Source organism: Catharus ustulatus, chromosome 3, assembly GCF_009819885.2.
Source record: "Catharus ustulatus isolate bCatUst1 chromosome 3, bCatUst1.pri.v2, whole genome shotgun sequence".
Taxonomy (NCBI): Eukaryota; Metazoa; Chordata; class Aves; order Passeriformes; family Turdidae; genus Catharus; species Catharus ustulatus.
In genome coordinates, this window is record NC_046223.1 from 73,303,288 (window position 1) to 73,591,645 (window position 288,358).

At 40.9% G+C, this 288,358-nt stretch overlaps 2 protein-coding genes across 4 annotated transcripts; one reads left to right on the forward strand and one right to left on the reverse strand.

The window, feature by feature from the left end:
- The first annotated feature begins 372 nt into the window (after nucleotides 1-372).
- ATG5 (autophagy related 5) lies at nucleotides 373-99,863 on the forward strand. Of its 2 annotated transcripts, XM_033056526.1 has the most exons (9): nucleotides 373-443; nucleotides 1,183-1,337; nucleotides 6,655-6,782; nucleotides 13,119-13,197; nucleotides 18,891-19,053; nucleotides 31,811-31,905; nucleotides 47,684-47,801; nucleotides 88,506-88,637; nucleotides 99,539-99,863. In XM_033056526.1, the coding sequence occupies exons 2-8, from the start codon at nucleotides 1,230-1,232 to the stop codon at nucleotides 88,634-88,636; spliced, it is 822 nt and encodes a 273-aa protein (XP_032912417.1). In that variant the 5' UTR covers nucleotides 373-443; nucleotides 1,183-1,229; the 3' UTR covers nucleotide 88,637; nucleotides 99,539-99,863. The 2 variants fall into 2 exon arrangements, with proteins under 2 accessions (XP_032912417.1, XP_032912415.1); XM_033056524.1 differs by lacking the exons at nucleotides 88,506-88,637; nucleotides 99,539-99,863 and adding an exon at nucleotides 72,886-75,221.
- Nucleotides 99,864-99,948: 85 nt separating this feature from the next.
- PRDM1 (PR/SET domain 1) lies at nucleotides 99,949-132,738 on the reverse strand. 2 transcript variants are annotated; one of them, XM_033056523.2, is made up of 7 exons: nucleotides 132,660-132,738; nucleotides 122,435-122,683; nucleotides 115,859-115,978; nucleotides 112,541-112,793; nucleotides 103,751-104,859; nucleotides 103,321-103,449; nucleotides 99,949-102,904 (listed from the first exon to the last, which is right to left on the reverse strand). In XM_033056523.2, exons 1-7 carry the CDS (start codon nucleotides 132,663-132,665, stop codon nucleotides 102,329-102,331), a joined length of 2,442 nt encoding a protein of 813 aa, XP_032912414.1. In that variant the 5' UTR covers nucleotides 132,666-132,738; the 3' UTR covers nucleotides 99,949-102,328. The 2 variants fall into 2 exon arrangements, with proteins under 2 accessions (XP_032912414.1, XP_032912413.1); XM_033056522.2 differs by lacking the exon at nucleotides 132,660-132,738 and having other exon boundaries at nucleotides 122,435-122,933.
- Between the last annotated feature and the right edge of the window lie 155,620 nt (nucleotides 132,739-288,358).

The following is a 288,358-nucleotide window of genomic DNA, read 5'->3' on the forward strand; positions in this document are numbered from 1 at the left end:
TCCTTGGGGAAGTAAGAAAAAGAACAATCGGGTAGAAGAAAACAGAGAGATTAAGTGCTCAAAATCCTCAGAGGCGCGGTCCATCGGCTGAGCGACCCCGCCGATGCCTCAGAAGCGGGCCCACGGCCGGGTCCAGTACAGCTGCAGCCCTGCGACTCTGCCCCTCCCGCGCTACCGCTGCAGCACCGGCAGCGCTCTCGGAGCGGCTCGGGACCGACTGCAGCACCCAGCCCTTTCCAGCGGGCCGGCTCGGCCGAGGCCCGCCCCGCCCCTTCCGGCTTCCCGCTTCCGGCTTCCGGCGCCGGCGAGGGCGGCAGGGCGGGCCGGGCGGAAGCCCCGCGGCGGGCGGCGCGTGCGCGGGGGCGTGGCCGCGGCGGGGGCGCGGCCGCCGCTCAGTTCCTGCCCCGCGCGCGGGCGGGCGGGTGTCGCCGGTCGCGACAGAGGTAATGGCCCGGCCCAGCCCGGCTCGGCTCGGCCCGGCCCGGCCCGGCTCGCGCGGTCCCGCTCCCCCTCGGCGGGCCTGCCCGGGCAGGCCCGGCCCAGCCACTGCCCGAGACAGCGCGCCTGGCGCTACCGCCGCGGCGCTGCCCGGTCCGGCCCCGTGGGGCGGACGCACCGCTGATTCACCTCGGGCGGCTGCCGGCAGTGAGGGTGGGAGGGAGGTGGATAGACAGACGGACAGACAGATAGACAGACAGACCCCGCGGGGCCTGCCCGGGCCCCGGTCGCGCCCCGGTCTCAGCGCGGCGCTGGGCGATGCTGGGGCCCGTCCTGCGGCCTCAGTGACCCCCGGCCCGTCCCCGCCCCGCCGGAGAGCCCGACTGGTTTCGGCGTTCCCGCCCGCCCGTCTGCGGACACGGGCTCTGCCCCTGGCACCGGGGCCTCTCGGGGTGCCGGGAGCTGCGGGGCGGTAACGGGAAGGGACCTTTTGGCTCTGTGGCTGGGGCGTGATACAGCCTTAGGAAATGCTCGTTTACGTTTCACTCCTTATCCACCATGTGTTTGTTGGTGGAATTTAACTCGTCCACTTTGTACCAAGTGATGCATTTAATGCCCCAATGACAGCATTGGTCAGCCTGCAGGAACGTAGTTATAGCAGGACCTTTAACAAGATGTATTTTATTTGCAGTCGTGCTGACTTGTTTTATTTTGGGGGGTGGGGGAATTGGGTTGCATTTGTAGCTGAAGAAACAAATTGATCTACATGTACTTCACTGTCCATTGGAAGAATGACAGATGACAAAGATGTACTTCGAGATGTGTGGTTTGGGCGAATACCGACCTGTTTCACTCTGTATCAGGATGAGATAACTGAAAGGGAAGCTGAACCCTACTATGTGAGTATGACAGAGGTAGTCACAAATAGTCCAAGGCCATGTTTATGTTTGTTTCTTTCATTCTCATCATGTGTACTACTGCACGTTGTAAGAAAAACCCACTTTTTTTCTTCTTATTCCTGGTAGCTTCTGAAAGTAAACATATAACCATGCTGTGTGACTTCATCTTTCTTCACAACAAATAGAAAACTTCAGGCTTATTTCACTAGGGAGAGAAATTTAACACAAATAATTAAGATATTTGAAAATGTTCTTAGAAAGTCAGTGAATGACTAGGTTAAGGAGGAGGCTGGATGTGAGTTTGTATGTTCTTGGATAATGAACAGTCAAAGGGAGAGAACTTCTATTAATGTAGAAATATTTGTCAGACTTACGAAATCTTAAGCATTAAGGTTGATCACCTCTGTAACATAACTCTGTGGATGACTTCTCGTTTTCTTTTCTTTAAAGTCCAGCAGCCATGAGATATCTAGCTCAGAAATAAGAAAATTATTATAATGGCCAAACAGAACACTGTTTGAATAGGATTGCTAGCTGATGATAAAAAACCCATGATGGATGTATGCGAGTTGTAACATGGATGTGCCTTCTGTAATGATCTATTTATTTATAGTGTTCTCATCAGTTTTCATTCTTTCTGCACCTAATAGACATCAAATTGAGAATGTTAGCTGATTCAGTGACATGGAAATTTGAAATGTAACAAGTATACGGGAGGGAAATATTACACTTTTTTTCATGGGATTCTGAAATTCTAGAGTCTTATCGTATCCCATTCCAGACTAGATAGAACTCTTTCTTTCTGTGTTCAAGAGCATCTTTGTGTCATCAGTTTCTTATTTGCACGTGTTGTTTTGATACCTAATAAACTATTAGTGCTTTTTCTTCAGCAATAAGAGTGCTCATCTTTGTCTATTTTAGTTTCATCACTGGTAAAAGATAACCACTTCGCTTGATATTTGTTGATTTATTGCCAAGTACATCTAAGCTACCTAAAAGTCTCAGATTTTAAATTATACATATGACTTAAAATATGTTTGCATACTTTGTGTAAGAGCTGCTTGAAAGTATGAGTTTAAGTTTAGAGGCTTACAGCCTTGATCTGTTTAGCATTGGTGTGGAAACCGTGAAACCATGTTATCCTTGTGGTGTGGCCAGCTTTCTGAGTCAAGGAAATGGTTTTACGCTTGTAGGATTTCTTTTATTTACTCCATGTAAAGTGTGCACAAAAATTCTCAATGCGTAATTCTTTCTTTCTGCAAAATGTGGTTACTCATGGATGATAGTTCTAAAATTTTAGCTTCTTCATTTTTCAGTTCAAGTTGGTTCATGTCTTTGGAGGGACCAAGGATTTATAATAGTTTAAGGCAAAATAACAATCAAGGTTTTAAGTCTTGGTAGAGTTCTGATAGTTTCAGAGTGTGCTTGCATTAATGTTTTTGTTCAGATCTGGTTTCTATTTGAAATAAGTCTTCATCCTTTCCACTTCCTGTGCCCAGGTTGGCATCACAGAGCAGTCAGCCCATGGGCTGAAGCATTTTCACGTGAAGCTGAAGCAGCAGATGGGCTTCGGCTGCTAGTGGACATTTGGTGTATGGGAGCAAACTTGAGCCTAAATCAAAGTAAAGTTACATTAAAACACCTAAAATTATGGGCAAAGTAGAAAAGTGTATGAAGTTAAGACTTCCAGCCCTTGACGTCGGCTCTTCAGCTTTACATGTTTTCTCTTACTTGCTAAGTATAGACACAACCTGTGTATTCCAAACTGCCGTTCATAAATGGAAAGACTGCATGGGAAGGAAATACTGGCATCAGTAAATTGAGAGAGGATAAAGGATTCTGCTCTGAGGAACTTGATTTATGAAGATAAAGGATGACAGACTTGGAGGTTGAGGGGTTAGAAACCCAGAGTCTGTGGGATAGATTTGTGAGTGGTGTGACAGGAGAGCCCTGTCTGTCAGATGGGTTAGTGCAGCAGAGGATACATCTGTGTATCACCTTGTGGCACTGCACAGGGATAGGACAAGTAACTTAAAATTAACTTGTCTATCTTTTGGAAAGAGTGGTGACATAAAGACTGGGCAGCTCCAGTAAAACACTGTCCTGTGTCTTAATGTAGTCATGTAGGGTAGGTTTCTGCAGTTATGCTAGAAATGGATTCATCAATTTTCTTTGGAGTGTTTCATGCAGATGCTTATATTTTGAGTGGCAGCATATTTAGGAGCAGTTTGCTTGAACTACTTTTGTTGCTGATTTATCTGATTTTTCTCTTATTCTAAAATTGTTATGCATTTTATTTTAAAATTATATATACTGTTTGTCTCTTGGTACAAGCAACAGTCAGAAAGAAAAAGATAAAAAAAGTAAACACGAAGCAGAGGCTCATTGGCTGAGACTTGACTGATGTATCAAGAACAAAATTACAGCAGGATACAGTCTTAGAATCATGCTCTGCCCAAGAGACTGGTTGGTAACAGGACCACTCTTTAACTTGCTGGGTGTCAAAAGTATTATTTTAAGATATCTGTAGGAGAGAACAACATGAAACCATTCCACATTAAGATGTTTTGTTTCATCTCCCTCAACACTTTAGTGATCAGACCAGTGCAGTTCTTGTTAAATCTGTAATTTTTCTGTTTTAGATCTTTGCATGTAAAAATACTGCATACTCTGCAACAAAACCTGTGGATATACCTGGAGAGGTACTCTTTACACAAAGTTATATTGCAAGCATTTACTTAGGTATTAGGAGTTTGTTGTATTTTATTTAACTTCCTGGTTAACAAGAAGTCATTCCTGGCTATTATGATTAAATACTGTAGCAATACATAGTATTCAAAAGGAAGGTGTTGCTTTTTGTGTAATTTTTGGGGGTCACATTTAGGGATGGCTGTGAGGATTTATTCTGCTTGGTGATATATTTGGAGATTTACTTTTCTTAATATAATGAAGAGAACTCCTGATCTTGTTATCTTTCAGTGGGTGGGGAAGGGATATTAAAAAGGGCAACAGAGTGAAAATGTATTTAAGCTGCATTTAAAGATCTCACCAGATTTAGTATACTTGTAAATCTCTAAGATAGCTAAAGCTAGAAAAGTGGTAGATTTGGATCCTTTCATTTTTCCTATGAAAGGGGATAACTTTAACAAGGTAAAGGAACTGGGGGGACCAGATAAAGAGTTCAGTAGGTTTACAAATGCTTAGCTTATCTGAAAAACAGGTAATTCCTGTTAACCTGATTAACTGTTGAGTTGTGTACAGTTTTGTTGAAGCCTTTTGGGAGTGCTGGCCATGTTCCGTTAAATTCAGTTGAATGTGGTTTGGTTATTGTCTGTGTTCTCTAATTCTGTTGCAGTAGGAACTGGGTTGTTCTTTCACAATATAAACCGAAGTAGAGTATTTTACAAAGGAAGTTATGCAGTTTAAATCTTATGTGAAACGCTGTTGCAATAAATAATGCTTTAATAGTTTTATCAATTCCAGCATGGCTGTACTACATGCAACATGCTGAAAATTGGCTTTTCTAGGAGTCCTACTAAGTCTGATCAGAGTACACCAGTTTCGGTTTAATTGTACAGATCATGCATAAATAATGTGAAATTATTACCAAAAATATGTGGGTTTGATTGGTATAGCCTAGACTGTATTGTCTCAAGAGCAATCAGTGAATATATGTAGAATTGGGTGAATAAAGGATAACCTTATGTTGCCATTCAAGTAATTAAAGAACCAAACAATTCTTACTTGAATGTGTACATAACTTTATTGAATTTATTGAGTTTGTTTGCTTTTTAAAAATGAAGGCTGTGTTTTGATTACATTGCTCTTATGAAACAAGGTAGAAACAATGTGATGATAATAAAAGCAGCAGTTGGAAAAAGAAAGCCATATGGTACATGAAAAATGGAGTGTTAACTGACATGATGGGTGTGATGGTGGTGAGACTTGGCCTTATAAAATTTGTAAAATTTAGCTGTGTCACAGATGTAACCTAATGTGGCACTATCAAAAATATGAATCTGTTCTTCCAACAACTTGATGTACTCTCCATACTTCTTTACGAATTGCTTATTTACAAATTGTAGTATCATGGCCAAAATATTATATGATTTATATCTCAAAGTGTGGTGGAATTATTGGAGAAATCCTGGAAGAATGTTGCAGCAGAGATGAAGTTTTCTGTCAGGCAAAATATATTCTTACATGGTTTGGGATGTCTGTACCACAGACATTGACTTAGGGCCTGGCATTTTTCATATACTAGAAAGAATATACTTTAGGAAACAACACTGGTTATGAGGAATGCTGGAAAACAAATGTTTCTCTAAAATGCAAAATATAATCTATGTATACCTTAGGCCCATCCATTTTGTTAATAATTGTGAAGCAGAACTTTTCGGGATGGATACTATTAATTTAAAATGTCAGCTCTAAAACGAATTGATATTTTACAGGGAGGTCAATCTTGTTGAGATACTGAAAAGCATTGTTTGTTAATGCTTATGGATTGATTTATCTTTAGCAAATGTGCCACACAGTCATCAGTCAATTCACTGATAGATACACGGTGCTTAACCACTCCTGGGCATAAGACTTCCAAAAAAAAGATGGTAGGGATGATATTGCAAATAAAAATAGCACAATGTTCTGAATTGGATAGCATAAACTAGAGAAAAGAAGATAGTATATCAAAAATCTGTAAGAATGTATCTTGTTTCAACTAATAAAATATTTGCAATTTTCTCTCTGATTTTTAGTTGCTGGGTGAAGGTTAAATAGTGGAAGAATAATAGGTTGAACTGGCAAACCCAGTGCGAAGAAAATGGAAATTGCCAGCTGTTGGAAATACAAAACACTTGTAAACCAAACCCTTAAGCATCTAGTTTTCATTTGTTTTTTTTTTCCTTGTGTAGGAATTTCTGTTTTGATATAATAGCTGATACAGTTGCTCATTCTTTTTGATTAGAAGTTAGAATCTCTTCTTGTGTTCATATTAAAAAGCTTTAAAACTTCATTATTTAAATACAGAAAAGTGTAAATCGAAATCCACTGTTCTCCACCCCCCTCCCCACTGAAAGAACTTAATTTTTTTTTGGTGTTAATATATTGGATACTGCTGTTCTGCATCTTCTGAGTATGTCAATTTATAGCCTTTCATTGACCATTAAAAAATGAACTATCTAAAAGACCTCTTACCTTAAAAAGGGGAAGAAGAGTGATAACTGAATTTTGATTATGAAAATGCATACTTGTTACAGATTTTTACTAGTTTAGTATATTTTATTTGCACTTAAAACTTCTGTAATTTTTTTTTCAGTTGCTTTTGCCAAGGATAAGCTACTTGACACTGGTGACAGACAAAGTGAAGAAACACTTTCAGAAAGTTATGAGACAAGAGGAAGTTAGTGAAATATGGTTTGAATATGAAGGTACACCACTAAAATGGTGAGTTTATTGAACTTTGTACTTTATGCAGTTTATGAACCTGGGAACATAGAGAGTTGCCAGGTTCAGCACAGCATCAGTAGTTTTCCTAAAGTAATCATTCCCTTGAGTTTGAACGATGGGAAAAGAAGGGGAGGGTAAGAAATGCATGTTTTTGGAGAAAAGCAAGAAGGTTTAATGTTGAGCATATTTTTTTATTGTTCTGCTTGAATTTTTACTGTACGTGTAGGACGGAGGTGTTGTGCTGCACTTACTGGTTTTGTTCTCGTTGTTACCATAATTCAGAATGCTTGTGGTTTTGGCAGAACCATTGCTTGCAGTAGAATTGCCAAATGAATTTTTCTTTAACATACTCTACATTCCTAAAAGATGTCTAGTCACACAGATAGGCAGTAATATTTCTATAGTCTGAATGCAAATAGCTTATATACATGACATTAATAAAATATGAGTAACCTACACTGTTCACTGGTGTGATATGTGCTTGCACGGTAAAAATCTAATATTGATCTGCAAGCATTTGTTGAATTCAATTAGTTCCAGTTTACTGGACTAATTGCTGTTGATTCTAGTTTTATTTTCCCCTATAGTGTATTAAAACTATATTCTTTTGGGTTTTTAGTTTGTTGTTTTGGGTTTTTTTTTCTGAGAGGTTAGGGACTTGGACTGATATTGTTTGATGTAATTAAAATGTTCATAAATACTTTTCATCAGGTTTTCTACTTCTGTTATAGAGTTTTCTAAAGAAAATATTTTGAGAGCTGCAGTGTTTGCTAGTTCTGTATAGATAGCACCAGCCCTCCAGAGGGAAGGTATTTAGTATTTTGAATGATGAAGAGATTTTTATCTCTTTTTATTTCTTGTATCATCATAGGAAAAAAAAAATCTAGTGATTTTTTTAAATCTTGCTGAAACTGGATTGTCTTGTGATTAGCAAGCATCACATCATGGAGTCCCTGTGGATTTGGTGATGCAGTAGATCTTGTCTAGTCTTTTGTTTCTTTGAGAACAGCCTAGTGTAAACATCGAAAATATGTAAATAGAAACCCATAAAAATGATCTCTTTAAATTTTTATTACAACTGACTGGCAAAACCAGCATTGGACATCTAAATAAATTATGTGGAATTTAACAAGAAATGCCGTCTTATGTGCCATAGTAACGTTGAGTCATGGATACTACCTAAATAAGCAGCAAGGAACTGCATTTATCCCAGTGTGCTCATAATCCCAGGTAAATATTGGGAGAAAACTAGTTTTCACTGAAGTTGTAACAAGAAAGGAAAGAGAGGCTTTGTATTTCAACCGAAAATAGATCCATATTATCTGTAAGTTTTCAAATACTGTGATGTTTAAACTAGAATTAAAAAAAAAAAAACCTGTCAATATAGGTATAGAATAAAAAATGTAGCTTGTAATTCTAAACTTAAGTGAAAAAAATAGTGTAATGATGATCTGCTGATTAAGGCTCTTACCTTTTAGAAAAACTATTCTGCCAGGAACAGCTCCTCTGATTTTGGTGGAACTGCTTTTCTATGGAAAGTACTATTTGTAAACCAGTATTTTAGGAGAATAATAATCCCATAAAGAGCTGAAGCTTCTTCTGGCGAAGACCCAAACACAAGACCTGAAAATTAGATTGCGCTAGTAGTTGATAGCTAAAAAGGTTAAACATATTCTCTCTCTATGACTTGTGCATTCAGACTCAAATAGAACTTGTTAATAATATTGTTTATTCTAATTATTTACTTTGCACTGTGAGGTCTTATTGCTTACAGTATGTGCAATTTCATACCTAGTTGGGATGAAGTCTATATCTGTTCAGATGCAGCTCTTGCATTTTCTGGTGAGATTTTGGAGGAAGTCTGAAACATAGTTTCAACTTCGGGCTCTGCAGCACATGGGTCAAGTTCTTAAAGGAGAATGAAGCTCTCCAGGCCTCTAGTTACATGGGCCTGAGATCTTTGTCTTGCTGAGAGTGTTGGGACAGGGGAAGATAGATTCTTTGCTTGCAGGACTTGTGTGCTGGGGAAGGGTCTGTGTCACCAAGGTAAGGAGGAAGAGATTATCAGACTGTGCAGCATTAGAGACTACAGAAGGAAATGGATCAAACCTCAGACCATCCTGCAACTACTGTAGATTAAACCTACAACCACACTGAAGGAGACGCAGACAAAGACTGTGATTACTGGATTGGAAACAATCTCCCAAGATTTGGAAGAGCTGGGAGTTTGACTTCTTGCAACAGGAGGAACGTTCCTTCTACACCTGCATTTCTGTGACTGCAGCATAGGTTCAGTGCTCTGGTTGCAGGTGAAGGACTGAAAGTGTTGTTGTCCGGTGATGCACCTGATATGGCTGAGCCTGAACTGTGTGGGGGTACCAGGAGGAAATGAAAAATTAAGTCAAAAGTCTGTATTCTACTTATTGTCCTTTCTCCAGGACTTTTAACTCTGCCATTTCATGGTCACTGCATCTAAAGCTGCCTCTGATTATCACAACTTTTTTGTCTTAACAGATAAGTAACAGATTCAACTTTGGGTTATCTCTGGTTGATGCAGTGTCTGTATCAAGAAATCTTAACTACTTGTGTCCCACTGTGTTGCTTTTCCAGAAGTTGTGAGAGATTAGCAGGAGCCAGGGTCTGTCATGTAGATTCTTTCTGATTTGTTTAAAGAAGGCTTTATCTATTTTCTCACCTGGATTGCATGATCTGTTGCTCTTACTACTCCCTCCTCTGTTCCTGAACCACAAGAACTCAACCAACCTGTTGTCTGTCCTATTAAGTTTCGTACATCTAAGCTGCTCCCTGACATGGAAGGCAACCCTCTGTCCTCATCTGCCCTGCCTGCCTTCACTAAGCAGCTTATGTCTGTCCTTCCACAGCAGTATTCCAGTTGTGCAAGCAATCTCACTTGTAGCTCAGGTAGCCCAACACTCTCCCAGTAATGTGCATGTGCAACTCTAGTTTTTCCTGCTTGTTTCCCAAGCTACGTGCACTTATCTAGATACTTGTGGTGGACTCTCTTCTACCTTCTTTTATGACTTTGACCACTTGCTATCCACCCATGTCCATTAATTTCTATTTATCTGTGGGTTATTTACACTTCTGTTGTTTATAGTCTAAAGCTCTCACCAGGCTGGCAACCTTAAGGCAAAGATACTTTTGTCTGACTTAGGTGAATTCCATATCTCCTAGCAGTCTATTATTCCCAAAGAGTATTCTATAAAGGTCCGTAAAAGCCAAGTAAGTCCTTGTTGCACCAGCTGCACAACCAGTTCCTGACCTGCAGACACCTCTCTGAACCTGTCTCCTTTAAATGGCAAAATTGTGGACATGCCTCCTTTTCCCTAGAACTTAGAGTCACTTTTGACACTCTCAGGGGTTCTGTTGCAGCACTTAAAATTTGTGCCCATGTGGCAAGGACTGAATAAGTCCCACACCGAGGACAACCTTCCCAGTCTGCAACTTTTTAACAAGCAGCAAACCTCTGCAGATTAACAAGTAAAGTTGGCAGTTTGGGCGAGGTCCCCTGTAGGATGGAGTCTCCTAGTGCTATGACTACTTCTTCTGGCTGTGGACATGTTGTTCAAACAGCTCTGATGCTTCCTCAGAACTTCCGGCCTCTTATCTGATGCACTGCCAGTGGTTAGAGAACCTCTCTTGGCCAGAGGTTAAGGAAACTTTTGTGTCTGTCCATCCAGGAGCTGCTCTGGCAGTCACACCCTTGGACCAGCTGAGCTGGGATTGAGGTCCCTTTGCAGCAGGCGGCTCCAGGGAGCCAATGGGTGCCTTGCTTGATTCCCTACACACCCCACACCCACATAGACAAGGTTTCCTTACCCGCCCGACCCTCCATAGCAGTTTCCCATAGCACAGCCTCAGGCATCTGGATCCTTAAAAGATTTTAGTCATGGTGTAACAACAGAATAGCAGCTTGAACTGGTGCCCCTGAGCAGGGACCCCAAACCAAGGAACCCCTGGGCTTTTATACCCTCACTGTGTGATAGTGTGGGGCTTTTCCTCTGTGTCACTGGCTCCTGCCGTGTCCCTGAGTGTCCAGGCATATGGCAGGGCCATAGGTCCCCATGCCCTTTCCTGTGCAAAGAGTCAGCACCAGAGCTCAACCTGCAGCTCCCTCTGCAGCTGCACACTCTTGGCACTGAATGGATTCCTCAACACCAGAGTTCACACAACTCTGATCCTCCCCATCCTGTGAGTCCCCACTGACCACTCCAATGACTGCTGGCACTTTCTCTCCCAGATTCTCAGCTCTGTGAGATCTTGTTGAAGATGCCATTAATCTCTATCTCTTCCCTGTTGCTGTGCAGCCCCTTGACTTCCTGCAGCTCCTTAGCTTGCTGACATAGCTCCTCACTAATGTGCACCTCCTCTAGGCAAAGACATTTCCTCTGCTTGCTCCAACCCTCAAGAGAGGTCCATGCTCTCCTGGCCGCCTGAAACCTGGAGAGCCTTTCTCAGGAGCCCTCCCTGAGTGATGCCACTTTATTCTGGAGTAGTTTCTTGAGCAGATGCTAGTGGATGACACCTGTGGCTTGTTTCCATCCTGTCTGAGCACTTGCATGAGACTTTCAGTGGAGATTTTGTCCTTTTTTTTGTGGGTTGTGTTTTAGCCCTGGTATTTCTATAGGTGGCTCTCTAGTACCAACTGGATGGATGCTTTATCCTTCCTGTTCATAAATTAGCAGAAGACAAAAGGTCAGAGCACCATTTGATCAGGCATCTATTAACTCTGCAAAGCACAGGGATTTTACTGATCAAAGAAATTTGATTACATGAATTTCACTTTGTAATCTTAACTGATTAGAAAATACAGATGTAGGCTAAGACCAGATACGCAAGTTTTTGTATGGGTTTTTTGTTGTGGCTTTCTTTTTCTTACTTATCTGTTTTGTTGTATAAATTGAAAATAACTGGAAGTCATTGTCCACGTTGAAAATTTGTGTTCATCTAATTATCAATCTGAGTTTTGTTACTTAACTCATCTGGAAAACTGCTGTTTCATGGAATTCTTGCTGAATCCATGCTAAGTATTTAGGACATGATTGGCAGTTAGTAAAAAATCTTCATGGTAAAAACTTGAGCATTAGCAGTGAATCAGGATAAATCTGGATATTCATCCTCTTTATTCTCAGGTAAGCTCAGGAATTGTGGTAGTATTTTGGTTTTTATTTTGCTGTTGTGGTGAATTTGTCTTAGCTTTGGGGTGGCTCACCTGTAGAGGGTGCTAAAGCACCGTTGTGTGAGAGTTTCACCGATCTGGAAAATGGCTTGGCACAGGTGCTGTTAAAGCAACACTCTCGGTTAATGCTCTTGGGACTTTCAGAACTTACGTACGTGCTCGGGTCTGCGACTTGTGATCTGTCACATTGAATTCAGTGAAACTACTGACTTTACGGTTCACCATGTGTTTGTCTCTTTGGTGGATGAAAAACTAATAAGGCTTTTTGGGTTATGATTTTTGAAAGATAAGAGAATGAGTCTCAGTATGCTGAATGTAAAAAAAAAAAAAACCCAACACTTTATCAAAAATCTTACCAATGTCTGTGTGTGAGAAAACTGAACAAAGAGGGTTTTTTTACAGTGTCTGTGGAAGTTTTTTATGTGTGATATATGTTCCATATACTGCTGGGGGCTGTATATTCTAATGAATTTAAAGGAGACAAAGCTATGAGACAGAAGTGAGTATTTGTCAGAAGCAAGCTTTTTTGTGTGACTCCTTTAATCTAGACTACCATTGAAATACAAAACTCCAATTAATTTTTCCTCCGTTTTCATTCTTCTTGATTTAATAGTAAAGATACTGAGTTGATCTTGATCTATCATCTTTCAGCCCTTTTACAGATACGTCATTTTTTCACTCTTCTACTTATTCTCTGCCTTGATCTATCAGGCATGTGGCAGAAGGAAAGCATGTCGGGATCAGTGTGGTATAAACCCAGGACACTCAAGCATCTGAAAGCATGTGTGCTTTTCTGTCAGACCAGCTATTCCTGGTCTGGTGCTTTTTAAATAAAAGTACTGTTTTGGAAAGTTCTGCAAAGCAGCTGTAGGCCACTTAAAGCTGTTGCAAAAGTAGCAGTGTTTTGTGGGTGCAGCTTGGAGACCACAGGTTTAGATATTGAACATGTACATTCCGGACTTGATTCTGCCTCTCAGAGTCTAAACTTGCCTGCAAGTAAGCAATAAAGAATGCTGATTGTGGGAGTCAAACAGCTATTTTTTGTGTGTGTTTGTGAATGCAGGTATGTTAACTGTGATGTGTAGAATTAAAAGCATGGCTTCTATATTAAATTAATACCTTGTCATTTTTAGGCATTACCCAATTGGTTTACTCTTTGATCTCCATGCATCAAATACAGCCCTTCCTTGGAGCATCACAGTGCATTTCAAGGTAAATTGATATAGAACCTTTTTTAAGAGCAAGTGAGCATCAGACTGCATAACAAAAAGGTTTCATAACTGTTTTATAAAACATCTGAATGGTGTGATTTGAAAGGGAGAATATCCATTGTTAGGAAGCATTTAAAGGCTTCTGTAAATCTGCAGCTATTTTCCATGAGATTGTGTGCACTTTTACTGGACTTTCTGTAGAAAATTATTCTATTGTATTCTGTTATAATGTCAAAATCCAAAATTGTTTCTCAAGCTATGAGGCTTACGATAGCAGAACTTCCTGTAATATTTTTAATTTAATTGGCTTGAGCTGACTGTAGATTGACAAGTGCTCGTCCTTTTAGGCACAGGATATGAGATGCTGTAGAAATCTTTGGAATCAGGGAATGCTGTTGTACTTAATGTTGATCCCTTTTACAGAACTGAGTGAAATTAATTTGGTCTTGTGACAGCTTAGTCACAGGAGAGGCATTATGCATTGTAGACCTATTAGGTATGACTTCATAGCACTACTGATCTTTTATCAGCATTCTGAGCAACTTGAACAAGATTAGCTGTGGTGCAGGATTCTTGCATACTGTAAAATGTGTTGAGACAATAATTCCAGGTGTGTTTTGAAGTCAAAAGCACAACTACAAATCATGATATTTAACTTAAAAATGTTAATTCTCCATTGTAAAAGAAACAATGCATTAGGAAAACTGATCTGAAGGACAATGGTACATTAATAGGCTTGACTTTAGTGCATGGGAGATTCGAGTGCAATGAAAAACGTATTGGGAAACACTTGTGTTGAACATTTTTATTGAAACAATTCTCAAAGGTGTGTTAGAAAAGCTTTTTCCAACAGTAATTGATGATTTTTGGAAGCATACACTGGAACCATACATTCTTATGTATTTCCACATGTTGAAACTTCTAAAATGACTGACTTAATGGATCTGAAGTTGGAGATGTTTTTGAAAACATTGTAATTGCTACACTTGTCTGATAAATGTCAGAGACCTGGGATGAGGAAACTTCCAGAATGTCCTGAAGAAAATGTAGGGCATCTAGTTTCATAAACCATGGTTTAATTGTTATGTTCTGAGAGCTCTGGGTTATTAACAGTGGCAATGTGGGGATGTTGCCATCTCAAAGTAGAGGCATCTTGAAAATTAAGTTGCAGCATCACAGTGCTTTTTAATCAGCAACATAAATTTGACTTTAATGTCATTCTGTTGCTGCTTGCCTAAAGATCGGCTACTTTTAGTTTTTCTCAAAACTGTACATTAAAGATCAGCAGAAATAATTAACTGCTAAGGCAGTTTTATTTTAAAAGTTGATGTAATTTACTAATGTAATACTGCAGAGTTAGCACCTGCATAATCTCTCTTCCCATTTTGATGTAATCTGAAAGTTTCTTTAAATAAAACCCCTCTAAATCCATAAGTCAAAACATAACTGAAAGATATCAAAGTATGTCAAAATATTGAAGAGTTTTTCATATATTACATAAATATTGAAGAGTTTTTCATAAACTACAGCTGAGTAGTTTAGATGTGGGATTTTTAACAGGAGTATTCTTTTCATTTCTGTGTATTTATTCTTCAAAGACTCGTAACTTTTATTTGGCTTAATTAAACAGCATTAGATTTTATGGATTTAACTTTTGTTGTAGTGGCTGTCTTCTTTCTTCTACCAATGCATGCAGTCAACAACAGATAGCTCACACATCTGTAAAAAAATGTTTTTCAACTTCATTTTAAAAGTCAAACTCCCTCTATAGGTTTCTTTGTTTGAAGTTAAAAACATGGAAAAGGTTTATTTCTGTTCAACAGAAGCTTTCAAGTTAATAGATGTCCTCCTGTGTTATGTACGCAGACCAAATCATAAACATGCATTGGTTTTTGCATTGAAGAAACAGTTTGTTAATTTACACTTCTGGTATGCAATAAAATTACATGCATTGTATCTTGTAAAGTTGAAAAAGGGTTGCATTAAATAGTTGCAGAAGGATGAGGCTGAACAGCATACTGGGGTCTGAGAATCATGAGAGTCTGTAGCCTGGGAAGTTGCTTTTGTTATCCAGGTGTGGCTTTACAGGAAGTAGGGAAATTCTATCTCTTCCTGGTAAAATCATCTCACCTTACTCTCTGGCCTGTTGAACACTATTCACGTTCTCAGTGTGGTAACCACATCTCCAGATTTTGGGCAGTAGGTAAGAAGTGGTGAACTACTCTGGAAATAGTAGCACTGTTGGAGGAGAGGAAATCTTGTGTGCCAGGGGTAGTGCTAGGTTTCTGCTGAACCCATTGTCTGCTGGTGCCTTCCTCTCCACCCATGACCTGCTGTATAGGAGGAGAGACGGTCATCATCTTTGTGTTTTTTTAGGTGAAGATTGGGTCAGGTGGAATGGGAGGGAAGTACTATTCTTTGTAGCAAGTGGATAAATTGTGGAACTCGTAGGAGACACTGTGGAAGCCAGAAGTATGAATGTTTTTTTTTTCATCAGTCTACTTAAAGAAAAGATCACTGACGGTAACTAAATACAAATACATTGATGAACCCCCTGTCAGTGGTTACATTCCCTGTGGTTTTTAATACCTTTTTTTCTGTAAATGTAGTCTAATGCAAGTAGATTGCCACAGGATAAGCAGATGTTTTGTGAACAAGAACTGATTGGTAAATATGGGTGCAATGGAGTTATGAAACCAGACTGTTGAAATTGCCTGTGATGTTTTTGGTACAGTTTTATGCGAGAGGTCATTTAGTGCTCGTCTGTACAGATGATACCTGTTTCTTTGTGACCAGTTCATACTGCAATGGTCTACTGGTACGTGAAAATAAAAAACAGAACTCTTTGAACTTTCTGAGAAAATCAGGATCAACCCTTATTAACTGTTCTTTCAAAGATGCAGGACACAGAGGGAGTAAGGCACCACCAGTAAGAGTATTGCATTAAAGCTACTTGTGTCATCTGTTAGTACTTTTTGCAAATCTCCTAGTTGTATGGCCAGTATTGGCTACCAGTTTGTTTAGAATTTTCCCTTTCTTCAGGGAACTGAATAAAGTTATTTATGATTGATCAGTATTTCTTCAGGTAAAAAGAAGGCAAATAGAATTTTTTTTAAAATGCAAGCATACATAATTTATATTTAAGTATAAAACTTATTTTCTGCCCTGATTGATAAATCAGTGGGGATTTATGCTATGTTTTCTGTTGGTAGTCTCATGTAGGTGAAACTGTTTCATATGCGTCTTGCAGATGTGCAGTGTTTTTTTCTAAGTTGTCACTTTCATGTTTAGGTTTTTCAGCTTCTACTCAAGTACTTCATAGAAATGTGCTACGAAATCCTACTAAAGAAAAGAACACTGAGATTCAGGACTGTTTTCCAGTCTTTCATAGTGTTACTCCTTAGAAACTGGGAAAATCAATAATGCCACACCTGGTTCTACTACTGTGTCTAGATTCTTTACGCTAGCTTAACTAGCTTTGACCAGTTTTAAACAGATCTGCAGACTACACTGTGTATGATTTCTGGAACTGATCCCCAGGGACTGACATTAGCTGCAATTTGAAGTTCATTGGAAGAAAGTTAGCAGGAAGATGTCTACCTGTAGAAAGAGAAGACTGTCCAAAAAAAGGCCCTGCAGTTCAATATTTAGACATATGTGTAGTGAAATAGTTGTAACAAAACTGTTGTTTTCATAAACTTAGCTAAAACATCAGCTTTTAACTATGAAAGTCAATTTCTAGGTTCTTACATTACTTGGCATTAGGTATATACCACTGTTTTCTTCCTTTGTTTTGAGGGATGCCAGTGTCTCACTTAGAATTCTTGCATGTAAAGAACTTTTTTGATCTTTAAGTATACTATTTCTGTCCATTTGTTTCTTCTGGATTGGTTACGAGACTTTACATTTTAATTTGAGCAAGTAAATTGAACTTCTGAAAGTATTTTAGAGGCCTATGCAGATGTCAATTGGCAAGTAACAATCCCAGTAATATTTTCCTAGTGATCTTGGGCCCAATTATGCTGAGATAATCATCTTTGTAGGGCAGAACAAGGAGCAAGGTCTGCTCCAGAAGAACTTTCCTTTTTGTTCTGTCCTCTTTACTGTCTTTATAATTGGCCATTCTCATATAGGAAACTGGGTTTATCTCTGTCCTTAGATTTCTAGTCAGCTTAACATACACCAGTCCTAACAACAGCACTCCCTTTTGCAAGTTTAACACCAAACCATGTAAACTTTATTGGAAAAGATATTAGCAATCTTTTCTTTATGCCCCTGTTTTTGGAAAATACTCATCCTTTTGATCCACAGTTTCCAGAGTTTGAGTTCTCACTGTCATAAGGAGGAAACACTATATGAAATTGCATTAATTTATTTCCAACTCTTCTCAATAACCTAATGAGGAGGGAACTATCACTGTAATCCTCAGAATTTCTTTCAGGTAAGGCAATCCCCAACTCTCTTTTTGATATTATGGGTTTCTGGTTTTTGAAGCAGTCTTCAGTACTTTTCTTGGGGTTATATGGGGAAGTGAAGATAGGTTTTTCTTTTCCAGTCTCAGATTGCTCCTACTTCGAATGTTAACTATGTTGTAAAAGCCTTTGAAAAATATCCCATTATATGTTCTTGTATTTCCAAAATGGTTTTGACAGTCCTTCACAAAAGCTTCTTAAAGTGCCAGTTTTTGATGTGTTAAGAGGAAATGGCATCTGGAATAGCATGAGAATTCAAGTATAAGAATGTGGCAAGCCCTTGTTAGGAAGGGGAGTACTGATGATGCTGCCACTCTGGTTTGGCTCTGAGGTTTGCTCCATTCAGCATGGTCGTAAACAAATGTGAAAATAGAATTAATGAGGAGGGAATAAAGGTGGGATTTAAAACTGAAAACTGAAGGCACTGGATTTATGGTAGTGAATGCTTGTGTTACTATTAAATGGCAAGTGATAGTAAGTGTTGATAAAAGAAAAATTGGAGGAAGGAAAATCTCAACCTCTACAATGCTGGACTTCTGATCAGTTAATTTCCAAAGAAATCTTTTTTGCACCTGAATAAGATATACTACTATAGCACCTTAATAAATTCATTAGGAGATGTCATTGTCATTCATTGAAGGGTTAAGAGTTACCTGAGGAGTGGTAGTTTTGCATCTGCAGTGCTGAATGCTGTGTACCAATGTAACCAAATAAAAGGGATATAGAATCAAGTCACACACAGGCTAGCAGTAGTCATGTGGATTAGTTGAAGCTGGAACTGATAAAGATTTCCAGTATCGCTAAGGAAAAATGTTTCTAAGTGGCAGATATGCTATAGTTCATATATGTGGGTGATTCTGCTTGGTTTTCAAGGAGCTACATAGTTGCATGGTTGATAAAATATCATAGAGAACCAATTAGGTGTTTGTCACTTACTTCTCATAATTTTCTCCTGTTTATTGTCTGAGATTGAGTATCTGCTTGAAAACTTGTTAAAATTCTGGTTTTACAGAAAGTTGTTGAGATTTTATTTTTCCTGAAACATTTTCACTGCAACCTGTTTCTTGTCAGCAGAGTGAGAGAATGGTTGTTGCATTATTCCGTAAGTAGAACCAGTGTGCTTCTTTTGCATAAATATATGCCTACTTAAAATTATCATTTATTCTTCATCATATGAGGTATGCAATGCATTTATTTTTTGATCTGTCATTTCTCTTTGTAGAATTTTCCGGAAAAGGATCTTCTACATTGCCATTCTAAGGATGTGATTGAAGCTCATTTTATGGCTTGTATAAAAGAGGCAGATGCTTTAAAGCACAAAAGTCAAGTCATCAATGAAATGCAAAAGAAGGATCATAAGCAATTGTGGATGGGATTACAGAACGGTAAATACTACACATCAAGTATTAATTATATTCAGATTGAACAAGCTAATAAATGATTTCTTAAAATTTCAGTTATTGCATGAGATGTAAAATATCATTGTTCTGCAGAATTTTTGTCTAGTGTCACGAGAAGCATTGATGGTTTGGGTTTTTTAAATTAAAGTCATCATTTTGGTGATAATTCAAATGTGCCTTGAGTTATTCAAGGAATTAGATTGGGTCATGACTCTGTTTTAACAAACCAAAACCAGCAACAAATCAAAATAGGTAATTATTGTCTAGTGTACTTCTCTGCAAATGATGGCCTTTATTTGGGAGACACCTGGGGTGTAAGTATTAAGTATTAACTATCTTGGACTGTACATAGGAGATTGTCTCATCTAGTTAATGCTTATGGATTGATAAACAATACAGGTAAACTGTAAAAAAAGTTGTCCAGTAGATTTAATAATTTCTCTTTTCTCTTTGCCATTTTTTAAATTGCTTTATGGCTTTCACAAGGACTTTTGCATAATAAGTACTGACTTGAAAAAGTCAGCAAAATTATTCAGAACAAGATCTTTAATTACTGTCTTACTTTGCACAGATGGTATGAATCAATGTTACACTGCAAAATAAAACTTCTGTTTGTAGTGTATTCAGTGTTAAGGTTCTTAGAATCCTTTAAGTTGAAAAGCTTTTGTAAATATTTCAGAAACTGTGCTCTGGAATAGGTGATCATGCCATTTGCATTGCGTTTTTCTCATCTCCTGAAGCTATAATTTATATTATCTGTAGTAAATTTATTTTATGAAAGCATTTTACTGTAAGCATGAAGATGCTTATTCTATGTTGAGAGAAAAATACTGAACACTTAAACTTAACATCTTCCCATGTATGTATAAGAAAAATTAAATGAAAAAGAAGAACCTTAGAATGCAAGAAGACTTTAACCATGCCTTTGGTTTAGACAGAAAGGTTCCAACTTAGTTTTGGTTTAATGTGTGTATTTAGTGAGTGTTTGGCAATTTTTTACGTTGTTGTTTAGTGGTACTGCCTTCCATATTAAAGGTACTCCAGTATATTTTGAAGATAAAGGGTTATTAGAAACTCTGCTTTCTATTTTTTATTTAATTGGAGGAGAGTTAGAAATTGAGGCATGTGAGTGGTGATCTTACCATGTGAGTGGTAAGATCTTGAGGAAGGCTGTGCATACCTGCAAAGTGAAACAGTACAAGTTAAAGTTCTTTTAATGAGAAGATACAGAATCTCAATACTCTCGATGTTTAGGTAACAGGACAGATAAACAGCATGTCTTTTTCATGCTCATCTTAGGCTGTATCTTTCAGTTGATTATTTGTCTAAGAATATCTTCAATTGTAGGGAAAGCAGAATTTTTCTGTTTTGCTCTATAATGTTAAGAACAGAGGTTGCCTAGCAAAGTTGATTTCAAGGTTTCACTGTACTTAATGAGGAATTGCACCTGTGGAATTTGACACCTGAATGAGAAGTTCAAGCAATCTTTTGAATACTTTCAAATACTAATTTTAATTTCTCAACTCTTCATAAAAGAGAAACAAGAAAAGCTTGTGAAACCAAGAAAACTCTTTTTAAGCATGTTGTATCTTTCAATATGTTTTTATAGGCTTTCGTTTAAGATGTAATAATTTTAAACCACTTTGTGAAACACAATGAATGACCACAAAAAAGAAAAGAAAGTAGCATTTGTGATAACTGCTTTGTAAGTAAAAATACATCTGTAGACTGTTTTTTCTGTGCAACTTCAAACAATTTTCTTCAGCTCTTAATTATAGAAGTGTTATTTTTTTTAAATGAGTGATGGTATTGCTTAGAAGACATGTTCTGAATTTACATTTTTTAAAAGAAACCTATCCATTTTTGTTTGGAGAAATATAACTATTAAGTAATTTGTAATTTGGTGTGAATGTTTCTGCTGAGAAACAGCTACTTGGACAGGTAATATGTGAAATTTACCAGTTGCTTGTAGATGACTTTTAAGAGAAGAGCTGTAATAGTGAATTTGTGGGAAAATCTTGTGCTGGTAGCAGCTGGTGGTTATTCATATCAACCTTTACATTCCTCCTCCCACCATTTCTGGTTTTATGTTAATCTGATACCAAATCAGGAAAGAAAACATATTCTTCTATTTTGTGCTGTGGTTTTTCTTCACAGTCAATTTTTTGCTTCATAAACCAGATATTTCCGAGGTAGAACTCTTCTTTGAGACAGGTAAATTTTTGACCAGCCATGGATGTCTGTCTGTGGTAGGGAAGTGATAAAAGCAGACTATGTGGTTATACTGACCTTTGTTCCTTTATATGAATTGTTAAAATTTTTTGGTCAGAATTCATGGAAAATGTTACTACTGTTTTTGCTTTAATAGTGTTATGGCCATTTTTATCATGGATGAAAAGGATTTTCAAGTGGGTGAGTTTTTTTCTTCTTGCCTTTTGTGTGGAAAAATAAAGGCTTTCAGCTTTGAAACTCGTAAGACTCTATGGGCCTACTGATGACTCAGGATCAAACAAATGAAATCCCAACTGTTTCCAGGGAGAGAGCTGTATTTTTTGCATGGTTCAAAGAATTAATATCTATAACTTCAGTATATAATGGTTCTGATAAATGAGAGGATTTAGATTCAGCACATCTGCTTTTTATCAGTTGTGGACTAACAGAGGCAACTGTACCCTGAAATTTTCACAGGCATCATTTATAACCAATGATGACTAGATTTGGTATTTCTGATACATGAGTGGGAGAAATAAACAGTAAAAACTCCTAACTATTTTAAGGTTTCTTTTATATATTATAAAATATAATGAAGTCATTATTTTACTGAAAATATTATGGAAAAAGAATGCAATGCTCATTCATGCTGTAGGGCTTACAAAAAGTTAAGTGGCCATATTGAATTGTTCTTATTAGAGGAGAAAAATCCTGCAAGCATCCAGAATATACAGTACTTTATCTGTTAATGCATCTGATCTCTTTCTTGCCTTACTGACTGAATCAGGCTGTGTTTGTCTTGCATTTAGTTACAAAATTTATCTAAATTGTTCTTGGGTTTTTGAGAGGCAGAAGTTGTGTTTGTTCTCAGTTGTCACATTTCTGTTTAGAAATGTTCAAATTGTAAAAAAGGAAGTGTCTTACAGCTTTTCTTGTGCTGTGTACACTTGACCCACTCAGGTCACCCAGGTTTGGGTGTATTTCCCCTCTTCATAGAGAACTGGTGGAAGCAATGCTGTCCTTTACCTCATGGTGAACATGCTTTAGTAGCTGAACAAAATCTCTGTGATCTCAACTTTTCATTTGAAATTTGCTTAGAAAATGTTCTGGAGTTTCTCAGCGGAATGAATAAAAAAGTTGCTAGTTTTTAAATCACAAAGCTATCTTGTTTACTTCTTCCCCATATTGCTACCAAAATGGGAATTTCTTTCCATGTTCAATCTTTGGAGATTTGGTTAACTGTGAAGAAAAATTAAATAATTAATTTGAACTTTGAAAATTAGTGTATTGGTTAAAAGTGATTTTAAAAACTGAATTGTAATCTTCCTGGGCTTCCTTAGTTAAAAGTTTCCCAAAATTCATCAAGTTGCCTTATAATTAGCATCAGTACCTGCTTATTCTGGAGTTAAGCTAGCATGGCACATACCAAACATTGGTGTTGCTGATACCATGGAACTGAGGGGATTAGATTTAGACCGGTTCAGCCCTGCACAAAGTCAGCCCAGTGCTGGTTTGGTGTTGAGCAGGGTCTGGCTTTGAGCAGGCTAGACCTGCAGAATGAGTCAGCTGCATCAGAGCAGGCCTTTCTGGGGGTGTTTTTGGTTTTTTTTCCATAGCAGTGGGTTTTGTTTGGGGTTTGGTTAGTTGTGGTGGTTTTTCTGGTAATGGATTGTGACCTAGACCTCACTGTTAGTTCTGCAGTGTTTATGGGATTGTTACCCTTTCTGCACAAATGACTAAGCCAATGTTCTACTCATATGGATGCAGTATTGTGAGTCTAAACTATCATCCCCTGAAACTGCTTTTGGCTCTGTTACTCCTCTGTGCTGGCCTGGTGTGTACTTGAATAGCTGCCCTTTGCTGTGGCACAAAGGTGGAAAATTGATGGCAGCCTGCATTCCCCCATAGGCCTTCTCTTCTCTGCTCTCAAACAGGAGGGCAGAACAGGTCTGTTCTGTCTGACGCCAGTGAGAACCAGTGGGTCTCAAAGGAGGGCAAGAACTATATGAAGGCAGAGAAGGAAGGAAAGCAAAAGGTAAACAATCCTGCTGAAGTGTCTGCCACGAGAGGAGGTTGCTTAGAGACAAGGTAGAGATAGTTTTTCTAGCATTTTCACCCTCTGGTGTTAGATGGTCATGTGCCTAATAAAAACCATTGCACTCTGAAGGAGCAAACTTTGAGGTCTCTTTTTGCTGCCTTCTGCTTTTCTTCCTCCCCTTGCTCTCAAAATAAGTCATTTCCTGAAAAATGTGTGTAGTCTAACTAAAACTTGGAGTCAACTTTCTCTAAAAAACGACTTCATTTTTAAATTTAAATTTCTTTAGTTGAGGGCTTCTTGTTTTGCAATTTGAAATCATTCTAAGTTACTTTCTGCTTGTAAACTCCTGAAACTATTAATATGCATTATTATAAAGGTTCCTTAACTTAAAAGCTTTCTTTTAGAAAAAGCATAGTTCAGGGAAAGCAAAGTGGGTTAGAAAGTTACATGGTGTTATGCTGCCCTGTTTTCATGTATATATAGAGACCATAATTAGACATGAAGAAATAAAAATTCCAAGGCTCTCCTAGACATGGAGCAGAGATCTGGAGGTTGCATAAAATTGTCAGAAGTCCTTTTCCCTGTGACTTACTCAGGAAAGTCTGTAACAAGCTCTGCTGCTTAATTCCTATACAACCTATGAGTTATGTATTTCAGAAATGGGTTATACTTGTTTGTCATCAGAGATTTCTTTTTGGTTTAACTGACAGTACTTCTAAGATCACCTGCTTTTTTACTATAGAGAAAGGTTACATTTTGTAGGATGTGAGCATTTTCTTACTTGAATAAAAGAAAGTAGTCATCCATCTTGATTACAGTAATTTCACGAATACAAGCCGCACGGAGTATAAGCCGCATATCCGGTGTGTCGGCAACGTTGATGTCTTTGTCAATGAAAAAGCCACACCCAAATATTAGCCGCACTTTCGTTCGCGGTGAACTTTCACAAAGTCGTCATTTAGTAACACAATCGCGGATCGCTGGGGCTTACTGGCTTACTGCTGACCTCGGAAACATTATTTCCAAGTGAAAAAAGACACAGACAATAGCTGCGGCAGCGTACCCTTTATTTACAAGCCGAAAAAGACACGAACAATAGTGTGGTCATTTTGCGAGCATTCCCAAAGGATCCGCCTTGCCTTTAAACAGCAGCTCAGCCGAGCGGCCGAGCTCCGAGCGGAGCTGCATCTCTGTGCTGGCACAGCCACCCCACTCAGCCGCGCAGGCGAGCGCCTCCCCCACCCCTCTCCATGCGAGCTGAGCGCCTCCCCCACCCCTCTCCTTGCGAGCCGAGTGCCCCCCCCACCGCTCTCTCCGTGCGAGCCCAGCCAGCCGCGCAGCTGCACAAGACTGAAAACACTTTAAAAAGTACAGAGAAATATCACACACTTTTATCAAACTGCTGAGAGAATGCGCCGAGGGAACTCACCCCGATAACTCACCCCCTGCCCCTCAGTAAAGCCGTCATCCACAGGCAGGCAATAAGCTGTTCTCTGATTGGTTCATTGTCAGAACACCGGGAAACCATGGATTTCAAACCGTTTTGGCTCGGGACAGGACCGGCACGGTACCAGGTAAGGGCCGATATAACATTTTTGTTAATAAATTAGCCGCACTTCCAGGTTTCCACCAAAATTTAGGTCAAAATGGTGCGGCTTGTATTCGTTAAATTACTGTACTTTCTTTGCCTAAACCTTTTCCAGATAAACTGGTAACCTAGAAATGAAGGGAGGTGGTGTTAAGGAAACAGTGTATTTAAAGCGAAAACTTCTGGTTTGTGAGTATGTTTAGTAAGTGAAAAGAATGTTGGTAAGGTATAGCTTCCTTGTACACTGTAAGAAAACAGGCAGAAAATGCCTTTTTGGTCTGATAAATAATCTGAAGAATGACATACTTCTTTCTTGTACAGTCTTCAAAATGTTCTCTTACGTTGAATATTGTTACTTTGCTATCTGTGACATGAAGAGTATTTTCACATATTTCTGTGGCTTCTGCTACATTAAGTCAAAACTGTTCTAAGGCCCCGTCTCTCCATATCTGATAGTGACACATGAATATAGTCTGAAAAGTTTAGTAAACTTGTGTTCCCTTTTCAGTGGTAGATTTGTATTATATACTATGGTCTTTCAAAATGCCAGATTAAACTAGGTGTTTAAGAGCAAGAATATTTTAACTCTGGCGATGTGTAAAATGGAAGAGAAAAATAAGTATCTTAATAATGCCAGTACTTCAGGCTGCGCTCTCAAAAAGGCTGTCCTTGATAGTTGTAGTTCTATATAGTTATATATATGTTAGTTAGATATAGATAGTTATCAGTGCTTTTATAGAACAAGAATATGAATGGTGAGTTTAGGTAAACTAAGTAATTTAGAGACAAGTCTTCAAATAGCTGGGAAATTAAAGTAATCAGCTGTAAATAATATTTCTGAATAGCACAGAAATTGGTTTTAAAGTTGTATGAAAGTGTTAATATTTATTTGATCAACAAAAGCTCCTTCATCCTTGAGGCATACCACACAAGAACTTAACTTGTTATAAAATTGGTATGAAATACCAGTGAGCAGAATTATGTATGCATGAAGAGTCAGTCTTCCTGGGAACAATGTGGAAGTAGTATTTATGCTAAATTTTGAGAGGAATTCATTTTGGCTACCCCAGTTAAAAGCATGCTTGTTAAAGCATGTGTCAGTAGAAAATATGCTTGCTTTAACATTAAGGAAAAACTCCTTGTATCCTTGACTTTAAGCTGCAGCTCTCTGTACCCTACCCTAGTTTGATTATATGCGTGTGACAGATTAACCTTTAGTGAGATTATCTGTGACTGAAAGGAAAAGTTGGTGGGAGCAGTTGGTGGATTGGAGGGCAGATCTGCCATTCAGAGGGGTCATGATGGGCTGGAGCCTCCCAGAGCTGACACACAAGTCCTGCATCAGGGACAGGAAAAAGCTCATATGTTGTGGCAGTCTAGGAACTGCTTTCTGGAAAGCAGCTTTCTGGAAGTGGGTAATGTGAACAAGAAACTGAGTAGAAAGCCTGTCATGTGGTGTGCTACTCAAGCCCTTGTGCCCTCTGGTTGGCTCAGCATTTGTAAAGTTGTACTGGAAGTGCCGTGTTCTCTTGGGACCCCAGGACAAAAGAAATGTGGGCAAACAGAAAAGAATCCAGCTGAGTGCTGGTAAAATTCTTAGGGGCTGGACCGTATACTGTATTAGAGAATGGGGAAACTGCCTTGTTAAGGCTGAAGATGAGGAAGCTGAAGGTGGATTTAATACAAGCTTTACCTGAAAGGAAAGCCCCTAGAGCAGATGGAGTCAGACTCTTCTCACTCTTGTCTCCACTGGCAGTGGAGATGGGCAATTACCAAATGAAAAACAGATACTAGTTAGAACAGCAGGAAATCTGATGGTACATGGGGAAGGGAGGGTGAGGTGTGCTGGAGTGAAAGTGGTTGAGTGGAAATCCACAGAGACAGTCAAACTTCACTAGGCAAGGCCTAGAGCAAACTAATTTAACTTTGGGTGGGCAGCTCTTTTGGGGCAGGGTAAAAAAAAACATTATTCCAAAGCTTGACTTCCAAAGGCACTTCCAAACTAAAGTTTTTCTGTCATTCTTGTACATCAGTTCTTGTACATCAGTCTTTGGTCTCCTAGTGCTAGGTTTGGTTCTGCCAAAGTAATTCCATGGTTCATATGTTAGATAGTGGCGAACCTCTGAGAATGGACAAGTTTTGTGGTTTTTAAACTTCAGTATTGAACATAGTTGTGTGCAAGCTGTGAGTTGGTATTGCTTGCACAGAGCTTTTTGCACAGAAAATTTAATTTCAAGTGTTCTGTTCAATTTATTCCAATAAATAGTTTTAAGAAGAAACCATGAGTAGTCTGGATGAAATTGTGCATGTGTGCTACCCCAAGGGCTACACCAGTTTGTTCACTTCTTCATCTTTCTAAAAAGATGCTGAAATACAAGAGCCACGAATTAGTATTTAGTTTCTAAATTTCAAGTCTTTCCATTGTTTCTGTATTAATTCTTTCTGTTTTATAAACCCTCTCAACAACCTTCTTGAAATATGTCCAACCCTAGAGTCTGATAATCTCTGATAGCAGTTTTATCACTGTCAAACATAGAAACAAAGTAATTCCTTACTATTATGATATTTTTGTTGATAAGGTTAAAGATTAGTGGGTTTTTAAAATTCTTTTGCCTACTACACTGCAGTGGTTATTTCATTTTATCTGTCTACATGCTCTTACCAGGGTTTTTCATTGCAAGGTACTTGTAGATGTATTTTTCCATTCTGTGATAATTGCCTGGATTGTTTGTGTATGCAGGTTTAAAGCTGTGCTGCAGTGCAATGCACATGTTGATGGTGAGCACTTGAGCAGTGCCCTTTACCCTCTCAGTGATCCATCCTGTTGTAGCCTCATGTGGGTGAAGGAGACATGTCTAACTTAGAGATCCATGTGAAATTTCAAGTTGTTTGAAGTGTGACAGCACTTGAGTTTCAGAAAATGACTGTAAGAGGCTAGTATGAGTGAAACTAATTTTTTTGGTTGCCTGAAGAACATTTCAGGCTGAGACCCAGGTGCAAAAGGGACCCCAGCCTTTTATCCCTTAGCTTGGACTAAGCCTTAGTTAACACTGCTCAATAGTAGGGGGTTCAATGGTTGTTGTCTATTAGCAATAAAGTATGATGGGATTACAAAAATCTTTTTAACATAACAAGGTATAAATTTGGATTAATTTCAGTACCTGCTAAAGGATCTCCAGTCTGGTTTAATGGAAAAAACAACAATTCTCAGTGTTTTCCTGTGTCAGTGATTTTTTCAACAGTTTTAATGGGTACTTTAAAGGCATGAATAATTTTACTGATGGGTTTCTGAACCCTACATGCATAATGTGGCATACTGTATTGATAAATTTATGTTTGAGTTTACTTTTTTGCTTAATGAATTTGTGTACTGAAACTATTCTCACAGGTGACATTAAGTCTTTGTATTTTTGCCAATTCACACTTTTTCTAAATACGTAAATAGATTATTTTCAAAGCTCTCCTTAGATTCTGTGTATCTCTGTAGTACTAAAGGCTAATGTCTGGCTGGCTTTTGGGCATTCATTTCTAAGCAATGAATAGTTATAAATATTAGCCACATTTCTCAATTATTTGATTATTCATAAAATACATGGAGAAGTTTTTATATTTCCTTTTAGGTAAATTTATGTAGCAATCATTATCTCTTGTTTGAAAAATATGATTAGTGGAGTCATATGAAACTTACACTGTCACGGATCTCACTTCTGTTCAAATCTTATTGTCATTACTTTAAATATTGTTATTCAGATAGGGACATCTGCCTTTTGCAAGTACTGTTTTTGCTAATACAGAAACTCTAACACTTCAAGCAAGCACTTTCTTAAAAACAGATGGACTGTGAAAAACACAATCAGATTTGACTGTTACGGTGGTTTAGATGTCATGCATAAGCTTTGTACGAGGGAGGGAGACAAGTGTGTAAAGTGCTTTTGCTGATAGGTAGAGAACTCTTCCTTGTTTACTGGCTTGATGAAAACTCAGTTTTGTTTTGATTGTTAAATTTCCAGCCCGCATCTTCTGTCTTCATCCTGTCTAGCCACTAAACTAATTAGTTCTTATAGCTCATTGTAGCACTGATAGCTTCCTTGAGACTTTGCAAAAATAGGGGATACTGATACATAAAAATGAGAGAAGGAAGAATCCTTTCACTTAGTTTTTTAAGGAGATTGGGTTGGATATTTGTCAGTGGTTTTGTTTATTTATGTTAAGCTTTGAGTCTTAAGGATTCTGTGAAAAGCAGTCACTTTTGAATTTTGTACTTTTGGAGCTTTAGGATTCTGGCACTCAGCCAAGGCTCTGCTAATAAAAGCTCTTGCCAGGTCATACATATCAGTATGCAAAGTGGATAGCTTTTTTTTCTCCTGCTTGCTTTAAAAATTTGTCGTAGTTTTCTTACACCCAACTCTGTTTCCTGTGGTGAAAATACTGTATCACTGAAAGATATTTGGGGAACAGCAATATAAGGTTGTGAGGAGGAATTTGTTCAGAGGTCTTCAGAGAGTGCTGTACGCGGTGGAGGTCTTAAGATACCTGACTCCATTATGTCTAGCTAAAACTCCTGGGATATCAGGTGGATTGACAGAACATGGTTGATTACACAATGCAACAAGTTCATAATTCAACTGTTGCAGATCTATCGCTGTTACATTTGGAAACTACAGAAACTATTAGAACTTTGAACAACAGAGTATCTTAAGCACTGCCTAAATGTTCAGAGAAAAATCTGAGTGATATAATTTTTTAAAATTTTACTGCCTCAAGATTACCTGGTTTCCTGGATATTTTGTGACAGGTGAGGAAGCAGGAATGCAGAGCAGAAGTGAGCAAACTGCACATTACCACTGTTTAACCTTTTTTGTCATTCAGAGCCTTCCTTGTTTGCCATATTTGCAGACCACAAGGGTCAATATACTTAATCTTCTGATATAAGTCTTTTATTTGTTCATAATTTTTTTCACCTGATACATAAGATGTGTTTCTCATTTCTGGTGAATTTTGAGAACAGTAAACTGTTCACCCAATTTCCTAATTACTGTAGTGTGAGCATTAAACAAGTAAATCAAGTTAATGTTTGTTTTATTTCTGTTCAAGTAGGATGTCTCCAAATATGGAGATTCCTTATTTAAGTCTGCTGAAGCTCACTAGCTTAAGTAGGTTTGCATTGTTTTGTTTTGTGTATCACCCTAACAGTTTTCTCAAGTGAGTTAGAAGTGGTAATTGAAGTATAAATCTATCAGTGCCTACTGTGGAATGCCTGTTTACATATCTGTAGTGAAAGCTGCAAGCTATTCTGAGTACTTCCTTCAAGGATAAAGGAAGCGTGCTGAATTTTCACCTTCCCTCTGAAAGAGTTCCTGAGGAGGTGGCAGTCATCCTTTGTGTTGGACATTTTAAGAGTAAATCCCTGACTCTCTAGACTGGGGTTCCCATATGTGGGATTGTTTGATTACAGTCTGCTCCAGGGCTGTCACTGTCATTCCCAGCCCAGTGAATTATGGGGCAACATCCTGCATCCAGGCAGCTCCTCATGCTGGGCAGGTGCCTGCCTGGTGGTGCTCACTGTAGCTCAGGTAAGTGCCTGTCAAGAGGCACTTACTGCTAATCAGGAAACAAGGGTGTGGAAGTGCTTTTGAGATAAGTATCCTACAGCATACCTGGCTGGAGTTTGTTCACAGTTTCTTGGAAATTCCTGCCTTGTGTTGCATTCAGTCAGGAAAAGCAATGCATTATAAATCCTGCAGTAGATACTAACCTGTGCCTTTTAGTGTACTGACAGGCATCTGTGCTGTATGCTGGAGTGAAGCAAATCTGACTCATTTTCTGCAATTGCTTTAAGTGTAATCGGCACTTTTGGAAGCAGGAAGAATCTTTGTCCTGTGAATACATTTCTGAATTTTACCTTAATTCACTGGGGCTGAATGGGTAATGGTATATTTTGTAAGAGCCCAGCTTTTTGGGACTTGGCTGAACATTGTGCCAAGGAGGGGAAAATTGGAGATTGTGTTCCTTCTGCAGGAACAGAGCTGTGTTTGGTGCCTTGGAGAGTTAGGGCCTATGAAGAAATTGATCCCTTGCTCTTCCCCTTCTAAAGATGTCTTCTCCAGTAAGGCTAGCAGCAGCTTTATTCATCTTAGCTCTTTGTATTCCTTTCTGTCTCTTCTGGTGTTAGTTATTTGCTTAATTTGAATAATTGATTTGCATGTATAAAAGCCTTTATTACTCTTAGACCTGTGCTGTCATTAGTACATTTTAAATGTAATAAACTATTCAGTTTTTTAATGTCTGAACAGCATGAAATAGTGTGCAGGCTATTTACCCTACTTACTTGGATAATAACAAAAATGTGTTTCAAGCATAAGCTTTTATTTTCAGGTTGTGTCACAAATCTGGCAGTGTATTTTCTGACCATATCATGCATTGTTGCAGATTATTTTAAGATCTACATAGCCAAATGCAAGCCACTCAAGAAGTATTTCTCTTGCTTTAGTTTCTCTATACTTTACACCCATTGTTCAGTTACAACTAAAAACATTTAATTGTTTTTAGCAGACTGTGAGACAGTATGGACCACTACCAGCAGGGAGTGGAAAAACAGGTTACTTGAGGTAATGAAATCTATAATTTATAGCCCAATATTTCCTTAACAATGGGAGATAAGATATGAGTTAAAGTTGCTTTCTCTTTCAGTTCAATAAATCACCACATCACTGTTTTCGTAGGAGAATGCAGATGACCTACCTTTGGCTTTGGGCTAAATAGGGAAGAGGAATGTGGGAAAAATAAATTCCTACAAGTTAAACTTCTGTAAGAAAAGTTTGCATGTTGTTCCAGTTGTTTCATCTACCTCTTTAGGCTGAAAAAAATGTTACTGATATTGACAAAGTCTAATTTTACCTTCACAGATAAATTTGAGCAGTTTTGGGCAATAAATCGAAAACTCATGGAGTATCCTCCAGAAGATAATGGATTTCGATACATCCCATTTAGAATTTATCAGGTAAAGATAAACTCAAACTCTTCCATCAAGCTGTCACATATATTGTAATCTGTTTTCAGAATTATATGTTTTCTCTTCTTTATGGCAAAACTTTACATGCTAATCTTTGCTGGACCCTGGAGTTGTATGAATTAGCAGACAAAATAGACTGTATTTATTCTAATGCATAATTAACATTTATCATGTTGCAAGTGTGTAATACTTGAGAATGTGCTATGTCTGGCGTAGATGATGTTTGTTCTTTTTAAAAAAAACAGTCCAACAACCTAATTCTGTTATTGAAAATAGCTACTAACTATGAAGAATGCTTTAGAAGTAAAATGCCCTGTGAAAGGTCTGAGCCAAACACTTCAGGAGCAATACTTTTCCCTCAACCACTGTATGGGCTTCTTTTCTTGCAGGCATTTTATGGTGGAAGTAATGGCATAGGTCTTGCATGTAGTTCTTACTTTTGTCTTCTGGTTGTATACTTACATCCCAAAACTAGCTTTGAATGTGGGGTTTTTTTCTGTTTTAATGCACCAGCACTTTATTTTTCTTAGCATTTTATTGTGAGACATATTCCTTGGAATCCTCACAATTTTTCTGATCCTAAGGACATCTTAGTTTTTACAGCGTTAAAGTCACAATGAAGTTTGGAATTATGTATGGTTAAAAGCTTATACAAAAATTTGTGTAGCCTCTCTGTAAATTAAACAGTTGTGCTCTGTTGGGATGTTTTAATCTATTTATATTTAAGTTTTGCACGAATAGCTATGAAAAGAAAGTCCTTTATTCATGATACTAAATATTCTGATACTACTTTATAACAGGTTATAATGACCATAGAAGCCTATGCAGTCTTGCAGTGGGACTGGAGTAGCTTTTCATGTAAGATATAAGATGTAAGATATTCACTGTCATAATGAAACTTTAGATGAGAACGGAAGTCAGTTATTTTGTCAGATCTCAGCAGATGGCAAGGTTTGTACCTTAAGAATCAAAAAGTATGTATCAGGAAAAGTTGTACTCACAGCATTTGTTTGATTGGTGACTAAGTTATTTGCTTGTTCTCTGATGGGTGAGGAATTTTAAAAAAATTTTTCATAGAAATCGTGTAAATGGGTTTGCAAAAAAGAGTTTTTACTCTCTGAATAGGTTGCAGCTCTTTAGGGCTTTAGGGAAGATTTCTATGATATTACATGATTTCAAGCTAATAAAGCTTTAAAAAAATAAATAAATAATAAAATCTATCACTTGAACCAGTAGTACTTATCTTGATTCCCATTACCTTTTTGATTGAAAACTTTTACTTGCTACAGTTTAAACCCAAAATATCTAAAAATTGAAGACCAAACACAAACAAGATGATGCTGAGACAACCTTTGAGAAGATTGATATATATTATTTTCAGTAATGCTGCTCTTAGGATTTTTAAATATTTCCAGTCTTTTTAAAAAGGTGGGTGCAGATGTCTCTAGCTTTATTGTTTAGTTTGTTAGTGTGTGTACTGATTACTGCTCTATGTGTTTAAAGGAATTTCAGAAAGCCTTAGGAGGGGTGAGATGATCGTTTTAATTCCAAATAAGGAGGTAGTGACAAACGTGAATATGGAAAAATAACTGGTTCTAAAGTTTCAATGTCTTCAAATATATTTAACCCCCACCATGAATGCACTTTATTTCCATTAGTGCTGGTAGAAGTCCGCTTGGCATTCTAATTGGTTGCTTGTATATGCCTATGTAAACACCTGATTTAACCTGAATTTGTGTTGCAGTGGGTATTTATTTTCTGTGTGTCTTCACTCAGTGCTCTTGTAGATACTGAAGAATACACAAGTGGATGGCAGGAAATGATGAAGCATTACCTTTAATGGGAAGAGTTCCTCCTGGTATTTTCCATACCTTCTACCATTATACCAAATTATTAGAAGGAAATTCTGTGAAGGGAACTTCCTAGTTTTTTGGCAGTATGAGGTGGATGAATTTGTTGTCCTTCAAAAAATTATATTACATTATGCTACCAAGTAAGAAAAACCAGTCTTAGTTGCAATTAAATGTGAATTGGCAAAGTTGCTGCAGGACAAATGGATTCTACAAAGTGATTTGATGGGGTTTTTTCACTGAAGAATTCATTATTTTTAAAAAACTCGAAAACTCTTTCAGTTGTAAAGTTTGTCTATTAAAATACATTTCTAAAGAATAATATGAATCATACCTCCTATGGTGACCAAATCTGATGGAGTGTGTGGGAGAAAGAAATGGCAAAAATATGAACATCATACTTGGGTAAGTCAGAACTAAACTAACCACAGGTAATTTAAAAAACCCTTGTCCACCTCTTCTTTTAAGTATAGCAGCTAAGATGGGATCAGAATTCTGGCAGCTACAGTAGATGATGTAAAAAAAGTTTGAGAATCGCTAAGGATCAACTAATTTGTGATTTTAAAATTTAACTAAGATATCTTGGAGATTTTATTGCCAGCTGTCTGTCATATTCTGTTAACTATGTTGTATGGAACCTGAACCAGATAAACCTTTGACATAGGTGGAAACTTTTTCTACCAGAGAGAGTTTAAAAATAGTATTATATTTTTGTGATACTTTTAATTTAATGTGTCAAAAAAGAAGTTCCCCACTTCATCACTTCAGAGGTGTAAACTGCTTGGTCTTCAACTGACAGGTGCACAAAAACTTTTTTGTCTTTTTATCTGAGTACTGCAGAATTGAATGCTTTTTCCACTTGTTCTTTAATGGCAAGAAAGAAAATAATAGTAATGTTTTGAGTATATTTTCAATTCAAGTGTTGCTTTTCATGTTCCACTAGACAAACTAGCTCTAGTACTGAATTTTCCCCTGTGTTTATAAGACCAGCTGATGTTTCACAGTTTAATTGAACAAACTGGCTGATAGATGGCAGGAAGTTTTCATCAGTCTTTGGTTCCAGGCACTGTAAGAGGGCATATTAGTCAGGAGACTGCTCTGATGAACTGCTGCCTGCTGTGGGAGCATTCTGAGTCTCAGTTGTGCACTTAATTTGTACTCATTCCCCAGTTTGTTTCTTGCTCTTTCCATGTCATGCTCACGCACTTCTTCATGCTCTTCTCTGGAGTCTGCTCTCTGAGTGTATGGGATTTAAAGCTGTATATTGTATTTCATTCTTGAGATTAAATTTACAAAAGTATTGGAAAGAAAGTGGATGAAAACTCTTCATGCCAAGTTCTGAGGTTTTTTACAGTTGCAATTGCTTGAAGCAGACTGACTGGTTTATGTTTGCTGTCCCAAAAAAGGGATGATCTGGGATTATTTGCATTTTCCTTTATTTGGTACTGAACAAACATTTCCTTTGCTTCCATTTTCTAAGGGTTTTGATTTGGAACTTTAAACAGGTTTTCCTATCGTAAGTCCCTTAAGATGTTTAGGTTAAATTGTACAGTCACAAATTGTTAGGATGTTTGTCTTCCTTTGTAACATGAGTGAAATTCTCCACACTTAATAACATATCAAATAAATTCAGAACTTTGCTCTTTATGTCAAAGCTGCAGTATTGAGATGTCTAACTAGACATAAATATTTACCATGACCTGTCCTCTAAAGTGGGAAAGGGAGTATTTTAAAACATTATTAGTATCTGTCTCAATAAGTGAATCAGAAGCTCAGGCATGGCCATTTCCAAGCAATTGAAGACTGTTTCGTCTGTATTTCCACATTAATTGGCAGAGCTTGACAGCACAATTTGGCCTGTGTTGTGACAACTATTTAAAAAACTGATCCAAACAGATTGGAAACATACTGGCTCTACCTGTAGAGTTTTAAAGTAATAATAAACCTACCTTTTTATGCTGGTAGATTATTAACTTGTTGTTGTTGAAAAGTTTTCATTGCATTTCAAGTCTGAATTTGTTTGACTTCAGTTTCCAGATTCTGTTTTGCCTTACCCCACTTGAAAGTCATGTGACTTTCTGACCTTCCATGTTTACTTATGGATTGGTATCAGGAGCTTTCTTTGGTAAGCTGGATCAATTGAGCTTTTTAAACCTCTTGTCATGAGACTTTCTTATCAGTTCTGAAGTTGGGTTTTAGTCATCTTTTCAAATGCTAGGTGATAGTTCAATAATCCTCAAGATAATATTGAGGTTAGGAGGACATAAAGGGGAAAAGTAAAGTTCGTTTATAGGATGTTAAACCAAAAATGCTTCAAACACTGGTGGAATACAGGTGAAGTTAGCTGCTACTTGAAACTTCAGATCTGAAAAATGTTGTGAAAGAAGTTGCAATGCAATAACTCATCAAGGAAAAGAACTAGAAAATATGCTGTCTACCTGAAGAGGGCAACACAACACAGCATTTTGTGGGCTAGTATACATTGCTCTTGAACAGACTTATGTGCAATACCTTATTTTTTCTTATTTATTGCAAATGGCACTTTCATAAAGGACCTGCTGAAAATAGACAATTTGTGTCTTAAAATCTTCCTTTTACAAGGAAGAAGTTTGAATGACTAGGAAGATCATGTGAAATGGTGATTTGTGTAACAGAGCTGGGCTCAGCTGAATTTCTGTGCTGAAGAGAAAAAAATGGACTCTGAGTTGTTCTAGTAACTGCTGGTTTAGTACTAAAGAAACAGCACACTTTCACCGCTTTTAAACTACTTCAAAATCAAAGCCTTATGAATAAGAAAATTTATAAGTTTTGTTAGGTAGATATTTTTCCTAGTGCCTCATGATTGGGAGGAGAGAAAGAAACACTTCTCTCAAGTGTTGCAGGGGGCAGCATGATCCTTAAATACTTATTTTCTGAACTAGGGTGTTTTGTTCTGTGCTGAAAGTATTAGCAATTTGACTAGTTCTCACCTTGAGTTGAAGGTCACTGTCACCACAGTTCCGCCAGAGACTTTTCATATGCATCTCAGTGCACAGTGAAATGAGCTGGCTCAAACCAGTGCTGCTAAAGATGACTTTTTTAACATATTCTATATTAAGGAGTGCTCATGCAACTCTCTTGAAAGATTTCTAGAACTCATGTGCAAAATCAGCCTTGTGCCTTCAAGAATCCTGTACAGGATGGGAGCTGTCAATCAGAGTTTTGAAGAAAACTTCTGAGATGATAAACTGTATTTGTTGTCAAAATGTGACTAAAATTTCCTTAAATATGCCCAAGTTGTCTGTAAAACTGTTAATCTGCCTAGTTCGAAGCTATTGTAAAAGTTGCACAGTGCCCAGGCAAGGAGGTGCAGAGGAGATGGAGCTGTAAAACCTAGATTGGTTTGATTCTCTGCTGTGGTTGAGCTGTTACCAAACTGGATGGTTTTAAGCTAGTTCAGGCCTGTCACTAGGAACTACAGTAATTTTTATGGGTTGAGTATAGATGTAGTTTATATACAATGAATAAAGTAGTTTTGCTTATATGAGAAACAGTTTGTTGAGGTTCTGGGTTATGTTTATACACAGTTTTAAAAAATTTAGGGTCATACTGGATATTCTGGATATTGGGGAGAAATGGGTAGTATTTTTTTTAATCCTTTTTTTTAATCTTGCAATACTTCAGTTACCCGTAAATCTCAGAAGAATCTAAGTATATGAAAAAACAGTAGAATCCTACTACTTACTAAACTAACTTTGTGTAACAGTACTATGGATTTTTTTAAAGTCAAAGTATATATTGAATTACAATGAGATAATGAACATTTTGTGGGGGGGAAAATAGTCCATTGCCAATTTGAAAATACCTTAATCTTACCCCTTATGCACCCCCCAATTACAAATTGGTAGTAACTTTTTAACCAATTGGTACTGTATAAAACTCTTCAATTGTCTTTTCTTTGAATTGCCTTGATAATGGAGTTGAGTGTAAATAAGTTTGGATAAGTGTTCACTCTAGAAGTTTGAATTTAAACCACAAGGTTTGAATTCTTGTAGCTCCTTAAACTGTTCAATTAAGGTGGTAACCTTGTAGATTTATATATCATCCTAAATTTGTTAGGAAAGCTAGTGTAGGTATGCAGTTCAAAAAAACTGCACTTTTTGCCTCAACCTTGAATCTTTATTCTTAAGAATATCTATACATTGAGAGGCTGTGATGAAGACAATGAATGAAGCAGTAATTCAGTTGTGTTGGGTCTGTATACAGTTACTTGCAGATCTTATAATTTAAATGCAGTGCTCTTTAGTATATTGCTACCTTTCCTCTGTTCATTAAAGCTTATCACTTTTCCATTTCACTTGCTTTAATCAACACAAACTGATTTGCCACTTTCCTTACATACTGTGTAATGTGGGCAGGTTCTTACGAAGTGGCAAAAGGAACTTTGCTCACCTGAAGCTTCCCTGGAACTGTATTCCACAGAGATTGGCTCTTGTACTTTGATGTAGTAGCAAAATTAAAAAAAATTAGTTGGTGAGCTACTTTCCTCAGGGAAAGGGAAAAAGGTGATATGAAATTTTTTCTTCAGAGAAATTAGAAATGTCGTCTTCAAGGGTTGTTTCTGTGGCTGAGCAGCATAAGCGCTGCCTATAGAACTAAGGTGAGCTATCCTATGATGCTGATGCAAAACTCTGCAGAGATGAAAGCCAGAGCCAATACCTGTTTTGACTTATCAGCATTGTCATTCCACCGTTACTTATTTTTAAATAAAATAGGTGAATAAAGCAGGACTAGAAAATATAGAAAATGTTTTCTGGAAAGTACCAAGACTTTATTTACACTTTCAGAAGACTGAAAGCAAATTCTCTACAGGTAAATGTGGAATGGAACAAACCTATGAGGAAGTGGGATATTACACCATACTACAGAAATTCAATATGAATTAGCAAACAAATTTTTGAAATTTTACTGCCCTTGATTATAGGAGCTCCTTCTAGTTAATCATTACTGTAGAAAGCTATAGAGAATTATTGGATTTAATGGTTTGAAGTAGCTTGAAAGTGATTTATGAAGTATTGTATTCTTCACTGCTCTTAAGCAAACAATGAAGTGTTTGCTTTTGTGGATGTAAATCCGTTTCTAAAGTTGTTTGCTTGATAGGTAGTCAGTTCTCAATTGCTCAATTGTTAAGTGAGGCTTAGGTCTGCATGCGCACGTAAAACGCTGCAGCCGTGAAGAGCACTATTGATTTGTTGTCCCTGACTCTTCAGATATCTTGATATTTTACCAATTACAAATGCAAATTCTTTCCTGGGAAGGAAATTTAATGCTTTGAGGCCATGCCTTTATTTTAGGTGTTTGTCTTCTCAAGGCCCAACAAATCTGCCTCTTGAAGCTGTTTTTTGTATTTATTCTGTGCTGTTTCTGGCTGTGTGACAGTTGCCTGCTCTCTGCTCTGTGTATCTCAGGTGTTGACTTTCTTCTGCTTCTGGATCTGTCCAAATCATCTGACATTAAATAAGGCAAATTCATTTGTTCAGAGTATACAGTGCTACTTTCCCTGCACAAGAAAATTTGATAGATAATTTGAAAGACCAGGCAACAGCCAGAATGTGGTTCAACCATGCTTGTTAGATATTTTGAGTGTTACTTCTGCAACTTTTTGTACAGAATCGTAACTTTTGGCAATACACACTCTTGTTGAAAATTACCCACAAGGTATAAGAGGACCTTAGCAGTGGGACCTATGACAGGGAAAGTAAATTGTATCCTGGGCTGCTGTAGGATCAGAGTTGTCCGCGACTTGAGGGAAATGATCCCTTCAGTCTACTTGACACTAGTGAGACCGCACCTGGAATCCAGTTTTGGGCTCTCCAGTTCAAGAGAGATGTGGAGCCAAGGGTATGAAAATACAGTAAAGGACCACTGAAAAGGTTGAGGAACTAGTGAATCTAACATAAGAGGAGAAAAAAAGGAGCTGGAACTGTTCAACCTAGAGAAGAAAAGATTTGGAAGTGGGGAGATCTCATCAATGTGTATAAATATCTGGCTGACCATCGGAAAATATGAGTGCAAATTCAGTGTGGACAACATGATGCATCTTTACATTTACAGAAACTGAAGCAATGGCTTCTATTCTGAAGTGTCACCATGTCCTCAGCCTATTAAATTTCTAATCAATTTGTTAAGGGATGCTTTCTAACTACACTTACCTTTTTCAGGTAAGTAGAACATGTGGTAGAACTTTAACTTTCAAATGTTTTACATGGTTCTAATTACTCATTTCGTTTTCTATTATGTGAAGTTTTTTCTAAAAGATTGTAGGGAAGCATTCTCTGCCAGTTTAAATAATATTTCAAATATCACCCTTCTCCATGGTTCTTTAATCTTTTTAAGGATGAGCAAGTAATTGCCTTCAACAATGTAAGGGAGAATTAACTGAAATAGTTGCCATATTTGTTAGTTTTGTACAAAGTTAGGATAGAACTGCTGTTGCTTCATAAGTGTGCTGTGTTCAATGAAAGGCATCAAGGAAGACACAAGCTGTTGTCCATGAATGATTAGGAGAATAGTCCTTAACCATTCATGATCAAAAATGGTTCAATATTATTGTCTAGACATAACTGTAATAAGCCTTACTACATAAAATTTTAACCTTATTCCAGATGTGTTTATAATTCTAGTTGTGGCTTTAATTTGACTACAGTCTTGGCTAAGATACTGGATAATTTTGGCATTATTACTTGCATCAATTCTTGACATAATACTTGCCACATGTTATGGGGGCTCTTGTTAAGGTCTGTTAAAGCTTCCACCGAGAAAACACGTAATATAATTTATCTTGCTTTTAAACCAGTGATCATTAATGTTCAACAATACCTAAAAGGTTTTTCAGTTTGTGTAATACTGTTAGGAGTGATTTCAAGAGTAGCAGAATTTTCATTTGTTGTGATTCCTTGACGTATATGATTGATACAATGATTATCTCCCCATGCAAGGAGTTTTATAGAGGTATCATCATAGAGGTGCGCATTTAGCATGACCATATTAAAGCATATGTGCATGTATTCATAGTGTTATCTTCAGCTTCAATCTAGTGATAAACTTCTGCACTACTGATTTAGATGACTGGAGTTAATGTAATTAAATGTATAAAGTATAGCCTGTTTGTTGAGTCTTTTTCTGTCATTGTGGTTTCAAGCCTCTTAAAAATATTAGGGAGTGTAAAATTCCTGTCCATCATGATTAAGACCTTCAATTTACTGAGGAAACCTAAGAGTCCTTTTTACAACATAATTGCAGAAATTCTGATACAAACACAAAAATAGGTGAAAGGATTAATTTTTTTCCATAGGTTAAAGTCAGGTATGTATGTTGCAATTTTTGCAATGATTGAAAATGTCTAATTTATCAGAAAAATTTAAAGTGCAGTATGGCAAAAACAGATAATTTAATAACTGTAGTAGTAATTTATAACAATAAAAATAAAAAACACATTTGTTGATCTTATGAGTTCTGCAACCCACAGCACATCCTGTCAGTGACTCAATTTTTGTGGTAATTCTGGGTAGGTGAGTTGAGAATATGTATTCTCCTACTTTTTGTCTTACGGGTTTTAGTTACGTGTCAGGCATATGAAAGCGTTACTTGATTCTTTTATTAACCAAAATAAAATTCTCTTTTATATTGAGTTGGACCTTTTTCTCTGAACAGTGATGTGATGTTGCAGGGTAAGCAGTTCAAAATTTTGAATGCTAACAAAAGCAGTGCCAGCCTTAATTCAAAGCATACAAAATCATAACTAGAGCATGTACTTGATGGACTTTGCAGAGACTGAAGAAATACCAGAAATAGTCTTTTTTGGGGGTTTGTTTGTTTGTTTTGTTTGTTTGTTTTTGGAATGTTGTTCCAGTCCTAATAGCTTAAAGAGTAAGTGAAATAGAAAAATTATCAAAGATATGGAATAAAACAGCAGGTTGTGTGGGAGAAGCCTTCTCTTTCTTGGAAGATTGGAAGAGGAGAGGAGCAACGATTACAGGATAAAGGCATATCACATTGTCGTGTTTTATGCCTCTTGTAATAGAAGCTCAAAAAATACCAATAAACTTTGAAAGGTGACAGATTTCAAATAGATGAAACAAAATAATTTTCTTGTGTACTATAGCTTGTTGAGCTGAAAATCGCCTTTATGAAAGAGATGGAAGTTGTATTTGAAAAGAAAGAACCAAAACAACAAAACCCTGTCAACTCCTACTGAGAAACATTGTTGTACCTTCTCCACAATTAAACATTCAATGAGTGTGGTCTAATATTAAGCAAAAAGGAGTCCAAGATACCCATCCTGAAATTCCAGCCAAACCTGCCAGCATTTCAGCACCAGTGAAAGAACAGTGTTTCAGATGGGGATTTGCAGTATCTTGCTTTTGGACAGGCATGGTGGTGTGATCGTTCTGTGACTGCAGAAGCTCATCAGCTTTTCAGTCAGTCACTTTTACCTTGTGCATTGAGATTCTTAATTGAAAACATTTCCACAAAGTAGAGGGCATCTAAAATGTACAGAAAAAATATTTTTGAGCACATATTTGCATAGTTTTGTTTTCAGGGACTAGTTAATTTTCCTGTTCCTTCTTTTTTATATAAAACAACCTGCATTATTGTGCAAACTCTTGTTACTTCTAAAGCTTCTTGGTTGAGTTTAAATGAATTTAAACAAAATGGTTCTATGAAATTAAGATAATTTTTTTAATGTAAAGTTGTTCATTGCAAAGCAGCACAGACTATGAATTTGACAAGTTGCTGAAAATATGATGGAATATGTAGGGAAGTCTCAACTTTTACTGATTTAGGTTGCCAGATTATACACATGTGGGGATTTTAAGAATTTTGTTTTTTCCTTTGTGGGTTCAGTATGCATGGTAACTTTTATTTGTTTGAATGTTGAGGAGCAGCAGAGTGTTTAGGCAGAAAATCCAAATCCCTTCCTCTTGATGAAAATACTGGTAACTGTGATTTTTCCAGATTAAAACCCAGTGGTTTGTGAGTTATGTTTTTCATTTTAAGATGCATCCTGTATAAAATGTCTGACTAATTAAATTGTGGATTTCATGCAATGTTTCATGTTGTGCTGATTCTGAAAAGGACCAGGCAAGCTGACAACTCTTTTTTTTGTTGTTGTTTTTTCCCCAGGATGATAAGGAAGAAAGAGTTACATTTGTTAGCATAGTATGTAACTATATAGCTTGTTTGTGATCCCGTGAGGCTTTGCACTGCCTTAAAGGGCCTCTTAAAACTTGCCCTCACCTGTAACTCTTCTCAGTGCCACTATACCTGAATAGGTAACTTTAATCTTTCTCACTGTGGTGTAATTTGTTTTCACCTTTACTCTCCTATCATTGTCAGAGTTTAAACTTTCTTTTAAAAAGAATAAAGTCTTCATTTTTTCTGCGAATCCTGAGATTTATGGCGCTATGTAGTAATACAGAAGAATGAGAAATTGCAGTTGCAGTTAAGTCCTACTTTCTAGAAAGTAAGTTAATTCGGAGATGAAGATTTGCTTTCATATGAATTCAATAATTTGATACTAAATTGTGGATATGATCAGTGTAAAATGTCCTGCAATTTTTAGGCTGATTGTCTTCATGTGCTCATATACTTGAAGGCATTTTCTCTGTAGAGGTTGGCAGTTACTGGTTGGTAATTTCACAATTATAAGCCGCACCATTTTGACTAAAATTTTGGTCTGAACCCGAAGTGCAGCTTGTAATCAGGTGCGGCTTATATATGGACAAAGAACAAAAATTTGCTGTTTTAGTTTGGAGGACAGGTGTCTGCTGAGAAAGGCAGGAGCTTCTCTTTGAAATGCAGAATGTAAACCCCCTCCCTCCCAATTATTATAGTTTTGAAATCAAGGGGCTTTCAGGCAAAGATATGGGAATTAGGAATAATAGTTCTTTTCCAGGGAAATTAAAATAGAAATACAGTACTACAAAGAAACAAACTCCAAACCCTGACAAAGTCAGAGTACAATCTGACACCCGTCAGGCAGGGTGTTGGTAGCAGTCCCATTAAATGGTGGCTGCATCCTCCTGCAGTGACAGATGTGATTCAGTTGAAGCAGTGCTCCTGTACAAGGTGCAGTTTCCCTCTGGAGGTCCAGTGGTGATGTGGAGAAATCCGGTTTTCCTCTGGTGTCCAGTGGAGAAGGGGCTCCCTTAGTGTCCCCAAATCTCTGTTTTTAGCTTGGTAAGAACTGTTGGGCTCTTCCCCCTGGCTGGAGCAACTTCCAATGGGATGCAGTAATTTTATCAGTCACACAGTGGGACTCAATGGGCCATTAGCAGAAATGACTGCAGGAAGGATGGGTTGTGAAAAGATAAAGAACAATGCCCTAACTGGTTTCAATGGATGGCTCATTAACAGAGTATCTCCTGCAGAGATAAGGATCCCTGCCCCCACCCTCAACAGATGGTGATAGAATAGATACCTTTTATCTCACTCTGTATTGTAACGTGCGGCTTATAATCGTGAAATTACTGTAATTGGCTTTCACCTGTTGTACCCTGCAAATGGATCCAGAATCTTGAACAGCTCACAGCTATATGAAGGCTACCCTGCAAAATAAAATAATTTTAAAAGCACTACATTCTGTTGAAGCTATGTTCATTTTAGTTGGCAAAATGATAGGTATTGTATGAATATTTGCACTAATTATTTAAAACCATTATCAGTTATGTAGTGCTATCTTTATGGGTTAGATTACAGGTAGTACTTTTTTCCATGATTGATTAAGCAAGTATTGTACAAAACACAACATTATATAAGCAGCTATTCATGGTGGCTGTTCTTTTACATCTTGTTGTAATAGACACAATCATATAATAGTTTGAGTTGGAAGGAACCTTTCAAAGGCCATCGAGTCTGACCCACCTGCCACGGGCGGGGACATCTTGCACTAAACCGTGTTGCTCAAAGCACCATCTGGCCTGGCCAGTATATTGCTACACTTGAAAAAGGGTCATGGCAAGGTTTTTCTAAAACTATGCTCCTGTATGACTAAGATACTTTGAAAAGTTATCCTATAAATACTGTGGAATGTATGATGGGTCTTTTCTTTTGATTCTTTTAATGCATAAAGCATCTGCTGCATGTGAGGGAAGAAGTGTGTAAGCATCTTGGGGTAATATTCTGCATGTAGGATTAGATTTTTGAACCAGTCTTTGTATAAACAACATGCAGTTACTTTTATCATTTTAACATTGATGAAGACCAGTGATTTTTATTTACTTTACCACATCTGTGTTGCTCAACACTTAAAATGCAAAATTGAATTCATTTTCTATAGTGTTTCATGATAGAAGCTAAGGATATTGTTTGCAGCAGTCAGCAACTATGTTGGAGACTTGAGAAAATACAACTTTGGCTTTTCCCTCTTGGCATTAAATTATTATAAGTAGGGAAAAATTGATCTTAATTTATTAATAAATAATGGAAAACTGCAATACACACTTGGGAAATTCTTATCTTAAAAGTCTGTTGACTTTTTTGACCTTTGCCCTGCATACTTCTGTTTATTTCCACTTCTGCTACTTTAGACTTAAGCACATATCTGATTATTTTTAAAAGCTAAACTTGGTACAAAATTGTTTTGACTAAAACAATGTTTTGGGGGATTTTTCATTTTCCTTCCTTTTTTTTTTTTTTTTAGTATTTTACATGTATGTTTCTTCAACATAATGTGCCAGAGTTCACTTCTTAAGTGTGGATCTGTCTGAGGTGGATGAATCCTGATGGCAGTGTGCCTCCCATCATTCTTTAAATGTTCAGATATATTTCATTACCAATGATGGTATCCCCATTTGCTACCCTGAGGGCATTGAGAATTGACTGGAGCAGCTAGGAAACTACGTCTGATAGGTCTTCATAAGAAAAACTGGGAAAAGACTATTTTTCCACATTTGAAGACTATTAGCAAGAAGCAACAAGTAGCTGTGACAACAGTTCTGCGCTGTGTTGCCCTGGAATTACTTCTGAGCTAGGGTACCACTCTTAGGCAAAGACTCCCTACCTGCATGTGGGTGACAGTTGCGTTGTTAGTCTTAATTTGTTTGCTTGAGTGATTACTTTTTCCCTATAAAGCCCCACTGGAAGATAACATACCTCTTGATATTGAGTTGCTTTTATTTTTTAATTACCATAGTAGCATGGGAGACACTTTCTGAGAGGTAAGAAACTAAATTTGAAAGGGGAAATGGCTTGTGTTGCTTGTTCCAATTAAGAGAATATGTGATGCAAGTCTCATTTGCTGGAGCCCAGTCACCTGCAGTGCAGGGCACATCAGCAGCTTTTGGGAGTTAACTGCTAGCAGAAAATTGTCATCAACAGTTTGGAGCTAGATTATAGCATTTGGGGTGGTTGGATACAAGATTTTTAACTTCTCTGACTCAGGTGCTGAGTTAGGGTGGAGATGTCAAATTACCAGGAAAAAAACCTTTGCCTGTCTTTGTACTGTCAGACTTGCTGCCCTTGGATCTGCTTTTACAGATACCCAGAGAGAGCTACCTTAACATAACCCCAGGTCTTAAATAACTGCTAAAGATCTGATAGAATTAAATCTGGCCAGGGACATTAAGGGCAACAAGAGAAGCTTCTGTAGGAATATCGGAGATAAATGAAGACTAGAAAAATTGTGAGCCCTCTTCAGAAGAAATGGGAGATCTGTTTATCCAGAACATGGAGGTATTCAGTGTCTTTTTTGCCTCAGTCTTCACCAGCAGGTGTTCCAGCCAGACAGCCCAAATCCCAAAAGGAAAAAGGCAAGGACTGGGAGAATATTGAACTGTCCACTCTATAAGACCAAGTCCAAAAACACCTAAGGAACCTGAAGGTTCACTAGTCTATGGGGCTGGATGAGAGACATCCCCACAGATCTTGAGGAAAGTGGCACATAAAGTGACTAAGCCACCATCCATCATATTTGAGAAGTCCAGTGAAGTTCCTACTGAAATGTAGCCCCGTTTTTTAGAAAGGGAGATAAGGAAGACCTGGGGAACTACAGACCAGTCAGTCTTACCTTGGTGCCCAACAAAGGTCATGGAGCAAATTGTCCTGGAAACGATGCTAATGTGTATGGGGAACAAGGAGTTCTGCTTGATCAGCCTGGAGAAGAGAATGCTTCAAAGAGACCTTCCACTATCTAAATGTAGCCTATAAGAGAGGTGGAGAGAGACTTTTTACAAGGGCATATGATTATAGGACAAGGCTTTAAACTGAAAGATGCATGAAATTGTTCTGAATTCCTTTGCATATCTGCAGCAGAAGCAGGTCTAATATGTTCTTTACATATGACCAATTCCTTAAGTAGATAGAAGATTTTAGGTTACCTGTCAAAGCACAACATGTTTTTTCTAAGTTGGTAGTGGTTCTTGCAGCTGAAATAGTTTGAGCTTTTTGATATAAAATCTAAAGAGAAAAAAATCATGTGTTGAGCTGTAAGGGTACAGGATTGCTTTGGCTTGGCAAAATACATAGGGATATGTTGAGCTCCTAAGTTTGTGCTCACTGCTTGTTTTTTTTAAAATAAAGGATATACTAAAATGTTTTTTATTAAAGCAGGTTGTATTCCCATAACAGAAGATTTGGGGCCTTAAAAAAAAATGAATAGTCTTGTATCCCTGACACTATCAATAAATTAGCTTCAGTTTTTCTGGAGTGATAGTTTACTTGTAATTATTAATAAACAAATACTTCCCTGCATGTCATGATACAAATGAAATGCAAGGTGTGAGGCTGGGGGAATGTGGAAATACCAGATGCTTCTTCTGCTACAACCTTTAGTTGTGTCCTATTGTGTACCTGTCTCAAGTGATAATACTCTACATATTTGCATGGGCCATAAATTGTTTGGTTTGATTATTTTTTATTTTTTTAAATTAAAACAGGCAACAACAGAGAGACCTTTTATACAGAAGCTATTTCGACCAATTGCTTCAGGAGGACAATTGCATACTTTGGGAGACCTGCTAAAAGATGTGTGTCCTAGTGCTATCACCCCTGAAGGTACTGCAGAAATAACTTTTTGTCCAATAAGATAATTATTTTTCTGTTAATTTTTTAATATGGGTACTTTAGAGGTAGAACTAAGTGTCAGTACCAGAGTTTGAGATTTCATCCATTCCTGACTCTTTAGTGGGCCCTCCATCACTTGCATGGTTTCAAGAGGGTAAGATTGAGTCCTTAGTCACTCCTGAAAAATTAATCTCTAGAAGTTTTATTCTAAAATTCCTCTACTCTTTTGCCCTTATGGTGGTCATAGTAAAAATATCCAAGTTGTTTTCTGCATTTTAAAAAAATTTCTGAAAGTGTAGCAGATTTTGAGTTGCCTTTAATTTTGCATTCCAAAAACTTGTTGTATGTAAAACTCCAAAACTGACAGAAATTGCAGATGTTTTCAGAATGTTTTTTTCTGTTCTTGAAGTCCAGCCTTTTAAAATGTACCAGTATGAGATTTTTACAAGCATATCATAGTTTATGTATGATTATGAATTAGTATTGTGTGAGCAATTAATGTAGCATATTATTTTATACAATAGCATTTGTTGATTTGCAGTTATTTGGGAAATAGGCTTTTTTGGATGTAATTTTAGTCTCAAAGCTTGCAAGTATTTTTGAGCGGTGATACACATTTTAGGGGGGATAAATGTAGCAGTTATGTACTCTGCAAATTAAGATCAAAATTACTTAATGCAAAAGGTTTTAAATTTGTTCTTGCTGTTGTCTTACCAGTACCTGTAAATGAGGAACTTGTGAGAAATGTGTGATGTTCTAGAGAAGATCTTGGCACAGACTTTACTGGTGTAGTATCAGCATCTTTTGACAGTGAAGTAGAGAATTGGAAATCATTATAAAATTCTGTAAGATTTTGTTGTATAAAATTTTGTTGTATAAAATTCTGTAAGATTTTTTTGTGGAAGTTGCTTGATTCAAAATTAAACAGCTGTCATGGATTTTTCCCAGTATCAGGATTTTAGAAATTCACTGACATACCAAAGTACTTTTTTTACCCTTGTTTAATACTTGTTAACACATGAGAACAATTTCCAAAAATAACAAAAGGTAAGAAAAATATGGAATATTACTAACAATGTGTCCGTTTTTCATAAAGCTTTTTTACATTTTGGAGCATTATTTTAAGTAATGCTTTCCACTAGCTGTCCAAAAGATAAAGGGAGATACCAATAGACACGTGAATGTTAGCACCAGCAAGTTTAGCCATCTTTAAGTACTTAACTGTCAGTATCATACAGGCCTGCTGAAAAGGTAGAGGGAATTTTAAAAAATCAGTGAGAAGGATGGATGCATTTTAACTTGAAAGGCAGTTGAGCACAAATTAAATGAAAGAAACCCCAAAGCATTTCCGCACAATTATTCCAGGATTTAAGGAATGACAATTTTATGTAGATTTGCCAAAGCTGCAGATGGTGAATGTGCTAGTTAACTGCGCTTATTGAAAGTGTGAATGTAATACAATTCTATCTGAATACCAGTGATGATACTTCCCATCAATAGGCCTTCTTTTCACATGTTGACAAAAGCACCTTTGACAGCAGAACAGAAATAAGCTGTGCCAATTGCTTGCTCTGTTTTTTTTAAAGCTAAAAAACCTTATATTTACTCAACTTGGGCAAAAAAAAAGTTGGAAGAAGAGAAACCGAAGTAGATACTATTCTTACACATATGAGGGATATGAAATTTGCTTGGTTTGGAGTGTTGGAATATGCTTGTCTGTTCCTGTATACATCTGCTTAAATTTGGCCCAATTTTTACTGAGCAACTTGCAAACTTTGAAGAGCTTAATAGGTCTGGTCCCTCACATGGGTTTGAGCTATCCAGAACTTGGCACATTTTCTGCTGTAGCACAGCTTTGTGTTGTAGTGTCATTCAGTTGTTCCTCTTGTATTGTGAGTGTTCTCCCCTTCTGGTATGCTGGAAAGCTAGGGAAGCTGTCTGAGCTGAATGCAGAAAATAATGTGGGCTCCTGAGGAGATGTGGGGGTAGACTGATGCACAGAACCAGTGGAGAGGGGTAAGAGTCTGACTGAACAAGTAATTTGGAAGAAAATGACAGATCTGGGAATCATTAAACATGATGGGAAGGGTGACTATAAACAATATGGTAGAATGAAAGAGACTGGGGCAAAAGCCAAAACATGACATAATAAATGTGAACACCTGGACAAGAGTAAGTGGGGTAGGAGATGATAAAAGGATGAGGGAGAAAAAGAAGTGTATTGCTTGTGGAGCATGCACAGAGATCTGTGCAAGGCATCTGTGGAAGAATGGTGAGGAGGTATCCTGCTGGCCAGGTGGTTCAGAGGGATTTGGAGCAGCAAATTAACTCAGAAGTTGAAAAGAAGGGTAGTTTGCGCTGGCAGAATGACAAGCTGCAGGTGAAGAGGTGGTCAGGTGGAGCTGGAGATTGTCAGATAAAGGATTGAGGAAAACCTGTTCAGGGTTTTCTGTAGCACAGACTGGAATACAAAGCAGAAATGTAGGTGTGGCAACATGGAAAGAAAAAAAAGAAGCAGAATTAAAACAAAAACAGAGGGATGATAAACAAAGGTTCAGGCGTAAAGGGAACTGACCTGAAAAGATGGATGCCCATGACAGCAGTGATTCTTACTGCTAGGGATCATGGACAGGGAAGAACAGTGCTGGTTTAGGCTTGACTGCAAGAAGTCATCATACCCTGTTCATTGATTATTCAATTTAGGCAATAAGTGAATTTGATTATTTTCTTGCTTGACTAAATCCACTCATTCATTATTGAAATATAATATGCACTGTATTAAATGCTCATGCTCTAATACATCTTTGATCTATTAAAAAAACCAACTAACTCACCAGACTGTTTAGTGCCACTTTTGAGTTTTGCCTGTAGAAGTGTTAGCAGCTATAATGAGAAAAAGCGTGTGCCTTTCCATCAAGTAGACTAAACTCCTGAGATTATAGAACCACAGCACATCTGTGCTACTGAAGTATCCATGAAACACATTCAATAAAATAATTTTCTCTCTGATGCTGGATCACTGAGAATTTAATAAACTTCCTCTGTCAACAGATTTCTCCATCAGTTCAAAATACAGAGGAGATACGGGCATAGGAGAGTTTAATTTGCAAGCATGTTTTGGAAACCTGGGATACTACACCTAAAGGTTTTATTTCTAAATCAGTTATCTCCTTTTGAAGTTGAATACTTGAAGTTTGGAATGTGTCAGAGCTGTAGACTAGCTGCACAACTGTAATTTCCTTACACACTTACCATTCAGCTTGTAATCACTCTCTGCCTGTCATCTCCATTTGTCTTCTGTGAGACTATTGTCTTTCTGCCCAGGTTGGGCATGTTTTAGTGTCAGGTGTGTGTAGTGAAAAATCATAGTCCTGATTCTTGAAAGGATAAATCAAGAATGAATGTGCTTCAGGAAGTATTATAATTTAGACAGCTGAATACTGCATTTGGAAAAAGAATTTAATTCTTTTTTCCCTAGGGAATTCATTCATAAGTGATTGCAGGCAAACTGAGTGTTACAAGCCCACTCATTTTATAGAGAGGAGCATCAAAAAATCCAGTGGATCAGTGTGAGTGTTCAGTTCAACAGTTTGCTTTCTTGTACTTGAAATCAGTGAGGACTCTGGGCCTTTGAGTGTGCAAACTCCAGGCACTTTCTGAAGGACAGTTTAGGCCTCTCATAACTGTTCTTCTGTCCCACCCTCCAAAAAATTACTGTTTCTGGCTGTAAGATCTCTTTGGCTTTAATTTGTTATCTCTGAAATGATGATAATTCAGGAAATGCTTGTTAAAATTGTTTCTGAAGGAAAGTAGGTTGTAGTCAGACATTAAAAATTGTCCTATTTGGACCTTACTTAGTATCTGCTAATATTTTCCTTGTAAACTTGTATGTTTTGTCTTAATCTACACTTTATTCTGGTAGAGACATTAAAATAATATTGTAACAAAACAGAATACATTATCAAAGGTTTATTACAAAACAATGAAAAAAAATTTCACATCTGGATTTTCAGACTATTCAGTTTAAAAAGTTTAGATTTACTTAATTTTTCTGAACAAAGGAGATAAAAGTAGTATCTCATCAAAGATATGCTAAAGGTATAATAGATACTGGAGAAGCAGATTTTTAAAAATCTTTTTACTCTTCTTTTCAAAGCCATTTAAGTATTTTTCCAAGCTGTATTTAACCTCCCTCTTTAGTGAATTGATTCACTGGTGACTTTAGCTGAATCTTTTTTTCAGTGCAACACAGTAAATATTAATTTCTTTCTGTTTTTCTCCATCTGTTGACTTTTTTTTCCCCCCTTTTCCTCTATGGTTTTCTCTTTTCCAATGACTGCTCATTCAGCTGGAAGCTTCATGGTAATTGTGGTGGTTGCTTGTCTGTGGTGACATCCGTAGCTGAGCTTTGTGCCGTGGGAACACAGAGAATATATGGTTTTCAGACTCAGCATTTGTAGCTGTGTATTGAGCTGTTCCTGCTGCCAGATTCTTAGGGACCACCACCAGAAGAGGGAGGGAAGGATTTCAAGAACCACCCACAGTGTCTATATGCCGTTGCTTTAGGGAGCATGGATATAATTAAGTCTTCCTTTTAACTGTGCTGAGAAAAATGTTTCAATGAAAAAATGTATTTATGTATATATATATGTGGATTGAATATATGCATTGATTACCAACGCTTGAAAACACGGTGTAAAGAGCACTGTCAAAACAACAGGTTGAGTAGTGACATTAGAAGATTGATAGTGAAAATGGTCTTTGTAAAATGCTGTGTCAATATTATTTTGGACTGTTATAGACTGTGGGTAGCTGTTTAGAATACTGTGTTTTATTTAAATTAGCTTATGAAACTATTTATTCAAGGGTTTTATTGTTTGTTGAAGTGCTGTAAAAAATGAAAACTTTGAACTGTTATTATCCCAACCCATACTTTTCTGTCTGTCCTCAAATTGGTCCTTTATTTAATTATGCATATATTTTTTAAATATATATATTTTTAAAAAATACGTATGTGTAATTTTTTTTTTTGCTTAATGAATTCTATGCTTACCTTTCTGGGTTGCTGAATAGTTTCATCTGCTTAAGCTGTTAATCAGAGAAAAACTGGTGGACGAAAGATTTTTTGTTACAGGCATCATACCGAAAGCAAAGAGTGAATTCTGTTTAGAGTCCATCCTCTAAACTCCTCATATTGCAAGGAGTGTTGGCTTTATCATCTCTTGTCCCTAGTCACTGCACTGGAGTTGGAGCAGAGTGCACAGTAGTTGGGAACCCATTTGTCAAAATGTGAATCGAGCATTTCATATGTTAGTAGTAATGGTCAGAAAGTGTAAAGAAAAGCAGTAGAATTAGAACAAGCACTAAGAAGCCAGTGTAGTTCTTAAAACTATTGGCAATTACATTAATTATCTTGACTGTAAAGGATACCCTGTTTTTCTAATGCAACAATAAGAATGGCTGTCTTTGTTAGTAGCAAACACAGAATCATGGAATGGTTTGGGTTGGAAGGGATCTTAAAGTTCATCTAGTTCCAACCCTGCTGCCATGGGCAGGAGCACCTTCCACTATGCCAGGTTGCTCAAGACCTCATCCAGCCTGGCTTTGAACACTTTCAGGGATGGCGCAAACCACAGGTTCTCTGCACAACCAGTGCTGCTGTCTCGCCACTTGCTGAGTAAAGAATTTATTCCTAATATTGAATTTAAACCTGTCCTCTTTCAGTTTAAAGACATTTCCCTTTTTCCTATCATTTCCCAAGTTGCTCAAGGCCTTGTAAAAAGCCCTCTCCAGCTCTCTTGTAGGCCTATTCAGAGAACCTTCAAGGAGGATGCGCTTATTTCACCTTGTGTTACTCCTCCTGCAGTACTGTGCAGTACTATCTTCCAGAAGGCTAGGTTAGAACTGATCTAGTATAATCCTCTAGTTTTGTGTCTGAATAAGTATTTAGACAGCAAATGTGTTAAATCATCTGTTTTCTCATTAACTGAATAGTTTTTCTTTTTACACGGTTCCTATTTGGCTGCTTCATAGGCAGTGGTTGTGGTTATGTAGCAACCGAAACAGTAAGACCAGGTCACCAACTTTCCATTGAACATTGAGAGATTTCATTTGTTTCAGTTATTTTCTTCGTTCTGGTCTTCCTGTGTTGACATAAAGTTTGAGAAGCAGTGAAGTCCTTCTTGTCATGTTTAATGAATATTAAAATCAGTATTTTCAAATTAATCCAATGATCACTTCCTCGGTATTGTAGCCTGCTGTAGTCTGTCTTAAAGGCATGTTCTATTTTTGTGTTTAGTTACTGAACTGTATTTTATCAGTTACACAGTAGTTTATAAATTAGTCACCTCAATCTGAAATTTTACTATGGATAAACCTATATTATGTATTAGTATATTTTTTATTTACTGTGTTTCCATAAATATTGTTTAATTCAGTTTATCTAAAGGCTGCATACAATTGAAATCAAATTGGAAAGTTGTGTAGTTGTACAGATATACTTAGCTTGCTATTCATGGGCTACTATTCCTGACTGTTTTGACTTTTTGGAAATCCTTCCTGGAAGATGGGCAATTTCAATTCAATCTTTAGTCTTTTAAGGTAAAACATTGCAAGTTCTGTGCTTTGAACATAGTAAACTGTGTTTAGTTCTCAGTTGCGATCATCTGTTAAAGGAGTGTGTGTGTACTTGTTTTTTGTGTTTGCTACTTGTTCATACTTAAATCTGAGGCAAGCTGGTCAGTTAGGTTTTTGGGCACTGTCTCATATTTGATCCTGATGATTTCATTCCATCAGGAAAGAGGGGTACTTATTTTTCAGGTCTCTTTTCAGCTTGAGTTGACCTTATTTCCTATCATGTCACTGTCTCTTTCCTGCTCATGTTCCTTCATCATCTGTTCTAGTAATAGCTCTTGCTGTCCTTTGTTACTCTTTTAGTATCTGCTTTTACTTCCTCTAAAACTAACTCTTCTTTGACTAAGCTCACCCTAATTTATATAACCTATTTTGCAGATTTTCAGCCCTGAACTGATTTCCTAACAGGAAACAGTTCTCTGGGATATTAATTAGTCAATAGTTACTTCTGTGTTAGTTTTTATTTTTTGTTTGTTATTTTGTTTTTTTGCTTTCTATCTTTTTGTCCTGTGGTGTTCTATTATCTAGACTTCAGTTTCCTAGAGTTTACCAGCAAATTTTTGTATCACTGGATTTGAAAATCTAAGATATTGTAGAACCTAGGGATTGTGCCTCTCCATAAGCATTCTTCCATTTCCCAGTTTCTCTTGCTTTTCATTTGTCCTCCAAAATGACCAATGTCCTGGTTAGTTATTCAAGGAAGTCAGAAAACAGTGTCACCCTTCTCATTCACTGTTTTAAACTCTTGATATTGTACATATATCCTTTCAAGTCAACAGTCCAAAATCCTATTGCTTTGCTTCTCATAGACTATGCGTCATGTAGTTTTGAATCTAAGCTCATGACAGATGGCTTTTTTATTTTAATATGAAACACCCATTCATGAGTGTTTAGAATCAGGGTTAGAATCAAATTATTCTGATTATTCATGCTACAGCCTGTAAACTCATTGTCTGATCTTTTTTCCTATGCTTGTAGATGCCACTTGCACAGACAAAAGTTGATTCTTTAATTGAACAGTTCTTGTTTGGTAAAATGCAATTGTCTGCAGTAGTTCCAGTTCCAGAAAATTAGGCAGTCATTTAAATAACTTCAGAGTTATTACTATTTGTGGGAAGATTTTGTGGATTATGCTGCAGCAGGCTAAGATAAAGCTTGATATAGCTTGTGGATTCTTAGACTGTGTTATTGTAGTTTCTATGCAGGTAAGGAAGAGAGGATGTTAAGATCATGTTGTTGCCCGCAACTATAGCGTAAGGTCATATACCTGATATTATAGAACGTTACTTATGGGTATTCTTCCTCAAACTGATGAATAAGAAAATTGTCCGTCCCTGAAGGAGGTAATACCATGGCTACTCTCCCCCACTGTCTAAAATTCACTGTTTACTCAGATTAGGTGGATTAGGCCACCTGCTTACAGCAACACTGCTGTTTATGACAGATAATAAAATTAAGAGTTATCTATCTGTTGCTTCAAGGAAGTCATGCTGTGTTTCCTCATGATTTTCTCTATCTGGTGATAGTGTTCCTGTTGGCAATTAAGAGACCTTTGTTTCCAAAAGTAGTATCAGTTCTGAATGTCAGCGTTTATCAAGTTGGGGGAAAAAAGTGAATAATTCATAACTATCGAAAAAAATATTTTGTTTAGTACACATTTATGAAGTTCCTGTAAATGAACGTCCTAATATTGTAAACAGTTCATTTAGAAATAGTGACTCATCTTAGTAGGAGAAAGGGAGGAACATAATATGATCTTACATAACTACAAAGCAACAACTGCAAGGGGAAGCAGTGTTGAGTTCAACAGAATGTTTTGAAGAGGCAAAGGGTTAAAATGATAGAAAACAGAATTCTGGGGAGGGAAAGACTTTTCTCTTCCACACCAGAAATTTAAGACATTGGGCATAATGCAAAGATAAAAACTGTGTAATGCAGAAGAAAGCAGTTTTCTTGCACTGCTATAATGTCTAAACAATTCTGGATACAATTTTAATTTGCTAGTGTTGTTGAAGTCTTCATAAAACTTGTTTTGATTTTTGTCTCATGCTTCCTTGAAGACTCAAATGGTAAACATTTGGACATAATGACGCAAACAGTAGGCTATCAATCATTCCCAGTTTTCACAGCATTGTTGTTCATTCAGAAAAGCTGCGTGAACTGACCTCTTTCTAAAGCAGTGTCATTAGTTCCTTCAGAAATAAAACAAGGATCAAAAAGACTTTCAGGATTTTTCTCTTAAGACTTGTTGTACTGAATGATTTTGTAAAATTAGGCATCAACTGTTTTCAATTAACTCCCAGCTTTTTTTAATGTATAATGTATGAGAGACTACATATTAATTGTTTTTGTTCTCCCTCAGTTTTTTAAGCATTGACTTCCAGTAAATTAGTTAAACGGAAAATTGAATTTAGATTAGATTTGCCATGTAGACTCCTAATTTTGATACAAATGAGAAATTGTGCAACAGAAGGAGGTAAATTTATGCAGTGTGAATGTCTTTGGATAGACATAAAATATGACTGGACTTGCTCTGCCTGAGGTCAGAATTAGCTTGACTTGGGGCTTACTGTGGGAATTGGAGCAGCACAGCACTATCCCATTCCTTGCTGCTCCTGTGGTGGGCAAACTGAGGAAGTCTTTTCTTCCCATGTCTAACTACTAAGTCTGATTGCATGTGCTCTCTGCAGACTGGTCTCTGCTTTTCAGTGCTGTGGAGGTACAGTTGAGATACTTTCCCAGGCCACCTAAATTTAAAAATGTAACAAGCCCTGAGCAGTTTTAGGCACTTTATTAGCCACTTTCATCCTGTGTGACTATGAAAGTATTGTGAAGGGTTAGAGGTCTTGTAGAGTGTGGGTGTACTAAGAGATGGTTAAAAGCTAGTGATTCTAGTCCACTCTCTCCTCTGTTGTGGGAGTCATCTTGCAGGCCACAACTGACCTTCAGACCACTGCTTAAGCTATTCCACCCTCCTTGCATCCTTGAGTCAGTGGTGCTTTCCATGTTGGAGGAGATCATCCTGTATTTCTCCTTTCTGGTGTGAGTCATTGTTTGTGCCTGTTATCTTTTCCTAACTAGGCCATCTGCTTGGATTATCCTTCTGCATCTGACTTCTCTCTTACTGATGACTTTTTTATTTTTGCTTTTTTTTTTTTTTAAACACCCACAACACCTACCTGCCCCAGTTGCCTTTTTTAAGTTGAAGTGGAAACTTTTTTTCTGTGTTAAAATTGTGTACCTTTTGCTCCAGTAGTCCTGTTTGATCAAAGGCGGTGGAAGTCCAGAGGTTGGCTTGAGATTATAGCATTAATAGTCATGACTACAGAATTAATGAATATAGAATTAATTTGTCATGACCACATGGAAAGGTGCAAATAATCTGAGAATAATGTGGTAGCTGTGCTTCTTGTTAACCATCTTCATTTTTAAACAAACTCTTTACATAATCAGAGAGGGCTTCTGTTGTGTGCAGAAGGTTCTGTCTCGCTTGCTCTTAAAAGGAAACATAGTGGGTATGTGAGGTTGCTTGTGATCTTTCTGCATGCACTTTCTTGGGAAACACTGAACATAACTTGGTTTTAGGGGTTTCTCTAACTTTACCTCAGTTGACTCTACAAGGCTTATCCATTTGGTGGCTTGAGTGCTTTGCTCCTTTCCTGTTGGCAAATGGGATGAAATTTAGTAATTCCGAATGCCAAGATTCTGTACCTAGGACAGAGTAGCGCAGAACACAGATACAAACTGGGAAAGGAGTGTCTGGAGAGCAGGCCTGCAGAAAAGGGTCTGGGGGTACTGGCCAGTGGCAGACTCAGTATGAGGCAGTTGTGTTTCCTGGCAGCCAAGAGAGCTAACCACATCCTGGGGTGCATCAAACACAGCACAGACAGTCAGTAGAGGTGATAGTCCCACTGTATTCAGCATTGGTGAAACCTCACCTGGAGTGCTGTGTGCAGTTCTGGGTCCCACAATGTAAGGGTTTTAAGGTACTCAGGTGCTACCAGAGGAGAGCAACAAAGCTGGAGATGGGGCTAGAAGGCATGTCCTGTGAGGAGCAGATTCCTGAGGAAAGGGAGAGGGAGGTGCTAAGTTCTTCCCTTAGTATCCAGTGATAGGGCATGCGGTAATAGCACAAAGCTGCTCTGGGGAGGTTTAGACTGGACCTTATGAAGTATTTCTTTACCATGAGTGTGGTCAAACTCTAGAAAAATTTCCTAGAGAGGTGGTTGATGCTCCAAGCCTGTCAGTGTTTAAGAGGCATGTGTACAATGCCCTTAATAACATTCTCTAACTTTTGACCAGCCCTGGATTTCTCAGGCAGTTGGATGAGATGATCATTGTAGGTCCCTTCCAACTGCTATAGTCTATTCTAGCCTACTCTTTCCTCTTGCATCCAGCAACTTTGCTGACATCACAAGAGTAATGTGCTGTTTCCTTGTGACTTAGAAGTGGTTTCTGGGCATGCACAGGCATGCACATTCAGAATGGTAGACTATAGAAGAGGTACAGAAAATAGGGAAATAATCCTGTTTCTCGGACAAGCCTTTGGAAATTTTTTCAACTTCAGCTAAATTTGTTCTGCTGGCCACCCAATAAGTTTTATTAGTATCAGACTCCAGACTATTCTCTTTAAATTAGTCAAAAGGCCAATGACTTTATTCAGACAGAATGAAGTTTTTTAAGTCTATCATTAACAGTAGTAGTGTAAAATGGAGAAAGTAACATCCTCCACAGAACAAAAGAATTTCTTTAAATTTGAGTTTATTCTGTTTGAAAATCACAAGCTGGCATTTCTAAAATTCTGTCCAGAAGAGAGGTGAGGTTTTTCATCCTAGAATAGTCTGCTCTTCCTGAGAACATCAGTGTCCTTCTGCCAATTTCCTAACTGAATGCTATATGGATTTGGAAATCTAGACAATTAAGAAAATATTGTGGAAAATCACTGACAGAAAAACTGCCTGATTTCTAGTCATCTGCTGTGCATGTGAGTTTTAGGAGAACTGTTGGGATCAAAGCATCTTGACAGAGTGTTTTGGTTGTGTTGAATTTTTAGTTTTAAAATGAGTATTTTTTGTGTTTTTGGAGGAGACCTCAGTTTCCTTATGCACTGTACACTTTGCAGCATATTCCCACAGAGTTTATCACCTAGATAAAAGATGAGTGAAGGGAGGCAAAAAAGGAGAAATTAAGAGGCACAAAGGGGTGTGATGTGGCTTGTACCTGGTCGCACTGAGGTCAGTAGCAGAGTTGAGAACTGGATTTTTTTGAGTCATGATCTAAGTCAGTCTGTTTTACTCCAGAGGCCGCAGAGGTCACCTCAGTATGAGTGAGCTATCAACAACTTCACAGAAAAAAACCTGAATCAAACCTTCGTTCTTGTTTCTCATATTTCCTTGCTTGCAGAAATAAGCATGTCAGCAACAGCTGAAGTACACGAAGTGCATAGATTTACAAGATATTTCTTATGGTTAGTTTCACAGAAAATGTGACAATGCCTTTAATGCTGTAATTGGTGCAAGAGTAACTGGAAATTTGGGTCTACCAAAGCTTTCACAGGACAGCAGTAACCCTCTGTGAAGATGCACAATGTGAAGTTCTCAACCATGATGCTGCAGCACACAAACAGATTTAAATGATGTGGTCTCAGTGTTTTTATTTATACTAGTAAACAAAAGTGAACTAGAACATGTGTTGTTTGTGCTGTATGACTATTAGCAGTTCTCGGGCATAATTTTGGTCAAGGCATATTAATACTCTCCCAGAAAATTTGAGCAGGGTTCATGGTTTAACAGTCTAGGGTCTATTCTCAACAGGCAGTAGAGAGAGGCAGATAATTTAGCTGAATAGGCACAAGCTGTTCTCTGGCATTTTCCCTGAAGTTCAAAGAATGGGTTCTGGCCTGTTTTTGGAATTATATCTATACCTTTAATTTAGGTGTATGTACTGTGTCTTTGGGGATTGGCTGAGTAAAATCATTCACATCTTCCTTGCATCTCTCTTGTGATCTGGTTCTATTTTGCCTTGATGCCTATAGGTATTAACTGATTTTTCCAGGAGATAAACTTCTTACAGGGCTGGAAAAAACAGAACCTGCAGAAGTAAAGGACCTACAAAAATAATTGGGAGAAATATAGCAGTTTTACCAGTAATGCAAAGGAGAATAATCAAACTATGGGTCTTCTCTAAGGATTCTGCAGCATTTGCTAACAATAGTTGTCCCTTGCTTGAATACTTTATTTAAATCAGAGATTTTAATAACATCACAATCAGGGGATAAACAGTGAATAACTTATATTTCACTTTTCACCTGTTGTCATTTGGAGAATATCTGTTGAAAAATAGAGGTAAAACTTTTCCTTATGTCAAAGCCAAAGTCTTATGCAGTGGTTTGGCTTGTGCACAGAGGTGCTACAGTCAGTGAAGATTTGAATGGACTTGTGCTCCTTGTCTTTTTTCCAGATGGTATCATCACCAATTTACAATGACAAAATGCAGCAGGTCTCTACACTTTGGCAGACTTCACTAGGTCCAGTATCTTTGTGCAAGCCGTCACCAGCCATTTAAGCCAATATGCCACAAGTATGAACCAGATACACAAGTAGATGCTCTTCTGACACTTGTGTGTAATGTTATAATATCCTTGGATGGAGAGATGGTTGCATAGCCAGTTCTCTTTAGTGCTTTCTGGCTGCAAGCTAATGCAACCAAATTTGTGGTAATTAATTTCAGACCTGTATATGTTTGCCTACATGGCTAATGATTCCCAGTAATCTTTCTAACTAATTAATGGTACTAATGTAGCAATTTTGTTTGCAAATACTGTATGTTTGTGTTGTATGCTTTATGGATCTATTTTTCTACTATAAAGCAGAAAAATACTTTCTGAACTCTAAATATAAAATATTTAGGTTATGAGCCAAACTCTCATTAAAACTAAAGATTATAATATAGTCTATCAGCTTTGCAGCTATCTTATTTGGAATGGGAAAGCTAAAAAGAGTTTTTGATGAAAACTTCCAATTTTACTCTGACCAGGTAGCTGTTTTGAGAAGAGGTTATTTTTTTGGTGTTCAGTGTAAAGAGTCCTGCAGGTATTCCGTTACTCATTTCACCAGTCTTTTCTGAATTTTTCAATGCTAGATTCTTGAATTTTACTGTGGTAGAGATCCCTAAATACTTTATTCTACTAGCTACTCAAAAGAACCTACAGTACATGTACAAAAAAAAGGTATTTCATGTGTACGAACTCTACAGCCTGCTCATTACAGAATTTATTTTTCAATGAGTAGGGGCCCGGAAGAAGCTAATGTAAGTATTTTAGCAAGGGTTTGTATTTCTCTGATAAACAGCACTCCCCTTCTGTTTGTGATCACAGGATGAAAGCTCTCTAAGCTTGTATATGTACATTTTTACTGCTACATCATGTAGTGTGCTCTTAAGATTGAGATCTCATTCCCCAGGAAGCATTTCTGTCTAAGATTAATTGCCCTTTTAAAATCAGTGTTTGATGTATTCCTTTGGCTATATCCTGACTCACTTTAACCCTCTTTGACCTGACCCCACTGACTATTACTGCCATGGCTGGAGCAGAAATCCTTCAGCCTGATGTATGCAGTACAGACTTGAGCCTGTGGTTTTTCACATCAATGGATTCAATTAGCTAAGTTTTTACTGATCGGCTTAGCAGAAGTTGAAGGATTTGTCAGACATGGAACGAAACTGTCCATACTTTGGATATAATCGAACAGCTCATCTCAATTTTCACATGTAGTTTGCTTGTGAAGTTGTTTGCTTCGTTAAATAACATAATAATATTCCTGGAAGTAACATTTTTAAAAAGGAAAACCCAGTTTATTTTTCTCTAGTTAAATAGGGGAAGGCACAAAACATGAAATAACAGCCATTAAGCCTTCAATCTGTATGTGTCACGTATCACTCTTCAGCCAAATGTTTTTAAACGGTAATTATGTCCCAATGTCCACTTTTGAATTTGATATATTAAACTGGGCAGATAAACTAGCGATTAGCATTATGGCTTGAAAACAAGTGAACGTGCTGGTCTCCTCTGTATTGAGAGTGATTTTTCAGAAACAGTACTCTGCTTTGCTAGGAATAGGTCATCATTTGATTAGGTGAAAAGTTCCTTATAAAAAATGGACGGCCATTAGGATCACAGAGTATTTGCAGGCATGAAGTGAATTATAGTAACTTGAAAATGAAGTAAACTTGAGGTTGAATGTTCAGGAATGCCATTAAAAACTTTTAAAAGTATATGAATGTGCATATGCTTAGGGGATATATAATGCGATTGGTGGCGAATTTGTTATTTAATTGTTTAGCATAATAATATTCTGAAAACAATGACATTATTAAAGTTCTTACAAACTATTAGTAATGAGGTCTTTTAGAGCAAATTGATTTGCTTTAAACCAAACTTTGTAGAGATAAATCTTTATCAAATGTGCTTTTTTTAGTGGTTTTTTTTTCCCCAAGAACCACATTGATCATGTTTAGCTCCATAGCTGTATACAGAGAGAACCCTAATGTCTGAAGGTCACTTGTGCACTGTTTGGAGGGAAGGGTAACCTCAAATCTAATTAAGGGCATAGTGCATAAAAGGGTTAACTTATTGTAAGTGAAGATGCCTGCTGTTCGAAAAAGCTACACAACTCCTAGAAGTGATTTAGCTCTCTTTCAACAATGGAAACATATAATGGATGAGTTGGCCTCAATTTGTCACACATTCAAGTGTTTATCTTTTAATGCACACCCTGCCTGTTCCTCATGTATCTAAATGTGTTGTGTGCTTGCTTGTTATATGAACAGCAGCATGATTTACATTGAACTTTGTTCAGATGTGAACGGCCAAACTTAATGCATTGAGGAAAATTGTTTTATAAGCCTCAGCTTCTAACCCCAGTCCTTTATAAACTACCACAGGTTTATTGCTAGTTCAGCAACTGATGTTAAGGAAGAAGGGTTATAAGAATATTCCCTGGGAGTTTAGTCTTTTTTTATTCTGCCTGAAGCTAGATGGGAAGCTAATTTGATGGGAAGCATCTTTGGCCTTATAAGGTCTTCTAAAGTCATTTAAAATGTCAGATTCTGTCATAAATTAGTTTGGGACTTATTCCAGAAACCCCATTTTTAAAACTTCTATGAAATACACAAGAATAAAATACTTAAAAAGCAACAACAGCAAAGTTTAGTTAAGTAATGCTTAGCCCATTTCCACCCTCTATTTGCTTTTCCTTTGAGTTGCATGAACTCAACAGAAGGAAAAGTTCCCTTGTCTTACATGGTGTTACTGTCAGTGTTAACTGTTTTGGGGAATTGTTGAAAATAGTCTGCTCAGGCTTAGTCTGCTTAGTAGTGTTTCAGGCCAAGCTCACTTTCTCTAAAAAATTTTTGAATGGACTAGAAAAATGGTTTTCTAGTTCATTTTCATGCTTTCTGGCTCCTAAGAGATTAGAAGTGCAAGCCAAGTTCTCATATGCTGCTCCAAAGCATCATAAACTTTTACTTGTGGTGATTACTTTAATCTGCTTTGTTTCCTATGTTTCAGAAATGTGACTATCTAACATGAGGATAGACTTGACATAAAGATGACAGGAAATAACAAGAGAGAAAATTTATATGGAGAAGAAAATTATGAATGGGTGATGCCAAATATTTGATTTCATCTCACTATTCAAGATTTCAATCATCTTTAGTGATGTTTAATGTAGATGATGGATGGTAATGTTGCATATGGTAATATTGCACTTCTGTTTTGGGGACAGAGAAGGCTGGACTATGCCTGGAGTAATCCGAGGAATGTAATCATATAAGAACTGGGGCAAAGAAAGTTTTGTCCTCTGTTAAGTCACAGATGTCTAAATTCGAGTTGAGATGTTTATACCATGAGAAGATCACAAAGATACCAGCCTCCTGGTCTGTGTCAAAACCATGTATAGAAGTAGAGCAATAAATAATTAGTGGATATGGATGTAATATCAGCCCATATTTACAGTAATTTCATGATTATAAGCTGCACCATTTTGACTAAAATTTTGCTCCCACCCCGGAAATGCGGCTTACAATTAGGAGCGGCTAATATGTGAAAAATTTTCTGAAATTTCCAACCCTGCAGTGCAGCCGAGGTGCCGAGCCGAGCACCTGCCAATAAAACCCAGGATTGCGCAATTGTTACAAATTGGTTACTCTGTTGCGCGGCGGGTGGAGACGGGCTCTGTGCCAGCAGTGTTGGGGGCCAGAGGCGGGGGACTCCGTGCTGCCATCTCCGCGGCTTGGGGGTGAGGCGAGGGGCTCTGTGCTGCTGGCCCCACGGCCCAGGATGCGGGGGGCTCCTGCTCCCGCCTGCCGCCGCAGGAGCAGGCAGGCTCCATCCCCACCTGCTGCCGGGGGTGCCGGTGGGCTCCGTCTCCACCTGCCACCGCGGGGCAGCACTGGCTCGGGGCGAGTGAGCCCGGTGGCAGTGGCGGCCAGCCCCGAGCGGCAGCACTGAGCTGGGCCACCTGACCCTGTCAGCAGCCCTGAGCGGGCCGAGCCCCCATGGCCCAAGCCGAGCCAGTAAACCCCACCACCCCGTGGTTCTGTTACTATTTGGCAACTTTGTTGCACGCAGGTCCTCACTGCGAACGACAGAGCAGCTTATAATCAGGTGCGTATTATTTATGGACAAAAAACAAAATGTTGCCGACACCCAGAGATGCGGCTTGTAGTCCGTGCGGCTTGTAATCCTGAAATTACTGTATATCTTAGCTGGAGCTGGGCTTTTGTAGTCAGGTACTCTGCAAGAATAGAGTTCACTGAAGTTGAATACAGATCTAGTTCTATCATAGCATTTTGGACATGTAGTTCTTATGAGCTACTCTGGTGAAATGACATGAGGGTACTGTAAGGGTTAAATTGAGTTATGTAATATGAGTGACAAAACACTCCAGGATCGAGAGACTGATGTTTCTAACTCTTTATTTTGGAGAAGAATTTTAAAAATCAACTTAATGAATCGGAAAACATAGGTTGAACGTTCTTGTTTTGTTATCTGTAGGTTGTTCAGTAAAGTATAAAAAATTAACATTAATTTAAAAAGATTTTAAAACAAAATACAAATTTGTTGCTTTTATTTACCATACCCCAAACTGAAAACAGACATTTAGGAAAACTATGACCTTCAGTTGAAGCAATTGAACTCGTATTACTACCAATGGTTAAAATGAGTGATATTGTCTTGTTGCTGACAGTTAACTAAATCTGTGTCATCATGATTTATTTGTATTCATGTTGAGTAGCTAGAGTCTATCCAGGAACTGTAATTCTTATTCTCTAAACCACATCTTGTGTTTGGAACAATTCTTATTTCAGACATGGAATCATTTTGAGAAAGAAATTTGTACTGAATAATGAATGCACTGACCTTGTATTTATGCGTGTGAGTTCTTTACCTGAAGTCAGCTTCAGTGGCTTTCCCCAGTGCTGGTGAGATATGTAGGCAGGAAGGAAAAGTTAGTCCTGTGCTTTCATGTCACCTATCAGCATCTAAAATTTTTGAGGTCAGGGGAACCTTTTGTTGTGGCTAGGCTATTGTAGAGTTGGCTTTGCAGAACTCTTTGTGTGTTCTTGCTCTTGGTCAGAGGATACTGAACAGCATATTTGCTGATGTGATCCAGTGTGTTATGTGTGTCTCCTTAAACTGGTCATTGTTCTAGCTTGGGGGAGAGGGAGAGAATAAGGATTTTGGTAGTTTGTGTGGTTGAATTGAGGTTAAAAGCACATTAAGATCGCTATGGAAAATGACTCACTTCTAGCAATAGAGCCTACTGCTGTGACAACATGGTCATTTTTGCACAAAATGGAATTCAAGAAAAAGTAAGGACAGCCTGGGATATGCTGGGTGAAATAGGCTAGTGTGAAGCTTCTGAAAGCTCATAAGATTTTACTTTAAAAATACTAAATTCTAACTAAAAGAACCCTGCTCATGTAGTAAACTTAGACCTTGAAGCTATAGTTTCTTAAGTATGAAATACTTGGTTTTAGTAAAGAGAACATGTTTGCTGTCTGATGTATTTGTGTTGGGTTCATTCGAAGAGCAGAATATGATTTGGCCATGAGATTTGGCCAAAATCAACTTTTTACGCACTTCCCGTGAAATGGCATAGGTATTGAGCTCGTTAATACTCAGCTGATTAAGTAAAATTTCTTCAGTGTACACATTTATTTTTCTATTTAGTCCTTTTATATTGAGGCTGTCATTACTATGGAATCAGAACACCTCACCATATTTCTGTACCTTGGTCACTATTGCATATACACATGCCAGAAACTGGTTGCAGATGTTCCAGTTAGATTGGAGTTTATGAATGGAAAACCCTGTAATAATATGTGTTGGTTTCTAATACTTCTTATAAGGTACTGAAGAAAAATAAAGCATGAGTATTTAATATATACATAGGTTTGATTCATTCTGTAGCTATGGTTGCCTACTGAGCAAAGAAATATTTTGCCATGAATTTATAAATATGTGGTATCTGCCCATAGTAAGTACTACAAAAGTGGTGTGAAAATGTTCATAAATGCTCCTTAGCTTAATTGTTTTTGCATTTTATGAACGTGGGTTTTTTTTGTAGCACACACAAAAATAATTGTGAAGCTTGTAAATGGTATCCTTTGTCAATTTTAATATTGGACATTGGAGCTATTTGGACAGGTTACTGTTAAATGAGGTCGATGCTCTTCGTCAAGTTTCAGGGCTAACAAATTAAAGCATTGCTGACCTTATTGAAGTTTGAGGGTTTTTAGAGATGCTACCTACTTAAAAGTGCAAAAAAGTGAAGTACATTCATCAAATACTTGTTTTTCTTTTCTACTACTAGTGCTGAAGTCACTGGCAGAGAATTTCTTTAGACTGTGAGGCTTGTTTGGGGCTCTGTATGTCCTAGAATATCCAACCTGAGGTGCCTAGAGAGGGGAAGAATAACTTTAGCCACTGTCAAGAGCTTTCCTACTACGTATGGTTACAAATTAGAACACAGTCTTTGAATTTGCTTGCTAATATAGAAGAGTCTCTTGTAAAAAAGTGCACAGTTTCATGTGTGATCCTTGGTGCTAGACCAGAAGTCTAGCTTCTAAGAAGGAAATTTTCACTTTTGCTTACTGGAGATTTAGCCTTGCCCGGCTTTGGCTTCAGGCTTTCAAAATTGGGTCAGCAATGTCTTTCAGTACCAAACTTAGTGCTTGCACACTATTACTCACACAAAGCACATTACTGAAAGCTATGTTTCTGTAAGTAATTTCCTGAGAGATCCCACAGAGATAGATTAAAATCTTTCCAGTGAAGGTGTTGGCATGTCTCTTTAGATTGCGAGATGTCCAAGGCACCAGGTGCTGAACACACACTGTTCGCCTGCCAGATAATCTGAGGAGCAGAAGAAATGGGGAGGAAAGCAGCCACACCACAGTCACAAAAGCAAAATTCTGCTCCTTATAATGCTGTCCCAAGATGAGTTTTCCTGCAATATAGCCTATTGTCAGGAAAGCTTTAGTATCATCTTCTCCAGAGCAATGATGTTTTCTGAAGATAAGAATCAAATGTCTATGGCTCACTTCACAGCTGGAAAAGCTGGCATCCATTGCACTTCTAAAATGCTGCTACTGCATGGAACTTGGTTGTGTTTACTCCTTTCACATTTTAGTGCCCTTGTCTATAGTCCTGTGGCCTTGTACCGTGTAAGAAATGCATTGTTTCCCCTGATTTGAAGGACCAAGTTCTATTTGCCTTTTCAGAATTGTAAAGCCAATTTTATAAATGGTGCTGCCTCTGACTACAGGCAGATTCTAGGACTTGCTATGCAGAGAACTTGCATACTGAGGATTCTAATTGAGTACTCCAGGGGCACTTTTGCTAAAGCCTGAATATCTTGTATTGTCTATTGGTTAAGGGATTTAAGCCTGCTAAATTGCTCTGACAGGTGATTGCTTGAGGCCACAAATCAGAAGGGAGGTATTTCATCCCACTAAAGAATTTTAAGTGGTACATCGTGGATGTATTCTGGCTAGAGGAGCTGATCTTGTGTAGGTGAAAGGGAGTATATCACTGCAGCAGTGGTGAGCATTGAGGTGCTAATCTGGGTAAAAAACAGTGAAATAAGTACCTGTGACAGAAGCAATGCCTTCTAGCTGTTCTGAGCTCAGGTACTTCAATCTGTCTGAAAACTAAACCAATCTTTTATCTCCATCTTCAGTTTTTTTCTTTTAAATAATAACATAACTCAGTAGAAAATTTTATTTAGATGCATCAGTGGTTATGTGCCACAATCTGAATTGATGCTGATTTTCCTAATACTGAGTAGTTTACTTTGCAAGCAACAACTTATATAGCTGAAGGAAAGAGAAAAACTTCTACTGTGTGATATCATGACACCTTCTCTATCTGCAGATTTTCTTGTTTGCTATTCTGCTGTGTCTTGCTGACTCCTGGATACTGAGGGGTTTTAAAGGAAGCTGGGGATTAGCAACAGTGAATATTGTAGTTAGAGCATTCCCCTTAAAGAAGAGAGAGTGGACTCAAGCTGCCTCAGGTTGAGGAGGGCTTTGAGCCACTCTCTCAAGGGCTCACTCAAGATGGACCAGGCTACTCTCTCTTGCTTCCTTCCAGCAGATGCCTATCTGCAAACGAGAGTGCCAATATTTTCTTGTAGTCGTTTCCTCTTCAGGAACACGGAGCCACCTTATAAGTGGCAGAAAAGCCGATCCCTTCTGAAGCCCTTCACTTCAGAGGTTCTTGTTTCTCTCAATTTTCTATACAGAGCTGGAAAACTCTTCTGACCTCATATGGTCTGATTAATTAGCCTGGGTTTAGTCAACACTTTGTGTTGCAGCCTTGAGTTAGGATCAAAGTTAAGTGAGCTGGATGTCTCAAAAATGTCTTAGTACATAACATCAGAAGTGTCTTAGTATATAACATTTAAGCATAGTTGTCTGCCTTCTGGAGATGAAATATTGTTAAGTTTTACCAAAAGGCTTTATAATCTGTGCTTAGAGCTTGCCTCTAGTAACTTGACAGGGCTATAGTACGTTCTCTATTGATGCAACTCCACAAGGAAAGCAGAAGAAAAATCATTTAATCTTGGGACAACCACTCTGATAGATAGATGACTTAATTAGTTTTCAGGGTTTGTGTTTTATTTGTTTTTGTTTTTGTTTTTTGGGGTTTTTTTTGTTTTTGTTTTTTTTTTAAATGCCAAAACAGTGTTTGTTACTGGTGCATCACTTCAGTAACATAGAAATACTCAGATTTTAAGTAGCATTATGAAAACTTACAAAATGCATATTGCTATGCTTTTATTTTTCTGGTATTTCCACTTCATCTTACTCCCAAGAGTAATTTGCAGCAAAGAAAAAAAAAAATCTTAGGTCATGTGATAAGTAACATGTAACTCGGGTCTGACAGGACTTTAAGAGGACAAAAAAAGTTGGTGAGGTTACTGGAGAGCTTAGTGATTTTGAGGAAATCCTGGGGTTTTTTTCACTACATTACTGAACATTGTAGAATGGATATTGACAGTAATGATACCATCAGGTCTGGACCCTGTACACTGCAGGTGAGCAGTTATTTGCCCTAGTTTTCACAGGCGTTATCCAATGATATTGAGTAGCATTACTCTTTTAAATTAGGTTGTTTAAATTTTATACCACTAATATATGTTGTGTTTAGCAACTTCTACATTTTTAGATGCATTTTGTCAGTTTAAAAAGGCTTCTTGTGATCATAGACTGTGGGGTGGGGAAGAAGAGGACAGCAGTTGATGTGTCAAGATGCATCTAAAATCATGGAAAGAAAATTATTTTGTAAATCTATTAGTCAATCGTATCTCTAAAACAGGTGGATGAAGTTTTCTTGATAGCTAGCAAATCATTCAGGACTCAGATCACAGCAGAAATGGATAAGAATTAGCTGTTGACAAAACAAGAATGCTCTTCAGTAATTTTTTTAGTGTATTTGCTGTTTACAACTTTTTGCTACAAAAAGTAGAGAAGAGTCTCTATGAGACAGACTGTAATTTATAATCGGATGTGTGACGGAAAATATGAAAGTTGAGGAAAGTTTGGGTAAATGTGCCTTAAGTGAGAGTTTATGGTTCCTAGTAACAAAAGGAGAGAAGAATGTTGAAGTAAAAACAATGGATTTTGTGAAAGAAGGCTGCAGTAAATACAGAATTGGGAGATAAGATCTCTTCAGTCAAGCCTCAAGGGGAAAAGGAATTAGGGAGAAGTGATGCTTTGTCAGAGATAATACTAAAGCACAAACAATGCTAATGCAGAGATTAGATTTTAATTAAACTGTAAATTCTTCATTGACCTCTGAGGCTTTCTCAGTTTGCCAAGAAACAGAATAAAAGACTTGTATGAGAAAGGGACAAAGCTGGATAAGGAACGGAGACACCAAGATTACTACCTGCACTTCATTTTAAAGCAAGAGTAGGCACGTGCACACACATACAAAATATTATATTGCACAGTAATGGAAGAGCCAGAGAAAGTGCTTATAATTTATAAGCCTTTCCTACAATGGCAAGAAAATTATACTGAAGTTCTGAAGCTTTTAATCTTGTTTTTTGCAAGTTTTTGCTAAAAAGAGTTAGATGCATTCTGTCATCTGTTTTTATGCAGATTAGTTGTTTCTGAAAATTAAATAATGCTATGAAATATTTTAAAAGTCACTAACTCATATCAATTTTAGGAATACCATAGGTAGATTTTAATTTTAAAGTGTTAAATATGTATATTTGGAGGTTACTTAAAAATATTTAGATCTCCTTAACTTCTAAGAAGAAAAAAAATGGTGTTGTAAATGAATGAATGCACCACCACAACTGGGTCGCTGAGATCTTTTGTTTTGGAGTTTATTCTCTTGGCAGTCTGACTGGGAGTGTTTCAGCCCAATAGATACCTGTTTTGGCTTGAAATACCAGAAACTGTTTTTTAAATGAAGTGTTTTGTTCTTCAGACTTGTCTGCAATAAAACCAGAAACTATCAAGTGTTTATATGCTTAATTTAGTGTGATAATGTGTGTATTATACTATTTAGTGAATCAAGACTTCGTACAGAATATACCATATGTAGGTAACAAGTAACAAAAGTATAATGCTTTAGTTTAAGCAAACATAACTGCTCTTGCAGGAAGAATTATTACTAGCATAAAGTCAACTATGTCTTTAAGGATGATTTTTTTGCCAGCATAATTTAACTGTGCGGGCACAGAGAACTGGTTATACAAACTTCTTCAAGCAGCTGTCAAATCATTTTGGCTATCAAACAAACCCAATTTTATCTGTGTTACAAAATAGAAATTACACTACAACTGGGGCCGCTGAATGAAAGAACCAGTAATGGTATCTACACTTCTAGATTTTGCTCTTTTCCATGCAGCTCTTGGTGAAGATGGTGGTTTGTTCTGTTATAAATTCACTGGAGGGGGACATAAAATGCCAATTAGTGAATACAGTAATACTTTTGAGTACTGAATGTGGATTTCACTGTGGTAGGTCCATGTGAGAATGCCATAGTATAGAATAAAATGAGTGAAAGGTCACTGCCTACTTTTCTCCCCCCAACCATTATTTGAAGCATATTTAATATGCTCTTCTAATCCCTTGTCTCTGAAATAAATTTTCATTTTTTGCTGTTTTTGTTCATGTCATGATTGTTATGTCAGTTGCTTTAGCTGGTTCCCATCATTTGAATTAAAGGATCAAAGTACTTACTTCCTCCGGGACAAGTATAAATAAAAAGAATTGAAATATTCTTAGAAAATACTCTTGTTATACTGGGAACCATTTGCTAGCTTAGCTTTTCCAAGAGATGAAACTAAGAGAGAAAAAGCCAGTGCCAACTCTGCCTTTGGAGTAACTCTGAAATATCACTAGTGATTTATGTAAATTATTCTTAGCAAAACAAAATTACTTCAGGAATAATGCATGTATTATATTACACACAGTCCAGCTTTTTCAGGAGATCACAGTATTAAGAGTACAACTTACCAGTATGTTTTAGGAAGCTCAACATTTTAAGTGTGATCTGTGTAAAATTCATATGCCTTACAGCTGGGTGAGATGGATGTGTGTTAACTGGGTTGACAAGAAGCTGGGATCACTGTAGGATAAGCTGGGATCACTCTTGCAACACATAAAGAAGAGTAGCACTTCATTAAGTTTCACGTAATTCCTGTTTTTTCTTGGAATTAATTTTAACTCAAAGTTTCTGTTTTAGATGATACAAGTCTCAGCTTTCTCCATGCTGGTATTTCCTACTTTTCGTTCTGTTAAATGTTGAACTCCGTAACACCAATTAAATCTACCGTAAATTAAGTATGAGTAAATGTTTAATCTTTCTGTGAACTTTGAATGGTATACTAGTGGTTTCTCTTTTTCTTTGAATTAGATGGAGAGCAGAAGACTCAAGTGATGATTCATGGAATTGAGCCAATGCTGGAAACACCCATTCAGTGGCTAAGCGAACATATGAGCTATCCAGATAATTTTCTCCACATTAGTATCATTCCCCGACCTACTGATTGAAACTCAGCTATATTCCTATGAGGATCATTCTCAAGCTGGAATTCTAAGGGCATGTCAACTTCTTGCTTCTGTCAGTCTTGACAGAGGCAGCCTGACCAGAAAAAAAGAAACCAACAAAAAGCCGAAACAAAACAAGAAGTCCTCACTGCTGTAAGCCAAACAGGAAGAGAGATCCTATCACCAGATAAGGGCAATTGGGCTGATCTTATTTTGCATCACTGCTGCGTTTGTTCACTGCTGTAATTAAATCAGTTGCGATATGAAAGAATTCACAGGACTTCTGCAAGTCTGCTGTTTTCTTGTAAAATATAATGAAGCTGAAACTGTGAGCTGAAGAGCAAATGGAAATATGCCACTTGATTGTATTTCTGATTAACAAATAAACAGGGCTGTTTCCTAAAGAGGTAGTGTTTCAGCTTTGAGGGTGGAAACATTGGTTTAATTTTCTAGAAAGTTAGACACTGAGAGATTTGGTTACCAATAGCTTTTTGTAAAAGATCAAATTACTGTAAATCCATCTTTCCTTAATGAGAAGTTCATGTTTACAGTATATGTATTGGTATGCAAATGATCTTTTAACTTTGATAACAAGCAGTGAGAGATTTTAAAGTAAGCCCGTGAGCATGTTTTGTCAGTTAAAAACATGCACAACTTAATAATTACAAATACTTTTGTATGCTGTCACTGAATACTGCAGTGTGTTTATTATTCAAACCAGTTTTCATAGACTAGCAATGATGTAGGATAATTTGTCTCAGGATTCATCATGGAATTTATTTGTGCTCATCTAATTTTTTTTCTTTAAGAATATATTTTCTTAATTTACTTTAAAAAGTTTTTGTTTTTTTTTTAAAATAAGCTACATGGATGTTGCAAACAGGATTGTATCCTGCTGTTTATTCCCATTAACTAGGAAACAGTTAAATCATAGAATGATGAACAGATTGCTTTTTAATGATTTTGAATTTTGGAAAGCTGAGGCTTTTCCAAGCTAATACTTTCTTACATCTGTGATCCCTGAGCAATCAGTCCACAATTGGGAAGCTTCTAATCTCATTGCACTGATTTTTTTTCTTAGTGTAACAGATGTATTTTTAGGTTATTGGATCATTTTGGTTTCTAAATGTTTGTTACCATTGCAGATGCTACTCGAACTCTACCAATTTTTTTTTTGTGTTACACTAAATTCATCAAATTCTGTGCTCTATTGCTTTGTCTGCAGTTTGTGGCTTTTTGTGGCACAAAATTATGTTTATAGTAGACATATTATCGAATCTGTCAAATATTATCTGATATAAAGAAAGCATGACATTTTTCTTTCAAAAATAGTGGCTATCAAAGCTCCTACTCACAGTCTTGGCTTGTAAGTGTTCCGGTAATTCCCTGTGCTGTTCCCATTCGTTTCCATGCTCCCTTTATGGTAGGATACTTACCTGTATCTGAAAAAGAAGATGAAAATCAATCAAATGAACAAAAACCTCTTTCTGAAACAAGAGGGGAAGGATCTCCATGGGTGAGGATAGGGTTGAGGCTAAGAAGAGCCCTGAGGGCAGAAAAAGTCGCAGACAGATTAGATACTGTTTTAAATGTTAATGAGGAAATAGCATTAAGGAAATGGAAGGGTAAAGGTAGTAATGAAACAAACCTATGCTGTATTCTGCAGGACATGAAGAATTTTTGAAACAAAACAAACCATGCTGGTCTGTGTTTATGCAGAATTGAAATATAATATTCTTATGGTGGGATGATTTAGTTGAGTTATTCTAATTTCCAGTTCTGTTTGGAATTTTTCTTACAGTGTTGAATTGGCATTTATAAACTTCCTTAGGCACACATATCTAAATATTTTGGAGATTTTCAAAGTCCTGCCAATGGATAAAGCAAATATTTTATAGAGTCTTCATATTTAAAAAAAAAATCTTTTGTAGGGATAATTTTTCCATTAATCAGGACAAGAGGCAATACATTTCAAAAACTGTAGAGATTGTGTTTCCTTTGTTTTAAGGTAAACTGGAGTGAGTCACTGAATATTTTAATATATTCTACACCAGCATTTTAAGTATACAGCTCTTCTCATGGCCCATATTTGCCGGTAATCCGACTTTAAGGCCTAGCATGGAACAAAGAAATAGCTTGGCTTTAAAACATACTCTTTCCTCTTACTTTAACTATTTAAACTTTATTAAAAAATAAAACAAAGTTTGAGTCTGTCTTTATTTCCAACTAAATAAGGATCTTTGTCATGGAATGACAAGAGTATTTAACTAAGACGTAATAAGTAGGAACTTCTTAGAAGAGGTTCTTAGAATATCGTCATATATAGAATGGGTTCTGAATTAAAGCATGTAGGTATCTATTCTTTGTTAAAATATCTGGTTTTGAGATAGGCATAGTGACATTTCGAAATGTCACACTAAACCTGAGTAATATCTCTTGAGAGAGAGGTAAAAAGACATTCAGAACTAGATTTCAGATTTCTGTACTTTCAAGTTACACTACCAAATTAGCTTGTTGATGAGTTTAAAATGGGAGAGATATTTTCTCTCCTTCCCTTGCCTTTCATGTCTCTACAATTCAAGTAATTCAGTTTCTTTAACTGTGAAATGAAACACCAGTTTCTCTGAACTATAGATTGAAGAACACAAAGAAATACAAACCAGCTATGCAAACAGCTACATGAAGAATTTGGTGTATGTCAGGTTTTTATATGTATAAAATAACTAGCATTATATGGAGTTTAAAGGTGTGGTTTAGGTAGCATTTATATGTATTAAAAAACACTTAGGGGAGAGAGGCAGTCAAACACCACATTAGAGTTGGAGGATCTTGACTGCAATTGAAACTGCCAAAATGTGTCCAATTTTAAAATAGCACTTTCCACTGAAGATGTTCAAAGCCATAATCCTTGCATCATTTCACTAGGTCAGTAATAGAATTAATATGTTGTGGAAACAAATCTGTGATCTAGCTAACTAATACTCATTATACCCTGAGCTCTCACCATAACTGAGTATAACATGTTGGAAAGGGTAAAGCCTGTTTGCAAAGTACCTTGTTTACAGGTGTTGGAATTTGGAGGATTGCTTGCTAGACTCTTGTCAAGTGTGTTTTGCAAGTTCACAAGCACTTCTTTAGAAACCTCTAGAAGCTTGGTTCTTTTTCAAAGAAAATCAGTGGGGAAAAAGCAGTCAATAGCGCTGTTCACTAAACCTGTCCCTTCAGTGGCTGCCTTACAGTGAAAGACACGTGGAGAGGGTGCACGAGTGAGAGCTGGTGATGCCTTATTTTGTACAGATATGTATATAATTTCTCCTTGTGTAATATTGTTACTTAGTGTCCCAGCTGACATAACAAACCAGACACCTTGTTATTCTTTCAGCTAGACAGAGGCACTCAAGTATTTTTATTACTACAAAATTAAAGATCAGAATGGAAACTATCTGGCTGAAACTTGCACCTTACGTGCTTTTCTGACTATAATTAAAATAATCTGCACTTCAGAGGTTTGATTTCCATCAGTCATGTGTGCACACACCCTCACTGGATTTTTTTCCACAGCTCAAAATTAGCAAAATAGGCTGGTTTTCCTTCATTTTAAAGTTTATCTGAGTCTGTACAAGGCAAACAGGAGAAGGGGATCAGGCCATGAGCCTAAAGCCCTGAAATCGTGGCATGACGCAGGAAGTCATATGGTTTCTTCACCATTTCCACAGCGACCATTTTATCATATGAATCCTGGCCCTTGCAGATTCTTCTTTAATTTGCATCTTCTCTTTATTTAGCTGATGCTTGACCTCAGCTGAGTACTGATGAGGCTGTGCCTGCCCCGGCTCCGCAGCTCCCATCTCTCCTGTGCAGGATTACCATCGGTGCCTTGTGTGTGACTAAAATGCCCATCTCTGGGGCTCTCCCTGACACTTCTCGGATGAGTTCATTTCTGCTGGCTTTTACCACAAACTGGGTGGCCCGGTAGGAAAGTAGTGAGAGAAGGGTGCAGAGGAGGAGAGAGGGAAACGAGAGGAATTAAAAAACAGTGAAGGTGGGGCTTGAGAGAAAATACTCTGTGGGGAGTGAAATGACAGAGCCGGATTCTTGATCTCACCCAGGTTTCTCATTCACTCATCACCTTACAGCTCCCACCACGTGCTTTCCTTTCCATCCTTTCCATGAATACAGTGCAATGGCTTTCACCTGTGGGACAAAGTGTCTGGCACCTCTGGTGTTGCCTGGAGTGAGCAGTCACTGAGTGTATATTTAACTTTGATGGTTTAGCACTTTGCTGAAGGAGGCCTTTATTTACAGGAATTGTTTCAGAGCTTCCTCCTCTGCAGCAGATCTTCTGCCTAGGCTTCCTTCATGAGAAGAGTCAGAATGGGGAGGTCCTGCTGCAGAAAACATCCTGCACAGGCATCACAGGTCCCTGTTCCAATACACTGTATGTTGGAAAGTGGGGATGGATGGATGAGTCACTAGAGGACTTTTCTTTCATGAAAATTACTGTTTCATGTCTCTGAAGTTTTCCTTTACGTTGTTCTGAATATTTCATACAAAACAGCAGAATACATTTTCAATGTGGGTAATAAATGCCAAACACAGTTTTGGTCACAAGCCTTTTCTGTTTCATTTTCCGGTCAGAATAAAATACCATTATATGGAGTTTAGTTGTAGAAGAAGATGTCAATATTTGCAATGAGTCTGTATAGGCAGTAGAAAAGAGGATATGTCCATTGCAATCATCAACATTTCTGCACTGTACATCTCAACACCTTTCAATATGAAGATACATAAGGACCTCTGCTGAGACACGGTTTTGCTGAGCCACCCAGGCAGTTTCTCTGCCAGTTTGGGAGGTCTGCTCCCCTGTGGAAACTCTCCAGTTTTGGTTTATTGTATATAAATTTATACTTGATGAGAAAATTTATACTGTTGAGAAAATGACTGGAAGAATAGCCATAATGGCAATAGGGAAAAAAAAAAAAGGGAGAAAAAAAAATGAAAAAGAAAAAACTCTTAATTTATTGCTCAAATGGAAATGTCCTTCAGTAAGAAACCATGATGCCAGTTTTCAGTGAAATTAGTGATGTCCTACTTCTGGTTGTGCATTCAGTTATTTCAGTGGTAAGAGGGAACAATCCTAATGGGTCAGCTTACAATTGCCTTGAAATATATATAGTGTGTTTTTAATTAATATGCCAATAACAGGAATGTCTTGTTTTTTATTCTTTCTCTCCCTGAAACTGTAATGCATTCAAGGGCTCTGCTGCAGCTGGCTTCCTCAGGGAAGTGCAGCATGAATTGTGTCCCTTCTGGCTTCCTAGATCGCACTGGGGTCAGTGTCTTTTGGAGGTACAGGGGAAAACAGTTCTCTGCAGCTTACCTACTTGCACTCTTCCCTCCCTCCTTCCCCAAACTAGATGCCACAATTTTCCACCATGCAACCCTTTTGTTGTTGTTTTTGCATGCACTGGACAACAAACCAGGTGAACTATAGCTACTGAGCATGATGATAATCATCTCCAGCTGTCATTTTGGGGGTCTCTGAAATTTAGGTCTTTCAAGCTTCTGAGCCACACCTCTAACAGAGACTTGTTCTGGGGTAGCCACCCAAGTTTCCAACAAGATAATACAAGGCGTCAATTAAATTCTTTAAAAATTGGCACTTATGTACATGGAAGTATTCCCAGCCTCCATTCAGGCTGTTTTTGCTGTTTCTGTGTAATCAGCTTTCTGGATACTTTCAGAAAGCAAACCTCACCAAGATCATGTGCAGGGAATGGACGATGCCTGTTGCACAAATCCCTTGCCCACACCCAGCTCAGCCCTTGCTTGTGTCACTGCACGCAATTAACAGTGCTCAAAACCACAGCAGCTCCTATACCAAAATGCCATTTGATGGTATCGGGACACTTGAGCATTCAGGAAAAAAAATTATTTAAATTTTAAAGGGAGTTTATTCCTCAGCATTAGAAAATGCTGAAATAATAAAAGGCATTGAGTGTGTAGCATCAACAAGAAGATCTTTGCTGCAAATTATGATCTGGATGGGATAAAAATGCCTCCCTAGTATAATATATGCTTGAAATTAATTATAATATATTTATGTGTTCTCCTTTGATCCTAATGTGTTGTGGGGGCGCAGTGCTGAAATGAATGTGGATACCATCAATAAAAGAGAAGATCCTTAACAACTTAATGTATGGGCATGTGCCACAGTTGCCACATCATAAACAAGGGTGTAAGCTTTTCAGAGCTGCCCCAAGATAGGGAACTTTTTACCTCCTCTTGTCCCAGGGTAAACAGGTTGCTAGTGTCTCTGAAAGCAGTGGCACTGGCCACTGGGAGGGATGAATAATTACTGTGCATTTCCCAGATGTGCCGTAGACACAAGTGTGCTTCCTGATCTGATAGGAGTGAAACTTCATCTTTACGTGCAGGATTTATGTTATTTTGTTATTTATGTCAAAGAGGGCTTCAGGGATTTGAAGTAACCTTAGGCATGGGATCATTTTGTTGACTAGCCTTGCTGCTAATTATTTGAAACAAATAAGACACTAACATTTTCATGAAGTTTCACTGTGGAGTGAGATAAGATCAAGTGTCAATGGTGTGACTGGAAACTTCTTGAGAAATATTTAGGTTTATTTTGCAGTGTCACGTAGGATCACAGGAAGAAGAGAAAACTCATGCCTGTGCTGGCTCTGCTGAGGGTTTTGGTAGGTCACTGTTTGCCTGAAGTTGTGAAGTATCCCTTTGCCATTCAGATCATGTGGTAAGGCTGTTGTTCTGGTGGAAGAATCTCCTTGCCCAAGATAAGGGTTGAACTGAACCTGAGTTTGGTTCTTATGAATTCTGATGATGATAACTTCACTGAGCACAAGCCACGTTGCTGCTCAGCAAGTTTGTAGGTTTATTCTAGATTTATTTCCTTGCAGAGATAAAGTCTGCTGTTTGTTCTGAAAAACTTCTACTTTAACGACTGAAGAACACCTTAGCTTTTCAAACTAGAGGAAGAAGCTAGAGCTAGGAAGAGCTAGCAACCTCCCATGATGTACCAGAAAGAGAGAAAACTCAAATCCTGTACTTTTCATCACTTCACAAGCTTCTTGATGCAGCATAAGTGAAAGGTTTCTCAGTAAACTGTTCGGGGTTCACGTAGGGAAGAGAACTGGGGGTCTTACTGCTGCTTATGTTGATGTCTTTTGACTTTGCAGGCAGAACTTATCAGCCTCTGTCAAGAATCTGCTGTCCTTCCTCTGCATGAATGTGGAAATTCAGCTTCCAGGAGAACTGCCGTTTCAGTTTTACTGGGGGAATGAATTGGTAGAAGCTTGGGAATAAAAGACGATGTGTAGAAGGTTGATTATGGCAGAGGATCCTTCTCAGAGCTGTGTTTAATCCTGCTGTGGATCAGGTGCTGGTCAGAACTGGGGTTGTATTGAACCATCTGCTGATGTGTCAAACAAGTCTGTCAGTAATACCTGTGTGATGGCTTGGGCATCAGAAGGGACAGATGCTATCATGCTGTGCTGTGCAAACTTTCAAGAGTGTGTGATCCTGAGTTTGCAAGATGGCAGGGTTTGGTAAATGATGCACAGCCTGTATGGTTTTCTTATGGAACAACTCTTTCATGGCATGGTACACCATTAACACGAGGAGCATTGTTTTATTTATCTCAGCTGTTGTTCCTCTGAAACTGCTTGGTGGCTAATTTTAACGAATGTGTGTCATGGTTTAGGAATGGTATTCTACAATTTAGTGTTCCCACTGAAACCAAACTGTGCTCTGCTTGCATACTTCCCCTTACCCCTGCCATGGGATGGAGAGGAGAATGGGAGGTAAAAAAGGTAAAGATCACGGGTTGAGGTGAGAACAGTTCACTGAAAACAACAGTGAGATGAGAAAATGAACAGTAAGAGCAGCAATATTAATGGCAGAGGGCACAAGAAAAGGTGAATGATTCACACAGAGACCCCCTGACAGCGCCCAGCTTCTCCCTCCACCACACTACGCTGATCCAGAAGGGAACCCTTTCCCTGACCCTTGAGTGGGCACAGAACAACCTCCAGGTCCTGGCTACGGCAAAACTAACCCTATCCTGGCTGGAACCAGGCCGATTGGAATGGAAATCACTGTCCTGGCAGGTACAATAGCCGTTCACCTTATTTGCTTACAAATGCCCCAAGCAATCACGTGTGTCACCTTCCTGCAAATGAGGCAAACCCTGCTTGGCGCTCAAGCCGCTGAGGAAGAAAACTTTTATATTGTAACATTAAAGGCAGGCACTTCGTTTTAATCACTTGCCAAAACAGCTGAAAACAATTATTAATTAATAGGAAACATTAACTTTTAACTTTGCAAGCTCTCCAAAGAAGCGTCTGTGACAACTTGCATCTGGATTTATGAAAATTTGGATACAGTGAAAATGGGCATCGTACTGCAAAGGTCGACTGCCTTAAATTCATTTTAAGTGTACACATAGTGCTCTTAAAATTAATGTGTTTATAAACCTAAATTGGTTCAGTTGGATGCCTTTTGTTCTTTGTGGCTTCATTTGAAGCAACAAGAAAAAGCTGTGCTTGTTTGTGTGTTTAACCAAAATGTTAAATGCGATTAATCCACCAAAAGCATACAAATATTTTTTGAATAATAGAGGCGCCCCTTTCACAGTGTCTTAGGTATTTAGCACTATGGTTTGGCGAATAGAAGGCAGCTTCTTCACATCTCATAAATAAAATTTTAAAAATCTTTTGCTTGGCTTGTTTAATTTGAACCAGCACAGTGCAGCACCCTCAGTTTTTCTTCTTTGCTTTGATAAGGCTGAGATTAGTATGTATTATTAGTATGTGGGAGACGGCATTCCTAGTGGTTTAGATTCTGGATCCCGGATCCAGAATTAGATTCTGGATTCTGGATCCTACTTTCCCTTCTGAAAAATACTGTGTCTGACAAATACAGCTCCCAGGAAAGGGTGGGATGAATATTGCAGTCTGAGACAGAGATCCTGTTTGATCTGACTAGCGGTGTGACTATTTGGGGATTCATCATGCAGATCTATTGCTTTTGCCTCTTTTGTCCAAAAAATGAAAAAAATTCCTTGGACTGGCAGAAACACAATATCCAAAATATTTCAGCAAGATCAGACCACAAGAGTTAGTTATCTTAACAGAGGATCTTGAGACATGCCAATTATTTTAACAATGGGAGAGTGGCTCCTTAGCCTGTTTGCTTCTAGACAGTCCACCTCTCAGTTATTGAGCAATTTATGGGGAATCATAGGATGACTTTAGGAACTGCATATTCTTCACCAGTTAAAATATTGTTTCTAGCAAATGTGAAAACTTTGCTTTTGACACTTGCTCCTAAGACTCTTCTCTTAAAAAAGGTGTGTTTTCATCCGCTATTTAAAATTCTTCCAGTCCTGCTAAAACAGGAACTCGCTCTTTGCCAGGTAACTCAATCCTAGCTCGTCTTCTGTGCATGGGACTGAGTCTTAATGCCAAGGGTTGTCTGGTCTCAGTTGTATATAACGACTGGGAATCATCTTAGTTATCCTTGTTTTGATCAAGGCACAACACATGTGGCCACTCACCAACCTGTGGAAGGCAGATGGGCCTATGTAGTCCTATATTTATGGTTAAGAAGAAAATTGTTACACAGTTCAAAGGTGAAGTTGTGCCTTCAGATAATAATGCTTTGCTTTTCCTAGAATGTTTTACACAAGTCTCATAAAGAAATAGAACTTGTCCTTGTTTTATCAAATAGTTCAGACATTAATAGCTACTGAAATGATGCCTACAGCTCATTTCCCTTTCACTTCTCCTCCCCACCCAGCACAGTGCTCTGATTAGAAAGGAGGGGTTGCAATGGTGCAGACATATGGATGCAACAGCTTGAGTCAGATGTATAGGAATGAAAGGCAGTGCTGCTGCATTGGCAGAGTGATATCTCTACTCTGGTTGATAGTGGTCAATAATCTCAAAAATAGTGATCATATAAATACCTGAGTATTTTATGGGCTGCACTATGGCAACTGCTCTGCTTCAATTTATGTTTGTACCTGCTGAAGTCTTACACATTTATCCTGAAATTACTTTTTATTACAAACAGTGGCTGTTTGCGCAAGGAACTTAATAATCTCAAAGCAGTTATCTTTCTTCAAATACATATTGGGTCAATACCAGCTTTTTCTCAAAAGAAGGGGGAAAATTGATAGTCTAATACATCTCAAAGGCAGACTGAAGGAAAAAAAGTGATTTCTGCAGTAGGTTGGGCATTTTCTATTTTTCTGTTCTCTACCAGCTGTTGCTTGATACACTGCTCTGCCTGAGGACTTGCACTAAACATTCACCTTATCAAGCATAGGCTAACAGTGAACTGCACTTGTGGCATCACCACAGCATTGTGACCAATCACAAATGAAAGCAGTAGGTTGCTTCTGGTTACTCACTGGTGTATTAGATTTCGAGTAGCAGTACCATTTTCGGGTTTGTAGGTTGTGCGTAGCAGATGGAAATAATTACTTTCAGTGTGCTCTGGGGTATTGCTAACTGAGTAAGAAAGACAGCGTGGCTTCCCTCTCCTACCACCCAGGCTTTAGGATATGCCTAGTTGGAGTGCTGCAAAGATCTGGATTGATTCCTGAGTTTCATTTTGGTGGTTTTCATCATTTCTACAGAAGCAGTTGAGGGATAAATGTAAATTCTAAGTATCAGCCTCCAGAAAAGGTGTGAATCTGATCTGTGATGGCTCTTTTTGAGAATGAATTTAGTCTTGCTTTTAATGCTTGATTTTGCATGGGCTGTGATGATTTGGGGTTTGTTGAGACTGTGAAGTTCTTTTATGCCAATTGGTTTGTGCCTTTTAAGCAATATTCTTTCCAAAGCTCTCAGTGCCAAATCTCAGGTACAGATCCCATGTAGCAGAAACTTCCCCCAGGTCTTGAGTTTCCTAAACGCAGTCTGGGACTGCAGCATCCTCTGATGCTTCTGCATGTAAGAAGTTGTTTGGATTTGGTCTGTTCCTCTCCAGCTCTTTGGATCTGCCAGCCCTGTGAAAATAATGGGATGTTAAACTTTTAAAATTAAAAAATAAAGCATGATTTGATATGTCAGGTATGAGGACAACTGCTGATTCCAGTACACCACTCTGTGCTGTCCTGGTTTTGACTGCTGTTTCCTGTTACTGTGGTAGAATTAAATTTGTGTTATCCTCAGTGTTATCCTATGTTTACAGGACATGGGAGCCAGCAGGTTTCCATGTATAGAAAGCCAGCATTAAACAAGCAATTTGGTAATCTTTTGCAGTTGTCCTGAAGATAAAATGCATTGTGCTGCCACAGAGCAGTCCTCAGAGCACCCTTTATATGGACAAGCTGTTTCTTTATGCTTGGCCAATTCGTTTAAGATACAAAAGTACCCACCAAGCCTCTTTCATGGCTTTCATCTGTATCTGTGGAGCGTTTTGCAAATAGAAGTTGGGAGATTTGCCATCCTTGCCAACAATATTGCAAACCCCAATTCCAAAACAGGGAAATGCCCCCTGTCCACACAGAAATTGAACAAATGCTGACTTTTGCAGTTTTTTGATGTCTCATGGCATTAAGGCTATAGTATGAACATTGAGGGAAAGCCTTTTTCCCATCAAAACTCTCAAACAATCTTACAAGTGACACAAAGCTGCGTCCTCTGTCATGAAGAGAACACCAGGGAGAGGCAAGGACGTGCAGAAATGAATGAGAAGGTTTGGTCAAACTGGTCTTTTGTCTCACATAAGATTAGCAGAATGCTATTTGTTGCAGTCTGTTCTTGAAGTACAAATATTTGTCCTATTTTTAAAACAAAGAAATGTTGATTTGATGAGGATCAACAGAAAAGAGTGCAGGAAGCTGCTGATGTGAAAAATTTTCACATCATGCCAAGACAACATTTTTTTATCAAGGTGTCACTTTGCAAGGTTGTATGCGGATGATGTTTTGCTGCTACAGCTGGAGGAAATGAGACTGATGAAAATTTTGTGTGTGAAAACCTGTAGAAGTTGACTTCAAAGAGAGAAATGTCCATGAAACATGAATGCAGGAGAGATATTCCACAAGGATATTTCAGCTACCAGGAATATGACATGTTTGTTGTGAGCATCTCTGCTCTCAGATTTGCATAGGTGGAGATGAATTGATTCAAAACAGAAGGATTTTGATAAACAGATACTACCTTCAGTCAGAGCTGAGTAAAGAGGAAAAAAAAGGTAGGTCATATTCAAAACAACGGAAACTCACCAGCTTAATTATACACTACGAATGGCCCTACTCCTCAGCCAGTGAAGGTGGAAAAATCCTTATTAAATGTTATTGGTACACATGAAACTGCAGTCTTCAGGTCTATGCCAGCTGCTTCTGAAATCACCACAGAGGATCCTTTATGGCCATGACTTTTCCTGAAGTCGTGTGGTTTAGCCTACAAGTGAAACTTAATGGGGTAAGATGAGAAGGTTTGGATTTGATCAATGAGTTGGTATATGGTTTGTTGCCTTCTGTTGCTGTTCTGCCTTGTCAGTTGAGAAATACTAAAAACTTTGGGCAAGATGAATTAGTGAAAGTAATGCAACAGCTTTGATAATGTAACTTTCATGATGGTTAAAGGATGTCTCAACACCAATTATATATGATAAGTAATAAGAGTAAGCTAAAATTATAGCCTGACAGTGCTTAGGAGGGAACTTGGAGGATGTGTGTAATACATTTTCTTCCTTCCAAAACTTGTTGGACTAGCAGCCTGACTACAGGAAAATCACTGTAATTTAGCTTTTGCTGGCAGTATCAGCAGTGGAATCTAGGGCATAAATACATTGCTTTATGTATATCTTAGCCCAGATCTAACATGGGAGCAAGTGAATATGGGAAAGCTTGCACTGTTGTTGCATCTCCTTTTTTTAAACAGGAACAGGGTCAGCTCAGGCTTGGTTGTGCTGCAAAATAGACATACACTCAAAAACATTAACTTTATTTCATCCCAAACATCTTATTGAAGGGAAATATGAGCCCAGGTTTTAGCCAGTCCAAAACAGGGACCCTCAGTCAGACAGCAGGGCTTCTCCCCAGCAGCCATGGAGGGGACAGATGAGGAAACTCATGGTTCAGGTCTTCAGGTTTGGCACAGGAAGGCAGCTCCCATTGCACCCAGCCCCTGTCTGGGATGAAAGCAGTGATCACAGCAAACCTGAACTGTCCACATGCTTCACATGTGACAGAAACATTTGCATTTCCTTCAGCCTGGTCCCTGGGAAGCATTTGACACAGCTCATGGGCTTTGAGTTTTGTGTCTGGGGCACAGTTTGTTTCTTATGGTAGTCAGAGGCTACAGACAAGAAGAACTGTGAGTCTTGGTTTTAAATTTTGGAAGAGTAGAGTAGCCAAGCTTTACACTTGCACTGGATGCATTCAGTTCCAGCTCCTGTGAGCCAAGGAAGCACTCATGGTGACATGTTTTGCCAAATGAATTAGCAGAAGCAGACTCAGCCAGCCCCAAGTGTGTTGTGGGCCACTTTGGTAGCCCTTTTTGCCAAACTTGTAAGAAACCTGGGAACTGCTGCAATCTGGAGAGATAAACTTTTGAGCTTGTGCCAGCACACACCTGTTAACAGGGCTTTGTTGAGGTCTTTGACCTCCAAACATAGATAAGCTGCTCTGGGGTTAGGAGATTTGAAGCTGCCGGGCTGAAATCCAGCACGCTGCAACCCAAGCTCTTTACCTTTTCCTTGGTTAAGAGGTGCTTGAACTATTTGGCAGGGAGCCAGTGAGGTCTGCTGGGTCTGCCATGGGGCAAGGAGTTACGATGAAGGACCCAGTTTTTAATTAATCCAGGCCCTTGTAACTCTCTAAGTAGCTTGCCCAAAGTCCTGTCGGTGCAGGGTCTTCCGAGTGTGTGATGGGGCAGATGAGGCCTTTGGTTCTGCTGAAAACTGAACTTCAGTACAGATCATTAACATTTTGGCCTGACTGGGAGAAAAGTTCTAGAAATTATCCATGTGATTGTATCTCAAGGGGCAGAAGGCAGAGCAGAGCTAACTGACTGATGTTTCTCTCTTGGGCTGGAGTTCAGCATTGCCCCATGATCTCTGCTGAGGCTGTTTTTTCAATAAAATAGAATTCTGCATGAGGCTGTTCTTGGTGTGACTTCTGTTTATAGGAGATGAGGATGAAGGAGAATTCATAACCAAAAATTAGCCTAATTTTTTTCCTGTCTGCAGTTCTGATGGTAGGGTGCAGGATGTGGGGAAACTGCTTTGCTGCACCAGTCTGGAGGCATTACTATAGCTTTGACTGAGGTTGCAGGAGATGGTCCTTGCTGCCAGATGTGCCTTGGCTTTACTAACCTATGTGATTATTTTTGTTATGCTTTTGGTTCATGGCAGGTATCTCTCAGAGATGGAATCTGTACTCTCCTGCACTGAAGTACCTACGTGTGAAAAAGTGATGATGTGGTAACTGTGACAGAGGTTTTTGCTGTAGCAGGGACATGTAGCACACCCCTTTTTAGTAACTTTTCCACATATTGGGATGGAGTTTGCTAGGAGAAGGACTGATTGACATGATACTTGTATGGTCAACTGATCAAAGCTGGCAGTGCAGACTCCTTTGCTGCTGGTAGTGACCGAAATGGTGATTATCAATAAATGGCAAATGAGTGGAAAACCTGGATATGCCTGCCCATTGCTTTAAAAATTCACCCTCACAGGGGCTTTCAGATCCCTCAAATTTTACTTGCTCAAAGAAAATTCATAGAAAAAAAACAGGCTCATAACAGGAAGTTTATTCTTTTCATTTATATAGTCTCTGTAAATACAGTGTGTTTGTTAATATGGTATAAATTGAGCTGAGATAAAAGATCTAAGAAACAGAACTCCTGCCTGAGTCCTGTGTGGTGTATATTTAATGAATTTTCACTTAATTATCCATTAATATGTATTAATAAAATAAACATGGCAATTGAACGGTACAGTACTAAAATACTGTTCTGAAAGAAAACCACATTGAGTAAACTAAAACGACTGCATTTCTTACTAATCTACACAATGCATTTAATTTAAAAGGAGAATTTATAGTATTTGAAATATCCTACCACATACTGAAACTTTTAGTGTAAACTGCCACTTTCTGACTATCACATATTGAAATACTTGTGGTGCATAGTGAAATTTATGTTACATTGTGTAAAATATATAGTGAAACCGAACTGATGTATAATGAGACACACATGTGCCTGCAATGACTTATCAGTTCCATTATTTTCTAACTAACATTATTTTCATGACCAAGTTTTTCTGGGTCAGAGGAAGAAAATGGTGAAGACTGGGACTGATACTACAATGGAGAGTGTAGACCCAAACTTGTGCAAAAACCTAATCAAGCTGAATTATCCTTTGTCCTTTCCTCAGATAAATTCTAAATGTAAAGTCTGCTAATGGTTACAACATGTCTCTCTTTCTCAGCCAAAGCTTCATTACGAACATCAACATCACCCCAGCGAGGGAAATACCACCAGCCACAAGTAGAGAGGCCGGGTGCCGAATTCTCAGCAGTTTTTACCAGAAGGGGGCTGCTGCACAAGAGACCCTGGTGAGGTATGTGTGGCTTTGTGAGAGCACCCTAGCTCAGGTTGGGTCATTCAGACCTACTCAGGCTTTGTGGGAGGGGGTAAAGTAGGCATCCCAGACCTGCCCTCCTTTGTCCACCAGTGCTCCAGACATCCTGTGAAGGCTCGGGGCGGATAGGCAGCATCACTGTGACCTGCAAAACATCTCTCCATGCTGCTTAGATTTGTTTTTTTCTTTGTCAAGTTAGGTCCTGACTACACAGGCAAGCATCCCTGCTGGGCAGGGCAGGCAGGCTGGGTGTGCCCTGCTGCTGGCAGGGGAGGGCTGTGGCAGCCAGTCCAGCAGCTGCTGCCCTGCTGCTGACCTGGGGTGCTTCTCTGCAGCGCTGTTGTTTGCAATTACCAGTTGCTGTCCAGCTTCAGCAGTGGCTTGGGCTGAGGATGGCAGCTGCTGAGCTGGCTGGCTGGCTTGGGAGGTGCTTTTATCCTGGTTGTCTGTGATCTTTGCAGGTCCCAGCTGGTGCAAGCCTGCAGGATCTCTCCAGCTCTGCTCACTCTTGCCCAGAACTTGCTGCTTGGACCACAAGCAGACCGCTGTTTCCGAGAACTTACCAAAAAAGAAACGGAGGTCCTAATGCTGCTCAACCAAAAGAGTAGGAAATACACCACAAGTCTCCCACCTCCTTGACAGTCCTATTCCAAACTCCATCAGAGAGTTTTCTTTTATGGGTCATCTTTTACCTGGTTTTGCAACCATGCCAGGATGACCAAAGCATTTAACACTCAGAAGGTGATAACCACAGTGAAATTCCCCCCTTCTGATCTGCCTTGATAACACTCAAGTCAAGGTGTGATTATCTCATCCTTGCATTGGACTGTTGGCCTTTTGCTAAACCAAAACAAGCTAGGCCATACTGAAATTGAAAGACCTTCCTACTTCACAGCTGTTGTGCAATCTGTTCTCATCAAGGATGGTTAAAGGCACAAGACAAAACACACCCTGCATTTGAGGGTAAGGTGTATTAACCTTTCCACTTGGAATGCCTAATTGCTCAAATATTGCCAACATTGTTCAAACTGCCAGATATGTTAGGGAACAGGCAGAACTGGAGGGACGACTCTATATGAGGGGTATGACAAATTTATTGGGTAAATTGTATGGGAGTGCTTAACCCTTCTCTCTGTTCTGTTTTTTGTAAGGACAGTTGCCAAGTAGAGTTGGTCATGACTAATTCATGTGAGGAAACAGCACAGAGAAGTTAAACAGCAATAACCAGTTTAATTTCACTTGTTACCAGTAAGGCCTAACTTAAGTTTCAAAAGGAGATGAAAGGTAAATTTGCCATTTGCTCTCTATGTTTTAAAATCTGCAAGAGAGCTTGAATAGTGACATGCTCTGTATTACTAATGCTACCTCTGTCCTCAGAGCAGAGGGAGGAGACAAATACAATTTAATTTCTGTGTATACTAGGAAAAAAAAAAATCTCCAAAACTTAGATTTTGTGTTTTGTTCTACCCCATTCCAAGCTTTTAAAAATCATTCTAGAGGTACATTAGTTATCCCTGAAGCAGGGCAGATCATCCCCATTGTTTGGACAACAATGCCAAACTGACCAAGATGATACAGGAACATTTTCATGAGGGAGAAGAAGGAAACATACCCCAAGTATCTGAGCATCAATTCTAGCAAACAACACATCAGGTATGACTATTGTACAGGTGGTACAGCCAATCACCAACTACCTCTCTTCTGGTTTATCTTCTTGTCTCCCCTGAAATCAAAGGGTACAACAATGGTGACAGTGAGTAGATGAGGTACTATGTATTTAGACAACATTGTAGAAGATGATTTGTCAACAGAGAGACAGAAACCTTTCATAATGCTTGGAGGGTAATCCCAGGATAACAGATTTTTAATCCTAGGTTGTTTCCTTCTGTGATACAAGATAATGAATGTCACCCACTCCCTAGAACCTTTCTGTAACTTCCTTGAGATAGGCCATTTCCTTTTGAAAGATGTTCAACCCAAACTGAAACATTTACCAATTCCTTCACCCCTGTGGCTAGATCGTTATTTTGCTAAAACTGAATAGAGCAACACAAGAATCTTTTCAAAGTATATGGAATTGTTATCCCTTTGAGATAACTCTGGGAAGGCAAGCACTTGGCTGAGCTTTTGTAATATCAGGTTGAAACAAAATTCTCATCATTTAAAATACTTCTGAAGATGCCGGTCTTGATTTAAATGTCCACTACATGGGTTGTAGTTGAAGACCATCCGAAGTGAGGCTGCAAATGGGCAGATCTGCCCTCTGCTGAGCTGGGTGAATCTCTGTGAAGAGGCTGAAGGCAAATGGCTCTTGCATACATTAGCAGCTTAGCAATTTTCTCAGCATACACAAAAAAGCTGGAGGTGATCTCTTGCCAATGAAAGGGACACTTTGCTAACATGGACCAAATTATTTTCTTCCCTGCCTACCTGTATCCAGGCTGTATCATGGATGGAGATGTCCGTGTCTTTACAAGAGCACCAGCTCTGTATCACTGAATTTTCAGCTGCAGGGAAAAGTATTAGCAAAGGAAGATGTGACAAAACAAGGAAAACCCGAAAAAAAGAGTGATTTAGTAATATCAACCCAACAAAATACTGAAGGGGAGCTTTGGCATGGTGGCAACAGGCTTCCAAGGAGCCAGAAAGCATAATGGATGTTACAGTTTGTCATGTCACAGGTGAAATTTCATGCCTCAGAGTAAAGTCGGAGATGAGAAACTCTGGACCTTTCAATGTGGGAGAGCTGAATCTATCAAAATAGTTTCATTTTGCATCTACAGACTGAAAAATGTTCTTCCTTTTTTTTTCCTTTTTCTCTCTCTTAGTATTTTATTTCACCTTTGCCCTTAGGCGTGTGTGTCCCCTCACTTATTAGGCACCATGTTTTCCAAAGAAAAGTGGTGTTCCACTGCTTCACTTCACCAGAAATTCTCCTTCTGGGAAGACTGAAGAAGCTAGTGGCCACCAATTTGCAGAACTGGCAGGGATCCAGGAGCCCCAGGGATGCTCACCTAGAAAGCAAGAGGACAGGGATGGGCACAGGGAAGGGAAGAATGAAAAAGGTAACAGAGATGGAGAGGAAAAGTGGAAGGTTCACCGCCCTCCTGTGCCAGTCTGCATCCTGGGTGACAAACTTCTCCTGGCAGCAGTGCCATGGTTAGCAGAACTGGAAAGTGCCAATCCTGCTTTGTTGTGCAGTCATACCATGGACAAATCTTACCAGTGCATATGCTTTCCAGAGCCTCAGAGTTTGCAGCTGACGAGAACAGCACTGAGGCAGCAATCTCAGGCACTCAGAGGATGAGACAAGCTGGAAATAAGGTTCAGTCGGTCCTTCATGGACACGTGGTCTTTACAAGATGTGGGCTGCCTTTGCCCTTGGCCTCTGGAATATGGAACCAAAGGAGGCTCTAATAAAACCTACACCTTGGAGGTGGTCTCTTGAAAGAGGAGGGATAGATGGAGGGGCTGCCATGGCCATTACTGGAGTGCTGCCTAGGGGTAATGTTTTCCACTGGGTGTTACCCACAGAGTTGTGCATTGCATGGAGCAAATCACTACCTGGGTTTTCACAGGCCATGTAGTACAGTTATCCCTGGTTTGTGATGGGTTTGAAGATGTTCAGGATTCTCAGTTGACCCCTGAGGTTAAGATAAGCTAAAGTCAAATAACATGTGGGACTGCCCTGAAATTCTGGGCACCCAAAGGGAGTTTTTGACTTTAAACTCCTGTACTTTGTTTCTTCTTCAGTCCTGCCTAGGGACACCACCTCCCTCTCCCAAATGGACACTGACTGACACAGGCAAAGCCTTCAGCCATCTTTCCAATGGGTCCACTGAAAGCACTCAGGAGCAAATGACCCCAACTGGAAAGTGGGCCAGGAGCACAAAGGCCAGAGCCATGTAGACAGAATGGAAGACGGGATGAGAAGGATGGCATCCCTCCCCTGTCCCATGCAGGATGAGCATTCCCTGCCTTGTGCACTGAGCAAGATGCAAGTCCTGTGGGAAAACCAGTGTGTGATCCTGCAAGCAAGGGCTGCTCCTAAAGCTATGTGTGGACAAGCTTAATTAATTCTGTCTCTTCATAACTTTTTTTGTGCTTGACATTTGAACCATGCTTGCATTGCAGTACTGCAGAGAGAGAGGTGAGTGTGAGTGAGTGAAAGTGGTGTCAGCATTTTGATTAGAACAAGGTTTCCATTAGATGCAGACACATGTCCAACCTGGTACCTGTTTGTTTCCAAGTGATGCGAAGGCCCACTCAATTCAGCACACTTCTGGGGGCCCAGGCTGTTAATAGCATGTAATACTAATTTCTGGCAACAGATGAGAGTTAATACATTGTGTTTAAATCTGGGATGAGTTGTTGACCAGCTGTGGTCTGTGTGCAGAGATACCAAATGCTTTTCTTTGGATAATGTCAGTTCCAGCCTGCAAACCACATGTGGGTCAGAGGCAGGACTGAAGACTGGCAAAATTAACCCATTTAATCTTGTGGAGCCATGTCTCTCCTGCAGAGCATTTGGTGCAGTTGTCCTCTAATGATTTAAACATTTCAGAAAGTTCTGGGTGAGATGGCTCTTTTTTCAGTGCGTCATGTCAGTCAGTGCTGGTGGGAGGTTTCTGCCCTTCTGTCTGCACCAGAGAGGTAAATTAGGTAAGCAGAGGCATGAATTATTTGCATGAAGCTGAGGTGGAGAATGTGTTATCTCAACAGCAGAAAAGGAAATGGTTCTCTATAGATTATTAGTTACTGAAAAAGCAAAGGCATGTCTTTTGTTGCCACCACACCACTGGTCTGACTGTTGAGTAGATATGGATCAATATACCCCCTTCCTCCTCAACCCCCTTGCTCTTCACATTTTCACTTAGGCTGAGGTGAAGAGGTTTCACTTTAATTTATGTCATTCTTGTATTGCCAAATGGCATGCCAGCGCAACCGATCCGGGTGTGATCTGACTTTCTGTTGTGTGCTCTCACATGCAATCCCCTCGTGGGAAAATGCTGAGAGAAAATGGAAATTTAAGCTGTGCACCTAGCCACTGTGGTTTTTGGGTTTTTAATAGTGCTTCGTTTGTAAGGTCCTTCGGGCAAGAGAGAGTTTGTGTTGAGTTCAGGGTAGTCATAGCCCATAAGTGAGGATTTCTAAATATTATGATATTGCAGATAGTACTGTAAGCAACTTGTTCTCTCTATGAACAACAAACTACATGCAGTTACAGATCAGAGGATCTCAAAACAAGGTACAAATATTAGTCCTATACCACAGCCTGAACAAGTCTTGTACCTATTCTACAAATGAGTTGGGTGCTGTATGGGAAGGTCAACTGACTTGTTGCAGACCTCACAGCTAGTTAGTGGAGGTACCAAAACCAGAACACAGCTATCTTGGCTCCAGGGACCTTGTCTTTATTGCTCAGCTCTGGCCTTGAAGTACTGAAGTTTTTTAATTAAAAATAAAAAGTTTGTCTTTAACCCTCCATGGTTAGATAAGCTTGATCTTGGATATATTCCTCTATGTAGATACTCATTACTACCTTAGTGTTTTGATTGATCTAAATAATTAGACTGAAAATTAATTTTTAAAAAATATAGTAAGAATGGCATCAACTGGTATTCCCACACTTAAAAATGAGACTCTATAACTGAACCCTGTGTCTGGGTCCATCTCTTGATATATTTTTGAAGTCAGACCTATGTGGGGTTGAGGCATTTCCTTGAGGCTAATGCATGCAGAGGGAGATAATGGGCAAGAGACCAGTGGCAAAGAACTGAGATTTCGCATGTTCAAGTCTAACAAGGCACTTAAGTCTGTTTTGCAGGGGTGTGTGCTGCTTCAGGAAATGGGTTTAATGGTCAGGGAGGGCCCTTGTTTTCCAGCCTCCTCATTTTGGATGAGTAGCTAAGATTTTGAAGGAAATTGGAGAGCACTCTGCCTCCATTAAGGTTTGTCCCCTCCACTCCTCAGCCCGCTGCTCTGTTGGGTGGGTGCTCACTATCAGGATAAGGGTAATCCTGCCCTACACAGCAGAAGGGCATGAGCCATAGTGCCTGTGCCCAGCAGATCTTGAACCACTTGCACCTGCAGCCACTGTTTCACCTCATCTCCTGTGCTGATTTCTGAGGTCAAGCAAGAAATACTCAGGTATTTTATGCACAAGTCACATGGTGATTTGTGGCATGTGGCTCCCAAGGAGGGCAATAGGAACTGGGGTATCCCCTGGGAGCTATGCTGAGCTCCTCCTGAATGGCTCTTCTCAGTTACAGCCCACGTGACAGTGGGACAGCCAGTATGGACATTGGTGTGTAGTCTGAAAGCTGGATGTTTATAGCAAACACATGTAAAGATAGCAATGCTCATTTGGAAATCGACTGCTCAGGTGGGCACAGGGGCTACTGTTGAGACCACAAGCTTTTGGAGCCAAACTAGACCTGCTTCCCAAGGGCCATGGACCTACCTGCTCTGCCCTTCCCTTGCTGCCATCTCTAATTATGGACACGATTTTGATCAGGGGCTTGTGGTCAGTCTTGCTCAGGGTCAGCCCAGGGAAGAATGGGGATGGGCAAGCACCTCCTGCAGCTGCCCAGTTTGTAGCTGGCTGACTGGGCCCCCAGTTCTGGGACATCAGTGCAAGGGAACAGGGCTGAAGCAGGATTTTAGGGGAAAGGGGATGTAGGAAAAGAGCCCCAGCCCTGGGATCCTGGCTCTGCTATCTGGCGTCCTGGCTAGGGCCTCTCAGGGTGGCACCGAGGTTGCGACTCTTGAGGTGGCTTATTGCCCCACTGATTGGGTTGTGAGGTTTTGGCAGATTGGGATGCTCTGCTGAGAAAAAGCCCACTGGTTGTCACCTCTCTAGTTTCTCTGTGCTTAAAGTGTATTTTCTCAGTTTGCAATGTCAGGGGGCTGGGTGCACTGTGAAGCAATTTGGATTCTGCGTTGATAAGGCGAGTGCAAACTGTCCCCGCAGCTCTCGAGAGCAGAATCAAACTGAAACTTACCACTCAGAGTAGAAAGCACATAACACCCACAGCTACAGACATGCACAAATTGCTGCAATTTAGGTTAGAAAAGGAACCCTGTTCTGTGCCCTCTGGTCTCATTAAAAACATGCACACAACACCAAATCTTCACTGAATGACTACAAGCACCAGCGCGTGTTCCCTCCTAAACACCCAACTTACTTGTAACGGCTTATTAAAAAGGCAAATTTTCACTTTTCATGTATTCTTGCCCTCTTTAGCACCTGGTTGCAGTTTCTACAACATTTTTAACTTCTGTTTTTTCATCAGTGGTTGAGAGTAAAGTGAGACCTCTCTGAGACACCACCCAGCCTGGTTAACTGGGTCCCCACCTAGGGACATGGCTCCAGTGTGGCCGGAAGAAATCAAACTTCTCCCTCTTAGTAAAGCATTTCTGCAAGGGGCATTGAGGCTGACAAGCAGAGCAGATCTGGTCTGTAAAGATGCACAGAATCTGTCCCTTAAAAACAAAAGGTCACCTGAATACACAAGGTAGAGTAAGAAGGTGAAGGTGGGGGAAAAAAATGTTTCCTGGGGTTAACAGAGGGACAATTCTCATGCAGAAAATTTTGCCATAGGAAAGCTGTAGGGAGACTGGGAACTGTAATATCCAAGAAATCGCATACAAATTGCTGCCTGCCACACTGCTCTTCCTGCCCAAAAACTGACCACTGCTTTGCTCATTTAAGTTAGGATTTAGTGTGTAAAACTTTACTGGTAAAGGCAGGAGTGTTGGGTTTCCCTAACCCCAAGACTGGTATCACATTTTGACAGCTGTCCTCAGCACAAGTGAACTGGGAAAGAGGTTTTCAGCCTCTGATTTTGCTGTGTGTGGTTTCAATATTGCAGGAATTGCTTCTCTTCCCAGTGCAGTGTGGCCACTTTGGGGCAGGAATGTTGTAAGGAATCTCACTCGGTCCTTGGATAAGGAAATGATCAAGGACTTGCTTATTCACAATTAATGGAGAAAAAGAGCTGAAAGCCTTTATTAATCATTGCACAATAAGGAAGTCATACTGGTTTTGCTCCCTTCAATAGGGCTATTTGGTCACACCTACCTAAGTGGTCTGGCATCCCAACCATCTCTCTGCGTGCAGCCGGGAGGAGGAAGGAAGGGCCACTGCATCCAAATGTCACCAAGGTGCCTGGCTGACAGCTCACAGGGAACGGAGAGCTCTGAGTGTCCATCTCCTTTTCCTGAAGGGTCAGGCATCTCTTTTCAGAGATCTCTGCCCAGAGCACACACCAGTGCTGCCTGTCCCCATGCTTTTGGCACATGTTTCTACCCCAAGCAGAAATTCATACATGCCCTGTGCCATGCAAGGATTCATGCCAGGGAGAGTCAGTTCTTGGGGGTGTGTGCCACCCACCCAGTCACTGCAGATCCTTGCCCCACTACTGGGCTTCTGCTCCCTTGTTTACCTATAGTGGCAACCAGTCTTGTGTAACCTCCAGCTCCAGAAAGTAGTTTGTGGCTAGATGTGCTGGCTGACAGGTGCCTCTGAAGTGCCAGCAGATGGATGTTCAGGCTCCAGGCTTTGGCTGGCACAGAGAGCTGTAGAGAGCTGGAGGGGAAAGCATCATTCCTGTGCAGAGCACTATTCAACTAGTGCCAAGCTGCAAGCTCTTATGGTGGAACTAAGGATACTTTGGCTTTGAAGAAGAAGGCAATGTCTGCTTGCACACATCTCCAAGCAGACACCTGACCCCTCTATCATGGGACAATAATACAGTTTTGCATTAGAAGTCAGCACTTGGGCAGCAGGGTCTCAGTGAGGCTTAGTGGCCCCTCTCCCATTTGGCTGCCACAGTGAATTGCTGGAAATGTTCTCTAGTCTCTCAAAAATGAGTGAAAGCAGAGTCATGCAACATGTTGGAAACTATCATTGATGGCAGTTGGTACAGAGTTGTGCAAATGTGCTGTTTGCCAGCTCTTCCATGTGCTTCATGTGAGAATGGAAAGGGCAGCAGCCATGTTGGTTGCAGGATGGGTCTGTTTCAGCATCTCATGAAAAATTAAACTCTTGTGATTTTGGGAAGTGCCACATCCTTGACAAGAGCTCTTGTTTTTCTGGTGTTCAGGCGAGACTGTGCTGAAGTTGCCAAAATGTCAACCTCTGCCCCCCACATCCCAGGTGAGGCAGCTGCTTTTTCCCTGCCAGCCTACCCCAACCCTGTGGAGAGGAGGGAAACCTCCCTCTCAGTGCCAGGGCGGCTGCTTTGATGCTGTCAGTGAGATTTTCTTTAGCCATCATGACAGCCTGTGTTTTGCAGATACCTGCCTCATGACGGGCACATTCCTCAGCCGCACCGCATCCACTCAGCTCCGGCTCATGCAGTAATTAGCCAAGTGTTTCCTGGCTGCCTTTAATTACAGCCACAACTATTTCCCTCACTCTAATGTAACACCTCTGAATGACAGCAAAGGTTTTGGGCCGCATCCCACGCGGTCCCAGCACGTGTTGAGACGTGGCCATGCACTGCCAGACACCGATTTGAACCCAAAGGGCTCATACCCCCTCAATGAGTCACATTTTTCATTTTCGACCTCAAGGCCATAATTGCCCACACTGGGAATTAGCGGTGTCTCCCCGGTACCCAGCTGAGAAGCACTGGGCTTCACAAACCCGCCAGAAGGGCAAGATCATCCCTGTGTCTGTGCTTGAGTTTATCTCAGCTGTGATTCGCCATGTCCTGTGGCAGAGCAGCTCAGCTGGCAAGGCCACATTGCCCAACATGTGCGGTCCCCAACATTTTCACACTGAGGACAGCAGAATGGGCAGCCAGCGGCTCTGTGCTGGGGCATGCAGGGCTGAGTTTTGTGGCAGCTCCCAAACTACTGAGCTTCCCCTCCCTGCTCCTTGCTAACGCTATTGTGGTTATCTGACCTGGTGGTGGTGGTGTTGCCGTGGCTGAACCCCACTGTATTCCTGCTCGGAGCACATGCAGCGGCCTGGGGGCTGCCAGGAACTGAGGCAGCAGCTGCCGCGCTCGGCCTCGCGAGGCTGTGATCTATAACGTGCATTGTCTTTTTATGTAATGTGTTTTATTAAACATCTTCTAAAGCTTACAAGTGTCCCCAGGACATAACTCTCCAGCACAACGTAACGCTTTGCCAAGTAATGAAGTATGATTTATGGCGGTAATGGTTATCCTATGTTTTTTTAAAAAAATTATTACAGCAATAGCTCTGTCGAATATAGGAATATAACATGCTGCATTTGGCACGTTTATGACAACAGTGCTCTGGTTTTCTTAACTCCACAGTTTGGTGTTGGCAGTATTTCAAATTCTTGAGACAGATGTTTAAATGAATTTTTTAAAGAGGACAGTGAAATACTTTTAAAACATCATACGGCGCTGAGTGTCTCAATATGCGCAGGAACGTTATTTCTTTAACATTCAGGTAGGGCAGGGCAGCACATGGCCTCTCTGGTTTAGATCTCACGGTAAATGATGGAAGTAGCAAATGTTGAATTAGCTTTCTGGGACATCCTGGCCTGCTGTTCCTCTTGGGCTGAGGTGGGGAGGGAGGGGCAGACACTTGACCTTCCCCTGAATTTAGTGCAGCGTTCACATCTCCTTTGTGAGCACTTACAACAGATCCACGTTTGTTTTGAACGCAGTTCCCACCATGCTGAGACAGGACTAAGTGGTCTCACACTGACATTTTGAGTGTGTCATTGTGGTCCTGGTGGTTAGGGTTTCAGGCCAGAAATGACAATCATTTGGAAAAATGTAAATGAGAACCCTGGTCACATATCTCTGAGGCAGATAGCATTCAAGTGTATTTCCACTGAAACACTGACAATTCTTGGCTTCTTTTTTTTTTTTTTTTTTTTTTTGTTTTTAAAGGTACTGGCTAAAACTGAGGAAATATATACAAAACGAAGACAGGGAATTCAGCTCTGGCCTTGCTGTTTGCAGTTTTCAATAAGGGAAAATCAGAACCCACAAAGGAATCAGCATTGCTGAAGACACCATTGCCCCAGGTGTACCAGCACTGGGGCCACAACCAGGCTGCACACCCAGAGATTGAAGACAAGGGAAGCATCAATAAAGCAATGAACACTTATATTTAATTTACATTTGACAATTTGCACATAAATAATGATGTAAACCAATACGTAAACATATGATAGTTTGTTGTTCTAGCAAAGTAAAAAGCCTGTTAACTTTGGTCAGAGTCTTTCTTAAGAGAGACAAAAAAACCCCCAAAAACACTGTTGATTGTTGCTACATTCACATGTAAAACGTCTAAGGGGAGGGGGAAACAGTAAAGAGAAGTAACAATTCTTAAAGCTGATGCATATAAATTCTTGTAAATTTTTGTATCAAATACAAGAAAGCACTACAGGCAATAATAGGAAAAGTGTGTGTCCAGTGACAGAGTAGTGATACTTTGGTTTATCCTACAATTAAGTACTATATTTATGAACTATTGCTACATTTAAAAGATGTCAGCCTCACAATTTGCAGGAGTGGAAATGTAATGAACTGGAGTCCTTCAAAAGCTGTGTTGAGACTTGTATATCAGGATTTTTTTTTTTAACAGAAGGCATTAAAATGAAGTTTGCTGAAAAAAAAAAGATCACCAAATCCTGAATTGTTGAGGTGGACTTTTAATTTTTTTTTTTTAAGAACATAACCAGACAAAAAGGGACACGTGGATGGGAAGTGTGTAATAATGCTACTTATGTTCGTGTGAGTTGACTGTGCAACTCGTTAGTGGCAGGGCACAAGGGGACAAGTACCTTGTCCCACCTGACTTTCATCCTGCCCTTACTGTAATCTGTGACCACATCACGCACGGGTCATATTTGGCTTCTTTTCAAGTTCCTTCTTTTACGTTTTCTGGCTCTCTGTTGACTGACCACCAGCCTCCCCCCCAAGTACAGACTGCAGGAGAGCAGGGGACTGAAGGAGCCCTGGCCTGCAGACAGGGTAATTCCCACCAAATTCATGGAGATGCCACACGTGGATGCATGATGATGTCATTCACGTGTTTGCACGTTCTGGCTTCACCTTCAGCTGTGCGTGTGCATTTGCAAGTGATAAATGCCTTGGTACAACCTTATGGTTTTGAGGTCATTGGTTATCTGCAAAACTGGGATAACATTTGATTTTCACACTTAGATGAAAAATAGGTTTTATTACATGGTTTGGCTCACAACTTAAGTGGTATAAATATATATACATATACATATATCGTATAGTGGTATAAATATATCTATAAATATACATGTATTTTTTGCTACACCTCAAACGTCACCATATCATCTTTGGGCTTAGCAAAACAAAAAGATAAAAGGATGTGCATTCTATCTTTCCCTGTGCACATTTTGGTTTCTTCTCTAAAGTAGCAAAGCATTTAGGTAAAACAGCATTGTCTGCACCACTGGACACAAGCACTGAGGTAATTGTTGTTCAACAACTTTGCAATGCCCTTTTCTTCTTTAATTAAATTAACCACAAAATGTACAAACACAAATACTGAGAAAAATCTGAGTTGTATACGAAGGAAGAAAAAAAATTTATGTGCCAGGAAAGGACTTTGTTCCCCACTTCTACCCAGGCAAAGTGGGTGAGAAAAATACAAGTAAAACTGAACCCCTTCTTTCTCAGGGAATCTGACCATCTTTTTCTTCTTTTTTTTTTTAATCCCTGGAAGGCTCTGGCCAAAAAAAACCCCCAAAATAAAACAAAAAATCAGAAGAAAGAAATCTGCCCAAACCCCTCTTTTAGGCAGAATAATATTTATGTCTTTGCTTTTAAACTGCTTTTGGAAACAAAAGAATGTAAGTGAGATTTTATTTTGGAAAAGTCACTTTGAGCTCATGTATTCCTTTGGTCTTAAAGTTACATGACAATGTATGGGGCTGGAGCTGTGTTCTAAAAACCTGTGGTATTGTCCATGGCAAGTCGGTGTTTGCTGTACCACATCTGTTCCAGGGAGAGCTGCAGGTAGAAGAATCTTTCTCCTGTCCTCAGAGAGGCAGGAGAAAAAGTTTTCTCCCTGCTTGCTGCTACTCTGGGTTGTTGGTTTGCTTTATTTTTCCTTTTCAATTCCCAGTGGGGTGATTTGCTCATGAAAGTACACAGCATTTTTTTTCAAACCAACAGATCTAGGATTCTGTATGTCACATGTCCAACTTTGGCAATATGAAAAACCACATTTGTTTAAAAGACATTGGTACATAAAACACATTTACTGAAACCCTAATCTTAGGTTCTTAAAACAGATGTGCAGAAAAAAATATCTACAAAGAATGGCCATAAAACAAAAAATAAAAACATTTAAAGTAAAAATTACAATGAATTTTTCCAGTCATTGTAAACATTTTCCTAATTATTGCTTTTAGAATGATTAATTGCATAATAAATTATGAAGTACTATCATTGAAAAAATAATTATGGATAGATGATTGTCTCTTAGTAACTGGCGAGGCAATGCACAGTCCTTTGCCCCTTTTTATGCCCTGAGAAAACAGTAACTTTGGAGTTCCTTCTTTCAGCTGGAGAGCGTAGGGAAACTACTGTAAGCCAAGATTGCTTTGCAGCATTGAAACTATGTACAAGCAACTGCTACAGGCACCCTGACTTGCCAAGTCATAAATAAAAAAAAAATCACTTTGCCAAAAAGTCTTAAGGGTCCATTGGTTCAATTGTTTCTTGCTTGACCTTTACAGGTAACAGAGGTAGTGGGTGACCGTGAGGCAACTTCATAACTGACATATCTGACGACTCGTAAAGGTTGCATCCTGAGGAGATAAGCCCATTTCCCAGGTTCCTCTGTAGAGAGACTTTCAGGTTAGCTCCTTCCATTTCCCTCCTGAGCATGGTCAGTATATCCTTCTCCACAATCGATGTCAAGTCGATATTGTCCTCCACTTCTTCCAGCTTGTCAGCGTTGTCACTGATGTCGAACTTCTCGATCTCCTCATTGATCCGGTTCAGGTCCTCCATGGAGAGGCCGGATGCCGGAGCGACGGGGCAGTTGCCCTTCAGGTGGACCTGGAGGCTGCAGAGGTGAATGTAGCTCTTGTGGCAGTGGATGCATTTATGGGGGCGTTCCCGGGTGTGGAGACGCTTGTGCAGCTTCAGGTGCACAAACTGGGTGAATTTGGCTGGGCAGAGCTTGCACTGGTAAGGCTTCTCTCCAGAGTGGAGCCGCAGGTGGGTTTTGAGATTGCTGGTGCTGCTGAACCGCTTGTGACAAACCTAATGTGGGGGGTGGCAGAGAAACAGCGAATGAGTGGGAGGCGATTTTATGGTTTAAATCACAGACACCTAGGAGGAGACGGCAGGATGAAGCAGCAGCTTTCTATATCTTCACACTTTCTCACAAAGGGAAAAAAAATCCCCACCTTTTTTATTTAAATATTGCTGAATGTCATTTTGAGTGTGGCTGATGGCAAAACTGTATCAGGCAGATGTTGCTCTAGCAGGCTGCAGGCAATCGTGCTGTCTCACAGGCGCTGCTGCACCAGGGCTGGGCCTGGCTGTGGTGCAGATTCCGGCCCTGAGCTTTCAAGGGATTGTCCCTCAGCCCTCCCTGCACAGTGCACGGAGTGTGCAAAGCCCTGCTGTCCCTTCGGCCTCAGAAGGAATCATCTCTCTCTCTCTGTGTTACGTACCTGACACTCGTGGGGCTTTTCTCCCGTGTGTACCAGATAGTGCTTCTGGAGGTGAGCCAGCTGCGTGAAGCCCTTATTGCAAGTCTGGCATTTAAATGGTCTCTCTCCGCTGTGTACTCGGAGGTGCACCTAGGGAGAGACAAAGCAATTAACAATTTGCAGTTTCCAGTACTACAACAAAAGTGCTTTCAGATGTTTCCCAAAGTCAGCGGAAGAGTCCCATTGCCAAAATACAATGTTATCTAGTTAATTAGGTGGTGTCAGTATTAAAACACACAACCACACTTTCTTGCTGGGGGATGCTGCATTAAGCCCAGACACATAAATAGCCTAATAAGCAAGGGAGGCCTGACCCTGTTTTTCCTCAAAAACCTACAGGGAGAAATCCGAGCCTTCAAAGGAGACTCCTGTATTATTCTCCACTGCCTACCTTCAGATTGGAGAGCTGGCCAAAGGTCTTGGAGCAAACATTGCATTCGTACTTGATCTTCCCATTCTGCTTTTTCAGTGGGTATGGGAGGGTTTTGTAACCGGTCACATTCCTCTTACTTTTAATGAGATTCATGGCTTCTTCACCGCCGGTGGCAGCCAACACCACTGAGGTAGGTTTAGGTTGCATTATGTGTTCCGAACTGGCTGCTGTACCAGCGGTGGGGGACCCACTGGTAGGGCTGCATGGCTTGTCCTTCATGCTGGCAGCGGCGCCCGTGATCGAGAAGGCACTGTTGGGTGCTGGTATGAGGAAGTCTCTCGGATGGTCAGGCTGCAGCAGTCGACGGCCTCCTTCACTGGGCAATGAGCTGGGGAGCGTGCTGGGGTTGAGCATGTGGTGGGAAAGGCTACCTCCACTGAGCAGATTGCCATAAAGAGGGTACATCCTCGGGAAGAGATTGAAATTGTTGATGCCATTGATATTGTTCAAAGCGCTCAGGTTATTACAGCTCATGTTGAATGGAGGTAACAGAAATTTGGGGTAATGGGGGTTATAGGACGGCAGAAAGGCAGGTGAGAGGTGGCCAGGGGGTGCATATCCAGGATAAGACCCCAATCCTTCTGAGCCATACGATCCATTCAAGTAAGAGTATGGCTCTCTGTGCTCTTGGGAAGTAGGTGCCAGAGGTGAAACTGTGACCCCTGGACTACTGTGAGGGCTTGAACTTTTTAAACTTTGGTCTGGGCTGCTCCTCCCAGAAGGACTTGGTGTAGTAGATGCCTGGATGGGCGAGTGAGTAATGTAGCTGGGTCTGTCCATGCCATATGCTAAGGAAGCTTTCAAATAGTCTTCTGGAATGTGAGGTCGGATCGGGTAGACAACTCGAGGGAAGAAACACCTCTCCGGGCTATAGTTCTTACGTAAATCATCCAAGTCTTTTTCTGGAGTAACTGGTGAAATGTTGGTCTGAAAGAAGTCTTTTCCTTTAGGAGGATTGGATTCCATTTTCAGGATTTCTTTCACACTGTGCTCCTTCTTTGGGACGCTTTTCTGATAAAGCTCATCTTTATCAGCGCTGTGCTGCTTTGGATCAATGTGGGTTTGTGCTGAAATACAAAGACAAGATAATGATTATTTAGATATGTCACTGGCATTATCTCTTTTCAAAACAGAATCTAACCCCTACAAGTTTAGTGGGAAGGAAGGGCTACTCTCAGAGATGAGCAATCATTCAACTTACCAGAAAAGTAATTGTTGTGTGAAGAAATGCCTGCTGGTATTAATTGTTAATAAAAAGCATAGTTAATTTAAGGGATACCAACCAGTCCATAGAGATTTGGACAATGATGCATTTGAGAGTGCCAGCCTCCACTCTGCAAACTGATTTCACCTTTCTTCCCCCTTAAATTTGCCTAACTTCACTGTTGAGTATCTGTTTAAGCAGTATTTCTAATAAATGTGGTAACGAGCATTTGTTCACAATACAGGTTTAACTGAAGGACTCTGCAGAACACAAGCTCCCAGAAATGTTCCTCAGTAAAATAACAAGGCATGACAAATCGGGTTTTGCCAAACCGCAGCAGTCACTTCACCAGCCAGTTCAATTACTTACAGTACCAAAAAACCCATGGCTGGCTAGGATGAAAGCCTTCTTCAAAGAGAAGGTATTCTCCATCAGTAAACAGATCATTACTCATTAAATATACTGCTTAGGAACATCTACAACAAAGCAGACTATTTACTGCAGATTTCTGTGGCATTCAGTCTATGCAAAACTCCTCTGCTTACAGCTGTATTTTATAAAAAAAATGCTGAAGCAAAGCAAAAGAAAGCAAGACTGGTTGGCTCCAGCTTAAGTTGAAATGTGCTTTAAAAAAAAAGGGAAAAGAAATATGTATTTAGAAGGAAATAGAAGCTAGCATACATTCATCTCAGTTCAGCACATACTCTATTTATTTGTATTCAAAGACCTTGCTGTCTGGACGTAACACAATCTTAACAGCACACTGAAAGATGACCAGTGGAAAAACAAATCTGCCTTTATCTTTGTTACATAATCTTGATTACTTGTAAGATATTTTATTATAGGGGGAAAAACTACAAGAAGGTTTCATAATCATAGTTAGTTAGTGCAAGGTTTTTCATCAGGAAGTACAAGTCAACACCAGTAGGCATGCGACTCAAAAACACTGCAGTCATTTAGGAAGGTTTCTGCTTCATGACTGACTGTTCTTACTTCACCATCTGAGGTGAGAAACAGTTAGTTCTGACTTTTGGAGGATCATCTGAACCAAGTGAGGAGCATGAGAACAGACAATGACCACACCGCTTTCAACACGGATTCTTTGCTTCACTATTCACTACCCTGATGGAATCTATCATTGGGCAACATTACCCTATAAGGCAAAGAAACAGCCATTTATTAAACGTATCCAAGAAAACAGCTGCTTTCAAAGCATGCTCTTACTTACAGTAGGACCCACTTTACAGTAGCATCCTTTTTGAAATAGCATTAGACTAGTAACAAGCAAATTTAGTTTGAGATTTTTGAGTAGTTTGTATATTTTCAAGCTCCAATGAAATGCAATTGAACACAATTAAATTCAATTAAAATATTTATGATAAAACTTAAAAGTGTTGTACAGCAAGCATGTGCACACATAAGTGCACAGATAGCTTCCCAATTACTTCTCTTCGTGTCCAAAGTTTAATGCAGAGCTGCATCAAAAATAGAGTAATAACATATTGTGTTTTTAAAAAATATCTACTTTCTGTGGTGATTTTGTCTGTACTCCTGGACTAATTCTCTAAATGCCAACCAGATTTTTAGGCATAGCATAGAGGTCCTACTAGGTTCAAGAAGCTCCACAATGGCAGTGTGGATAATATTATCTGTATCTTCTTATCAGCTGCCTTTCACCACAGCAATGCCTCAGAGCAAACATTCCTGGTGACACTATCAGCATCGGGCAGTATTGAAAACTGGACAGGCGGGTGGGAGGCAGGACTTGTGAAGCCTTCCAGCAGGAAAAATAAATAAATATCACCTTATCAGGCCCATATCAGTTTCTCAGTGTGGTCTGTCAAGCAGGAAGTTCAAATTGACACTTTTCTCTTTTAAAGAAAAAAAAAAACCCCAGGGGGAGGGGAAGAGGAAGGAGAAATGCCGGTAGTGCTGGAAAAGTGATAGAGAAACTGGGGCCACTTCAGCTCGACAAACAGCTTCCACTGTCACAAGGTTAAAAACGAGGGTGGGGATGTACGTGCCTTATGTGCAGGAGCAAGCCCAGGAGTGACAGAAAGGAAGCTCATGCAGAGATCATAACTTTCTTTGTGCAACAATCCCGTGCTCTCTCGACTGACTAAAGATAATTGCTCTTCCCTTCTGAATTTTCCCAGTAAAGCTGTCCCTCCTACTAATTTCCATGTGTAGACAGAAGATGTGATATTTAAAGATTATTTTTCAAGTCTAACTGTGACAGCTCTCTTTAGTTTGCAAGCTATCTTTGGTCCATAAATCCCCTCTCAGCTTTCTCCCTTATTACCTGAGCACAAGGGACACTTGGGAACACCAGAGAGATCAAAACATAAACAAGTGTGTCAGCACTGTGTAAAATAAGAGAAGGTAATGTCCAGGGCCAAGGAGAGGTTCTTAAGTTTTATACTGAAGGTGGATTTAAACCAGGGCTGAAACTGATTGAGAGGTTTACAACCTTTCTTGTTGCTCTTAAAGGAGCCATACTTCAAAGTTTAAGAGATATATTTCTTATAAATGTTTTTTTTTTTAACTTGTGATCTTAGATTTAAGTTTTTACCAATCAGAATGTCTCCCTCTGACTCTTGAAATGCATTTCTTCCCCCAGCCCCCCCACCCCATATATACAGTAAATATAGGCACATACCTCTTCCAAGATCTGTCTAGTTTCTGTGGTCAGAGGGACACACAGAAAAGATATTCATGACAAAACAAGAACGGTGCAGCTGCATTTTAAAGTTACTGATCTGAGGGGAGGGGGTGGGGGGAAGAAAGAAAAAAAACCCCAGACGTGCCTTTTGAGGAGCCTGATCCACTTCTAACTGAGGTCAACAGATTATTTGCTCAGATCTGAGATTAGTGACTGCGTGCAAGAGGAAAAGGGACAAAACTCCTGTTACTTTTAAGTATTAATGAAACTTGAGTGAAGGAGCTGCCTGAAGTCACTCCAATGTGGGTGTTCCAGCTACAGACTGCTGCAGAGCTATAGGCTTTGCTCTCAGTTCTGGTGCTCTGAGCTGTAGCCTGAGAAACATTTCATAAAAAACAATGATCTGTTCTTTTCTAAAGACTTGAAAAACGGTTGTAGGCAGACCGTAATTTCAATAGTAATTTCAGGAGTGAGATGGTACTGAACACTTTGAGTGGTGGAGGTTAATTATGCCGATTCACATTTTCGATCTAAATTAAGCACCTCTTTTGCTAGTAGACAGAGAACCTCGAAGTTGTGAAGCGGGGAAAACAAAGGCTGTTTCCACTCAAAATGAGAATGGAGACCAACATTTAGAAGTACAAAATTTGGTCATCTGTTTTCTAAATATGTCCATGGCAGTGTGACATGCCTTTGAAAACTTTTTGCTCAGAGAAGGTCTTTCTGGGAGCCTTCAAATAATTCTCAATATTAAGACAACTTCAGCCCCCAAATTGATTTTGTGAAGACAACTTCTCATATCATTTTAAAATAATTTCCCTGAGCCCTTTTGAACATTCCAGGAGGCATTTTTTTAAGCAAGTGCAGATGTTTCCTCTCAACCCAAACAGAAAAGGTTCAAAACCAGAAAGTGAAACTGCCCATAAACAAAAGGGAAAGCGAGCAACAGGGCTGAGCTAACGGTCAGCATGTCAGGGCCAGCAGGAAGAGGAGAAGAATAAATCACATTTAAGAAAAAAGCATTTAAAAATTAATCTTCATAGAACCAGAAGCATTTTAAATAATGTCTTGTTAAACCTGTTAATGAAACCAAAAGATTGCCAAATATTTCGTCAATATGCAAATTATCTTCCCCCAGCTTGAACTTTTTTTCTGAAGCTTGACCAAAAGATGTCACCTGCCTGTACTTGACTGAGGAGACAAACATGACATGAGCAGCAGGAAGTTGCATCATATGATTGCAATATATGAACATTATTATCAAATAGTCATGTCCTGAGTCAATGCAATTGTTTGGATTTTGTTGGGGTTTTGTTGTTTGGTTTTTTGTTTGGTTGTTTTTTTTTTTGTTACCCTCTCCACCCCTCCATTCCAAAACAATCCTCCCATGCTGAGGTTAGAATGAAATTCTAAACTACTTGGAACCACCAAAGCGAATTTCCTCAGTGTTTGCTAAATAAAATATCACAGACTAAAAGACAATCTGAAGGAGCAGTTGAATGAGGTTAGGCACATTTAACAAATTACTGAAAATTTATTTTTAGCAGAATACAGAAATCTTGTGCCACCATACTTAAAAGTATTTACTGGACAATGGCACCATCTGAAGGTGACATCTCAAATCTTGACAGAAAGCATCAGGGGGCCTCAAAACACACAAGAAGGGAATGACACTCGAGTTTCCAGCACTGGGATAATGTGGAGTCTTGCCTCTACCACTATTGTGCAACTCCTGACAGGCACTTCAACATCCATTTGAAGTTACGTAGCTCCACTCGGAGCTAATCATGGCTGTGAAGGTAGGTGTGTGCTCCAGCGTCTGAAGGACTGGGTCAAAGGCCCCAATTCAGGAAAACACAGAGGACAGGGTTAAACCCACAACTAAGTGCATGCCTAATTGCTGTCTTGCATCTGGATGCTTTCCTTCTGTGGCACAAATGAACTAATGCTAGGGAAGTTACCTTTAATTTGAAAGTTTGCTGTTACAGAGGCAAGTAGATGTTACATGTGGGTGTGTAAATATATTTATGCTCTAGAGTGGTAGTTCTCTCATTTTTGAGGCCACTAATTACAGGAAATAAAGCCAGAGAAATTCCCTGATACATTTTTCCCTGGAGGCCCATCCTGCTCTGGTGCTTAAAGAGGAACTAAGGTGTTGAACTCTAAGGCTGTGATCCCCAAACCCTTGAGGCACTTAAAGCAGCTGCCTATATTTTAAGTTGGCAAGACTGGAAGGTCTCTGTAGGTGTGTGTCCCAGGTGGCCTCTCCTGTGCTGGGCAGCCAGCCAAGGTACGACTCTTCCAAAGCCTCCCACGGGCACCAGCGTGCACTGCACACCAAGACACAGTGAAGGGAGAGATCTGGGTGCAACACACCATGGCCACTGGCTGCCTCCTGCCCATACCAGCGTGTATCCCATGGGAGGAGGCCCCGACTTCAGCCTGCCTCTTGGGACCTGGACCCCAACTTTCCCTCCCTCCTCCTCAGCAGGTGCCAAAACCAGCAGCTACGAGCTGGGAGAGGTGGTGATGCACTCCTGCTCTTCTGAGGGAAGCCATACCACTTTAAACACCAAGTTATTAGCAATCCATTTGGCTGGAGAGACTTTCCTGACTTCCCAGCACGTTGGGATGGGGGAGTCCCCTCAAGCAAGGATGGGTTCAGATGTTTTGCAGGGCTGAAGCCCCACATCTGTAGCAGGTGCAGGGTGCCAGCAAACTGGGGACAATCCCTATGCACTTTGCTCATGGATGAATGCAGTGCCAGGGTACCTTGGCCAGTCTTTGTGACAGAGAGAGAAGCTGGAGAGGCAGCACAATGCTCTCTAATTTTAGATTTAACCAGTGGTCTGGGAGAAAGGAGCAGAAGAAAGCTAAACAGTGCTGGCATTCACCATAAACTCATCTGGTTCCAGTACTAATGCTGGAAAAACCATCCCTGCTTGCACCATTGCTACAGGGACTTTGGCAAATAAGGATCTTTGGGAGACTTTTGGATTTTTCTTCCATACTTTTCAAAAGGCTAACTTTAGAAAACCTCAATCCTTATGGTACCTGTAGGGTTTTTGGCCAATCTGCAGGCTTTAGGCCTGAATGTGTTGCTCACAAGAATGAGGGGAAAAGGAAAAAAAAAGTGAAAAGTTTTTCTCATTTTCTGAACTGCTATTTTCTTTAGGTGCAAGGAGCTAACATAAAATTTCTAAATGGTTTAAATGTAATTATCTTTAAAAAGAGAAGAATGTATATTTCAAACCCAACATCTGGAAATACTGCAAACATTAAAGCTGAACTACAGAAATGTGGCTCAGGTCCCCATTTCTTTAAATCCTAACATTGAGACTACTACTTTTACTAAAATCAGTTACTCTGCCATGTCCAGACACCCCTAGTTTTGACCCGATTAAGAGTAACCAGACAGAGTAAGAAACACTTTAAAATACATTGCTACTTCTGCAAGGAAGCCTCAGGTGTCAGCAGATGCAGGAAACTGATCCTGGGTTCATGTATCCTCCTAGCCAGTGGCCAAATGTGCCTGACTAGATTTTAGCAAACTCCTCATTCATCAGAGCCCTACACACTGTTGTCTCATCTCACCTGCAGGTCCCATTGAAAAGCCAACAGTTCATTATATCAGAAAATAAAAGTGCACAGAGAGTGGTGAGATGACATATGTGCAAAAATGACAGAATCAGTGAGATAGTTTTTGAATAGAGATTATAGCTGCATAAGACAGTCCCTCCCTCTCTTCCCTCTGTCATTAGGAGACAAGTTTTCTTCTATTGATTTGTAGGGAAAGACAAAAAGCTAATGAAAGGGTGACACCCACAGAGGAGAGATGTACTGATTAATCTGAATGTGTGATATCATAATTTATAATTTTTATAATACAGGATGACAGTTCTAATGATCCCCAAAGTGATAATGATATTTTATAACCCATTCCTTTTTGCCAAATAACAGTAAATAGCTCTTTTTATTTAAAAAAAACAAAACAAAACAAACCTGCTTGCAGTTTTTCCTTCAAGTTTCAGTGTAGCTGCTGGCAGAAGGACAAAAGAATACTCTGCTCTTAGAGCAGCAGCAGGGGAAGCAGCCTAAGAGTCCACTGAGAAGTCAGCAAGAATCTTTCCTTCTCTAGAAGGGGGTCTGGGTGAGGTGTCAGGCAGTGATTAAGAGAGAAGTAAAGCACCAAGGCTGGAAATAATCAGAAACCACAGAGGAACACAAGCTCCTGGAAACACCTCTTCCCTCTACTACCAGTGCTATTATTTTTGAACAGAAAATGAAAGCTGCAATATAAAGTCAAGAAATGGGGACAAAGTACATGAACCTAAAACACAAGTAACCAGATGAGAAGATGAGTAGGTTGGCTCCCATAAGATAAATAAGTGTAGATGCAAGGCTCAAAGTGCATTATGCAGTAAACATGTATTGTGTCAGACACCTAGACAGAGTCATGGCATATTGCCACTTCCTGGTACAGTGAGGGCAGCCCTTTGGGAACATGACTGGACAGCCTTTAGTATATGCTACCAAAGCAGACTTTTGCTCAACACATTGTGAGATCTGAAGTTGGAAAGTCTGAGAGTGAGCCAACAGCTATGGTTAGGAAGACAAAGGTCAGGTTTTCTGTCCAGAATTTCACCAGATAAGACTCAGACTGTAAACAAGTAACTACCCAGATTTTAGGATCTCTTTCCATTTGAACAGGCACGGGGAACTCATTCTCTTGTGTTGGGTTTTTTAATTCCCATTTTCCACTCCAAGCTACCTCCTGTGACACAACAGATGATGCAGCTGTGTAATTATACAACTTATTATTAGATTGTATAGGCAGAAGAGACATTACTAGCATTCCTTGTTTATACTGTAATCCACTTACTGAGGTTCATCATTGTCAGCTCTCTGGAGGGGGGATAGTGCAGCCTCTCTGCAAAGTCTCGGCAGTACCACACAAGCAGCTCTTGGTTGGCAGGGATGGGCTTGATGGTATAGAAGTAGATGTTCATTCCATTCTGACAAGCAGCCAAGTTCTGCTCCTGAACAGAGTAGCCAGGGTTTACATAACGCATCCAGTTGCTCTTGTCCTCATTAAATCCATCAATGAAGTGGTGAAGTTCGCCACTTGAATAGATCTGGAATAGAGAGGAAGTGCTTATGAATATGTATACATATATATAGGCACAATAAGCAACATGTACGCACAGAGTCCAGAGGGGAAAAGCGATAAGCTCTTTTTTTTTTTTTTTTTTTTTTTTTCTAGATGAGCATATATTACTGAAGTAAGAGTTCAAGCTGTGTTCCTGCCTTTCCAGCTGACATCCTCCAAGTTCAGGAGGTGTTTAAAGGCAAGTCCACAGTCACCTTTTCTATTTCATCTTAGCCTGTGTCTCTGCTAGCTTGGGAAAACAAGACCCAAAATCTGAAATGCAGAGTACTCTCTCTGTGTGAACAGTCTGCCTTAGAGTCCTTTTCCTGGTGCTCTGATCAACAAGTGAGTGATGTTGATGACTGCAGGTCTGAGTGCATGCTTGCATTAATGCTTTGAGTCACCTGTGTATAAGACTGACTGGCTGTGCTACGTCAGAGTATCTTCTCACCTCTTTCTATGGCCTCTGTACTTGCAGTTTCCTACCACCTCCACCCAAAGGTTTAAACTATGCAAACATTCTCCACCTCCCAGAGTCCTAAAGCAACACTTGCTCATAGTTGAACTGTAACCCTTTTGTAGGAAGGCTGGGCGAGGCAAAGATGAAATTCACTTGCCATAACTGAAGGAAGATCTGGAGAGGGGTTAGCCCATAAGATGTCACTTTTGCCACCAAGGGACATGTTCTGACTTGTCCACAGAGGGGCAAGAAAACATGAATCTGAAAACTGCTCAGCGGTTTTGGGGGAAAGAAGTTCCCATCACTGACAGAAGCTACTGTTTATTGAAATGGTAAGAATAAGAGAATTATTAAATATTTTAAAAAAATTAAAAATCTAGAGAAATCAAGAGAAATCCAGGAAACATGCTTGTAAATATACTGCACTGCTTACTCTCAAGGGGAACTAGCTCCATGCTGGATGAAATGGGGTTCCTGGTTTTCTGAAAACAGATGACCAGGCAAGATCCAGACCTTGAAGTGGGAGCAGCTTGCACCAGCAACGCACCTCGCAGAGCAGGAAATGCCTTTCCAAAGGGGAGACAGAGCTTGTCTCAGGGAGAAAGCACTGCACAGGGTGCTCCTGCCCATGTGTCGCTCGCACCTCCCCGGCCGAGCAGCCCCTCCGGGACCCTCCTGCGCTGCCCGGAGCCCGGCGGGCAGGGAGGGGAGGCGGCCTGGCCCTTTAACGCGGGCCGTAAACACCAGAATCACTTTCTTTAAGAGTAACTTCCTGTAAACTGAGAAGGGGGAAATACATGTGGCCTCATCAAAGCAGCTTGCGAGAGATTTTGCGGTGTGTTTGTTATGAGAAAATGGAAGGGAGCTGGGCGAGTTGTGCTGCATCAAGAGGAGCCTTCGGGTTTCTCTGCTCACCCCGGCTCGCAAACTTCCAGGAACGCGGGGCTCTGGCGCTTGACGCCTGCCACCACTTCCCAAAGCAGCCGTGCAGCGCTCCCACGCCAGGGCAGCTCCGGCAGAGCACCCCGAGCTCCCACTCTTCTGGGGAAGGCGCGCCCAGATGTGCTGAGTCACGGCGCGCTTCCCAGAAATGACGGGCACGCCGCCCCGCTCCCCCGGCGCCCAGATGTTCCCGCCTCTGCCAGCCAGCCCAGGATGCCTTTAATGACACGGGGGAAGAAGTTATCCCCCACAATTTCCTCTGCACATGCGAGCCTGTGTCAGACCCCTAGGAAGGAATTAATTTTCAGTGCAGCAGTCTGTATTGAACGAATCAAGAGATTGTAACAGGGAAATTAATGATGCTTAGATGGCTCCTAGGATATTATTTCTGAGGATCCTTCGATGTTAAGGCTTAAAATCGCATCATAAGAATGATGTCATCTTTCTCACTGCAGTGTAGGAATGAAGTCCTGCAAGATGGTTATCAGCCCCTTTTCCCTGTGTCTGCTGTCTTACCAACAACTGGTGGGACTAGGTCAGCCTGCTGCTCTCTTCCTAGACTGGACACAAGCTCCCAAAAGGTTCAGCAAAAAGAAACATTTTGTGGCCTTATTAATGTGAACACAGTTGCCTGCTCGGTAAAAGCACTCATGCAAATAACTGCCTGTGCAATGCTGTATTACATTGTACAAAGACGATCTGAGAAAACCAAAATGATTCAATTAGGTAGGAAGAAAGGGGTGTGGGGAATGCTGGTGCATGCCCTGGGTTTCACCTGGATATGAGGTTGGGATATTACCAAGGCAGGCAGGCACCTGAGTGCAGAGGCTTGGACACAGTCCCAAATCCACGGATTTAGACACAACCTACATGGCTAGAAGGCAGCAAAACAAATCCATGGAATGAGATGGGGCTGAAGGAATGTTCTCTAACAATTAATAATGTGTCTGTAAGGAAAATGAGGATTACGTCAGCTGATAAACTGGAAGCATGTTCCCCAGCATAGACTGCCCAAGCCAAAATATATTGGCTGCTGCTCTCTTCCAGCTTATACTGTGGAGTACAAATTAGGCACCACCTCTGGTGTTTGTTTCTTTTCCCTTTGCTAAGGTCCATGAGCTGCTCTTTTGTGAGGACACCTAGAAAAATTTATGAATTGAATGATATATGCTGAAGACTACCACCTCTGTGTTGTAGCAGTTTTATACAAGACGTGGGAAAAAATGTCAGAAAAAGTATCATAATTCCAAGTGAAAGTTTATGCAGTAAACTTTCACTCTAACAGCTTCTTAATGGTGGGAAAAATCAAGGACATGATACTTACATAAATCAGAATGACTTTCTACTGTGAAGAAATGCAAAATAACCTGCCCCTACAGCAAGAAGCAGAACTATTTCTTTACTGAATCAGCACCAATACATTTTGGGCCATGAAGACAGAGCTGTGCACCTCCACTGCTCTCTCCACCCACACAGTCCTTCCAAGACAACCAGGCTTTGACTTAATTCACCCACTGGCCCTGTTTGTGCCTGGCCTCATGCAGAGGTTGTCCCCTGCATCACACAGCAGGAAGTGACCCAGCTTCTCAGCCGTACTCATTTAGTGATCTGCTTACTGCAACAATGCCGTGATGTTTTTTCCTACTTACCCGCCAAAAGTATTTTCTGTTTGCATTCTTGGGAACTGTATCACTGGTATAGATCTCTCCTACCAGGGGTCCAAAGCGTGTTCCTTTTGGGATGTACTCTTTGCTTATAACTCCAGTGACCTACAAGAAGAGCAGCACAGGATCAGTCCATTGCCAGTAGAAAATATCTCCCTCTTCTCCCCTGTCCCTCAAATGTAACAAGGTAAAGCAAACAATGCAAGAAATTTTTTGTGACAGGTCAGCAAAACAGAAATAAATAAATAAATGAACAATCGTGTTGGTTACAATATGAACAGTTTTGTGAGGTACTATCATTTTCCTAAGACATATGGAAGCCAGTGATGAATACCACCTTAAAAATGTGCTTTTTGGAAATACATTTACAAGAAGAAACGGTAAGCAAAATGTACAGAGACTGTCAAATATCTTCAGAAGTTATTTTTCCTATCAAAGGCAACCCCTAAAAGTCTAGTTCCAGCAAACAAAAATATGCAATATCTATCAATCACTTCACTGCGACAGAGCTTGCTTTTCTAATAAGTTAGGAACTGGAATGACTGCTCTTCCAGATCAAAATGAAACCACCCTCCACCCCCCTCCATTCTTTGGTCTATACCCGCCCTGATAGCTAAAAGGAGAACACACACACACACAAAAAAAAAAAAGACAACCTTCAGTTCTCTTACCAGCATACAGTGGCATACAAAACAGAATATGAAGTGGCTCTGGGACATGTACTCACAGGTCACCTTCTTGTACAACAAGGAATCATCAGTTCCGGTAACATATATCAAGTGGGTTTGGTCAAAAAAAGGTGTAAGGATTTTGAAGAAAATGCTCCACTATTCTAGGTCTAAGAAATGTACTCTGGTTGTTCAGCTTCCTTCTTGACAGTAATTATACCAAAAAAAGTCACTGACCACAAATCAGGAAGCAATTCATCATTATTCAGAAGAACGTGCCTTGGAGTAACCCTTTGCAAAACACTGCTGAGTTATTGGTTTTGTCTCTCTGTTTCTCACCAATATTCTTAAATTTAATGTATCCAAACAATGCTAGAAAACCAACAATTTTGTAAACCAAAAACCCCAAGCCTTTGCAAAATTGATCCAGCTGCTCAGATAGTAGAAAAAAAAAGAGGTAAAAAGCCCATTAATTTGTATTATAACCAAATATATTACAAACTCTCATGGCAAAATGCATTTAATCACACAAGATGTGTGTATTCACACATCTTGCTACTTGTCTTTTTGCTCGCCCGGAGCTCAGAACAAGACAGGAACACCAGCAGTAGTTGAGGAAGACTGAGGACTGGGATTACTGCTGTGTGTACCCCACAAGGAATCAATGTTCTTACTAAAGGAGATTAACACTCGTCAGACCCTACAGATAGCTCAGTGGGCTTTTCTGTTTAACAGTCCTTCTCAGCCAAGGGTGGTAAAAACCCTGGACTGTATGCAGACAGAGCTTCAAAAATTAGTTAAGCCTTCTGATTTTCTCATGGTACACTTTCTTACATTGTGTGTTTCTTAATGTATAAGTGAGAGGCAGACAGAAATCCTTGCCTGTGTACTGGTCAAGATTAAAAATCCCAGTAAAAATGAACGCCTAGCATAATTTCCTGTTAAACGTCAAAATAAAGGGGCCAAGAAACAGCCATAGATTCAAGGCATCACCTGGAAACAGATTGCTGGGTGTACGTGGTGGCTGTTTGTACTCGTTTGCATTTTAACATGTGTTTTCAGCACACTACAAAGAAGAAAAATTAAAACATCAACAGGAGAGGTAGTTAAATTCTCCATTGATCTGTGCATCTGGACTGAAGAGAGAGAAGAGGGACTTCCAGAAATTTTCTTACACCTACCATATGCTGAAACAAGCTCCGTGGCTCAGTTTTATTTTTGTCTTGCTTGTACATGTCTCATAGAGAGCTGAAAAAGGCAGATGTTCTTCTCATTTTCCCTATATATCTTCATTTACATCCATCTGCCCTCTCAAGAAAAGTTCACAACCAAGCTACAAGCACACCCTACCAGTTTTACTGCATGATAGCTTGAGATTTTTCATGGTTTTAAAAATATCTTGGTCTTAATTAAAAGTACTTTAATGAAATTCTCAGAATCTCTAGAAACCACTCCTTGAACTAGTCAACTTGAAACAGTCTCTGACACAGCAGATACTTTTTGATATCCACCTTACAGACAGCGTTTGTGTTCAGCTATGCCAGGGGAGAAGCAAAGATGATTTCTCAGCCTGTACCCACCAGAATTTGGCAGAAGAGGTTCTGCACTTCTATGTGTGCCAACACTGAAGGCTATAAAGCCAGGCTATAAAGCCGTCCAGATGACTTTTAGCTGACAGTGGCTCTCAGGTCAGCAATTCTAGGCCTCCACTGTTCCCTCACGAGCTCAGCTGCTGGGATCGATGAGGGGCATCCTCCAGGAGAAGGGTGCCAGCGGTGCCAGGGCGGCCTGGCTCCAGGCTGCCGGCAGCCCCCCTGCCGCAGCCGAAAGGGGCTCCTGCCCCGCCGCAGCTCAGCGGGAGCGGCTCAAGAACAGGAAGCGGGGAGCTGCCGAGGGCTGGCAGGCAGGACAGGGCGCAGCCCCCGGCTCGGAGCAGGGGTGAGCCGCCCCGGGGCTGCCGGAGAGCTGTGCCAGAGCAGCACTTCGGAGCTGTGTCCGCCAGGTGTCCTCCAGCGCGCCGCTCCGCGGCGGGGAGCCCTTCCCGGGAGCGCCGGGGCCCGGCGGGCGCTCCGGGCAGCGCAGCCCCTCTGCCGCCGCCCGGGCGCTGCCTGCGGGCCCCGCACCCCGGCACCCACGGGCGGTCTCCCCCCTGGCCCCTCTCCACAGGCGCTTACCCCTTCTCCCTTCAAAGCTCCCAGCGCTCCGCCGCTCCTCTCAGCGCAGCAGCGCTTCCAGCAGGAAGGCGCAGCCCGGCGCCGGCCGGAGCCCGCTGCCCGCTGCCCGAGCGGCGCCGGGCGGGACACGCGGCCCGGAGGGGGAGCCCGGGCCGGCGGCCCTGGAACTGACCAGGGTCCTAATGCGGCGCCGGGGGCCCGGCACGCCTGGGGCCCGCTCAGCACAACCCGGGCATGGGGCGGGGGGCTCCGGTCCCAAATCTGGTCTGAGATGGCGCTTTGGAAGGTCAACGCTCCTGCATCTTTGTTTGGGGAGAGGGGTACTGAAGTAAAACGACTCCTGCTAATTCTGCGAGGGGAGGATGTTTTGCAATGGATCCACTATATTGCTTTAAAAAACCAAAGCACCGAACAAACTCTTATTGGCTTCATTAAAACACCAACATTCTCCACACGCAAATAGGGCAGGCTGTCATGTCTCCTGAATTAACACTGATTTTAATTTTTTTTAGCTACTAGTTCTATAGTTATGTATTTTTTACAGTTGTTGTTCAGTGATCAGTTTTCTAAAAGCGATTGTCACAAAATTGAATGCTTTCAGAAGGCTTCCTCGGCAACCACATTAAAAATAAATAAAAGCAATAGAGGAGAGCAAGTGTCTGAGGTCAGTAAGGCACAGTTCATAACGGCTCAAAATCACTGCTTTCACCAAAATCACTGATTCAGGGTCTGTCTCTAAGAAACGGTCTTATCAGAGATATGCAACAGTAATGGGTGGTTTGCCAAGATATGTTTTCCTCTATCAAATCTCACACACCAGGATAAGATACTAGTAATATTCAAGACAGCAGAGTAACCTGTCATTTTATATCAAGAAGTTTGATATAAACTTTATAAATTGTTTTTCTGGGCTTTAAGCACTGAGACCAAAGGGAAGATTATTGGAAGAGATATTTTTAAATGTCTGCATAAAAAGACACATATGGCTTTCTAGAGCCATAAGCCTGACACCACATTCCATCATTTTTTGACAATTGCCAAAACTGGAGGAAAAGATAAATAATTCATGCATAGAAATAAATAAATAAATAAATAAATAAATAACTTCATGTAGCTCTAAGAGCCTAAAATGTTATGAGCAGTAGTAATTCATTTTTTTAAATGTTGACACATTCTGTGAACTCACAGCAAAAAATGTGTTCTTCAGAAAAGTCCCTGATCAAGATCCAAGAATAAACAAGAGTATGATGACGTGTCATGAGCTCCCTCGCAAATTGCATAAACCTTTAAAGAGGAGCTCCACAAAGCATGCAAGGAGAAGATATAGGAAAAGCAACCCTCCCCAAATAGCAGCAGCCTTACTTCCTCCCTCCTAGGCAGGCACGCAGTACTTTTCCTGCTCCAGCCAGAGGTACAATACTAATCGTGACAGCACTAGGATTTAATGATCTAATCATGACAGTATCAGCATTTCACAAGTGATATATTATATATGTTTTTTGACAATAAACTGACTCAGCATTTAAAACTCTTAACCAGATGAAGCCACAGCTCTCCCCAAAGCTCACGTCTGAAACTCACTGGCAAACACACACGCATGCATCCCCTGAAGTCTTGCCTCATCCTTTTGCAAGTGAAAAAAACCCCACTCTACAAAGCTGTCAGGACTCCAGTGCTTTTCCATGAGGTAAAAACCAGAATCAGGCTCCCTCACTGACCCACAGACACCAACATGCAAAAGCAACACCGGTACACAGCCCTGACCCCACTAAACAAAATCAAACTCGGCAGACAGAAAAGAAATACTGTGTTTCATGTCAGAAGTTACTAGCACACGAGCAGATTATGCCATTTACAACTACTTCACCCTGCAGATGAGTAGCAAGTGAGATGCATCCATACATTCATCAGAGTGTAGCCTTCACAGAAGGTGGGCAAAAGAGCACATCATATCAGGCCTTCATTTCAGAACTACCTTAAAGATAGTCAGGGTTTAAAAGCTCCTATTGCTCCTTAGGGTAGGTGCAATTCAGCACAAATGAAAGACGGGGGGAGCTTTGGAGAACAAAAGGAGGATGTCCTATATTCAGACTCCCACTAGCAGGGAGCTGCATGGGTCACATTTTACAAGAAAGAACCAGTAATCTTTCAACAACTTCTCTCTCCCCCCACCTCCTATACAGAGATGGCAGCAATCCTCCTGATTCACTGACCTGAGCCAGGGAATAAGGAAACACCTTGGTGTTTCCAAACACAGTGCTGGGAATTTTGAAAGCTCTTTGGATGTCTCCAGCCACAGCAGCAGGACTCTACAGAAGCAGAGAGAGCAAGCAGCCTCAGCAGCCAATCAGTCATCAGCCGGCAGCCAAGGACCGACCCGAGCTGTCACGCTGCAAGCTCATCCTTCAATAAAGAAATCCTCCTGTATCCCATGGCAGAGTCTCAGCTTTATTTCCCTCTTCACACCAAACTAAGACCTATCTAACAATGGAATAACGCAAACCCGGGTTTTACACTTTTTCTTCTGGAGCATTACCTTTCTCTGCCAAAATTCTGCAGGGCAGGGCAGGGCAGATGGGAAGAGAAGGGTGATTTTAAGGAGAATTTAGCTTTAACCTCTTACCAAACATACTTCACACTCTATTAGGCACTGCCAAGCTAAATTCCATGGTGTCAACACCCTTCAGCTGGGGGTCCGGCCCTATTTCTGTACACAGGATTAAACAAGTACCTGCTCTGGAAGGAAATATTTGATAGGCACAGATGAGTGTACCTCTTCTTTTCAGCTCTGTGGTCAGTACGTTTAGCCAAAGCAGAAGCACAGGTAATAGTTGCTATACCACAAGTCTCAGCACAAGGAGAAATGAAGGGTTGTCCCCCGAGTTGTTACGCTACCGAACATCACACCTAGCTATAATAGCTACTCTATACGAAGGAGTAAACACAAAACCAAATTGCTCATCTAGGCTTGTTTCTTTCCAGCCCTTCTGAAACAACAACAAAGAATGTACCCACTCCAGGGGCAAGGATAGGGCAGACTCGCACGTCTAGCTACCGGTGAAGATACTGTCCCAGATAAACAAAAGTTAATTTAAGCTACGGCCACCCTTCTGTCAAGCTTGCTACAGTTCTACCATTACTTCCTTAACTGACATGCCAGAGTTTTTAAGAATTTAGGAAGTTGGGAATACAACAAGCTCACGAAAAGAATAAAGCAATTTCATAACCAAAGGGAAAACAAAAAGAAATAATTAAACACATTTCCAGGAATTTGGTTTTTTTTTTTCCTTTACTTTTTTAAAGCTATTTATTGGACAACTGAGGCACTTTAATCTCTGAGCCAGAGGCAATGAATGGTCCTGGCAAACAGCAGCCTAGAAATTGGCACAAAGAACTACCCCACAGTTTAAATATGCTTATTCAGATGCTGTTCAAATTGTGTGAAAATTTAACTGTTTGCAAATTGGTACAGAACCAGTTTTGGGGATGGGTTGGCTGCAGTTTTCAGTGAAAATATGACACAACAGATGACCACTGCACAGTTTCTTAAAAGAGTTATCAGGGTCGCATATTAAAAGCCAGCAGGCAGCATTTGTTGTTGTTGGTAGGGTGTGTGTGTGTGTATGCTAAAGAATCAAAGACAGGGTGAGCACACGCTTTCCAAAGCGCTGTGATTTGGCTTGTCTGACTCCAACCTTCCCCAGAGCACTTCTGCTTACCTCTTTGCAGTTAGATGCGTATTTGAAAGTCAAGTTCCTTGGCAAGGAAGCCTCTGCCTGAGTTAGGGTGCCTCCATCGGCACTGGGATCCAGCGGGTGATCATTTACAATATATGTGCACTTCTCTTCAAAATCAGCCTCTGTCCACAGAGTCATGTCAGCATCCTCCATGTCCATTTTCATTGTCCACTCTCTCCCTTTCACCAGATTCTTGAAACTCACAGCGTCTGAGCTACACTGTGTAGCAGCCTGGAAAAAAAGAAAACAGCCTTTAATCCTCATTGTCCTTCAGTGTTGTGGTTTCCGTTGATACAGTGTGACTAATACAGTAGTCTGTGACACTTTAAAAGCCTATGCAGGATAGTTGGTACAGTTGAGTAATAGCCAAAAAGCAGTGTAAACGAAGCTGCTCTGACTGAATGCCAGTCTCGGTAGTAATGAGGGAACAAAAACAAAGAGGAGAAAATCCCTAGGCTGTGACAACCACTTTACCTTTTTCAGACCCTTTCCTTAATGCTTCAGAGAGAAAAGAATATTCCGTGCTGAAGAAAATGTGGGGTCATGGCCGTGAGACCACTTAGTCGCCTGTGGAAAAGCTTCCTCAGAAAAGTGTCACACAAACAAGGAGAGGAAGAGGAAAGGAACTGCTGTCTGCGTCTGAATGAAGCTAAAAATGGAAAGCGCATGTTGGAAGAGCGGAACCCAGCCTTGCCTCTTCCAAATGGGGAAGCCTGAACTTTCCCACCGGCTTTCAACACACAAACAACTTTCAAAACAACCTGGCCCCCCCGCCTCCTCCTGACGTCCCCTCATCCTTTGGCATGGAAGGCTGAGAAAGCCGACATCCTGCCAGCATCACTACAGAAGCAGCAGCCCTGCACAAAGCACTGAAACACGTTCCTGGGGGTCAAACCAGAAAAGGAGCAGGGGAAATAAATAAAATAAATAATGTTTTGAAAAGTTATTCTATCGCTTTTGAATTTGATGGTACCTCCTAGATTTAATATCCCAAAGCAGTGGATATGAGCCTAGCAGGACAGTTCCAGCAAGTCCTTCAGTCCCTCTGTCTGTTCAGGACAGGAGCGCTGTTATCAAACCTGTCCTCGAACATGTATTAGGGTCAGGCTCTTTCCATAAGGCTCACGAGGAACCAAAATCTGTGCCTACGCCAGTAGTTGAGAATGACGCTCAATCCGGCGTAAAATCCCTTCAGTTTTCCTTTTTGGATACTCAGCTACTATGAAATTCACACCCCTCCTCCGGGAAAAACGAAACACGAAGACTGAAAGCGCACGATCTTCCGAGAAAGAGGTTAGGGGCTGACTGGCTGTGGGTCCGGGGGAGACCCCCGGGGCCCCCCGGGTCCGGCCGTCCCGGAGGCACATCCCGGCGAGGCTGAGGCGGGGTCGCGGCAACGCGCAGCTCCCCGGGGCTGCCGCGCCTCCGGAGCGGCCCCGTGCGCCGTCCTGGCCGCGCTCGGGGCGAGCAGGGCGGCAGTGCCGGACCCTCGGCGTTCAAGGGAGAGAGGGGACGAGCAGCGAAACTCGGGCCGGGGGTGTGACAGCTGCGCGGCGGAGCGAAAGGGTTAATGCCGAGCAGAGGAGCGCTCCCGATCCGGGAGAGGCGACGAGGAAACTTTTGCTCCGTCCCGCGGGCGCCGGACGGGCGAGAAGCAAGAGCCGGGGAGGTGGAGACGGGGCTGAAAGAGGGGACGGCATCGCGCTCCTTACCGGGGCAGAGTCCGCGCGCGTTTCCACAGCGAAGCCCACCGGCGGCGGCAAACCTGGCTCATTTCTACAGAGTAAACATTTCTCCTTCCTTCCAGCGGCCGGGTCCCCGGGAGACTGACTCACACCTCCAGCCGCCGCTCCCCTCCCGCTCCTCCCTCCCCCGGCTGTCACAGGTGCTGCTGCTCTTGCCGCTGGGGAACGCTGGGGGGCCGCCTGCCACAGCCTGGCGCTCCGCTCGCCCCGGCCCGCCCGCCGCTCGCCCGCCCGCCCGCGCTCACGCACCGGCCCCTCCCTCCCTCCGCCGGCCCCTCTCACAGCGCGGGAGGTGGGGCCCTACCTGCGGACCCTGCCCCGCCCAGCCCACCCGCGTTGGGTTTTGTACATCACTGTTATTATTTTATTTTTTCCCCCCTTCCTTTCGTCCCCGTGCGTCAGCTGGGAGAGCCGCGGCGCTGCCTGGATCCTCCGGGCGGGCGGGCACGGCAGCGCTTCGCGGAGAGCGCACCTGAGGCAGCTTTTACTAGAAATCTGTTTTCCGTGCTATTTTTAAGCTCCGGAGTTTAACACGTGCCCGCTTTCGTTCTTGCGCAGTTTGACTTGGTAGAACTTCATGAAAAATACCAACTAAAAAATAATTTACCAGTTTACTGATTAAAACTCGATTCAAAGTGCTTGCTCCCAAACCTCAACAATTACAATACTTTACTTGAGATGACAAATTTGAGAGTTTGAGAGTTTTGATATTATCCCTTTTCCCGAGTCTCTAGTCGGCGCCTGTAAAAGGAGCCGGGAAAAACATTTCTCTTTCTTCCCTTAAACAAAACCTTCCCCCTTTCCCTTGGAAACAGCAGGGAAGCTCACAGCAGCAGGACACGGCACGCCGCACGGGTTTCCAAACCCGATGCCCCTTTCGCGGCGCGGTAGCAAAACGAGCACGGATCTCGCACGGGGCAACGTGCGAGCGGCCATCCAGGAACGCACTACTGGTTGAAGGGAGGGTTGGTAGAGCAATCAGCAGATCCCGGCACCCAATTTTTTTTTCCTCCGATCCAAGTCAGCATGCTGGCTGAAGGAAGGACATCCTGTGATGATGGCATACAATGTCCTGTTTGTTTATTATTAAGAGCATTCCTGCTTCTCATTACAAAACAGCCAGATGCCTTACTTCCTTCAGTGGTCCTGTCTCTTCACCAAGCCGTCCTCGGGCTCAGAGGCACGGTGATGCACAATTCCATTTATAGCCATCCACAGCCCAATGCTAATGCTAGCTGCTTCACTGTGAGGCAACTCTACTACTTTTCTTTCTCACACATCTGCAAGCATATTTCTCGTCACTGGCCTGGCACTTTACGTGGCAGATAGTTTCACATTCTTCTTCTAAACACACATGCACTCATATTCTCGGGTGATCTCGGTGTTGCACATTTCTTCACAGGAAAAAGGGAGAAAAGTGGGGGGGCGGGGAGCAGGTTTATGCAATCATGCAATCGTGTGCCTGTCTGTCTCTCTGACTGGCGTACACAAACCCCTTTCCCTTAACCTGCTCCTCCTCCCACTGATAAAAAGACTTGTGGAAAGGATTACTTGCCATTTTGGGCCTGCGATGCTGAGAATAGCATATCTGTGTAAAGACCTTCCGTGTGCGCTAACGCGGCAGGCTCGTGGCAGCAGACCTAAGTAGGGCAACTGCTGGCAAGTGAGTGTCCTGGCTTAACTGCCACCACAGCGTAATTCCACAGGAGAGGTGGCCCGAGCACTGGGGCTGAAGGATATAAATGTAATTGGATATCCAAAGGCACATCCAAAATGAGGTCTAGGAAGGCTCTGAAGTAGGTAGAACCATTCATTAAAGGAGAGAAATCCGGCCTACTTGATTGGGTTAATTAACTGATGCTGAGTCACACTGCATAGAACAGAAAAACAATGTAGTCATACTGAAGGTGATTATTTTACCGAAAAATAGTCTCACTCCGAGAGGCAGCTGTTTCAGAGCTTTTCACTTCCCTGTTAGCTTGCAAGTAAAACAAAAAAAGGAGGGGGGGTGGGGGGCGGGGGGGGCAGTGGGTGGGGGGGACCAAAAGAAAGGGTTGATGTTTTTCCTTCAGGGACTGAGCTTCTTAATGTGAAGGGGAGCAGAGGAAAAAAGCAAATCTGCTTTTCAAGGAACTGAGAATGCTTTTGGGCTGGAAAACAAGAGGAAGCAGAGATTAGATTAGATCACATCAGACGAAGTGAAATATTCATCAAGAGGATGCCAGTATCCCAGGTCAGTGCAGCTCTATCCCTGGAGCCTGGGGAGGTGAGTACAGCCTAAGAAGCCTATAGACTTCAAATAACTCTGTGGCACACTCTGAGGCTATCCCAAAATTAGCTCCAGGTGTCTCAGTGAAGCTGAGCCCAGAAGTACCTTAGTGCAGAAGGGGTTTTGCTGATGTGCAGATCCAGCCTAACAGTGCCTGATCTGGAATAAAACTAAGTTTATCAAGAAAAAGAGACAGAAACAAATTGTTAAGAATGTGTACTAAAGTAAGAATCACAGAGGAAACTCTGCCATTAGAGAAATATATAGACTGACCTTCTGACCTTCCTCCTTAAGAGAGAAACATAAAAAGATGCCATGTTCAACCAGAAGTTTTCTGCTCTTTTATAGAAATCTTTTGTACCAGTAGCTGCTATTGTCTGGAATGTGCAATCTCAAAATGTTGCTCATTTCAAAAAGAACATTTTTAGTCATATTTTAATTTTTTTTCCTTCTCGCTCATAGAAAACCTCAATTACTGTATTAATCAGCATTTCTCAGGCAGTGCTCCCTGCAGCAGCTTTCAGCCTGGCAACAAATCATGAATGGCCCTAACAGCTCTGATCTCAGAAATCCCCATCCATTTCCTTTGATGCTATCACCACTTCAGCTCAACAACAAGCCTGTGCAACTCAGCCTCAGCTGCCACTGCTGCTGTTCTCCCTGTGCCTGCTGTAATTGTAAGGGGAAGAAGAAGGGAAGGGAGCTGACTCTAATAGATGAAATTTCTTTAAAAAGTTGGAGGGGAGATAAAATGCACACAAGAGATTAAAGGAGAGTCTCATTTTCACATCCTCCCCTTCCCCAAACAAGGTCAGTGGCAGATTGACCACATCAAGAGTAACTACCAGACCCACCCCCATTTCCCACTTCCTGCATGTAGGCATCCTTGTGCTGGTAAACATTTGGGGACCAGTTGTGGTCATTATTGGAGAAGGTACATGATGTAGTTGCACGACTGCACATCTCTTAAAAGCCAACTGAGAAATCAAACTCTAAGAAGAACTTGCTTTCAAGTTCTGATATGCACTCATGTTTTGGGGCCACATTTTTGAAAACATGGTTGCTGTGAGATTCAAGGGAGAGACCCAGAACACTTTAGTGACTGTGCAACAGGAAAAGTTACACTTTACTGCAAAAGAGAAGCAGTCTTCTTCTTCAGACTGGCTTGACCTTTGCAAAACCTGCCCATGGGCTTCAGATATGATCTCAGAGGCTTTGTATGCCCTAGACAACTTCAGCTGGTATTGCCTACAAGGAGAGAAATTAAAATTGCACTTGAATCTACAAGAAGCTTTTTGCAAGGGCATTTGGGGTGGTGTGTGCTATAGCCAGGAGGCTTTTGAATTAACACATGCAGCTTTCAGGGACTGCCTTTAATTACAGAGCACCCTGGTCATTGCCTCGTAGCACTTGCAAATGCCAAACGTTTATTTTTGTCTCGGCTGTGCAATACCAAGAGCAGATCTTTTGGCCGCACTCTCAGCTACTGCCTACTGCAAGCCTTAGCATCACTTTTGGTTTCTGTTGTTTTATCCTCTCAAGAAATTTTCCTTAAAAAGAGAAAAAAGCAGTCAAACTAAAATACCATATCCCTTCTTGTTTCCCACTAGGCCTTATTAAAATACTGCTCAGATGATGTATTAATAAGCTAAAACAATTCTCCTCCAATGGAATAAAAACACTCTCACAGCACGCAGAAGCAAGAACTAAGCTTCAGCCTTTTCCTCTTGTTGAGGCTTGAGTTTGAGGAGAAGGAGCTGAAATTGTCTGGGCCTGCTTCAGGAGGGCAAGAAGGCTTTGTGAGAAGGTGGACCACAGATGTTCCCTTCTTGGCTACCATCAGCCTTCCCATTGCACTTCTGAGCAATGGTGGTCTTGGGAGAGGTAGGGATGACAGTCATAATTCTCTACAAGAACACTTTTATTGTCTTTGTGTGTTTCTAACAACACAAGTTTATACTGGACAAGAAAATCTGAGTACAAATTCAACCTTTTATGCCCCAGCCCTGGAGTTTTGAATATTCTGTCAATTTTAACCGAGTTTGAGGAAAAATGAATGACAGCTGGCCAACCCATTCCAACTACTTTAACTACTTTCCAACCTTACTGGTGACAAGAGGACTGAAAAAAAGAGTGTGCTTTGGAAAATTTTCATTTTAAATAGGCTGATTTCCAGATTGTCATGGAGGAGGGATAAGATGGTATGCATGTATTAGAAGGCTCACTTTTGTGAACACTTCAGATATCAGACCCCCTAACAAGCTCACAACAAGCTGAAATCACAAAGTCACCTCAGAATAAATTGTATTGTTTCAACTTTCAGGTCTCCTCCCAGCTTGGCAGTCATGACACCTTTTGGGGTATTCTCAGCCTGCCTGGTAAGACACAGCGATATGAACAATGGTCAAACTTCAGACTGTGCTCCTGCACAATTCAGTTTTAATGTCACACACTCTATGGGCTGCCCAGTCTCCTGGAGCTGATGAACACAGCACAAGGAGGGCAAGATCCATGGGTGGAACTATGCCACTTTTCTCAGACAAAGAGCTGGCCACAGAGCACATTTCAAAACAGATTAACAAAAACAACAGCTACACACCATGACAAAGTGCATGTGGTGGAAATGAAAATATTTACCCACAGATTATCACAGATCCAGCAATGTGACTACTGTGCACTGAGGACCAAAGGATTCAAAATAGTGACTGCATGTTTAAAGTTGATTAGGGAATCTGGAAGGGTTGGTCTATAGGACCACTTTTTAAGCTTCTAAGAGTACAGTTGTCATTTCTGCACCTCTCCTACCCCAGGGTGGTGAAATAACAGTCTTTTCATACCTGTGTGTTGGCTGGGGGAGGGAAGAATTCCTCTGCTATTAAACACAACTTCTCATTAAATAGTTGACACCTTATCCTTCTTTAAATGTTGTAATGTTTACTTTGCAAAACCCAGGAAAGCTTTTAAAATAAAGATAGCAGAGAGATTCTTAAGCCGGGTGTCCTTGCTTATCTGCTCTTTATCAACCAGCTATTGTTTCTGGAGGAGCTCGTTGGGGAAGGTGGAGCAAAGGGGGTTAATGTTCAATAGGTATCTATCAGTTCCCCTGAAGGAATAGTGCTGCTGACAGAAGAGCAACACTGGGCTCTTAGCTACTTCCTGCAAAATGTGACAAACCAGAGTGGGGGGAAAAAAACCAAAACAACTGAGGGCTGCAGCTACTTCTTCTCTCTTTTTTTTTTTTTTTCCCTCCCTCTCCCAAAACAACTAGTTTTAAGAAATACATTGTCCTTAGGAGAGATAATCCCACAATAGAGAGTCCATTAGAGGTATTAAAGCATTGGCAGCGCCTGATCTACAAGAAGGGCTCTGTCCTGACAATAGACAATTAAAGCTGATAAATCTGCACTACTTGTTGCCGTTCTAATTCCTCGTAATTGTATGCTACTTGTCCCTGCCTCCTGCGTCCAGGGATGAAGCATGCTTCTTTAATCTCCAGAGTACCTGACCTAGTTCCTATGTGGTCTTTTCAGGACCTGTTTTCTTCCCATCTGGACTTCTTCCCTCCTACTCTCCTTCCCTGCTTCTCTGCCCTAAGCATTAAGAAGAGGTTACGATAGAGGGCACAGAAAACACCAGAGCACAGCACCCGGATCAATAATTCTGGAGCCCCAGACAATGCACTAATCTGCAATAACAGCTAATCATGGTCAATTTGGCACACCAGTGATTAAACTGTACTTTTCATTAGGCTCAACAAGTAGAGCAGACGCACACTGACAATTCAAATTGCCCTATCAGTAAGAGCTGCCAACTCATGTGCACTTCTGCATTTGTAGCTGCCGCATCACTAGACTTGCCAGACCAGGTGCTTTGTGGGGGCTTACCTGCTTTCTTTTGATATTTTACAAACTGTGACTCTTAGCTGTGTTTTCTATAGAAAGCAAGCCCCTGCTTCATTCCACTGCCACAAGTTTTCTTACTTAAAGGGCTCAGTGGTTAAAATTGTGATATGCAGGATACTGAAAAATTATCATTGCAATTACATGTTCCCTCCTGATTCTAATAAAATTCTTGGGTATATTTTATGTCCCAAAGATATTTGGTGGTTTTGTCAAATTTCCTTTCCGCCCCCCCCCCCCCCCATTGAATAAATCTTGGAAGCCTGCTGGTGACAGAGCAGAAACATGAAAATATGCATCACAGGATTTAGAAGATTGAAAGCAAGTAAAAATTACTTTGTGTCTATTTATTTGTCAAACCAAACTGTTCAGCCAACCTCACGAGTATTTGGAGACTCAAGAAGGGTTTGAATTTTGTTTTTCACCCCTGAACTCATGAAAAAGCCACTATTGTGCCCACCTTAGAAATATACAGTTATTACCCTCTGCATGTAATTTTGAAAGTGACCTTCCTGTCACCCTCATAGAATAATTTCTTTCAGTAACAGTTTATTCTGGTTGCAGCCACACCATTTTGCAAACTGCCCTGAAAGTCTCACCCAAGTTTGCCACAATCTTTCTTTAAAGCACAGCACCAAATTCCAGGACTCCTAGAGACCAACCCCACACACTCAGAGGTCTCCTTCTGTTTAACTTTAGCTTATCATCCTTGTAGTAACTTGAATAAGTGTTAAAACTGCACTTCAAGTTGCTCTTAAAAAAAAAAAAAAAAAAAAAAAAAAAGAGAGCTTGGAAGATGTCAAACGAAAGCAGGAAATGTCTATTCTACTATTAATATTAATGAATCCCTAATGCATTTGCAACCCACTTGAGGTTAAGTCAGTAGAGTTCTTCTTCTGACAGCTATTCCTCATCAAACTACCACTGCTGAAGATGTTGATGCTTTCCCTTTTGCGCTGTAATCTTTAAACCAAGTTTAAATCACACACCAGAGCCTACCACAAAATAATGTATTTTATCCTAAGTGAACACAAAGCCCTGGAGACAGCGGTTTAAAACAGCACACATGTCCGCCCAATTTATCATTTTAAGATAGGAAGCTGCCGCAACAAACAAAACACCTCCTTGAAAGTGGGACAGCAGCAGATTGTGGTGCAGAAAGCTCCAGGATCTTTTGTTTTCCTGGAGAGCAACAACACGGCTTTGCAGAGAAAGACAACAGCCTCCCCTTGCTGAAATCTAAATCAGTTCATATAGAAAAGCCTGCCAACTGCTAGTTAGATGGTAGCAAAATATAGCAGATAATTCACTTTTCACGATAAAGCAGAAACAAGCAGGCATGCAGCACCCAGCGGGGGCTCAACTGATAAAACGGTGTCAAACTCAAACCATTTGTCAATTGGGAGGGAAGAGAGCAAGCTGAAAGATGGACTCAGGAAGTAGATTTATCTAGTGCGACACATTAACTAGTATAAATACTAAGGAAAAAGTAAACACATTTACCCAGCAGTATCTCTAGCCAGCAAAGAAAAGGCTTCTGAGCCCCAGACTCACGCTGGCCATCTAACCACTCAGCTGTCAGCTGCAACAGCAGTAGCATTTTTCTTCTTGTGCAGGATTGCAATGACATTTAATTCACGGCACTAAAAGGTTTTATTAAAAGTGTACATTATAATTAAGCAAAACAAAAGTGTGACTCGTGTGCTGTTCCAGTCTCCTCCCTCCACCCAGTAGCCAAACCAATAAAACCACCTTGGCAGCAAACAAGTCAGGTAACATACCCCGGAGAGGAGAACAGATTTGTTACAGAATCATTCACTTGGCGTCTGGCTTGTTCAAAACTGCCTTATCAGAAACTTCTGTGCCGGAGGCTCCCGAGGCAATGCAGGGGGCTGACAATGCGGGTCAGGCACAGTAATTCGCCAACAGCGTAATGTGGGGCACATAAACAAACTGGAATAATGCAGGGCACAAGGGCTCTTTGGATGTATGCTTTCCATCGGAAAGTACAAACAAATAACCCAGTCTGTGCATGGCACATCTCTGCTACAATCACTGGGGAGAAGGAAAACATTTCAAAGGGCTTTAGGAGACCAACCCACAGCTACCTGGCTACCTGTAATATCAAAGAATAGTACAGCATATCAGCGAACCATTTTAACACTCAGTCTAATACAGACCTCAAAGATTAACAGCAAAGTAAGCAATCTGCATCTCCCTCCCCCCATCCCCTTCCAAAAAAAAGGAGCGAGTTCATAAAGAAAACTACAGCACAGTTCTTTGTTCAGCTGTACCTTCATGTGTCCACACAGCACAGGTTCCCCACCTCCAGCTTATGCATCTCAGGATTTTAGTCCATATGGAAAGTCTGTCATTCGCTCTCACACTCACTCACACACACACGCATGCTCACGCACTCCACACCACACCCGCACTCTTGCTCCCCAACACACACTGCCTGGAACTGCTCTGAGGATTTTAGAATTTCCTCTTGCTAGCAGATTCCTCCCTCCCCTCACATCCACTCCACCCCGTTCTGTAATTAGGCTTAACAAGAGCAATTAACAAAACAAACTCCTCTCCGCCTGGTGGCCTGATAATTCTGATTGTCATAATGTATTAAGATGTGTAAGCCAGTTTAAAATAAAGGTAAATTACAGCATTGCACAAGGGCCATTTTGCACCTATTTCTGCTGCTTTTATCATAGGGATAATGAACATTCAGCCACGCCTTTAATTTAAAACATAAAATACCAAAACTCACATCTGAACAGCAGAACTCAAAATTAATGCTTTTGAACCAACAAGACTATTTTGATTTTTTTTCCCCTAGTTTGCTAGAGGGCAGCTCCATTCTCCTATGCACAGCAAACTCCTTAGAAAGGTTTTTCTTTATGGAGCTACTTTGTGATCCTAAACATCCAGGTTAAATCAAGTTTAGATGCTTCTTCTGGCTTTACAGTTGTTCACAAATAAACAGATTGCAGTTGTTCCTTTTGCCCTGCCTGGTGTATGATACAGGAGACCGAAGCCTCAACGTTTCTCTGATGGTTTGTCTGTCCACTTTTAAATCACTTTCCTTCAGCAAGCAAATCACATAACTTTAGTGTCAGAATCATAAAAAGAACCAATTGAGGACTAACTGATTTCAGGTGGTCAGTGGAGAAACTTTGATGTTCTTTGATTTCAGTGAGCTATGGGTACTACACGCAGAGAAAATTTACAGACAGCCTGAATTGTGCTGGAAAACATATTTAGTTCTTGTTCTGCTTATACACTCTGTGAGTTTGCAATTAAAACTATCAAAATGAAATGAGTAAACACACAAAAATCATAGGCACACAAAAGACCCAAAAATAAAACTGGTTTGATATGTGACAGGGATTTGGGTTCATGTGAACCGAAAAAACCATTCTGTTCCCTCAGTTACATACAGACTGATTCACAATACCATCTGCCATCTAACCACAAACAATTAAGAAAAAAAAGACAAAAAAGAAAGAAAAAAGAAAGAAAAAAAAGAAGGCTTGTGTTGCTAGTATATTGTTGGAATAGTGCAGTTTCTGATAAGCTAGTTATGTTTTCCCAAGTCAATGATTTCATCTCTGCTGGGTGTCAACATTTACACAAGAATAATTTGGGGGGTCAGAAAGACATCAGCAAATGAGATTTCAAAAGGTTTCATAACAGCACAGATTGCTCAAACCCAGGGAAAGGAGGGTTCCAGAAGTTCACTCTTCTGCTTCTTCATTCCTCCTTCCCTGAAGCTGAGTCAAAGTTCTGTAAAAACCTACAGCCAACCATCAGATTTGCAAGACAACAGACTCACATAAAAAACCCCAAGCTTTGCAGTGAGACAAACACTCCAAAACATCAGTAAATGGAGACCTATTATGGTGCAAACTCAGGCATTCTTTCAATAGGTAGGAGATGTCAGGAGATCTAAGACTGTGTACAGAAACTCAGTTCTGCAGTCTTGGCATAGGTGCATCATCTTTTTCTCCACCTCATTCGGTGTTTAACAAGAAGAGTGCTGACTAGAAGAGCCATTTTTTCCAGATTTTTTTCTCTCTCCTTTCTCCTTGAAGGGCCCAGTACCTTACTTTAACCACAGATTCAAATGAAGACAACCAATTTTGTCTTGTATTTTTCCACTTTGCTCATCAGAACAGCAGCACTTGAACGCTTCACAAACATCAAATAATGACTAATCTGATTTTCACAATACCTCCCCCATATGTTGATGAAGGTATTATTGCTATTCTCACTCTGCAGAAGGGGTATGGAGACACAATGACATTAACATCAAAAGCATACATTACTTTTGGGATGCAGAGCAGCTGATTTACTCAGCACAGTGCATTATTTTATATGTTCAAAGCATTTTTCTTCCTGGCATCCATGATGCCTCTGTGTATTGCGGGGCTTCACATCAGGCACCCAGGAAGATATAGAAATTATTGCCCACCTTCAAAAAGCTTTGCTGAGGTGAACTGGCCTGAATCTTATTCCAAATCACAGGTAGGAATAACCCATAGTTCTTCAGGGCAGAGCTCACCCACTCTGAGGGGAGCAACACTTTTTCCTACTGTGGCCATCTTCCTTCCTTGTGCCGCAGCAAATGAGATGGCGGGAAGAGGTGTCTTAAAGATAACATTTTATTACACCACCCCAATTCATCTCCCCTAGCAAGCTTGTCTTATGCCTGAATGAGACAAGTAGCCAGTTAACAGTAATTAAATGAGTAATTAAAGACTGTATCATAATGCATAAGAGGATCAAATTGGAGTTAGGCAAACAACCTTAAACTCTGGAGGACTTGAATTTGCAATTTTAGTAAGGTTTTTCTACAGCTTTTATGCTGATATTTGAAACTGCAAATAGAAAAAGCAGAGATGTCTTGACCTGGCACTACTCTGATGCCTAAACAGATCAAGAGCAGAGCTGAGGTATTCTGATCTGCCACAGGCAGACCTCGACAGGGACACTGGCAGAGCACTGGCTCAGAGCAACCATCTGGTTGCCTTTGGCAAGGTTGGCACAAGCATTGTAAGGGATAGGACACTTGTGTGGATGGGTTTCATCAGGTGACAGGCTGGCAACAGAGGAATGACTGCTTTCAGGCATCTTGGTTTCATGCCAGGTGTGGTGTGGAGTTTGTTCTTCCTCTTCCAGTGCTTGACTCAGACTTCTGATTGGTTTCCTTGCCCAGCAAGTCCCCAGCTTGTTCCTCCTGACCCCTGTTGTAGTTTCCCTTTCCAGTTGCTCACATGTACCACTCCCACACCCAGGCTCCTGTGTGCCAAGTCTTCTCATCAACTCAGTTTCAGTCCCTCCTGGTTCCTCATCTGTGCTGTGCTTCTTTCCTGCCTAATTTAGGCAACACGACCTGCTCTCCATCCCCATGTGCCCCTTCCTCCTGACCAGCAGGGCTGGCCTCCACAGCCTCCTCATCTGTGTGGTGCAGTCCAGTCTGCAGGCATCTCCTGGAGCTCCTGTGCAGGCACGTAGCCCTGAGCTCAGCTCACACGTTGAGCAGACATGGTGTCAGGCCAACTGGAACTCCTGTGACTATGTTAGTATGGCACTGAGCCCGAGCTAATAAGCCCTGGTGAGAAGCCGGATATATTAGCTTGGGCTTAGCGCTGTGCTAATGCAGTCAGGCAGCTTTTGTATCAGAGCTGGCTTACATCCCGCCCGCTTTTTACACCAAGCTTGCTCGTCTTTGTCTACAATAACCCATAAAGATAAATCCCCTGGTCCTGTACTAACCTTACTCTCAGTTTCCCTCTTCCCTGACACTGCTGATCTCCAGGCATAGTCTCTTCTCCTTCCTAATCCCATCCAGGTTCAGGTCTCGTCCACAGGCTTTTAAAAACAGTTCCTTCTGATGACTCTCTGGCCTCAGGATGGTTTGCAATGAGCACGTGCTGAACATGCTCATGAACATGAACTCTTCTGCTCTCAGTTCTGGTGTTCCATTCTAGACCCAAGAGTGTTTGCCCATTGAAGGGAGCTGTGATGCCCTCTGGCAGCTCCTGGGAGGGCTGCTCTGCCAATCCTCTAGGCTGGCTTCTATCTCAAAAGCAATTCTCCTAGGTGTGGGAGTCAGAGATAGAAGTGGGGACACTACCAGAGTGTGTTCTGGTCTTGCTCAGGCAGAGACCCAATGCAAATGAAGCACACATGGAGATCCATGAGCTGGGAAGGGCTCCCAAAAAAGGGGATGGCATTTGAGCATCCCAGACAATGACAGTCACTACCCTCCCCTGCCACATATGCTGCCCTGAACCTGTCATTCCAACTTTGCTCCAAAAACTGGGGGCTGTCATGGTGGAGATTGCTTTTCAACAGAAAAGTCATCACACTCCTAATGTTAACAATACAATTTCTGTAATTAGCCAAATTCTTGGAAATGACAGAATAGATTTTGGGGGAAATGCATCCATAGGAAAAGAAAATGCAACAAACACCTGAGGCATACATCAAGATTTTGGTAAATTTATGAGAACCTTAAAGTGAGATCTCCTAATGCAAATTGTCTGTCTATCTTAGCAATTGGTGATGCTAGCAGGGTACTAGATATAGTTCCCCGAGATTTATTTTAGGGGCGTGTTATTGAAAACTCTCCTTTGTATAAGAATGAGAATAGCGCCATCAGACACAAGCCACATACAAAGCATGAGCATAGATTTAACCCTTTTTCCTCGCTCTGCTGTTCCTCTTTCAGTGACCCAGCTCTATGCACTAGAATTTTATTACTTATGCAATATGGCAAGGTTTGACAGAGACAGAGAGGATGCTTCTATTCCAGTAAGTTTATACAATTTTATTCTTTTCTTGTACTAAATCCTAATGGGCAAAGCAGGCAATGGAATGCTGAGACTCCTAATTTTCATCACTGTTAAGATTAGAAAAGTTAACAAGTGACTATGTAATTGCAGTAGCTTGCTATAGTAAAACCAGATCCTTGAATGAGTAATCTCATCGCCAAATAATAATAATAGAAATTTTTTTTGAAAGAATAAGTTTGCACCAGTCTGTCTCAGCATATCCCTCTCATTTAAAACTATAAGCACTACGTGCACACAAATCAGGCAACGGGGAGTAAGGGAAGCTTGCAATCAGACCTAATGTCTTCCCTTCCTCTCAGCCCCCAGTACAGGACAGCCACTTCCTTTCTACAAACGCTTTGCTCAGATCTGTACGCAAGACAGGCCACATCTTCCGGGGAGGCTCAAAGTCTTTGCAGACACACAGTTGCCTTCAAAGCATCACTGGAAATCTGTGTGGGAAGACTCTGAAATATTAAAACCATCCTATACTCTTTTCTTCTAAGCCAACAACAAACCCCCTCTAAACTTATCTATCACTTCACTGCTCAGTTTATTCTGGGCTGCAGAATAAACTTTCTGACTACTGGAAAAGATACACAAATGCATAAGCTACACCACATGTGCAAAGGAAAACAAATAGAGAAAATATGTATGCCTTTCCAGGAAGACAGTTCTTTTCCAGAACATTAATATTATGCACAAGTATTTCCCCTATTAGAAAAAGCTGGCAAAAAAGAAGATTGGTGTGAAAAAAATGCACATCCATTTATCTGTCCTAAATCCAAACTGACTTACCTTTCAGATCAACGCTTCATTGCCATTTCTCCTGATTTTCTTCTTCCACAAGTGAACGCTTGCCCTCTGGCAGATTCATAAGTCATTTAAGCATTGCCTTCAGTTTTAAAAAATCCTCATCTGAAGGTTTGCTGCAGCACTTGTAACCACAGCCCAGCAGCAAGCAGGACGCATGCTGCTCCTCCTCGTGCAGTGCTCGGGCAGCCAGCTTGTGCTTACTGACTACAGACCAGATTTTCGTGTTTTCTGTTTCCCCATTTCTACCCTGAGAGCTGGCCTGTGCAGCAGGATGACTTTTAGAGACACATCCTTCATACCCTCTCCTTGCTGCCAGATGTCCTCTGCAGCCAGTTCATTGCTTTCATTTTGGATTTCACAATAGCTTAGAAATTTTAATAAAAATTCCCAGGCTACTACTCCGGAAAAAAAAGTTATTATTCTTAAAGAAGGTGAAGAGGCCAAAAGAGCTGATCTCAGTTAAATCTTCTGAATTTCTCTGATTTGACATTTCTTTCTCACTGTCAAATCCAGGCTGCTGACAATCCTTTATATATTTATCCCTTTGAAATATGGCCAGGCTGACAAGGTGTGGGGCAGTACAATAGTGATGCTATTCCCTGAAATACCTGGCACATTTGCACTGTACTATTACAACTCACTGTGCAGAGAGAAGAGGGCACTAACAGACCTTCAGAAGCTCCTGATCAGTTTCTGTGGATGGATGCTCTGACCCCACAGATAATGAAGAGCATGAAGCAATTGGTTTAAGTCTGGCAAGGAAGTAAAGACAAACAGGTACCAGAAATTCAGTGTACATACTGGCTACTGAAAGCAGGCAAGGCACAGGGATTTTTTTTCTCATTAATTTACATAAAAATAAATTTGACTTTTGCAAAGTTGATGTGATTTTGCAAATCACCACATCGAAGACATCTAAACAAAGGCCATCTGCATGTTTATAAACATGTACAAGTGTTTAAGGGACGCAATATGTTAAAAAAAGTCAACAATAATGGTTAGTCTATGCTTCCAATTATATTCTTTCTTCAATTAGTCTTGAAGAAACTAACACCTCTATTAATCATTTCAATTAACTCCACGCACCACATGACATCCGCACCAGCAGCCCATATGTTGCGTTCCAATCACCCAAATATTAAAGCCTTTTTAATTGATTGATCTAAAGAACATTCAACAGGCTCAAGGTGGCAGCCAGCCAGGAAATCCCAAAAGAAGATGACAAAAAGGTGGGGGTGCTAAACCAGCTTCCCAATTTGTTTTTCCTCTTCCTCCAGGGTTCACTAAGTTAATCCAATCACAGCCCATAAAGCCCCTTTTTAATAAAATAAATAAATAGATAAGAGAACACACATGTTGGCTTTCCCCCAGAGAAGCCCCCTCCGCTAAAGCTGGAGAGCCATCCTGTTAAGAAAGTGCTGCATAGGAGGGTGCATTTTTTATCCAGCAGAAATATTTAGCTTGGCTGCCCGCCAGGGAATGCTGAAAGAATAGACTGAATTAGGGGATTTACCTTCCACGTGTTTGGCACGCGTCATTAGAGGCTCTGAAGAGCTTGACTCTTTCGCTCTCTCACTCTCTGTTTTTACTCCCCCCCACCAGAGCTTTGATGCAGAGAATAAAGTATGAGCTATAAGAGTGGTTGATGTGTTGCAGTTCTAAATGTTGGCACGGTGGCTTTTGTGCTGTCGAAGAAAACCGATGCCCAGTTGTTTCTGAAGGTTTTAATTTTTTTTTTAAATTCCAGTCAGGTATGGGGTGATGCATTTTTAAAGCATTTGCTTTAGCAAAGAAAAAAAGTGCATGCTATTTTTCTTTCTCTCTTTTCCTAACAACAACAAGAAGTTTTTGAAGTTTTCTGTAGACAGATTTAAACTTGGAGAAAGTGGCTTAAAAGTAAATTCTATAAGCAAAACTTCAACCACAGAGCATTTTAGGAGCTTGTTTGAAAGGTTAGTTTTGTAACAATAACTCATTAATTGCTCTGTCATTTGACTTTTATATGCTGTCACGTGGACTTATGTTATTTTAAAAAACACTTCTTTACCTAAGTACTTTGGTCTTGCAGAAACCTATTAAGATCTATAACCAGAACATATTAGTAGAGGTGGTTGGTCTATACCTCAAGTAACTTGAGCACTTTCTCAGAACTTTTAATTTGTGAAGGGAAAGGCTATATTTTAAGTTAGCCTCTGCCACCTTAGCTTACGACAAGGAAAAGAAAGAGAAAAGGAAAAAAAAAAGGAAAGGAAAAAACTCCACAGTTTCCAGATGAATAAAAATATGAGGCCCTTAAACCAAGAGTAAATGCAAGTGTTTGTGTCTGGCACAGGTGCCAGCCCTGTTTACAGGGCAGAGCCTTGCAGATCAACTCACAGTGCCACTAACACCATTCACCGAGCTGGTGTGAGCACTGGAGGAGCCCTGCTACAGCTGCCTCTGCTGTAAGGTCTCATCACAGTATCAGATAAATACAGGCCCTGTTCACTCACAGTTTTTATTGCTATCAATTAAAACAAATCAGTTTAGAAGCTACTTGCTGATGTGCTTACTCAAAGCAAGATTCAAGAAGAGTTTCTGAACTACAGTACTGGCTGTATCTTTGTCCTATCTTCACTTGCAAAAAATCTGGGTCTGACTTCAGCTAATTCATGCCCCCAGATGACAGATGAATTTGGCCTTGCATATCAGGAGATCCTGTGGGCTGCAGAAAAGCAACTTAAGGAATGGATACTAGCCCTCAGATGAAAATACAAGATATTAACATCAACATCCAACATCTGAAGGGTGCTGGGGACCATTTCCTTGCTGAAGGTAAAACACCTCAGCTGTAGGAGCACCTTAGCTTCAGGGCAGACCCATAGTTTATCACTTCTTAAGTAAATCATTCATAATTCATAGCCAGGTTGAAAACCACACAAATAATGATCTCTCAGTATTACTCAGCGGAAAGTGAGAACTGAAGTTTTCCACCTAAACCCGTAAAGGCTGACAAGTTCAGACATGGTTTTGTGAGCTCCTTCCTGGACCCCACGTTTTTAATTCAATTTAAGGAAAGCTAGGCAGCCACTTCCCCCCTGTCTTTGAAGTAAAGATGTTAACATCCGTGCTAATAATACAAACTACCCCTTCTTTTATCAAAGGCTTCAGCAATTGCAAAGGTTTTCTTTTCATCACAAAGAAAAACTGCAAAGTAAAGCTGCCTAGTTCTGCTACTAACAGGGCAGGTTTGGCTCTGTACATTGCACAGATGCCAGCCGGTGCCCAAAGCACTGCTTTATAAATTCATAGAATTTTTTCAGTTACAAAAAACCCTTAAAATCATATAAACCTTAAAGATCGTTCCAACCATGAGTCCAACACTGCCAAGTCCACTGCTGAGCTCCTTTTCTCCAGGTTAAACCACTCCAGCTCACTCAGCTGCTCCTCACAAGACTTTTGCTCCAGACCCTTCACCAGGTTTGCTGCCTTTCTCTGGACTTTGGCACCTCGATGTCTTTCTTGTAGTGAGGGGCCCAGAGCTGGACACAGTGTTTGAGGTACTGTTTGAAGTACAGCTTCACCAGTGCTTAGTACAGGGTCCTAGCCACGGGCCAGGTCCTGCTGACCACACTGCTGCTGATCCAAGCCAGGATGCCACTGGCCTCCTTGGCCACCTGGGCACAGGCTGGCTCATGTTCAGTCACTGTCAACTGGCAACCTCAGGTCCTTTTCTGCTGGGCAGCTTCCCAGACACTCTCCTCCCTGTAGTGCTGCATGAGGTTGTGAATCAACTGCAGGAGCTGGCATTTCACCTTGTTGGACCTCATACAATTGGCCTTGGCCCATTGACCCAGCCTATCCTGTCCAGATCACCCTGTAGAGCTTCCTACCCTCCAGCAGATCAGCACTCCTGCCCAACTTGGTGTCATCTGTGAACTGACTGAGGGTGAATTTAAACTCCTTGTCCAGGTAGTTGATAAGGACATTAAACAAATCTGGCCCCAGTGCTGAACCCTGGCGAACACCGCTGGTGACCAGCTGGATGTAACTCCATTCACCACCATTCTCTGGGCCTGGATATCCAGACAGGTTTTTCTCCAGTGAGGAGCCGTGAACAGCCAGGAGATTGCTGTGGGAGACAGTATCAATGGCTTTACTGCAGTCCAGGTAGACAACATCCACAGGCTTTCCCTCAACCTCTAAGCAAGTCATCTGATCATAAAGAGACTGGGTTGGTCAAACAGGACCTGCCTTTCATAAATCCACACTGGCTGAGCCTGATCCCCTGGTTCTCTTTTATTTGTCAAGATGATCTGCTCCAAAACCTTTATGTTTCCAGTGGAGAGTCTTTGCTGCTAACTGAATCTCCAGGTGACTGGACATGCAGAATCTGTGTACTGTACACTAGTAGCATCAGGAGCTGCAACAGATAATTCCCCATCAGTTGTTTCCACTTTATCAGAAAACAGAGCAGGTACTCTGGACTGACAGTCCCAAATGGGAAAACTCCTCTGTGGAAAGACTGCAAGTTTGATAAATGTAATAGTGAATGAGCCCCTGAGAGTAGCTCAGTTGGTTAGAGCATGGCACGAATCATGCCAAGCATATGGGTTTGATCCCTGTATAGGCTATTCACTGAAGAGATGATCCTTGTGGGTGCCTTCCAGTTCAGAATATTCTGTGAAATAAGATGTGCATGCTGCAGGCTTGCATTCCATGACAAAGTGCCACAGAGCAGCATGTGCTTCTCAGTAAGGGAAGGCTTCCCTGTAAGGGAAGGTAGGCAATTTTCCCCACACCACTGGCACAAGGCTGCCTTACTGTAAAACACCCACTGACGCAAAAGGGGCACCTCTGCAGCTCTGGCCCTCCATCACAAATGATCCCAGGAACATGTGGATTTCTGTGACTATGACTGGAAACTGCTTGCCTGCTTTACCTCTTGGATACAGTGAGGCCAAGTGTATTTCAGTGCTGTGATTGGTATTTCGAAACTTAGGTCAAATAACAGAGAGCATTGGCCTGACAATACCAGTTCAGTGGCAAATTGCTTGATGCATTTGTCACCATTAAAACAAACTTGTGTTGAAACACAGTCTGCTTATCATATTTACAAAATAAAAATATGACCTTTAAAGTGAAATAAAAGAGCTCTTTTTTCCTCCCCACATCTCCTCCCTCTGTGTTTTTAATTAAAACCACGAACCAACACATGTATCCATCCTTCCTTCTGTAATAGCTTGGGATTCCACTCTCAAATACCATACAGATAAAACGAACATTTATGTGTTAGCGATTCGCAGCGCAGTAAATTCTCCTTTCCAAACCTGCCGTCTTCATTAAAATCTTATTTGCTTTGTAATCTCCTTTGATCGCTAAAGTTATAAGAAGCCCCCTCCTCTCCTTTTGATACTATCAGTATAGCTTTTGACCAGAGAGCGTGATGAATTAAATGTATGACAGATATGACAGGTGAGGAGTGCTTGGAGAGGGCTTAAACAGCAGGGATAAGACAAAGCCCCCATTTAAGAACAAAACCCCTACCCGATGGCTAGCCCGTTAATGACCAACCACTCTATTTGTCCTGGTGGATGAGGAGCAAGCTGATACTACAGACAAAGCTTTGTTAGCCATGGGGCTGCTCTTCAATCAGGCCACACAGCCAACTAATTGAAATGCCCAGTTTTTCCCCCTCAGGATTTGATCTACAAGCCAGGGGGTTTGTAGGTATACTATTTTCTTTTTCTTTTTTTCCCCCTTTGTAATGTATTAATTCAGCCACCACAAGTTTACAGCTGGACTAAGTGGAATTACACCATATAAACCTAAAAAATCTATCTGCAGGGATCCAGCTAAGCCCTGGAGAGAGACAAGTCCAGCAATACAAATCCAAGGAAATTTGGAAGTCAATCCATTAGGATTACCAAGCCTTTGGTTTTGGAAGTCACAGGCTCAAAATATGGAAGTGATGAACCCTATCTTCCTCATTTTAGCCTCTTTTCAGAGGACTTACTGATCCCATTTTTTTCTGTTAAAACACAAATAAATATGATAAACGTGAACAGAATTATATTGGGTTTCCACTACATTTTAAATGAAGGAAGACAGGAAAATGTCTGCTTTCCTGAACTTGTGGGTAACATACCCTTTCAAATTTCATATGTATTTTCTACATATTTAAAACTGCCACAAGCAAAGTCATCACTCTTCTCATCAGCTAAAGGCCCCTGTTCCCCTCTTTAAGGTTCATGTTAACTTCCAGTGTGGCATGCTGTACCTAAATGTGGAGCTTCAGGCACTGGTAAAAACATAGAGCTTCAGGCACCAGTAACTGTAAACCACTGGCTGCTTCCCAGAGATGAAGAAATCTCTGTGCCCCCTGCAGACCAGGATTATATTCTCAATAGGCAGTCTCATTTTAGCCCACCAATCTGCAGTTAGCAGAAAGCCAGGAGTTTCCAGGGGTAGGTGCCAATGCAATATTCACTGTTAAACCCAAATGGTAAAGAAAAATTAAATTATAGGGATGTAGTAATGATCTGGGTATAACGGAAAGCACTACCTGAAGCAAGAATTTTCACTTTCAGAAGAAATTAATATTTTGTCTCTTTGCTCCTTCCTGTTCTGCCCTCACAGTGTGTTGTGGTTGAATCATTTGTGCTGGCATCAGGAAACTTGGGTTCTGTTCTTAGCTCTTCCACAGGCCTCCTATGTGGCTTCTGGCAAACCTCAGACCCGCTCCGTGCCTCAGTTTCCCTATATAAAAATGCAAATATTCCTACCTATTTCAGAAAAAGTGTGGCCCAGTGGTTTAAACCATAGAACCAAAATGTCTGAATTCTCAAACTGAATATGGCAAAAATTTCTGTGGTCTTTGAAGCAACTACCTTACTGACCCAATGGGTCAACTTCCCTTGGGAAATGCTGAATGGTCAAAAGCCAGGCTTCCTGGTAGAACAAATGCGCTACTTTCTGAGTAAGTGGTGTTTCTGTCTGGATAAGAGCTCAGCCTCACCTCGCAGTGAGACCACTTACGTGGAATGCAAAAGAAAAGATGGTCCAAGCAGCAGCCAGCAAAGCTTTTGGGAGCTGCTCTCACTAGAAGGTCAGGCCTTCTCTCAGAGTGCTTGTCTGCAGACCACCCAGCAGAGCTGACCTGACTCTGCCTCAGCCATTACAGTCCCAATTGAGCATGTGGAGGCGTAAGGCTAAAGTTCCAAAACTTCACCATGCAGGACAAAGGCTGAAATGAGAGCTTTCCCATTCCCCAGGGAGCACTCTGGAACTTTTGGTCATTTTGCAGTAAGCCACTGTCTCTCGTGCTCTTGTTCTCCATTTTTCCTCCATGAAAACCCCCTCAGAGTTTTGAGTCTATCCAACTCAGAATAAGTAGCAATTTGAAAACTTTTGGAGGGCAGAAAAAACACTTCCTGTCTGGCTCTATCTCATGGTTCTCTGACTCACTGGACACTTGCAAAGGTTAATTAAATAATGTTTAGATATTCATGATATGTAAAGCCCCAGACAAATGGTAAGTGTTAACATTATGATGCATAAAAGAGTAATTCAAAGAGAACAATCTTATAGAAATAAGGAGGGGAATATCATTAACCTCACAGAAATACACATTTTTTCACTGTGGACTCAAATAAAAGTAGGCAAAGCTGTTACCAGGATTGTCACTAACCTTGTTGTGAAAAAAAAACCAGACTGATTTTTAGGAAAAGAGCATAGGAATTCAGTAAATAAAGGAGAAGGGGGGTGCAGGAACAACAACAACAAAAAAAACCTAACAAAAAAAAACCAACAAAAAAACCCAACCCACATAAGCATTAACCTGGTGTGTTTTGTTTCTGAAAGTTTTTGAATGTGCAGATCTGAACGGAAGCTGCATTTTTTTCAGACAGCTTTCCAATCTCCCTATTAGATATAATGTTATCGTCTTATTACACATGTTGCCTACTAGATGTGCTCTGACTTTTATAGATGTCAACCCCGTTTCTTAATTCAAGACATTTGTCTCTTGTGATCTCTGCGCCTCTGGGTTAGAGTTCCAGCCAAAGAGGTGAGCCAGCTTTGTATTTTCAATGCAGCCATAAAATCCTCTGGTGCTACATCCCTGAAAACTGCTGCTGCCCTGCAAAAAGGCCTGGATTTTGTCTGTCTGCAGCTCAGCACCCAGAAAGGACATTTTGCAGAAGGACTCAGTGGACATTCAGGAAAACTGCTTTCAGAACCTTATCTGAAGGACAATACTTAACTTTCACCACCTGGGCCTGGCCCCTGAAAGGAAACAGTCACACTCAATTATTGTCTTTTTCTAGACAATTACTATTTAATCAAACCTCCAGCTGATATTAACTGGTGGAAAAAAGGCTATTTTTAGTCAGGACAGTGATTCCCCCTCACTCCTTTCATCTATGAGTAATGTATTTCCTTTTGCTCTCAGTACCACAAACCAGTCCACACCAGATGCTCAGTATTAGGTAAAATTAAAAATGTGGGCATCATACCCTTTGAAAGATGCTTTGAACTCAAATTAATATACCTAAACCCACTATTTAAATTAAAGATATCCTGTCTCTCTGCTGTGTAGATTTCCCTTTTATCAGAAGGGGAATTTTAGTCCATTTAAAGGTTTTTTAGTTCAGTTCCACAGACCACGCTTTGACTTAACAACACATTGTAATTTCCTTTTAGCCACAAGAATAAAGGAAACGTATAGAAGCAACACCATAATCTTGTCAAGCACTCTCTTTCGTTTCCCTGAACAAGCCTGTTTGAGAAAATGTGAAGCCTAAGATTTTTAAGATGTTATCTGGAAGATGTTTAGATCATGGAACACTTTTATTGAAAACAGACGTATGTATTTTTATGCATCTAATGATGTACCCATGCACATAAAATATATGCCTACTAAATTCTTTTATGGACAAGAACAAAACAGTCTGAAACCTAAAGAGGTTTTTCAGACTTCAATCCTCTTGCCTCAGCATTTTACCTTTTCCAGACTTTTGCCCTGAATCTGCTTGAACACTTGAGAAAGCCCCACCAGGGAAGTAACAATCAGGGAGCGCCTGCACCCAGACCCACCTGTGAGCAGGGCTCTGTAACTGCTGTCAGAAGTAAAAACGTGGGAGCAATGTAAAATACATTGATTTCTCATGTGTCTCTATGCACATATGTAAAGCAGGCTCCTGCATGACTTGTGCCATTTATTTGCATCTTTGCTCTTTTTCAGAACACAATTATTTAAATGCAACTGCTTTGCTTCTGGAGCTACAGGACTTGAGGCAGTTTGCTGAGCATACTCGGACTTTACATTTCATAAGCAAATACTACCCACCTTCACATTCAGTCCATCCCCTCCTGATGCCTCCCTTGATGTCATCACTGACCACATTCAAATTACGGGCAGAGGTGTAAGAGCTGCATCTTCCCTGTGGCACTGACCCATGGAGCTGTAAGTGCCCTGGTTTAGGTTCCGTGGGACCAGGACCCCCATCCTGTCACACACAGCAAGCCTGGGAGGCACTGGGAGGCTCTGGGGCATCCAAGTCTGCATGGGATGCTGTTCCCTCTGCAGACCCGAGGTCTTCTCTTGGTCCTTGGCAGCTTCACCAAGGTGCTGGTGAGGCACTGGAGGGCAGCTTGGCCCTGGCCACAGCACAGCACTGCACAGCACAGGGAGGGGGACCTGCCAGGAGAAACCCAACCACCCAGGCTGTAGAAACTGGTGCTGCTGAACCTGCTGTACTGGACAAGTGGAGAGGTAATAGTTGGCAGCGCTAATGATGCCATGACAACTACTTCAGGACAAGGCAAAAGAGCAAGTTAAGCATCTGCAAGTTCTCTCAGCACTGGTTAGACAGTGATAGTATGAGAGTTTATCCCCAAGAGCTTTCTCCTCACTGAGGGTGTTGAGTTAACTGGGGGTGACCTCTCACTGACCCACAGGCAGCATCTGCAAGCGGTGTGTGGCAGCCGGGAAGCGCTACTCCCAAACAGTGCCTTTCAAAGCACCACTCCGAAAAGCAGCAGCTGAGGTGACCCAGCAGTCAGCCACTCAGCCCTGCCCAGTGTGGAGGACTCCCTTCAATCTCCCTTCACCCTCCTGGGATTTCATCCGTCTTCATTTGCTTTTTCTTGCTGCCATTTCCTCTGACTTTTCAAACTTGGGACACTGGTAGCTATTATTCATTCTCTTGTTTCTAACCAGCCATGCAGCTAAAAGCTGTAACTTTCCATCAATAAATACCATATCAGTTATTATTTAGGTATCTTTTAATTGCTGCATTTTTTTTCTCAGGTATTTCTTGAGCAAGAGCAGGGTTTACTGCATTATAACAGTTTAGAAATCTAAGAGAGAAATATCGTAATGCAATTACTAAGTGCCACTCTGGGTAACCACAAAATAACTTGCTAATGAAGTAGGAATGAAAATATAACTGAGGTATAATGGAAGCAACTGTCCAAACCATTTGAATTTAAGCAAGTATGAACACACCTCTTCATTGTGTACCCTTTTTGTCTATAAAAAGGGTGAAGACATGAAACAGCAGGACTTAACGCTTCCACAACAAACAATGGTGCAAACACCAAGAGATATTCCAATTTCCTGCTACGAGAAACCATTTAGCTCTGGGTAATTCCAATAATTTTAGTCATCAACTTGCAAAACTGCATAACTCGTATTCAGTTGACATGAATTCGAGTAATCTTGTTGCCGCGTCTTGTTAAGAGAAGACAGATAATAATACATTTCGGATTCACAGTAGGGAAGGGGAAAGCTATCTTCTCTCTTCCTCTCCACTTCTTGGTGGTTCGGGGAGAACAGGGGGCAATTGGAGCTGTTGTGAGGGGAGAGAATTAGCGTGGGAGATGAAAAGGCAAGTGGGAGTCCTGGTAGCAAATTTAGGCATAGGATCACGTTCAACAGTCTAACAGCCCCCAAAACTCTAATACCTCAACTTTCCCCCCCAAATATGAGAAGGCAGGCTCTCTAGCTTGCATTGGCGGATAAAAGTGGTGAGGAAGGCATACAAATGTGCAGCTGGTGACAAGAACCTCTCAGCTCAATGGAAGAGACAGGAGTAGTCCGGGATTTTGTGCAAGAGGAAGAGATCTAATGACTTCCCCAAGGTTTAACTGAAATAGGAATAGGAGGAATAGGAGCTGAACCCACACGTCCTGAATCACAGTCCTTTATCTCAATCACAAGATCCTCCTTCCCCTTGGATGTTTTGCACTGTTTAGGGTAAACAAGAAAAAGACTGCCTTGCCTTCCTAAACCAAGAAGAAGGGCAGTGGGTTCCAAAGAAATGACAAACCTTGCTATTGCTCCAGAAACAGTGTGTTGTTTCCTGTGCTGGTCATCTGTGTTGAATCAAGATCGATTTCATTTGCATTAGGTTAGAAAATGCAGAGCATTTCTTAGAAAAGATGCAAGAGAGCATGTCTAACCATGCAGCATGCTCTGCTGCAAAGCCTGCAGAGCCAGCTCCAAGCCCTGCAAGCCCTTTCCAAGGCTGTGGAAAACCATAGTGTCCTGAGGGGTATTGCGGCATCAAGAGAGCAACATGGATACATTAACAGTTATGTTAGTAAGCTTTGCAGCTCAGAAAGGCACAGAAATGCAGGTTCAGGAACATACACAGTTTCTAAGGCTACCTCAATCACTGCTCATGCTCCTGAAGGCTGCTGAACCTTTTTTCATTATGCAGGCATGATCTTTCTTGCTTTCTGGTTTTACCAAGGTCGGCAAAGGATGTGGTTGTGCTCAGCATGTCATAAAGTAAACAGCAAGGAGCTATTTCTTGCTATTTTTCAGCTAAGGATTCTCCTGAAGAACAAAATTCTCCCAAGCAAATTCAGACAAGAGGTTCTTTAGTCTAAAAGCATCTTTTCCATCACAACAGTAAGGCAAAAAAAAAAATCCAGCCTTGGTAAGATGGGTCTCATACCTCAGTAGAACAATTTTTAAAATTAATTTGCCTTTTCTATCAGAAGACTGTGCTGAGTTACTCAGAAGACCTAGACTCACCTTTTCTAACAAATCTTCTAAGGCATTTCTAGGAATATCACAGTGGTCTAGACATTCAGATGCTTCCAGCAGGGTGAATTAGTAAAGCATTATGCAGATATTATTTTCTGGGCAGACCATACCTAATAAGTTTTCCATCTTTGGAAAAAATTCTAGCTGACTTAGCAGCACACATGCATGTGCATGCCCATGAACTCACACTATTTCAGTATCAAGACCATCTTCAAGCAATTTCTCACTCTTATAACGCATTTATCTTATGTAAAACAGATGCATGTCTTTGGGGTAGGCTTTTGTCTTTTAGTCTTAGATTGTGAATACCCCTTCTAATTAAAACGGGAAATACAAATTTCCTCATTTAGTTCCAAGCCTGAAGCCCACTAGCATAAGCAGCCATCTGCAGATTCAACTGGAACCCTTTCAGCATCCCACAATAAGTCCGCTGGTTAAATTAAGGATCTCTGGACATGTATAGGCCAGCGCAGCTCCACTGAGCTGTGCCCTTGTACACCAGCTGTAGCAGAGCTGAACTAGTAGTGCTGTATCCATCCTGAGTCCAGAAACTCCATCTCCAATTGGACTTAAACAGTTACATTACTACTATTTAAAAGCTGCAGAGCTGATGATAATGCTACCCTTATTGGCAACGCCTTTAAAAGTCTCTGCTCTATGCTGTGCCTATTGGGATGAAAAATAGCTAAATGAGGAAAGCAGCAAGCACTGCAAATGGAAATTATCAAACTGCACAAGAGGCAAACAGAGGGAGATACCTAATTACCCTTAATGCAAAAGAATTCAGTCCTAACTTTCTCATTAAAATATATATTTTTAGAAGTCTTCCCTTTTCTTCATGTGCCCCAATGAAGGCAGAAACAGTCATTTCCTTTCCCAATGATGGAAGTGATACCAACTATTATGTCAGTATTAAGTGAACTTCCTCCCATCCATTTCTGTCCAGTTAACGTCATCTGACTCGAGTGTGATTATTAAAAGTGGGCTGTTCTGTTCCAACAAACTAAAGGCTTGCAAGTTTATACAATTGCTTCAGACCCCTTGTACGGGTGATCGGATAGGGTGTCTATTGAATGTCCTCAAAGAAACACATTTTCACACCTGTCAGGCCCAGATTAATATCCCTGCTAATTGCACTTTAAGAATGGCCAATTAGTTCTAGTTATAGAAGCTTTCATGGGCAAGGGGCAGAAGCAGACTGTTATCACCATCAGGACTCATTGTTCCCCTGAATAGATTTGTGTCCCGAACTGCGCGTGCCTCAGCAGTTTGACTGGAAGCCCTGCTGCACGCCACCGCAATGACGCCTTTATCCCAGCCCCAAACCCCTTTTAATGATGATAGAGACCAGGGGTGACCATAAACATAAAGGGAAAATAAACTAGTGCTATGATGAGATTACAAAGACAGAAACCGTTTTCAAGCCAGAAGTGGCTTGCTGAAATTTCTTAATAATCCAAACATATTTTTTGTCTAAGATAAAATCTTGTTCTTTGCTCTCAAGTGACAGTACTTTGTAACAAAACACTTGCTCCAGCAAGGAAAAAAAGTCCACTAATGTGACTGAATTTGTAAAAGGCTGATAAGCGAAGTTGTGGCCTTGAAATGGCAGCCTGAAGAGTGACACTGTAGCACCAACACAACTGGTGGGACCCTTGAAAACAAATCAGGGACCAAGGGTTAGTCCAGCCATTGGAACGTGACAGGAAGGCTAGTTAATAAACACCAGCTAACCCCTTCAATTACAGCAATAAATTGTTCAATTGGTTAAATGTCCACAGGTTCTGCCCCAAACACTTCTGTGAACTGTTTAATTAGCAAACTCTTGCATCACTGGACAATCAGACCCTGGTGAGTATGGGGGTTGCTGGGCTCCTGGGGAGTGAAGGGCGCTGGTGCCCCACACAGCTGGGCTATGCAGGGCTTGTCTTTGAACCACGCAACCTGCTATGTTTTAACAGCTCTGGAGATTATTCATTCAGTGACAACCTTTTTTCTCTTTTTTTTTTTTTTTTTTTTTAACAAAATTAATACTGTGAGGGCAAAATACAGCTTGGTTGCCATTCTTTCCCCATCGGTTTTCTGCATTTCGATAAGAAGCCCCACAAATTACAGCTTCTCACCTGCCGCAAGATTAGATAGCTGCGCACGCGAGACGGGTTACGCAGCACAAGAGATACCGAGTACCTGGAAACTGCTTGTGGTACAAAACAGACCTGCAGATTAAAAGTCAGCGAGCCTCTTTCTTGAAAATATTTAACACACTGAATTTGGAATTATCTCACCAAGAGTTAACAACATTTGAGACATTGCAGAATGATTTATCGTTAAGATTACTGCTGGCTGTGAAGAGTATTTAGAGAATACACACGAGGTACATGCCACAAAAGCATTAAAAAATGATACAAACCCAAGTTTTCGGTAAAAACTATTTTACAAAAAACCCCAAACATTCAAAGAAACCAAATTTTTTTTTTTCCTGAATAAAGCAACAAATTTAAGTTGATCACTGAGGATCAATTAATAGTTAAAGACTCATGTAAGTTGCCTTCACTGGACTTTTAATCACTGTGATAAAACACTGACAGTACGTATTGTGTTACCAACTAAAAAACACACACTGATGCAGTGGAAAAGAATGTGTGGCTTTTAAAAATGTTTGTGTTAATAAGATCCTTTTAACAGGAATTTCATGTCTGAAAAACAGCTAGACAAAGGAGATAAGTACTATTTGTAATGTTTAGACAGTGAGGAGAAATCACATTTCCCTGATGAAGTTTTCTTAATGAACTAAACCCAAGGCGAATTTATCACAGTTGGGAGTAAAAATATGTACAGTGTTTGCCTGTGGAAAGCTGTAAGTGATTGCTCCCTGTCTCTCCAGCAAAAGTATTTCTTTGGAAAATGGCTCTAGGCAGAAATGTTCATTTAGAACAAATTTTTTAATAACATTGAAGAAATCTACTATTTTACACTTCTGCCTGAGAGGTTGAGCCTGGATCCTCAAAGGATATCCAAAGAACAGACAGGGCAATTCTGTTTATTGGGGAAGGATGTGGTTGGACTATGCCCTATCCTCCACCTCGCAAAAATGCACAAGTCATTGAACTAAACTCAGGATGCTCCTGGCTGAACTTGGTGGCTCCTGGGATTCCTGAGTACTGTGTTCGCCCACTGAGCCACTTGGACAGCCTCAGCAGTAATTCAAGCTCTTAGATTCTCCTCCAGGTATGTACTGGACGGGTCCCCATCCACCCTGGGAAAGTTGTAGGTTCAGCGTTGTTACTGCCTCAGGTTTAAGGACATAAATGGTCTTATTTGATTTAACATGCGCATCTGGCACAGCTACACAAAGCAAAGTTTAAATTTGGGTTCACAGGAAGATTTCTGTTGACTTTAGTCACTGGGTCAATCCAGTACAGAACAATTTGAATGTTTAATCTTAAAGAGAATAGTTCTGTTAAATTGGTGTGTATTAAAACCTGTTCTCTTAAAAGTTGTGTATTGACTGTTTCAGAATCTAAGGGTTTGATGTCTGTGCCACTAGAGCGGACAATGTAGAAGTACTCTGGTGTTGTTTTGGTGTTTGTTTGTTTGTTTGTTTTTTTCCCTTTCCTTTTTAGTTTTGTAATAGTAAGTGAATTAACATCTCTGAAGTCTCGGGGTCTCAGGACAGGCTTTCAGGCGACACCGATTAGCACAGCCTCGCTGAATTAAACAGACTGAAACAATTCAGGCCATTGACAATCCACGGGGGCAGGATGGGGAGAAACTGCAAATTAGGAAAAGAATAGAGGACACAATACCAGCACTGATGTCCTGGCACACAGGCTTTTATTCTGGAGATAGTTTACAAGCAGTTTGTAACCTTTGGACTCCAGACAGTCTGTAGAACCAACAAGAGGAGATTCAAGATTTGGTCTGAACTTTCCATCCAGCCCCAGCAGTGTCAATATTTGGAGGATGCACAGGAACTCATAAAGTCTCCATAAAATGGATGTTAGTGAAAGAAAACAAAACAAAAAAAAAATCCTGAAACTTGTATTCATAAAGTCTTTTTAGACTTCGTCACTTTAAGCCAAGAAGGTATTAAGGAGATAAAAAAAATATAATTTTGCTGTGCTTTAAAGGGGAGTTTCCTAGCAAAAAAAGCTAATGCATTTTTGTTTAACAAACCTGGAGTTCAAAAGCTGCCTCTTGTTCCAGGTTCTTAATTTCTGATTTGCTTCAAAATTTTTGAATTACAAGTTTAAAATTTTTGCCATTAACAGAATAACTCCTAGAAATGCAAATGTGACTTTTCTGCCAAAGAAAAAAGTGATTGGAGAATTTAGAGAGCAAAATCCCTTATGTTCCAGGGTTGTCAATATTTCATTGATCTGCTTAAAATATGTTAATCTCTCTTTCATTCTGTATTATAAATCAATTCAGTTATCATATTAAACCATACTCTGTCAAGAGAAAATTATTTAAACAAGATAACAAATTAAGATTTTGTTCTTTGATAGTAATTTTAAAAGGCTAGCTAAAAAATACAAAAATGCAGGTACGTATTTTATTTTGTGAATGCAAGATGTTTAAAATAATCATTCTGTATGCCATGAATGTCATGCTAACTAGGAAGTAACATTCACTATTAACCTACTTGACAGAGCTTTTGTGCAACCGAACTCAAATGAAGTATACTGTTAATAAATAACACAAAACTAGAACAAAAAGAGCTGTCTTTTAAGTCTCCCATAATTTTGTTTCTTGTCACATGTTTAATGCTCTAGTCACGGGGAGATCGGTTGAATTAAGTGCACTTACACCAGTGCAAGGGTAACCTAAATGAAGAGGAAATTGAGTGCCCAAAAATATTTTAACAATTAATTTTTATCTAGTCAAAAATAATGCTTTGAACATATCAAATTGTAAACTTCTATTCTGAACAGAGGATTCTATTGTAAGCAATAGCTGCTATACAGTTAAAAATCCATCACTTTATACAAAACTAGCTTGTTTTTAGATGTGGATGCTTCATTCATCAAGGAAGGAAAAGTCAGTCTCAAAAAATAACCACAAAGAGACAATTTCTGATGTAATTAATGTATCTCCTACTGGTCAGGATCAAAAACATGAAATACCAGCTTACTCTGCCCATAACTGAAAAGTGAAACCTATTAGTTTTGCTCTAGATACGCTTTTAAAGCCTTCAGTGCTGAGTTCTGGATTTCTACCTGTAGGAGCAAATAATGTGCTTCGTCTCAAAATACCCCTAGTTTTCGCATTTCAAATGCATAGAGGGGAATTTGTATTTGCCATTAAAAAACCAAAACCCCAAGCAAGCCCACACTATTGCAACTCATCCAGAACTAGCATTTTTTAAACAGTTCAGATTTAAGACAATAGCCCATTTTATAAGCCAAGATGATTAATTGAGATGATCATGCTATGCTATCATTGAGTGAGAGGTCTCTCACATACACAAAATGTAGATTCATGCCTCCATGAAATTTCAGAAAACAAGATGTTTATCCCATATGTCTAACACCAAGCAGTTTCCACAAAGTTTTCAATGCCCCCAGCATACGAGATCCACAGTTTTGACTCACCTGATCTATTAATTTTCTGCCTTGTACAGAGAGCTCAAAGTTTCAGCACTATCTTGCCCCTTCATTCTCCACACAGAGTATCTCCAAATTGTAACCTCCTGTGTAAAGCACGGTCTTGCCTATTTCTCTCCCCTTTCTCAAAGCCTTAGCACAAAGTTACGCCAGCTATCCTGAGCAGCTTTACACTGCGTCAAGCACCTGTTCGGGCCAAAGTCAGTTAAAAAATCAAAATAACAGCTGAGCTGAGGTCAGCCACCCTACACACTTCAGAACACACTCAGAAACCCTACTACCCTCATCCCTCCTGTTTAGGTTTGAGAACAGCAGCTCTGGTAACGCGATGCCTTCCTTCCCTTCCCTGTTTGAGCAGGCAGTGAAAGCCCTCCAGCTCTCTCCTACTCCTAAGAGTAAAGCTTTGGTCTCCAACCTGAAGTAGGTTGTCTGCAGAAATAAGACAACTCATCCCACACTGATAGCGTTTGTTTAAGGAGCACAGGCTCGGCAGCGCCAGTTAACCATTAGCTAGCACCCATGCAGATCATATTACACTCACTGCGCCTACTTGCCTAGCTATCCTTAAATGAAGTTTAGTTGAAGAGAAGCACTTGGGTCAATCAGTCTTCTCTGAGCATCACTACAGGATAACACCAACATAGAACATCATGATGAGCGCTGAGCCAGTGCCAGGCACACATTCCACATTCATAGAGGACATAGTTCTCAAATACCTCACTTCAGCCACTCAAGGGTCTATTGCCAATACCAAAAACTGCTCAGAAGGAATTCATAGGCATGAAAAACTCCAGATGTTTTCAGATTTAACAGTCATCCCAAAAACTGGTCCATACAAATGTTCGCCTATATGCATCCAGGTGATCAACTCTACGGGCAGATGTCTTTGCAAAAAAATAGTGGAAAGTTACAACACTTCTTCAAATACTTTTTCGTAGTCTCACAAGTTAATTATGCTGGTAATAAAATTACTTCGTGCTGCCATTATTTTGTACCAACCTAAATCTTGACAAAAATTCCAGCTGCAACAATGCTCTATCGTGTCACACAAATAATTTTGTCAAGCCCAAAGCACAGGATGGACTTTTGTTACAAAACCTTCTAGAAGGCACAAGCAAGAGCACTGTGTCAGGCATCAAGATGCCGTGCAGAGAAAGAAACCTCACCAGCTCAAAGAGCTGGAAAGAAGGGAAGTGGCATTACCTTCACAGGACAAATAGAGTGTGTGTTGAGGCTTAGAAAGATTAAGTCCCCTCTCCTGCAACTTCAGACTTAGCATGGCAGCTATTAACATTACAGAACTCTTTATGCATGCCAAGGTTCACCAGCACCAGGAATGAAACAAAAGGAACGTCAGTCTCCAGTAATTTAGCGTGAAACACACACAGGAACAGAATGCACGTCTCTCCTGTGTTCTACCCACGATTTTAACAGCCCCAGCTTTACCCCCTTTTTACACCTATACACCCCTTTCCTTGTGACAGTTGGTGCTACCCTCTTCCTGGTTTATATTAATTCAAGATCCAAATCTAGCGCGTAGCTTTCCAATCTTCGTAGCACAAATAAGATTAATTTTTAATTTTAAGGCCCTGATTCAGCAAAACATTCAACTACATGCTTAATTCTATCCCTATTCAGTAAAGTACTTAAGTATTTGCTTAATTCTCATTTACTCTGCTGAGACTTGAACATGTGCTTAAAGATAAGCCTCTTCTTAAGTACTTTGCTGAACTAGGGCCTAAACTGTGACCTAGGAGCCAGGAAGAAAAGAAAAAAATAGATCAATAATGTCCAGTGTTATTTCCTCAAAATATTAGGTTAGCTGACTGCAAAAGATGAAGAAAAAATAAAAATCACTTTTATTCAAGTAGTACCTACAGTTAATGTAGCTGCTGCACTGGAAAGAGACCAATTTTATAAACTCTTACTAAAAATATATCTTGAAAAAATCCTTCTTGTTGCCCATTTATATATACAAATATGCCTTATAGCAATGCGTTGAATTGCCATACCACTCAGTCTCAGTTCCATGACTGGAACCTTGAAGTTTTTTAAGTTAGTTACCTGACATTTAGGAAAAAAAATAAAATTCAGAGCAGAATCCAATTTATTTAATAAGTGCAATTGAATAGAATTCAGTTTTGCATTATCTTAAGAAAAAATTATTGGAGAAGTTGGAAAGATGACAGGGAAGGACTCCATAGTAAAAACAACAAGGACAAAAAAAGACAGACTCTGGTACTCCACTAGAAGAACAGCCTGACTTTAGTCACCATCAGCAGAGACCATGTTTATTACACATACACTGTGTAATCTATTTTCTTGCTAAAAGGTCTCATCATGAGTGAATCCAGTGTGGAGATAATACAAGATCAGGATCAAAGAAGTCCTTGGCAGGTAGGGAGAAACGGGTCTAAATATCTAAGCTGAGGCTTAGATAGCAGAGAGGGCAAAATATTATTACAATTTTAATTAAAACAAATATATTGGTTTCATTCTGTCTATTTGCCTGCCCTATCCTTACCACCATGACTCATTCCATAAAGCATCTTCCTCCAGCTGTAAGACCCTAAACTGACCAGACATACCCTTTTTATCGCAGACTCACTGTTCAAGCTAAAGTTACCTTGCCTGTTTCAAGGCTATTGGTATCAGCTGACATGGCCAGAAAGTACTGGGAAGGTGTAAGTCAGAAAAAGCATCTGCAGATGAAACTTCCTATTTCTTCCAACAATCCATCATTTCCTGGCAGAAAGTCTGGTGAAGCCCAAGTACTTAAATTGGATATATGCCTCTAAACTGCAGAAACCTAGGTTTCATTGGTGTGTGCCCATGGAAATGGAACTCAAGGCTCCAGATGAGTTCCACCCTTGGAGAAACTGGCCCATTGGTATTTTGCCAGCAGAAGAGTCCCTCTCACAAATAAAGACCAAACATGTCACCGACAGGTCTTCTGTTGGCAAGTCTTTCATGTTAGCTGCTGTTGCTGCTCTTCCTTCAGGAACTGTGTTTCCTCTGTAGTTTTCATCTACCTTTTGATTTCCTGCTAACAGGAATGCTATTTAATCTTTACAATTCCTGACTTACACATATGCTTAGCTTCACGTACTGTGAATGGTTCCACTGAAGCCTGAATTATGGCACATAAAGCTAAAACATATGCCTGAGAGCCTGCAGGATTGGGGCCTGAAAAATGGGGTATTTACTAGCTATTACCCTTTTGATGCATCCATCCCACTACAACGATGGAGAAAAGTGTTTATTAAAATCTTTGAAGATGAGAGGTACTCCGTAAGTACATGTGTGGGCTAAGGGAAGTGGAAAGACCTAGAGACACAGATAGGCACTGGCTGCCCTGATCTTTGCCATAGAAACCACACATCATTATTAACAGCTGCAGAATTAAGGAGCTTACGTGGTTGAGGTAGTTCCTCATGTTTTGAACAAGCACAGCCAGATAGCAGAGAGTGCAGTTTCTCACTCAATTCAGTGGGAGGTGGCAGCAAAAGGACATGTGGACACACCACTCCTTGGAAGGCTCTGTTGCAGCGACACCCACGCTTGGCATCAAAATGCAGTCACCCCTGTCACCATGGCCTCCATGGCCTCTCTCTCCTACCCATGGCCAACAGCTGAGACAGAGAATGGTGAAGGGATGAGAAATGTCTAATCTGTATTCCCCTTGTCAGGAGGAACAGGAAAGGTCACCTGGTGCTCCCCTTCGATCACGCGCAGAACCAGGTACCTGCTGTCCCCTCCCGAGCTGCCGGGGCTGAGGAGGTATAAAATATTTTCTAACAGAAAGAAACTGGATCACTTGTCCAAGGGAGCCATAACATTTATTCTGGTGACAATGAAAGATGGCTTTGATCCCCACAGCAGCCACACATCTCTGATTGCAAGGGGCAAGCCCACCTCAAGACACTTACAATGCATGTACCAGCCTCCTTCGTCCTGCCAGGCTGGATGTCAGGCTAATCAGTTTGATCTGACAGATTTTAGTTAAATTAATTAAGATCTTTCTGAATGGACTTGATTATTGTTCCACAGAGGAATGCCCCATGAAAAGGTACACTGTTAGGAAAAACACTAATGTTTTCTCCTCTCAAAATGTGAAGTTTCTTGGGTTGTTACTAGATTTTTTTACACCATTAAAAAAGGCACTTTATAAACACTTAGCATATGATGGGTTTTGACACCTTGTTATATTAAGCTAACAATAGTCTTCTACACACAAAGAGAAGATTTTCATGTGCTCCTTCAACCAATTTTGTTTCTGCCAAATCCAGCATTTCAAATACAATGACCTTATATGATTTAAAGAGAAATATGCAAAACTGAGACACAAAACAATCCCAATCACTTCCAATCAACTTTCACAGATCAGCTTCTTGTACAAATTCTGGAAACTCGGCATGTGTTAGAAGTGAGATGTTGCTAAAATTATGAGAGGCCACCTTGTTCCCTTGGTGCAAGAACCAAGACCATTTTTGTTCCACAAGACTTGATTAAGATTGTATTGGCAAAATTTTTAAAGGGCTATGTATAGACAAATCCCCCTTTTATCTGCACAGATGCAACAGCACGACCAAGGTAGAAGGCATCACCTTGCTTTCCACACATCTGTGATCTGCTTGCCTTGGATCTGCAAAAGCTTTGGGGCTGGAAATCCCCCAGCACTGGTAAATGACAAGTGACCACAGTCACAACGTCCACAAGAGGCATCCCACCAGCCAAGCAGCAGTTCCTGCAGCTAGTAATGACCTCTGCTGTATCATAGGCAGTCAAAAGGACATGTGCTGCAGAAGCCTATTAAAAAGTGACATGGAATCCCAAGTTCACAAATAGAAAAGCTCGTTGTACTCTACTTGTAGTAAGGGCATCCTGGACTACATGGTAACCACTAAAATGCAGTGAATTCTTACCACTAGTTTAAATTGAATGTCCTTTGAAAAATAAACTCACCTCTAAATATTTTTTAATTTTCCCTTGTACAGCAGGCAGAAAGTGGACTTCTCTACTTTTTTTTAGTCTCCCATTTCTCCCTAAGTTGTAGGTTTAGTTTAATAGCAAAGGCAGCTTCCCAAGAATTGCAAAGGATTTTGAGTTCAATCTGAGAGGAAGTAGCAGTGATGTTGTTGTGGCTGAAAGAAGCTCAGATACTGAAAAAAACACTGCTTCATCCACCAACATTTCCTTTTTTTCTGAAGCCAGAGTGGTCATTCAAAATAGTTTATCTGGAAGGGTGAAATGATGGTGAGCCCTATGAATTTTTTTCTGAGAAAGGCTGAAGATGGGAAGGGAACTCTGAGGTGGAAAGACAATGTATTTGGGATGGAAGTCAAAAGGAGAGATAAAAACAACACTATGAAAAAGGCAGAAAAAAGGAGGCAAAAAGATTGAAGGCATAAGTTAGAGAGAGAAGATTAAGACACAAGGTATTTTGAGAGACAGACTGAATGAAACAAGAGACAAGACTGATGTCCCCCAAAGAAAGAAAATATTCTGAAAAAGAGAAAACAGTGGTGACAGAAAATTATCTTATAAAGTAAGGAAGAGGGAAGAAGAAGAAGAAGAAGAAGAAAAGGTCATTTTAATTTTTAATCCATGACTCCTCTTGGTTGTTTGGTTGGTAGTTTTATTTTTTTCCAACATGTCTGTTATGCTGTACATGTCACAAAAAATTCTTGTGTTCTGATAAGTCAGCCCCCATTTACTACAGTGTTTCAACAAACAAATGCTATTACAGCTTATCTCCTGGTTAGTCTGACTCCAGCAGACCTGAATGCATTTTCTGGTGTTATTTTAATTAGTCTTGTGGCTTTCTGAAGTTCAAATTCATTTATTCTGACTGTGAGCCAATAACTAAAGTCTTCTCACTATACTGAGATTAGTTTCACATGTCAATATACAAATTCCATTCTCAAAAATATACCTGGTTGCAGCATCTGTTGCTGTTTTATTCTCATGACCACACTCAGATAAGAAATAGAAATTGTATTTCTGTCAAATGATTTCAATGGAAACATCTATTTTGAGGCATTTTAGGCTGTTTTATAAATGCTTCAAGCAAAAAAGGCAGATAAACAAAGAGGCATACATTTGCCTTTGCCAGAAACAAACAAAAAAAGGTTTTCTTTAATAAATTATATAAAGAAAGATAGGATGCAATAAAAAAGACATAGCCAGCAAGAAAAAATTTAGTGTGACTGACCTTCAAGTTCCCTCTGCTCTTTCATTAACTGTCCACTGAGGTGATCCCTGGCCAAATACGGGCAATTCAGAGCCTGTCATAGAATTACAAGATGAATTAGGGACTGCTGCCACAAATTTACAGCTACCAAGGCCTCTGCTGATTGCTTTTTCCCAGACTTGAAAGTAATTTCACTGGAAACACTCTTACTGTGGCCCCAAGATCAGCATCAGACAAATGAGGAACGGGAATAACACTTTTCCCTTCCAATTATCGGGTGACTTTTTTCTCCTCTGTGATTTGTATGCAAATAGACATAATTTAATCTAGTGTGACATGAAAAAGCCCAATCTAATATGAACTGTTTGCTTCCTAAAAAACTTTCCAGGAAAACCTGAGTTTTCAATTCCCCTGCAGAAAGGTGACTCCCGGTTTTTTTTGTTGTTGTTGTTTTTTTTTTTTTTTTTAATTTCTGACTGGCAGAGCCTATTAAACAACTGCAATTATCAGCTTGAACAATTACTGACTCACTGCACAATCAATTGAAAAGCTAATGCAATTGAAACTGTACACAGCTCACTACAGGTGAGTAACTTCACAGGCATGAGTAGTGTCACTGCACTCGGTGGCATAACTCATGTGCATAAGTATTTGCAAAACCAGGGCCTCAGATTGTAAACTCACTGAAGCAGAAACCAGATCTTATCTGCCTGTAAAGCACCTGGCAGTGCACCTATCTTTGCCACTACATAAATTAATTATCATTATCATCTGAATTTTGTCAGCTCCAGCATTCTCTTCCAACCTCAAACACTGAATTTCTCACCAGAGAAGTGTTGGTGCACAGTAGATGTTAATAATATGTACATGAATATTTAACTATTCTGGCATTTAATGTAGAGCTATTTCAAAAATTTCAATACGAGATGAACATGTGTAAGGCATCTAAAAAGCTTCTAAGGTCCAAGGTCTGGGTGGGGTAAGGGAAAACTTTAAAGGTAAAAAAATACATTGAATTGAGATCTTGAAATGCTTTGACCTTTAAACGGAACCTTCCTCCCCTCCTGAGGTTTAAGATAAGTTCAGCAAACAAAATTTCACCCTAGGCTTGACACATAATCTCCTAAATTACTGAAGAAATAAATAAACACTTTTTCTTTAAAAAAAATTTAACATAACTTCAAAAGAAAGACAGACACCAATTTTTGTAACGGCTGGTGATAATTTGTACATACAAGCTTACCTACAATGTAAAGTCTTCAGATTTTAACAGGAAATACATACTTAGAAAGACAGAAACTGTTGTGAAATAGTACCTTGAAGATAAGGAACTCTGGACAAGATGACTTTTGGTCATCTGAAGAAAAGAATAGTCATCTTCCTTAATCATTTCAGACTGATTGCTTCAGTTTGGTAATCTCACATTTCAATAGGTTTTTTACTGCTGAACCTACAGAAACAGGGAGGGGGACAGGAGGGGATGGGAGAGGGCAGGACTGGAAGTTCACTCAACCCTTCCCAAAAAGCCCCAGACAAACCAAAAATACCCTAAAAAACCAATCCCAGTCATGAACTAATAAGTCAAAACGGAAAAAAAAAAACCAACCCAAAATCAATCTAGTGGTATGCAGTTCTTCTTCTCCCTTGAAAAAAAAATTGAAGGGAGCATTTTGGTGTTTGATGGTTTCCTGTTAAGTAAATCTTACTCGAGACAGCAGCTGGCTTTGATGCATGTATGGGTATTCAGTGCCACTCTTTCTCCTCTGCTTTCTCTTTTGACTTTCTAGTCTTTGCTAGTGGACTATTTAGATAGCTCCTTCAATGGGCACAAAGTACACCAGTGAATAGTGAAAGCCACTGCATGTTCATCAAACCAAAACTAAACTGAAATTGAGAAAAACAAACAAAACCCATCAAAAATTTGAAAGGATTAAGCTCCTCACTCATTTGTTTAGGTAAGACGGAAATCCTATCTTATGAATCCCATGCCAGCAAAGACATTGTAACTGTAATCACAAAGACTCTGATTAACTTACATATTGCACAAAAAATATTGTCTCATTAAAATGAAAAAAGAAAGTGCATTATTTTTTATTCTTGTCTGAGACCTTGGATATGTATGGACACAAGAACTCTTTACTTGCTACCTTATGATGCCACTATTTAAAAGCTGATTTTCTTTTATTGTCCCAAAAATCACAAAAGCTCCACAAATCAATTTCTGGTACATCTTTCCTTGAATTCTTAGATGGGTCCATGAAAAAAAGCTCTTGAAGAAATTTTAGCATTTTGGCAGGAATATAATGCCTAAGTGCTACTGTGTAGAGCAGTACTTTAAGTCAAAGAAAGAAGACTCTTTTTCATGTTGATGACAAAAAGGGAAGGAATACAAAATTAAATGTCACAAAAAGAATTACAGAAATAAGTGTATGATTAAAATACAAATAATGACAATGAAATATAATCTATTCTGAATCTTCACCTCTTTTCCTGCTTGTGTTGTGTAATAGAAAACTGTATGCACTCAAGATATCTCATCCCAGAGAGAAGAGTCTCTCCTCACAGAACATACACCACTTTGCATCTAATAACTATGTGCATTTGAAAAAAAAAAAAAAAGAGAAAAGGATTTAACTCGGGAGAGCGACAAAAAGTACAGCTTGACTAAGAAAGCACTTCCTTAAGTTGTGCATCCTCTTGAGGGCTTCATCCACCTCCAGAAGCCATCCTAGGTGGCAGCTACTTACACAGCTCCTTCTTCCTTCCCGTGGAAAGGAAAGCTCACCTTGGATACAGGTCAGACCATCAAGTGCGGGGTGCTGGTCAGCGCTAGGGCAGGTGTGAGCAGGGCTGGCTGGCCGCTTTCACGCCGAGACCTGCGCCAACAGTTCAGAGTCTTTATGAAGTGAGAAAGTAGAGCAGGAGCTCAGAGAGTACATCTTTTAAGCAGGATATTTAGGAGCCTCTGCAATCCTTTTACCAGACACACAAATGCTACCTCGGCTGCTTGCTGGGTTTTTTTTCTCCCTCTACACTCTAAAAATACTAACCCTTGTTCTGAACTAGTTGGAAGGGACTTGTGAAGGGGTGAAGTAAGGGAAATCAATGCACAAGTCACCTTTCAGCCACCTATGACATCAGCCTGCTGCCCTGATTCCTTCATTAATACCTTTGAGCTGAAAACAATGGGCCTACCATTAAGCACCACACAGTTCGAGATAAGAAAGCCCTAAGCAGATAATAATCGGTGCATTTAGCTGGATTTCAAACATTCAGCTGCTTAATCATTTCTTCCTCACTGCATGCTACCCAAACACACGGGGAATGCTTTGGATGCCTTGGGCTAAGGAAGAAGGAGCTGGGGTGTGGGGAAGAGGAGGGAGAGAACGGAGCCACAGGATGGGGACTGGGGGGGAGAGGGGGATTTCATTGGCAATCCTCTCCCTGGGAAATGAAAACATTTCTTAATTGCCATTAGGGAAATAGGTTAAATACAGGCTTGGTAAGCTGCTAAGGGCTGGCTAACAGATTAGAGGGGATGGCTGTTGAAGTATTCTCATTTCCATTATATGACAGAGCAGGGAATTTTTATTTTCTTAATACTCTTCAGAGGCTGTTCCTGTCAGGAACTGGGTGTGAGACTGCTAGTTAGATTTTTACTAGTCACCTTCCAGCTGACAAAATGAGACCGAGTTCTCTGGCCCTGAAGTGACTGCTTTCCTGTCTCATCCAATGAAACAGAAACTTCAGGACATGCTGACAGGGAAGGTATTTTAACACCTGCTGGCTTTGCTCACACAAAACAACAATGAGTAATGGCAGAATCAGAGAAACTAAAGGCATGATGCACCATACCTGTCACACAGGAGGAGGGGAAAAAAACACCTCAGGATCCCCAAACACTGCACAGACCTACGAGCTGAGCTTGGGCTTAACAGCAGTCCTGCCAGGACTGAGCAACTCCTCACCTTGGAAACCTCGGGGCCCCCGTTGGGAAGAGTGTGGGCTACTTAAAAATCTCAAATACCACTGCCTGCCCACTAAGATCCTCGAAGCCCTCTCCTTCTCCACATTCTCCCAAGACACCTCCTTCCGGTGGATGCCCTTCCTCCTCGCTTGTAAGTTCGTCAAAAGCCCCATCTCTAGCTTGTAAAGAGGATGATAAAGTATTTACCAAACTAAAATCGGGAGCAAATGGAAATCAAGTTTTCTTGTAAATGGGCACAGCCTTTATTCATCCACAGAGCTAAAACCAGCTACCGGCAGTACACACAACAAAGCTGAGACACCATCCTGTAATCCTGAGTCATGCAAAACTCCCTGGGGCGTGAGTGGGAGTTTTATCTGAGTAAGGTCTGAGTTTTTTAAGGAAAGTCTTTGTTCTGGGGCTCCCTGAAGCCAATATACTGAACTATTCAAACGACCAGGGATTGGCAGGTGAAGTCGACAGGGGGTCATTTGAAGAACAAGTTTCTGGCAGCAATGCTGGTTTAAAGCAGTAGCTGCCACCTCCTCTTTCTGCCTGCTGACATATTTACCTTCCCCTATCCCAGTCTTCTCCAGTGATAAAGATACAAGGATTTGAGCAAAATGGGCCAAAGATCTGCTCTGGCTATAAACTACCCTGTCTGGGAACTCTTCCACAAGCTCTAACTTAGGCTTATAAACAGTCCTGAGCCAGGGAACAGTGTGGCCGTGATTTAATAAACAAGGAGCAGGGACACACAGGCTACAGGCACGGCTGCAACCATTCTGTGGCACCAGACCCCTCACCCAGGAGGGCCTGTGTCACATGTACCAGCACCACTCAGACTCCTTCACAGGGCTGCATGCAAGTCACCTATGGCAACGACACCTGGTCTATCTTTAACAGCCCAGCTGTGTCCAGGTATCATCCAAAAGAATGTTGGATGAGTCAGGCCACAGCTGCTAGCAACCCTCCCCAGCACTGCAGTGCAGATATCCAGCATCCAAGCCTCCTGTCCCCAGCAGGCCAGCATCAGCAGCCCAGCAGCTCAGAGACTGATTGTTAAAGGTGTTTTGTCTCCTCAGGGAAAAAAGAGCAACCTGGAGTGATCTCCACCATCTTTTGACATACCCGCTGTGTATCCGTCTGCATCATCACACATCTATCTCAACGCACTTTAAAGTCTGGTGCTAAGTGTCCATCTGACTAAACGTAAACTTCTCTGTTGCTGATGTCTGAAAGAGATTGATAAATATGTTGTAAACGTTGGCTGGTTTTCTCCATGGACAGTAAAGGAAGCTCTGAGAAAACTGACTCAAACTCTGGCATGTGGAGATGAGTGAAAAACATGCCACCCCCGCTTCCTGCCCAGTGTCATGCTGGAGGCAAAGTCCAGCCATGAAATTTAGGGTTTTTTTACATTTCCAAGTAAATGTGCTTGCCACTAGATGAGACCCGAAGCACGTTTACCTACATGTACAGACTGTGCAACAGCAACCACTTTGGTAACAAACAGTGTTGAAGGGCATTTGCTCAGTTGTGCTGCTATCACAGATTCAGGCAGCATGGGCAGAAAGCCCATTCACTTACACAGCACTAGCCTGTGTTTCAGTTGGTGATAACTCCATGGACCTCATTTGCATGGAGTGTATTTCCCAGGAACACACTGGATCTTGATCTGATGACAATAAGAAATGGAAAAGCATCGTTGTGCTTCACTTTATGAGCTCTCATTCAGAAATATTTGACTGTTTCCCATACAATGAAATTATCGATGAACGAAAATTAAACCCTGAGCTAGGTAGTCTTCCTAGATGATCCAAGAATCCAGGAAGGTATCCAGGAATACCAGAGCAACTAGGGAACCAGGGTTATAGTGTGCTTGTTCTAAAGAGCCTGGGACAGATCCTTCACATCTGCCAATCATTTCAGAAGTTTTTAATGCATGGCTTTCCTGTGACAACTTATTCAGTCACAGCCAATCTAAACCAGCCACACCAGTGCCCAAAAGACAACTGAATAAGGAAAGTACGTTTTTGTGTGGTGGCTGCACACAATGTCCTCAGCAACTGAATGCAGCCACTTTGGCTGGGTGTAAGAAACACTAGTTTAGGTCCATGGAAATCAGTGGCAAGTTGAGAATGTGCCCTTTGTATGAAATTCTGTAATAACACTGAAATCTCTTTCTTAAAAAAGAATTATTAACACAGTGTTCATTTATGCTGTGGGGTTTTTTTTTTGTGTCTTTGTTGTTTGTTTTGGTTGATAGACAACAAGAGAACAGTGGGGAAGTAACAGAAGAGTCTACTGCTAGCCCAGAGTTTCTGACAAGACTTTTTTCCCAGCATAGGTACAGTTAAAGACTATGCACCCTTTATTTACATCTGAACATGCAAGTGTTAGCCTTTCCAAACACATGACCACGCTATGGTGCAACCCTTCTTGGCAAACAGCACACATTCATTTGTGTCCAAGACCATCTGAGTGCCTCTGAAAGGCACTGCAGGCTAAGCCAGCACAATCCTGCTTCCCAATGAGGAAAAAAGATGCTGTCTTAAATGTCATAGAAAGTCAGTAAATGTGTTTTTTTCTGTCGTTGAGGAGAGGTACTATTTTGAAGTACCAGTACAGTGGCGAAGTAGTGGATACACTGTGCTTAACATGAAGTACTTTCCTCTACAGCCTAAGTAGCATATAGGTAATTTGTCTCTTTCTGCAAGTTATGACAAGTTCAATGACTTTGAACCCTACCTTTGGTTTAAGGCACTCGAATTCTCATTCCATAAACCCTCTAGCATGCACATTCCTGTAATACAACAAATTCCTTTTCCCTGCTTATTGCAGAGGCATTTATATTACATGCAAATATAGAAATAATGTATCTGTATTAAGGAATAAGCTCCAAAATACTATCATAACATCAAAGGGTTAACGTTCATAAAATTAATAGGGTCAGTGGAAGAAGCTGCTCTGTGGTAAGCATGGAAGCTATTGCTGCAAACAGGGCTCCTGATTGCAAAATATAAATAACTCCAGATTTATATTTTTTCCTAAGTTATTCTTTACAATTTTTTTTCCCATCTCATGCATCTAAAGAGAGCATCTCTATTACAGTAACATATTCTACAAGAAGGAAAATTAACCTCATCAGCAATTCTGGAATCCATGTTATTAATTGCATCTCAAACCACACTTGGCAAACCAAAAACTTTGAGGAATCCTGGACAAGTAGTTGGACAGAAGTCTACTTATAATTACATAAAAATGTTGTGCTGGGAAATAAGTTGCTTGTGAATTAACTATTAAGGATAGAACATTTTTTCATCAAAGTGTTACTTGCATCCAGTCCTTTACACCAAAGGAAAATGAGGAACAAATGGACTATATGCCACAATAGATGAAAATCATCTCAGCTATGCTAGAGCCTCTCCACTGCAGCCCAGTACAGACATAACAGCAAGAAACTGTAACTAGATGAAGTCAAAGAGAAATAAATGTTAAAGATTAAATTTTAAATAAATAATAAAGTGAACAACCGGACACAGAGGGGTGTCTGTGTTACTTAATGCTTTTCAAACAAGATTAAATGGCTTCCTAAATTTAAGCTTCAGCACATTCATTTAGGATATGACTACTGTGCAGGAATTACTGGGTGAATTTCTATTACTGATGTTCTGCTGAAGCTAAAAATATGTGATTGCAACAAATTTAGGCTTTAAATTCTATAAATATGGGGAATGTGACTCACCATTACTTATGACGTGGCAAAAGAACTCCCTCAACTATTAATTAGAAAAGGAAAAATAGCTTTAAAGGGTATTAACAGAGTTTTTCATTATTCAGTTACAATTTTTTTTCTGCTGTCACACTCCTATCCCCCTTTTATTCCAAGCACTAATACACAAGCTTATTTTACCAAATTAATGTGGGACTGACTTTGTGCATGAAAGTAAAACAAGCCTGACTTCCCATAAACCTTTCAAACTTTCATTCCACCTCCTTTCCAGTTTGCACAGAGGAGTCTATTTTACAACTTTATCCATGTAATGATCCTGCAGACTGCTTCTTCATGCCAGAATTTCTCTTTGAAGTTTGCTCTCCCGTTAGTGTTTCAGTGTAGGTATTCAAACTGATGGCGCAAGCACAGCAGAACTCCAGAACTGTCCATGTTCCATCAAATACAGTTGTTTCATGTTGCCCATGATTTACAGTCTTAATTAATGCTCTCAAAGAAGAAGAGCACATCCTGGTGGAGCATCCCCCTTCCACATACACACACACACCCCTCCTCCCTTTTTTTTTCCCCCTTTTTTTTTCGGAACAAACCAGCGCTCTCGGGGTTTTGTTGGACATTGTGCAGGATGGCTTTGCCAAGTAGAATGGAACACACTTAATACTTTTCCTTTATAACCTTTGCAATAAATCAGCTACCACTCCACTTACACAAGAACGGCCATTAGTGTCCTGTCCCCTCCCCCAGCACTTCCCGAATTTTAAACAAAGTAGGAATAAACTGAAGCTGAGCAGAGCCAGCGAGCCCAGTAAATCAGTTTAATGAGAACTGAATCAATTGCATGAAGTCCACTACTAAACAAATAAGGTGGACAGGAGAGGCTGAGTTTTCTGTGCAGGTACTGGGGATGGGGAAACAGGAAAGCAGGGCTCACACACTTCATTTTCAGCAGTGACACGTGTCTGTTGTGAACACTCTGTTCTTTAAAATCACATTTGCCTCAGCTCACTGCTGAATTCCTTGTTTAGATCTGGCTATTTCCTCTCCTGTTTGTGGTTTAGCTCCTCCATGTTTTCCCACAGAAGTGGAGTTTTCTGTTTACCCATTTTCACCACTTATCTCCTCGGAGATTCACTTTGACTCTCTGTTTATCCTTCTCAGGTCTTCTCTATTTCCACACTTACTGTAAGTGAAGACATCTACACACACGTACACACAGACACAGACACAGACACACATATATATATGTATATATGTACACACACACACACACACACAAAATACTATTCCATTACAAAATCAGAAAGCAAATAACTATGTACTTTCAGGAATTCAGGGTATTAAAAAAGCCACAAACTTTTGTGTATGACAGCATGTAGACTCTGGACATTCAGCATTAAAAGGGCCTTACCAAAAGTGTAAACACCCATCCAACAACAACAACAAAAAAATTAAAAAACACAAAAAACAAGCCAAAACCAACCAAACCAACCAAAACAAACCAAACCAAACCAAACCACAGTGCTTCAATTTTTTTTCCCCAAACCAGAGACAGTAACTTACACAAGTGGGGCAAAGTATGGATTTTCTCAGTCAAAGGGTACTAAAAGACTTTTTACTTTGCATACATTAGTCCCCATCTTGCAGACTTTTTGATCATTCTGTCTCATGTACTGAGAAAAAGGAGTTGTTAAAATGTATTAATGAGCTGTGTTAGTGTCCTGCTCCAGCTACAAAAACTGATGACAAAGGAGTGCATGGCCCCACCACTCAGGTCACCTCTGTCTTCCACAGGACTGCCAAATCTCCTTCCCTTGGGACTCAGTAAAACAAACTCAGCCCATCTCAGATATCCCAACTCCAGCTATAACTCTTGCCTCCTTGAAACAGTCATCCCATTTCAAAAATAAAGGCAGAAATATGGCTCACACTTTCTCTTCTGTTTTCTTAGCTCCTCCAGAATGAGCAAGCAGAGCCCATTTGTGAGATCCTGCTATCACGAGTCCCAAAGTTTGGACCAAGATAGAAGCCTTTAGAGTTTATTTGTGAATGTGGTCCTGTTTCCAGGGCATTCCTGTCTTCACTGTGAGTCTAAAAGAAGAGTGCACTTTGCTTCATCACTCTGAAACACTTCAAGATGATACAGCCATACTTTTAATCTCAACAGCTCAGTCAGTGAAGATTACTAGAGCATCCAGTGCTTCTTCTCTGCCAGTGCATCAATTTCTCAGATGTACTACTACCCATGAAAAATTTTAGTATCTATTAAATTTCCAGACTTGGCAATAGGAAAACCTATTACCACTGTCACCACTCCACCATCTGCATGGCTTTTGGGAAAAGGCAACTAATTAACATTGCTAATTAGAGAGACAGACAGGGCTACTTTGCACCCTCTTGCCCCCTGCTTTCTCCTTTCCCACTACAAAGGAGAAAAGAGGACAGACCTGGAGCTGCCAATTTGACCTCGGAAATGGAGACCCTCTGCCACTGCAGGCGCAGTAGAGACCATTCTGCACAAAGGGCAGCAGGTGCTCCTTAGGTGTTTATGAGCACAATATTTAAGGATGTTAAGGTGGTATGTACCCAAGGAGTTGAGGAACAGAATGCATTTCTTAGAGTAAGTTTGGAAAACCTGCTTATTACCATCAGCTTGTACTTAATGTAAGACCAGTGCTGAGCTCGCTGGAATTCAACAGTGAATCTTAGAAGACAGGCTTTTCTTAAAGCCTCATATTTAAAAGAAAAGGTGATTTTGTGGAAATCTCAGCTGTTTGGAAAGAAAGAAATTAGGTGTCTCGTCTTGATGACGAAGAAAAGACTGAAAATGAAATCTATTAGCACCAAACCCAGAACCCAAAGTACTATTTTCATACCCTGTGATTTTTGAGGCAACTCCATGATGTGACTTACAGTTCTTAAAAGCTAGTTTGATAATATTACAGGTGATAATTGAAACCCCCCATATTCTATGAACTGATTTTAATTTTTTGTTGTTTTTTTTTGTAGGTAAAATATTTAGTCATAATACCCTAAGACATAATAAACTCCTTTCTCCAACCTCTAGACCAATGCTTTGCTCTCGACTGCATTTAGCAATGAAGGCTGTGGTTTTCTATCAAAGCAAGTGCACTGTGTCTGCTGTTAACGGTAAAAAACCCCAAACGATAAAAAAACTGAGTGCAAAGCAAATGATACTAGCAAATATGCAGTTTCAAGCTTCTGCTATGCAAAAGGACATAAAAGAACTCAAGACAGAGAATGTTAAGATTTTATTTGAATTTTTTTTTGAGTTCCTGCTGTTGTCTCTGTCTCTTCTTCTGTCTCATGGGTATTTAAATTACCTAGGATGACCTATGGATTCAGATAATCAAAAGAACTGAGTAGTTAAGAAAAACAGAGAAGGAAATTAAAAGCAAGTCCTTGGGACAGCTAATCCACTCGTCATTCTAAATGGTTACATATATCATTAATTTTTGTAAGAAGAGAGAAGAAAAGGTACTGCATTCAAAATAGAACAGTAAGAGTAATAAACTATAGTTTCAAGGTGCTTGGAAAACAGAAGGAGATTTCACTGGAAGGTTGTTCTTTTCTCTCTACTCTTACCAAAACTTTGCAGGCATCAGGAAAATGTGAATCCAAAAATTATTTATTGTAACATGCCATTGTTCTGGTCATAGCCACCAGTGGGTCAGTCAGATCCAAAGCCCTCTGTAATGAGAGCCTCTCTGTTGATTTCATGGCTTTGGATCCAGACCAATGTTTGTGCATTTCTTTCAAGGAACAGTTTTTCCAAATAAGCTGGGATTTTTTTGGAACTTTTCCAAGGGCTACGTGACACTTTCGAGAGTTTATATTCATCCAAGTGACTTTGAGGAGCCAGTTCTCTTATTTTACATGGAAAAAGCTTGGCAGAGGATGGGAGGGAACAAAAAGCACTGTATGAATCCATCTAGGCATTTCTAGACCCTTCCTTGGAAGGGTCTGATCCCTCTGATTTGATGTTACAAGCAAGGTAGGTAGCAGCACACTTTCCCTTCCCTTCCCTTCCCTTCCCTTCCCTTCCCTTCCCTTCCCTTCCCTTCCCTTCCCTTCCCTTCCCTTCCCTTCCCTTCCCTTCCCTTCCCTTCCCTTCCCTTCCCTTCCCTTCCCTTCCCTTCCCTTCCCTTCCCTTCCCTTCCCTTCCCTTCCCTTCCCTTCCCTTCCCTTCCCTTCCCTTCCCTTCCCTTCCCTTCCCTTCCCTTCCCTTCCCTTCCCTTCCCTTCCCTCAGTTTTTCCTGAGGAGCAATCACAACCTTCTGGATGGTTACAGAGAAGGAATTAGTCTCACTGTGTTCCTGAGAGATTTTTAGGGCTGTGTAGGGAATATCCACGTTAGGGGCTTAGTGTGACGATCCCAAGGTAGCCCTGCAGCTCCCTGGGCACCATACTTCTCCAGATCCGCAAGTCATGCATTCCTCCAGTTGGCTTCTGGTGCCAAATTTTTCAGAAGTGCTGAATGTCTTAGTTTGGAGTGGCCCTACAGTTGCTGGAACTCATGTGGTAGCTTAACAAGTGTCAGCCAATACCAAGTGAGGGAGGGGAGGAAGAAAGGTGATCTAACATCTCCCTGATCTTTCACTTTCCCTATGGGCTGGGAGATTCAGAACATCCACTCTGGGGCACACTGTCTCTCAGCATTGAAAAAGTGCATTTTCATCAGTATCTCTCTCTACTAGAAATAAAGGCCATCCTCAGAAGAAATGTAAAGGGCTACAGTCACTACTTTCACTTTCCCACAAAGCAATCTGGTAACAGCTCAAAAGTATGAAGAAGCAAAAATTAAATACATATTCTCCCAGTCATGGGGTGTAATTAGAGATATGGCTGAAGAACACAAGTCCCACTCACTAGCTGCAAACATAATTTTTTTAGTGCTTGGAAACCCTTGTGATATGTTTAAAATAAATACCCAGCTACAAAAATACTGTTAATATTAAAATTATGTGAAAAAATTCTTGGCAGACCTCTGGGATCTACCCAACTAACACTAGTACCAGAGCACTCACAGATATATAATTAACACAGCTTGAAACATTCAGAACAAATGTTGAGCAGCCTGAAAATTTTAGTTTTACAGCAGTACTTCTGCACAGATGGAGTAATACCATGATTTGTTACAGCAGCAGCCTGATAGAATAGTAGTGAAAACAAGACAACATCTTTATTGATTAAAGCAGAAACTTCTGCACTCTGCTTTTTCCTTCAGTGGATGCAGAAAGGTATTCAGGCCCTTCAGTGCTGGAAGAGTATTCAGGTGGTCTTTATGCCCAATATCCTGAGGCAGTTATGTATTTAACCTCCACTGAAATCAAACTGTTTTGCTAGTATGTGAGGGACTATATTTTGACTCTTTAGCAGCTTTTTATAGTATTCACTTAGCAAACTTTCTGCCAAAAAGCCAGGCCAAAAAGTCCGGCTGCATATGCTGCTAGCTAAATTTACCACATTTACATTAGCTACTCCAAGCAGAAAAGAATGTATTCATAAAAAAACTAAAAGTGTCTCGATTCATCAAAAGCTGTTGCATAGACCTGCTCTTATTCACTTTGTGATTTTGACTGCCTCTTGCAAGCACTACTGTGAATACTCAAAAGCACTTTTTCAAATGAAAGAAAATCAGAGCATCTAGTGTCGGCAAGCCTTGTAAAGTCCATACATGTTTACACTTGGCATCAGATTACACACATTTGACTTCTTGATTTACTGAGCACACTTGTGTTTTCCCTTCTTTTGTCAGAAATAAAATACAGCTATTCTTAAGAGAAGCCTTTGTTTTAAAAAAGACCTAATTTGTACTGTATGTTAGGAGAGTTCACTTTTCGCCCCACCCAGAGAGAAGCCTGATCCAAATACCAGAGGAAAAAAGAAAAACTCAGAAGAGGTTAATTTGGGTAACGGTAATGTCTGTTTGCAAGATGTAAAAAAAGAGAAAGAGGACAGACAGTGAAGTCCTTGGACAGGTTTGGGGTTTTTTTTGCTGCATCACAAAAGAAATTCTGCTGAAATCTTACTCGGAACATTGCCTGAGTAAAAAAGAGAAACACAGTTCTTAAATTATTTTGTACTTTCCATATAGAGGAACAGTCAGAACTGTATGGGGTTTTACGCCTTCTTAGTAGCCAGCTTATAAACAGTGCAGCTACCAGTCTTTCCATAGGAAAAAGAGTGTTCTGTGGATGATGATAACATGACTAAACGAACTGCCCGAGCTTCAGAGGCACAGAAGGCCTTCTACCTAAATAAGGTGTGGTGTCGGGCCATCTATTAACTAACACACAACTGGCAATCAATGAACATTGGAGGAGAGTCAGGAATTGGGGAACAATCTTACACAAGCGAAAAATTTGCACAAGTTTACTTCTCTATCTCTAATTTCCATGATTCTCCAAGAAGGATCTGACATTAAATCAGATGAAAGGGAAGAGGTTTTATTTGAACAATGTATGTTAACAAGCGTTAACAAAAGTGGAACATTAGTAAATAAGTGTTTGAGAATCAAACTCTTAAAGATGCCAGTAGCCACAACAAAGTGAATAACTAGGTGAGACCTGAAATTTTTAACATATTTTTATGGATATTTACATGCAGGACAAGGGAACTTATCCAAATATAGAAATCAGGTCAAATAAAAACAGTTGTGTGATTTCCAAGCTAATTGAGGCACTGCCCTATGATTGAACATTATGCAAATGAAAAACAGGATAAATCAAGCACCATTTGTTCCTGCTAATAATTTGAGGGAAAACCATAATCCAAACAATTTTTTTCCAAATGTAACAAAGCAGAACTGCCTCAGAACATGGCTTGATGCCCTCTGCACACAGCCAACCTAAAATCAGCCCAAAATAAACCATTTATGAGCAAGTAAACAAACAAAACAGTTATGAATCCTACTATCTCTCCAAATTGCCTGACAAATGAGTATACTTTGCTTTGCTGCTATGGGGGATCCTACTGAAGGTTTTCAGTACTGGAGCCTTACTTATAGCCCCTGTCACCTAAACTCTAGATTCATATAGTTGGAAGAAAAAAAAAAAGAAGAAAATAATACTTTATATGTGCAACTGAATCTACAGTTTTTCCTTTTGTTCTAAGTGTGCTAACCCCACAGCATTTCTCAGACATTTCCTGCAGTACATTTTCTAGAAATAATAATTTTCACACGCAGTTTCTTTCATAAATCTGTCACAGTTCAGTATCAAATTAACAGTGACAGAGAAATGTGTATCTTCTTATTTTTATGATCTTAATGTTGGAGGTTGTTCAGAGCTACTCATGCGTGCACCAAACCAACTCAGGGCCACGTAACATCTTTCTGATAATGTGGCAATTGATAAGCTGTAAATCAACTTCGTGTGATTTTTGTGTGTGCTGTGAAATGGGTGATGGCTTAAAAATTCGCATTAATTCTTTATCTTGCCTCAAAATTTCATTAGTGGAAATAAAATCCATCCTCTTAATACATGGTCAAGTTGCACTTCTCCCTATTTCAGTTTTGCCATTTTTTCAGCGTTAGAACATAGGACCAAATTTGTAAGAGAGGACACAGACACAACCTGAATACATTATTTGTAGAAACTCACATGAAAGAAAATTTTGATATTTTATTTTTAGCTGAGATGTAAAATATCCTCCTGGGAATTGCTATTAAGCTGTGATTTGGGACCCCTGCATTCAATTAGAAGAATTATTATTTGGACTTATATGAATAGTTGTCTTATCCCTTCTTAGGAATTCTCTTGGGCTGTTAGAAATCTCTGCTTGGGCAGAGATTCATCCCTACACAGGGGAAAACTGCAGCTTTGTTATTCATCACTTTTTCCTCATCTAGGAGATGCCAGACCAGTAGCATAGCATGGCATGCAAACAGCTTGTAGAAACAGGGAAACCACATTTTAAATTATATATATTAGGGTTCATTTAATGAGTTTCAAGGAATTTTTCCCATCTGCTTAATTAGATTTTGGAAAATTAACTGTGTGATATACTGATGAAATCCAAAATAGGAAGGTAACTATAGTTGCTTGTTTATATGAAGAACAAGCCTGTTTCTCTTTAGATTAACAAAAGACAAGTTTATTGTATAAGAATTTTTTTTATTGCTAATGTGCAATCATTTTAGCCACTGAACTATGTACTTGAATTTTGAGATGCTGCTTGTCTGCTTTAATAATCACACTAATTATAGTTTTATGCTGAATTGTCTGGAACACGGAGATGTTAAACAGTAGAAGAGCACACATTTAAAGGAGCATTCCTCGCCGAGATTTTTGATGGGGCACATGGAGGAGTGCTCACAGAGCCTGTCAGCAAAAATCCCAAACTACTTTAAAGCTTTATTTAAACATTTTCAAACAGAGATGCGCTAACGGCACTTCTGAGGGGACATCCTGAAAATGTGGATTCAGCTGCTTAGAAGACAGAGCTGCCATGGTGCACGTTCCTGTGGTGGCTCCTGCTTGGCCAGCACCAGGCATCATTCCTAAATCATTGTAATCTAGCACTGTCTGAGAAGGTTTGCAATTTGATCACAGCTCCTGCAAGGAAGCACCTTGGAAAGGAGAAGCTGTGTAAGTCCATGCACACCAGCTAAGGATCAGAGACTCTCTCTGCCCTGCAGAAAACAACCCATGGAAGCTCACTGGTATCTATTTTGCACTTCCACCACTTGTGATACTGGAGTACTGAACAAGCTGAGGACCTGTGAAGCTTATTTTTTTGCCCACTCATATTTTGGCCCTTTTAATAATATTAATTTCCCGGTGTCTGTTGGCATATTTTTAAACCAAACAGAAAGGGTGTTTTCGGTTTCTTTGTCGTCAGGATGCGAAGATAAAAATGTCGGCATATGGGAGCCTCCCCAAAAGCTTGCATGAGACAGGTGCAGGAAGAAATAGTCTGTCTGAGCACTACAAGGGTCTGCAGGAGACACTGTTACAAAGTGTGCTGTGTGTCTTGAGATTGTTCACCTATGGTTTCTGGTTAAAAGCTATAACCTTTAAAGTATTATTTCTATGCTAGGCAGGATAGGAAATAGAGTAACTAGTATGTAAGACCAGAAACCAGAGAGCTTTGCAAGGTGTTTGTGGTTCAGATACTAAATTACAATTTGATTGACCTACTTAGCAAAATTCAGATGACAAACATAACTTTGGTGAAATTATTTTCTGAAAACAAAAGCTTCTGCAGACTACTTAAGGTTAAATACTTGTTACAGTGATTTAATGAGTCTTTGGTTTCACTGTGACATTGGAAAATCAAGTAAGAGTTTCAGTTTGAGCTTGAGTAAATTCTGATCAAAGGCTCTCAGTATTTTCAGTTTTATTTTAAGGAAGTTTATAATTTTTATATTGCTGAATTTTGCTTAAATTAGAAATGTAAAGTGTCTCCATTGTATAAAGTCTGCATAATTTTCTTTGCCTAACACACTGACATGCATTACATATCAGCCTTTCAGACTGCATTTCTACAGATAAAATATTTCTTTGTCTTTGTATCTCCCTCAATCCATCTGCTAAGCACTGGCCATGGGGTCAGTTTGATTTGCCGTAGCATTTGACTTTTTGATGAGCTGGTGCCTGCCACACCTCCACCTTCCAATCACTTCCCTGCTGATGTACAGTGCACACCTGTGACTGTAGTTCTTGGAGGGCACCTGCTTCCAGCCCCTCACAGCCAAGGCCCTTTGTGACCTATTTCACACTGCTGTGTGACAAGGACTGCGTGGCTTCACTGATCCTTTTGGTAGGCATCATCTCACCTGGGACCTTCACAGCTCCAATACAAAGAAAAGAAGCTGAGGCAAGAGGAATATGTTAATTAGTAAAACTAAATTCAGGAAAATTTGGTGTCAGTTGAGAAAGCTTCAGAGAGAGAGAAAAAAAAAAGGAGGAAATAACATTTAGATAAAATTAACAATTGTACCAAATACCTCCATCGTGGCAGTCAGGTGACAATGAGAAACAGGAAATCTCACTTACTTGCATAAGTGAGAAATGCTGGAGACCTTCAATAGTCTAACTATAATTTCCAGTATTTTGTATTGCTCACTCTATGGAGCCAAAAAAAGACAAGACACCCTGTATAAACATGAAACAGTATTACAGGAAACATGCATTTTTCTTAATTTCAGGGAGTTGCTTGCCACATTTGTTTACTGAATCACTCATTCTGTTTACAAGGACATTAACTGCATGACTATAATTTTTCCTCTCTGTGATTTTTATACACTGTGCACTCATTCTGAAAGTAAGTCAGTGGACCCTCTTTTATGCAGTTCAAGCCTGACATTGCAACATAGTCATTATGGTGCTTCCTACATGCATTAGTTTTTGAAAGGCTGACCCCAAAATAAAACGATGCAAATCACATTAATGCTCAAACCAGGAGAAGTGGAAAGGCACGATTCTGTCTCTGGCACTGCAACAGCAGCAGGGGCTGCTCAGCCAAGCTGCAAAGTCCTCTGCTGGGGCTGGGCAGGAGGAAGCAAGCCTAGGGCTGGCAGCTTGGAAAGGAGGAGAGGGGGCACCAAGGGATCTGGCATAATCACAGAGGAGAAGTGAAAAGCAAATAGCAGAACAAGGGAAAATGCATGCTGAAACTTGAAGGAAACCAAAGTGAAAGAAACAGGTGTGGACAAGTAGATAAATGATGAGAGGAAAAAACAATCAGTCATGATTCTTATTTTCAAAAATAAAAGAGTAGATGAAAAGGGAGGAGCGAGCCCACCCTTTAGAGAGAACACAGGAAAAGGAAAGGTGAGAAGGAGGGTCAGCATGAAAAATGGGAAAGTAAAGTGGGAAAAAGGAGAAAAATATCAAGAAAAATTAGAAAATTGTGACGCTTACCCCTCCCCCCACCAAAAAAGAGTCTTCCTTGTCTTGTTTATCTCTTGGCAGAAAAAAAAAGTAGACTAAAAAAAAGCAAAAGGATGATTACATTCTCACAGTAAGGAGATAAAGGAGGGGAGCAAATTGGATATGAACCGTATTCATCAGGGGGTACATAAGGGAGTAGCTGAATTCAAGAGCACTGCAATGCAAAAAGAATATTTCTTCAAGAAGAAAAACTATCTGTCCAGCAGAATTCCTAAAATATTACTGCAATCCCACAGCTTTGTCCAAAACCCCAGTAAATAAAAACTTTTTTCTGAAACTTTTCCCACCATTCCAAGACAGTTGGTATTTAATCTAAATAACCTCCTGCTGAGTGTTGATCGCAGGCTGTAGCTCTGCAATCCAGCCTCATCACAGCCCAGTCTAAATAGAGCTTCAATAAATAGTCAGCTGAAATTCACTCAAATTCCAACTTGCTTAGAGTATGATCTCTATTTCTGAACTCCTAATGACTGAACCCAAATCTGGGACTTTGTGATGTCTGTGGAATGCAGGATTTTTGTGTTGGGTCTCCAGCTGTTGTGAAGTCACTGCTGTTTGGTGCATCAGCAATTTTGATTGGAAAAAAATAGAATGTGTTTTCAAATATGTGATGAAGTCTGCAGCTATGGCCATACTAGAGTATAACAAATGCCTCAATGATAAATAGGGACCAGCACTGCATCTCAAGTAGAGAGAGGGGTCTGCCTGAAAAGGACCAGAACTGTGTTTGGTTCAGCCCAGGTTCTTCTCACCTCACTCCAAATTCTGCTTTTGCAACTGGTTTGCTTCTGTTCATTATTCATTTTAATGGCATAGGCACCTCACTGCCTGTTCTGTTCTCACCTTGAATCCCACTGAGCCACATCTCATCACAGCAAACCTTCACTGAACAGTGACTGATTTATTGACATGCACAGGGGTCCAAACATGAGAAAATTAGATTTGTTCAAATCCAAACTTCACAGGAACCAGGAAGCCCAAAAAACTGCAGGCATGATTTCTAATGACACGGACATTTTTAAGCTCCATAGAAAACTACTGCCCCCGGGAAGAAAGCGCCTGTTTGCAACAGATGAGGACTCCCCAGTCCTCACTTAAATGCAAAGCACTTGCTGCTGCAAGAGAGCTGTGACTGCAGTTGCTCCTTCAGCCAGACACCTCTTCCAAAATAGCCCCTTCCCACCTGCCAGGTCCAATCAGCAGCCCAGAGGAGCGCTTTTACAGAGGCCAGCTATCATTTCCTCCTGCTTTAGATCCAGTGACCCAATGCTAACACTATTCCCCACTCCCAACATTACTGCACTGACTGACAGGGTCAGTCCTTGCTAGATGTCACTAAATCAACATCCCTGCAGGGTCTCTTTCCAAAGGGAGAATACGCTGTCCGGGGTGACCTTCAGAGTTCACAAGTGACTGACGCAGAAGCCCCACACCATCCATCACTCCGGCAGGAAGGGACATTTGCAGAGGATCAGAATGCCACGGGACTGCCATGAACTTCCTGCACCCTGCTTCCCCTGCATACCAAGCCCTGCTGCTTCCAGTGGTTCATTTATCAGGAGAAGGGAATAGAAGGTGAAGTCAATGAAGCTGCATCGAGTGCAGTAGAGGTCAGGCCCAGGAGGGAACCCAAAGTGCGCATACACACATACGCAAGAGACACAGAGAGGGGGCAAGCATGTTTTCTATTAGCTGCCTGCTATAAATATTACCTTTCAGGTCAAATATTTTGTTTTGAAAATATCCAAGTCCCAAGGACTGCTTCTACCCATCAATCTAAAAAGAGGGGAAAGAAATGTCAATGCTTTCTTCATCTGAAAATTAGCTCAAAACAACAAGGTCATGGCTGTTTCATGGCTAACAGTGATAAGCGACTTCTATCAGCTCCTCTTCTGTTCCTGACCTAGGCAAGAGAAAAGCCAGATTTCTGATGCATGGAGGAGCAATTCCCACGACAATACCTGGAGAGGCAGTCATTCATGTGAACTGTGATCTGGAGTGCCTATATAGTAAATCTAGAACTCACCAAACTGATTTTCAGCATGAACATATGATGCAGCTAATGCCTTACCACACAAAGATATTAAACCGTATACCTAAAAATTATGGATTACATGGTAGATTAATTTGCCAGGAGATATGACCCTGCTTTAATACCTCCTTTACAATTAATAATGGCCTTAATGGCATTATTTAAATACAAACAGACAATAAACTCCTTCACCATACACTACCTGCTGCTGAGGAATATTTGTGAAATCCCAGCTGCTTGGCTGGCAAGTAACACTGGAGACCTGATAAACAGCCCTGTTTTCTGCAACACAGACCTTATCAAGGATAGGTGGAGCTTGGGGAACACAAATGAAGAGACTGCTTTGTGAAACCCCTCTGCCCCTGCTGTTGCAGTATCTGTGACAGCTCACAGCCCCAGCTGCAGGCAGGCAGGCAGTCACTGGGAGCACACCTGCTGCCCAGATGCCAGAGCAAGAACCACACTGGTCGCCTTTCCCACTGGCATCTTCTCTCTCCATTTGCTGAGCAAATGACGGGGAGGCCTGTGTTCCTCTGCTCACAGTCATGTAGGGGGATGGAGTCTGGGCAACATGGACATTGTGAGTTGGCAGTTCTGACTCACACCCGCCTGTTTGAAGCTCTCCTGAGAGAGCGGAATTTTTGCTCTTTAACACTGGGACCTCAAGCATTGTGCTGAGTTTTGTAAGGCAGTGTGTAAACATCACATCAAAACCCAAAGCAACTCACTCCTCTCTAAATACACTATCACCAGCTTCACAAAGACAGTTTCTTTCATTCTGGCAGCTGCAATTACATATGGCAACTCCTCATAGTGTATTTTTTATAGCCTGGTAAATACTCTGCATATGTTTCGAAAAATAAGAGAAGGTTAATAGAAGGTGAGGACATTCTAGCCCAGGAGTTCCTATCTGGCACTCTAGGTCTGTCCCACGAGTCCTTGGGATGGGAGGAGGGGACACTAGGCATACCTCACCCATGGCTTCTGCTCCCCACACCAAAAGTGTAACAGGCACCTTGGTGCTCTGGCTCCTTCCTCAAGTCCAAAAATACTCATTCTCACCAGCCACAACCATGCTAGTAGTTACACTACATAGCCAGTCACTAATAATTTTGATACACCAGTGAAGGTAGAGTTGGGAATATCACAATTTTCTGGGATGGAGAGGTAATGGGACAGCAGAAATAGCTATTACCACCAGCTCTCCCAGTGGCATGCATTACTAACTTGGCAGCTGAAATGCAATTACAACTTAACTGGAAGCCCAGGCTTTGAAAGTGCTTTTCCAGTGCAAACTTTATGCCTTATTTTGCTCTGCTCCAACTCCTGGTGCAGCAAGGGCCAGGGAAGGCAAAGTTCTCAGGGCAGCCCTTCTGTCCCTGCACCTCAAGTCTCAGCACGGAGAAAACATGCCAGCGCATGCACAGCAGTGAATATTCTGCTGTGATAATGTGTGGGACCCCTCCAACTTTCAAAAATCAAGTTGAGCATATCCTTAACCAGCTGCAAAATCCCTCCTTCTGCCATCTTCATGGACAACCTGAATTCTGAAGGAAGTGAGCACCCTGATCATATGCATCCCTGGCTGGCTACCCTAACATGTGCAGTACCTATGCAGGAGCTGAGGATTTCTCTTCAAACCAGCCAACCCCATTTCATGGCTGAAGAATGAGGAGCAACGATCCACGTAACAGATTAATTGCAGCAATGTGATGGGAAGGATGTTTCTTACCTAGCAGAATGCCTAACCCATTTATTACATAACTTAAAGGTATTTCAAAAGACAGTAGTAGAAAAGTGGTGTGAGGAAAGTGTAGCAGAAAGGCAGGCAGCATGCTCCATTGAGTTATGTCATGTTTACCATTTTCCTACCACATTCATTGCCTACAACACAGCATTGGGAGATTTACCATGCTCACACGTCCAGGGATAGAACTCTAATTTGTCAATAATTATGACTCAGAGAGGGGTCCTGTCTTGTCTTATGCTGTCAGATCAGGTGTAACAAAACCAACTCCTTTACAGTGAGAAAATGCCAGGGTAAATGAGGACTGTGAAGAAGAAAGGCATGAAAGAGGGATCCTTATGTTCTGTGTAGGTCTTGCCCCAGGCACAGACAGGTATGAGCAGCAGTGGGGGTGAAGGGCAATGCTAATATTAAGAAGGGGGTGTACATTCAGCAAAGTATTAAACTCTGTAGGTGTGAAAACTGTATGTGTGCTGGGAGCCAGAGTGAGACACCAAGGCATCCCTTGCCGCCTGAGGTGCTGCTCTCTGGGCAGCAGCATTTCATGTCCATCGGCCTCTCCAGTGGGGATATGTCTGCAATAAGCAGCTGCTATGCAATTGTTTACTGCTGCTATGGCTGCTCTGGTTTATGCACTGGAATGGGATTATCTGGGGGGGTTTAGGTGATTGGGCTGGGATGAGGACTAGCAGGCTGAGACTCAAGTCAGCCAAAACAGAAATCACCCGAGAGGTGCAGCAGGCGGGTGGGGGTGGAGAGGACAGGAAGGATAAGCCTGTATCAGCCCTTCCACCCAACAGTGCAGCCTTGTACACACAAATCAAGTTCGAAGCACAAAGGTCTTGTTACAGACAAAGCTGATACTACACTACAGCCACATCAAAGAGCCTTTTTTCTTCGTCTGCGCTTGGTAAAGAGCGTGTGACCTCTTATTTCAGATGTGGATTTCTGACATTTACCATATTTTGGTCACCTTAAAGCAGGTTACTGTCATGGCTTTGCTTGCTCGGGTCCTAAAGATTACACAGAAGCTGAAGTGAAATCAAACACAGGGCAGGCTCAGTGTGGCTCTATGGTTGCTTATGCACTACAGTTAGCAGGTTGAACTTAATGCAGTGATAAGGGTTTAGCTGTAAGTGCTTTCAGTTTCCCCAAGACATGGCTGCCTACCCTGCCACAGAGGTCCCCTACATCTGCATAAGTTATTGATATGCAAGAAGCAGCGCTGTCTAAATGCTAATCTCAGACTTGCAATCAGTTCACTGGGAAGGCTTCCCTTCTTGAGATGACTTTTGCTATTTTTTCATCATCAATTCTTCCTGGTTTTCCTTGGATTTTGACGCTGTTGACTTTTTATCTCTTCAGGGAGATACTTTTGGTACTAAATATAACCAGACAGGAGGAGGACTGCTAGTCTGTGAATCTCTGAAGTTTGTAAAACACTTATAAACGGTCTTATAAACTGTTAGGCAGCGAATACTGCAATTCAGTGCTCCAAATTCGGTGGTTATGCTGTATATACCTATTATATACAGAAGTTACACTGCATGGTCATACAACTTTCACAGTTCCCTCCTAAGCGAGATGAGATTCAATAAGATAACTACTTCACATAAAAAAAAGATCATGCCCAGGAATTATGTATATATAAACACACAAAGCTATATCACAGTGCAACACATATCACCATAAAACAAACTCAAAATATTTCCCAATATAGAACAATGTAGAATGTATTACCTCTACCACCATAATTTTTTTTTCTATTTCCTGTCATCATCAATCTAAAATGGAGAGCAGTGAAAAAAAATCTGTTTTTTTCTGAGAGGAGTTTTCAAAAACACACCAGCTTACCAATTTCTAAAGAATTTAGTAAGCATGCTCATGGAAACAAAGACCTATGCACTGTTTCCAGCTTTAATGATTCAGCAGGGTACTGAGGTATGAAAATCAGAAAGTGAGCTAAAAAGAGTAACTTTAGTGGGATGTTTTCAGCTGAGAAACACATGGGAAATAAGCTGAAACCTAGGGTAACTAAAGTAGTAAGAAACTTACTTTGATTCTAAGAAATACAGTTTTGCAAAACAAGCATGTAGTTTAATACCAATTTTAATTTGCTACCAGCTCTGAATGCACAGTATCTGCTCTTGCCAAAGGCAGCACTATGAATAAGTTCATTTTTTCAAGTGACATTCTGCTACATTGCTTCCCTTTATTTTTTCCAAAACTCTGGAAAGTTTGATTCAGTAATTGCCACACTGAGATACAAGACACTCTACTTACTTGGATCCAAGGGAGTGACATAGAAAAGGAAGTGGAGGGAAGGAGGAGAATTGTCTCAAAACCAGTTAAGAAAGCAGGAGGTGGGGGTTTTTCTGCATGTTGTAAAAGTTTTTGTTTTGGGATGAATGAATAATGTTAAGCGGCGTGAAGAAAAGTCTCAAGTGTTCCCAAAGAAAGTCTGAGTATTTTTAAAAATACATGTTTCATTTCAAAAGGAATGCTCTGAGATGCTGTACTTTGAGAATGATTAAAGAAATTAAAAGCTTAAAAAAGTTTCAGCTGGAAACTCTCCAACTCTTAACCAGAACAACAAACTGAATTCATAACCAACCAAGTTAATTGCTTTGCTTTCCACAACAGCACGTATTGGCAAAGTTATTTGTCATGAAAACCTCCTTTACACAGCTCTAGCTGAAGAGCACAGAGCTGTTTTCCCAAATCTGAGGGATGAAAGAGCTGCTGTGACTTTGGCCAGACCACAGTATGCATTTCTGGTCACCAAAGGCAGCTAGTACTCTGCAGAGCTCCAAATACCCCTTCTTTTTCCCCAGCACACTTTGGAGATAGGATAGGCAAGAGATAAGGGAGAGGCATGGAAATTCCCCTCCAAGCAGAGGAAGGCTGGAGCGGGGGAAGCATGCGGGGAATTTCCTTCACACATGAATTTCCTGGGAGCAGCCCTGGCTGGGGTATTTGCACAAAAGCCATATTGACCAGCTACAGCAGAACATGGCATTGGCCTAACCTCCATGAAAGGGAACTGGTAATGTCACTGCATTGATCAAATCCGATTCGTGATGCACTCCAGACACATTGTGTCTTATTAGGTTACCTCATGTTCTTCCAGATTCCTCCAGTCATCTTCCTCCAGCAGCCTTAACATGTAAAACTTCAAACTACTCGAGGGACAGGTACCCTCAAGGATCAGGGCTGCTTCTGGATCTCTCTCTGCCTTTAACACAGACTGCTTTATTTTTTTAAAGCTCCATTTAAATGGGAGCTGAGGGCTGTTATCCTTCACCACCTAACTTTTTCACCTGTGATTCTTGACTATATGAAACCACTAAACCATTAACTTTGGTACCTTTGTGAAAGAGCATATAAAAAACATATCCAATTTTTGTTTTCGCACATTTCTTTCCCTCTTCAGGAGAAACCAGAATGCCAAGCAGCATAGTGCACCTTACAAAATCCTCACTGTCTACTACACTTCCTCCTTTTACCTACTAGGAGAATTGAAGGTGACTATTCTTACACCTACCACAACCATTTAAGTCATTCTTTGCTTTCTTCAGATGTCTCCACATACACACACAAAAATTCCAAACTTGCATATGTTTCAATGTATACTGTAAAGCTCTTTAATTCCTTCTCTGGGGGAAGAAATAAGGGAAAATTTATTGCCTTTTTCCAATTCCTCATCTTTATAACAGGTAGTGAGTGACTCCTAACTTCTGTACAGCTATTTTTCACCATCATCCATTGGGGTGAAGTTGACACAGTAATTCCTAGCATACAGTTGCTAGGAAATAACCCCCCAAACGCATTTATTTTTATTATATGGTGCTAAAAGGACGTGCAACTTCAGCTAAGGAGCTATTGTGTGAAGCATTGAACACTTATATTATATTTCATCCAAGCACTAAGTAAAAGCTTAACATCAAGGGCATGAGCCATCCTACCTGTTTATCCAGCATCCCTCATGGAAGCAAAGCTGAGGATGCCAGAGGAGCATGAGAGCTGAATACTTGCCTTTCCTGCATCAGCAGAAGCACAACACCGCTATAAAAAATACCCTTTACCTGTGACTCTCAGTCACAAACGTACCCACAATTTTAAACTCAGCTGAACAAACCATGGCAATCACTTAAAAGCTTTACATTTCCCATTTGAGGACAGGTGGAATTATCGGAGCTGGCTGAGCAATTGCGAGCTCACATCAGCACTGAGCGATGCAGAGAAGAATTGAGGGGAAAGCCCCCAAAACAACCGCCCGTCACGGGTTTCCAGTGTATAGAAAGTTGTAGCAAGAGGTGCCAGAAGAAAGCATTTCGAGCCAAAGAGTCGGGTCGGATGGCTCCCCTAATTAGAGGCCAGGGCTGCTCCCGCTGGGCTGAAGAAGGCCAAGGCTCGATGTCAGGCAGACGGATTAGCCCCAGTTGCCCATTAAGGGCACCGCTTGGCTGTAGGCAGGGACACGGAAGGAAACATAAGAAGGCAGCATGTGCATAACCAAACAGGCTACCTTGCTGAAAAGAAAACCCCTAAAGCCACATTCTGCTTCATTAGCACATGAAAATAAGGTAATTGAATACTTCATTCTCCCATCCAGAGCCAAGATCCATCACTCAGGGAAATGGAGTTTTGATAAGGTGGGGTGTTTAAATGAGGCAGAAAGAGTCTTTGAGTGTGGTTTTACTTTGTTTATCTGAGGGAAATTCCACTTAAGAATAAGCAAAAAAGATATAAAAATCACTTTACCCTATGAATCACTATAACATGACAAAGGCCCTCCAAGGCTGGAATTTATACTAATTTCAACATTATTCTGAAGACAGAAGGTATTACACTTGTAGCTGCCTTTATTTTTGTATCAAAATCCACTTGTCTCTCTTGTACATAGTTTTTTCTTTCCTTCTCTCCTTGACCTCTCTGTCTCACTACGTACTTTTGCTGGCTTTTAACATTTCATACATTGAGATGAAAACTTAGCAACTGTCAGGGAAAGGTATTTTAATAAAATATTTCCTGTTCTTTTTTAAGTTATACATGTAGCACATTCGGGTTTTGGTGGTTTGATTTATTCAGCGTTCCAGCTGATTACCAAAATATGAAAATAAATTTTAAAAAATATTTATCATTACCAATCTCAGACAGCTCTTATTTTAGTTCTTTAGCCTTGTTTTAGGGGGGAAAACAAAAGATTAAAAAATCTGATATTTGAAAGGCAAAAACATAAACAGAATGTGTTTCATTGTGCTTAGCAAGCTAAACAGCTACAAACTCATTTTCTCCCACTGGTTAATCACCTAAACTATGAAGTACAGTGACTGGCATTTCCTCCAGAAAAAAATATGTATGTAAATACTGTAAATAGACCCTTTCCTCAGCCAAAAATACCTCCTATGGTATTAAGTTTTTCTATAAGAAAGCAGGAACTAGAGATGCATAGAGCTAGACAGACTGCAGCCTTGTTCCTTGGGTTTAAGTGACGTAGTTTCTCAGTCTGTCATGCTGATATATTACCTTGAAATGTAAAGAAAAATAACATGACATTACAGACCAGCTCTCAGCACTGGCAACAACAAGGATTTTGATAACATTTAAGAGACACCTCCCCCAGACTCTCTAACAGTGATGCCTAACCATGTCTCAGGCTTTTGGTTTGCTCTCTCATGAGTCCAGACATGTGATAAAGCAATTAAAAGGCTTTTCTGCTTAGAAATATGGGCAATAACCACGGTGCTAGGAAAGAGCTGCATTTTTACAATACTTAAAAGGTAATTAAATTGTGTTGGTGCTAGGCCTGTGCCTATCATTCCCCCTTGTCCAGGCTTTCTGCTTCCACCACCACATCTTTGCTGCTGGTGGCAGAACTGGTCCAGTGCTCTGAAAAGCCAGTTTGGAGACATAACTCTGCAGAAAGCTTCTTGATTTTCTGTGGTTTAGTCTGCAGGTTGGGGTCTGTATGGTGGCTTGTATGGGATCAGCTGTGAGCCAGCTCCAGAGCAAGGGAGAAGGCAGCAACTGCAAGGAAAGAGGGAGTTCAAGGTGTTGTGGACCTTCTGGAACAATGCCACTTTGGCCAAATGACTGGAGATGGACCAAAGATACAACTGGAGGCCTGGGGCAGGGTCCAGGAGGTAAACATCTCACCACCTCTGCTCATAGCCAATATTGTGGTGGGAAAATTAAAGGGGTTACATCTGAAGGCAAACATTCTTCAGGCTGAAGCTCCAGAAAGCAGTCTTTAAAGTAACTAGGTCTTACCACGTAGCTTTGAAATGCACACAGCAGAACCACAACCTTAAAGTCACCACTTCACATAACTTGACAACCCAAAAAACCAGAGGGGTGACACAGCGAGCATACAGTACCACCAGCTGACAAGAAGGCACACTGCTGCTCTCCAAAGATGCAGTGGGCAAGCAAAGGAGGAGCTGGGCTGAAGGCTTTACTGCACTGTGAGTGAGCCACAACAGCCCAGCACTTGCTGCTCTTGGGCCACAGCTGCCATAGGCAACTGCAATGCTGGCACCCCTTTCTTCATGCTGCTGGATGAATAGACCTCCTAAGCAAAATTAGCAGGCCACGAATTAACACCCCCTTCAGTGCCTGCCAACAGAAAACAAAAATAAAACAAAACCATGTGGCCAAGGGTTGTGTAAAATGCTGTCACAGGCCTTCTTGCATATTTTCCCCACCCTTCGACTGGGAGAACACACTGTGAAAACTTTGCAACTAAAGAAAACATTTGCAAATTATACCCAGCTTGTGATTTTCTGTGGAAAAAATCTGGGCAAAGCAAAATAAGGACTCGATCTCAATGTCTATCTCAGAAATAATACCTTAAATCAAACTGTCTAAACAACCCTCTTTATCACCTGGTAAGGTGCAGATTTCCCAGGCCTGAGTCCAGAAAGCAAACCATGTGCCCCAGGAATTAATCCAGAGTAAACTGGAGCTGCAGAGCCCACCAGGAAAGAGAAAAATGTGTATCATCAAAGCACGGGTAACTTTCCACAACATCTTAAAAAATTATTACAAGAGGTTCAATATGCACATTGCAAACAGACACCAAACTAAGCTCTTGATGATCACAGTTACACAACACCCCTGGCTTACTTCTTCTCACCAAACATGCACCCAAAATCATAAAGTTTCCTTCTACATTCAGATTTCCATGCAAAAGTCTAACAATGTGGCTGCTGGCTTCCTTGAGTCAATGGAAAATTCTTCCTGAAATTCCCTGTAGTTAAAAAGGTGCCAGCACTGAAGCAAAATGAAAAATAACATTAGGATTCTCATGTAAAACACCTTTGTTATATATCTAAGTCAGATGTGTCACAGAAGCAAGTCAAAAATTGATGGTAGAAGTCTCTCTACCTTAATAAATTTTTTTAAAAGCTAGTTTTTCAGCAAGTTCAGTTAAAGAAGATGAGAATTATTGCCAGGAGCAATAGCATACATTATCATGACACAAATATGTACTAGCACACATCCACATAACCCGCATAAAAAGAAACCAAGCACAACTCTACTTATTCTGCATATCTAAAATCAAATCTAATTTTTTAACCATGCTCAGCAGCAGAGGAAGATTTAACAGGTGCCATTGTTTCATGTAATCATCTTTAAAATTTGCCCATGTGAGAAAAGAAAAGCCATTTAATGAGAAGGATGATTAATTAAACATCTTCCAGGGCCTGGAGGATTCTCCTCCATTTGGGATAGATTTCCTTTAGCTTTAAGCAAGCTGAAGGGCAAGACACAGATGCCTCCTTGGCTTTTTGTTTTAGCTGGTATGCGTTTGCAAAAGCTTGAAGATGTTTCTCAGTTTACTTGTCAGCCTTTTTGGCATCGGTCAGCCAGAGGTCTCTGCCCCAAAACACAATGGGTTTTTTTAAGGGGTTGTGACAATATCCCAGTGCAGTTCAATGCGAGACTGGACATTAGTTTCGGTATTTAAGCGGCAACGCTTGCTAACAGTATTTTTTCTTCTAATCACTGCCGGTTTTTTGAACTGTATATTCGGATGCAGTAACTGAAAGTAAGTCACCTCGTGGAAACAGGCTCCTGACTGATTTTCTAGTGAAAACTTGCAAACAACAAACAGGACGACAGGTCAGAGTTGCCGAGACATGTGGCCCCTTTCCCTTTTCCTTACACCACCACCACCTAGGGGACCTTTGATCTGAATGTCAGCGGTGAAAATACACAAACAGATACTCTCTTATTATATACTCACAGGTGTACATTCCTAAAACTGTTACATTCCACTACTTTCAGCTGTGCTTGAAAACAATACCTTCAGAAGTTGACCCTTCTCTCCTCTGATCGTGCTGGTATCCGAGTACAAAGCAGCACAGCCAGCACGGTATTCCAAACAGCGGCAGTGATCACGCCAACAAATCCAAGCAGCTCTTGTACGGACAGTGTCAGAACGCTGACTGAAGTTTCTCTCTGTTTCTTACACTGTGCACCACTTTACAGCTCGCACAGAAAGGCTGCCTCTCTCACACAGTGGGAGCACTCCTGCGCCAGGCTGGAGTTTTGATGTGGAGAAGGCTGGATTTAAGGCAAACTCGGCTCTGTTTTATCAGTGCAGCAAGAATAGAAAATCTCATAGAAATACATTCAGCCCCCGTGGATGTTCAGGTCACCTCCCACAACAGCATGCAACAAATCATCTGTTTGGGCTGTGGTTATTGAACACAAAAGCACATCCCATCCTCATAATGCCCCTACATTTAAAAAACTTGTCTCCAGATTTGGCAGCTTAACATAAGAGGAAGTGACCTTCTTCTGTTAAAAATATGACAGTATACTTCAGTAACAGGAACGGAGGAAAAAAGTGTGAGGGAATTTTTCCATTCTTTTCTCTGATTGTTCCTTACAGTGTTTATCAGCAGGCTGGTACCACATCTCCTTTTGTTAGAAAATTAAAAGTTGAACTGCAAACATGAAAGCCACCATGAACCATGCAATAACCTTCAGGCATTTTAAGAGCAGCAGAGGTTAGAAGGGCAGCTCCTGACTCTAAACAGCACCTATTGTTTCTCTTTCTTCTTGAATAACAAAAGCAGAGCTGAAAGCTATTTACCTGGTTTTACCTCTGTCAGATCTCATTTCCCCCTTTATTTTCAGCAGATGATCTTATCAAATAGTATAATTTCTAACAATTGCTTTGATCAGATTTTTTAAAAATTTCACTGTGATAGATTATTTCATTTTCAAATAGATAACTGAGCATACAAAGTCACAGCAGAAAAGTGCTCAGGAGACTTCAGGAGTCTGTCAATGTGTATTTAAATTAAGAGCAACTACTTTTAAGCTCATAAGTTAAAATGCTTTCATTTTGAAATCATGACAGCCAACTTAGAGTACAAGGCTCTGATCTTGCAGACACTCCCACACAAACAACTTTCTGTCTGAACCATCCCATGTGTTGCCCTCCCGCTGCACATTCTTATAACTGGACACTTAACTTGCCCAAAACCAACTGCAGAGCAAGGCTGGAAGGATTAAACTCGCAATCTACAAACTTTTTGGTGTTCTGTTATCCAATGTAGCGTGTCCATTATATTACTCAAATTACTTACAAACGAAAACCTTTCATGAGTCAGCACCTTTTGCTAGTGACTGGGAGGGGTATGTAGCTAATACAGAATTGTAGAATCGTTTAGGTTGGTATATAAAATCCTCAGAGATCTAGCCTTTAAAAAATCCTTACTATAAGATAAAAGCAAGACACAATATATAAAGTTTTTCCACTGTTTTGAAATATCTATAAAACTTTTTAAGGAAAAAAAAAAAACCAAAACACTTTTGGGGGTGTTTTGCTATTTAGGAAAAAAGCTCATACAAAACAAATAATTTCTAACATTACTCATTTTCACTTACAAAATTATTTTCTTTTTTTACTTTCTCTAAATAATTTCATAACACCCGCCTCTTGTCTTTTATATACTTCTGTAATTTTATTAAAAAGGTGTGGAAAAAAACCCTTCAAAATATGTAACAGAAATCTGAAGTCAGAAATTATTTTATTTTAGCTATAGATTAAATGCCAGTGAAGTATCTGCAGCCTTATAAACACCTTTAGACATAACAATCTATGATGCAAGTTTACAGCATTTGATTCTTTGTCACTAGATGCAGTTTGTAATTACCACACAGGAGTTTAAGAAAACCACTAAAACCTGTGAAATAACAGAACTTCCCCCTCATATGAAAGCATTCTATAAATTAATATTTTTAAGGAATTCTAGTGTAAGTGTTTAGAAGTTTGTTTTCCTTACTGTAACAAGTTACCTATGAAATCTAAGAACATTACATTAGCAGGATCAGCTTCTTAAGTTAGAATTCTATCAGATACTCAACTGCTATGAACTGTCATATCTCAGCTGGACCTGATGTCCCACTAGGACTAGTTTCAGACCAACAAAATGTTTCTGACAGTAAAATAGATACAAAACCAAGAGTAAAAACATGTCTTCTTACACAAGATAGAAGTATATTGAAGAGGCACGTTTTTGAAAATGGCTCACCCTTACAGTTTTTCAGTGCAGTTTAGTGTTTCATTTAAATATTTTCACTTTCTGCAAAGACAGCATCACCAATAGAAAATAAAATCAACCCAAGTTCTGAAATGAGCTTCACTTTTTTGGCATCAACTCTTGCCCTTTTCCAGCCCCATTTCCATCCAAAGTTTTTCCTACCTACAAACAAAAAGAAAATAGACATCCAGGTGCCTGTAAAAAACCTAAAATTATTGCATACATTATTGGTTTTCTATGTATCTCTATTGAGTCATCTGAAATGTTGTAATTACATATATTTCCTGCTTTAATAAAGTGTTGATGAAAGGTTTGTTTACTATGGTCCTTTATAGCTCTGGAAGAACTGACAAGTGGAAAGAGGGAAGCAACTTTCCAGTCAGTTCAAAGGAAATGGAGTATGGTCATACTTGCGGAATCCTCTCTCTATCAGGCTCTACAGACATTTCTGTGTCACCTTCTGCAGTACAGCATCTGGGCACAACATTTTCCTCTTATTACTTTCTTTTTCAGTGAAGATATTATTAGTTTACAAAGATCAGAAAAAACTGGATGTGGGGTGAGAAGTTTGAGAAAAAATGTATGGTTAGGCAGTTCATATAATTCTTCTCAGAACATGCCTGTGTCCCAGTGTTCTAGGATTTATGATCTTTGTTGTTTCAAACCTCACACACACAAGTATCTCAAATCCTTCTTCAAAACCATCAATTTTGGGCAGGCATCTAAGAAACTTGATTACTTTTCTACATTACTTAACAAAACAATTTTGTTTAAAATATATATGGTGAAATTCTAAAAATGGCATTATGCTTCAATGGGAAACAAGATTTAGCTTGAACATTTTAAAATCAATCAGATTTTCGGCTTCTATCAAACAGATTTCCCATGTCTAACAAGAATTAAGTTACTAACACTGCTTTCAATAATATTTATTAGCAGCGTGTAAGAAAGAGAAAAAATATTTATTTCTCCTCTTTACTAAGCAAGAATCATGGGACTCATCCCACCACACAAGACAAACTTTTCATTTTCTATTATTTTGTATGGATGATGCTTTTTAGTAACTAAAGGCATTACAACCCTTAGCAGACAAAACAAAATTATTTTGGGAAATAGATGTAGAGGGCAAAGTTTTAAATCTTATTAACAATTAGTGTCATGTGAAGAGGAGGGTTAATAACAACATCACTAGAAACCTTGAATTACATATACACCATGATCTGGATGCTATTTGCAATACACTTGCATCTGGCAAGCTGGGCAGGACTGGACTTTTTCAGAATATAATTACAGGTGTGATTTTGAGAAGGGCAGCTATCTTCACTGGCTTGAAGAGGACACTAGAGCATATCTATCTAATGAAGCATACACCATCACGCAAAAGGAAAGCCTCCAAAGGCTTGAAAGGAGGAGGAAAGTAAGGAAACATTATCCCATCATCCTTCCATGCTTCTGGAATGTGGGCAGATCATAGTAAAAGTTTAAGCAGCAGGAAGATTAAAGGAAAACTGTTAAAGCCAAAAAGGACACTCACATCATCTGGCGTAAGTCAGTCGTGCCTCTGCAGACTTCAGTGGGGATTCACTGATTTACGCCAGTTGATGTTTTGACCCGACGGCTTCACAGAAGATACTATCGATTAATTGTGTGTTCTATTCTGATTAAAAGCTTCTCTTGCCATCACAGCACATCTTGCCCCAGCTGGAAGCCACTCTGGCATTTTTCTTTTTGCTAGAAAGCACCCTATAGGCGAATTCCAAAATCATAATAATTAAAAATAAATAAGTCAGCATAAATTGTCAACTACTGTTTGTTATTATTTACCGTTTTTTGGCTCATACAGACATGCCAAGCACTTTACAGAAAATACTTTGGATGCAATTCCCTTCCCTGCAGAGCTTAAAAGACAAGGGCTAGTCCATTCTGCAAACATAGGGCAATGCTTTACCAAAAATTTTTCCAATTAATTCAGTGGCATTCCTCACAGCAGTAAGACTGTGCTTATTATGCATGCTGGTAATTTCAGGTCTTAAGTGATGAACATGGCAAACAAAAGAAAAAGATAATTTATAGAGAAGTGCTTCAGATGCACTACATTTGCAAAGCTTTCTGAACCTGAACACTTTTTCTGTGCATGTAATGTGCCTATTTTTCACAAAAATACCCAAACACACCCAAACCAACCAACAGCAACAACAAAAAAAAACCAACCAAAAACCCCACCCAGAAAAACCCAACCCTTTGAGGCTTGTAATTTTTCAAGTGCATGATGCTAAGTGTGTGGTTTCTACTGTGATACATCGTTAATGAAGAAATCCTTAGCATTGGTTTTAATAAAAAAGTGGAATTGCGAATGGTGGCAACACTTCTGGAGGAGTAACACCCATATGGCTTCAAGCATGGACACGCAGCCCTACACAGGGCAGTACAACTGCAGACCCTGACAAGAATTCTACCCGGCCTTCAAAGTAAAAAGGAAAGTGGAACATGGGGCCAACTGTGGAACTGAAGAGGCTATCAGGTTTGAGGAGGGCTGCAGGGAAAAAAAGGCAGCAAGTTATAATTCTTTACAATAAACATGACTTCTAATTTATACATAAAGGCACATTCCCTTCTTTGCCCCATTCTCTGGGCCACTGTTTTTTTCTGGTAACATTTCATTACTATCTCAGGTTGGGTCATTCACTTTGACAAAAGTTAACACTTTACTAACCTTTGGCTTGACTGTGATATGATTTGAGGCACAAAGTTAAAAAAAAAATCTGTTAGACTTCTTCATTTGTACAAGGCTTTTGGGAAAGTATTATTTATCTATTGTTACTTTTAAGACATAGGTAGAATCTTGTCAGTTTTCACTAGTCTCAAAGGAATGAATTTTGCAAACAAAGCCACAAGAAACACAATCTGGTTTGATGACAATTCACATTAATGTATTAATTTTCAAAAACACAATCTTGACCATTAATAACATTTCCAAACTTATCAGTTAAACACACAGCACTGCATTTCCATCACAGTCACAAGATTTAAAACACGTTATTGTTAGGTGCTTTAGCAAACTCTTAACAGTTGCTGAGAACATGAGCATTTCTACAGCTATTGGCAAGATCTAGCAGGTTTGAAAATCAGGAAAATGAGATCTGGCAATGATATTTTTAGGCTCAAACCTTTTTTAAAAAATCATAAACAAAGCAATCAAACATGCGATTTCTAGTTAAACTTTCAATTGTACTACTCTGCCTCTTCTTATGTAGTTACATATTATGCTGTAATCTCTTAATTTGTCAAGGGGAAAAGTTGGTATGATTACCAGAGATACTCAAAGAACTTTAAAATTCCCATTGTAAAACAGCTGTTTATCAGAGTGCTTATTTCTGAAATTGCATTTGCTGCTCTTTATAGGTTACTTATTTCAAACTGAAATAGATGGAATCATCTTTTTCACTTCCACCCTAAATGCTTTACAAGAGTTACACAGTGTTTTAATTTGTTATATTTGCTATATGGCTTACCTAATTTATGTAAAATTGTTTCCTCTTTTGAAATGTTTGATAAAGATTTGTTTGAAGGATGCAGTGTCCCACATACATTTATTAAGAATTTTTTTAAATGACACGGCTAGGAGTAGAATCCATGAGAACACTTCAGGTTTAGAAATACTTTCAGATTATCTATTTGGCTCTTATTTGTCTTAAAGAAACCACATATTTAGAGGAGAGAGGTATATTTTCCAAATGCTTATACTCCATCTGGAACTAGCATTTCATATTTACCAATTGGTGCAAAAGAGAGTTCATCTGAACCTGAGAGCTAGGACTCCACTTAATTTGTCATCTGTGATTATCACTTGGAAGTCACTGAGTTTAATAAAGACAACTACTGTGTGATAAGGACAGTAGAGACAGTATTAACCATGTCATTTAAATTGCTTGGGCTGGCATCATGCCCAAGTCCTTCAGATCCGTGTATCAACACACTTGTTGCTGACAAGGACTCATTTTAGGGGGGAGATGAGGAACTCCCTCCAAACTGAGTATGCTGTACAGATTTCTACAACAGTTCATGAGAATAAACAGTATTACTCAATCTTTGTATTTTTGATTCCTAGACAAGAGAACGACAACACAATGACAAATATGTGAAAGACTGTTCTTACTAAGGAAAAATAAAGGGAGAAAGCGTTTTTTCAATTTTCATTTAAAATTACTTGAATTTGCATTTTATGAACATATTTTACTTGTAACTGCGATGCCGACAAACTAACAAAGACACCACACTCAATCACTTGCTCTGCCAAATTTTATGATCCCGTATCTCTCCCACCCTTGCCTCCTCCACAGGATCTCTTGCTTTCACTTCATTAAGCCTGTACGAAGGAGAAAACCTCTGGTGGCTGGGCATAGTTTATCTTCAAAACTAGTAAGAGTAACTTTATTTCACTTCTGTCAAGAGCCATGCCACAAAATAACAACAGCACATTTGGAAAAGATGCGATTTTACCCCCAATTCATACCAAAATAAATACTAACATCTTTGATGGAAACAACCTACATGTTAAAGTTAGGCGTACTACCTCCACTGTAGAAAAGAGTCAGAACAGAAACTTTTTCATTGTACTCTTCATTTGCTATTTTCTCAAACTATGTCCTGATTAAGAAAAGAAAGGCTATTCCGGTTTTTTTTTGGGGGGGGGGGGGGGTGGGGTGGGGAGGAATTCATTAGCTTAACAAGCATGTCAGCGTGTAAAAGCAGCTAATCTCTTCCCTAAAAAATCCTGTGCTTCCCAATACACACACCGTGTCCAGCAACAACTCGACAGTCTCCTGTTTATCACTTCCCAGCCCGGGTGTGCTGGCTCTGCGGGCCTGAGCAAACACCCAGGTACTCACAGCACACGTGGGCAGGACAGAAGTGCTGCGGGAGAGGCTCTCTTACCTTCCACAAACCGTCCTTCGCCGTCCTCAAGGGAAGATCTGGAAACACAAATCCAAACCCCCTAAAGTAAGAGCACAACCAGCAGCCAGCCACACTTCTCTGCCGTCCTCCCCACCTCCCACGCCCTCCAGACCACTTTCCCACCGCTTGCACTGCAAACAGCAACTTTCCCGTGGCATTTATTTTTTACTGGTGAGCCATAAAATTGCCTGCTTGTCCAATTAATGCAAGCATCATTATTTTCATTTACCTTTCACCGTCTGAAGTGGAGGGAAGAAGGGGAGGAGTGGGGAAACGGGAAAGCAAATGCATGAAAGAAGCTTCAGAAACATGAGTTTCGAATCATTTATGAGCCCAGATAAAGGTTAATAGTTAAACTCCTTCCTCTCCCTCCGACCCTCACAATTATTGATGCCCTTCAAGAAATGAAATACTTTTTTGTTCTCATTTGCCAGAGACTAGACAAACGTCAACATCTCCACTTTATTTACGGGTTGAGCAAGAGTAGTTCCTCAAAAATCAACATTTTTTGCGTTAATCCTGGAGAGAATCCACTTCTCTAAAACTACAAAATTTGCCAACTTCTGTAGTATTTATTTTTAACGAACGAGAGCAAGAGCTTTGAGCTATCCTCCGCTGAGGAGGGAAAGAGGGAAAGTGCAGCTCCACTCTCGCAGCTTTAAAACTCTTTCCCCCACCTTCCCACACCACTCAGCCCCGATCACTCTCCATCCCAGCACCCACTTCCACCCCAAAAGTTTCCTCTCCCGATCCCCCACCTGCTCCACGTCCAGTGGGATTTCAAGGGAGGAAACAAAATTTGAGAAGTGATTCCTTTTGGCGGACTTCTTCAACCCGTCTGGTGATTTAAACCTGAAAAACAAACACCTCTATTGAATGCAAACTAAGCTTTGGGGGTTGCCGAGTTAATTCCTCGGCAGACAGCTACTCTCAGTGTCTGGTTACGCAAACATACCTACAGACAGGTTGGAGGGGAGTCCCTTGGAAACCAAGGAGAGGCGGGGGGAGGAAATAAAATCAAAATAGGCAGAAAGATTGGAGAGAAGGACTCGGGGGGAAGGACTCGGGCTGCAGAGAGGGACGATTCGCAGCTGGAGACAGGTTTAATGCAGTTACAGGGAGACTCAAAGCAGGAGCCACTGCGGGCAGGGTCTGAGATCCCAGAGGTCTCGAGTGGGGATGGGGGGGAGGGAGGGGGTATCCTTTTGGGTGGCGGTGATCACAAGTTTTTACGGGTAACCTAAAGGAAACAAAGGAAGGCACAAACCCGGCGGGCGAGAAGAGGGCTGCTCCGGGGGCGGGCGGCTCCGCGCCCTGCTCAGCGGCACCTCCTGGCCCGGCCGTGCCCCGCCAGCCCCTCGCCGCCTCCCCCCTTACCTGCCGCTGCCCCCGGGCGCTCGCAGCATCGCGCCGGGCACAGAGGGGCGGCGGGGCAGGGCTCCGGCAGGCGCGGCCGTGAGAGCGGCGGTGAGAGCGCTGACAGCCGCGGAGAGCAGGGAAATTGGGGGAAAAAAATAGTTACAAGAAAAAAAAAAATGAGGTGGAGAGACGACCACCCTAATAAGCCGCGATCATGCTGGGGAGGCGAGTCTCTCCTCCCGGGGGCAGCGCTGCGGGGCGCGCTCCTGCCCTGCCCTGGCTCAGGGGACGCGCGGAGGGGAGGGGAGGGGACGGGACGGGAGGGGAGGAGTGGGAGCCACCCGCCTTCCCCTGCCCTGCTCTGCGCTGCCCGGCCCGGTCTCCAGGGACGGGCGCGAGTGCGGCTGTGGAGAGAGATGCCGGCGGTGCGGGATGCAGGGAGGAGAGGGAAGGCGGCGCGGGGCGCCCCGGCCGCAGGGGACGGGGAGGGAGCACCACAGCCCTCAGGGATCATCCACACGCTCCCCCGCCTCCCGATGCTCGCCCCCCGTGCGGCCGGGCTGCTTCCCGGCTGTCACATGGCTCCTGCCGCCACCCCCGAAAGGGCTTCGGGAGTCGCTTCACTTTCACTTTGGCCCCGCCAAGGGGCTCCCGGGGCCGCGGCGCCTGACAGGAGCGAGGGGCTCATCGCTGCCCCGCGCCTTCCCCGGCTCCCCAGCGGGACGCGGGGCACAGCTCAGCCCCCTCCGCATCCCTCCGCATCCCTCGTCAGGCTGCGCGGCCGCCCTCGGGCCCCTTGCAGCGGGGTGTCAGCAGGAGCGGCTCTGCTCGTGTCAGCCTTCCTTTCGCCTTTTAAGTAGGAAAAAAAGGAGAATAATAAAAATATAGACGCGTCCGTGGGAGTTCCGGGCTGGGGAATTGCATGCAGCGCTGCAGCAGAGGGGTGTGGCAGGGGGATTGGTAGGAGTGGGGTGGAGGAGCCGCAGACAAGCACGCTTGCTCTGTTTTCTGGTGGGACTGATCCCATATGCATCCTGCCCCCCAACCTGCTTGATCTCATATGTCAGCCTATCTAAAGGGGCTGGTGAAAACCCCACTGGAGAGCCAGAGCCATGCCTTGCACGGGGAGAGTCTCTTGAGCAATCTCCAGCATCTGGCATGGTGCCTCTGCCGGGCTTTTCCATGCTTCCCACCAAAAACACTCTGTGCCCACACCTATGGGCACAGACTACTCAATACCCCACCAACAGCAAGTCCAGTCTCCCTCAACGAACACCAGGGATAAATCTGGCCCAGCAGTATTATTTTCGAGTTCAGAATAAATATTTCCAGGATGGGAGGCATGCTCCATATACATACGTCAGATGCTGCTTCATTTTGAAAGAGCAATTAAAAAGGAAAAAAGAGTTAAAACTTCTGTCTTGCTGCCTCTCCTACCCTGCTGTTATGGACATAGCCCTCTTGATGTGATTTTCCATGAATATCCCTAGTGTTAATGTTGATGCCTTTCAGGGGAGGGAGCCAGAAAGAGCAGTAGCCCCCCCAGAGAAGCTCTCCATGTGTCTCCTGTGCAATGCCCATCACCTGCCTGATGCTTGTGGGCAGGTGGTCATTGACCATGTAACAGAACTTGCAGCTCCCAATGCTTCCTGAAAGACACAGCAGCACTTACTGCACTAATTGTGGCTACACGTGCCCTGCACAGAGGCACCCTTGGTGCTGAGTGAGTCAACTGGCATTATGTCCTGGCTTTTATGTAAGCTCTCTCTCTCTTCTTTCTCTCAACAGTCATCAAACGTGGCACAACACATGTTCATAATTTTTAATGAGCTGGCCTGTAACCACCTTCACCCAAGCCCTTGTCACAAGCACAGCAGCAATCCCTTGGTTTTCTTGCAGCTTGGCTGATGCTGGTGCCAACAATCAGGCTGCACATGCTGTGAAACACCAGCACATGCTTGTGCTTGGTTCCTCTGCACCTCAGCCTGCTCTCCCCAAATGTCTGACATGTTTTACTCAGCATGAACAAGCAAAATGTAATTACAGTGGGGTTTGGTTTGGGGTTTTTATTTTCAGCGCACAACTAGATAAAAGATTGCCACACAGAATATCCATTCCAGTGACAACAAAGCACCACACATTTTAGTATTCTGTCGTGAGGTCTCTGGTTCTGAACTACAACTGTTAGCTTTGAGTTTTGCTGTTAAGTGGAATAAAGACGACTGTGACGTTGGTGTTTGGGTTTATTCTTTTTTTATTTTCGTGTTTATCATAAGGCAACAAGAAGCACTAATAAATCAGACTGTGAAGGAATGCTCTTTCAAAACTCACACAGTTCATGAGTATTTTTCTGAGTATTATTCTGTTATTCTGAGTATTTACTAACTTGAAAATTAAACTGCCATTTGAGACTATTCCCTATTCCATAATATTATTGATCTTTCCTCATTTTTCAGTTACAAGGCCAACTTGGACCCCTTTTATCCATGTTTTTTCTGCTACGAACTGCCATGAAGTCAAGAACACTTGAGAACAAGCTACTGCTAACTGGCTAAATTCGGCAGAATCTCTCTCCAGTTACACAGTTCCATCCTCTCACCCTGTCTCCAGTGACAGCACGCTCACTACTCAGGAACAATGGCCTGAAGTCAAGAAAGAAAACATTTTACAATAAGTGAAATACAGGGAAACAATAACCTAATTTACCAAATAAGAAGAGTGAGATATCATCCCTGAGAAGAGTCAGGAGTAATCCAGATAAAAGAGGAGAGAGTGAAGAGATGATCAGGCAGCCATTCAGGCCTATCTTCTGATGCTGCCCAGAGATTAAATCTGTCCTAACAAAGCAGAGCAAAGACCTGAAATAATGTTATCTTACCTCTCCTCTCCTTCCCCCATCTGCTAAGCATTTTTGTCAACCTCCTTTACCTTGAGATGCTTGGAAAACAAAGGAAAAGGGCAGAAAATACAGAAAGTGAGAGGAAGGAACATTACTTTTTTAATTTAAAGAGAGGCACGAATTTATTTAGGTGTTGTCACACTTTCTTCACAGGACATTGTAATTTAAATATGTGCAATTAAACGAACATCACTTGTACTGACAAAAGGCTAGAATTAAAGGAATATCAAGTTAAGTTTCATCAAGTATCCATGACATTTTAAGTAAATTGGTTGACTTTGTTTCTTGGCTTTTTTCAACGTCAAAAAAGTGTTCTCAAACAAGTGAAACACTTTTTAAAATCAACTGACTCAAAGGCTTTCCATCCTCAAAATAACAGAGAGGAGGTCTGCCCAGCAGTAAAAATATTTCAATAATCAATAGGAGAATAATCCGAGGCAACCAACCTGCATTTGCATGTCAAAGTACCCAGGCTCGAAGGGTGGAATGAACAAATCCAAACCCCTATGCAGTTTTCACAATATTCTAATTTACCAACATTTGTAAGAAAAAAAAAGAAAAAACAAGCAAACAGAAAAACCCCACAACCCCCCCCAAAAAAAAACTCAGGAGGAAAGGATAAAAGTAAAATGAATACCTGGCACACATTTCTGTTTACAAACACTTGAAAACTCTGTTTGTGATTTAAGTAGTTCTGAGGTTATTTGTGTTAATGGTATGCATGAGTCTAAATGGCATCCTGTTCTGAAAGAGCTGAAGAAAAAGTGCTTTGGGGCAGTCTATACCCTTTTTTGTCCTTCGGCCATAATGACAACTGAAATGGAGAAAATGTGACAAATGTGTGGTACTCTGTGAGGTGGGCTGGCTGGATTAAATACTGTGTGGAATGGTGGTCTCCCACAATGGGAATTAGGAAGAGCTTTCTCTTCCTCAACTAGACAGGCTTCCCTTAAGCTTGGGCAGGATATTGTACCTTACTTTTTCTGTTCAAGGTAAATAATATTTCTCTGTAATGCAGTCACTGGGTCACTGTGATTGCAAGCATGGCTGTTTTCAGGTTTGTAACCTGATTCAGCAATCCAACATTGAAAGTATTTAATTCAAGGTGGCAGGGTGTGGTTAAGAAATTTCAATCAGCAGAGGAATTAGTATTGCAGTGCAGTCTCTGAGGGAGAAATGACTGTATTAGAATCCTGGAAACTTGCTGCTTATTTTTCTTCTAAGCTTCAAATAGCTTGACTTTACTGATAGTGTTTTGTTTCAGGGTACAAACCCCTTGCTCATTTTTCCTCTTGCCTAGAAGAGATGGGTATTTGGAAGAGCAAAAAAATGTTGCTGCAGGTCTGTGAGGGCAGTTGATGAGTGTTAGTGGTTGCTCTTGGGTTTATTTAATTTGAGATTTAAAAAAAAAAGTAAATTGTTGAACCACTATATTTGTCCAGACTACTTAGAAGACTGGATATGCAAGCACTATCTGATAGCACCCAGATGTGGTAAATTAAAATTATTCATACTAAATGTTAAAGAACAAAAATAAGGGTAGAACTTTTCTGTTGGTAGTTTTACAGAAATTTTACATTTCATGCTGGCACTCTTTTCTAGTTCCACTAAAACCAAATTCAAGTCCCAAAATTAGTATGCAAATGTAAAGATTTCCTGTAGTGATTACTTGAATTGGAAGAGAAAGTCAAGCTGGCTCTGCCACATGGAAGACTCAGAAAAATGTTAGTGATTATTATTTTGAACAAGGTTAAGAGGTGATGGTTTATACATTCCACATTATTATTTAGGCAGTAGGTTTAATATTTTCAAAAGCTTACCAATCCCATCTTCAAAAATCTAAAGACTTAATGTTTTTCTGACTTTAAAATGAGATATCCTAGTTCACAAATGCCATAATAACATGAAGAAAATGGTAGAACTTTATTTGATTTGTTCTACTTAATATTTTGGTGTCATATTCAATATTTCTATTCTGTGAATTCTGTTCAAGACTTGCTGCTAGCAAGCTGGACTAAAAGCTGTTCAGGAAGGAAAGCTGCCTCCAGGAGAGATTTAAAAACACAGTAATGGTCATATTAGCTCAATCCAAGGTGTATTCAGTCTCCTATTATGACTACTAGTGACTACTTCTGGGGAAGATGCAAAAAATGCAAAAAATAACATTTCTAGATTAATCATGTTTCTTCCTAAACATTTGGTTACTCAAGCTTAGAGACAAAGATTTGTTTTATTTCCAAATGTGATAATATAAAAATATTATTTTCATTTTCTATCCATCTATACCTTTTTTCCTGTAATTCCATCAAGACCTTGCTTTTAATGGCTTCTGATGACACTGATCCACAAGTTAGCTCTCCCTTGTGCAGAAAATTCCTAAGATCTCTTTTCCATTTTCTCTTGTCTTGTTTATGTATTACTCATACAAATCATGAAGGCCAAGAAGTTCTTAATCTATCTTCTACTACACACATTTTATTTTACACATCTGTGTTATTCATCTATTACCCTCTGATTATCCCATACTCCCCAAAGCAGCCGGTAGTCTTTCCAAACATCAGTTTTGTGTAGATCACTGACAATTCATGGTGCTTTTCCCTGAGCCATTACATTCTGCTATTTTCTTTTTGGGATCCTGTTTCTGGCAGGGGCTTCCCGCTGATCTACACGATGACAAAGTTTATGTAAATCGTTCTCCCACGCCTGCCTCCCCTTTCCATTGCTATCCAATATTTAATTAGCTTCCTTTACTGTCGCTGCCCTTTGACCAGAGGTTTTCACTGCATTATCCACAGTGATGTCCAGATTTCCATCCTGAGTCACTAGAACAAATTGAGAAGCAAATCAGTGAATGTGCTGTTCAAGTCTTAATGTCTGTTGTTTAACATTTCCCAAGCTGTTACCCATTCTCGTGGCTGCCCTGGGTCTCTTTGAAATTCCTCTTAGTCTGCCACACTTTTGACCAAAGTAACCACTTGCACCAGTTAAGATGGACACCACTTAGTTGAGTTGCACTTATCCTCCTTTTGCCTGCCAGACTGTGGGCTGGCTGGGGTTACTCAACTGAGTTTAGGGAAGAAAGCGAAGGAGAGCTGGATGCTTGGGCCATCTTTGTGTCAAAGAGCCTGATTATGTTCTTCCTCCTTAAAGGATGGTCCCTCGTGCCTCCTCTGTGGAATGGGATTGTAGAAGCAGTGCTTTTGCAGCCTTTTGTGCTGTTTGTTTGAATCTGCTTATCAGATTCAAATAGAATAGACTGACCATGGCAGTTAGGAAACAACACCTTTTTTTAGCAGAGGGAACACCAAAGCAGGATCTTTTACTTGTTCAAAAATGGCTAAAATATTGTTCAAAAATGGTTAAATATTAGAAATACTACAAGCGATTAAACAACTCTTTCCCCCTTCTCTGTTTGGATATATCTACTACAGGCACAGGAGAGAACCCATTCCCTCTGGATTAGAGCTAAAGTGAGAGACATGGTTAAAAGGCTAATAAAAAATCAAGGGGTAATAAATACTAAGTGATTTTTAAGTAAATATATGTGGGTTGGTTTTTTTTTTTTTTTATTCCAAAGGAATGCTCAGCTGTTAGTGTTACGTTTGACAGCTTGTAAAAAGGTGAGTTTTTCCTGAAGAGCAAGAACAGGTTGAAGAGAGACAAAGGCATGTTCTGAGATAAAGAAACCGAGAGGTATCTGCTCCACAGATTGAAGGTGTTACGTTACTCTGTGCAATGTCCAGAGAGGGAGAAACCTGCATAGCAAAATGGTCATAAAATACATTTCTGCAAAGAAGACAGGAAATGTTTCTGTCAAGAACCTCCCCCCCATCCAAAAACAACCCCCAAAAAACAAACCAAAAAAAACCTACCAATCCCTCTGGTACAGTTTTCCCATCTGGAGAAACAAAGTGAGCCAGATCTCTCCCCCCTCCCAAACTCCATACCTCAAAACAAGCCCAGTGCCTTGTGGCAGCAGTTTCAGAGCCAGAGCAAGGCAGTGTGCCCTGGGCCCCTCTGCAGTGGGACAGGCCACCAGCCCTGCACGTGCTGGGACAGTTTTGGCATCTAAACCAAGGCAGGGCAATCAAGTCAAACAGCAGTGAGCTTGCTATAAGATCATGGATCATTTAAGTATATAGCTCAGAGGTCACTGCGTTACCTCTGAGAAAAAACACTTGCTGTCTCATTCTTCCCTCAGGGTTTATTGCCAGCGTGATTATATTTTCAGGAGTGACAGGGAGGCCCTGAGCTATAAATCTAAAGGAGATAGTGAGCTGATTATCAGACACCTCCTGCCCCACTCCAAAGTCAATAACCTCAGCATCTCACAAGGTTACTTTCTGGAGCAAAACAATCTCTCAGCCAGGCTCTGTCTGTTTGCATCTGCTGAATTGTATTCAGTCTGTCTTCTCAACAGCTGGGAAATCAATAGCTTGCCAACCATCCCAGAGCCCCAACAACACAATCTTTTTTTGTACTAGTGAGGATGAGGCTCAGGTGGTGCCAGGATTAGGTGAACTGGGTTTGAAAAGTGACTTAGGAGGAGAGTAAGTGCTTCTTTGAAGGCAGGTCTCTGCTTCCCACTCCCAAAATCCAGCATGTATTTCTCTTCCCCTGGAAGCATTGGGACCCTTTTCTTTGAACGCCCACAAATAATTCTGTGGCATTTTAATGATCAGGTAGCCGCTAGAGACTATGCAAAACGTTACATTTAGGACAATCCAGAGAAGATATCAGCAGCCTCCCGGAATCTCCTTTTCACCCCTGGGGGTAAGTTTATTTACAGAAAGTTAGTTTTGTTTTACCCTAACGGCAAGCGGTAAGCTCAGCCGATAATAACAAGTCATTTATTTAGCTTCTGAGAAGCTGCTTACAGATGGGAATCGGTTTTTATAAGCCGTGTATGGAGGGACACATCTGAAGCAGCCCCGGCGAATGGCTCCCAGCGCTGCGGAGCCAGTGAGGAGCGTCGGGGCTCGCTCACCTCCCGCCTCCGGCACCGCGACGCCGAGGAACGAGTTAACTCCTGGGAGCGAACCTAAACCCCGTGCTGAGGGACTTCGTGTTTTATCATAAATTCTCGCTCTTTACAACGCACTTAAAAGGGACTTTTTTTATTTCACATAAATCCCCGGGAAGGAAAATAAAAAAAAATACCCTCTTTCCTTCCCGACAGCCGCCCGAGCGCGTTTCCCGAACATCAGGGCTCGTCCCGCCGGTGGCAGATTCAGCGCCCAGCGCAGGAGCCACCGAGCAGTTCCCTGTTTGCGGGGCGCGCTGCGCAGCGGCCAAAGCCCAAGGCCGTGCCGGTAATCCCGCCGGCGGCTGCTGCGAGGGGAAAGAAAAATAGCCTCAGATCCGGCTGGGAGGTGGTAAAGCCGTGCCGGCGACCGCTCCGCTGGCTGCGGCGCCCGGCAAGAGCCCGGCGGGCAGCGGGCCTGGCCCGGGCGTCAGGGATGCCGGGGCGGCGGCGCTCCCCGCGCCCCACCTGCGAGATGCGCCCCGGTGCTACGGAGGCGCGCAGGGGACCGTCAATTAGCGCAGCGCTAATGAGCCCTCAGGTTCTGCACAGCCCTCCTTTCAGCAGCCCCCTCCGGGCCCACCTGCTGCTCGGCGCACCTGAGCGGGCTCTGCGGGCCGGGAGCTCTGCCCGGCTCTGCCCGCCCGCCCTGCGCGGCGCCGCTGCGCTCCCCGAGCCAGCGCGGAGCAAACACGGGCGGGTCTCCCCCACCCGCCCCTCGGCAGCACCGAGAAAAGTACGTTGTTCCTAGCGTGCGCTCTTTTTCTTATTATTTTTTCCTTCCTCCTTTTTTTTTTTTTTTTCTCCTTTTTTTTTCTTTTTTCCTTACGCATACCCAAAGTGTTCCAACGACGAGTGGGATTTAAATTTGAGCTCCGCTGTAGCTCTGGCACTACTATCAAACCACATTCATTTTCACATCCTTCCCAAAAGTTTTGCCGCGATCCCCTCGCTGCAGTGTGCGTAAACAGCTTAACTGAGTAACTATCGGGAAGCATAAATACACGGAAACAAATAATAGCGCGGCAATCTGAATGAATGACCCAGGGCACAGCGGGTAAAGGAGATCAGAAGCAGAGATTATCTCCTAGAATGTGTATTGCGGGGTATTTTTTGTTTGCTTTTTTTTTTTTTTCTTATTTTTTTTTACCTCGCTCTGCTTCCGGGAAATAATTAATCAAAATAAAGGTTTGGGGGTTTTGGGGTTTTTTTTGGGTTTTTTTTCCTTCTTCGATGTATCTTGCTCGCCTAACAGCAACGTCTCGAAGAAAACAAAGCAGACAGATTCGGGCTCCGCTAATTAGAAAGCAACGAATGCCGGCATTTAATAAACATTTGAGTGGCCGGTGGCGCAGAAGGAGCCAGCGGAGGGGCGGCAGTTTCCGAGTGCCGTGGGACCAGCGCCGGAACGGCTCCGCGGGACGGGGATTAGCGCGGTTCTCCCCGCCGGGCTGCGGAGCCGAGCGCGGAGTCGCGACGCGGGCAGGGAACCCTGCCCACCTTTCTCCTCCAGCTCCCTGCCTGCGCACACTCTCCACACAGCGCCGGGAGAGGCAGCGGGACATCCGCGCTCAATTGTCCACGGGGGGACCCAGCCTGCCCTCCTCTGCGTTTCTCGGGGGTCTGCGCCGCTGCCCGCCCGGCCGCGCACCCTTTCTCTCCCCGGCAAGGCTCCCGTCCTCGCCACGGGCGGCCGGCGACAGCTCCGCGCTCCCCCGCGGCTCTCCGCTCCGGGGCGCGGCGCGGCCAGGGCTAGCCAGGGGCCGCGCAGCTGCTGACAGACAGAAAGCCCCGGTCTCCCAGCCCCTCCTCAATCCATCTTCGCGGGATGGCAGTGGACAGCCCCAACGGGTTAATGTAAAAGCCTTTGTCACTGCTGAAAAGAGGGAGAAGGGGGGAGAGGAGGTGGGAGGAAGGTGAGGTCTGATGCTGAGGAGTATAGATACACGGTAGGGGGGAATCACCTGGAGATCAAGCTGTGAGGGAAGTCAAACGCGCATCTGTCCATCCATCCAACCATCCCACTGCCCCCCGCCCGTGCTTCACCCCCGCGCACCCACAGCAGTGTTGCGAAGTTGGGACCCACCTGGGGAAGGTGCAGCGCGGTGCGGAGCAGAGAGCAGCGGTGCAGAGCAGAGAGGAGAGCTAAGGGCAGCCGGAGGGGGGCTGAGGGTCTTGACCTGCCTGCACACCCCCAGCATCGGTGGCGTCCATGGATGGGGGGTAGAGGGTTCACCTCCGGGGGTCGGGACAGGGTGGATGGTGTTTGCCCTGTCAGCAGAACCCCGGGCGGTGTGAGGAGCTGGCAAGGGAAAGGTTGCCCCGCTTGAATTACACTGGCTTTGCTAGTCCAACAGAAGGGACTGCAGCAAGTGGGGAAACGAGAGCCAGCTGAGCCCTCCTGCCAGCCTCGTCGGGGCTGAACTTGAGGTCAGTGGAGCGCAAAACTCCTCCAGGGAAGGAGGAAACAAATGTTCATGGATCGGGTATCGACAAACTTGAACAAGTGGGAGGGCGAGGAGGAGAAGGGACAGTCAGAGCTGCCTTCACAAAACTGTAAACAGTGGTGTTGGGACAGAGTTGAAAGAAATTGCCTGGCAGCTGCTTGGAGTTTCCCTACTATGTGCTTGCTCTAGTGAGAGATGAGAGAGCCCTTTACGGGAAACGTGAAGTCTCCCCCCACCGCCGGGAACTGCATCCTGTGGCAGAAGCTGTCCATCTAGCTGCAGGTTCCCCTCTGGGTTACAGTCAGGCTGGTGGGGGAAAGCTGGAGAGAAGAAATCTCATCACTGCTGATTCAGGCCTTCGCACCGGGACACAATGCACTCCAGTGTCCCGGCCCTCGCAGCTCCTCCTCCTGCCAGGCGAAAGGTGACTGCCCCTTCCACTGCCTCTCTGTTCAGGTACTTATTAAATTGGCCCAGTCTGCTGGCAAGGAGAGAACTTCCTATTGATTTTTACAAACTGTGAAACCTTAAGCCTGTATCAGGTGATGAGAGAGAGGGAGAGATCAGGGCGTTTCAGCACTTGCAAATCTCTTCATTTCATCACTTTAAAAAGGAATTTTTATCTCCAACCATATTGAAGATAAATGATCTATTAATAACAATAAAAGAGAGTTCGAAGCAGAGAGACTCAGGTATTCAGTTTTTTTAAATGGACTTCTGGTTTAGGATTGATTTTTTGAACAATGCTTCAGCAATAGTTTTTCATAAGATACAATATTTGATTTTTCCACAAGATATCAAGAACAGATGCATCTAAGTAAACAGATACATGTAAGTACAGACTCTTGCAGAAGGCAGTGCTCATTTTGTCCATGTGGGCTTCGTGAATGATTTATTTTTGTAGCCTTTAAGCATAATAATAATAATAATAGAACATATGTGTCCATTTTATTGCCATATTTCCAAAGTTCATACAACTCAGCAAGCAATGAGCATTTTTGTTTCAAGCTGGGCCTTAGACCATATACTTTATTAAAAAGAGAATTCCACAAAACCCAGACCTGGTAAAACTGTGTACAAAGGGCCAGGGAGCTGCTTTATTACAACTGTTGTGCCTAACACTCATGAAGGTTCAGAACTGGCTCCATTCTTACTTATCTTACCAGCAGGCCTGTGACATCCCAAGCCAAAGCTGTATAATCATTCCATTATAAACCACACATTTCCCAGCTGTAAATGGTCATGGTGAAAAAAAAGCATTTGTGGCTTAAGTTCGGTGTGGACAGTCTCAGGAAGGACGTTTTTTTCCACTCTGTCAGATTTTGAAATTAGGCAATTTGGTCAATTGTTTGGGTTTAGAAAAAGTAGAAGAAGGTATTATGAATTTATTTTCCAGGTTTTAATACTTAGAAGAGGTCTGGTTTTTAAGAGTGAGCTTCAATCATTTGAGAAAGAACTTGAACCTATGCATTAAAGGTTAAGGGGAATTTATGATGAAGTTCAGCAGAAATGGGAGAGAGCTCAAAGTCTTTCCTGACAGTTATATGTGGTATATAGGCTGTGCATTGTAGGTAAAACATAGCTGAAGTTCCAGAAGTCAGTTTGGGAATATAAGGGCAGTGTGAGTGAAAAGTTACGATGAGATAAATACTTCAGTGTGTTACATTTATACTACACATGATGCTCCCAAGGATCCAGTTCTTGTATAGATGGGAACTCTTCTAATTTGTCAGTGAAACCTGGGATGCAGGATGTGGTAACAAACAGCCAAGCAATGTAATAAGTTATGGGGGAAATTAATTTTGTTATCATTCATGATGTGATTAGGTAAGCTGGCACTTTGTATTTCAAGGACCTCCCGACATCTAAGGGTCTTGTGCATCACTTTCTGGAAATGGATCTCAGAATGAGATCAGAGCAAAGACACACAGGTCTAAAGATTTTGCAGCTGGACATAGAGATCCTGGAAATATTTCCCACCTCTGATTTTATTTTTGCCATAGAGACATAGGTCTTAGACACACCAAGTGGCAGGATACAGTGAAACCCTAGATATAAAAAAGCAAAAATACAGGTGTAGGAGTTGGGGACAAAAGAAAGGGTAGGAAGGAGAGAATTGCCGGGATGCTACACAGTAGATTGACTGACTGAATTAAGGATGCAACGAGTGAAACTTTAGGAAAGGTCTGCTGCCAAAGGCCAATCAGTCAAAGAAACAGTCCCTAGACACGTCTCCATCTCTATCTGTACTCTATGCACATCTGTCTGTCTACCTGTGGGACTCTGTCTGCATTAACAGCTTAAGTTTCTGAGCCATAGGCTGGCAGCAGGCTGGAATTTCTCCCTTCCCCATGTGCTGGGAAGAGCAACTTCTCTCTCCCTCAGAGAATTAGGGTGAAAGCTGGAAAGGGGCAGTGAGAAGTCGGAGGTAGCCATCCTTCTGCAACCTGGGAGTCACACAACTGTGTGCATCTAATGTGCACAATGCCCTGCAGTGTTGGAGAACACTGAACTTGCACTGGATGAGCTGCTATGTCAGCTCCAGAAACATGCTACATTTTCTCAGCAGAACGGGTATCAATCAGCATGTTCCACCAACACCCACAGTTGTTGCTGCCACTTAACAGGGCTGCCTTAAGGCTCTGCCACAGAGTGACTGCATATTGCATGTTCATGGAGACTGGACTTCTGGCACAAGGCATGTGTAATGCTGTTTCACTGTGCATTACACGGGCATGGTCACGCTGCTCATGAGTATCACTTAACAGTGCACATCATTCAGCACAGCCACAGTGCGATGCTGTGAGACCTCTCCAGCATGGTCAAAGTATCCAACAGAATGCATTCTGAAGACTGCTCTTCAGCTAGGGTCCAGGGCCAGAGCCCCTGAGCTCATGCTTGGCATTCACTGTCATTATTCTGCTCAGAAAATGACCTGTTAGTGCTGACATGCCTCCTAGGGTGACTCCTACCTCCGTGGTGGTACATGGGGCTGGAGAGTCCTGGGTTGAGGTGAATGGACCACAGGCTGAGGAAGAAAGGATGTGTGGACCTGAGGGAGGTCACACCTACCTCTCTGTCAATGGCACCATACTGCAAATGTAATGTCTAAGAAAGTTGCCTGAAAGGAGTAAAGAAGACTGAAGGAGGAGTGTGAAAATGGAGGCAGTTGCAATTCTTCTTTCATCCTTAGGCTGACGTCCCCAAGAGCAAGACCAACGGCCACAGTTCTGCCAAGAACAGGAGACAGACTTCGCTAGCAAGAGTCAAATAAAAATCGTCAGTGTTAACATATGGAATTGATGATCTTACAGGTCTTTTTCAAGCTAAATGATTCTACAAATGTATGAAAATGTGTCAGGTTCTGCATGCAATTTCTGTAAAGGCTCCTAACTAAAGCAGTGACTATTTGTTCTTTGTCAGCTGGCCTGGTGCGTGTTGTGGCTTTTCAATAGTCTCAGTTTTTGTGGTCCAGGGGTCACAGAACAAGCAGAATGTGTTCCTGGTCCAGCATGAGGATGTTGTGCCTGGCTCCGAAGCCATAGTCACCTTGAGCAGCTGAGGCACTGCCTCGGGGCACATCATCTGGCCCTATTGAATCTTCTTTTCTCTTCCACATGCTCTTGTGTTGTCCTGGCTTGTAAGATCACCGTGGTGTCACTTTTTAGCATTGCAAGTGGAGGAGCTCTTCTGCTCCCCTCTCGGTGTCATGTTTACAGATACTGAAACAAGCGGCAGGAGGAAAATCAGAGGCTGCATTTCAGTGTTCTGGGAATCACAACGTTGTGCCATCCTGTGGAATGAAATGTGCCGGGGGAGGGAAAAAAAAAAAAAAAAGAAACAGTGTTTTGATTTCCATATGCTTTTGTGAACAACCACTGAGTGTGCTACTCAACATCTGCTAGCGATATTTAATTTAACTTATGAAAGTGTGAGTTTAGGTACTATCAAATGGGTGGTTTTGATCCTGGAAACCTCTTAAATGCATAGCCCTGCCATACATTAATTGCTTTCATTTCAGTAAGAAGATTATTCCTTTATCATCAGGTAATTGATTTAAAAGTGTTTCACCGTATGTTTACACTTGATACAAATTGGTGTGACCAAGAATTTAATCATTTAATAGATTTAGTAATTTAATAAAATCTGATGGTCATTTCATTACACTAACACCTGACGACATTTATGCAGCTCTTCCTTGAGGAGGAGCTGCACAACTCAGTTTGTGTGCAGGAAGAATATTTCAGGGACTTTAGTCTCCATTTTTTCTCCAAGGGCTTTGAAAAGGATTTTTATGTGTGAAAGGTACACCACTGAGCTGTGCATGTACATGTAAGAGCAAATATTCACAATGCACACTTTTTCACTGAATATATCAGTATATTCTTTGTGGCATTGTCTTCGTAGCATTGTCCATATATATAATTTTTCTGTGGTTTTGTGAAGCTGCCTGTTGATCATCAGCCTGCCCTGGTGTTTTTTGCTGTTATTGTCCACCTGGTAGATGCTGGTGAAGATAGTCTCTGGGAAAATAATAAACTTTTAGACCAGTGGCAGAGATGAAAATCTGCCAAGTATCCAAAGTGCCTTTTGAAAACCAAATTCTAAAAAAAGCTTTTTACATTTTCATCTTATTGAGGTGACCAGCAGGGTAATGCCATAAAATATACTGCATTTAGCCTTGTTGTTGTAAACTAACTTCTATTGAAATGCAAGAATGTGTGAGAAGTCTTTCATTTGGCTTTGCATGTATCTTGGGGTCATTTGCAATATTAAGCAATCTTAGAGGTGGTCTTTAGCAATAGATTTTAAAAGTGACAAGTACAAAGTAAAAATGCTCTGTAAATATATTACCAGTGGAAAATGTCTTTCTGACCAAGAGTTTATTGTGTTTTCTAGTTTGAGTTCTCACTTATGGTTGATGACATTCATACTTTTAAAAGCAGTTATGTCAGGTTGTCAGTCAATGATAATGGTTAAGGATACTTGTGCCAAAAATGCCTTTAGCCTATGTTTGGTTTGCAAATAATTTTTATGGTTTCAGAGTAGTATTGTTACTGCTCTAAAGGATGCACAAGCATGGGTTTCAGGTCCTTACACTTTTGCTTAATATGGTGTTATTTCTTCTCTTTGTGTGTATGTAAAGGTGACATAATGTTAAGTTTATAGCAGATTTGCTTATGATTACAAGTCTATATATGTTCTACATTTATTTCTCCAGTGATACTTTAACTATTCATATATTTGTTAGGCCCCAAAGCAGCATATACTGTACTTGTTCCCCTGAATTCCCAAGCTCTTCAGTGCCTCACAGCAGCTGATAGAGATCATTATAACGTTGAGGGAAGCTGTAGAGACACAGCTTAGATTCAGCACAGTGTACCTGCTTCCTTCTTGGATGTAAAGATGCTTTCCCCTTCTCCTTCCCCATCACTGCCATTTTCCCTTAAAAATTGTTATAAACAACTCTTACTACTTTGTATAATTCCCATTTTTACATCAGCCATCTTCTGTTCCCTCCTCCCCTCCACCACAAATATGTTACTCAGCCTTTGAGACAATAGCTGTAATTTGGCTATAATTAGAATCTGATTGGAGCAGAGAGAATGGGAGAATACAAAAAAACCATCAGATTCCAAAAATGTGATACCTTAGGCCAGATCCCACTTGCTTTGCTAATGACAGCTGACTTGCATGAGTTAGATGAACACAATTTTAATCAAAAGGGGGAAAACCCCCTAATAGTATCAGCTGTTACAGAGCCTAAAGAGAGAGAGAGAGAAAAAAGCTGAGGACTTTAAGTAAAAAAAAAAAATCTTCAAAGGCATATAAAGTATTTTGATTTAATCCTGCTAACATCTGCCTGTTTTGAACCCAAAAACAGCCTAATGTTTATCTAATAGTCTTAGTACATTTTGTAATTAAACTAATTAAGGAAAACATCTTACAGCTTTTCCCTGGAAAGGACTTACCCCTTCTCACTCTCATAACAGAAACTGAAAATAATCTCTTTTGTTTGCAAAGGGCAGATAAAATGAATTCCCTCTTATAGGCATATTCTTCAGCAAAGCCCTTTAATATTGGAGACTCAAGAAGCAATTGAGTCCTATCCAGAGGAGGCAGAAAGTGCTCTCCCCTGAAACCTTTTTCTACAGAAGGAAAGTTTTTGATCTCAGGAACTCTGCTTCCCCCCAGTCTTGACTTCCAAAGTCCATAAAAATGCTTCTAAGCAAAATTAGCTTCCAAGTCCATAAAATTGCAATATATCATTTAAATCATGACTTTTATAGCATCCTTATTTTAGTACTGGAAAGGGGAAACCCATGAAATGGTGTGAAGACATTCTAGGCTTTGAAGATGGTTAGAGATATGATGGCATTTTCAGCACACCTTCTCATTGCCATGAAATGAAAAGTGCTTGCTTGATTACCAGGCTGATCCAACGGAGTGAACTACAATTAAAGTCAGTGGCAGTTTTGCCAGAGTAAGAATTGCATGAACAGCCATCCAGGTGCTTCTTAACTACTTTCTCAGAACTGGAATGATTTTTTTTTTCCTCCTAGTGCTTCATCTTCTTTTTTCTTTCTTAGAGCTACTCCTGCTTAGAATCAATGAGTTCTGCTATTAAATAATTTATATCACCCTTATACATCTAAATAAAACCAAATTTGCAAAAAGTATGGGCTTTTTGGTCTAAGGGTTGTATCTATTTTCACATTTGAATGGTGCTGAGACTTTTAAATTCCGTCTCTGCTTCATGAACTAGAAAGTGCAGAATTACTTTGTGTGAGAAATGTGGCACACTGAAATAGCACATTTAGTGTTAACACCTAGGCAGTACTGGTATTAAATGTTACTGACATGAATTGTGTATCTAGCTCTTGCTCATGTGAACAGCCAGGACGGTGTCAATTCTAGAAACATTCATTTTCTGAGGCATCTGCAGGTGGCACCTGAGATGGTGTTAGGGAACTCTGCAAGAGACTGCTCCCACTGGACTCTGTCAAAATTTCTGTTGCCTTCACGGGATAAATACATATAATCATATAATCTATTAATTAATGTGGGCTCATGCCTGTTCTTGAGAAGCGGGATTCCCTTGCTCACCTGGCAAGTCCATAGGCTGCAAGCCAGGAATTTTGTCATGTCTGTAAGATCTGCTCTGCTGAGTGGTGAAGACAGAGAGAGACCCAGTATTCACCCATTCTGACTTAGAAGGGATGGGGATAAGACCCCTAATGAATATCAATGTCTGTTAAATGAATAAATAGTTTGTTTCCCCCAAGTAACAAATAGGTGCATTACATTAAGGGATAGAAAGGACAGTACGTTTTGAAAACAAGTGTGAAAATGTCAATTGTTATTTCCAAGACTGACATTTTTTGACATATATTTTCAATAATATCCTCAGAACTTAATGCTGTATTCCCATGTACAGCCTGTTCCCTTCCAAAAGCATGGGGTCATGATCACGATTTCACATCGGAGTGTTTGACATGCGGTTGTTTTATACGTTGTGCAAGTATGGAAATGACACTGCTAACTACACTTTACAATATCAATGACCAGATCACATGCAAGAGCTGAGAATAGCTCCTGTCAGCTTCAGCTGATCTCATCAGTCTCAGGAGAAGTAAATCAGGTTCAAAATGCTTTTGTGTAAATATAATAAAAACCAACAAAAAGACCATCAAACCCCTCTTTCTAGTAATATTTTCACATATTGTTTCAGCCAGAGAAGCCAGCTACAAGAAGGAATTGAATATCCAGGGGCTGTCAAATGTCTGTGCTCAGCAGAGACATTTTAATTAGTCAAGAGTAGCCTTTTCACTTGGCCAAAATAAAACAGTAGTCAAACCAACATTAAAAAAAAAACGGGACATTGTGTCTATCACTACTCTGGCAATTAGCAGTATTTTGTGCATACATCTCTCATCTTCGCTAATGATACTATCTATTGGTAGTGTTAATGCTTTTTAAGTGAAGCCTGTGAATAACAAATGTCAGCTAGACTGGGAGCAGTTTAGAGTGAAGGTGTGATTTTACTGATGCGGTTGGATAGTGGCATATAAAAGTTTGATGTTTCTCCTTGTGTTCCTGGAGTCTTCTCTGCTTTTTTGGCTGTTAATTGCGTCTCCTAGTTTTTATTCTTCTTTTCTTCTCTCCTTGTGTTTCTAATGTTGTCAAACTGATTAGCCACTAAATTACATTGCATTCAGGTAACAAGATCTTTTGTTATTGATTTGCTCTGAAGGCTTTCTTTGACAGACTGGCAGAATCCTTCATCCAGGTTAGAGAATAATCTATTTGAAGGATTCTTCCAGATGTCACTACTATAGCAACAGCTTCTATAGTGTTAATGCTGATATTAAATAGGGTTCAGCCCTGCATTACCATCTAGCCATATGGCTCTGTTTTTTTAAACTTGAAATGAGTTTGCTCCTTCTTCCATAGGGAGAGCCGCCTGTCTGTACCTTCTCATTATTTCCACTACTGACTCCTTTATTGCTTCCAAAACCAGATTGCAAACCTCTCAGAAGACCATTAACAAAATGAACTCAAATTATTTTTTTCATCTGTAGATCTGATGAGTGTTCCTAAGCAAAATATGGAAATCTGTGAGATTGTATAATTATCTTCTTGTTTAACTTGGTATTTCAGACATTTTCTGTTTGCAGTCAGTTGCTTTCTTTCCTGGGTAGGCTGAGTTGTGTCCATTTAATTTCCTCTTGTCTTATTCACAGGAGTCCCAACCCAACTACCTTAGTCTTCTGATTTCCAGAAGCTCCCTACATTTCCAAGATATCTGATATCTCCAAGATATCTGATATTCCTGGAGCCCCAGGTCTCCTCCCCCTGCTGGTAGAAATCTTCTGGGTAGATAATTTTCCCACTGGACATGGCCAACTTTAGTCTTTTTTCCTCCTTTTGGGTGAAGTATGAGGGATAAGATTTAGCCAGCCTGTGCATGCTGTGACCCCATTTTTTATTTCAAGTAGACTCTCTAAATGCACCACACCATCAGCCCTGAAGATCACCAAGGCCTCCTCTCTGATCAGCCCCCACTTGCCAGACCCCAACTCTCAAAGTGAGGAACCCCACTCCCCCAAATATGATGGGAGCAGCAGAGCTGATTCAGATGCTGCTGTGGGGGGGGCTGTGAGATGAGCAGTGGCCAAGGACCAGGGGAAGGTGGTGTGAGAAAGTGGGACAAGGCATAAGCTTGGTGGGAGGACCCTGTGTGAGGGTGGGTAGGCAGCCTGGTGTGGAGGAGGAGGAGGAGGAAATGCAATTTCTCAGCCAGGCTTCTGTGACATGGACAAGAATCCGATGGCGGGAGTCACCTGAGATCCTGCTGCAGGATGCACAGAAGGTTTTTTGTTCCCATAAAACATTGCCCAATTAGTGAGATACTTTACGAATAGAGTTAGAAAAGACAGGAAGGATGGTCTTGTAATTATGGGATTCAGTGGCAAATCAGGAAATCTGGGTTTAATAACCAACCGTGACACAGATTTCCTGTGTGACCTTCTCCGGATCACTTACTCATCCTGTGACTCAAGTCCCAGTTCGTAATATGGGGCAACAACACTTCTTTTCTCACACCTTTTATTTGTCTTGTCCATTTGGGCAGCTCTTCCATGGGTAAAGAGTTTTCTCCAGCTACACGTAGTGCCTTTCCCCAGTGAGGTCACTTTTAGTTTGGTTCACCCCTCATAAATGAGAGGACTTTGCTATTACTTCAGTTCATACAGATTGCCATGGATCTGGCAAGAATAATCATAGAATCATAGAGTCACAGAATCACAGAATGGTTTGGGTTGGAAGGGACCTTAAAGACCATCTAGTTCTAACCCTCTGCTATGGGCAGGGGCATCTTCCACTAGACCATATTGCTTAGAGCCCCATCCAACCTGACCTTGAATACTTCCAGAAATGGGCCATCCACAGCTTCTCTGGCCTACCTCTTCCAGAACCTCACCTCCCTCACAGTAAAAAATTTCTTCCTGATACCTGATCTGCACCTACTCTCTTCCAGTTTAGAGTCCTTCCTGCTTGTCCTGTCACTACGTGCCCTTGTAAATAATCTCTCCTGACCCTCTAGGCTTCTTTCAGGTACTGCAAAGCTGCAATCAGGGCACCCCAAAGCTGTCTTTTCTCTTTCACTGAGTAGCTATTTTGGTAATATGCTTCATGGCCATTTAACTTTGAGGAGCCCCTTTTCATCTGAAATAACTGTATTTTTCTCAGAAGAGAAATTCAAGCACAGTAATAAGAGACGTGATCCCACTGATATATCACTAAGTAAAATCTGACGTGCAGATATAATGAAAACATGAGGCAGTTTAATAATGAAAAATGTATTGTCCTGAGCTAATGGCTGAAAAATGTTTAGTGAAGGATTACACTGAAGTAAAAAACCACAAGAAAGACATTCAGATAGATTAAACATTGGGAATTCATTTGTATGTCCAGACAATCTATGGTCTGTAAAGTACTTTTATGGTACAGCAGGATGCAAAGGAATCATTTTGCAAAAGAGTTATTATTCTTCTAGTAGGACTTCTGTAGCCTTCATCAAGCACTATGGACTTTGCAACTCCTGTGTATCCCCAGTGTCCTTTGGTGCCATACTCACTGAGGGGTGCACAGGACCAGGAGTCCAAGGCTGCCTGAGGGAGAGGGGAAATGCTGGCTATACCCAGGGGAAGAACTGAGTATTACTGAAAGACTTTGTGAGACCAAACTGAACTGGTTAGTGGGTGAATCCCCCCACAAAGTAGTGCAGTGGGACTGGTGAAGATGAGCCCGGGCTAAAATGCTGAAAATGCAAGGAATACATACCCTGTAGAGACACAAAACATCATTTGTTTACTGAAAATCTTGGTTCCTGCTCTTTAAACTCCCTAGAGGCATTGCACATTAACTTACTGTATCTTTGGGACTTTTAAAGAGACTCCAGAGAAAGAGTCCTGCTCAGCCTCAGCCCTTTCTATCCTCTGAAAACAGGCAGGGAAGGGGAACTCTCAGCCCACTCTGTGGTTCTTTCAGGCTCCCACATCTCTTGGTAGGCACATGGATGCCTCTGTCAAGCAGGCAGCAGTCTTGGTTTCATGTGCTCTGAAGACTGAGTATTACACTTCACTGAGGCTTTCATAAAATGTTCTGACTGGAAGCTTTGCTTATTTTTTTCCCTGCTCCTGACCAGACTCATTTTGCCAGCTATCCACAGTGCAGGGATGTGTAAATTGTTGGCTCACCTGAAACTGAAGGGTATCTGCTCCGTGCCAGCTTTGAGGACAACTCTTCTGTCCTGGCCTAGATCTCTTTTTGTCTTGCTGCTTCTCTTTCAATTTTTGTCATATCCTTGAGATTTTTTTTTCTCTTTTCCCATCACCAGTGATATAATTTTTCAAAAAACTTTTGCCCAGCAGTATGCAGTGTTGGTTGGATTACAAAGAGGGTAGTGCTTTCACAGTATTGGACAGGGTCCAGCGAAGGGTAGGGGCCAATGGGACCAACTCTGGAGAGTTGTGATCAACTTTTATGGGTGAGAGAAGAGATCTGAGATGCGAGGGCCTGCCAATGAGCCTTTTGTCTCAACCCTTCTTTTGCCTGAGATGGGGTGTGTCAGATCCCAGGCTGGCATGGCTCCAGATCTCAGGAGGCCAGGCTGGGAATAGTCTGATGTTCCTCATTTGCTGATTATGGCTTAGAGCCATTTCTTCCCTGCACTGAACACTTCTTTGCACGTTAGCATTATGAACTATTAACTGGTAAACTATCTCTAACAAAGTTGCTGCCCACCACTTCAGCACATCTGTTGTGTCTTAACCCACCTGAGGGTCCCAGTCAAAGCCTTTCCACAGTCAGGGCCAGCTTCTTCGTGCTTTTGTTGTCTGACTTTGCGGTCTGGGATTAACTCTTGTCATGCCTTCACATTTTAAAAAAGCGATGTCTTTGCAGGAGTCACGATTTCTAATGCTTTCAAAATGTGCCCACCAAGTTTTTATTTGAGGAGCACAGTGAGCAGTGAAGATGCTTCACATTACCAAATTACTGGGAGCTTTGTAAACAATTTTCTGTACAATTTTCTGCTCTGTTTTCTACTGTAGTTTCCCATTGTCTCTTTGCTTTTTAAAATTTGTAAGGTTTATTTTAAGAAAACAGCTCCCAGAGCATAAAAATCAACATAAAATCTTTTAAAAGCTAGTTTACATTGACCAGCTGTCACAGAAACAGAGAAATGTGCGGGATAGTGGTCGACAACATGTGTACAGAGGAAGGTAGGCATTTTAGAGTTGTTAAATCCTATTGCTAAGCCCAGGGCTTAACAGGCTTCACATTTTTTTGCTCCAGGGTATCATGGTACAGTGAAAGCAAGCTGATGGGCTCCATTAGCATGAATGATAGCTTCCTTCTACACACAAGTCAATTTGCAGGTAATGCTTTTTTTTCACACTGTCAAGAGATAAAGGAAGCCTTTCTGAAAGTGTCCCAGAGCTGATCTTAGGGTAAGGGAGGGTCTCAGTTCAGTCAAAGCAAATGTTTGCTGACATTGTTCAGCTATTTTGGAAACTGTTAACCATTGTTTTCAGCCTGACAAAATTAATAAGTGGATTCTCCGAATCTGAACATTAATCTCTGTCATCACCAGCTTCATTTCTTTAAACTTCAGGAGTGTTGTTGTTAAATTCTTACTTGCATTTAGTTAGTAAAGGGACTTGGGTCCTTCACAAACCTCTATTGACACAATAAATGCTGTATGCATTTCTTGAAACTAGTTTTTTAAAGATATGGGTGCTTTTATAATTCTCCTTGCAGACTTGTGCATGCTTCCTTTGCCATTTGGTTCAGCTGGGTCTTTTGCCAATGAATGAAGTGGGACAAATGGGAGCACTTTAAAAAAATAGACTGTAAAAGAAAGCAGTGTATGTGTTAGGCTATGGAAATCCAAAGAAGACATTATTAGGGCCAGGCACAGAATACTTGAAGGATTAGATCCCAAAACAGCATGGGTGTTACATGCAGCATATTCTAGCTATTAGGCAATACCTGATGTCACTCTTTGCACTTTTAAGGAGAAATTTCACCTGCATGCTCTAATGCATCAGAAGAGTTAAAACACACATAAATTACTGCCTAAAAAGGCCACATGTGAAAAGTCTTAAGTGGTAGCACTGCTGTAAATATTTATGCTGGTCTTAGGCACCTGCATATAACATGCCCACAATTCTTTAACAAGCTGTGGTTAGATTAGGTATTATGGAATAGCAAAAAATGTAAATAAGATAAATGGTCATAAGACTGATCCAGAAAGTGAGTGCAAGCTCAGTGGTGAAATTTCAGCACTTCCCAAGACAAAGAAGAGAAAAAAAATGGTGGCCTGGTCAGATCAGACCATGAGTTCGTGGCTGATCTCTGCTTGTTTTCCCTCAAAAACTCTTCAGGGTGGTAGCTTTGTGTTGTTCCTTTCATTGCAGCTCTGCATGGAGCAGTTGAGGGTATTGATTTAAGCAAGGAGAGTTAACAGGGCTCATGATACTATCACTCAGGCTGTCTGCATCCTTCTGTTTCCTGGGGCTTCACCCCCTAGGGCTTAATGTCATTAAAATTGCTGAAAATACTGCAAATAACAAGCGTAGCAGCACTTTCCAAAGACTGATGAGATTGCCTGGCAGCTTGAACAGATCAGAGTGAAACTCTGGCCCCATGAAGTCAGTGTTAACATCCTGCTAACTTCAAGAAGGTAAGATTTTTACTCTTCCTATGTATCTGTCTGCTAGAGCATGCCGCTGCTGCCCCTTCATGCTCTTTCATTTTCCATTTCATTACTGAAAGGAAACCCAGCCCCAGTTCATAAGGTACCAGGAGCTAGAAGTGTACAAGGAAATTGGCAGGAACTGACTTTTGGTTTATGGGCAGACGCTCTGCATTTGTAATGAAGCTTTTTACAAGAACTTTCACGGCTTTGTAAAAGTTCTGTTCTCTCTCCAAGGACATCATGGCTCTGTCTCATTTATGGGCATGGTGCAGCATGCCTTATTCACCCAGTGTTTGCCATAGCCAGACATAACCTTTAATATTAATTTATTTCAGGGAGATAATACAACAAGCTCCACTGTGGCTTACTAAAGAAGGAGACTTCTGATCAACAATGTCTCTCAAGAAAGTGCTTCCTTACATTCTTTGACCTGCAGTTGCTGGAGGCTAGGAGAGTATTATGGTTGGGAAAGTGTACCAGGAAAACACTGCTGTATTTTTCCTTGTTTTGTACCCCTCCAAAGTTATCTGCTTTTGGCCCCTGTCCCCATGTTTTTTCTTTTTTCCTTTTTTTTTGGTTTTTTTTTTTGTTATAGGTATGGGAAGCAGCCCATCCCCAACAGAAAGAAAACAAAACATATTAAAAAAAATTTAAAAAAAACGTGCACAGAGGGAGGAGAGATTAAGAGAAGACACTGGGGAAGAAAAATACCTGAGTGCTCATGAGTGGTAAAAAATATGAACAGAGAGATAGAGGAGAGACTGTGAGTTGAAAGCTGGGAAACAGAACAGGGGACACTTGGCAGAGCAACCCAGCTGCCCTCATTCCTCCCTTGAGGCACCCAAGATGCTGCCAGATGGTGACCAGGGGTATCCTGCAAGGAGATGTGGCAGGGCCAGGCATTGGAAACAGGTCTTACAGTCCCTGGCTGTCAAATTTTCCAGGCACACAGAATTGGCTCAGAGTTTGTGATGATCCACTGGTGCACCTTGCCTTCTTCTGGTGAGGAGAGGTCTTAGCGCATTTTGTCTGGGTGGAATGGGTTGGTGCAGCAGTGGAGCGAGGGCAAGAACTCATAAAATTGTCATCAAGGTGTGTGCAAAGCAGTCTCTCTGGACATCATGTTTTCTTGTAGAGCAGCATGTGAGAGGGCACCTGGCAAGGCTCACCTACCTGGCAGTAGGTGGGAATGCTCTGAAAGGGCTGGGGCTGCCAGCAGCATAGTCTGCTGAAGTACAAGACTGATCTGCTGCAGTCCTGCCTCTAAAGCAGTTTTGCATCACTCTGAGGCAGGGAATAGTTGCGCACCTCTGCTTCTCGTGCCTTTCAGGGCACCGCTCACATCCTGGGAGAGCAGATTCGATCAGTCTGTGTCCATGGTTCAAACTGCTCTGCCTCTTAACCACAGAGGATCTAAGGAAGACTGAAATCAAACAGGGCTGATCCATGGCTATTATGGCTGAAAGATGGACTCAAAGAGTGGGTTAGACCCTGGGATACCTTTTCTGATCCATACCTTTTGGAGTCTGAGATACTGTATCTTGAGCAAGAAACTTATTCTCTGCACCAGCTTCCTAGGAGAAAAAGAAACACTCTGTGCAGTAAGAAAGGTCGTGTATAACTTTTGAGGCTAAAAGTAGCATTCATGGTATTAGAAGTCTCTATAAAATATTTTTGACTCAGTAATTCACTTAGCATTTTTGAAAACAAAGACATGTCCTTTATGAAAAGAAATGCTGGTTCACCTGCTTCTTCTGTCTGACTGACATGGTTTAATTATCAGGCTTTTCTCTGCTCAAGAGTGGGACAAGAATGAAGACAACCTTCCTTAGATGCAAGCTGCTGCAGCTACTTGGATTTTTCTTTCCATGTTGTGGGAGAGGACTCTGCACCCCTCAGGTGTCAGACATTACAGGTGAGGCAGTGGAACGTCTGCACTGATGAAGGAAAGGTCACTGGAAAGACGGGCAGTTAATGCAGGCAGAAATCCTCTTTTTAGTGTTTTTCAGAAGATCTTTACAGATGTTATAGACAATGATGTGTCAACCTAATGGCAAACCATTGCTAGATTGAAAGCTGGGGATGGATCCACCTTCCTCCCTTCTCCACTGTTCCTTCTGTCCTCTGCTGCATCCATCTCTCTGCTTCCTCAGGCACTGGGTACCCGGTTCCTTACAGTGTGATAAGAGTTAGATGGGCTTAGCTTCTTTGGCAGGTTTGTTGCTTCAGAAAGATCTCAGAGAACTAGTTTGGGAGGAACTGAACTACAGCCCCCTGTGAAGAAGGGACTTTGCTGCTCTCACCACTCCCCACACTGGGCTGACTGAGGTGTCTGACACCCTGTGAGAGGAAAATCCCCTCACTGGACCATATATATGTTGTGTATCTGTTGCTTTTATCTTTCCATGCAGGATTTTCCTTTAGGAAACAGGACTGAATACCTCACAGCCTGTGTTATGGCTCTCAGGAATTAGCAGAATGCACCTACTGTATCTCTTTAGGGAGTTTGTCTGTCCTCCATCTCTTGCACAGGCAATGTACTCGTACCCAGAGCTACAGGGTGGCCATCTCTCCACCCATTTCTCTCTGTCCCGTGGAGACACCTCACTGGGCTGCACTGTCTGTTGCCGTGCCTAGCACAGGGATGATCTGAATTACCCAGTGTCAGCAATCCTACTCATCCTAACCTTAAATCCAAGGCAAGTCAGATTCAGCCTGGTGGGAAGACATGAGCCACTTGGCTGTGGCTGCTCATCTGCATCCTGCTCACCTGCACCGAGTGATACATGTGTTATTTTTCTCAGGTTATTCAAATGAGATCATTATGGGAATATTCCTCTCCCCTACAAAGCTTCTCAGCAATTTGAATTTCAGTTGAAAAGGAAGTTATTAAAATGTGAAGATTGGAACTGACCTAGTTCTTACAGGAAAATTGAAACAAAAGCCTGAAACTTTGCCCAACCTGCACAGTTGAGATTCAGTATCTAAACAGATGCTTATGTGACATAGGGATTATGAGCCCTTGGACTAAGAAACAGAGACATGTCAGAATTTAAACCTGTCAACTTCTTTAGATTATAAAATCCAGTGTCTTCTTCAAAAAACTTTTGGAAGTAAAATGGTGTAAAAATATTTGTTTAAGGCTCCTCAGACTTATTCTTTCTCTGAAGTATTTTCTTCTTTGAAATTTTAAAATATAATGTGTTATTATTAAGGCTGATCTGCATATACATTGAATGGAGAATGTACTCCAAATACTTCTTTATTAACAAAGCACTAAAATACTTAAGTTCTCTTTATCTTCCTCAGCCTCTCAGACAATTTTGTGTGAGAGAATACCATTTACAGACTGCTGTAAATGTAAGATCTTTGTGAAGATCTTTGCTTGGATCTTTGGCATCAAATCAACAAAAGAAAAAAACAAGAAAACAAATAAGCTTAGCCTGTCTGTCTGATTATCTAGGCATCTATCTGGATTTTATAATCTTGTTAGCACCTGAGTATGCTCTACCTAAAATCAGCAGCGACAGTGCACTCTCTGCTGTATTCTTTCTCTCCATACTCAAAGTGGTTTTCATATTCCCATGGCTTCACAAGTAAATTTCCCACTTTTTCTCTCTCATATTTTGGAGAGTAAGTATGGGAGGGTATTTGGTCCAAGTTATTTTTTCTGGTGAGAAGACATTCCTAAAAGGAGAGATGTTGCTGTGTTTCCTGAAGAGACAATCTCTGGACTCACTGAGCTGATGTCCTCTGGACACGTGCTGCACTGTGGGATCCTGTGGCTGGGGCTGGCATTGTCTCCTCTTCTCCCAGTGCTGCTCAGGCTCTACCTGGATCCACAGAACTCCAGTGAGGCAATGTCACACAACAAGACCTCAGTCAGAAAACTAGGAAGTCACCATCTCATCTCACATATACTTAAGAGGTTTCAGAAATTTGAACGAGTGGTTAGAAGTAAAATGGTATACTTGTAAATTTAGAGTTACTTAAATACCTTTCTTCCTCTTAAAAACCTCCTGAAACAATTTATATCTTGTACTACTAACTTGGACTCTTTACTGAATAATAATGGTTCAACTTATATGAAGCTTTAAGTCATTTTTCAATATGTCTATAATCCAACTCTGAGGTAAACAGCCTAAATTCTCTAGAAACAATTACGCTGGGGAAAAAAAACCAAACATCTGTCTTTGTTCTGGTAAATCAGAGTGATTCATACCCTTTATATCTTGATATGTGTTGGAAGTAAGTTTCCAGTAACACACTTCAAGATATTTCAGAAGGAAACATAGGAACATTAGGATTCTTCTATTCCTTGCAGGTATTGTCTCCAGCAAGAGAAACTAGATCCTGTACAGAAGATTAGAAGTCCCCTTTTCCTTTAATGAAGCCTTTTGCTGTTATCCCTTCACCTGTATGACAATAATTTTATCTTAGCTTGTTTAACATGGGGTTCTGGGTTTCTCTTGTGGGTCACTTTCACCACCATCTGGTGATTATTTTGGTTGTGCTTAGGCACGGACAAAGGGTGCCTACACAGCTCACATTTCTGCTCTCTTGCACACACTGCTGAGTGAAACACAAATAACTTTCCAGATTTGGTTTGACAGGTCCAATCCAATAGAGAACACAATTGCCTACAGGTTAAATGGCACAACACCTGCTGATATCTGACTTCTCAATCCCTGGGTGAAGGCCTTGTGATGCCTGTTGAGTCCTTGAGGTGAATTTGGCATTCCAGAGTAGGTTTCACCTCCTGCAGATAACCTGCCCATAACTGCCAGGAGTTAGCCAAGGGAACAGCTCATACATTGTGACTTCTGGTCCTCCAGCAGTTAACTGGGAGTTATCTGGCTTCCCTTGCTCTGGATCTGTCACTGTGCAAGGTGTAAACCATTCTGTGATGACCCATGAGCCTGACCAAGAATGGCTCTTTTCTTCTGCAGCTATGCAGAAGCATTGAGCTGTCTCACTTCAGTGCTGCGGGTAGCTGTAAGGGCCCTCATCCAGAGTCTTCCTAACGTACTTCTCCACTAGTGAGCATGAGGTAGTCCTGAGACCAGGATCAAGATCCTAGAGCTCTTCCTTCCTGACTCTGCCATGTACCTCCTATTTGGGAAGCCAACTCAGCTCATTTTGTGGGGCAGGCACGAAGTTCCTCAGCTTTCTGTGTCAGGACAGCCTTGGCATTGCACACAGGTGTGGAGCTAAAAGCGTCAAAACCTTTTGGCTGTAAAGACTTTCTGGGCTTTTGATGGCATCTGAAGGGCTTCCAGTGTGACGGGTGTGGATGTGTCTAAGGAGTGGAGAGAGCTGACATAAGAGCTCAGAGCCACTGCTGGGGAAGGTCTCACTCTGCCCCTCCCCATGCCCACTGCTTCCCATCCCCACCTGTATGCTCCTTCAGCTTGCTTTGTGCCATCTGTCGGTCTCTGAGGATGTTGGTTCACAGCTTGGCTCAGAGCTGGAGAGATGGAAGGGACTTCAGTCCTATCCCTGTCTCCTAAAGCCCATTAAGAGCCTTTTTGAGTCTGGTTCAAGAATCCCCACAAAAAAACCCAAACCCATTGAAAACTGAATAGTGGTCCAACCTACATAGCACCCGAGGCATTTTGCCTGGAATTATTCTCCCATCTAGCTCTTTTGGAGACCAGGGCTTGGGGAGGGCTGTTGAGTCTCCACCAGTGCCTGGGTTTTGAGAATCAAATTTCTGTTTGATAGTGATCAACATTGTTCTGCACAGTGTCATGAAACTTCCCCATCACAAATGGGTTGTAATGATCTGTGCTAGCTGAGATTTTGCCTTTTACTCCTCTCTCAAGTTACACGGAAAAATAAATTTGCTAATAATGTCATAGTTCCTAGAATATAAGGGTGCGTCCCACAGCTGGTAACCTCTGCTGTGGAAAGAAGAGGAGCAGGACAGTGTGCAAGTCAGGACTGGAGAGACCTGGCAGGGCTGTGGGGAGCTGGAGCAGCTTGCACGGCATCTGCAGGCGCACCACATATGTGGAGCAGCACTCAGGAAAAAACAAGGTTGTTAATATGCTGTATGGAGAGATAATTTAAAAGCCTGCCCATAAAGAGAAAAGCATTATTCCCAGAGCAGTAAAAGGTATTCCCGGTTGTGCTAGTTCTTATTTCTCCCACAACATGACTCAAGCTCAAGCACTGGAGAGGCGATTACACATGCGTGTACCTTTTAGGTCTGTCCTGGTTCAGGGCCTCCCCCTTCATCCACCATTCGTGTCTGAAGCTGTGATTAGCCACCTTCTTATGCAGAGGTTAAAATCTGGCCTTTAACCTCTTTCCTTTTTAGTTAAGCTTCCTGTGAAATGGGTTTAACAAATATAAATGGCACGTTATTTAGAGTAATACTTCTAATGAGGTGACTAATAAGTGTAAACAGGTACTTATCTGTTAGCATAGGTGTATCTGTTTAACCCAACTTATTTTTACCCAAGGAGTTTTTCACTTCTGTGGTATTGCCAGGTTGTCAAGTCCTCCGTATCAAAGATTTCCCTGTTAGTAAGAAGCCTGATGCTGTAAGAGGAATTGAGCATTTCAGGTCAGTGTGTCAGGATGTGAGAGAATTAATGCCACCACAAGGCTCTTTGACAAGCTCTTTTAACTGCAAGACATAATTGTTTAAAGAGCTTGTGCTTGAAAACTGGAATGTAACAAATTACGGCAGGGATGAACTGTCTCGTTCGCCTTTATGTTCTGGTACATATAATGTTACAGTGATTACAACACTGCAGTATTTTCACTTCCTTCTGTGAGGACTTTGGGCTTCCTGCTTTTTGGCTGTTGGTCCACATACCACTAGAGATCCTCAGACTTCTCCTCCGAGGGTTCCTGGGAGATATGAGGCACAGAGCCTAAGACATGTGCTCTGGGTGCACTCTGCCCCATCTCCATTCATAGGAATACAATTTGGGGATATGTAAAGTGATAAAATCTCCTGAATTAGAGGCTGCAATTAAGAAACTATGCTCATACTCTGAAGGTGAAACGATAAACACAATACCAGAAATCAGGCTGTTGTTGCTACACTTCTCTCCAAATGAAAGTAGCTCTGTGGTAATTGCATGACAGATCTGATGACTGATTCCAAGAAGAACAAGGGTTTCTTAGTACTTGCAGTATTTGAGAATCAGGCTGGTAGAAATATTTGAAACTATTGCTTTGGCACATGACCTTGTCCAGAGCAGAGTCGCTGCCTCATCTTTAACACCACCCTGCTGAGTTATTGGAAGTTCAGAAAAGCATCAAGCTCCACAGAAAACTACATTGGAAGCCTTGGCTCTGGCTGCCAGGGCTAAAATCTTTCAGCAACTTTACTTGTTTCAAAGTGCAGAAGTGTTTCAGATGTCTACTCAGCTCCACCTACTCTTTTGGGAAGTTGCAGGTGTGTTTTGGCATGGCTCAGCTTTGTTGTTAGTTACCTGCTCTGTGCCTGGAACATATGGTATCGATATGATACTCATATTAATATGAGCATTGCAGCTCATATTGCCATGATGGAGGGAAGAATGGAAAGCAAAGCCAGCTAAAGGTCATCTGGGAAAGAAACCAGATCTGAGTTCACTTTAGAAAGTCATTAGAAAGCAAATGAGGACACTAAACGGATGCAAGGGTGGAGAAAAAAGCAGAAGGCTGATTGTGAAGAGCAGGCAGTGGAATTAGGACATTCTCCAGATGGACTTTGCAAGGATTAGTCCCTAAGGCCATAGTTAGCTAGACTGGCCTTGGAGGTTAAGCTTTCTCAGTAAGCTACTAGTACTTTTCCTCTGAGGAAAAGCTATCAGTTCTTTTTTTAGACGACTAAAGTTATTTTAAGTTTGGGTGTTTCTGATATGTCACCTTTTAATTAACTGATTATTTAAGAACAAGCCACAGTATAAGGTCAGCTGGAAACCCAAAGGCTATATATTTGGTCAGACTGACAGGAGAAGAGGACTATATTCCATTTGGATGTAAAGTCGATAATCTTTTAATTCTCTTTTTTCTTGGAGTGTGAACAGCAAGGAAAACAGGCAAATGAGGAGATGTGGTTCAATGTAGGGAGACGCCCCTTCTAGAGAGGACATTCAAAACTCCAAAATGTTCTGTGCCCCATAATGATTTCACAAGCATAGGATGACACTTGAGGCTGCTGTCCCCAATTTATAGCTTCAAGCCAAACAGTTTTACAAAGGAGACAAAAGAAGTGGTTTATTGGCATTATTAGAGGCTCCAGCTATTGATATGCAATGACACTGGTCACTGTGTAATTGAACCAATTCTCCTGCAGCCATTGTGGGGCCATTAGAACCTAGTTAAAACTGGGTTTTATTTTCTGTTCCCTCAACATTTCAAGTTTTACACAGTGGCCACTTGAATCAAGCCCTTTCTTCCATGTCATTAGAGAATATTTTAGGAAGAGAGTTCAGTTTAGCAAAGACTGCCTAGTTCTCATTTCTTGAAAGGAAAATATTGTGTTGTAGAGTAACCCAATATCTACAGTCATAGGAAATGGCATAGGAAAATGACCATAAATAAATATGTTTTTGACTTGAAGTTTGTGGTGTAGCAGTTATTTTAATGTCTGGGGAAAGATTGGGGAAGTAGGAAGTATAGAAGATTATATTTTTTGCCCTTTTTTTTTTTTGTACACTGTTGAAATTATTAATAAACATTTCATGTAGCTATAATTTGCACTGAAGGAAATAGGCAAATGTAATGTTTCTTGACATTCTACCTTCATTGTTCTGTATAAAATAAAATGGTGCTCTCAAAATTAATACCTTTTTTTTCTGTTTTTTTGGTTTTTTTTTTTGATTCAGTAGAAGCTCATAATACAAAAGAAATTTGAGTTTCTGTACCATAAAGGCATTCATTTCTTCCTCAGTAAAACAGGAGTGCTCTTTGACATCCCTGGTTTTGTCTGGTCAACTTTGATGTAGCTTGAGATAAAAATTCCCTTTCATTTCAAACTTTTTGAATTGAGAACATAAAAATATTTTGCTGTAAGGAGACACTGGAACAATTAATTTAATATCTATCTAATAAACCCTGTTCATTTTGACCAACATGAAATTATTACTTTTTTAGCAAATAAATTACTCATGCAAGAAGCAAAATATTGTTCAGATTTCTTTGTGCTCTCCTCCTGTTGCTCTTGTAAGTCAGTATTGCCATCCCTCTAAAAGCAAGGAGATACACTTGAGAGCTACAGGGATAGAAAATAACCATTACCAACAGTAATCAGGATATTTTCAGCAGTAAATCATGGCCTAAACAAACTTCTTCAGATTTACCTGAATAACTAAACAGAAAAAAAAGAAAATCTGTATTTTTTTACCTATTTATTTACCCCTTAACAATCAAATAGTAATAGGAAAATAGCCAAATTGCTGCCCAGCTATGTCATGTTATGTGCTCAGCCTTGGGAGCACCTTCAGGCTCATGTTTTGCTATCCTTGCTTCAGACTGTGTTTTCTGTAAAGGGTCCTATCCTTGTTTTCCCAGACCTTGACTATGGGAATGAAGTCAAGAAAAACCCTGCAACAAATCCCATCCTGGTTGTTCTTTCCAGCTCAGACTTTTTTACCATTCGCCTTCCAGGACTTGGGCATGGGAAACTCCCCTTAAGGGAGCAGAGGCTCTACTGCGAGAAGTGATGGGTGGCCAGGATTTCCCCTGGAGCCTCACAGCAAAAAGGTGGAGACCTGTCCTGAGTATGGAGAGAGGATCAGCTGCTAACCTAAAGCATGACAGCAGCATGACTGATGTGCCTCAAAATCAATCACCCTGAAGTTCCAGTAAAATAAGGTACGAATAACAGCTTCACTTCTGCACATCCTTCAGCTGTTTCAAATTTTGGGGTAAATGTTTTCCACAAAAACATTGTGATCTTTTAGGACTTCTCTTTTCCAAAACGAAATTACTTCAAAAGGGCCCTTTTTGGCCCATCAGACATTTTTGGCAAATGAAATGTACAACTTATTTAGCTAGTTAATAGATGCTGTCCATTTTCCAACAGGGATTTAGTTTTGCCTCAAGTGATCAGTTTGTACTGTAATTTCTGGACACAGGAATAATAACATTGAACACATGTATTGTTGGACTATTGTCTCCAGAGGATTAATTAAACATATAATACAGATTTTTTTTCTTAAGTTCATAATACTCATGCAATTTTGTTAAATGAAGACCTATTTACTGGAAATAAACATTCATATTGGTTTAGTCTGTAATATCCTGGACATCTATCAGAGCCATAGCTGTTGTTTCAATACAGGGAATATGGCTGAAGTTTCTGGTTTAAGCATCAAGAAAAGGAAAGCACTTAGGTATATCAACACACGTGTGTGAGTGGAGCTGGTTGTGCAGCTGTGAAGGAGGGGAGTTAGTGAGAATGTCATATGGGGAGAATTACAGCATAGGTGCAGGTAATATCTGTGCATGGATTCATCAAAGAGGAGATTTCCTTCTCCTCTTCTCTTCTCTTCTCTTCTCTTCTCTTCTCTTCTCTTCTCTTCTCTTCTCTTCTCTTCTCTTCTCTTCTCTTCTCTTCTCTTCTCTTCTCTTCTCTTCTCTTCTCTTCTCTTCTCTTCTCTTCTCTTCTCTTCTCTTCTCTTCTCTTCTCTTCTCTTCTCTTCTCTTCTCTTCTCTTCTCTTCTCTTCTCTTCTCTTCTCTTCTCTTTTCTCTTCTCTCTCTTCTCTTCTCTTCTCTTCTCTTCTCTTCTCTTCTCTTCTCTTCTCTTCTCTTCTCTTCTCTTCTCTTCTCTTCTCTTCTCTTCTCTTCTCTTCTCTTCTCTTCTCTTCTCTTCTCTTCTCTTCTCTTCTCTTCTCTTCTCTTCTCTTCTCTTCTCTTCTCTTCTCTTCTCTTCTCTTCTCTTCTCTTCTCTTCTCTTCTCTTCTCTTCTCTTCTCTTCTCTCTTTTTTTTATTAACCAAAGGTAAACTGCAACTACATGAAGTAGTTGTACAAGTGCTTCGGAACTAGAAGTAAGATTTATCCAGCTAAATTTGCTTTTTGTTGTGCTTTCTGTGCAGATCTGTCTACCTCTTTTGCATGCCTGCACAGAGAAAAAAGGATGTATTCAGGCCTAGGTACACGTGTTTCACCAGCTGCAGGCTACATTGAGGGGAATGGAGCCAATCCAGACTTACCAGTCCAAAATCCTTCCATGTCTGGACAAACGGTGAACTCAGAGGTGGAAAGCAGGGGACAGTCGTAAGTGTTATACTACTTATACCAATAAATTATACCAGAGTGTATGAAAAAGAGATGGGGGTGGTTGGAAAACTAAAATTAGTACAGATGAGGAAGATTGTTGGTGGCACCAAAGCCCAAATTTGCTATCTGGCGAAAAAAAGAGTGTGGGAACCAGAAATTAGAACATAATTTGTATATTGCATTTCAGTCCAAAATGGTGACTGAAATAATGAAAGTCTGTGTTTCCCTTCCCCCCTCCCTGCTTTTTTTGGCATCTTGAGAAAAGGGAAGCTTTGGGCAGAGCAGATGTTTGGGGAATTCCCCAGTGGAAGGCTTGCTTTGCCATGGAGACTTTTGCCTTTATTACTAAGCCTCAGTCACTGGATGATCCAGACTAGTCCAGCCAGGAGGCCCCTTCACCCATCCCATGGGACCAGGCCAAGCTTAAAGGCCTGGGGCAACATTCTGCCTCTTTCTTGTGCCCCTTCCTGTACTCACACCCTACTCACTGACTTCTTCTCCCTACTTCTCTCACTGCTCTTTCCCTGATGAGCCCTGTGGCTCTCTTTTCCCATTTTGCCATATTCTCAGAGACCTACTGAGTTCTGCAGCATTCACAGTGAAGTACAGGCATTTGGTTACACCCAGGTAACATCCCAGGAGAACATGGGGTCTAAAGCGAAAGCAGCCTGCTACCCCAGATCATCTGATCTATCTGACCAATGGCTTCAATTCCAGAGAAAGCCTACAACCTGCACTACCTGGTTTTCCCTCCCTCTTGTTTGCTTTCACCAGGAGCAGAATGGGCTCTCCAAATGACCAGCTTGAGATTCCCCAAGTGAAATAATTTTCTGTTTGGCCCAAATTAAAGAGCTTAATTGAATAATTGAATAATAATAATAAATTAGAATCAGATGTCACTTATCCACCAAAGCGACTTTCTGTTAAAACATCTTGCCATTTCAAATGTTTTACTATGCTTTGAAGTTTCCTGATCTTGTGGCTCCTATGGTTCTCAGACTTGGACAAAGACATTCTCAGAGCTGGTTAATTTCTGCAACCAAATCCGTGTTAACTCCTCAGTGTAGCCAGAGAGTTCTCAGGGCCATCACATTTGAATCTCTCAATCAAATTTTCAATATTTTCAAAAAGTCTCTTCATGTGAAGGAGTACAATATTTTTCACATCCAAAGTGAAAAACAAACACTATGTTAGTACAGTGCCAATAACTCCTGCAGAGGAACATGAAGCACAAGGTAAGGAAGATAAATGAAGGAGAACATACAAAGGAGGAACTCTGAGAACATGAATAAAGTGAAATTTGAGTGGAAAAACTAGTGCAGGTAACTTCACACACATGATTTTTTCTTGGAGATGTTTTGATTTAGACTAGTTCATAAAAAGGGATGTAGAACGAAATATTTGTTTGAATGTGTATGTAGAAAAACACTGAACAAAACCAAAAAAGTGTGGCCTGAATGCCCTGAGTTGGATACCAGGATCAGAGAAGACAGAAGCTAGTGGTTGTCAGACACCCCATTGTATCACTTGCACTTAATACAGTGCAGTGGCAGAGCTCTGTTTTGGCTGCAACGCAAAAAATTGTTTGTCCTAATTAAATGTTTATCATTAACATTAACTCAGCACTTTTGCAGGGCTGTCTTAAAGGGGGTGGGCAGAACGTCTTGAAATTCAGTATTTTAGTTCTGCACGTTTGTAAAGATTTCTGCTTTCACTCATGCAGCTCTTTCGGGAGTACCCCTTTTGGCAGAGTGGTTCCGAGCAAGAGGTGGTCAGAGAAAAGGCGGCAATGAGGTTAAGAACTCCCTGGGAATTTGTACCCCAACAGCAAATTCACATTTCTTTTGCTTCCTTGTGATGTAGGGAAGTTTTCAGCTGAAAACTGCCGAGGTTGCAGTCTAAACGGACAGAGACGCAGGTATCACGTCTGAACCCTGACAAATTTCTCTCTTCCACACAGTCAGGAAAGAAAGTGGTCTTTTCAGTGAAATGAAACTTGGCCTGATCAGCAATATTTAGAACATGGAAGGAGAAAGTGTTGACATCAGCTGATATATTCTGAGTCTACGGCCAGAGATTGTGTCACATCATGTGAGAAGGATAAAACCTTCTTGTCAGTGACAAACATCAAATGTTTTGTGGTAAAATCTGCTGCCTAACAACAAGATAATAATCATAAAAGATCATTTTTTCACATTTAACCAGGAACTATAATATCTCCACAGAGATGTGTTCAGGGCCAATTTCCAATCTCAGTTACATTAACATCTGTTAAGATTAATTTCACTCCAACTTTTTGCAAGCTTCCTTTATTGTAACCAGGGAGAGCTCCTGGGAATTGCCTTGACCTTGGCTTTCATTCTCTCATGGCTGACTTGCAGATTTTTTTTTCACACTACAGAGACAATTTTTTGAAAGCAAGATGGTTGGCTGACATGTTAACTGTGGATGTTCACTAATAGGTTATTTCTTGTATGTTTTAGAGTAATGATTTCCATACTGAAATGAAGCAATCCTCATAGTCCAGTACATTTTCTATCAAAACACGTATGGAAGGAGAGAAAAGGAAAAATGAAAACCAAGAAAGTCCCTGGATGAGACTTCAATAATGCAGTGGATGCAAAGGCCATAGGTCTTGCACGTAGGATCCCTAACACCAGGTAGGTTAAGTGAGAAGATTACAGTAATTTCACGATTATAAGCCGCACCATTTTGACTAAAATTTTGGTCCGAACCCGAAGTGCGGCTTATAATCAGGTGCGGCTTATATACGGACAAAGAACAAAAAGTTGCTGTTTTAGTTTGGAGGACAGGTGTCTGCTGAGAAAGGCAGGAACTTATCTTTGAAATGGAGAATGTAAACCCCCTCCCTCCAAATTATTATAATTTTGAAATCAAGGGACTTTCAGGCAAAGATATGGGAATTAGGAATAAAAGTTCTTTTCTAGGGAAATTAAAATAGAAATACAGTACTACAAAGAAACAAACTCCAAACCCTGACAAAGTCAGAGTACAACCTGACACCCTGTCAGGCAGGGTGTTGGTAGCAGTCCCATTAAATGGTGGCTGCATTCTCCTGCAGTGACAGATGAGGCTCAGTTGGAGCAGTGCTCCTGTAGAAGGTGCAGTTTCCCTCCGGAGGTCCAGTAGTGATGTGGAGAAATCCGGTTTTCCTCTGTAGTCCAGTGGAGAAAGGGGCTCCCTTAGTGTCCCAAAACCTCTGTTTTATCTTGGTAAGAAATGCTGGGCTCTTCCCCCTGACTGGAGCAACTTCCAATGGGATTCAGTAATTTTATCAGTCCCACAGTGGGACTCAATGGGCCATTAGCAGAAAATGACTCGCTGGAGGAAGGATGAGTTGTGAAAAGATAAAGAACAATGCCCTGCCTGGTTTCAATGGATGACCCATTAGCAGAACATCTGCTGTTGAGACAAGGATCACTGCCCCCACCCTCAACAGATGGTGATAGAATAGATACCTTTTATCACACTCTGTATTGTAATGTGTGGCTTATAATCAGGTGCAGTTTATATATGGACAAAGAACGAAAAGTTGCCGACATTCGGAAGTGCAACTTATAATCAGGTGCAGCTTCTAATCATGAAATTACTGTAGTTAATTACCAATAACAAAGCGCTACAGAATGATGCACTGAAAATATTTTTATTTTTCCTGTGGCATCTCTTCCAGTTTCATTTGAATGCATGCTCATCAGACCATGATGTGAGAACAAGATCTGCGAACACTGTTTAAGCACTTACTGAACAGATTTAAGTCCCACTAGGAAGAAGAGGCATTGCAACACTGTGTCCCAGTCTTTCTACATCTGTGCCCTAGCCATGAGCCTAAGATATTAAAAAGGTGGGAATGAACATGACAAATGACTTCCTTCCCTCCTTCAGCATTTTGTGTAGGTGATGGGAGCGTGCCTGGGCACTGATTGTGATGCTTTGTATGTGTGGGCTGCCAAGGACTTCTCTGAGCCAGCGGGTGCTTGGTAGTGGCAGCAGCAAGGGAGCACACTGCAGGCAATGCACTGCACACAGCTTGTGCAATTAATTGTACCAAACCTGGAAGTCTCTCCTGTGTATTCTAAGAGGTACTTACATGTCTTATATGCTACTTTGCAGGGAAACCGTGCTGCTGGAAAATCAGAGTGCTTATTCTAAAATTCAGTATGGCCATGTATGTAGGAGACTATAGGAGACACAGTCTGATCAGGGAGAATAAAATGCCAAAAATACAGACCTTCTGTGGCACAGAAGTATTTTCAAATGGATATATTTTCAATTCTGCCACATGAAATCACCTCTAAGATGCTAATTTAGTTTGGTTAAAACAATCATGACTTTCAGAGGGATGAGTATAATGGGCTGTCTGAGGGAAGCTTGCTCTGTTTTCTGTTTTGACTAGTGATTCTGAATGCTCTTTCAAAGCTTTTTGATATAATATGATTTCCAAAAATTTCTCTGCACTGACTGCCTGAAGACTAGGCTTATCTGTGTGAACAAATAGGCTTTGGAAGTTAAACTGGACATGCTCTTAAATACAGGAAAAGAAAGAAAACCCCGTGCCACAAAACATATGTATAGGGATGGGAGAGGGGAAAAACATGTGGTGGTTCTTTCCAGATAAAATTGTCAGTAACATTGCATCCCATGACACATTTATAGATATCAATTTCTTCCAGTAAAGCACAGTAACTAATAGGAAGTGGAAACTCCAAGTGTTATTTTTTAGTATTCTTATCCTCTCTAGAAACTTTAAATGCAAGAGCCAAGGAGAATGCCAATGTAATGATGTGTTATGCGACAGCAGGTTATTTGACCTCCTTCCTTTGAAGCTAGCTCTTTTAAGATAGCTTCTTTGTCCTGCTTCTCTTAGAAAAAGTAATTCCTGTTCCCATTGTTGTCAGCACAAGCTTATCAGTGACTTAAATAAGATGACAGTTAGGATACCAGGGAGTAAATTCTTTGAAATCCGGAAACTATCCAGTTTACGAAATTTTGAACCCATAATTCAGATCCCTAGATAAAGATGTAATTTAAACGTGGGTTTTTGGAAATCCGTCTTTGAAAATGCAGTTCTGTAGAATAGAAAATTAAGAATGAGAAACCAGTAAATGGTCATATCTTTGGTTATCTCCCTCTTGGTCTTTTTCACATATAGGCCCAGAAATACATTTTGCACTCTGAATGTACCAGCTGTGCAAAATGCCTTGTGAGTTTGGCCAGAAGGTGAACTGCAAAGTAGGCTTAAATTTCATATTTTGAGTAGTTTGAGAAATGTTAATAAAATATTAGACATTGTTAATATAAGGAGTATCAGCTTGTTTCTAAGTGCATGCTTTCCTGTTCCTGAACCACATTGACTATGCTTCTTTTATTAATCCCCATTAAAAACTTCAGATTTTTAACCCTGGCATTGGGAGAGGTGCAGAGTCCACTGGTCCCACCTCTTTCTTCCCTGCTTGCACCAGGCTGTATCACTGTGGGAACTGCTGCCTGTTGTTAGACAGCAAATCCTGGAAGCTTGTCCTTCACTTGGTCCCTTGGACAGATCTGGTGAGTTGAAAAGAAGCATCACATCAGCAGGGCTGTTTCCCAGCAATTTTCCCTGTAAAATAACGGCAAGGATCCATGGAAGGAACCCACACACATTAATAATTTCACACCTGGCATCTTAGAGTAACCTGCTCTTCCTTTTATCTGCTTGCTCTACCCGTGTTTATTCCCCTCTCGTGCTTCCCTACTATCTTCTCATTTGCTTGACTGTCAAATCAAACTCATCTGTTTTTCTTAAGCACCCTTAAGTGCTTCACTTCAGTCCACAGAAGGAATGAGATCTTTGCCACCCTTCACCCTGCCCTTGCTCTGTACGCTACATTTGTACGACTTTGTTCTCTGGAAAGTAAAATCATCAGGGTCCACACTGTTCATTTTTGTAGACAGGGAAAGACGAAATTCAGCAAATATACTAGTACAGGCTGAGCACAACAATGCTTATCTTATTGCTGTTTGAACTTGTCTGAAGGCCAGTTGCATTAATGTTACTGTAATTGATACATCTATGGCTATTGGAGCCTTACAGAGAGCAGAATTAACTAATGGGAAGCAGGAATTCTATTAATTTATTTTTTAGAATCCATATATTTGCAGAATGTATAGCTTTTGATCTTAGATGTGTTTTCTGGTGCATAGGCTTTGATAAAAGACATATTCTGTCTCTTGAGTCATATTTTTTAAGGAGTAGCAAATGCAATTGCTCCTTCAGAAGTACCGTTCACTATACTGCTGCTCCTGGAAGAAACAGTGAAAATGGTTTCTTAATTTTCTGTGCAAAACCACGTCAGTAAGACTATTCGTGTGAGCAAGATGAGCGGTATTTAACCTCAATTTAGCAGGGGAAATGAAAGTGCAGTATATAAAAAAACATGCTATCGCTGGCTTTCTGTTCATGCTATTTTTAGAAAGATCAAATGCATCAGTTTTGCAACCTCTGTCCTGCCACAGAGCTGCACATCTACGTAAGGACTGACAAAAGTCTTGCATAAATCTCTGAGCAGCCATATTGCAACAGAATGGGAAAGCTAAGAGTCAGACAGCATGTGAGCAGGCTGGAAAAATGAGGGCAAGGTACAGAAACCACCAGAAATGCAGAGAAGTTAAACATGCTGGCAAATTTTCACGGTATATTGCTCATACTGTAGTTATCCGGTTGTGAAGTTTGTTAAGAAATGGATGTAATGCTCCATCTAATTGCAAACAGCTGCCTATTAGGAAGCTTGGCCAAAAGTTTTAATTCCACCCTATGATGATGAAGGAAATGGGCAACTGTGGTCTGTGCTGTGTGTGAAATTTCTGAACGCTTCTTTGCAAAGTCACAAAGTGTGGTGCAGAGCTGAGAAAAGTCTTTTGAATTGACTGCAGGCTTTAATGATGCAATCTCTTCCTAATTTTACCAGAATGTGTTTGGAAATCATGGACCTGCATAGGAGATCAAATTCCAGTTTTTGTCAACTTCGCAAAGTTATTTCATATGAGGCTAGTGACTGCCAGCGGTGAAAGTGGTTTGAGCAAAAATTGGATCAGCTCAACTATTATGGAATTCCAGGCTGAACTGGGAGAAGTAAGCTTGGAGGGCAGGCAAAAGGAAAGCTCTTGGGAACACTTTAAATAGCTGACATGGAAAATATTGCAATCTAGTGCATTTTAGAAGTGGTTTCCTGTAAATGTAAAGTCTGTTGTGAATTAAAAAAAAAAGTGTTTTCGGGAAGTCTTCATTTTTTTCAGTGTATTAAAGCTATCCAAATTTTTGAACCAGTGTAATTCTTGCTCCCCGCTCTGATTAGTTTTGGAAAACAGGTGTAGCCACTAAATTTTTTTTCAGGCAGTATTTACATATGTGTTAATCTGGAGGACAAACAGTTGAGCTCTAGGAGCAATCAAGGATGCTGAAAAGGGGATGAAATACAAATTCTGCATTGCTATATCATCCCATATGCATTTGTCTGTGGTATAATATCGACTTTCCAGTGAAAAGAACTACAACAGGCATAATCTCTCTGGGCTTCATCAAAACAATAATCCTGCAGCATGGATCATGGCACAGAGATGGGGACACGTACAAGGACTGTGTGGGAGCTAGGGAAAGGAGAAGGCAACCACAGCTGGTATTGCAAAGGAAATGGTATGCCTAGACAAATGCAGACGAGGGCAGTTCCTGGGGGACATGGAGCTCAGGACGGACCTTGTGTCACTCTCTCTAGTGACTTGTTTGGGCATTTTTAGCACCAAAGAGACCTGAGATGATACAACAATACTAGAATAATTGGGATGACCTTGAGGACTGGCATAATAGGAGCAGAAATTGAATAATATTAAGTGCAAAGCCATCACATTGTTATGGATTCATGCCAATAATTTCTCTACATACTGGAACTCATCTTTTGGAAATGTATTAAGAGGAAGAATATGTAGTTATAGGTTCCTGTGAGCTACCAGCATGACATGGCCTTAAGGAAGACCCCTAGGAAGGAGAGAGAAGTATTGCCATTCTAATACAAATATAGCAAAATTACCTGGATTGCTGCATACTGTTCTGGTCAGCCATGTTCAGGAAGGGGAAAATACAAAGAGAAACAGATGCAAAGAAGGTGCAGAGAGGATTGGGAGAAAAGAATGCTGTCTTCCAGGAGGAGGAGATTAGAAAACTCTATCTCTCTTAGCCTAACAAAATGAAGGCTATAAAGGGATGTAATTGCTTTCCAGAAATAAATCAAAGAAGTAAAAAGTGGAAAGGGAAAAGAGCTATATATATCAAACTCCAGTGCTGGCACAGGAACAAAAGTGTATAAAGGGGATCTGAAATTGTGCAGGAAAAGAGAAGAAAAGACCATCAAGAGAGGGAGGGTGAGGAACAGCCTTTGTGTGGGAGGAGCAGCAAAAACTGAGTAACTTTCAGCTGAAGGTCTGCTGCTTTATGAAGACATTATATAAGGCTTCCGGTAAAGGCAGGAGATGATGAACCCAGTGACTCGGGAAGTTCATTCCAGCTCCTAATTAGCCTATCATTTTAGTTCCAGGGTGTTGTAATCACTCAACCTAAATGTATCAAGTGAAGCATACACTAAAGGCAAGCCTATTCCTTGTATGTGGGAGCTGAGTCTCACAACAGCTCTTACACCAGAACCACTAGAGGCATTTTTCAGTGAGATGCAATGCATCACTAGCCATTGCTGTATGCTAACACCATGTCTACAGATCAAGGGAATTGCACATTCACGTAGCAAATTTAACTGTAATTCATCATCCTTGTGTTACATGTGTCAGAGAAGGGAAGTTAAAACTGGAGCTTTCTGATAACAAAACACCTTGCCAGATCTCTGCTGTAATTACTTACAGACTTCTCCAGACATCTCAAATTGCTGTCACCATCATTATTTAATGTCTCACTGCATCCCACTTCTTTTGAAAGTTGCTGTTGATTCAGTCTTCTCTCTTACCACAAGGCACAGCATATTTCTTTAAGCAGATTGCAATGAGGAGTCCATTTCCTAGACTCATCAAGGAATGCAGCTGTATCTGTACTCAAGAAATTTTAATAAGAATCATCATTATGCATCAAAGGAAGGACCTGACAATCATCAGCAGCTCACAAGGATACATAAGGATGTCTTGGCTACCCTTGGAGTCAGTATTCCATTCAAAGTGTATCATGCATGACCCATGTGCAACTGAGAATTCAACTCTACATTTCCATTGTTGTTGCATAGCTGGTAGAAGACATTAGCTGGCAGAGTCTTAGAAAACCATTAGAGGATTGGAGCAACTATCCTGTGAGGAAAGGCTGAGAGAATTACCGAGATTGTTCAGCCTGGAGAAGGGAAGGCTTCAGGGTGACCTAATTACAGCTTTGAAATACCTGAAGGGAACATACAAGGAACATGGGGAGAGACTTTTTGCAAGGGCACGTAGTGATAGAACAAGAGAGAATGCCTTGAAACTGAAACAGGGCAGGTTTAGATTAAGTATTAGGAAGAAAATTTTTTGCTGTGAGGATGATGAGACACTGGAATAGGTTTCCCAGAGAAGCTGGGGTTGCCTCATTCTCGGAAGTGTTCAAGGCTGGGTTGACTGGATGGTGCCTTGAGCAACCATGGGTGTTCCAGCCCATAGCAGGGATTTGTAACTCGGTGATCTTCAAGTTCACTTCCAACCCAAACTATTCTATGATTCTATGAAAATGAACAGACAGAAGCACAGTTTTGTTAATGTCTACCCAGACTGCCTGTAGACTTCTCTATTCCACTGCTTCCAATATTTTAAAATCTCAGATGGAAAAGCAAGTCTTAATTTAATGAGAAGAAAGAAAACACTGAATATTATTATCTTCATTATCAAACTCAGTACAGAATATTTCAGAGGTACAATTAACTAAATACCTTTCAGATCACAATGAATCAATAAATTCACTAACACACATAGCAGACATTTTTTGAACTTGAGTGAGCAGCTATCTTTTCATGTCTCAGTGCCTGAGTAGCTGCACTTATTTTTCATAGATCTGGGAAATACAGTTTCTACTGGAACTTCATTGGTATCTAAATCAATCTGGATTTTAGTCCCCTTCATGCTCCCCAATCAGTACATGTATTCAGCAAATCTAATTTTAAGTCATTATCTACAATAAGATAGAGTAAGAGAAAGGCAGCTAAACAAACAGTGATGGGGAAAAAAGTAGGAATCGCGCAATGTGAAACAACCTATAAAGAAAAAAAGATTAAAAAAATACATTTTTTACACAAGCCACATCCCAGTTGATCTCTGAGGTAAATAAATGTCTTATCTCTGTTTTGAGGACTCTTTACAACTTAATGTCAGCATGTCATTACAACTGAGGTTTATGACCATTTTGTGGCTTTCCCTTTAATTCAAAGATAGTTCTGAACCTTTCTCTTGAACATTCCTGTTGCCTTCTCTCAAAATCCTTCTCAAAGCACCAAAATTCCAACAATTTATTTTACATCCTTCTTCTGCTGTCTTGTCATAATGCCTTCAGAAGCCACAACTGCAACAACTGTGGTCTATCAGGTGAAGAGCTATGAGTACCCTTCCACATCCCTACTGTTACTGCTTTTCTTCTATTAAGTGAAAATTATATTGTCTCTATTGAAGAAACTGCACCAGTTTTTCATCCCATTTGTTTGGATGAGAGAACTAACTCTTCCAATTTATTATTATTATTATTATTATTATTATTATTGTTATTATTTTGCTACTTTAAAAACATTTTGTTATTATCATTGTCTGGAAAATCCTGTGAAAGAGATTATCTTTTTATATTTACCTTCTAGAGAGAGGTCCTTTAGTCTGTTTGTCCTTTTCCCTAAAAATGAGTCTATAGATTACTACTAGTATTAAAATCTGAAATAACCATCCTTCCTGACTCACTGCTGAGTTTCCTGCCTTTTCTGACTATAATACGTGGTTGATGAAATATGTTTTTCTGGCAGTATGGTTTTTGAGCCTTCTGGTTTCATTAAAAAATTTGGTGTTTCAACAGCTTTTTGTCTGGAGAAGGAAGCATCTCTTCTGGTGTCAATTTAAGGTGGTCATTGCAGTTTGAAACAAACATGTGAGACTTTGCTCATCAAGCCTCTGTGTGATACACACCAGAAGGTCCCGGACCAGGAAGATCCCTTCTTGACTAAGTGTTAGATCATAGTCTTGGTTTGTGACAAAGACACAATGAGGACACAGGGTGTTTAAAAGATGTGCTTCAAAATACAGGACAGTGGTCAGGGAGCAGAGAGTTACTTATTTTTCTAAGGAGAAAGTTATTGCTTTCCTAATTAGAATTCAAAGCAGAAAAATTTGATGCCTTTTTTCCCCCCCACCAAGTTCTAAAATAGTTATGGGTGTATTAGGGCTTGGGCCAAATTCCTTAGTTGTGTTATCTATGTTGGTTTATTTTTCAGGATTTTTAAACTCATAATTCCTTCTTTTTCTTGACTAAAAATGATGTCATCCATAATAAAGTCATAATGTCTTTTTGGTAATTTCTTCTCAATGGGGAAGGTGTAGGAATTTTTTAAAGAGAAACCTGTACTTCTTTATACTGTTATTATGTATAGATATACAGTAATTCTAACAATTCCCACTGAAAAAAAGGGAACCATTCTTTTACTCACTGTACAGTCTGGGTAAATCTTTCCAATAAGTGAAACAGCAAGGAAGGAACAGAAGAAAAGCCATTGATTACAAGAACAGTTCTGCCTATTCTACCCATATTCATTTTTCAGTTACAAAACATGGTTAATTTTCCTTAATGGAAGCACTAATCAGATTTAAACATGTGAAGGAGAAGGTGGCAGAAACACCTGGGCATACAAACGTATTTCCCAGGTAAATCTTGTCTAAGACACCTCGACCAGAGAAGATCTCATTTTTTTTTCCCTTAAAACATTTGAATCACATAAAAAAGTTTTAGCATATATGCATAGGATTGAAAGTGTATAGGTTTGGATTTTTTTGGGTCTCTTTTCTTCACATTACACTGCGGTAACATTCTTCCTCTCTTGTGTCAGCACTTTTGGTTTTCACTCTTTGTGAAAGTTCCTCATTTTACAAATGAGTAGAGTCTATTTGCCTTGTAAAACAATGCCTACGATGAGACCATATTTTTCAGGCATGAAGCAATCTGTTTTCGATTTTGAGAATGAGGGATTTTTTATTATCTGTTTAAAGAACACTCTCTGGTTGCTTACTTTTTTCCCTGATGCATCAATAACACTAATAAAAATGAGCAGATTAAGATTTGGCTTGCGCTGGAGGAACAAACAAAAACATCTCACATGGATACTTGGTATTCAGAAATGCTGCTTTTTCTTTCCACTTTTGCAGAAAGTTTCTTTTCTTTCGTAACATCTAATGAAATGCTACACCAAAAAAATAAATAACAGATTTTTTTTTCCCAGAAAATGCTGTTTACAGACACCAAGGAGTAAACACTCTGTGTCTCATACCTTCACTGAGAACTTCAGTTTTGATGATCCGAGAAGATCTACAAAATATCTGAGAAAGGCTATGAGTAGCTATGTTTATAATATTAATAATTTTCCTGCTATTTTGTGTTCCTCCTGCTTTTTTAGGTACCTGCTCTTGCAATATGTGCTTGCTCTGTAAGTGTACAGGGTTGGACTGGTAACTGCTTCACATGTAGGCCATGTGTGGCAAAAAGGGACCTCAACTGTCAACTGAAGCATCTATTTTCTCTCCACTCAACAATGTGAGTAAAAATAAGAGATTGCTGAATGGAGTTTTCCCTCAACATAAGGCCTGTGGGCCTCTTAACAAAACATCTGTGAAATGAATTGTTCATGTGCAGACCAAATGTGTTGATTAAATTTCCAAAATTTTCTCTGGTCAATTAGAAAGCCACCTGTAGTGTATTTTTTCCTTAACCCACTGAGATGCTATTGACATTCATAAGCTACTGACTATTTGGAGCCAAATTCTGCTTTTATTTAAGCAGTTCACAGTCATTTGAGTAGCTCTACTATAGGTCACGCATGCATTGAGATTTCTTCCATTAAAGAGGAGTGATTGTCAGCCTCATCCAACTAAAAGCAATTTCTTCCTGACACAGATATGATTTTATGACAACTTGCACATCCTTGCATGCACTGCAGCTGATCAGAGCGCGTGCCTCTCTAGGACAAGGATGTAGGACAAGGTTTTGCTTTGCGCCTTCCACCTGCCCAGGTGCTGGGTTCCAGATCTTCCTGCACTGAGTTTGCAGGTGGAACCACTCGCTGACCCTACAGTGGTTCAAAGTCTTTATTACTGCCTGTGTTAAAGGAAAACCACCTGAGTAACAATCTATGAGATTCTGTGGGTGTGAGAGATCAAAATCTGTTTGAAATAATAAGATCCTAACCCTGTTTTTGACACTTCAATGCATTATTTCAAAATGTTGCTGTGCTTGGTAGTTTGCTGTGTTGTTCGTCAGTACAGGATGTGACCATCAGGTTGGTCTGGACTTCACTGCCTGACAGGGTGGCAAAAAATGGCTGGTGTTTGGTAGCTCAGCCAGTCTGGACACCAGGCACTAACATTTTGGAGAAAAAGAGAAGTTATCATCCTTTCTGCCTTGAGGGGTGGTTTGTGGCAGCTGCAATGTATAGACTGCCATGCAATTTACTTCCACTGGGTCAGAAGCCACTGGACACCACTGGGTGGATGCTGGAGCTCTTTACTCTTTAACAGCTCCCATTCCCACAGGACAAATTCAACCCATCACAGAGGGAAAGAGTAGCATTCCCACAGAAGTAATGAGAAATCTGAATCAGACGCAACTGCTCTGCCCAACTCGAAGACTGCCAGTGTCTCAGCACACATAACTGGGAGAGATCCAGATGGAATTAATTTACACAATCCAGTGGGTGACATGAAGTGGAAAACATTCAAGGAGGGTAGAAAACAAATAAACAAACAAATAAACAAAAAAATCAAGAAAAACTCTTCTTGTTTCTTATTGCTCAACAGTTTACTATAGTTATTGTTCCATTTTGGCCACAGACTTGTGACCCCTCTCATTTTATTTAGCACTGCTTTCAATTCCCTTTTTAAAACAAAACAAAACAACTCAAAGTGTTGCTAAAGCTGTGTCAAACTTATTTATTGCTGTTTGCAAGTCTCGCATGGGCTGATGTTAGCATCAATACCAGAGATGGGACACCTGTCCCATCCACACCATTGCACACACAGTGCTGAGCCACCAGCGACGTGCTTTGATTGGACATTGGAGCTTTATATGAAAAGAGAGGTATGAGTTAAAGGAATAATTATATTTAACAATAGCCTGCATAAACAGCAGGCTTCCATCCTCGTGCTAGAACTGCTTGAGGTTTTGAAGTGCTGCTAAATCAGTCTTTTCACAATCTAAATAAATACACATAGTATATCTATACATATATTCATATCTTAAAATGCATACATAGAAATGATTTCATGTACAAATACATTTATATACATGCAACATATACAGAAAATCATCATCAGTGTGGATGGCAGGAAAAGCACTGCCTGAAGCAGCTTACATGTGTGTACAAGGCCTTCTCCTCCATATGACTGTTCTACCACCTTTATCCCTAGAACAGCCAGAGGTGCTATTTACAGCTTACATGCTGTTTTAAGGATGCAGGTGTACTAACACAAGGACCTTTGTTCCAAATGTTGCTGGGAGCAACCTGTCCAGTCAGCAGAAGACCCTTATCCTGGAATGCTCAAGACTGGAGGGGAGCTGAGCCATCCCTTCCCTGGACTGGCTCCATGTCAGGCATTCTGTTTTGCCTATAAAATGTGAGAAAAGCCCCAGTGGGGTAAATGGTACTTGTGCTGGCAAAGGAGAGAGGCAGCCTGCAGAGATGTTCAGCTTTGTTCAGAGCACAGATGCCTGTGGACAAAACTGTCCCAGTTCATATTTCCTGGTCCCTGGGAGGTTTAAGAGTCTGTAGGCAGGGGTTTGTCCCTGTGCCCAAGCTTGCTCACACCGTGTGGCTCGGCGTGGGGTAGGAGAGGCCCGTGTCTGCGCTCCACGGAGCCGCATGGACGCTGGAACTTCCAGGGCTGTGTGGCTGCTGGGTGGAGTTTTTCTGGAAGACAGCTCTTGAAGTGGGTGCCTCAAGCCATCTACATCTTGCCTTAAGTCCAAAGCACTTTTTTTTTTTTTCCTGTTCCTGACTCAATGTGTCTCAGAAGACTTCTGGTAACAACTTGCTTTTGGCTGGAGATACCATGAGAAAATAACTCCCCCAGTGCTATTTTTTTTCTGGCTGTCTCCTTCTGAATCCTGGACAGAATTAGAAAAGCACAGTCACACCTCTCTTCCTTCAAACTGTGAATTTATTCCCAATCATGTCACTTTTCATCTTCTCCTTTGTATTGCAGACACCTTTGATCACTTTGTTCTCTTTTTGATTACTTTGTTCCCCGTCTGGACTCTGTCCAGTGTCCCCACAGGCAGAGCCCCAGCAAGACAGGGTTTGCTCTGACTTTAGACATCATCGACCAGCCATGCACCCCTGCCAGCAGGAGCAGCCAGAGGCAAACCAGGGAAGGAGGCATCCCAGGTTCCAAAATGTATTGCTGAAGCTCTGCCAACAAATGTAAGGGCGAAATAATGGTATTCAAAAGATTATTTGCAGCTTTTGCTGGTGGCATCAGAGTCTGATCTCAATTACAATGAAGTAACCAGGCTAGATTTGGATCTGGATTAGACTGACCACATTTAAGTCCCTTTTAAAAGTTTGCTTCTGCCACGCTACTCCAATGAATCAAGTTGTCTTGCACATAAAGGCATATTATTGTCCTGCTTCCTTAGCATCTTTCTATTTGTTTGTTTATTCTTGGGCTTATGCATGAAATTTTCACCAGTAAAAATATAATAGGCTTTTAAATTAATTTAATTAAAAAGATACAATCATCTGTGAAGACTCTTAAATTGAATTAAACCCATTTTGTTATGGACAGAACATCAGCATGGCAAAGTTGGTCTTGTCTTACCCTGTATAAGGGTTTGTGGCAGCAGTTACTTCTGATTGGTCCAGATGTTTACAGTTCTGGATTAATTTTCTGACATTTCTAGCTAAAAACTTCCTAAGTGTACATCTCACTTAGATGCTTTTGCAGAAGGTAACAACCTGGATTCAGCTGTTATTAAGAATGACATTAGAAAGAAATACATTGGGAAAATGTTGATTTATTTTTCTTTTGTCCCTTTGCTTTTAAGAAGGGTTAGTGCTTCCATGCATTGCCACTAGGATTTGAAACTTCTCAGGGGAATATTTTTTTATATCTGGAGTGTGTTGTCTCAGTTTCCAGTGAAAGGGAGATTGAATTTTGCAAACATGCCATAGCTGATTATTAGAGCTTTGTGAGGTATTTTTCTAAGAATTATGATGATCTGTGACCTAATCTGCCCTGCCACAATTCCTCCCAAGATTAGACTCAGTTAAGATATCATACATCTGGGTTTTCTTGGACATATCCTCCTTTTCTCACTCCGGAAGCCTTGTCAATGCAGATTTTGAGGAATTCATATACATGTCCTGCCCAGATGGTCTGAGCATGTGTTGTAAGTCTGGTGCACTCCAGAAGTCCTTGATTTACAGCACAAAGTAATTGTCCATAGTGTGAGGAACACGGTCATGATACCAGCTCAATAGGTGCTGGAAAATACAGAGCATGCTGCTCTATGTAGGGAATGTTGAGCAGAAAGGAGAGGTTTGGAAGCACCTGACTCACTTAGGCAGACCAAGGGAAGAGGCTTATTTCTTACACCACCATTTTAATACAAATTTTAAGCCCAAACTTTTCATGCAATTTATGCATGTATTATGAATATAAGGCACATTGGTGTTCAGAGTTACCACTTCTGGGTTGTCCAGTTGAAAGTTGGATGTTTCTTACATAAAGGAATCTTGTATCTGATGAATATTTGATGACTATTTAAGAAAATCACAGTAAGGATTTTAATCTAACTAGAATACAAATTAAAGCCACAAACTACAATAAATGAGCAGTTGGTGACTGAAATGTGATTTCCTGAAGTATGCCTGCTATTTGATGGTGGCAGCAAAACCTTGTGCATAGAAAATATGTCCAAAGCAAGTGGATGAAAGTATTATCTAAGGTGACTTAGTTGCCAAGACAGCAGATCTCATACATTTGAGCTGGGCTCATACATTTTTGGACTTTCTTGTAGCTGTGATTTTCCATGCATTGTGTCCTAGTACTACATGGTCATCACAAACTCAGGAGGCATTGGACTGGCATGTGGTGCATTCCTTCACAGGCAGGACTGAGACTGCAGTGCCCTTGCAGTTTAGTCAATGAAACTGGAAAAAAATTTACTTTGCCAGGGATAAATCATGCTTCAAGTCACTGGGGCCAGTGAGGGCCAGCTACAGTCTCAGAGTTTGGCTTCCTTTCTGCTCTGTCATGCCACGCTGGTGGCCCTCCATGTCAGGACAGGTACATCACCTGCATCACATCTACATTTGGTCTGTCATTTAGGGGTGTTTTAGAAATGGGTTTTATTTTTGTTCCTGCGTCTGCAGTTTTTTTTGTGCAAAGGCTGTTTCACTTTCATATACAGTTCCAAGGTAAATTGGGATCTAATCCTTGACACCCTGTGGAGATACAGGTAAAGTTGAACTGGTCATGCTTGGGTCTTTCATCTCACTGGGGATTGCTCAATTTTCTTCCAAATCAAGTCAAACCAAGAAATTCCAGAAGTTACCTTGAAGTAAAATTTTGTGAAGAATTTATTTTAAAGACATTTTAAAATTATAGAATATGCATGCATCATACTTGAATTTAACATTTTGAACAGCATTTTATCCCTGTATTTTTATTAGAATAATATAAAATTTCCCAGTATATCTGTACATTAAGTGCCAAATTTTCCCACAAGCTGCACATTGAGCTGGAAGAATGGATGAGACATATCAGTTAATATTAGGCACTGGTGCCACACATAAAGCAAAGGAATGGACTCTATCAGTTAGGATCATGGTTTGATGATATCTCCTCAATAATAATATTCTAAATTGCACAATATGTCTGAGAGCTGCCGCTAAGTCAAGGAAAAAAATGGTGCATCACGAACAGGTAACAGCATAAATCCATATAAAAGCAATAAAAATTGCAAATTATTGGAAACATCTTTTTGGGATGAGAACTATACAGCTTTTAAAATATGTTCATGGAGAATTTTTCCTTGCAAGATACGAGAATAACTGGTTGACCCTACTGGCCTTTTCTGACAAACTTACATTGCAAGAAAATTTTCCAACCTGTTCTCATGTGAAGTGAATGGAAATGAAAGCAGATTTGGGCCTTTTTTCTATATGGTTCATATTAGAGATGGGCTCAAACCAAACCCACTAGATCAGAACATTCCCAGACTTTGAGGAAGTTTGGCTCTGATTTCAGTTTTAAAATTCAGTGCTGGCTCCTTTCAACGAGGAACTAAATCATCTGAGCACTGCTTTGGGAAATTTGGATCCAGATCAGTACGTTGCAGCTGCAGTCCTCATTGAAATCTAGAGCTTCTTGAGACCAGTCTAGGGGTGTCAGCACGAAACTCCCCCAACATCTCATCCTTGCAGACAGTCCAGGCGAGGGGAATAGTCACACTTGGGCTCTGCCAAGGAGATCTGGAAGTAAGAGGTGCATGGAGAGCACACACACAGGGCTGTGTATCAGCCCTCACAGGAAGGCTGTGTATCCCAAATCAGCCAAAACTCAGGTTAGTCTTCCTGTAGTGTGTGGACTCAACGTGAAATGGGCTGATCTTCTGCTGCTGAAGGGCTTGGTTCATGCTCTTGAAAAGCAAGTCTATTCTAACAGTTTTATTTGACAAGTTTTCACTGTTCCAGTCCCTGTAGTGTAATTGAGGGCTGGAATGGTGAAGGAGCTGATTGGTCAGATTGGCCAGCAAAAGTGTTAGTGGAAACACAAAATGCTTGATCCTGGAAAGCATGGAGTTGTGAGTCCTGGAGATTTGCTTATGATACCACTGACAGGCAAAACAGACCTGAAGTTTGTGCTGCTGTTCTACATGGTAAAACCATTTTTATTACTTTTTCCTTAAACTCAGTCAAATAGTCTAAAATGTTTCTCCTGAGTTGCCTGTGTGAACTTCTGAAGCAAGGACAGGAGGTACTTTAAGGAAAGGAATAAATGCACCTCCTAGATTTGGTGCCATTCTTTCTGCCCCAGCATCATGGCTGAGCTGCAGCCATGTGGGGGAGGCCCTGAAGTGGTGGAGTCATGAAGTGATTTCCTCCAAATTCACTATCAGTGCACAAGGAGATGAGAGAGGAATTCTTGGATACTTCAGCTGGAGAAATGGACTCGTATCCTAGGTCCATTCACTGAATGGCTGCTTACCATTTGTTCACTAGATACATCCTTCCCTCTTCCTGTGATATAAAGGGAGAAAAATGGTTTTTATTTGTTTGTTGCCAGAGATCTGACTTGACTGTCATAGCCCAAGCTACTGTTCAGCTAATAAGGCACATGCATTTACAACTTAAAAGTTTGTCATGATGCTTTGTAAGATTTGTATGGTAAGAAATATGTGCCTTGCAACCTTTCCATGAACATCAGGATCCTGTTTGGCCACAAGGATTCCTGAAACTGAGCGTGGCACAGGAACAAGACAGAAGATGCATTTGGGAATGGGAGGAGTTTCCCCTTCTTCCCATAACCCTGTTGTTTTTTACTTCAATCTGTTGCACTTACTCTGTGTCCATTTTAGCTGTCCTAGATCAGGCTGTTCAATACAGTGACTATCTTTCACTTTCTGTTTGTATGGCACCTAGAACAAAGGAGAGACCATTTCCAGTTAATCTTTGGTGGTATCATACTAAATATGCTTAATCTAACACTGCTTTTAAAGATAGCTTAACACCTTTCAGGTTTAAACATTGACTGTGCCAAAAATCACTTAAATAGGTAACTCAGTGCAGTGCCATTTTTCAAAAAGAAAGTTCCTGGCCATCTCCAGTTCTTGTTTCAGATGGTCTTTATTCTTTATGTTAAACAATCACTTAATTGAGCCTATAGACCTCTAATAAAATTACAACCCATCAACTTTTATGAGTTCAAATGAATCAGCAGAGAGTGAACCAGTGTGGGAGAAATGGTCAGATTCTCTGAGGTGATTGGAAGGAAACCTATTCCCAAATAGTAATAACAAGGCATCTTGTACATCACTCATCAAGCTCCTAACACCTAATCTGGTACAGAGCAACGTTTTCAACAAGTTCTTCAAAGGTGTTATGGTTTTGTTTGGCCACTAAATATTTTTTGTATAACCTCTTGTGGAAGTGTAGCATGTGGGAGCTGCTATCTCCTGCTACTGACTTGCAGAAAGCTGTTCATGACCTTGCTGAAGGTTGATGGAACATAAAGTGGTCCTTGCTGAAGCTAGAGCTGCATCTGCAAAGAGCAATAAGTTTTGAGCTTTATTTTTTCCAACTGTTAAGGGGTCATGGAAGTAGAACATGTAATTCACTTTCTAAATGCCTTCAATAATTTTGAAGCCACTTTTTACTGTGCATTTTGACTTTCAAAACAGGATTGGTTATGTCTAAGAAGGACATAATACTTTTCTGGGACTAATTAGTTAGGCTGACCTTACGTCCTAACAAACTTCATGAAAAGCTCCTTTTATTCCCTTTTCCCAGTGGGACAAACTGCATTTACTGAGCTGTTATTTTGCCATGTTAAAAAAGGTGAAGGCCTGATACTTTTTATACTTTTATGATTCCCTCATGAATGGAAATTGCATTAAGATGTAGAATGGAAGATTATCCTTACATTGTAGTCTATGGTAATTTTATAAGGGAAAACAGAGGTATATATTAGTCTGACCTCATTTTTGCCAGGTTACTGTGAAGTAAGCTAAGTACTGGAAATGTGTATATAAAAAGCTCACATAGTTAAGGCCAGAATTTGCCAAAATCCATATTTACCCCTAGGCTACTAGTCCTACTGTCTGGAATTCCCTCCCTGTTTATTGCCCTGGAATTCTGTTGCTTTTACAGTACTTGAGATTTTTAGGTCTAATCCTATTAGAGTTTTACTAGGGAACAGTCTCCTGAGTGAGATCTGAGTCCAGGATTTGGCTGACGTGCCCCATGTCTGACAAAGTTACTGCAATTGAGCCTGATCTTCTATTTAGGTCAGCTCTACAGTTATCTTTCCATCCCTTTTTGGTCTTACCTGGAGTAAGACCAAAAAGTATGTGATTTTTTTTCCTCTCTTATCTTCACTTTATTTCTCCTTATATTGTTATTTTTCATAATCTTTTACAGTTTTGAGTTTGTCTGGAAGAAAATGAAGCCCTAGAGTTACAAAGATTTACAGACATGAGTAAGCCTTGGACAATTCATTGGTCTGTTGGAATGTGTGTAATTGATAAAAATTAGCTCAGCAAGGGTGATTCAGCCGTGCAAAGTTACTCATTTGCATAAGGTTTCACAGCCTTCCTGCAGCATACAGCATATGTAATTCAAAAGCAGTATCAGTCTGAGACAAGCACTCTCCTTGCCCCTGTGTGCCCTCCTTGACCTTGACAGATTTTCTGCTTAAGTCTCAGGAGTCTTAAGCAGAAATGCATTTTTAACAGCTTCAATAAATCAAATAAAAATTTGGAAATAAAGACAGTCTTAAAAAAATCTGTCAGCAATGATTATCCCTTTTTTTTTTTTTTTGTAGGCACAGTTTCAGCTGAAAAAGAGTTCTGCATTAAAAAAAAAATCTGTTTTTAAGAAAGCTCATTGATGCCCATGTACTTTTGCAAGTTAAATCTTCAGGCAGAAAAGTGCTTTTCATTGGATTATCCATCTGATGGAAGCTCAGCCAAGCAGAAATGTTCCCTATCAGGCAAAATTTGATGCAAACCTTTCCTTCACATTGCTGTATAGCTACTTTGGGTGGAATTACAACAGTTTTGTCCTTTGGAGAACATGTTGTCCAAGCTGTGGATGCTGAGAATCAAAGTACAAAAATGCTCTGAACCTCACAAAACACTGACCTGCTGGCCCTGAAACCACAAGGAGCTAAAGCAAGAGTTTCCATGCAGAGATAGTCTCAAAGACCTGAAAGTAAGTTATTGCTTCTGATCTCTCCTGGATCAAAAGAAGACTGCTCAGCACCTTGCAGGATCACAGAAATGTAACTTGTTGGCTTGGGACCATCCTGCTTAAATGAAGCCATGTAAAAGAGTAAAAAATATATGGTGAACAGGGACCAGAATAAACAAAATAAACAATTAGAGATGGCTGAGAAGAAAAAGGGGTCAATTTTCTTTAATTTGTTTGTCTGAATATTTTCTGACTTGAAAACTTCTGCACTGATATCAAAGTAAACTCAAAATGTTTGTGCTGGCACAATTATACTTGCATCAGGTTCATTTGGTTTTACTGTCAAGCTAAAAATCGATCTTGCAGCCACACAAACTGTACCTGTTCTGAAAATTAAGGAATATTAATGAGGTTGGATATGATTTTGTTGGTTGAAAAAGTTCATTGTTCTTGCATTTTCCTAGAATTTCCTGCTCTTGGGATTACAGCATTGAAATTTTGAAACTTGAGGAAACCAAATGCATGGAATCGTCATGAGACTGGGTGGGTGAAAGCCAGTCCCCAGAACTGCCAGCCTGCAGCATGTCTCTGCTCCAGGCCCACTTCTTTCATCTGTCTGGAAGTCACTGAGCAGAGGATTGATGAGCACAGTGAACCCAGCTAATATTCACTTCCCTCCCATCCCTCCCTGCAGGCAGAGGCTGGGCTCTGCTCCAGCCATTTGACTTGTCTGGGAATACACCAGCCTAGGTGCAGGACAGAGCACCTTCCTGCTGGGAATCCTGGGCTGGTGTGCATCAGACAGAGAGGCTTGCTGCCTCTCCCCACGCCCGCCTGCTGCTGGAGCCACCAGGGAGCCAGCAGGCACCAGCCTGGGCAGGGCTCCGAGAACTTGGTGTGGTCCCCGTGTGGCTCAGGTGGCTTGCAATACAGCTGGGTGAGATGAGGACATGGGGAAGGCAGAGAAGTGATAGATCTTGCTGCAGATTAAGCAGTGGGCCAGTGGTACAGCTGGAAAGAGCCTGCAGGTTGCCCAGCCCAGATCCAATCCGCAGGGAAAGGCAGCCTGTGCTCCTTCTTCTTCTTGCATCTCCTGGACCACCTTCACCCATGATTCAGCTCCATTTGTTGTCACATTCATCATCCTTGTGTACACAGAAACAAAAAGGCAAGTGACTACCATGGAAAAAAACCCCAGTTTTTCAAAGGAGAGAGAAGTGGAAGTTTTGAAACTCATCTAGTATCTTGAAAAATATCCTCATTTCAGCTGTGGGTGCAGGGCTAGCTTTTGCAACTGCTGATAGATATGCTTTTAAGGAGATCTCCAAAAATGTATCATTAAATGGCACCAGCTATCTGGAAAACTTTTAGCAGTGTCATTTGAGAGACAATTTCTTCTGAGTTTTCTCGACTTGATTCTGATCTCATGCTAATGTGACAAAGACGTGCTGGTTTTACTTCAGCACAGACACACTAGACATATTTTATTTTTTTTTCCTCATATTGTTTCTCAAATTGTCTGGTTGGAGAAGAATATTTACATTTGTTGTTTTTGGTTCCTAATTCAAAACCCACCTCCCTCAATCTTCATGGTTTGTATGCTATAGCCTCGCATCTGCCACACAAAAGACCTGAAGCTGTTTTACATGTACATAATTCTGCTCATTTTCAGAGCTGATCCTGACTTACATGTGGAACTCCTGACTGTGAACATTTCTCTGCCACTTTTTTCAGACTGTGCATTCTAGATTTCTCCACATTAAGGCCCATGAGTCACACAATGAATGTCTAACAGGACATTTGTGTTATGTCTACATCAGAAAAAAGACCTCAGTGGTTTCACATGAGAAAGTTGAATTCTAAATGTGGGTGGAAAACAAGTAAAGAAAAGGGATAAAAAGATATCACCAGATAAATATAATGCATGTATTCTTTTCCTGTAAAAGATTTACTTATGCAAATAAACCACATTTTCAAAGATACTTCTTGGGGTTTTTTCATACTTTAAATGGATCACCTTGAACAAAAGCCATATTATGAAGGAAAAAGAAGACAGAGAACAAGTCTGACCTTGAGCAAATTTAGTGTGGCAATGATTCATCCCAGTATCATCTTAGTCAGATAGTCAGCCTCAGCTAATCATAAACCCATGATTGCTGTATGTATGTGTGAGTGTATTTATATAAATATACATATTTATTTATGGCCACTCATATTGGAACTAGAGATGAACTCGGCATCTCTCACACATAGCACGAAATAGTCTGTAAACCCTGTTCAGGGGAGATCTTAAATATGCTTTAGTAATTCTAAGGTACTGTACAAGTCTAACGGCAGCCACTTACTTTTCTGAACTGAATTGCATGAACTTATTCCTACCCATATTGAAATCTGTTGAAAGACCAGCTCAATGCTGCTGACTTGGCTTAACTCAAGAGTTGCTCCTCTGTCTACATCTAGTGAAGCTCAAGGTTTTCTTTAAACAATTGAAACAGAAATGCTGTATTCAATACGGAAACATAAACAAAGTTTAGTGCCTACATGTAGGGGACTTGTCAGTACGTGGTGATTGCAAGCTACAACCAATGGTACCCTTTACTCAGAAGGGGTTATGAAACATTTGTCCATTAAGGCTGTTTGTGAGAAATCCCACTTTCTATGCGACAAAACCAAACCAGGCCCTTCTGCTTCTCTAGTCAGACTGGTGAAAATGAGAACTGCTGGGGACCCTGAGGGACTTCTCCATCCAACATGCACATCTTTAGTGAGGGAAAAAGCAAGGATTTATGAAAGCCCAGAGGAGAGAGGGAAATAAAATAATTTATCCCAGTGTGAAATTAGAAAGGAGCAAAATACATTTGTGCTGGGTGTGTTTCACATGTCAGTTTATGGGCTCTAAGCAATCTAAATAATTACTGGGTTGCAACCATGATCGCCCCAGATGTCCACATTTTATCTTACCTTTTTGTTTCTCAAAACCAGACAGAACATACTATTCCTTCACAGTCTGCAATGTTTATGTTTGGAAATGAGATTAGAAGTCTTCAAATGAAGGAGAGTTTTATTTCAGGGAGATAAAATTGCTTATTAAGCCTGCCCTTAAATCCAGCTGCCTGACCAAACCCTAAGTGTTGCAAAGTGCAAACATTTCTGTGAGCTAGAGTTTTCTGCTACTTTCACTGCTGCAATCAGCAAGCCGTTGTTAGGCAATAGGTATAGAGTATATAAGTATAGCGGTGACTGTGTTTGTAAAGAATGGATAATACCCTTTATACAAATCTTCCTTTAAGTTTCATCACTAAATAGAACACATTCTCTCAATCTCTTTGTTCTTTGGTCAAAATTTGTCTTTGACTCACTTTCCAGAAATGTTCCTATTTTTTTTAAGAGTCCCAAAGCTGTCTATCAAAATCAGTACTTTTTTCTAAGAAAATTCCATTTAGAAAGAAGGAAGTAGAAGAGAACAAAGGCAGACAGCCTGTGACAATGACTCATTATGTTCCTTATAAATTATAGCTGAGAAGTTAATGCAAATTGTTTCTCACCGTTTCAAAACCCACTATAAGACAATAACTTAGGGCTACAAAAAGAGAAGCACCTAGAGAAATAATGGCTTTAACAATTTTTGTAAACAGAGAGAAGTGTGCAATAAACAGTAGAGTTATTTGGAAAGCACTTGAAGACGCACTGTTAGATTAATTTCATGTTGTAGCACGCAAAACTAAAACAGAATCAAACTCGAACTTGTGGCTCTTGTGGTATTTATTAAGCCTGAAATTTCTGTAATTTGCTTGGCAAACTACCATTACATGGGGCAATACTAATTGGGAAAAGGTCTGAAACCTTCAGGAAAAGCAGCAGATGTTCAACCTCTAGAGTCCAACCTACTCTGACTAGCAAAAGCACCTTATTTTTGTGTGTCAGAGGTGAACTTGGTGGCATGCTTGGGCTGCAGGAGAGCAGAGCACTGCAGCACACACTGAAAGGCTCATGGGCTCTTGGTCTCCCTGTTGTCTCAGCATTTGGATACCTTGTTATTATTTCTATCAGCAACAGGAAAGTCTTTAGAGCCAAATGTGTACCCTTGCTTTGCTGTGAAGTTTGCATATTTTCTCTGCTGCTCAAACCAGGTTGGAAACAGAGTTATTGATAAGTGCGGCATGAGCCTCCAGATGTGTTTGCTAGACTTTTTATGTTCTTACTCAAGAAGATGAAACCTTACAGCCACATAATCACAATTACCTTCCCCTACCTACTGTGCTGGTACAGCATCTCAAACAGTACTTGAAACCAAACCAAAGACCTCCACAGCTGAAGGCACAAACCATTATAGTCCTGTCCAGAGGACTACAGTCTGCAATGAACCAATGCCCTTTGTAGAGCAAATACCATGAAGGGACATCCAAAGTTCAGCGACTAGCAGATGGTGGCTGTAATTTATTTGCTCTGCAGTCACTTGTGTCTGTCTCTCAGAGAACAAGGAGACATTAAAATTTGCAGAAAAAGAGCTTTAGCCTAGAGTCCTTTTGTGTCTGCTCCTAAATATGTCTCTTAATCGTGCAATGCAGCCACATCATTGCTATACTGGAAATCACTTTGTTTACAAAATCGTTTTTATGTCAGTTCTCTTCGAGGGTCAGAAAACAGATTTGGAAACTTTCCTGATGTACCTTTAAGAAATGTCTTAGCTGCCAACAGGAGCTGAGTGACCACCAAGTCACCATGTTCCTGGGCATATGCTACAGCTGTAAGTTACAGAAGCATTTTGGAAGCATTGTGTTGGTGTGTGTACATATATTTGTGTACAGCCCTAATTATAATTTCAAACAATGTGCTTAAAGGACATATGAGGATGAACTCACTCAGATCTGGCTTTTACAAATACTTCAGATGTGTGACTGAATTCCAGCTCATTCTCTTCTTAGAGGGATAGATCTGGCAGTGTAACATAAGGGATATTTTCCTGTCATTTTAAGAAAGCAAGGTCCTTTATCTTTCAATGAAATTACAGTTTCCTTGAAGCCATACTTTATCATGCATCCTGGCATGGAAGCACTCACTCCTGATCATTACCCGTTAAAAGATCTTTTGAGGAAACAGTTTGAACCTTTGATCCCAAGAAAACTGTTTGATAGCACATACTTTATATCCTGTGTGTATTTCTTTAGTGTAGTACTATGAATAGTTCTGCTTTTTCCACCAACTTCTTTAGCTGCTCATATTTTAGATAAAAGCTCCCCAAGAAATGACACTTGCTTCTTATTGAGAGCAAGTGTAACAACTCTCCTGCGTTTTCAGAGATTCCACTCTATTGACAGTAGACTGGATTAAAGGACTGTAATTTGACTATTATTACTACAGGTGTCAATGGGAACATCCTGTCTTTACCAGCTCCCCAGGCTTTGGGCCAGATTGTCACCCCACCTATTTTGACTCCTAACCCTCTAGTGTCATGCCCCACACCCTGTATCTGGGTGAGCTTACCTGGGGGGTAGGTAGACAGAGTCAGACCTCTGTTTTACCTTTCCATTCTGGTGAAATAATGTTGACATAAATTCGATAATGCCCAGTGGGAAGCAAGAAATCAAACCCTTAGCACGTCAATAGATATTTGAGCCTAGTAAGGAAAGGAGAAGACTGTTTTAAGGAGGAAAATAAAAAGAGAGAAGGCTGGAGGGGAACAGCATGGGGAAATACAAACAGAACACATGATAAAACATCCCTTTTTAAGGATGACACTGAGCTGCCACCTTTTTCTGTGCACTCCAGCCTTGCCGTGGGGCAAGGTGGCTTCATCCAAGAAAGTTCTGTCCTCACATCTGGGTAGTAGTGAAGAGATGCTGGGGCAGGAAGAGTGGATGACTGACTTCATCTGCACCATTTCCTTCTTTTGTTAGCATACCCTTTGGTTGGTTGTCATTCCACACAGTTCCTGACCATCCCTTTTTATTTGACAATAAGTGGAAGAAAAGTCAGAACACAAGCTATTATAAATGGTTGCATTAATGCTCCCTGCTGATGTAATATTCCCTCCTACAGTGTTTTGACAGTAATTCAGTAATTGTTTTCTGAGTGGGTTACTCTTTCTTCTGAGAAAAAAAAAAATAGACACCTCTTACATTGTACTGCCTATCTTCAAAAGTGCATCACTGAAACTAATTTCTCTGATGACCCAACTGATGCTGGCTATCAGCTTTCAGCTGGCAGGCAGGGGTAGCTTAGTAAGGTTGCATCAATCTGGGGTTTCAACCATCTTCCTGCAGAAGTCCACAGGGCAACTGTGTAATCGGCTCATATTATTTCCTTGCTTTTGCTGAGCTTTTTCTGCTAAACCAAATGCACTTCCAGACAAATATTCATTGTTTTTCCTGCACTATACTCTATTGCTTTGTGTTGCTGCAATTAGATGGCTCTGCACTGGGTTCACTTCTGGCATAGCCACCATACTCTCTCAGGAATGCCATGTTTATAGTGCTGCTAGTAATCAGAGTAAGATGAGATGAGGGCGTTTCTGAGGTTGGCTTTGAGGATTCTCAAAAAAAATTTAATGACGCTATCAGCAGCAGCTTCAGTTCCCAACAAGTGCGTTATCATGTCCAGACTCCCATCTGCCATGATCTCATGGTCAGTAAATCGTGCCAAGCACAAGGAAAAGAGGCACAGCTCTGGTTACGATATGGAGAGTGTGTGACAGTATCTCTTGGCACAGAATTGCAGAGTGTGCTCAATGACTATTGCTTTACCTCTTTAATATGCCCTGGCTACGATGACATATGTATGTGCAGTATAACATGATCTCAAATGGTTGTAAAATTTGTTGAGTGAATAAGTGAAAAACAAGGGAACACCTGGATCCTTCTGTAGTGTCTGATCCTGCACACCATGTGTCTGAGCCTCAGTGGAAGTAGTTTATCCACTCTGAACTTCACTCCAAGCAACATTTTTTCATATCTTTATTTTTTCATATCTTTCACTTGCTATCTAAGAGCTATAGGGCAATATTTGACAGTATAAGGGAACCAAGAGGTGTGTTTCCCACTTGCAGCTTCCCCCAGGCCTACACTTCTCTGTCCTCTCTGGAAGCATGACCAATTATAAGAAAAATATGAATGTACCTTTTTTATATGTAGAAACTCCGGTAGTAATGAGACAGAACAGGAATAATTTTTAAAAGGAAATATATTTTGTAAAAATACTCAGATTTTTCAAAGACATGTTATAACTCTGCTTACTGACTTGGATTTCAGTTCATCTGCTTTACTTGTTTGATTTCATACATGATGATAGGAGATGAAATTCAATGTCTTCTCAAGGAGCTGTGTGTAATTAATGGAGTGCAATGTCTTCTCTAGGAGGTTTGTATAATTAATGGTATATAATCTTAAGACGAATCTAGATCTCAACACCTTCAGTGAGTTGTAAGCAGTATTTAAAAGGAACCCAGAGTCCTCTTCTTTCTTTCCACTTTGGAATGAAACAAATAGGAAAAGGTACTTGCGAGTCCTCCCCTCAGCGTCCCAACACAAAAAAAGCGAATAAAGAAATAACAGTGGAGGTGAGGAGCAGAGGGAAAACAGGATCTGTAAATGCTAAGGTGGGTATGGCACAACACAGCATACAGAAGAATGATGAGTGTTTGTGTTTTAAATGCTCCCCAGTGCAATAACAGCTCTCCTGTAGCACAAGCAGCACCCTGAAGCCTGGTCCCACCTTTCTATTTCATCATACACCTGCCAGACGGTGACAACACTAGTCTTAAAAATGGGCAGTGTACATGCATTTGGCTTGTGCACTGTTTATTTTTTACCTCACTAGAAATATAAGCTCTAATATATGTTTCCACATCTCTTAGTTGTCAAGATCAGAGATGCAATTCAGCAAAATGTTTAGCAGACTAGAATGCAGCAGAAGACATGCTTAAATTACTGTAGAAATGAGATGAAATTTCTTTCTACTTCCATCTCTCTTCTTTGGTTTTGTTTTTTTCTCACTTAGATGATCAAATTTTCTCTTCCATATATATGTAGTCTTTGAATGCCTACTTTTATGAACTTGGAGGCACATTAAAGAAAGAACTGCTTTGTTTAGGGATGCTGATTTGAAATAACTTTTAAGAAAACTAGAACTGAACACCATATTTTTGTAAGTGATTTTTTTTCTGGAGTAATATAATGTCAGAAGATCTCAAACAGGATTTGACATGACTTTATACATGATTTTGTTTGAGTTTTGCATAATTTTGTCTTAATATTTTCTGAAACAAGATTTCTGGGGTTTTTTTGTTTGTTTTGAGGCAATAATTAATCTCAAAGTTTGTCTGCATTTAATGCTAATTTTTAAGGGATAAGAAAATGAAGAGCTAAAAATCACCAAATTGAAAACACAACAGCCCATTCTGAGTTGAATGAAAGTTTCAGTCAGTAGTAAACATTTCAGTTGTCTTGTTATTGTTGTCTCATAAAAAATGTAGTTTCAGACTAAACCAAAACAAATGAAAAATTATTTTTTTCTTGAAATAACTGAAAACTGAACTTTTGAAAGCTGTAATTGAAACCACACAAGTAAGTTGGAAAGGGAAAGATAATCTACCCACCAGTCCAATAGTCCTGGTCAGCCATTGGATGAAAATGAGTGGGATTTATCAAAATTAATACACCAGTTAAGGTTCTGCTATATAAACCTGAACTAGACCCTAAAAGTTTATGTTATAGCCAATGGCATGAGATAAACAGTTTTTCTGAACATGCAATGCTCCAGCTCTCTCCAGTACCTTTTTAGGATGGCATGGATCAGAAAGCTCCTACTTGTTTCCTTTGGCAGGAAAAAGGGACCATTTAAATTTGTACAACTCATTCAAAGTTCAGTGGGGTGAATTGCCCAATTATGTCTTTCCAAGGAAACAGAGGTCAGGCCCAATGCAGCTGAACTATATGAAATGGAATGGTTTTGCTATTCATCTTGTCTTCTTGCATGGATGATCAGGAGCTCCAGATCCCAAGAAAACAAGCTCCCTCATCACTCAGGAATACAGAAGAAAAGGTCCCCCTTGCAAGATCAGAGCCAGTTCTACCAGACATTTTAATGCTAAGTCAGATCAGTCAAGTAATAATTAACTGTAATTGGCACACCCACAGCTGCAACATTTATCCAGTGCAGTTGAATGATTTGAAAATCATGGGCATTCTTATCTTTAAATGAAGAGCACAAAGAAAATAAACGTCAAGCAATATTTCTAATATTACCATTGCTATTTTCGTATGACTAAGATCAGACAGAGGAGTTGTGGCAGGAGGTAGCATTGCATTTTAAAGTCTGGTCCTTGCAGTCTTACTAAGTATGAGCACTGCTTATCTCTAAAATGTCTCTTACTATGTGTTATTAAACCAGCTGTCAAGGGCTGATACAGCTCTTGAGGGACCTGGACTTTGGGGAGTCCATAAGTTCTTGCCTGGCTCTCAAGCATGTGCTGAGAAGCGTCTCCCCATGCTCAAGTGGAGCAGCCTGCACTGTTTTCACTTCTCTGCTCTTCCCCATGCTTCAAAAAGGACAATCTGTCTGTTTACAAGGAGTTCATATCTGAACTGGATTTTAAGTGCGCTGCTCAATGACATCAGCTCAAGAAGCAGTTTTAAACATTGCGTTTAAAGCCAAGCCCAAGTACGAGATAGGCAACCACTCAATGAATATCTTGACAGACCAAGAGCAATTTCATTACAGTTATGAGTGGTATGACTTGTCTTCACAAAGATCTCCAGTGTCAGCAATTTTTCTCTGGGTGCTAAAGGATGGGACATAAAATACAGTGAGAAAATCAAGGAGAAAAATACATACTGGAGGAAGGAAGGAAGGAAGGAAGGAAGGAAGGAAGGAAGGAAGGAAGGAAGGAAGGAAGGAAGGAAGGAAGGAAGGAAGGAAGGAAGGAAGGAAGGAAGGAAGGAAGGAAGGAACCCCAGAACAACAAAAGAAATAAACTGAATGAAGAAAAAAAAAAAGAAAATGCAAAAATAAATCCTAGTGACCGAAATGGTCATGTTGCTCTATGTTGAATGGAACAGGGCAGAAAAATAAAAAAACCCACCAAAGAGTACTTAGAAAAGAGCAAGTGGTATGTATGCTGAGTGGGCTGAGAAGGGTCCACTGGCTAATGGCATAGACAATCTGCTTTAACAGGAACAGATGAGCTGTGGCTGGCTTTTTTTGGAATGTTTTCTTTAGCAGTGAAGGGTCCAAAATTTTTCCTATTAGTGTTGCAATGTGTTTTACAGGAAATATCTGAATGTCGTTAAGATGTGACTATCGTACTGCATTTTTTAATTTTAGGCAGAATATATCTAGCAGTGCAAAAGTATTTAAGCAAATAAAATAAATTATTTTATAGAAATATATATATCAATATAATTTTAAAACTTTCAAAATGCATAAAATTGTTATTATTCTAATTTCTTTTCCCTGTGAAAGAACCTTTACATTTTATTTTTGTAGCCTTCTCCTCTGTCTTCATCTCTCTCTCCGATTCTAATATCTTCTCAATATCTCTAAGGCTTCCACAAAAGGAAGCAGAAACATGAGACGTGAGTGGGTAGGGATGAAGAAGACAGAATTGTGGTGAGAAAAAAGAGCTTTGAGGAATCAGAGAAAGTGGCTTGTGCTGCTGAAGATATAGATGAGTGAGTAGCTGCTCTGTAGTGATTCAGGTTAGAGGAGAAAGGGTCTGATGTTGTGTTATTCAAATGCACAGGCTCTTGGACCACATATGATGAGAAGACATAAAGAGAGTGTTTGCCAGTACCAGAGAAGAAATCTGATCCAAAATCTTCTCATTCATTGCCACCTTTTAAATTATTTTGTTGTTTCCAGTGTTCATTAGAAATAACTTGCACACAAGCTGTGAAAATAACAGAAAAAAAGTGTTCTTTTTCCCAAGGATAGAAATTAATCTTTCATGACAATATTTGAGAACACATTTTGGCAAGACCTGACAGGGCAGATACAGCAAACAAGTACTTTCCACTGTGGAAAACAAAAAACATTCAACTTTTGTGATCAGGGGTTTGCACAAGGAACTGACAAGGAGAACTCAGCAATACAAAGAGACAAAAACATGTTGCATGCTACTGGAGCAACAAATGGTATGTTTTATCTACCTATTTCAAAGCAGAAGACTGTTGTCAGAAATATTTACTTCTTACATGAAAATTTATGCTGTTTCTTTCAAATTCAGGGAATTGGTCTGTGTTTCCTGGCACATGGAAATCAATTTTGTCTGCTCTTGAACATAGGCCAGTCTGTGCACTTTCTTTAGAAAGCAAATGTACAGGAAAACACTGATCTAAATAATATCCTTTATGTCTGTTGGCATAACAAAAAACACTTTATGTACCAGACTTTACTTCTTTGTTTGAAGTTAACTAGCAATATAAAACTTTCAAAAGTTGGCTGTGCAGATCTTCCTTTAGACTTCTGGGGAGATGTCTTCAAATTGACATGTTTTAGCCTGTGCTTTGCTTAGATTTGTATATTCTTGGTATGTGTGCACACCCTTGCGCTATACAGGGACATACAGTGCTTGATTATGAATGCTCACCAGGAGACCTGCTTAAGACATGTACTAGAGGCAGCAGAGACCAGGGCTTGAGTACTTGCCCAGATGTCAGGTGCTGCTGAATTTTAATCCTGGGTCTGGCTTGGATTTGCTGTGTAGCCTGTGGCAAATCACATAATCTCCCTGCATCAGAGTCCCCACCTGTGAAGTGGGGATAATAACACTGACAATTTCCTACCTCACAGGCTGTTTTGAGGATTAATGGATGTCTGAGAAGTGCTTTGTATACTGGAAGTCCTGGCTTATGGGGAGGTATTTTGACTGCGTCTGAGTGAAAATTTGGATAGTTTTGGACTTTTCAGGAAGAATGAAAGAAAAATTTATAGACAATAGCAGCACCATCCTAAAAACTCTTTTGGTACAAAAAACATTGCTGAGTCTAGGTCTTCTCATGCATGAAGTTGCTGTACACAAGTTCTACTGTTGGCATCAGCAAGTGGCCTCACTTATGGAAGCATTTGGAGGATTAATTCCTTACTTGCAAATTCTCATACCAGACCCATAGCGTCTGAATAAGAACTTGAGAAACTGGTGAATCATCCAGTTTATTTATCTGCATACTAAATTCTTCCTTTCTTGCTGCAGTTCCCCCTCTATTGTGTGTAACCTAGGCCTGTGACAATCACTGAGAAAGGACACAATCTTTGAGAAGGTACAGTCCTGACACACTGGCAGGGTGAGAAGAAAAGGGAGCAAGAGTGCCAGAAGGTTCCCCAGTGAGACCGGAATGCAAAAGGGAAACAGAGCCCATACCTTAACAGCACTGCATTGCCATGGTGTGAGAAGGCAGGATTGTGTCCAGGGAGACCCCAAGGACTCTGAGCTGCCTTTGGCTCAGGTAGGGATGAAATGCATTCAGCTGCCAGGGCTGCCCAGGCAGCAGTGCCAGTGCTGTGGAAGGTGCTCCCCTCTGCCTCAGCATGCCTACTCTCACCCCCAGCGTACACTGCCTCCTCCGAGAAGCACTGAGGAGAAAAACAACTGTGGAAAATGGTGGGGGGTACTTTCAAGCTCAGCTAAGCTTGCTAATGTGGGGGTAGTTTGCTGATACCTGGAAAGATGCGGTTGGAGGCGGGGGTGGCAAACGTGAACCCCTTCCACTGCTGCTTCTGCTCAAGTTCCCGTATTGTAAAATTAGGGCTTCAGCCTGAGTGGGAGTGGTAGAATCAAGTCCCTTTCATGGAAAAAGAGAGACCGTGATTCTCCATTACCTGCAGCCTTGCATAGTCACTATCAACCCTGCAGAGTAGGAGTAAAATACTATCGGTCTGATTGGTACCTCCACTTTTAACTCACTTTGCACAGTCTAAAATGACTATGAAGGAAGATGTAAAAGGTTGGAAATGTTGATGGTAAAATCATAAAAGGCCCATGTCATTTTTTTCTCGTTGTAACTATGGACTGAAAAACCAAACAAAACCCCCATAGCACACAAAGTCAGGTCTCAGGAAGGCTCACATTACTGCACACTTCCTAAAGCTGCCTATAACTGATTGCTGTCAAGCAAAAACAGATATATGCAGTCTTTTACTTTGAAGAGTACTTTTCACTAAGAGAAAGGAGGGGCAGTTGGCAATATAACGGCTAACAAGATTTTAAACAACTGTTGACTAGAAATGTCCAGGGAAAAATAAGTTAGCTGGCAGTGACCAAACCTCAGAAGACTTTTGAGTTCACAGTAATAAATCAAAATCTTTTTGGAGATGTCAAAGTGTTTCTAGATCCATTCATTTAAAAAACACTGAAATCTTCTTTGCTCATGTGACACTTAAAAATTATCACTATGTGTTGTGTAATGCATTTCTTATGCATGTTACATTTTTCTAAGCCAAACAAGACTGGTAAGATATCCCTCCAAAAAGAAGTTGGCTGGCACAGCAGTTGTAGGTTAAGCTGTTTTGTGATGTTTCCAGATCAGATGGTCATTCTCCATGGTCATTCAGTTCTGAATTAAAAATATTTATTCTGGCATAATTGCTTTTCTTACAATATAGACTAATTTTTCAATAATAAACCTATTTTTCTTTCCACATGCCCCAGCCCAAACCTGGGAGATATTTTCCAATAAAAAATAAATCAGTTAGGATATTGTCAAATCTTCATGTTTCCTTCAGGCTTAAAAAATAAATATCCATTTTTATACTAAGAAAGTTCTTGAGTGTGGAATATGTTTATCAAAGTTGGTGATCAGTGAATATTTCCTTTTCAAACAAGCTGCATCAACAATACCTCTGGGCATAGATGAGCTCTGGAGAAACTGAAAGGCAGATAAATATAGGGGAAATAAAATCCTACTCCATTCCACCATTGCACGTCACATTTCATAGTGTTTCAGGGTATTTTATACATGCTTTATCCAGCGTTTTTTAGCACATCTTTTAAAATAATAAGAAATCATTGTTGGAACTCTCTTAGAGTTTTCAAGTAAAAATATAATGCTGCTCAAGGGAGTGTGCCACATAACCAATTCAGGGAACATGAAACTTATCGGGAAGTTTGTGAACGAACAGGAAGATTTGATGAGCTCAAGATTGGTGGAAGCCATGAGAGAGAAGCCCATGTTCAGAGAAGTCTTTCCCTCACTGTCTCTTCCTTGATGGATGAGAACATGAGTCAGCAGACAGATGGAAAAAATTGAGCCACCTCTCAGTCCTCAGAGTTCAAGAACCTCTGGAATTCAAGGACACAAATGCTGAGAAGGTATTTTCTCACTTGTTTCCCCCCCCCCCACTACACATGTACAGACATTCACTCCCACTTTTACAGGACAATTTTTCAGCTGAACTCAAACTTTTGCTTAGGGGTAGGAAAAATCTTAAACAAAAAGAAAAACCAAGAAAAACCCCTATCAGAAGCAGATCAGCATCAAACAATTTAAATCTCCGAATGATTTGCCACTTCAAACATCTGGTACTTGGCAACATTTTGGATGACCTGCTGAGAGAACAAGCAGAGAGATATGTTCGTATTGAAAACCCGCCCTGAAATCAGGAGGCAGCCAGCTCCCAAAGTACAAAACCTTCCCTTTTTCCTCCCTTGCCTTCTGCCTGCTTGCTTGTCTGTCTCTCTCTTTGTCTCAGGAAAGACAGATATTGGTGACTTGGATCTGGGTGTAAATGCTCTGTTAAAAACTCATGGACAGTAACATCTCTCCAGAGTTTTGTCTTTGCCTCAGCTGTAACATCCCGACCAGACAATGTTTCATTCCTGTTGTCCTCTCTTGCTTGACCTTCTCCTTGCTTCAAGCACAGTAAATCAGGTTTGGAGACAGGAAAGAGAAGTAAGGTCAGTACAGAAGGTGAAGACACTGAAAGGCAGTGAAAGGCTGGTGCTGCAGCCCTTCTTCTCCAGATCCCTGATCTGTGGCATGGAAACACAGAGGACCAAGCCCTATTTAGTCCATGTAGACCACTGGGTAGAAATCAAATCATTTCATTCCCACATGCTCCACTCAGCCTGTTTCCTCCAGCTCGTTTCCCTTCTTGTACCCCTCACCGCATTTCAGCATTTCAGCAACCTGGCTGAGGGGTGGCTTTGTAAGCAGTTGTGTCAGCATGACTGAAGTGGTGGCAGGCTGCTGCTGGCAGGGCAGAAATAAAGTGTGAGGGAGAGCAGGACACTCACAAACGTGCTTTGCAGCCAAAAAATAATAGACGGAGGGCCACACCCAGGGCACTTCAGCATCCCTGGGCACCTCAGCAGGATGATACAAAGATCCTGAGCGCTGAGCAGAAAGCCACCAAGAGCAAGTCAACAGGCAGCAGTAGTGATGATGAGACTCTGGAGGAGCCTGCACTGCAGAGCAGCAGGTTTTCTAGGGAAGCATCCTGTCCACCTGCAGCCTAACTGAGATCCTGTGGAACAGCCAGAGAAGGCACAGCCTTCAAAACACAGCCTTGAGGAGAAAATTATTGCCACTCTGGCACCCACCCTTTATGCATCTTAGTGTGTAAGGCAAGAGGGCAAGGCAGAGCCTGGCAAAAAGGAGGTGGAGCTCCTGTGCTGTCCTCAGCCTTGAGGAAGGATGGAGGCTGCAGGTGAGTGTGTCCATCAGGCCATCACTGGAGCAGAGGCAGGGATGTGTCCTCAGTCCTGGTGAGGGTGCACAGCCGCATAAGGCAGCTTGTGCAGTTCGTTTGTTGGAAAGAAAATGTTTGGGGAGCAGCCTGCAACCTCATATGGTTGCAGCTGTGGTGCCTCATTCCAGTCCTTTCACAAACTCTATTTGAGCCATTCTTGGATATGAACTCTTTGACTAGGCTGATTTTTCTGTCTATATTGCAAACCCAACATTAGGCTAGAATATAGTTCCTTAAATTTCTTTTGACATATTTAATTTCCATTCACACAAGAAACACAAAGTTGCAGGAGAGTTTGGTAGGGCCATAACCAACTTTTACAGAAAGTTTCAGGACAGCTATTTTCCTCATATACACAGTGTTTGGCTCATTGTTTTGCTGTGGCTATTGGTGGTATCACTCCAAGGACTTCAGTGGAAGGATTCCTGGGATGAATCTGGCCCACTGAATTAATCCTAATGAGGCACAGAGGAAACTACCATCTTAAGGGGGAGTCATTAGTCTTGTTATGAAAGAGTTAACACCCTTTGAAAGATTTCAGGAACACACCCTTTCATTGCCTGTTCATTTTCTACTCCATAAAGCTTCCTTGCATTATTTCCTTTCCCTGTTTTGTGTTGCCCACTGCAGCCCAGCTACAACCAGAAAACACAGTGGTTTGGGTTGTGGTGGCAGTATCCCAAATTTTCTCACTTCCCTCTTAAAAACTGCCACTTCTGGTGGCAATTGATTTTCTTAAGTTGCCGTCTGACATGAATGAGAGAAATGATGATTAGTGAGAAAACAAGGATGACTTATTTTCCTTTACTGTCAGGACTGCCTAAATAGCTGCAGGAAGATACAAAAGCAATGGGGTGCACTTGGCTTATCCCCCTCTAATAGGGATCTGACCAAGAGTGCATAAAAGCTGTCAAGGGAAACTCCCTTCACTTTGTATCACCTACCAGCTGCCCTCACACCTCTGACTGCAGTCTGCACTTGGTCAGAGGGGAAAGAAGGAGGAAGACATATCTGAAGAAACTCCCAAGACTCTGGGAGGATGTTATAGAGCATTTTGTGAGCTGCCAGAGCTTTACCTATCCTCAGGTTGCAGGGCACACCATGCAGTTGCAGAACAAGGCTAGGAGGACTTAGCACAAGCAGATGTAGTGGCTTTGCTGGTGGAATTGCACTGTGGGTCTACAGTGAGCTATCCCCCCAACATAAACACAGACAGCTACTGCAAAGCATAACCAAGCAGCAACTGTGGGAAGACTGGACAGAGCTGAGACACTCAGAGAAGAGCCTGTGTTTACACAGAGCCTCTTACTCAAGAAATGCATCTTCCTTCTTCCTTCCAACATATGCGACAAAGCGTTTGTTCATTCTTATTATCCCAGGCAGGCTTTGAAGCAGAGAAGTGCCTGAGGACTTTGTTCCAGGGAGGAGTGTTTAGATGCAATCTGAAAGAGCTGTGGAGAGCAGCCCAAGCTCTATCATCGAGGTGGAACTTGTCCAGAGCCCCTTTGGAGCTGGCTACACCCTATTACGCTACAGCGACTGCCAGGTACCTACCTACCCCTCTGCGGTGTGGCTCCTGATACTATTATTAGTAATAGCATCCCAGCAGCTTCAGTGTGAAAAGCTCCAGTTAGAGGTGGGGGCCTTGATGATGTGAGTCACTAGACAAACACTTATTAAAAAGCCAGGCCCTGCTTTCAATCTGGTTTAGTCTATGTTAATTCTAGACCGCTCAGAGACACCACCTATTCCCTGTGATAGCCCTTCTAGCTGGTTTAGCTGGCTTTGCTGTTCTTCTGGCTCAGGTATTTAAGTACATTTAGACACCTAACTGCCCTGGACATCAGATAGGTTCCTAAATAATTTTAAAAGTCTGCCCATTTGTGCATGTTAGCTTGCAAAAATATGTTACTCAGAATCTGAAGTTGAAAAATGCCACTCAAAAATTATCCTTGTGATAAAACCCAACAGTCTGTTACAGTGACAGCAAATGAACTGACTGCAGGAGTTTGTTACCTTCTCTATCACTGTAGGATTTTTTAAAACTCTGTAAGCAGACTAATGAAGCACTTTCCTTCAGAGATCTTATATTTGATAAGAAGATACAATTAATTAGAAAAAAGTCTCTATGAGGAAGGTGTGTATGCATGTCTTGTGCTACACGAGAGCTAAACACATCTGAGCATCTAGTAAAAGCAGAAGTCTGTCTCTGGAGTTTTGCATGCTATAGATAGACATGTAGATAGACAAGAAATTGTAAAAGCTCAAACAGCAACAGTTTTGCTGCTGCTAAAGACATCTTTCTGCAAAAACTGGGACTGCAGCATCTCTCCAATGAGTGCTGTGGTTGTTCAGCCTGGAGAAAAAAAGGTTCAGTTGGATCTTATCAATGTTTATAAATGCCTGAAGGGGATGTGCATAGAGAAGGGGCAAGGCTCTTTTCCCTGGTGCTCAGAGACAGCACCAGAGGTAACAGGCACAAACTGAAACACGGGAAGATCTGTCTGGACATTAGAAAACACTTTGTTACTGTGAGAGTGATTTACCACTGGGACAGGCTGCTCATAGATCAGGAGTCACAGTCCTTGGAGATATTCAAAAGCTATCTGGACATGGTTGTGGACAATCTGCTCTTTGTAACTGTGCTTGAGTAAGGAGCTGGACCAAATGACTGTCAGACATATCTTCCAACCTCAACATTCTCATATCCTGTGAAAAAAACTGTAGCCACTATTTGATTTTGAAGTATATGGAATATCTCAAACACCTATTGGGTAAGAAAATAGGAAAACAGAGCCTGTTTCACATGCTTACAGGAATGTTGTAATGTACATTTGTTAATGAGACACACGGAAGTCTTTGACTGCCACAAGGACTTTGAATTCAGTGGCTACTTAGGCCAGGGGTACTTGTCCAGAAGAACACTATCTGCTGAGCTGCTCTCCTTAGTAGATGAAGTAAATGAAGAATCAAGAACTGTGGAATCACTTCATTTCTGCTTCCCAGTGGAAACAATTCCTCTTGGCACACACATTACGTCAGTTTTGCAGCACAGCTTTTTAGCAGCTAGTGGTTGAATGGATGTCACTCTCAGGGGCAGGAGCCAAACAAGCTATGGTTATGCATCTGTGTTTGTAATTTTTAGAAGAGCCACATGTGGAATGTATGCAAAAATGATGTAATCTATCATGGTAAATCAACTTTTCTGGAAAAAATAAGAATAAAAGGAAATTAAAAAAAATAATTCTGGATGTGACATATGTCGTACCAATGACATTAAAAGAGACTAGGATCTTTTAATCAAAATGAATTGCCTTTCTCTTTATTCCATTACTGTTGTGTCCATTATGTAATTATTGGAAGTCTGCACATACACAAATTCCAAATCCCTTGACAATTAAAAAAGACAGCTTTAAAGTCACTTTTGCCAAGGCAGAAAGGATCACATGTCAACTTCTTCATTAAGTAACCATAACTGTTCCTTGCTACAGTGGGCTATATCTATATCTTCTTCAGAGGCTATTACATGCCTACCATTCACTGCTCCCTGTGATGCAAATGTGCTTTGCATGTATGCACACACTCAAACATAATGAAAGTGACTCCCAGGTTTTTGTGACTGTCTTGAGAGCCTGGCTGTTATGGACCATGCAGTCTAACAATAGCACTTGCTTCTATCACAGTCCTAGTGCTGGCACTTTGCTTGGAGCATACATGCAGGCCAGTGATTTTTGTGTGTGTTTTTGCTTTTTTGTTTGTTTCTTTGGTTTGTTTCTTTTTGGTTTTTTTTTTTATTTCTTTAAATTTATCTAAACTGAGTAGAATAAATATAGGAAAACAAATGTTGCTTTAATATTAAAGAAAATAAAAAATTGTAAAGTTACATTTCTTTTGAAAGTCTATCTGAGTCACATCTTTCTTGTTCATTGTGTTTGTTATTTAAAGAATGACATAAAAAGGCAGGATCCAATAAGATGTTCTGAAGACCCAAGGCTTTAAATTTTCTCCTTTTAGAAGTCAAATGTGCCTCCACTCTGAAATAGGATTAGTTATTACAGGTTCAGTGCAGATTTGCATCAGCCAGTTCTCTGTGAGCTTGTGCATCAACACATGAAGTGCACCAACCTCTCCCAGAGCTGTGCAGCCTCAAAATGATCCCATGCCCTTTTCACAGCTCCATTTGACAGCTCTCCAGAAAAAGGCAACATGGTTCAATGCTGTCTTTCCCCTGCCTCAGAGTAGTACCTGTAACTGTGCTACCAACACTGCCTTGCTAGGAATGGGATTAAGAAAGGTGTTCAAATGGCACGAGTGTGCCACAGTGCTGACTATGTGACCACAGAAGTTAGACCCAAATTGTTCCATGTTCCTCCTTAAGCTAATTGATGAGTCATAGCCCAGAGAATTGTGTTTGAAGTCCCCAATAGGAAGAGGAGACTGATGTTGTTCAGTCACAGAATGATGTTGTAATTTCAGTATCTGATCAGAAGAAGCAATGTTCCAGATACAGGAAAAATCCAGAGGATGAAGCATAGAGCCTCTTTGTACCTGGAACTACTGAAAGCTCCTCAGGTTGGCTGCAATTGCCCTCTGGAATTGCCCTTACTAGAAATTTTGGGAGCCTGATCTGGACTGATTGGTTAACTTTTACATAGCTGGAGTCAACTGAAGCTACTCTTTTCCAAATGTATTTTTTTCATAAGAGGTATTTCACACAGTGGGTAAAATATAAGGGCTATACTGTCACATCCATCCTCCTTCAGGCCACAGTAAGACAGATTTCATTAACTCAGCCAGGCCTTCACACATCACTTTTGTGCATTATAAAAGAAGGCAGTTTACCACAGGTTGGTTTCTCCTCTCTCCTCTCCATGAAACCCAGCTCTGCATTATCTACATAAGCCACTGAGGTTGAAAACAGGGATGCTTGGGCTAGAGGGAAGAGATACACCTCACAAAAATTTTAATGGCTCCAAGGAGGTGGGTACTGGTTGCACTGATAAGAAAAGCAAAACTTCCAATGGAGTTTCAAAGCCAGCTTACACTGAATTGACCAAATAGGTTTATGTATAGTGCAAGGAGTTGAATTTCAGCTTGAGACCCTTTGTGAGACAGATGGAGAGAAATCATTGGATGGTGCTGATTGGAATAGATTTTAAAAATCTTGGGCCTGGACACCTCCCACTAGACCAAGCTGCTTAAAACCCCATCCAGCTTGGCCTCGAACACTCCCAGGGATGGGTCGGCCACAGCTTCTCTGGCACTGTTCCAGTGCTTCACTCCCCTCACTGTAAAGAATTTCTTCCTAATACCTATAGTTCTTCCTAAAGATGTCTTCTTTCAGTTTTATTACATTCCCTCTTGTCCTATCTGTTCATGTCCTTGTAAAAAGTCCCTCTCCAGGTTTCTTGTAGGCTTCCTTCAGGTACTAAAAGATGCTATAAGGTCCCCTTGCAGCCTTCTTTTCTCCAGGCTGAATAACCCTAAGTCTCTCATCCTGTCTTCATAGGAGAGGTGCTCCAGCCCTCTGGTCATCTTTGTGACCCTCGTTTAAACTTATTCCATCAGGTCCACATCCTTATTTTGTTTGACAGTTTTAGGGCATAATTAACCTGCCAATTTTGTATGGCTGCCTTCCAATGAGGTGAGAGGGGGACAGATGTGCAGCAATACTTTCCTTGTGTACTTTCCCAGCTAACCCTGATCTGCTTCAGATCTTCCTTGTGAGGTCCTTTGTCTCAGAGATGGGGACACCTTGTGAAGTTGGTTTTCAGGCAGGTTTATTTTGAGCATGATATACTACATTAAGTGTCTGCTCTTCAATTACAGCTGATTTATCAGGTCATAAATGACAGTAGAATCAGAGACTTTTAGTTTTTAATCTACAAAAGGACAAATAGTCTTCTTAACAGGGAAGATAAACATGGCTGCAGTGCTGATATGCAATGCTACTTTGAAATGTTGAAACAGCTTTGGTTTCTCATGAAGGAAGACTGTCCATCTTTGTGCATACGTTCTTGTGGCACGTATCCAGCAGGAAGACAATTCATCAAAACATAATTTCTCCAATATGCTTCTCCTTCTTCAAGTTTAGACTATTTTGTACTCAGAGTGAGTTTTTAACTGTAGGGTGGCCAAAGCTCTTCCTGGAAAATGTCATGGAGAACTAAGGGTTTAAGTATTATCTAACATAGGCACATGAGCCTGACCCAGCTGGGATCACTGTATCAGCTGCACATGTACCACACAGATGGCTGACATGTGCTTAGCAAGTTCATCAGGTCTCCTGCATATCAGGTGATCCATGAAGGGTGTGTGTGCTGTAAATCTCTGAGGGGGATCCCTCTGAGGAGCGTCTGGCTCCTTGTGAATCAATGTGGCCATGTGCAGGGGACATTTCACTGAGCCTTCCAGGCAACAGCAGGGCAGCAGGAGATGCTTGACTGCTGTGGCACTGCTGCAGAAAAGGGAAAATTTCTTCTTCCTCTCAGTCAAAAATTCCATGCGGGCATAACCTCTACAGAGGACACTCCAGACTTGCTCAGCCTGCAAGGAGAAAGCCTGGGCTGTCTTGTCATGTTTTCTGCTACCTGCCCTGGCACTGTGTATACATGAGACTGTGTAGTGCTGGCACGTGTCTAGTGGCATCCCAAATGTGTCCTGCCATCCTTGAATGGGAGTGATGCTGGTGCTATACGTCCAGGAATACCTGTTGTACCTGATGGGATATGATGTGTGCAAAAATCCTGATTGATAAATAAGGCCTGTTTTTCTCATTCAGTTACCCATAATTGCAAACATCTGTAATGCTGGATGTTTTTGGTGTTTGAAGGCTTTACTGAGAAAACATGGCTTTGAAAATCAAAACAGAGAGCAGAGCTACACCATCAAGTTAGGTTATTTTATGGTTCTTGACAGCATGGTGCAATTTTAAAATTTTCATTTTAATTTATTATATTTTCTGCAATTAGAAAGGATATAAGCATATTGAAAGTATTATTCAATGCATTTACCAAGAGCATTAGTACTTTAGGGAAGACAATCCTTTTCTTCTTGTGTAGAGAAAAGTTGGGATATGATGTCTTCTGCTGTGAAGAAGAGTTACCTAACAACAGGTGACCTTAAGGTTAAATGCTGAGGCTGCCAACACATCCTGTCTGCTGCTTCTCTTTTAAGGTAGAAGATGTGCAATCTGTTAAGGAAACTCCAAAGGACATAGCTGAACCTTCCTCTGTATCACAGCAGATAGACCTTCAGGGTGTTTTTTTGGTGCTCTGCATTTCATGTTCTGGTCATTCCATGGAGGTGATAGTTGGGAGATCAATACATTCTATCACAAAACCTACATTTCACCTGTCAACATTTTGTCATGTTCAGAAGAACTCTGCCTTTTTGCCCAAAGAACTGTAAGGAAGGTTTGAGTGATTCACATGCTGTAAGCCACATCCCTGGGTACCACCCAGAGACCACAGTCCCACTTCTGCCCAGCCTCTGCTCCTGTGGCTAACCCCAACACAATGCATGGAGGGGATGAGCCCAGTGGACATTTCAGGTCTGGGTTCTCATTGCAAAGCTTGCAAAAGTCAGCTGCTCTCTTGAGTCTGCCACAGGAATGCCACCTATGTACATTGCTGCCCCCTCCTAGCCTAACAGACTATTTAGTAGCTAAGGAAAATGAGAAATAGCCTTCTTGCCCACAGAGAGTTTTTGAAATTTCAACATTTTTTCCTTGCCTAACACAGGACAAAAAAGATGTCCTCTTGGACAGAAACTCAGGAGACTAATCAGGAAAATATGCATCAAGGAAAAACATTTCATCAAGCAAGACAGACATTTCATTAAAATTAAGCTGAAAAGATTAATTCAAATTTTTCTACTTTAAAAATTGTTCTTCAGTGAAACATTCCACATTGAGAGCAATTTCTAGGTGAAAAACTATATACATACTAATACATATTAAAATGGAAGGCTCCTGTCAACTTTGAAAGTACTGCTTCATCAGACAAATTATTCTATTTGAGGAAGTTTAAAATAAACATTTTTTTGATTAAGAAATTATTCCAAACCACTTAAAGGGAAATTGTCTGTTCAGTGCTGTGTACAAAGTAAGTATAAGAAATCTTGCAAATCTTGTAAACAACCTTGGTAGGACTTAAAGAGTTGCTTAGATGGATACATGAAACAAAAAGAGCCAAATGACCTGATTTTGTGGTAGTTGAAAATCTGAGAGGCAAGTGTAAAAGAGCCTTATGGCATGTATTTGGAAGCGAATTATTCTAAATCCACAATATCAGCAAAATATTTTAGATTGGAAAAAGGAGATGGAAAAATCTCATGGAAGGAAATAAAAATATTTTTTGCTGAACTCTGAAATTTCAGATCTTCAGTGCTATGGTGCTTTTCTGCAATCTTTATTTTAAAAACACTCTAGTCTTAGTTGGAAGAAGATCTGGGTACATCCCAGTGTCGCAGCAACCATAATCAAACCATGTCTGAGGGCAAAATACATCATCCCACTACCAGAACTGAAATCACAGACTTGTAGCTTTGGTTTGCTGCACTTTTCACAGTTTGCTGCCCAAAGTATTGCACAGCACCATTTTACATAAATTTCAAAAAATGAACTTTGAAAAATGACAAAATGTCAGCAAAGTCTTAGGCAACATAATGGAAAATATTACTGAGGGCTTTTGAAACACCTACACTTGATGACGAGAGTAGCAGCAAAGAAACAGTGGACTTTGAGGGATGAACCTTCATTGACCAAAAAGAGATGAGGTCTCATGTGATTCTCTCAAGCTTGTCTGCCATGCTAAACCTTGTGGAGCCCACATCCTGCTCCCAGATCTGCCATCTGCCACTGTTTCTCCACCTGGAAAGTAAAGCTTGACTTTCTTTGTAAAGTAATTTGAGAAATGCTTAGAGAATCATCCCAGCCTAAAACAACAGCTGTGACTTTGAGAGTTACACCTCTTAGCGTAGTCTCCACTTCAGACAATGTTTTCTATTTAATTTTGCTTCTTGTAAAAGCAGTGGAAAAGGCAAGACCAGAAATGGCAGGAGTATGACACTGGACAAGCAGATACTAGTGATGTACATGGAGTGCCTTGAAAAATACCATATTTCAAAGCCCAGGTAAGTATATGTAGCTTGGTGTGCACCTTCTGACTCAGTCTCTGAAATATTTGCTACCATATGTGCACAGGCTATGTGTTGCTCTTACAGAGTTAAAACATACAGAGTGGTAATTATCAGAGTCAATTTAATTAAGTATGTGAAAATTAGCAGCTATCATTTTTGTCTCTATACTTTCTCCAATATGCAGTGCTTACTAATTTGCATATGCCAAAATTATGGCCTAGCAGATGGAACTACATTTTGTAGTTCTCTCCTTGTTTTAATAAGCCTGTCCCGGGAGGTGACGCATATACAGCCCCTGCATCCCTTATGCCCTCTGACTGGGGAAGACATGACAACACTGGCAGACATTGGCAGCAGCCTCTTGGTTGCCACAGGGCAACTAATTGCGCAGGCCCTGGCAAACAACCTGACTTCTGCTGGCTACCAACGAGCCCTGAAGGAAAGACTGCCAGAATGTTTTGGCAGAACCACCACTAAAACTGCAAGGGCCCCAGGCAGAGGATAAGGCATGAGCCTCTTCCTCCCTCAGAAGCCTGGGCCACCTTGTCAGGTGCCCACCAGCCTCCAGCTGCCCCTGCCATGGGGAGCAGGGCCGGTGGCCCAGGGCGTGGTGCCCTGCCTGGGCGCTCAGGTGGAGCCCTGCGGCCTCTGAGCACCGGGAAGAGCCTGCCCCATGACGTGAACGGTGATTTGGGTAATCAGCCATAATTACTGTTAATGATAGCAGTGTCTGGGCACCCCTGCCAGAGTCAGGACCCCGTTGTGCTTGGCATTGTGCAAACATTTAGCAGGTAAATGAGACACTGCAGTCAAAGCACCTTAAAATGCCTGGCAATCTGACAGCAGCACCTTAAAGGAGTGTAGAGATAAAGCTACCTGGCCTGCTCCAGCAGTCTGGAGGGAACTCCGAGAGATGGAGGTGCGTGGGTGGCTGTTCAGCTGTGAATGGTCCTGCAGAGCTGGTGAATTTTTCTGGTGGAGACTCAATACGTTTGGCAACTTTTTGTCAGTGTGAAACTATTTGTGGGTTGAGGTTGACTCCCATAAATAGTGTCAGGAGTAGAGGACTGGGGTCACAGAGCTCGTGGGGGAAGAGTTCCTTGGTTAGCCAACTTACAGGAAGAAATATAATCTGTGGGAGATGGTGGTGTGGACTGGGGGCACTGAACTTCCAACCTCTCCTTCTCTTCACCTGTGACATCTCAGTTAATCCAACAGACAGGAGCTGAGGGCCTGGCTTTTATTCTTGTTTACTGTGCCCTCTTTGTGTAAATAATTAAGCATTAATTGGAGCAGGGTTGAGTGTCCTGCATGTCACACCTTCCAGGAGAATGTTTTAACTAGCATGCCAGGAGTCATTCTTCACACTCTTCCTCCATGACTATCTGGATGCTTTATAAAAAATGGGATGACTCCAAAAGGAGCAGACAGAGCAGCTTCTTCCACAAAATGCCTACAAAACACCTCCTGGGTTAAAGTTTTCACATACAAATCTCTGCCTTGAACCAGTGGAGACTTTAGACCTGCACTAACACATTCCACCTCTCAAGTCACTGTTAGCCAGGAGGTTATAAATACAGAGGTAGGTGTGTCTCTCCTGTAGGAGCTGTTCTGTTTATGTTAGGGTACTTACACAGTTGTGTAGCAAGGGAGTGAAATGGCTTAAGAGCCATGACAATGAAGCCAACCTACTGGGAAATGGAGAATGGCCTTCAGTGTTGCTCTAGAGAAGGCCAAGTGAAGTAAAGAAAGTGACTGCAGTATCCTGTCTCAGGATATCCTCATAGGCTGCTTATTTAATCACTGATGAGGGGGAGAGAGAGACAGCAAAACCTGCCTCTCAGTTTTTGCCCTGGTGTTTTGAGGGAGAAGGATACCAAAATTCCAATTTTAAAGAGTTTATGAATCTGAACATAAGGAAATATTTTTCAGTATGGGGGTGACTGAGCACTGCACAGGTTTCCCAAAGAGGTTGCTGAGTTTCCATCCTTGTAGATGCTCAAAAGCTGCCTGGACATGGTAACTGGCAACTTGGGCAACTGGGTCTCAGTGGCCCTGTTTGAGCAGGAGTGGGGTGAAATCTCCAGAGGTTCTTTCCATCCTCAACTATTCCAGGATTCTGTGATCTGCCTCTTCAGTCCGTTGAATCTTTCAAAATTTCCCAAAGTGAAATGTATCATTCAGTCAAGTGCAATATATTCTGTTGAATGAAATGACATTTTACAGGTTTTCATTCCAGCAAGGCCAATTAGATTATTCTAATTTTAAATGGAATTCAAACCGTGATGTTTCTACTCCAACATTTTTCAATTCAGAAGTTCAACTGATACAGTTTGTTATTTGCACAGTTCTGGGGCTGCAAGCTTAAATAGCACAAACACCTCTATTGCTCTAATGAAGTGGGATTTTCAAAAGGACTTTTTGAAGCTCTGACTACAGAGCAGATGCCTATTCAGCGTGGTATGTTGACTGGTAGCCTTACCTTGATCATTAAAACAACAGTCCAGGCGTGCATGACTCTTTAGAGAGCAAGCCATGCAATAGGACCCTGCCCTCAGGAGTTTTCAATATTATGCAGTCATTATAGCAAAGAGGACAGTAAAGCATGGGCAGGGTGTGTGTGTGTGCATAAAAATGCCAAAGATTTTTGCAAGAGGAGAAGATGAGAGAAAAAATGTTCCTGCCACAGGAAGATCTTGGTTGCTTACATTTTTCTTTTCTGTTATGCAGTGCAACCTTTTCATTTCAGTGGCTCACGTGAGCTTGTCTGGGAACAGTGCTAAGGGAAAAAAAAGGAGACAAAGAGCACAGCATGGGACCAGGCAAGTATTCCTGCCACAGGGCAAGAACAGATGCCAGGTTATCTGTGAGTGGGGAGTGCCAGACTGCTGAAAAGTAAGGTACAGAACAGGGGACAGTAAACTTTGGCAGGAAGAAGGCGTGGTAGTTTTTTTAGAGAATTGTTTAATAGTTGTGGTAATTAAAAGAAAAATTGATATTCCATGTTTTCGTACAGAATGGCAGTTGAGTACTACTTTACAGCCAAATTCACAGCACACTGCACTCTACTACAAGAATTGACTTCAGCGGGTTTTGGATCAAGACTTTGGAACACAGGCCTGAAGCAGAGTCTGTCAGCCCATTAAAAGTGAAAAAAAAAATAAAAGGACCATGAATCAATCCTCCCCATATCTGCTCCAGATTCTGAATCAAAACCATCCCTCGGTTCATCTGATTGCCAGAGAAAAGGGAAAAACGAAGAAAAAAAGGTCCTTCTGTGTCTGTGGAAAGATTTCTCGTCTGCAATACCTCAAACTTCTTGTGAATTACCTGGAGTGTACCTTGAAGAAGTGCATTTCTTTGCTAAGATTTACAGTAAGTGCAGCTTATATCTGCCAGCCTCCAGCACTGTGCTTAGAGCTGGGATTGCAGCATGTGAGATGTGCTGAAACCAGCTTTCATCCCGCACTTACAAGAGCCAGGAAGATACGGTGGTTTAAGCTCTTGCTCCTTCATTCCAAAACACATATGGAGCTCCCTCCATAGCCTGTGCAGCTGCAGATTTCCTGGCATTCTCTGGAAGCTGGCTAGAACGTGGCCACGCTGCCATCGCATCTCCTATTACTGAACCGTCTGCAATGCCTTGGCAGTGCCGTGGACCTAGCCTGTTTACCTAAGACAGAATCTTGGCCTGCCACTGCATAGCCACCATTACTGCTCCACAGCTTGGTGGAGTCACTCCTGGGTTACACAAATATAATTGAAATCAGAATCAGATCTGCTGATCCTCATTATTTTGTTGTTTTTCATACCAAGATGGCTGTCTCCAGTCATCCACACAGCACACAGGACCTGAACTACCAGGTCTCCCTGGTTTTATTTGTTACGGATGGTATTTACTGCTGTGTACAAGCCTGTCACAGGTCCGTGCATGTCTAACTGATGCACATACATGATGCAGGTCCTGGCACAGCTTCATCCACAGTAAATCAAGACTCATTCAAGTTTTTTGATGATTGCAGCTGATCAGAGACCCTTTACAGTCTTGCTTAATGGCCCCATACCTGTCGTAAGTGAAGCTTTATTCCACATCACACAAAACACGGTCGCAGTCCCAGTCCAGAAAACAACAAATACGGCTTACAAAGAATAATGTGAAACTACAATCCAGAAAAGCAGGGTGTGTCAGATGCAGGTCACTATCTTTCTGCCACTCATCTCTTTCTGTTTTACATTTCCCATTTATGCATTTCCTTAGGTCTTCCTTTGCTCTCCACATTCATCTTGTCTGAAGACTAACAAAGGATGGAACAAACAGCAGAGCAAGTGTGGGTGGATTTTTAGGGGCAAAGGATGGCAATCAAGTGTGACAGAAATGCAATGCTTCTTTCTCTGCTTGGCAACAAGCAGGGCTGGGACATTTAGAAAGTTGTGATGATGAAAGTGTTTGGAATGGTGTTTTTCTAAGCTATTGTGTTCAGCTCAACTGCAACAAATTATAGAGAAATATAATGAACTAACTAAATAAACAGCGTCGGCAAGGTAGATGTTGGATGAGATGCTATGATGTTGGATAAATAATAGGAGATGAAAACTTAATTATAGGCCAGATTGTTTCTTTCCACTGAAAGAAGCTCATGAGTTCCCCCTGCAGAATTTTCACAGGTTTCTTCTGCTCTTTGGGTGGGATTGTAGGACTTGTGACAACCTGTCGGGATGTTCAGACATCTGCTTACTTATAGGAAATTTTCCCCCATTTCCTTTCATTTCTCCAGTCCCTTCAGCTTTGTGACTGTGTGATTTCAACAGAGACATTTTGCTGAGGCATTTACCTGTAAGTCCTATTCCTGAACTCCTTTTCTCTTCTGGGTTATCACGCTGTGGA

What these genes read in the sequence shown, in the direction of transcription:
- ATG5 (XM_033056524.1), top strand. Translation starts at nt 1,230, where the DNA reads ATGACAGATGACAAAGATGTACTTCGAGATGTGTGGTTTGGGCGAATA. An exon ending in GAAGGTACACCACTAAAATG is followed by an intron (nt 6,783 to 13,118) that starts GTGAGTTTATTG and finishes TGTCATTTTTAG; the next exon opens with GCATTACCCAATTGGTTTAC. An exon ending in GTGGATGGGATTACAGAACG is followed by an intron (nt 19,054 to 31,810) that starts GTAAATACTACA and finishes TTACCTTCACAG; the next exon opens with ATAAATTTGAGCAGTTTTGG.
- PRDM1 (XM_033056522.2), bottom strand. Translation starts at nt 122,716, where the DNA reads ATGAGGATTAAAGGCTGTTTTCTTTTTTTCCAGGCTGCTACACAGTGT. An exon ending in GCTGACAATGATGAACCTCA is followed by an intron (nt 104,860 to 112,540) that starts GTAAGTGGATTA and finishes TTTGTATTTCAG; the next exon opens with CACAAACCCACATTGATCCA. An exon ending in AAAAGCCCCACGAGTGTCAG is followed by an intron (nt 102,905 to 103,320) that starts GTACGTAACACA and finishes CCCCCACATTAG; the next exon opens with GTTTGTCACAAGCGGTTCAG.